The sequence below is a fragment of the Meleagris gallopavo genome, chromosome 3 (genome assembly GCF_905368555.1).
Source record: "Meleagris gallopavo chromosome 3, MGAL_WU_HG_1.1, whole genome shotgun sequence".
Taxonomy (NCBI): domain Eukaryota; kingdom Metazoa; phylum Chordata; class Aves; order Galliformes; family Phasianidae; genus Meleagris; species Meleagris gallopavo.
This window is the reverse complement of record NC_139406.1, coordinates 54,712,247-54,973,861: the sequence shown is the minus strand read 5'-3', so window position 1 is coordinate 54,973,861 and position 261,615 is coordinate 54,712,247. Positions and strand designations below refer to the sequence as shown.

General features: G+C 35.9%; 1 long non-coding RNA gene and 1 pseudogene across 2 annotated transcripts; one reads left to right on the top strand and one right to left on the bottom strand.

Annotated features, from left to right (window-relative positions):
* Nucleotides 1-61,871: 61,871 nt before the first annotated feature.
* LOC104910309 (uncharacterized) lies at nt 61,872-244,176 on the top strand. Of its 2 annotated transcripts, none has more exons than XR_014882501.1 (4): nt 61,872-61,964; nt 141,195-141,364; nt 232,197-232,283; nt 241,454-244,176. It is a non-coding gene; the product is annotated as an uncharacterized LOC104910309 (long non-coding RNA). The 2 variants fall into 2 exon arrangements; XR_014882502.1 differs by lacking the exon at nt 61,872-61,964 and adding an exon at nt 101,060-101,622.
* LOC146544717 (uncharacterized) lies at nt 66,850-70,136 on the bottom strand (annotated as a pseudogene).
* Nucleotides 244,177-261,615: the final 17,439 nt, after the last annotated feature.

The window sequence follows — 261,615 nt, the reverse complement described above, 5'->3', positions numbered from 1 at the left end:
TTGACAATAATTGAATAGTGTCTGAGGCGCTTCCTATAAACTTCTTTTTCAGAAGATTCTTGGACTTTTTGATGGATTACTAAAGCTTTCAAGTTAGGCGATTCTTGATAACCTTCCAGTAAAATCTAGATTGCTGCTTGATAAATGCCTGTGTTGTTTCTGTAACTTCTGAGTGTACCATCTTCATGAATTACTCTGTTCAAATAAGGCTGGCTTGTTTAGCAGTAGGTTTGCACCATGCTTATAGTCAGTTTTGTAACCAAGAATACTGATTTACCAGTGCTTAGTAATATGATGATAATACTTTCTTTCTACAATCTTCTAATTGCCACCCTTTGTATTCTGTGTAATACTTTCAGAGATTAAGGGACTTGCAACCTTCCTGGTAATTAAATTCCATCCTCTGCTGCTGCAATCTAGGAACCTGTTAAACCTTGCCAGTGCTGGAGAAAAAGCACTGAAACGTTTCTTCTCCTTCCTTCATGCGTTCACTAGCAACCTTGATGAATATAGACAAAGGAGAGGAAACAAAGCAGGTGTATTAGTGCATGCTAAATATTTCTTCCTTTTTTTTCCCTGAGTGTTTACTCGTCATTTTTCTGGCCTTTTTCTCCTAAGTGGAAAAGAATTCAAGACAATACAGAACTACTCTGCTGCTTATTTGAGTGGCCTGCCTCAAACATGTTTAGCTACCTGTGTATGTTCACCTCACACTTAGAAATATTCCTTGCAGGCAAATAAACAGACTTGTTTCTTTCAGACATCCTTTGGAGGTATTGCAATAGTATATTCTGTTTGAACAGACTTCTTCATACTTTGATTTTTGAAGTCTAATAGTTTCCATTTATGTTGAGTCTCTAAAAATCAGGACTTTAAAACAAAAACAAAAACAAAAACAATAAATGAAAATATTTCAGGATTCTTAGTTTAGACTCCTGCTTCTGGAATTGTGATCTTTACTACAAGTTCCTCTGAAATCTATAAAAAAAACTATGTGGCTCTTGTGCATGAAATGATTTTCAGGTACAGTACCACCTGTATGTCCATGACAAGGACTTTCTCTGTATTCTAATGTAAACCAACATGACTGAAGTTGTTTTTACTGAAGCTTTCACTTGATTCCTTATCCAGATCTAGAGGCTCACTAATCTCTAGTTATCAGAGTGCAGTAGGTAGTTTTCCATCTTTAGAAGATGGAAAGAAGAGCAGTTAAAAGTGCACGTGTTACGATTTTATTTGTGTTTTATAAAAGTACTTCTTTTGGAGTGATGCTCAGCTACCATTTGTTTCCATCTTAAATCCACAGTTTCAAACTGCTCTATTAGGATAATGCTGAATAGGAGGTGTCTGCAGTCATTGAGAGGTGAAATTTGTTGATACTGCTGTTGTCTTGTTCTACCAGGATCTACATGGAGCTGTGTGCATTTGCAGCTTTCTCTTTCTTCATTGTTCTGCAGCTGTAACTAGTATGCAGACTCACCTGTATGTGGCACCCTGCATTTCAGATTGTACTTCTGTTACCTGAGGAGCAATTTTGCTCAGTTCACAAGCTGACGCCTGGGGAGCTGTGCATACTTGGAATTCACATCCTACATGTAGGTCCCATCTCACTATCCCAAACCTGCTTCTCAGAGTTCTGCTAATACAGAAGACCAGCATTTCTGTGCTGCAGCATTGCATTAGGACCATAAATACCTCATTGTAGTTAGAAGTGTGAAAACAAGCTTGACTATCACCTTGACTCCTGGGCTGTTATTATTTTGTATTCGGGGACAGGAGCAGGGATTAAGGATTAAAGAAGGGAAAAATTTTATAGGGAGAAGTAATTGGTAGATGAGCAGTAACAATAGATCAGTTTGTATATTCATACTAATTATATATATACTCACATCTGTACTGTCAAAGATCTTCGTTAGTGAGAAAGCAAATTTTTCTCTTCACTTACTCTGATCACTTCTTGTTAGAATTTTCAAAATGGAATTACTTTTATCTTTGCCATCAGTTTGTTTCTCTCTACTGAATGATAGTAATTAGATAGGATTTGCATGTTGAAATCAGTAAGAGCAAACTTTGCAGTATTTTTGTACTTTTTGCTCTAAATTTATAACACTGGATTTCAATAATCTGATAATAGTAATGACCTTTAGCTTGACATCCTACAAAACTAAATTCAATATTTATAATAGTAAAGTTGTTTTAATTTGTTGCAGTCCCCCCCAAAAAAAAATTGTTTCCTACAAAATGTAGAGTGAATATGTCCCTTAAAATTAAAAATGCTTTCTCATCTTGCTGTGATATTGCATCAAGAATTTGTGCTTATTAAATTCTACCAGAAGAGGGCAGTATTGCATTATAGTAGATGTGGTGTGCTGACAACTAGAAGAGGCAGTTAAAAAAAAAAAAAGAAAAGCTTATATAATGAAACGTTTTGAAACGCTAACTTGCTTAGATATATAGCTGGGAGATGTGTAATCATTCTAAGTGATTACTTTTATGGTTTTCTAAATACTTATCTGAGATGACTGTTTCAGAAGCTTAGTATAAAAAATTTTTTTTGGTGTGCAATTTAATGTTGTTTGAGATCTTTCCAGAGTTTCTGATGTAGTTATAGCCTTTCATTCATAGAAATTTAGGGTATCACACTGTAGAAGAATGTAATTTAAGTATTAGATGTCTTCATTTGCCCAAGTCATCTTGAGTTTCATACCCATGCTTACTTCAGAACTGTACATGAAGAACCGATGGCTTTGTAGAAAACCGTTGTAATCCATCCCTGTGCCTGATTTAGCAGCAGCCACCTATGGCATTATCTACACGTGCTGTACCTAGCTGCTACTAGGACTGCTGCTCATCTGCTTTGAAGAATAGTGTGTAATGCAGATGTATTAACCCAGCACCTATTGTTATGAACTGTAAGAGAGGCAAACAGATGTGAAGTGAATGCGTATTAAATGTTCTGAAGCATTTGGCATTAAAGCCTGGCCACAGCGGTACGTTTCCCAGAGACAGCAATGTAAGTGATGGAGGAAAGGGTGGACACCAAAGTGTGCTACCAAAGGCTTGCAGCAAGAACTTTTTCCATCCCACTTCCTTGAAGTGCGCCAAAAACAGACCTCAGTCCTACCTTCAGTGTTTGTATCAACAGCCACAGTGGTTGTCTGAGCCTCTGGATTATTCAAGTTTTGCTGTCCTGAGAGTCCTACCACTGTCCTGGCAATTGCTGATTTACTTCTGAAATTTGGAATTAATACAAAATACTGGCCAAAAAAGCAAGTGTATTATTTAAAGCTTGAGACAAACAGATCTGTCATACTGTTTCCACAGTGTGATCTCAGCCTTGCTAATGAAGCCAGTGCTGAGATGAGCATTGGCAACAATCTTAATCAGACACAGTTTCAAATGTGTCTTATTTTTCAAGATAATATCTAAACTGCTGTAGTAGTAGCAGGAAGAGGTGAATGCTGAACCTTTCAAGGCCAGATTAAGACTTTGCATAGATGCAAAGCTTGGCAGTATGTATTTACTTAGTACACTCTTGAATAGAGGAACTGAAAAAGCTTTAGAAATACAAATAAAGATTTCTTTTTCTTGTTGGAGTAAAGCCTGTAGTTAGGCTGCAGCAAAATCATGGAATCATAGAATGGCCTGGGTTGAAAAGAACCTCACAGATCATCTACAATCAATTCTAACTGCTAGACTGTGTGGGAACGCATTTAAGCTGCTTTCTGGCCAAAGATTGTATGTTGTATGACATGGGAAAGGTGACAAGATCCATCTCCTGTGGAAATCTTTGTTCCACAGTTCCTCTATTTCATTCTTTCTAAAATAATGATTGTGTGAGTATCTTCTGGAAAGCAGTAACAGCATCATCATCTTAAATACCTGTAACTGGTGACTTCTTCTGTACCTAGACATTGGGATTTTTTAGATTTTCTTTTTTTTTTTTTTTAAATAATATGGCATGCATCTCGATGACTTTATTTTGTAGAATCATAGAGTGATTTGTATTGGAAGGGACGTTAAAGATCATCTAGTTCCAAACCCCTACTTTTAGGCAGGGCCCCATCCAACCTGTCCTCCAGGGGTGGAGCATCCACATTTTCTCTGGGCAACATGTTCCAGTATCTCACCCCCTTCTGAGTAAGGGGGTTACTATATTGCTATTACTATACTGTTTTGTAAAAAGACCCTCCTCAGCTCTCTTGTAGATTAGCTCCTTCTAGGTATTGGAAGACTGCAATCAGTTTTCCCCTGTCTTCTGTTCTCCAAGCTGAGCAAGCTTGGTTACCTCAAACTCTCTTCATAGGAGAAGCGCTCTGATTATTTTTGTGTCCTCCTCTGGGCCAGATCCAACAGATCCACGTCGTTCTTGTGCTGGGGGCCTGAGACCTGCATGCAGTACTCTAGATGGAGCCCTCGCAAGGGCAGATCAGAGGGATGCAGTTCTCTCTCTGCTGGCCAATGCTCTTTTGATGCAGCCTAGGGTACAGCTGGCCTTCCAAGCTGCAAGCACGCATTGCTGGCTGACATCAAGCTTCTCACCTACCAGTATCCCAATTCCTTCTCCTCAGGGCTGCTCTCGATCCACTCTCGGCCCAGTCTGTATCTGTGCATGGGAGTGCCCTGTCCCAGGTGCAGAACCTTGTACTTGACCTAGCTTTGGTCATGATGTTCACCCAAGCCTGCCTCTCAAGGTCCCTCGAGGTGGCAGCCCTTCCCTCCTACATGTTGGCTGCATTACGGAGCTTGGTGCTGAGTGTGCTCTCAATCCCACTGTCCATATCACACCAACAAAGATGTTAAACATTTCCAATCCCAGTGGTGACTTTCTGAGGAACATCACTCATCACTGGTATCCACCTGGACACTGAACTGTTGGCCACAACTCTTTGAGTGTGACCACCCAGCCAATTCCTTATTCTCCAAGGGATGCATTCATCAAACGCATGCCTTTCCAATTTAGAGACAATGATGACATGTGGGACAATGTGAAGTGTTTTGCACAAGTCCAGGGAGGTGAACTTATATCAAAAATTGATCACTATTTGTCATTTGTTTGCTCATTTGTTTTTCAGGGTTGTTTTTATGTGTGTGTGCTTAAAGAAGAGGAAGCTGACATTTTGGGGAGCGATAGTGATGTGTTCCTAATCTGAGATTAGTAATAAAGTCTGCTAGAGATTTTTTTCCTGTAAGCACAGTATCTTATTTTACTGCTATTCAAACTATTATGTTAATGTCTTTATTTTTTTATTATTTTATTTTATTTTTATTTTCTCTGCAGTGCTGGTAGCAGTTGTCATTGGACAGATTCACAGATTCAGTTCTGTTACAGTAACCTTGTCTGTTTTATCTGCCACTGATCTTTTGACATGTATCTAGTCCATGGACTCCTGTGGTCATTAATTGCAAAGCACTGATTGCCTAAGATGCTGGGAGAATGTGTGCTCTAGGAAATGGTTAGAGATGAAACATGGAATGTCAGTGAATATTGTATTTAAGAGATTCTTTTCAGGCAAATAAAAATTAAAGAACCAATGGGACTTGCAAATCACATAGGCTAAGGCCCATAAAAGCGTTCAATTTTCTAGCTGCTACTGTAGGCACTTAAACTAGAAGTTTGTATGTTCATGTCTTTTTTACTCAACTGCTGCTTCTGACCCCTACAGCTTGCAATGCTGTTTAATGTAGCGTAGTTTTCACTATATTACGTAGTTGTCCTTCCACTAAATGAGAATCAAAGAGCAGATGCTTCTCAGTTCAATTTGTCCTGAAAGCTCAAACACTTCTGCTGCATTGTGCCTCAGACCTCAGAGATGGTGAATGATGCATTTCCAGAAGGGAAGATGTACTGATACAGGTCCTCTCTCAAAATCATGATGACAAAGGTTTTGAATGAAAGTTCTCCCGTGACAGTTATCTATGCAGAGAGTATTTGTGGAATAACAGCTACCTTTTCCTCTCTTTGGCTTCCATATTTGTGTCTAATTAATTGTATTCGTTCATATGTCATCATGCTTCCTGGTATGAATTTCATGCTGACATACTTAAGTCATCTGAGAAGCATGGCTTTAGCAAAATAGCAGGACAGCAGATCTCTTTTATGTATTTAACTCTTTTGAAAAACAACCAACCAACCAAAGAAAGCAAACTAACAACATGGTATTTTCCGCCATGGAGCAAAATATGTATTTGTTTGCATATGCTTTATGTTAGATTAATGTCTTTTTTTTTTTTTTTTTTCCCAAAGATGATAGCTTTTGTAAATCAGTTGCCTTAAATGGTGCAGCCTTGCTTTGCTGCTAAATTCCTTGGAGATTTCAAAATCAATATAAAAAGAGGTGATTGAAAAGGCTATTGAAAGTGGTCACAAAGAGTAAGGGCAAGGATAACAATTATCCTTCTTTTGACAATTTTTTGTTGTCAGAACAATTTCCTAATTAATGCTTAGGGATATAGTAAAGAACAGACAATAAAATCATTAAAGAAAATATCCGAACAGTAAACATCTTACTGTGTTGTTCTCTGGAAACAGATGTTCTAGAGACGTTAGCTCCTTAAATTGAATAGAAATTCCTGTCTTGGATTTTACTTATAGCATCCATGCACTAACAGTTGCAAATGAAACTGATACATCTTGATAAAAAGCAGCAGTCTACTGAGGAGCAACTGTGAAAAAGATGAAATCCTAATTTCATTGAAATCAATAAGAGTTATCCTATTACTTTTTATAAAGATTTCCACTACTGTTAAAATCCTTCTGAAGAGCTTACAGCATAAGACAAAGAAGAAATTGTGTAGGAAAGGAATACAGTATAAAAGTGGTGTCTAACCAGTTTCTTGTTATACATTTCTTCCTTGAAATAATTTGTTCAAATTTAAAGCAAGGTCTTTTTTGGATTGGTTTGAAGTCTGTGACATGGAACATTCGTGAGGGCTGTGCTAGGGTGTGAGCTGAGCAGATGAAGAGGAAAATGTGGAGAGGAAACAGTATAACAAGCACAAAAGAGAGACTGGGCTTGTTCTCCTAGTAGGGGAAGGTGGGAGGGAAAGGGGCTAATGAACAGCAGTGAAAGAGAAAATGCAAAATAATATTAGCAATATTGTATCAAGGAAGATTAAGCTGCTGGTTTTTTGCTTGGGAACTTCCGAGGTTTTTTGTTTCCTTTTGGCTCTGGTAGGTTGATTTTCAACTTCCGATGATTAAATATTTCTTTTTAACACCCTCAAAGGAACAAACTAAGGCCATAATCAGCTGTCTAAGCTGCCTAAGGGGAGAAGGAGAAATGGAAAGACAAAGGTTAGGCTGAGACAACTCTAAACATAGTTCAGTGGGAAGGAAGGCACATGGAGACACAGGAGAGAGGAGGGAAAAGTGATGGAAACCGAACAGAGCAGGGGCAGACCACAGAATAAGAAACAGTTTTGGCTGGAAACAGGTAAAAATGGGAGACACACAGAGATGGGGAGGAGGAGGAGAGGGGTAGAGGGGAAAGGATAGTGGTTGCCTCTAAAGATGATTTGGGGTGAACTCATTGGCAGCCACAAGGTGCTGATGCAGCCTCCAACTCCTAGTCAATGTGGGGTCTCACAGCCCTTCTCTAGCTAGAGCTCTCCATGAACATCCCCCCTCACACCAGCACAGCATGTTTTCTCCAGCAGGGCAGGGAAAACTTGCTCCTGTGGTAATTCAGTACTTCAGTGACTGAGGAAAGAATGAGCAGATGTTTGCACAATTTTTAAATGATAAAATTGTAGCACAGGCATCTTCTGGGTGAGTGCTTAGGTCTTTCCGTCTCAGTAAAGATGAATGGTAGGGCTAAAGCACTTCTCCTGGGGGGGCTGAGACAAACTGGAGAAGAGGAGGCTCAGGGAGATCTCATTGGTGTCTATAGATACCTGAAGGGAGAGTTCAATGAAGAAAGAGCCAGGCTCTTTTCAGTGGTGCCCAGTGCCAGGACAAGAGGCAATGGGTGCAAAGTGGAACAAAGGAGGTTCCCTCAGAACACTTACGTGCTGTGCAGGTGATGGAGCACTGGCACAGGCTGCCCAGAGGCTGTGTGTGGGGTCAGTTCTCTCTTCAGCAGCTGCCTGGACATGGGCCTGGGCCCCTGCTCTGGTGTTCCTGCAGCAGCGGAGGTTGGGCTTGATAGACCCAGAGGGCACTAGCAGCCTCAGCCATTCTGTAATTCGGTGTCTGAATGAGATAACCTATTCCTAAAACAGTAAAGTTTCACACTCACCTGGCCCCAGATTAAGGGTAGAGAGGAATGCCAAGTATTTTACGTACCTATATATTTGCAGTTAAACAAAAGGCTGATGAGGATGGGGAACATCACTGTGGTATAGGGCCCCACAGGAGGCTCAGAATAAATACAGATCCTCTACACTGTATGGGAGCATTAGTAATTTCTTCTAAAGATGCTATTCTGCTTCCAGCAAAATGCAAAGCTGAAAATAGAGAGCTTGTCTGCAGTTTTTTATTCTTAAGGGTTTAGAGTGGTGCCTGGCAATTGGAAAACCTACACTTCATAGACAATGTTCAAAAACTACAGAATGCTGTGTGTGGCTAATGCTAGAAGAAACCCTTTAGTGGATCTAGCCATAAGTTTCCATTTGTGCCAGTGGACCTGAGGAAATACCTTTCTTAGTAATAGAGATATGAGAAAGCTGGGGAGAATGCAATGCTCCTTCAGTGGTTTGTAGATGACTGTACATGCCATTACTCCAAGCCTCAGTTTACCCAGTGGGAAAATGTTTTTTGTCACTGAACCTTTTTGGAAAATGCTTCTATGAGAAGCACTGTTTCTCTGTAAGAAGAACCTTGTATTTTAAAATGACACCTCACATAGGTGGTCATTCTGGCCAGGGCAAGCCAAGTCAGGAAGCTGTTTTCTGTTGAGTTTTATCCTGCTGGGAAGAAGCTGGAAAGATGGCAATGAAAGACAGAAGGAGAAGCAAGAGAGAAAAAGAGAGAGATTGCCTGCCCAGACTGTGGGGAATTTTATATTGTTTTATACTGTGCATCTGAATAGCTTCTTTCTGTTTGCATCCATCCTAAGGTTGATGTTCTCATGGTAGAGCTGTGGGAGTGGACCGTATTTGGAAAAACTTCTCTTGCACAAAGCAGTGCTGTTAGGCATCTGCAACATTTGTGCTGTTGCCCTGTAGGCATGCTGGTGACTGGGTTGCCAATCCTAGCTTTCATTCCTTTCTAGGGAGGAAGAAGCTCTCCCTACACTTCTCCTGAATTCTACCTTGCCCTCCTGGGTTTGAGTTGAGCTTCAGGGTCAGACCACAGGTGTCTGCCTTGGGTTGCAAGAGTCTGAATAGCAAAGAGATCTGGAGGGGCACTGGGAAGGGGCAAAACTGTCACAGTACATAAGCAAAATGTCAAAATATTTCAATTTCAGGAAATATCAAAGGTGAAAGTGCAGCTGCTCCAGTGAGCCTAGTGCTGGCAGGACCTTCAGGCAAAATACAAGTCAGTAGCAGGACAGAACATTTTCTGCTTAAATTAGAACTGCTCATTTCCCACTCCGTGCCATTACATCACATCCTGCTCAGGTGTCCTGGATGAATAAAAAGGCTGCTGGATACTGTGGTAATACCATTATTAGAAAATATCTCCAAACTTATGAAGCCTGAGTTGTATCTGAAGGTTTATGCTGTGCTGGTTCTCCTGGGAGCTAACCAGGATTTTTGTTTGTTCACAAGATAAGACTTCTATACTGTAGTTTTTAAAGCAAACTCCACTGCACAGCCAGTAATGACAGATGTTTTTCAGCTTGATTACTTCTACTGTCATTTAGTTAAGGTTCCACATATAATTTTTGCTCTCCTTATATTTGTACATCAGAAGGGGATGTTTGGAAATGCTTGCTTTGTAGGAGTGCAAATGAACAAGGAATGTAATGATTACAGCAGCATGGGATTGTCAAATGACTGTTATTTCAGAGGATGTGTTTGTACGTGATTATCCTGCCACCTCCCTGAGAACAACTTAAATCAAAATTAGTTTGATTGTAACTGATTAAAACTGCTGTGGGCACACACTCTCTGTTTGCTTGTCCATTTCTGTGCAATGGGTTGCGTGATCTGAGTTGGATGCTGTGCTAGGTTACCTTCAGTAAAGAGTTATGAGGGTGTTGAGAACTTCATAATCACTGCTTTTGTCTTTTTAGCCTCAATGGCAATCTGCCTGCTGCTTCTTTTTTTTTTTCGGAGCCTGGGAAGCAAGCAGCAGTTGATTAAATGGGTGAACAATGGATGGCTGAAAATTACATAGGAATGAAAGAGCTTTGAGTTGAATTTGACCACAATTCAATTAATCTCCTGAAATACAGCCTATTACTTAAAGCTGTTAAGCAGACAGTTTTATAGCCACAATGCTGTGTGTTGTTCCTTAAGATTTTCTTTCTTGAAGCTCAGGTCAATGAAAATTTCACCTCAGATCACCGGTTTATTTCTCCTAGAGAAGAAAAGAACAATTTACAGTCACAGCACCCACCTAGAGTTGAACAGTGGAGGCTTTAGTAAAAAAGTGAAAGCATCTTTATATTATATTGAAATGAAATGATGAATTTGATGGTATCAAAATCATTTATTTCGTTGTTTTGTACTTAGTCACTAATCATACGTACATGGGGACCCCAGATGTGAAGGCGATTGCAAAGTCCATGCACCAGCTTACTGCTGAAGGCCAGATCCTGTCAGCGACTTCATGCAAGAGCTTCTCTTGTGAAAGTCAGGTTCTATCTACAGGTTACCTGTTTCCTGAACAGTGTGGCTTTTCCAGTTGGAGTCAGAGATCAGGTGAGATGCTGCCTGCAGGTGAAAGAAATGTGGAACTGTATAGAAAGCTGGTGAAATAGCAACGGAAAGATATAATGATATTATGCTATAATATCAGAAGCTACTACAGAAGAGAGAGAGTGAAAAGCCCGTAGAGAAAATCACTGAAATGCTCCTTTTTTTTCTGAATGAATGCATTTTGCAATTTTGGTTTACTTCATTTATTTTTTATTATTGTCAAAATGTTGTTTAGGACTATCATTGTCCCACTGCAAGTTCTATGCCCTGGGTAATTTACATATGAATTTTATTTTCAAAAGTTGTATCATTTGAATGGACACCAGTTTCTTCCATGCTGCTGCCCACAGGGAATCCACATGGTTTCATCACAGTGGTTTCCTTTGCCACTGGTGCTGAGTAAATAATAATTGTTTTACACAGCACTCATGTGGGATATTAAAAGAGAATTAAGAGCATGCACTGCATGCAAGTTGGAATATGTCTAGAAAATAAATTAAAATCTCTGGGTTATTTAAAAGTATTTAAATTAATTTAATGATAACAAAGGTTTGCAATATATTAAAAGCAATACCTTGCTCTCCTGCTGTGTACCATTTTTCAAACCTGAAAAAAAGATTCAAGTGATAAAAGAGCTCTGCACTGTAACAGATCTGCTTACTTAACATAAGAAAAAGATTGCCCAGTGCTGCAAATGTACCTGCAAGCACACTAGGGAAAGGGCTGTATGTGCTTAATTGTTCCTGTTTGCTTTATTTATTAATTCAATCTATAGCCTTATTCTGTCAAAGTCCACTGAAGTGGGACTTTTTTTTAAACATAACCCAAATAAAGCAAATGCAGAACTCCTGTTTGAAATCTTATGCTGTATCTTCAATAAGAACCTGGTTATACCCGTGAATGACATGGCATTAAAGTCCTTCAAAGAGCATGCATTCTCTCATCAACTTGAAATGTGAAAAATACAAAATCTTTCACTACTTTAAATTGATCAGAAGATCAGAGATTAAAAAAATCATGGTAATAAGTATAGTTATTGTGCAAACAGACTTCTGGCTAACAAAGAGTCTACATTTTCTTGGCGGTTTCAGCTGAATGCTCTGTGTTATGAGCATACTGATATGTTGTGCAATTCTCTGGTGAATTGTAGGGATGTGTATGTAAAATATAAATAACAACTACAGAAAGAGTAAGAAAAAAAGTGCAGTACTCAGTTATCATTTGAATATATGTGATACTTTCTCAGAGAAAATTTTAAATACTTTTTTTTCCTGCTTTCTACTTTTATGTATTGTATGACTTTCTCTGACTTGAATTGTGTCAAATCTATATTTGATCTATTTATCTTTTTTTTTTTTCTTTGCAGGTGAAGAAATGAAGAGTTCCTGTAAAAAGATCTATTCCTGTAAAAAATAAATTGCAAATAATATTTGCAATATTATACAAACAAACAAACAAATATATAAAAAGAGGTAAACTCTAAAAGAATAAGGTTAATCAAAAGGCATTTTTCCCTTTTGAAGAAATAATTTCTGCTTTATCAAGAACAAAATAGGATTTTACCTGTGATTTTGCAGCTCTCATTCTGGCTGTTAACCTGTGCATTTTATCAGATCAAAAGAATTTCATTTCTCTTTAGTGGAAAAAATGATCACATGCAGCTTTGTTTATCATGTCTTGGATGATATGCCCAGAGCTGCTATCTACTGTGTTTATTCTTTTCTTTGTTTGTGCTTTTGTTGCTCTTTGATCTGGAAACTCCATTTCAGTTTGGACAAAAAAGAGGGTTTTTGTTGTTGTTGTTTGTTTTGTAAGATGTTTATGGAAGCACTCAGTTGTAGAAATATGGGTATGCAACTGATCCAACTCCTGGTTTCCTGAATGAAGGGACTGCAGTCCTCATCTATCTCTCTCTCCACCAGATATCTTGTTGAAAACTGCCACTCACTGACAGCCACTAAGGAAGGATTGTTTCTGGTGTATTAATCAAGTCTAATTATGGACCTCACAATAGCTGAGCCAATCTGAACTGACTTTAGTTGACACACAGTCATGACCATATTCAAGTTGCTTTTGTGCTGGACAGTTTCCAGACACTGCAATAGCATCTTTCAGAAAAGAGCTTTTATAATCTCGAAAGCTACCAGGGTTCAAGGTGCATTTGGACACTGCTTTCAGACATAGAGTTTGGTTTTAGGGTTGTGTTATGTGGAGCCCTGGGGTAGACTCAGTGATCTTTGTGGGTCCTTACCAGCTCAGGATATTCTATGGTTTTGTGATTCAGAACCAAAGGAAGAGTGGATGGTGTTTATCCAGCCTAAAATCTTTGAGGTTTGGAGTTTGTCATGAACTTTGCTGGTGTCTTTCTTACATCTTCAAAATTGAAAGGAAGAAGTAAAGAAGAAATGACAAGTAGAGATACCAGATGTTCAAATTTGAGATCCTTCAGAAAGATGAAGTGATGATTGGTATCCAATAATTTTTTGGAAGGGCATGCCAAAAAAGTGGAACGCTCCTACACTTTAAATCTGCATTTTGGAGTGTGGTATCATGACAGCATAAATTTGCTTCGATGTAATGTTTGTTGTCCTGGACTGTGTGAGATGTTGTCAAATATATCTCAGGAGTAACAGGCATTTTTGACAAATGTGCATAGAAGCCAGTCACCTTTGTGCTTAAAACTTAAGTATATGTCTGTTTACATCTTATTTTATAGTCCTCAGTGATACAATTTGCCAGATGAGAAGTCTGATCTCCCCTCCAGCACTCCACCCCAATGTCAAGAGGTTCTGAATGTATCACAGAATTACAAAATAGTAGAGGTTGGAGAGCACCTCTGGAGATCACAGAGTCCGACTCCCTGCTAAAGCTGGTTCCCTACAGTAGGTCAGGAAAGCAACCAGATGGGTGTTGGAGTTAGAGAAGAAGACTCCACAACCTGGACAGTCATTTCTAGTGCTCCTTCACTCTGACAGTAAATACATTTTTCTTCATGTTTGTATGGAACTTCCTGTGTTCTAGTTTGTGACTGTTGCCTTTGTCCTGTCACTGGGCACCACTGAAAAGTGCCTGTCCCCATCCACTAAACTCCTGCACTTTAGATATTTATAAGCATTGATTGGATCCCCCATCAGCCTCCTCCAGGCTGAACAGTCAGGCCTTCCTCATAAGGGAGATAGATGCTCCAGGCCTCTCATCACCTTTTTGGCCCTTTGCAGCATTCTAGAATTTCCCTTGGGACCCAGGACTAGAGTTCAGGCTTAAAATTGACAAATGGTTTTAGTGAATGAATACAGCATGTTTTTAAGCATTCTTCTCTTCCTTTTAAAAATATTTTGTCTTTGTAAAGAATATTTTTGGTGAGGAATAGCCTAGGCTTTAACATAAAGATAATTATCACTCAGAATTATTCTACATTGCAATTCCTAAGTGACTCATGCTCTTGACTTTCCCAACCATGCCTGTAAGATAGTGAGATGCATGCAAAATGAATATACTGGTTAAATTTCCACACACGAAAATCTAGTCATAAAGATTTAATGCTATTTCAGCCACTAGGAATGTACTGAACCCACTGCATACATGTAAATCTAAGTTTATAGAAAGACTGCCTGAATCAGTAATTATAAGTCAAATAGGAGGTCTAACTATATGAAAACATTTCAGAAAATTTCAAGTATACCTCCAGCATGCAAAGTGGCTCTATGTATGCTTTCCACATATTGGATGCTTTTGAGCTCGAAAACCTCCACGAGGTATAAAGCAAAGCATCAAGGAAAAATAGAGGATTGTTCCAGAATAATTTCTGGTAAACTATTTTCTGCTTTCCAGTTTGCCTTGTTTAGACAAATTCTTTTCAAAGGTTCTCTGTGTCTCTTAGAAATATATCATTTATTTATTTATTTATTTATTTTCCCTTGGCTGTCAATTTATTTTCTATGAAAAAAAGAAGAAAAAAAACCCAAAGATTATGGCTGTAGGATTCATCCTTTCCACAGCCAATGAGGGCTGACTGCCGATTGCTTCCTTTGAGGAGCCCTGAAAACAGTCATTTCACTTACTGCAGTTGTAGCAGTAATGAATTGCTCACAGCTGATGCTTGGGGTGTGCAGCCTGTGATTCATGAAGAACACAGAATATAATCCCAGCATACTCAGAAATGCCACTTGAAAAGAATTTAATGACACATTTCTTTTGCAATATTCAGACAGAAAAGACTCAAGTAAAATAACTGAGGAGAGATGGATGGCAGGGGAATATCAGGACTTCACAAGATAATGTGTTCAGTGCAGAAAGGAAAATATTTTAGCAAAACTTTCTGATTTAACTGCACTTGTGAGACAATATATTACCTTTTCACACTCTCCTTGTTTTATGTATGTTTGTGTTCCACAAAATTAAACTGAGAACAGATTTTATTGTACAGAATAGAGAGAAGTGCAGTTTATTTTCATTTTTATGTACTTCATTGGAAATTATGTAAAGAATATTATTTCAGAGCATTATTCAAAAATTGTCATTTACCATGCTCACTGGTAGTGAACTATACAACTATAAACTTCTCAGCCCCTGGATATCAATGTTATGTGGTTATGAGTTCACTAGGAAGTAAATTCCTTTATCATTCTTTTGCTTTGTTATCAAGTAAAGATTTTTACAAATTTGAAGGCAGGTCCATTGAATATTTAAATAACATAAATGTTTTCTGAATAATGTGTATAGTCTTTTGAGGAAACTGAACTACTGTAAGAAGAGAGAAAACGTTGTGTATCAGGCTATTACACAGTTTCTAGTTATTGCTAGTTTGGTTATCTCATCTGTCTATTTATTTTCTTTTATGTTTCTGGTTTGGTTGTGGCTGAATCCTATACTGATTGTGCTTGCAGTCTGAGCCTTTGCGTCATACTAATTGAACTCAGTAGATCAGGTTGACGGTTGGACTTTGGTGGTCCTTCCCAACATAGATGATTCTATGAATATACAGAACTTTCCATTTGTAATTTCTCAGGTACCTTCCAGCCCTCACTAATGACTGATCGTCCACTAAAACAAGTAGGTAATGACCATCTGTTGTGGAAATACTAAGTCATGGCTTGAAACAGTGATCGAGAACCTGATGGGAAGGCAGGGTCAACCCAGAGGAGCTCAGGTGCATGCAATCCAATGGATCCTGGCTTCACCCATTCCCAGACCTCATTTAAGGGTTGGCAGTGCAGGTAAGAGTATCTTGCTGGAGATCCTTGAGTACTTGAGGCTTTCTAAGGGTAAGCAGCTTCTTTTCTTTGTTCCTGTGTCCACAGCTTCTGTATTTGGGCTTGTCCTCACTTGCTGCAGCTTAGGACTTTGCTACCCTGCTATTATTGCTATGCTTTCCTTTGCTTTATAGCATTACACTATTTATGAACCCCTCTTCCTCTGCAAAACAGAAATAAAGTGATTTAGCTTTAAGTTCTCTTATAGGAATGGACTGCACGGTAGAGGCTGCTGGTGTTGCTGTGGTGGCCACAAGCTCGCTGAAGCACCAGGGCTGATGGTGCAGATTCTGGTGGTCAAGGTTTCTGAGCGTATAAAACAAGTATCAATAGAAGTTTGTTTTTTTTTTTAAACAGTTTATGAGGAATAATGTTAAAAGTTGACAGCTAATAGTAAAAACAAACAAACAAAAACAAACAAACAAAAAAACCAAGAAGGATATACCACCAAATTTCAATTTGGTCTCTAGTCTGTTAAGATTTCCAGAGTAATGCTTCCCTTTTTCATTGGAAAAAATGCAAGCTTTCTTAGGTATGCACCTTTCACTTAATGTTGCTCAAACCAGATTTAGTATAAGCATAGATCCCATTAGAACATGTTACTGCAGTCTTTTTAATGCCTGATAATTCATTCCAGCTCTAAGTAAAAGTGCAGCTGTGCAGCCTACAGGATATTTAATGGCAAATTTTGGTAGATTTTGTAGGAAGCAGTTGCCTCTAAATTCCATTTTTTTTTTTTTTTTTTTTTCCCCCACAAGAAATTACATCGATATTTTATGCAGTTCATCTGGAGAGGCTGGCCTTTCTAAGGACTGTAATGTTTACTGTTTTCTATTTATTCATGTTTTACACTTCATGGATACTATGGAACAAAATTTTTGGTTAAATGCATTTTACACTGTGACAAATGGGACTTAAAATTACAGTAAAAGCAAAGGAAGACCGCTCAGAAGACACAGTGGTTTTCTTCCTTTGACTTTTTTTCTTAAAAGAGTATGCCCCAAGGCCCATTGAATCAGTGCTGGTCTGTGTAAAAATGTCTTCTATTTCAAAATGCTTTTTTCAAGATACACTCTTTTTTTAACATTTGAAATGGGGTCTCTCTTCTTACTGGCCCCACTAATGTTCCAGTAAATATTCTGCCAGTCAAAATACAGTGAACTCTTTATTCTTTTTGCATATTCCTTGTAACATGTTGATGATCTTTTAGAGCCTAATGCAGATTTTGGAACAGCAAATATCATGTCAGTGTCCTCAAGTGGGTATATCAAAGTGAAAATGACTGCTTAGCATGCATGTGTAACCTCAAGGGCCAAATCAGATCCCGTGCATTCTACAGGAGAGGTGCACGATCAGTCTTTTAGGTTCACACTTTTAAAATGGACCAATCCATCAGTTTTGTAGGGAAGGGAAGTAAGGAAGCAGGATAACATAGATGCTTTAAATTTAAATAGAGAATTTTGCTTGAAGTTCTCTTGGATTGAAGCCTGTAATTTTAGTGACTATTACTGTAGATAGTAATTTGTGTGTTTTAGTCTAACAGTGGGAAAGATTTAATGGTACAGACCTTTAAAGACTGAAGGTTCAACTTTCCCATGAAAGGAGAACTCAGGAAAGTTTTGTCTTAATGAACAAGCCTGAAATAATATATTTCACTGCAATTAGAAAATAATAAGTTTCAGGAAGAAAGTGTTGCATCTTTTAAAAAAGAAGAAAAAAGTATCAGTTCTTCGAATGTAGGAGACAGGAGTCAAAAGCTGTGGGTCTGTGTGGTAATAGCACTGCGAGCAATAATTATCTTAATTGTTAACAGCCATTCAGAAGCTGAGTTGCTGGACTGAATGGATGAATATGGACAAGGAACTCAAGCAGATTTGCAAAGCTTCAGTGCGTAGTTTTCTCAGCTTATTTAGAGACTTCATACATTTATTTTGAAAGAGATAGAAAGTAACATCACACACCTAGCAAAGAATACCTCCTGCATTTTTGACAGTGACTATGACAGAACATTTGGATTCTACGATGCAAGAAATTGTTCTATTTCTTGTCCATTTTGGAGGGAAATTTTTCATTCAGTGAAGAAGAAAGAATTGCTTTTTCTTTCAACTTGAATTTAAAAAAAAAAAAAAAAAAAGATAGGAGTCAGCAGCTGGTTTTGAAATCAATTTTCTTGAATAATTCTATGCAAGATATACAGTTCCCTGATGGTGTTTAAAACTTACTGCCAGGAGAAAGAGGGGAGGAAAAAAAAAAAAAGGCACTTAGGATGCAGGTCTATACAGATAATTCAAATTGAAACTTTGCCAGAGACTCGCAGAGCCATACTGGATCCTAAATAAGAATTTCTTATGTGTTTTCCTCATTTTCTTAAAAGTAGCTTCCTACTAATTAATAGGATGCTATAAAAATATTGGCAGTTTCTGGGGGACTCTTATATCTTTCTCTTTTTATTTAATTTTTTGACAGCAGCCACGATTATTACTTCACAACCTACTAACATGTAAGGTGTGGAAGAGAAAAGCCCTGCATGTGACAGCAGGCAGTGTCTCCAGAACATTTGGCTATCGAAGGTTGAGTTTCCTCCTGGACAATTCCTGGCTGACTGAGCTGCAGTAGACTGCAGAGCAAACCAAAGATGCCCCTGAATGTCAGTCTGGGAAAGGGAAGATGTTGCTGGTCATCTTTGGAAATGAGACTGATGTCTGCCAAGGCTCTAGAAAGATAAAGTCTTAAATCACTACAATAAGAATCATCTGAGGAGCTGCTGGAGCCTGTGGAACGTTGAGCAGGTGCTTTATGTCAATGAATAATACTATCCAGGAACTAAGAGTTCCGCTGTCTGGTTCCTGTGAAGTGTACAGATGTTAGCTGCTGGCACCAGCATAATTCCTATGGAATTACATCCTTCCAACTTTTCTGATAATTAGTTGGAGGCAGCATGCTATCAAATTAAATAGTAGAAAGACTAATTGGATTACTTCAGCAAAATTTGCTCTGCATGTAGTCAGTGAGATGGAAACAGACTCCACTGTTCTTTTTATTTTAAATTATTTGACCAGTTTGGGACTGCATTGCAATTTGCAGTGCAGAAGAGCAAGGTAGAGTGCATTTATCTAATTTAGATATAATTTTTGCTTCTCTCCAGATGTTTTTTAATACACTTTTTGGCATGTACTTCTCATAATTTCAACCGCTTTTCCTTTCTGCAACTCTTGCAAATGCTGCTAATGGTAATTCTTGCTCCTTCTTATTCATGAAATTCAACATCATATAGAAGAGCACAGCTTATCCCCTGACTTACTTAAATTGTCTCATTACATTTGTAGTCTCAAGTAGGATTAGCAGCATTAGTCTATAAGGTTCTTTGCAGTGTTGCAGAGACCTAAAAATGCATATTATGCAGATTACCCAGCTGATAAGAATTTGATTTTTTTTCAAATTCTTTTTTGTTCATTAGGGTACTAAATGGGATACTTAACACTGTATCAATGCAGAACACATTTTAATAGAGCGCTTTTAACATTTACTTAGTTTATTCTTTTCCTGTCTCTACTTAGCTTTTACTATCCATGTGAGATATCTTGTGATCTGTTACACTACACTCAGGGCCTGCACTGTTTCATCTCTGAGTTCTTTTCATCAGTCAAAAGGTGGAGACAGAAAGTAAAGGTAATCTACATAAAAATAAATGCAACTTCTATGTGAATATTATGTGATAATGCAAAACCATGGCTTTTATGTACATATTTTGAAATTCTTGAAGTGACTAAACTTGTTTTATACCATTGTAAGAATCTTCCAAGTAAAGACTGATAATATTTGGTTAATTATGTTTTAGCATGTAGTATCACTGATTGCATTACATGCTTTTATGCAATAATGGCAAAAGAAGGAGAATTAGGAGCCTTTCTTCCAGTGTTCCAGATTCTCATTGTCTAAATATGAGACATGTCCTGGTGAACCAAGCTGCATCGTGCTGCTGGGTATAAAAAAGAATCATATGTAGAAAGAGTTGTCTGAAAAACAAAAATATTAAAAAAGAAATGAATCCAGGCTTATTCTATTGCTTTCATTTTCTTTAAGTCAGGTCAAGAGAAATTTGAGTCTGATACCTTGAATAAGATAGGATAAATAAATAACAGCATGGAAACAGGATTTATAGAAAGGTTCAGGAAGAAGTAGAAAAAAGAAGATTTTTGAGACTGTCCTGAACCTGTAGGAGAGATACTAATGGTTTCAGAAGACTGCAACTTAAACAGGAATATGACAAGCCAACAATGGTAGGTTCCTGTGATATCCAGTGTGATAAAGGAAGAAATGAAAACTTATGAGAAATTTTAAAAAATATAACTTTGATGACAAAAATGGGGTAGGTTGAATGGAAGCATTTGTGTAGTGGAGATAGGATAGAGAATATGAAAAACAAGTGTCTAATAGCAGAAAGGCATGGTAAGTTTGTATAAACAGAGGCCACAAAAATAATGTTTGTGGCTGCACATTTAAAATTTAATTCAGAAATTACAGAAATAAAAAATGAGAAAACACAGCCTGAGGAGCTCTATATAATCTGATAGAACAAACTATGGTCTGCACTTGACTTGGTTTGCACTCATAGAGTTGTACTTGCTGCGGTCGCTGCCACCAGTGTGCCAGCACTGCATTCGTGTCCTGAGCCACTGGGACTCTGCTGACACATGAAGGGAAAACAGATTTTTGTGATGTAGAAAATACGCTTTCAGGTATTCAATGATGAATACCTATCAGAACTGCTGAATTTGAAACAAACAGGTACATTATCTCAGAGAAAAAGGTCTGTGTTCCTGCTGTGCTTTTTATGCTTTCAAAGCTTCAAGCATAGGAAGATGTCTTTTTACTGTTCCAAAAGAGCGTCTTCAGTATTATAGTTATTATTGGCAATTTGTTCAGGTATGGCTGAAGCCTCAAAACTCTTCATTCTACTTTACTCGTCCAGCTGAAGTTCAGTCTTTTTCTTTCTTTCTCATTGCAAGTTTGAAATCATGTTCTTTAATTGAAAACAGCAAGAACACTGTTAAAGTTTAATTCCACGTGGTGTCATTGTAATTGGTGAAAAGAAGTGCCATTAGAAATGCTTAAGCCCTTTTGCCTAAGTCATGCTGGTGTGGATAATTCAAATAAATGGCTCTTGCTTGCACTTCCGTACACTTAAGATTTGAGTTTATCAGTTACTTTTTCTTTTTTTCTAAAGATTTCAAATATCTCTAGTGAAGTCTCCAAATTTAAAGCTTCCTGCTATTACTTAAAACATATAAGGATGCTTGTTTTGTTTTCTGCTATTTCTCTTTACATTTCTGGCTAAAATTTTTCTTGTTTGTTGGTTAGAAAAGTAGTGCTAAACTCCTGCACGTGATGTATCCCCCTGCTCTCTGTTGAGGTGCCATGAAAAAAAATGCACCTTTAATGTGTCATCATAAGAGCAGCAAAAGCTCTGTTCTGCAGATGAAGGGAGCTTTCTGTTTGTAGAAGGTCTTTCAGTCTGTGTGTGTTTCCTCTATAGCTTCATTATCACATCAAAACTGAGAGCATGAAAACATGCAGCAGACGGAGTATCGCTGTTCTTTTCATGAGCAGCTTGCAAGGTTGGAGCAGGGCTTATTTGCACCCTTTAACCAAATGAAGTGGTGCGAGTAGCATTAGGGCTGCTTTGGAGGCAGAGTGTCTCTTCTGCTCAGGGAGGGGAGGACTTGCACTTTTTTTGTGGGTTCCAAATGCTGTGGGTGCCCCATACCTGGAGGCACTCAAGACCAGGTTGCATGGGGCCCTGGGCAGCATGATCTAGGGGGTGGCAGCCCTGCCCATGGCAGGAGGTTGGAAATGGATGATCTTTGATGTTCCTTCCAACTCAAGCCACTCTGTTTCTATGAAGTGGGAGACCAGGGGTGTGGGGCAGGAGGAAGCTGAGGGGCTCGAGCCCCTCTGACCCTTCTTAGCAGAAGAGGAGCTGCCTCAGGGCAAAACCAAGATTTTGGCCATCTCAGCTAGAAAGGCAGCACTGAGCTAACCCAGGGAATGTGAGGACATGTTTTTCTGGTCCTGACCCTGGCAGCCATCCATCAATCGTGGTTTGTAGAGTGTGCGCATTAAACAATTTTTGTTTATTTCCAGAGTGAGGGAGATAGCCTGACATCTGATCCGCTCACTTCCCAGCAGACCTGACAGTGAGTTGCTCTCACTGCACTCATTCTGGGCTTTGTATTAGCTCCCAAGGCTGAAACCAGATCTTTGTTTTGGATATTTAGTTGCTCTAGTACCAAAGCTCTGCTCAGTGACGTTGCTCTGACATTTACCTATTGCCTGTTCTGATACAAAGCAAAATATGTTACTTCACATAATTGCCTAACTTCTGGCATAAATTGCATGCACTTTTTTCTTTCTTTCTTTCTTTCTTTCTCTCTGTTTTTCAGATAAGTGTCTGAATCTATGCAGCACTGTTTAAAAGAGTGCCATCATTTACAATTCTCCAATCTACAATTAGCTTGATAATTTTTTACTATTGTGTGGAATTGAATTGATGGCAGTTGCAAATTCTTACGATGTTATGAAAGACAGGGGAAGCAATACTATGTAGAACAGCTTCACTTCCAAGCAGATATTATTTTAGCACTCGGAAGACATCAGTACTTCTTTTATTCCTTGCATGTGTGTTTGTATTTGAAGCAACAGATGTATAATAGAGTATTGAGAGAATTTAGGAGTGATTCATTATCATCCCTGACTTTCCAATGTAGATATGCTTAATTTAATCTTACGTAAGTCCCAATTTTCATAGCCTTATTTTTTTTTCTATTCTGTGCCAGATGGATAATTTGTATCTCATAATATGGCTTTATTTTCATAAATTGAAGTGCTTTGAAGTTTCTTTGTTTGCAGAAGCGCTTCTCAGGGGCCGAGCCTTTCCTTGTCCCAAATATCCCAGTACCATTCCCTCCACCTGTTCATTCCGAGCTCCATAAATGCACACTGCTGCACCAAGGCGCAGGAGAGCTCCTGTCAGTGGTAATTGCTGACCTGCCACAGTTCTCGTCAGTGATCAATAGATATGGCTTTGCTGCACAGCAACAGTGGGGAGAAATTGCAGAACCCACTGAGAATTTGTTCTCAACGTGCAAACCTGGCTGATGGCCTTCAACAGTAACAGATGTCGGGTAGTGACAGGCACCCTGGAGCAGCTTTAAAGTACTGTTGGAACTTGACTGGGCAAAAAGGAACACAAGCAAATTACTCAGTGCATTCTAACAAATCACATCAAAGGAAGGGAAAAGCCTGAGCAAAAGAAAATTACTACTTTCATTTTCTTTCTTATCTTCTGCTCCGACACAGTATGTGAGCTGCCTTAGCAGTGCTATCAACCATGGTACTAATGAGCTGTTCAGCTGCATGAAGTGATGAGGCTTTTACGGGATTGGCCAAGGGGGCTGTGTCACAAGATAAACTGGAGAGATTAGGAAGAAGATGGACCCCTGTGAGTACATTAGCAAATTTTCTTAGTTCTGCATATGTAGATTCTCAGGCGTGAATCACAGAATCCCAGAATTGTAGGTTTTGGAAGAAACCTCTAGAGATTATGTAGTCCAACTTACTGCTAGAGTGGTTCCCTACAGCAGGTCACAAAGAAAGCACCCAGACAGGTATTGAATATCTTCAGAGAAGGAGACTTCACAGTATTTCTGGGCAGCCTGTTCCAATGCTCCATCATTCTCACAGTAATGAAGTTATTCAAATGTATTTGCTAAGATTTTAGTTATATGAATTCAATCCAATGCAGAAAAGTAAATTAAATATGACATTTTTTTTGTTCTTTTTTTTAAGTTGATCCTGCAGGCATACAATGTTTAGTGTATCAGAAGTATCATAGAAGTATGAAAGAATGGCTTGGATTGGAAGAGACCTCAAAGATCGTCTAGTTCCATGGGCAGGGTTCAAACGCTACATGCGGCTACCCAGAGCCCCATCCAACCTGGCCTTGAACACCCCTGGGGATGGAGCAGCCACAACTTCTCTGGGCAGCCTATGTGTCAGTGTCTCGCTATATTCTCTGTGAAAAAATTCCCTCTATTTTAGTTTAAAAATATTTCCCCTTGTCTTATTACTATCGACCTGCACAAAAATTTGATTTCCTTTCTGTTTATAATCTCCTTTTAAATATGAATGGAGTCCATTTTTTTTTCAGGAAAACAAAACAAAACAAAAACACTTCAAGTTCAGTGAGTCAAAAAGTATAGGAGTATTTTAAGAAATACTGTTTCCAAAATACAATGAAGTTACTGTCCATCTTTTTTTTTTTTTTTTTCTTCCCCCCAGTGCTTTGAAAGGGATTATTACTATTTTACCAAATACAAAGAATTACCAAAATGTAACACAAGTATAGCTTCAAGTTCTCTTATCTTTGAAATACAAAGCTCTGAGGTGGCTTACACTTACGCATAATCTATGCACATGTCTGATATGTGGAGGGTCTCATTACAAACAGTGGAATTAGAGCCTTGCTTCAGAGAAATGCTTTGTTTTGGCAGCAAATAACGAAGAGGTCCAGAGAGGACAAATGATGATGCAGTCCTCTATGTGTGCTTTTGCCCTTACTTGGGGAGTAAGAGCCCATCTCTTAACTGTACCTTTCCTACTGGAAGTTTAAAATGGAGTTATATACTACCCCCAAAGATCCTCGTGGATGGGTTTAGGACATGCAGAGATTGCAGCTGTCCTGGGCATGGAATGACATAGGCAGTGAGTAAAACAAAGAGGGTTTTTTGTTCAGAGCAAATGTTATCAGCTGCATGGCTGCAGTACCTACTCTATGCTTGTATCTGCTTGCTCTGCTCTTGTCACTGAGATGTCTGGCTGGGCTGAACTGTGGGGAGGAAAGCTAGCAGATATCTAGGAAAATCTGAACAGACAGTGTGGTGTGAGTTAGTCATGCATACTATTCTGCTGTCTCCTAAATGCTCCCATAAGTTGAATCCAATCTCACTCTTCAGTAAAGATTTTTTTTTTTTGCCTGATTTGTGTTAATACTTCTATTATAGCTCTTCTCATATCTTTAAGCACAAAGTCATAAGAGACAGACAGAGCAGGCCTTAAATAGCTGCTGCAAGCCCTCTCTTACAAGACAGAACTCACAGTTTGTGTTCCTGGATTATTTTGCAGGAGGTACCCATTTTAGATGATTAGAAAGTCAAGATGTCCAATAGTGCAACCGTAATAGACCTAATGTTGCTATGATTCACTGATTTGAGTTGTTATGGGGTATGCTGTGAAGCAAACATCTATGAGTAAGGAATATATTAATAGTGTTTTAATAAAATGTACACTCATGTTCAGTATTTTATTTATGGGCCCATATATATGGGTAATAAATATATATGCATATATACATATAAATCTATCTAATGTCAGTTTGTTAGTTGTTATTAGTCTAATTTAAGCATCATTGTTAGCCTGTATCTAATTACTGCAGAACAGCAAAGAAGACCATCAGAGTACTTACAGAAAAAAATCACAGTAATAGTAGTAATGCTATTAAAGCTGTAGCAAACATGCTTAATTTCCACTCCTTTTCTGCAGTTATAATCACTCTTCCCCTGCTCTGTGGGCTCTGAAAGTCAGAGAAGTCAGAGTCTTCATCTGACGATTGGTGTATGGGGTGTTAGGGCATGTTGCCAGCATCTGGAGTGTCTCCACCAGGAGGAATATGAAGTTCATGTTGCTGATTTCCTCTCCCAGGATCCACTGGTCATTCCTATGTTTGCTGTATGCTTTTGCATCTTTCTCTCTGGGGTCTAGCTGGGCATGAGCTGGGAGATGGTGAACAATTGCTTGTACATCATTCATTATATACATATATATATATTTCATAATTATTATCCTCCTCTTTTTCTCTATCTTAGTAAATATTTTTATCTGAACCCAGGAGTTCTTTTTTTTTTTTTTTTTTTTTTTTTTTTTCAATTCTCTCCTCCATTCCACAAGTAAAATAAATCTACCAGAAGGTCCAGAGCACCACAGATGCGGCACTTCAGAAGCCTTGCAAATGCAGCATAAGGGTTTTGGGGGTGAAAAGACAGTTTTTCCCAAAGAATTTTGCAATACATGGCAAGAATACTATGTTCCTATCTAGATGCTTTAAAACAGGGAAAGCTGTACTTTACCTCCCTGCACCCCACCACACATACACCCTTTGATAAACTTCAGCTTCTAAAACTCTCTGGAGGTGCTTCCCACAATAATTGGGGTCATTCGTCCTTGACTTCCTGGGCTAATTACCAGCACAATTGAAATGTTTTCCTCTGAAGAATTGGAGCTTGAACAGGTTAAAGGCTTCAGGCACATATAGGTAGAAATAAAGGTGAAGTGAAAAGATAAGACTATTTTTTGTGGCTGTTGTTTGTATTTTATTCTCTATCTTAATGTGCAAGCTGCATTTGCTTCTGCATTTGCTTTAACAGGCTCTTAAATCTTACTTTCAGTTCAGACAAGTAGAAAAGAGATGTCTGTGTCTTGACTACGTTCTTACTTTAATTGTGTCCTTCCTATGTATAGGTCTTAACCAGAAATCAATTCTGTCTACATTTTAGTCTGAAGGATGCACTGTTTTCAACTTCCAGTATTTGCTATCACTAGTTCTGGCTGGTTCCAAATTGAACAACTTTTTCCAAGTTTGATCAACATTAAAATTTTAACAATTAGATGAAAAACCACAAGAGTTGCAGTGCACTGTAACATCCTTTGTTTTTAAATTCTCTTATTTTATGTCCAATTTTGAAGTCAGTCTATGATATTTTGTTTGTAAAGATAGGGAATAAGAAGCGACGAGAGAAAGATGTAAAATATATCTCTCTAATACCTTGTTTGACCTTAAAGTGTAACATGAACATTAAAATTTTATAGATAAATCCTTGAGGTCATACTAGCAGATGTATGAAAGATGTATGTAGAAAGCATTTGTTTTCATGCTTTGATTTGGCAAGTTCACTCAATTTGCAACCTGGAATAAAGTATATGCTGAAGTGCTGATAAATGCAGGAAAAATAACCGTCCCAGGTCTGGAATTTTGCTCTGAATTGTTAGTTGTGGTTGGCATATGAGGTACTTAGTAATGAGTTTCTAAAAGCAATTTTGAGGAAGAGATCACCACATTGCCTCATGTTTCAGATAAATTACAGGCATGCTGATAAGTCAAAATGATTATATGAGGAAAAATGTAAATAAGTGTGTCTCTAGGGCAAGATTGCAGCTATATTTGCATTCCTTTAATAGGAGCGTGAGACAGGAGTGTATAGTATGCAATATGTTTTCTCTAGATAAGTTTGCTGGGCTGTATGGTGTAGTTGTCTCTGGGGACTGAATGTTAGGGCAAGATTTTGGTCACTCAAGAGTGCATTTAGCAGAACTGCTTTAGGACTATTGGCTGTTTCCTGCATTTTATCATTACAGCATTTGGAGTGGGCTTTGCATTACTCTGTGAGATAGGGAAAATGGAGGCTATCTCAGTCCTGTTATGCAGAGTATCTGAGCTTTTCTTTATGCACCGTGTGAGCAATGAAAGGGGAGCTGAGAGTTAGCTTTAAGCCTGCTGCTTAGGCTGGCAAAAATGCTTTGTAAGAATATGTTCTTTGTAAATGAAGAGGCTGAGCTCTTCTAACCTTCTCTCCTTTTTTGCTTATGGCCTCCTTCCAACTTTGGTTATCTTCAATCAGGGCAATTTCGAACAGCCATCAGGCTCTCTCTGGAGGAAAGGATCACTACTGAATAATCTACTGAATGCTGAAGTTGGGGATGTATATAGATTTGTAATCATTTGCACTGTACTCAAAAATTGACCTGCACAAATTCCTTTATTACAGCTGAAGCAAACTAATCCACTTTCCTATGTAGAGAAAATGTTATGTTTAACAAAGTATGGGATTTCAATTTTCTTGGTAAGAAATTACAACTGCACATTTTGAAAGCGAGTTGAAATTGCCTAGAAATCCTTTTGTCTAGTTCTGTTCTGGTTTGTTTTGTTTTTCTCCCTTTTCATTTTTATGAAGTTTTTAGTTTGACATTTGTTTTTCTGCTTAGATTCTTTACAGTAATTGCAAACTTGAGAAGTGCCAGAACCAACGCTTCTATTCTACCAGTTCATATAAAACTTTCTTGTTAATGCATATCTTTTTATTAGTGTGGATAGATTGTGTCACAAATGGTTCGTTACCTGCTGAGACTTCAACAGTTTTTAACAAAACAAATAATTGTATTTACAGGCAAGCTGAGAGACTGCTCAGCAGAAATAATAAAAGTCTTTTATCTAACTCACTTGAACAGACTGTAATTGGCTATTGGGCTGGAATTCTGAATGAGGTTGCAAATTGACTGTAAATTATGAGCATCATAATTTTTCCAGTTCATCTCTTCTGTGTTGTAATTCTGCCTGTTACCCTCTGTGATTTATTACAGAGCTCTGTCAGGAGGAGAAAGAAATTAGAAAACAAGTGTGTGCGTGTGTGCATGCGTGTGGGACTAAATTCTTGTGAAATACTGGACCTGATGGCTGGGTTTATAAAAAGCAAGGGAAGAAAATGGGAAGAACCAGATTGAGAAACCTCTTGGGCTGAGTTAAAGATGGTGAAATTGTTCACTGGTTACTATCATAGACAGAACAAACTCAACCTTAACTAACCTTAAGGCAAGAAAAATTACCTTATTTTATTATAGTTAAAAATGTAAGTACTAATTAGATAGTAGTAAATAGAAAGTCTTTAAAAGAAAACCTTTCCTTTGCTTTCTCACAGGCTCAGTTTTACGTCTTTCCTCCAAACTGCCAGCTCCCCACACCAAGTGGTGCAGCAGCAGGTAAGTAATGGCGGCTTGGGCCACTCCATGACAGTTCCTCTCTGTACTCTCTCCTTCTCATATATTTTCACTGTTCACTCCAGTATGATCTTCTCCATGGGCTGCAGGACAATCTCTGTTCCAGAGCTTCTTCCCCATCCTTACTGTCTGGTGCTTGCACTGCTGTTCCTCATGTTTTTCCTCTTACGCAACATTCTGCCCTTTCTTATGTTTTCCCATACATGCCATTCATGTTGCTAATGGCCTCAGTGCTGTGCTGACAAATTTTTAAGTTTTCTTGGACATACAAAGATCTGTGAAGAAATTGGACATTTAAGAACAACAAAATTCTGTCCTATTCTAACAATGATTGAAAACATCATTTTGAGGATCTTTTCATCCTTTAAAAGACCATAAAAACAAAAACCACGTCTGTGCTATTGCTCTGTAACTACAATTCAGTTTTCTTCCAGTAGCATTGTGAAAAAGCCATAAAGGCATGCAGTATCTTTCCTTCTCTGTTCATTTTAAGGTTCTCTGTGGTATATTATTGGCAATGATATAAACATAATTTTACTTGTGTCTTTCATTTCAGAAATAATTCTTTATAAAGTAATTACTAATAAGAGAGTATTTCTTGTGAATGTGAATGCTAATTAAGTAGGTCTTCCCAAGGAGTCTTTCCTGAAAACATGTTATTGATCACTGAAGATAAATTAGGAAAATTCATGAAGTCTTCTGGAAACTGTTCTCTGTTTAAGAGACAAATATTTTTTAAAATTCAAATTTTTAATAGTAAAATGTGTGTGAGGTGAGTTTTTTAAAGCTATCAGTGCACCTTACTCTTGACAGGCTTTTATTCTTGTGTAGATCATAGAATCATAGAATCGTTTGAGATAGATACTTGCTTTTTATGAACTTCTGAGAGACTCTCTGAATATTCAGCATTGTGTTTCTGTCTCAACTGTGCTTTCAACTTTTTCCTTGCAGAAGGGCTGAGAAACCTCTCATCACACAGAGAGATATATATTGTATAAGCCCTGTGAAGAGAACACATAATCTATACGTACATACTTTTTTGAAAAACTTTAAAAGAAATGTTTATCAAAAAGAACTTAATTTTGGGATGCCAGATCTTATCTAATAGGTTGTATTAGCATAGCTGCAGGAAACTATATCTTTGTAGAAACAGGAACATTTACTGCTTCAGAAGAAATGAAAAGACTATGTCTTTGAAACATTTGTTTTCTATGTTGATCTGTAAGACAAACTCAATCTCCAGAAAATTTCAGAACAATTAATTTGCATGAAAAACTCCTATCTCACAGAAGGGAAAAGGTGTTGTCCTGATTTTTGCTGGGACAGAGTTAATTTTCTTCTTACTAGCTGGTATGGTGCTGTATTTAGATTTATAATGAGAATAATTTTGATAACAGATGAATGCTTTAGCTGTTACTGAGCAGTGCTTACACAAAGTCAAAGACTTCTCTGCTTCTCCTACTCCCTGCACGTGAGGAACTGGGGGTGCACAAGGAGGTAGGATGCGATGGAACCAGGACAGCTGATCCACAGTGGCCAAAGGGATATTTCATACCATATGGCATGATGCTGAACAGTAAAACTGAGAAGAGTTGGATGGGGGAGCTGCTGCTGCTTGAGGACTGACTGGGCACACCCCACTGCGGTGGGATGAGTGAATGGCTGTGTGGTGCTGAGCTATCTGCTAGGTTAAACCACAACTGCTGTAATTTATGTTTAATATTCTTTCTTAAGCATGTTATGTTTTAGAAAACTTATTTTAAATGATACTAAAGGACTTTCGAAATACATAACAGAAAAAATAGGTTAAAAAGTCCTACCCCAAATAACAAAACAAAAATGGTATGTGGTAGGACAATGTATAAATCTTTTCAGATGAGCTTCTTATGTTGGATGACTTAAAGTTGACAGAAGAAAAAACTCTCCTAGGATGTAGTTCTGACCTATTTCTAATTGTCTGCTTTACAGTTTGATGAATTGCATGCTAAAAGGGATGCAGTCACACTATAGATTCTAAACGAAGCCTTGGGTGACTGGCTCAGATTTAAATGTTTGTACAGTAATACTGGGGAAGAGAAGTCCCATTCCTTTTACCTTTTTTCATCTTAGTGCATGACGGGAAAATTTGATTGGTATGTGATACTGAGGGCAGCTGTTGAAAATACCATGTTTTGAGGCATAAATAACTTGATTCTATTATCAGTAATAGTCAGCAAATTGCAAATAGAATTAGAAACTTGCAGAGAATGCCTGTGTTCCTTCAGTCACCTTCAGGGATATGATCTTACTTATAACCTTGGAAAGAGGAATAATTTAATGATATATTTCTGCTTGACTGATTTAATATTCTTACTTTAAAAGAATGAGTATCATGCTGATGTTCTTCAGGCTGTTGTTCAGATTCTATTTTACATTCTTTCATGGCACTTGTAAGTACCACACATTTATTTGTACAAAATCTGTGGAAGAAATGAAAAAGCTACTTCACCATTTTGAACCAATGGGAATCCTAAGTACAGACAGTTTTGCTGTTGTCCAAGTACCACAGCAAGTCTATCCCAGCTTAGGAGATTTGAATTTATCTCTCCCAAGTCCTTGCCTAATGCTTTAATTAAATCAATGCTTTTTCTCTGTAGTGGTTGTTGATAGAAAAACTCATCTGTATCAAGTACAAGTATGTGATAGGCATGAACACAGATCCTATTTCTTTTGTCAAATATCTGGTATGGGATTGAACTGTGAAGTGTGACCTAGAGAATCCCTCTCCATCTTTTCTGTTGGGCCCATTTACGCACAGAAAGGCCACAATGAGGTCTCCCCAAAGCCTTTTATTTTCCAGGTTGAACAACCTAAACTCCCTCAGCCTGTCTTCATAGGAGAGCTTCTCCAGCCCTCTGATCATCTCCAAGTCCCTTTTCTGGACCCACTCCAACAGCTCCATATCTTTCTTGTGCAGGCAGCCCCAGGCCTGGATGCAGTACTCTTGATGGGGCCTCACAAGAACAGAGCAGAGGGGGGACAGTCACCTTCCTTTCTCTTCTGGCCACTTCTCTTTTCATGCACAAAAAATCTTCTTATAGAAGACCTTAGTTTTCGCTGGTCATGAAGAGACACTTCAAATTTAATAAACTAAAAGATAAGTATAGCTACTCAATTAACAAACCAACACAAAAATTTCTAAGGGGTAGCTTTCTGCAAGCTTGGGTAATCCAAGAAAAAATCAAAGCTGTGTTACTAGTCTGTGTGTATATTATACATACATACAAAGCATATAGGATTTGAAACAATGTTGGAGCTTTCCTGATTTGAATCTAGCTGGCTTGGGCAGAGATAGTCTGCTATCTTAGAAACATGGTCCAGAGCTGCTGGAACATCTGATAAAGCTTTTGGATCTTGGACGTGGTCTCAGTTCTGTGGCCCATATAAAAGCATACAGGTAACTCAGTTTACATCAGGCTTGTCAGTGCTGTGCTACAGACACAGTAAAAATGTTTTAGGAGGCTGACTGGTGCATGATAAGAGTTGATATATTTATCTTATTTGTCTGACAGCCCAAGGTAATCAGCATTGAAATGAATATTTCCTCTGCTTCAGAGTTACAGTTTCAGTCTCACCGCATCTCTTTGTGCTGTTTATGCAGGGAGCTGTTTTTGCAGGAAAATGGGAGGCTAAATCCCAAGCAGCTTTGTGGCAAAGAGTAAAGAACAAAGGCCTGTTTATGTGATTAGTCAGATACTAAATCACAGAATCATAGCATTGTTTGAGTTGGAAGGGACAATTAAAGGACATCTAGTCCAACTCTTCTGCATTGAATAGGGACATCTACAGTTAGGTCAGGTTGCTCAGAGCCCCATTCAGTCTGACCTTGAATGTCACCAGGGATGGGGCATTCACATCTCCAGGCAACCTGTTCCATTGCCTCACCACTCTTATTGTAAAAAACTTCTTCATATCCAGTCATTCTTCCCTCTTTATTTTAAAACCATTTCCTCTTGTCCTATTACCACATACCCTGCTAAAGAGTCTGTCCCCTTCTTTCTTGTAGCCCACCTTTAGATACCAGAAGGCTGCTATCATGTCACCTTGAAGCCTTCTCCAGTCTGAACAGCCTCAGCTCTCTCAGTTGTCTTCGCAGGGGAGGTGTTCCAACTCTTGATCATTTTTGTGGCCCTTCTCTGGATGCAATCCAACAGCTCTATGTCTCTCCGGTACTGCAGACTCCACATCTGGATGCAGTACTCCAAGTGAGCTCTCACAAATGCAGAGTAGAAGGGCAGGATCACTTTCTGCACCCTATTGGCATGCTTCTTTTGATGGAGCCCAGGATGTGTTTGGTTTCTGGGCTGCAAGGGATAAATATCAACATCCCTCTAAGCAAAGACTAAGATCATAAAAATAAGAGACAAAGTAGCGCACAGTCATATGGAGAAAGAAAGGAAGTTAAAAAACAAAGAACCACCCAGCTCTAATTCTTATGCACACAAGTAAGTCCATGAATTTCGCAGCGATGACTTGTGAGTAAGATCCAGTTCCACAATTAACAATCTTGCAGAATTGGGTTTTAAATCAATGGTTATTCTTTTCCAACAGCCAGGCACCCTGAGGAGTGAGAAAGCACATCCTCTGAGGACAAGTGTATAAGACACATTTCTATACAAAAACAAACACTTTAATTTGTGTTTGTAGTAAAAAAAATTGTGCTGTCTAATGTAAAACAAACTTGTTCATTAACACTGTATTCTATCAATAAGTATCTGCTAAGTAAGAACTTCTGTTCCTTCTAATTTCACTGCTCCCCAGACTATAGTTCTCTTTTCTCATTATTTTTTTTTGTTTCCTAATAACTATTAGTACTAGAATTTATTGTTAAAATTAAAATAAGGTAAACTGTTTAATAAGATTAATTATGAAATGATGCAATTTTCATGAATTTAATTTGCTGCTGCTAATACCTGAAAAAATAGTGTATTAAATATAGTATGCTTTGGGATGTTTTGTTTGTTTGTTTGTTTGTTTATGCTTTTGTGTTTAAGACAGAATCTCAGGAAATAATCTGATATGTATGGTTCTGTCATAACAAAGGATTGTTAAGATCATGCTGGATTTCCTCTTTTTGGAGAGGATAGATGATCACAAAGGACTCAGTGCTCTAAGGTGAAATGCATTGTGTATGTCCTAATTCTAGTCCTGAAATCAAGTTGAGGAGCTGAAAAACATGGCTAAATAGCAATAAACTTAAAGCTGAGGAGAAAAACTGAAAAGGAGTGGTGAACTAATAGGTGTTAGGGGTTGTTTTCCAGCACTCTCTTCAATTTCAGTATAGCCTGTTACTTCTGTGAGAAGCATCCTGTCCTTGTGACTGAGCATGTTTGTGAGAGCTGATTTTGCTACGTTTGCTTACTATTACGTTCTTATTTATGTACTTGGTTTTGACTATAGGTTGGAAATGTGCAGATACACTGCATGGAGTTGCTCAAAGACCACTGAGAAAATAATCAGGAACATTAAGCATTCTTATTTGGTACACTTACTCTGCAAGTAGCTCAGTGGCAACTGAAATGGCTCTTGAAAGAAAAAATTAAATTTTGCATGGAAACCGCTAAAATTGCCCTCATTCCTAGCAATTCAAGAAGCTGTGAACCCAGCAGGCTTAAATCTCTCATATGCTGCTTCAAAATGTCTTTACTGCCAGCACAAGTTAGCAGAAGGGGCATGAGTGCTGACCATGGAAAAAAGTAAATGTACTGAAAACCTATGGAGATGGCAGGCTGTAAGGCAGGCACATGTGATGCAACTGGAGGTACCTTTGAACGATTTTCAGGGGAAAAATTTAAAAGAATTAATTATTATGAATTGTTGGATAGAATTTAGGATCCCAAGGTCATTAGAAATTTTCTAGGCAACATTCTAACAAGGTGAATTTTTACTCACAGGCAATTTTTGAAAACTTCTTTTTCTCTCTAATGTGGATTTTGACTCTTTTTTCTTCATTTTTTTCCTTCTGATCTTTGTCATATGGAGTTGTTTCTACACTGTTATCCCATTCAAACATATTCACCCACTTTCTACCAAAGACTCAGATTTTGGGTGTCTTTGTTTTGCGTCTTCTTTATTTGTTGGTTTGCGTTCTCCAATATCTAGACAAGTTTTACCTTTGGTTGTTGTCTTTAGCTTCCACAACCAGGCCTCCCTACTAAATCAGTCCTTGCTGTCTCTTCTGCTATGCTGGGAAGGAAAGACTTGGACTTTCTGCCGTCTACTACCTGCTAAGTGAGAGGTCATAAGGATTTGATGCCTGAAAACCAATTCAGCTGTTAGTCAGAAGTTCTCTTAAGAGAACTGTGGTACTTGTTGAAATGTTATTCTTGCATTCTCCAGATCATTGTTTGTGTTGCTTATTTCCCACCCACATGTTGGTGAGGCATTGGTACGCAATGAAGAAGATCATGAACCAAACATTCATGGTGTCATTGGCAAATATTTGTTATTTGTTCATTTGTTTTGTGAGGAGATTTTTATTTATTGGAACTTGAGTTGAGACATTTCTTGGGTAGCAGGCAATTTTTTTACTTTTCTTTAAGTTACAATTAGCCACATCAGGTAAAAAGCAGAATAATTTTTGAGTTATTTGTCTTAAAAAAAAAAAAAAAAAAAAAAAAGCCATTTATTTTTATGAAAATACAGACAGTGGCTTGCAATACATGTTAATTACTGTTTGGTTACTGCTCTGAAAGACTGTCATCTCCCTTAATTATTTATCTATTTCTATGTCAGATATTATCTGAGTTAGGATTAACTTCAAAAAATTGTTTTTAGTTTATGAAGTTTTTTTAGATTTACACTGTGTATTTTGATAGATATCAAGGTTTTTCTCCCTTTTTTTCCAACAAACTCCTTATGGCTTTTTCCCATATTACACTCTGAGCTAGACTGTGAATAAATTATCTGTTTAGTGTTTTTTTCTTTTTTCTTAAAATCATTGCACGTTCTACTTTGCTAGATCATTCTTGATATAATAATGCTCAGTTTGGGTTTCCAGTATTGCTCCCTGTTTCCAAATGAATTGGAATTGATAGGTAGAACTGTCATTAACCAGAGGTACAGCCTTTATATAAGAAGAAATTGTAAAGAAATTGTGAACAATATTTTCTAATAAAATTACCCCCCATTTGTTTCCCTTTCATTCTGTAGTTTATGCCTTATTATTAACAGGAATGCAGTCACTTTCCTGCTGGTAATCATGTTGCTTTTTAAGTCACAAGTTTAAAAGTTTACACTTTTTCTTCATCAGTGTCAGAAATGTTGGGAAAGTTGGTGGATTTTTTTCTACAGGTTCTGTCAAACAGCACATGTTCCTGCATGGGGTGACTGTCAGCTCAAGACTTCAAACTTGCTTGAAAATTCTCAGCATTGTCATTCCTGTGACTGACCTCTTACAAAGGAAGTAAGAGAAAAGAACATAAGGCTATCCAGCTAAGCAGTGGTCTTTTTACTGTCATTTTTCATCCTCCATGCCTTGTTCATGTGTCTAGCAGTACCTGCTCTAGTTTACCTAAGGTCCTTAGTTTTGAAAGTATTTCAAATACTGTTTTATTCTATCTTCCAACACTGCAGCCCCAGTGGGACAAAAATGCCTTTCAGGCTTTCACATAGAAGATGCCTGTGAATGAGGCAGTTGGTATAAACTGTTCATGTGTTGAAAAAATGTCATTTTCCCCTTTTCAGATCCAAGAGCACCACCTGTAATGTGCCTAATTGCTCTGAATTTCAGTTTTTAGACCCTTTGGCAGAGTATCTACTATGAAACTTGTTTTCATGAGCTAAGGCAACTCTGTTATATAGTGCCATATGTGCAAGTTGGTAGAGAATAAACACTTTCTCAGGAACTAGAGAGAAAAATGTTACTCCAAATGAAAGGAGTGAGCCTAGAAGAGTCAAATGGGTACATATTCTATTTCCATTTCAGAAGATTAATATCTTTTTTTTCTGTTTTTTGTTTTTTAGGTGGCTCAATACATTGTTTATCTGTTACAGAACACTGAGTGAATTTTATGAATTACTGCGTTTCATTAAAAAATGACTCTGTCACTGAATCAGTTCTAGTTTCTAACTCTATCTTCTTAATGGATTTGCCAATTTTAGACATCCAAGAACTTAGACTACACTGTATGATTAAAGTTATCTGGCTGCCAATACTTGGATGAATTTACTGGTTTTATAATTTTTGAGCTAAAGGTATATCTAAATTATGGTAGAGCTTACAAGTTTTCATGTTTTAATGTATTATCAAGAGAACATTTTAAGTACTGTTAAAGAAATTATAAGCTTTTCATGTGTTAAGATGATCACATAATAGGGAAGATAAGAAAAATACATAAATAAGGATTGGTATCTTGATATTGCTAGGAAAAATGTAAAGTCTAGTAGCTACTATGATCCCTAGAACAAGTAGTCTCCCAGGTTAACTAAGTGTTTTGCAAATGTAGATGAAACCTGTGCAGCTCTTGCATATCAGGTTTGTAGAAAGCGTAAGAAGTACAAAGCTGCTTTCTGGTAAATCCAGTTATACTTTGCCAAAACTCTAACAAAGTTTATTCTTTTTTGTTTTTCCTTGACAACAATCACAACTCTGTAAAGTATCTTGAACGTGAGCCTACAGAAACATATATACAAGCCTCATTAAGAATGCCTGGAATTATATTCGTTCTATTAATTATATATTTCTCTCTGTTTCCTGCTGATGTGTTCTTTAGCTTCTAGTTACCACTCTTCCTTGAGACTTTTCACTTTAAAATTTGTATATATGAAGTTCTGAACTGGACCAAATATTTCAAAGATCTTTGTGAAAAGGAAGGCTCTATGGAGCTCCAAAGCTGTCAAAAACAGTAGAATAACTTGAGCAATGTGCTTCATTTTCATTTGGGTAATGTTTTTTAATATTTATGAAGAGTTAGAGCAAAGTTATAGGGTGCAGAATTTTCTTTTCTTCTCTCTCTTCTTGATTCACTGGCAACCAAAATGTTCACAGCCTTTACAGTATTCCTCTTGACTTATGTGGACTTGACAAGCCTACTTGGTCTTCTATTATTAATTAAATCATGAGGCCTGGACATGAAAAATTTACCAAGACTATCTTTAATTGCTACTGTCTGAGTTGTGTTTTTTTCAAAGAAGTGTTTTCACCTCTTGTTTCACATACTTAATCAAGTAATTGAATTAAGCATTAATTGAAGGATTAAGACTACTGAAACTTAATAATTTAGCTACCTACCATGGCAAAAACACTTGGCAAATTCAGAGTTGGTCATGTATTCCTGTTAATTTTGTGGGCAGTTTCTAAACTCATCTATTCAGGTAGAAAAAGCAAGTGTTTCTGCTCAAAAGATACATTCATGAATGCTTGAATGAATGCTTCTAGGAGCCCAGGAATGCTTACTTTTCAGATTTCTCTATTGACACTGCGATGCTGAGATAGTAGGCAATCTCAGTTGCTGTTTATCAGGATGTCACAGATGATGGCCTTTGTTAATAATTAACACTGGGAAGCTAGGTGATTTTTTTTTCTTAATTTCTACAGGATTTAGGTTTTTTTCTGGGCCTGAAAGCAAGTAAAAGGCATAAGCCCTGTCCTTTGCCCAGACTAATGTTCTTTGCAAATAAGTAGAGCTATTGCAGCTAAATTGTTTCCATTACATTCATCAGGTTCACCTAGGACTAATGTCTTCTTCCACAGGGCTCCAGCTATGCAGTGCTATGCAGATAAGATCTTTGTTTTCCTTCCTGAATTAACCCTTCTGCTCAGAGCACCGTTCAACCTGATTTTTATATTGCCTGTTTCTTTCCTTAGTTGTTTGCTTTTTCCTTCATTTCTGTTTCTCTCTGCCTCCTAAGAAAATGACAAATCAGAAACAGTTGAGTGGTCAAGTGTATCTGAAATAAAACAAGCTGATGCATATGGCATGGTTCGGTGAATGGAGCATTTCATTCTGCGTCAGAAAAAACTCCTCTGCCACTCATCTTTTTTTTTTTTTTTTTTTTTTTTTTTCCGCACTGGACAAGCTATTTTATTTTAATTTAGGCAGTGAGACAGAAACAATGCTATAAGGTTTTTGTTGAGTAGTTTGACATCCAGATTTGTAACATGCTATATGAGATTGACTTACCTTTTACTAATTATGGGAGGAGAACTGAGAAGGTCTGTTTATGTGCAGCTGGCATACATCAGAAAGAAGAGCTAAGAAAATAATCCTTTCTTAGGAACCACTTACCTATGGACTTTCTTTGATCTGTAATAGAGCTTGTCATCTTCTCAGATTCTCTCCCAAAAAACATTTTAAAATACATGATAGATGAGCGTGGAAGCCCTGGAGAGTGCAGAACCTATTCATGTTCTGTTTTCTACTGTCAGAAGGGAAGTCCCATAAGAGATGTGTCCTCTGTGTGACAAAATTGCAAAAAAAGGGCCAGCATTTGTGCATCTTCATTATTAATCAATTCTGTTGATTCCAACTTTGGGCAGTGCTCAATCTTGCAGACACAAGGTACTGTGATGCAGAAACCTCTAGGTGACTCCGCTTGTGGACAGTGATGGCCTGACCGAGTTTATTGGGCCTGTCCCTGCACCTACTAGGTGGGATCTGAGCTGGTGTGTGCAGAGATACCTGTGCTCTTGCCTAGTAGTCCTGCTAAGAGAGGTATGATGTTGCCTGCAGACTGCTAGTGTGCATACATAAGTGCTAGGTGACAGCAGCAGTTTGGGGATTGCACTGGCAAGAGCTGTGTTAACATAGTGCTGCACCTGATCTGATGAATTTAACTGGATTGAAGCACCTGAGCTTGTTTTGTTCTGCCATCAGGGCTGCAGGCAATGAAGCTGCTCCATAAAAGCCTATCATCTGCAGCTGCTTTGAAGTACTGTTACTGTAATTTTGTCACTGAGGGTGCCAGCAGAGCCTAAGTTTTTTATTTTGTAGTGTATTTTTTAGTGGCTGCATGCTTATCTTGAGAAACAAAATGAGAAAACAGTAGGTAAGGGCAAGGTTTGGGCAAAGAGTTCTTCATCTTATCTATTTTTAACCAAGAAGAATAATCTCTCTAAAGAAATGTATGATAAAACTTGCTAAGGAAAGAAAAAAATATTATGCTGGTGAAGAACAGTGTTTGAAAGAAAAAAAATATTAATTATCTTTGGGACAGATGGACATCAACAAGACTTCAAAACCAGTGAGTTTATTGAGTTTGTGATTATGCTGTCTCATAGAACTCATAATTGGTGCAAATAATGAGTGCTGGACATCAAATACATTCATGTTATTAAAAACTTTTGTGCTGATTAGAATAGATCCTGACTCAGAAATAATCTGGATATGTTAACTTCTAATGCTATACATTGATTCTTCTGATAATATACTTCAAAAGGTGATTCAGAAAGTTGAAGACTGAAAAGTCAAAGAATGTGAAATGAAGCAGTTGCCTGTTGTGTGTTAGTCTGTGAGATAATAGCACTCGATGTTTGAAAAATACTTCCTTGTAGACTTCCAGTGAAAAGGAAGTGAAAGCTCTGTACTCAGAGCTGAAGCACTGCAGTGTAATTTGGGCCATGATCCATATGTATTGTTGTGAAGGTGTTGGAGTGAAATAAAGGCACTGAATGTTCTCATTTTGAATTCCCTTGATTGATGAACAGGCAAACGTTTGTCTGAGTAAAGGATGGTATCAGAAAAGAAAGGCAATAAAGCATCAGATCTTTTTCAGCTGAGCTATTCTTTTATCTTGTAGATAGTTATCAGAAAGGAATGAGGTCATACATTAGAAATGCATTTTTTTCTCCCTTTGTTCTACAAGACATTAGCAAGTATCAAAACGAGTTTTTGGGTTTTTTTTTTTTTTTTTTTTTTTTTTTTTTTTCCTCCCCTGTCTCTTTTGGTGGTTATTAGGAGGCATTCATATTATGGAGGCCTTTTCTTTCTGATACTACCTGACTTGGGACCTTAATTGTTCTCGTGCAATTCATTTTTTAGGTTTGCATGAACAAAGGATTTAAGGTTTCCTTACTGAGTCCTGCTCTTTCTTGAGCAAAAGAGCAACTGGTGTTTTGTCTTAGTGATAGTTGCTCTCAGTGCTAAGAGGGCTTAGAAAGGACATATCCCCCAAGCTGCTTGCTACTACTGCAAGAGCGAGATCTCTCTGGCCACCTGCACGCCACTAGGTCAGGATTGAATATTGCCCTTGGAAAATCAGACTATTAGTCTCATGGTCTTGGGTAGCTTCTGGGAGAAGTTATGGTTGCTCTTCTTGTGTCCTTTAGACTTCATTACTCAGGTTCTGTCAGGGTTCCAAAGTGCTGTTTCTACAGCTGTGTTTGAGGTTATCGCTGTTGGCTGAGTCCTGATTTAGAGAAGAGCAAGCATGTCCTGACCCTGTCTGTGCACCTGCACAGAGATGTCTGTAATCAATTACTTGTCAAAAGTGTTCTGAGGTGTCTGTATGAATGGGTATATATAAAAAATGAGAGATTATCTATGAAGAGGATGATACTTAATTAACTGTAGTATAACAGCACTTACTTGAACAATCCATGTGTATTTTTTAACTTTCTTTTTTTTTAATACAAAGTATAATAATTTATAAAGTTCGTGGAATTTATTTCATATATCTTTTTCCTTTATATATTTCATTATGTTCCAACCTATCAGTTATCATTTATCTATACAGAAAGTTGAAGTTAAATGTGTAAACACGCAATCATTTAGATACTTTTGAAAAATTAAGTACACCCACAATGTTAAATAATGTTTCGTTTTAATGTAGTTATGCAAAACATCTTGTTAAGAGACTCCAGTTTAGCAATTCACATTCCTGGTATGTCTTCACTATTAAAACTTATAAGGTTACATTTACTCTGATAATTCTGTGCTTCCTGGATTCCAAAGAACTTCAGAATTGCCATTTTTTTCTTTTGGTTTAAGCTAAAATCACAAACTCCTAAGCTAAAATCTAAACTCCTTTAGAAAAATCTATGAAACAATTTCTAAATTTCTTAGAGAAACAGATGATTGTAAATCCATAGGATGCTATGGAAATGGACACAAAGAACAGAGTCCATGGAAAAACTCTTCTCTTTAGTCTGCTCCTACTGTAGATACTGCTTTAGGCCCCTTAAGTGTTTTGAGGATGAAATTAGAAATTTAGTATTCATGTGGTATTCAGTATATAATGAAAAACTGTTCATGGTGATTTCTATGTGTGTTGTAGATATGTTTTTGTATGCGTTGGGATTCTCTTATTCTTAAGTGTGCTGCAATAATTAGGCCAGAAATCACAAACAGATTGTGGTCCATTTCCTAACAGAAGAGAATGTAGTCCTAAACTTCTGGTATTTTATTTACTGCTGGAGAGATTAACAAAGATGTCCTGGGCTTGATATACAGTGGTAGGCTCTTTGCATTGGCAACAAAGGTTTTTGGTGTAGATAGTGGCTAGAAGAAAAACCTCTGCCTCACCTGCCTGTAGCTTCAGATCCCTCCTCAGTCCAGGAGCTTCTCTTCCTCTGCTCTTCCGAGAGCAGGAGTCTGCAGTAATGCACTTGATATTTAAAAGCAGCCTATCTTGGGGGCAGCAGTTCAGGTAGCAGTATCAGGATTTTTTTTTTTTTTTTTTCCCCAGGGAGGCTGAGGAGCTGAACAGAATGTAGCAAGAAGAGAGCCTTGTGGAGTTCACTTGAGACCATGTGCAGGATGTGTACTCACAAGATGCTTGTTTTCTGCAGTGTGTGCTGTGACCCAAATCTTTCTTCCCCTTTTGCCTTTGGGGGAGGAGGGGGGAGAATACCAACAAAATCAAATACCTTGACATCCTTGTTAGTTTAGTTTTATTTGCTGCTGGGATTCAGCTACTTGTCTGCAGCAGGTGGACTAAAGCAGGAATTAAAGCACTTGAAAAAGCCCAATAAACTTTGAACAGTCTTTTGAAATCTAAACTTGCTAAATAGATTAGGTATAAGAATGGCTGTATAAAATGTAGCCCAATGAAGAGAAAATGATCCTCTGTTTAACACAAGTTTCATCATGATATCTTCAAGAATATATTAAAATGAGGCAGCAGTAGTGCTGCTAGGATCCCAAGATGCAGCTGTCAAGTAACATCTGCCAAAAATGGACTTGCTTCATTACCTTCAAACCTCTCCATTGCTCATTAGGTCTCACCAGATGGGGATTCAGTATTTTGAAGTTAGTCATCCTGTATGAAGTATTTTGTTCATGACACTGATGAACAATTATCTGCTCACACAGTTGGGACTTTTATGCTGTTTATTTCAACCGAGTGCCATTACAGGGCACAGTTTCAACATTCAGTGTAAGAATAGTTGAAATACAAAAGGTCAGGTTATCTGACTACATAAATGAGATTGAAAGTTTTCCATAATAGTTTGATGCAAATTTTCTTATAGCAGAATCTATTATTATACCCCTCATAAGGTTTTGCTACATGTTTTTAAATTTATTTTACTATTTCAAGTACTGAAAAACTACTTATAATTCAAAAATATTGTTCAAACTCATTCAGTATAAGATAAACTACTGTTCATAACTGTTGTATTTCTGTTGGCTGATAAATGTTTAATGGTTTGTTAGGAAACTAATTGTCAGTTTAACCAGGAGAGTGGCAATAATAACTCAGTTATATATCTGTATTGTCACCTGCAGAAGCAGCTGTAAATATGATTCATTCTAAGTCCTCCACGTTGTCTGTTGATACCAATATACAGCAATCCCAATGGCACAAATTCCAAATCCCACTGAAATGTTTCTTTCTATTTTCTGTTGTTCCCAATCCTTATAAACAAAATATAACAAAATGTCTCTGGGTCATGTGAATTGTCCATCTGTGAGATATTGTAATGGTGACTTTACGTAGTATCAGAATTTGAATGCAAGATGTTAAATTAATATTTAAATTAATTAAATATTAAGGCAGTAAATGTGATTAAAAATCTGAATGTTAACTTAAGACTTCTTTTTCTTTTTTTCCCCCTCTCACACTATTTGATTAAAAGATTGCATTGAAAAATCTGTGAGAAATGTGTGTGTACAAACATGTGAATGTACATTTGCGCATATATACCCTCACTGGTAAATCATAGTGGAAATTATTAAAAAGAAAGCAATCAAGTGTGTTAAAATAATTCCGTTTTAAGTTAGTAATAATCATTTTCCTGACCAAATGCTCTCTTTGCTGAATTCTCAGTAAACTACATTCTTATTGCTTCCAACAGGAAAATGCATCTAACAAGTCTTAACCCTGAGGTATGTGAGTCACTGTTGGTAGAAGTAGGCAAACTTTTTCACAGTAAACATAGATATGACACAATTGTCAACTTTATTTTGGGAAATATACTGTACCTAATTAGCTGCAGCAGTACACTGACATTTTTAAGGTCCTTTCTTGGCCTTCATAAAAGAAGTGGAGGAGGAGGCTGTGCCAAAATCCTTCCTGCTCTTTTATTGCATGATTGAGCAGTGGTGTCATTCAACAGCAGAGGACTTTAGGTACTCATCTCTGCTCTCTTTTTCTGGAGCTTTTCAATTGGCTGCATAGGAAAAAGTAGGATAAATCTTCTCTCTCAGTATGATGAGAATTGAAGCCAATTTATGAAAAATGGAATTGAATGATATCACCGTCTTCCTTGAAGAACCTACATTAAAAAACCTTGCTTTGCAATTCTAATCTGAGCACATGCTAAATGGAAACTAATTCCTTCTCTTTCTGCTTTTATTTTCCCTTCAAACTGTATTTAGCAAACTGTGATTCTTTTGGTTTTGAATAACAGGTTTTGAGGCCCAAAGAGGAAAAACAGAATCTCTGTTGAAGTTCTTGGAATTAAATAAAGAAGTAAAATACTTATTTTCTTCTTAATAAATAAATAAAGATTTAATTTTCCTTAGTGGGCTTAATGGTGAACCCAGGTTTTAAATTTAAAGCATCTGGGGACCACAGAGTATTTGGAGATTAAATCTGTTCAGCAAAATTTTTCCACTACAACCAGGTCATTTGTGTATGATTGGTTACAGATATGGCTATGCAGTTGCAAACATTTAGAAACAGTTAAAAAAAAAAAAATAAAATGATTTAATCCGAGTCTAAATAATTTGACCATGAAACATGATGAAAATTCTTCTCTGATTCAAGCTTTAAAGTAGCTCAAAATATTCTATGTCTTTCTTGAAGTTTCAAAGCAAATTTATTGGTACATAAATTAAAAATAAAAATGATTTTATGTTGTTATGTATCCTGAGACAGATTTACCTCTTTTGCATTGGAGGTATTACCTTGGAGTTGGGAAAAGACCCATGTTGGACAACTCCACAGAGTTGTAGTAGAACACAATTGTTATTTGCTGAAAATTCCTTCCCTCATCTTTTCAAACACTAAACAAGAACTGTGCATAATTGTCAAGTGCAGTTGGCATGTGTGCTGACTGATGAGTTTTTCTGCATTTTGTTATCAAAGTGCAGGAAATTCATCTTTCAATGCTCTTTGGTGTGTTATTCTGAGTTGATGGTGTAACATGTAGAAAAAGCAGGAGGGTGGCAACTCTTCAGCCTTAGTGGTAAATTCTAGAGAATCAGTGCTGTGCAGATTAGACACTGCCTCAGGAGGATAGGACTTAACTCCACTACTAGTACCACTTACAGCTATGCAAGTTTATGGATGGCAGTATGTTTTCCATTTATGGCAATTGAAGTCATAAGCTGACTTCCACAAACATGAAGAACATCTGTGTTTCCAGGTAAGCAGTGCTGTGGTGTATCAATAAGGTCCTTTTTTTTCTTTTTTCTTTTTTTTTTTTCACTAGCATTCTTTATTTTTCAGTCTACTGAAGGATGGGATGTTGCTGAAAATGCACCAGTGGAAGCCTGACTGCAAGGCTGAGGCTAAAGGGGTTAAATTCAATATTTAACAAAAAAAATCCATGTGTTAGTGGAAAGTCTGTGGATTTCAGTGGATTTCTATGCATGACTATGCATTCCCTCACATTTTCTAATGAAGATTAGTGTGTGGGCTCAGCAGTAAAAGGATAGTTTCTGGTTCTCAGGAATGGGAAACCTCAACAATCCAGAAGCTTTTAACCTGGGACTGTGAATTTTAAATGCTCACTCTCTTCAGAAATTATTAAAAATGCATTCAGTGCATTTGTGCACATCTGAAAACTGACCCTCATGTATAGCAAAGATATCTTGCACAGAAGTCGAACATCAATATTTTAGTGTTTCATTTGCTTTGTTGAGGAACCTAATCTAAAATACAATATCAATTTTGTAGCTCTCAGCTGCCATTTCCCTCAAGTTAGATAAAAGGTTGCTGAGCACTATAAATTTAAAGCACGGTCTCTGGCGGAAGTGAAGCAGGAAAGCTGTTTTTGTTTCCTACCTGCCTCTGCATGCCAAAAGTCATTTAGAGCACTTTAAAATTTTGTTAAACATTTAGTTAACTGTTTTTAATCAATTTTTACTATGAGAGGAAGTACATTTTGGTTAAATTGCAGGCTGTGAGATCTGGCAGTTTTACTAGCAGTTTGTGACACTTGCCTTTAGTTCTCCCAGGGCTGGACTGTTTCATGTATAATTTACTGCAACAAAATACTGGCTCTACTTACTGTCTGTAAATATCAGCCCATTAGCAATGTGTAGCTTTTTATTGGCTGCATAATATTCCTGGGCCTGGAGTTAAGGGAATGGTAAACAACTTTTTGGTTACAAAAGCAGAGCAGCAGAAGCGTTCTTCCATAAAATCAATTATTGTAGTTATATGGCCATTTCATGACAATTTGTACCTATGTGTATACAACCATGAATCCTTTCTACCTCAGTCATATTAATATTTTTGAAAGCTTTAGGTTCATCTCATAATGGGCAAAACTTGGCTCTGTATGTTCACTTCATAAAAAAGAGTAAAATGTTGTCCATGTAGTAAGCCTTCTTATGAAACTACAAAGTGCCAGCAGAGAAGTGAATTTAGACAGATTTTGATAAGTACAGATGGTTTCCTTCTCATGCATAAAGTATGGTAAAAAAGACCTGCAGCATATGAGTAGGAGGCAGATAAATATGCAGTATCTGAGAAAAATACATAGCTTATAAAAATAAACTTGTGGCTTTCTGCCATGTCTTAGCTTTAGAGCTGCAAGGTTAAGAACAGTAAAATGAATATAGCTGGAAGTCAGGTGTGCAGTAAAGATCACTTCAGCTGTAATAGCATTTTAAAGGAGGAAAAAGTTGGTTTTCTTGCCTTTAAAAAGTTATTAGATGTACTTAAAACAAAAGAAAAATAAGTGGGGATAAAAAAGAAAAATTTCATCTATCTCAAACAAAAGTTATATCAGGAAAAAAATGTTTATAAACTGTATTTCTCTATGAAATACCAACACAAGTGTTGAACCTAGGCCACACCCAGATCACCAAATGAATTATTAATTAAAATACAAAAGCAATACGCTTAGTCTGAATAGTATTTATGTAAACTAGTCCTTTATAATAAAGAACAATCCTATTCTTTTATTTTTTTAAAAGGAACTTAAAAAGATAAAGAAGAGGGTAAATAATAGCAAATATTTTGGGTATCTAATATCTCTATACTTATTTACCTCAAAGAGGTGTTGTACCTCTTTGTCCTAGAAATCAGTCCCAGTCTCTGAAGTTAACTTCCATATTTTTGAGAACTACTTTCTCTGGTCTAGATCATGTCTACTAGATGCTTACCTAAAGTTTTATTTCCTTAGAATTACAGTTGCAAAATGGCTGAGGCTGGCAGGTCCCTCTGGCCCAACCCCTGCTGCTGCATGGACACCAGAGCAGGGGCCCAGGCCCACATCCAGGCAGCTGCTGAAGAAGGAGCAGAACCCACACACAGCCTGTGCCAGTGCTCCATCATCTGCACAGAAGTGCTCCTCAGAGGAAACCTCGTGTGTTCCAGTTTGTGCAAACTGCCTCATGTTTGGTGATGCTCTCCTGGCACTGGGCACCTGCCTCTGTCTTCATTGAGCTATCCCTTCAGGTATCTACAGACATTAATGAGAACCCTTTGAGCTTCCTCCACGATGAACAGATCCTCCTCTTACAGGATCTCCTCATAGTAGAGATACTTCAATACCTTAATTATCATGGTCATCCTTTGTTAGGCTATTTGTAGTATGTCCAGGTCTTTCTTGTACTGAGGAACCCAGAAGTGGACCCAGAACTTCAAGTGTAGGCTCACCAGTTCTGAAGAGAGGGATAGAGCCACCTTGACTCGCTAACAATGGTTTGCCTAGTGCATCCCAAGATACCATTAGCCTTTTTAACACTTAGGACAAATTGCTGGCTCTGAAATCCATCAGGACTCCTAGGTCTATTTCTGCAGAGCTGCTTTCCAGTTTCTTTGTGACAAGCATGTACTGGTACATGAGGGTGTTTTAACTTTTAGTAGTGAATATTCTGCAAGTTCTTCAGGCAATCTGTTCCAAAAGAAAATAAATAAATAAAAAATTAAGATTAGGTAGTATTTCTCATTCGCATTTTCCTGCTGCATTTGGAGATCTCTCTTCATCTTGTCTCTCTTTTTTGAGATGGAATTTCATTCTACTTTTTGGCAGTTATTTTAAATATTTCTATGTCTATCATCATTTTCCTGAGACTTCTATTCATATTTTTCCCAGTATTTTCTTTTAAGGCATATTTCCTAGATCACAATCCGCATAACTTTCTGATCATCTTTCTGGTGTTTTTTTTTTCCTCTTGACTTTCTTTACATAAAATTAGTTTTGTTAATTAAGGAGTTAGTTAGAGTTAATTCTTCACTCAATACTATCTTACATAAAACATTCCAGTTTAGAAATTGTGACATTGATTTTTTTGTTTATTTTAATGATATAAAAACTGGAAGACAGTTTTCTCCACTTTCATTTTTTCCTTCTTCCTTTATCTCCTTTCATCTAGTGTGAAGTATATTTGACTCTAGTAAGGCACTATGATTTCGCTCTAGCGGGCAGCTCAGCATTACATAGCCACTCATTCACCCTGCACAGCAGGATGGGAGAGAATCAAAATGAGAAAACACATAGGTAGAGAGAAAGGCAGTTTGTGAGGTAAAGCAAAAGCTGCTTGCACATGAGAAGTAAAACAAGGAATTATACAGTCACAGAATTGCAGGTATTGAAAAGGACCTCAAGAGATCATAGAATCCAACCCCTATACCAAAGCAGGTACCCTACAATAGGTTGCACAGGTAGGTGTCCAGAAAGGTCTCGAATATCTCCATAGAAACAGACTCTTCAGCCTCTCTGGGCAAACTTATCCAGTGGTCTGTCACCTTTACTGTAAAGAAGTTCTTCCATGTGTTTTATGGAACTTCCTGTGTTCAAGTTTTAGGCCATTGCTCTTTGTTCTATTGCCACTGATAAGAGCCTGGCCTTATCCATTTGTTTCCCACCTCCCTTTAGATATTTTAAAATAGTTATAGGATCCCCTCTCATTCTTCTTTTCCCCCAAGCTGAACAGTCCCAGGTTTCTCAGTCTTTCCTCATGCAGGAGACGTTCCAGGCTCTTTATAATCTTTGTGGCCCTCTGCTGGACTCTTTCAAGGAGATCCTTGTCTTTTTTTAATTGGGGAGCCCAGAACTGGACACAGTACTCCAGATGTGGCCCCACCAGATCTGCTGGCCATGCACTTTTTAATGTGATCCAGGGTGCCACTGGCCTACTTGTCTACAAGGGCACACTACTGGCTCATGTCCAACCTGTTATCCACCAGAACACCCAGGTCCTCCTCTGCAGAACTCAGATTTCTTCATTTCTCTCAGCCATTTCCAAGAAAGCAGGGACAATCATGCACAATGGTTACTTGGAAAGAAAAATCCATTACTCTAAACATATTCTTCTCCTTCCTCTTTTTCTCAGCTTTTACTACTGAGCATGACACCAGATGGTACAGGAGAGCCCTTTGGGCAGTCTGTGTCAGCTGTCCTGGCTATGTCCTCTTCCAGTTCTTTGTGTATCCCCTGCTCCTCACTGGCAGAGCAGTGTGAGAAGCTGAAAAGCCCTTGCTTCTGTGCAACAACTTCTCTGAAACAACTGAAATTTTGGTGTATTATCAACACTATTTTGATCACAAATCCAAAGTGCAGCATCATTTGTGTATCTATGAAGAAAATTCAAGTATCTGGGCTAGGTAGATGATGTGGGTATAAACAGAAACATAATCACAATTTTGTGAAATAAATGGCTACTGAAGGTCATCTGTGCAACCTTCTACCCTATGTAAGAGATTTAGTCCTTAAACAAAAAAATAAAAAAAGCTCTAAAGCATTAAAATACCAGTTAAAATGTCATAACAAAACAGCGAGCTGCAAAAGAAAATAAATTGCACTGAGAAATATTTCCAATGCCTTAATTTTTTACAGTATTTTTTTTTTCTGAAATTAAGAATGAAGATGTGAGGAGTGCAAGGTACATTTACAATGGTCATTATTCTAGTTTAATACATCTGTTTGCTCCATTCTTTAGATTTTAAATCATTGTGTGATTATTGTATTTCAGAGAAAGTCATGCCTCAATGAACTTAATGGAACTAAAAGCTACCACTTCTAGTGTTAATGCCATTTTAGTTTAACACCATTAACACTTAATAAGTGAATTTAATATTTTTTTGTCAGTTTGAAAACTATGTTATTATGTATTATGTTTTCTCCAGTCCATGTGCATAATTTTGTTTATGCTAAGGACAATATGGCATTCAGAGTAGATGCTTTAATCTCTAGTGGCTCCTTTATTTTTCTTTGAAACATTACCCATGTTTCAGTTGATTGTGATGTATTTTAAAAGACCGTATAGTGCTTTCTGATCTCTGCTGGATCACAGAGTAAACCCTTGGATAGTCTGTTCCAGCAGAAACATTAATCAAAGCAATTTGTCTGAACTGATTCATCAGGGTTGGCAGCTTTCCACAGTATTGACTTTTTTATAGTTCCAGGTAAGGTAACTTTTTGTTTATTGTGTGTTTATTGCTTATTGAGATATTTTAAAAGTAAATGATCTCTGAGGATGAAAATCAAGATGGTGCAAATAAAGTTTTATAGCACATGTTAATTCTTGGCAGAGTCACTCTAAATCACTTGCCCTAAGAAAATTGTTACTTCACAGTATTCAGCAGTGTGTTTTAACTCAGACTTGTTTTCTTTGTTACTTTGTTAACTACATCTTGCATGAAATTCCTTTTCTGTTCTTACATTGTTAGAGAAGTTTCAAGTAATTAAATAATGCACAAGTACGTATTATCAGCAAGCTTGTATTTTCAGAATCTGAAAAAACAATTTTCTAATTATCACTAAACTGAGGAATTGGCTAGTTGTGAAGATATTAGATGGTGTTACTGAAGCTGTACAGAAAAGAGACTTATCATTTCTTGGAAGTGGTGCTGGTGAAGATCTAGTCTTTGCTATCAGTCTGTCAGGCACGTCTTTTGTTGAAACCTTTCCCAAGGTTGGGATGAAATAGGATGGAAACGTACTCTGGCAAAATGGGTCCGTGCAATCTAATACCTGCCACTCATAAACTTGGACTAATGGCATGCTGTGTAGTGAGTTAGCTAATTTGTGCTGCATAGATCTTCCATAAATAGAGATGAATTACTTCTCTAATGAGACATACAAGAATCCTTCTGATGTGTTTTGAATCTAAACAAAACAAAACAAAAAAACTTTTAATTAAGATTTTACTGATAGACTGTATATAAGGTTTAACAAAAAAAAAATCACATGTTGAGTATATAGAAATCAGTGCAGCCAACTGTTATCTAATAGGAAATAAAATTTACTTTTATCTTTAAAATAAAAAAATTAGACAAAATATTTATATTTTGTTATATTGTTAACATTCTAACACCTAATTTTCCTGCTTGATCACTTCTGAAGTAATCTTAAAATCAGGTGGATATTTCATACTAGTAGTCAAAAGCAGATAGTGCTTAAAATAAGCAGGATCTTTTAAGTTGAGGGACTTCTTGACTTTTGTTAATTGTGGCTAAGGCTATGTTGGTGCATTATAGTATAGTGTAATTTTATAAGTGTGTTATAAAACTTTCTTGTATGCTGTAAACTGTGCCTCACCTAATACCAAAATCCTACTACGACAATGAAGTTTTGGTTTTTAAGAAAGTACTTTAGAAAAGAAACACACAGCCAAAGCACAGCAGGACAACCAAAGCTTAAGAAAAAATGTAAAAATGGAGAAAGGGCAATATGCCTAAAATTAATAGGTAATTTTAACCTGTTCAGAATAGCATCCAATCTGTCAAAATCCATTCAAACAATTTTGTAATTCTCTAGGGATTTAAGTCTCTATGAAGATTATCAACTAGTTTTTAGTATAAATTAGACCTATTGCAAAGTGGTTCATTAATATTTAATTTGTATTTATTTATTTATAGAGAAGCTGTTTAAAAAAAAAAAAACATTGAGTTTTCTGGCTAGAGAAGTGAATAAGGTTGTTTCAGCTATCTGTTACAGAGTACTAATTGGATTAGACACTTGTAATTGTCATAAAAATCTGTTCAAATTTATTATTTATCACAATTGTATTCATTAATTATTTCTACTTACAGAGTATTGTCTATTGCTTTGTTTACAGTGCATAACCATAGCAGCCAAGAACTGCCCTTCACAGTTCATTGCTTAAGACCTTTCTCAGTGTGTAGCATTTTTTCAGTAATTATAAATCTAATGCCTTTAGAAGTTGCAGTCAGAGAAGTTATTGAGATGCTGGGGGAATGCTGGGTTGTGAAGCCTCACCTGACCTCCAAACTGCCTTGGGGGGGGTGCAGGTCTGCATTGTGACTTTTGCCCGATCTGTGGTGGGAATGACTAGTATGATCAATACTCAAAATGGTTAGGCTTGCAAATCACATGTTGGCCGTGTGAGAAAAATCATATTTTCAGTGGATGTATATAACAAGTTTTATAACAGAAGAAGGGCAATATTAGGGTGCAGTACTGCTAGGAACCTCTCCAGACGTTTCCAGGTTCTTGCCTGCTTTGGGAAAGAAAAGCCCCAGGAGTTGTTCTTCTGAGAACAGCCTGCTGTAGATTGTTAATCTTTTTATTTGAAAAATAAAATAAAATATAATTAGAAACACAAGATGTCAAAATAATACTCAGAAATTCACTCAAATACTCTTGCTTTTCAACTTCCTAGTGAAACTGTAAACATTTTCAGTGAAAGTAGACTCTTTGCAAGGATAGCAAAAACAAAACAAAACAAAGAAAAAAACCATTGAAACAACAACAACAACAAAACAACCAAACAAACCAAACGACAATTTCATTCTTCCACTGGGGAAAAAAATCCAGTTTTGTGATAAGACCATTAAAGGTATTTTAGTGTTTCACTAAATAATTGCACACAATATATATGTATATATTTTGCTGTCACCATATTTCCTTTTCACATGCTTATTAGCTACAGACAGTAAAGTATGTACTTCTTTTTTCTGTATGGGAATGCTTTGTTCTGACATATGAGTAATTTCTCTATCCTATTTTATGTTCTATTGATCTCTGCCTTCATTGTACTTTACCTTCTCTAACCTTATTGCTGCTCCTGAGGTCCTAAACGTGTCAGTCTGGACTCCAAAGGCTCATTATTCTTCCATGCTATAAACCCATCTAGAATTTAGCTGTAGCCTCTATTTAACTTTATGTGAGTGCTTTCAGTTCAAGAATACAGGCATGAAAAGTAAATGATACTTTCCAAAACTGTGGAAGCCCACAAATGGCTCAGCGTAGATGCTTAGAATAAACTAAACTAATAATTGGAAAAAATATCTGGTACAAGCAGAAACGATATCTTCATTGCAGTTTACAACTAGCAAACAGAATACAAAATAAATTAAATTAAAATTATTAAAATTATTAAATTAATTGATTTCCAACTATGCCTTCAAATATGATATAATAGAAGAGTGTGTGTCTGTGTGCATGTAATTCAGTAAAAAAAATACAGGAAAAGAAGTGTACCAAAGGTAGAGCAGAGGGCTGGTACTGAAATCCTGCCTCTGTCAAAGCCTGTAGGACTCTTACCTTTGATTTTAACCGGGCTACTACTTCACTGCATTTCTTCAGTCTTCCTTCTAAGAATCTATCAACAAATATCATAAAGCATGAAAAGCAAAATATGTATGGGCTTGATGCCAGCAGGATATGAATCAGGGCTGTTCCTTTCACACACTGATAGTGCTGACTTGATGGGAAGAACCTTTCTACTGCCAAAAACACTTAAATGTACAGAAAATACAAATGTCTTTTAAACATTTTTCACTAACTTTAAGAATTCATGTAGGTTGGTAGAGAGCATTAATGAGGTTATGTATTGTATCTGCCTTTCCTAGGAGAGCTAATAATTTTCCTCTCTAATGTTAGAGGTTTTGCTGTAACTATAAATTAATACAAGCAGTATGTTTCCTTCCACCTCCTTTTTAATTAGATCAGGTGGGTTAAGGTTCCAAAGATACCAAATGAGGGCCAAAATTACACGAGCTGTTTTCTGGAGGCAAAGAATTCCTATTTTCATGACATCTACTGAAGGATATGAGCACAAGTATCTGTTACCCAGAATCATACTGGCTGGTGATTCTGACCCTTGTACCTCGTGCTATGACTCAGGTCAGTTCTCCAGTTTTGAAGCCTTGTATTGTCTGCCTTCCTGTAGTAATATAAAAGCAAGAAAAAATCTTCCTAAACATTTTACATGCTACAACTAGTGTGTTGAAAATTAGATTGTGCTCTCTTGTCCTGCTGTGTCCCATTCAGATCAGTACTGCTGGATGATAAGATAAGGCAGTCCTCAGTAGTGTGGCAGTAATCCTGCTACCTGAGCCATGGACTTAGGGAAAAGAGTGATGAAAAGTATTTTTAAATGTGTAGACGTGTTTCTGTCTAGAAGCTGAGTGAGAAGGTGTCCTGATGTGTTCTGGAAGGCTTCCTCCTCATCTGAGTCTCTGTGAGAGCACTTACTACACTACAAGAAACAGAACACAGTTAAGGATGAATATCTTCACAAAGTTGATTTGTGTTACATATCCCTCAGGCATTTTCTTAAGTCCTTGTTGTTGTTACTTTGATATTTACAACCCCAGTTCCTCTGCCTCAAAACTAATTATTTTGCTTGATCGTGATAAATACTTCTACCGTTATGCTATAACTGTGCATAACAGTAACTCAGCATCCTACTGCTCAAAAGCTGAATGGAAAAATCAATGCTTTCGTTAATTACACAAATATGTGCCATTAAATATCTTTATTACCATGCTTTTCTGTGCATTCTTAATTAGGTGTACAGCCTTAAGTTCTATCTAAAAATATGTTAAACTATAAGTGGTTACTGAGAAATTAAATACTGGTGATGGCTGTTTTGAATATGATACCAGTATTACCACACTCTTTCATTTTCAAACAAAAACTAATCTCTGAAAGAAACAGAATATTTTCTGAAGGACTTACTTTTCATTTTGTTGTTTTCATTGGGCAGTTATGACTGTACTCGCTGTGATGCAACGTGGTAGTGCTCCTGACAAAAAGGAGAAAACAGTCATTATGTAAGGTTTACAGCTTAAAATGCTGATGTAAAATTACTACTAATATTCTAGTAAATTTTTTGTGTCAAAGAAGCCTTTTAAAATTAAATTTGTTATGTAACATTTCTTAAGGGGATGAAAAGATAAGTTCTGTTATTTTCTTGTTATCCTTCTGATCTCCTCAAAATGGAATAAAATTTGGAAGTGCACACAATCCACAGGTCCTCTAGAGGCCTGACTTCAGTGATGGGGAAATCTGTCCTGGCTGTCAAGATGCTAAAATTTTAGCATGAATAGTCACACTAAATGCCATTAAAAAGATTTCTTATAAAATATAAACTGCAAAGTATAGCTATCAAGTCTTTTCTATCTGTTAAATATTTTAAAGACAGACTGTTTACATCACATTAGAGCAAACCAACTGCATGTTTCATTCAATGTAAGTACTTTGTTTTCAGCATATTGTGGTGTCATATCTATCGCTTTGAAAAATTGATGCTTGTTTTTACATAATTCATAGTATCATGTCTGCTGAGATGAATGAAAAATGTTTAATATATTCATGGTGCTACTTCTGTAACGTTTTCAAGGTCAGACATTTAGATGATGCTTGATTCTAAATCTACCAATGTCAGTATGTTCATTTGTAAAAAGGGAAGTACAAAGAATATGTTTTCAAGTGACTTTTTATGTCTGGAATGTATACAGAAAACGTGATGGAGGCCTTGCACCACCTGATTTATGTTGACTTTTCTACATGATGAGAATTTACAATCTGTATCTTATCTTGGGAAAGAGGCATAGTTAATGAGAATTCTCAAGGCTATGGTCACAAGACCCAAAGCCTTGCAAAGAATAATACTTATTCAAGTTTGCTTTTGCGTTTGCTGCTGTCTCTGGTGTGAGGAGATGTGAGGAGGCAGATTTTGTGTATGTCCAACTTCCCCACATCCTTTGGAAGTTGGTTTAAGAAATCTCTACTCTATGATCAGACTGCTGTTCTCAGATAAATGAAGAGTATCTAGAATAACAGCAATTGCCCAGGCTCCATACCTGTGGGTGATTGGTTTTTCTTAATTGTTCTCACTAGCCCTCCAACTCTTTAGTATGGATGGATGGGATACCCCATCCCCCATGCTACGAAAAAGATGGTCAGGAGGAGCTGAGAAACGTCTACCTTCATCCAGGTCTTCTTCATTAATCTCTTTTCTTTGCTATCAGTGTAACAAGTGTAGGGCTGGGAAATGCTGAAAACTCATGTTTATCAGGGAATTCAACTGATTTTCAAGTATGGAAGACAGTAAAATTGTATGTGAATTTGGTTAAGATGATGCATGATGCCTTCTGAGATGGTTATAGAAACTTATTTGTGGAGATTGTTATGCAAGTGTGGAATTCCTCAGTTGTAAGAAATTAGTCTAGAGCTACTCTAATAGAAGTTGCAAATCTTAAGAAAGTCACTTGGCAGACCATCTCTGTATTTAGAAATAATAGAAGTAAATCTGCAAAGTGGACAAGATCAGATTCCCAATGACTCTGAAGCCTTGAAAAAACTGAAGAAGCAAGTAGAAAAAGCAAGATTGGCCCAGTTCAGTGAGAGTATTTATTATGGGCAGAAAATGTTCATAGTGACTTACATGGAAATACAAATAATAAAATGTATCCTTTGGCATATTTTTTCTTTTATATCCTTGGTTAAACTTCAAGTGTACTTGGGAAAAGTTTCCCAAATGTACTTTTTTGTTAGCTTAACACAAACTTGGTCTCCGCGCTCAGAGCTGGGAGTAAAATTAAAGCAGTAACTTATTCTGTTTATTCAAGTTTGTTGAAATAGGACAATGCTGGAAAGGTGATCTGCACTGCCAATGCTGGACAGATGGTCTGTCTCCTGGGAGGTCTGTGTCCCTAAGCCATACAGGAGAATCTGAAAACTTAAATGAAGTTAACTTTCTTAAAAAAAAAAAAGAAAAAAAAAACAAACCATGCATTTGTCTTTTCTTGCCACATGCTTTGGAGTTCTATCTTCAGATACAAAAAATTATATATGAGGTCAGATTTGTTTGCTTTGCTTTGCTTTGCAGTGACTTAAACCATATCTTTTATATACTGTTATCTCTAAGAACCTAGTGAAAGAAAACTTAAAGTAGATCATAAGAAATAGGGATGAAAACTGAAATACTGTGGTCCCCATCCTCCTGTCTGCAGGTAATACTGGCCCTAACTAAACCATTCCAAGCAAATGTATGCCAAATGTCTTTATTTAAAAACCTCCAGTGAAGAACTATTAATTAACTTTCAGAATGTTATTTTTTAGATTTTTGGTTGATTAAAGTCTATCTAAAAATGCTTCTGTCAGAAATTATACCTGTTACCTATTAATGCACCCATAGCAGAAGTGCAACTTAATTTTCTTGTTTCAGTTCTGTGTACTTCAAAGTTAGTGTCTCCTTTCAGCCTAGACGCTTGAAATGCCTGCTCATGGATTGTGTTCTTGAAATCTGACCTTTTTTATTATGACCTTTCCTGGTATTCAAGGTCAGATTGGATGGAGCCCTGGGCAGCCTGGTCTAGAATAAAATGTGGAGGTTGGTGGCCCTGCCTGTGGTAGGGGGGTTGGAGATTCATGATTTTTGAGGTCCCTTCCAACCCTGACCATTCTGTGATTTTTATTGCCTCTTTGAGATCTTGCTCTACTACTTAACAGCTTATTAAGAACTGTGCCCTAATAAGGTAGTACTCCAGGGAGTTTTTACCTAGGAACCATCCACAGAAGGCCTTTCTTCACTGTGTTTTTTTGCCATAGGACAACAGTAACTAAGATCTTTCCTGACTGTACTTTTTTAAATAGTCTTCTCGCAAATAATTCTTTAGCGTATATTTCAGCAGTCAAAATGGTCCAGGAACAATTCCTGTGGGAATGGAGTGGGCATTAAGCCACTCATTTCTGAATGCTAAGGAAGCTCATAACTATAGACACAAGATGCTCCAGACCATTTTGTTGAAGTGTTTGGGAATGTTTCCAGGATCACTTAATTTGCAAGTATGAATGTTATAACCGCCATTGAAGAAATGCTCTTAGAAGTAACAACATATATTGTTTATTCTGTTTTCACTGAAGCTTTCTAGTTTCTTTTCAGAGAGTTTTGTGGTGAAAAAACACTTGACAGATTACTTATTGGGGAAAAAATAAGTGTAGATAAACACTTTTTAAATGTCTAATACGCAAAGACAAGTATTCAATTGTGTTCAGCTTACTGGGGATTCATGTTTTCTTAGTTTTAATACTGTGGTGAAAAGAAAAAGAGATTTTCTAACACTTTTTTTTTTTTTAGTGGGAGGGGAAGGAGAGTCAGGGAGGGACGTTTCAAGTCCTAGAATGGCCAAAGTGGGAGGATAAATTGAAGCACAAGCCTCTATGTCTAAATAGTAATTTGGAACCTGAGTATCTGATTTTCAAAATCTAAGGGCCAGAAGTATTTTGAGTTAGCTTATATGTAATATACTTCAAATACTTATTCAAGGGAAATGTTTTAATATTTTCATTTTCGAATACATGCAGAAGTTTAGAGGAAAAAAAAATTCCTTTCTCCTCACTGTCCTTATCTTTGAATGTTTCTCTTACTGGGAGAAGATAAAAATTTATACTCAAGACATTAAACACCTTTGTTCTTTGGATGAATAGCTATAGTTTAAAATCAGAGTGGCTCAGTTTTACTTTGGATATGTATTTTGATAGATATTGATATATCAATAGATATATTGTCTCCTGATATGCATTTATATTCTACAAATTTGTAGAACTCCAGTTTTGAATTTTGATGCGTAAAATGACACAAGACTGGAATTGTGCAAAGAAACAAGAGGCAGTTGTCACCAGATCTTGAAGAGGATAGTTATGATATTTGAGGTTATTATTGAAGTCCAGTTCCCAGGCTTTTCTTTCTAAGTTTTTTTTTTTTTTTTTTTTTTTTTTAAGAATACCTTGTTTATGTATGTAAAACTTAAGACTTTTGAACTTGACAGGCACGATAGATCACAAGCACATAGAAGAAATGCAGAGCTAATTTATTTTCAAAATAATTGTTTTAAAGTGGCTTCAGGAGTTTGAGGATTTGGCTAATTTTTTTTTTTTTTTTTTTTTTTTCTTAATGGCTGAGATAAGGAATATGAAAAATAAAGACTATGATGCATAACATAACCAAGTATTCTGTAAAAATGAAAAAGCATACAATGAATATATCATTGTGCTTCTTCAGTAAGTGTTAACAAGACATTATTTTGTTATTCTTCATTGTGTGCTCTGTCCAGATCTAAGGTGAAGGTTGAAAGCATTCAGCCATCAAACTTGATAATGAAATCCAGTCCTCAGGGAACTCTTATTCAAGAAACTGAAGCAGTAGTGATTTTATTAGAGTGAGTGTGAGGGCAAATGAAAAATGATGCAACACCTAGAGCAATACATGATAGTGAGATTTTCTGGTCTGCATGAATCATATTGCTCTGATCAGATCTATGCTGTAATGCATTTTCACTACTTTTCATTGGAAAAAACTGCAACTTTTGAAATGAAGGGTTGCCCTTTCTGTGGAATATGAAATAGTATAAGTCTCAGTGGCCCCCAGTTAGACAAGGGAGATTGGAGACTGAACTAGCTACCATGGTTTTGTCTCCATCAGCAAGTGGATACTGCTCAGTCCTGGAAGGTGGCACTTCAGCAATAATAACTATTTTATTTTGTTTTCTTTAAATTAATGCTTACAGAATTTGTCTAGCTGCATTTTTCCATATTCTCTTCCATAAATGTCAAATGTACATACTTATCACTAATCTGTGGGCTGTTATGAAATAAGCCCCTACAGGTAGCATATCTCCTGTTGTATAAGTGGGTTGTAAACACAAGGCAAATGTAGTTGCTACTCTGAGGTGTCCCAAAAACCGAACAACTGATTGTTCTGTGCAGTGACTGTCTTTGACTCTCTACTACTAAAGATTTGTCCTGATGGAAAGCATCAAACAGCATGCGTGTGAATTCAGATCAATAAACAAAAAATTAAAAAATAATAATCTAGATATCCATATGTTCCAGTATAGTTTTACCAATCAATATCCAGAATCTGTTTGGCACTTTACTTTTGATCATAGTTATCAAAGTAACAGAGCAGTTATAACGACATGGGTACTCTCTGGTCTCCTTGGTTAACAGATGCAATCCAAGTATTTTCTTTCTTTGCCTTTCTTAGCTTAGCTACTGATGCTGTTGTGCTTCCAGCAGTTCTAAACTAGAGCCCTACCTCACTGTTACTCCTTGGAGAAGAAAGTTCCAGAACAGATGCAATCCTTACCCTTATGGTTTCTGTTTGGAGAGTCTGTTCTGCCTGAGTTGAAAGTTAATGTGCTGGCATAGGGGCATTGTTAGGACATGGCTTGAACTGGTGACTGAGCACCTGGTGAAGGGCTGTGGTTGGCCCAGGGAGCACAGGCAGATTGTTTGCATCTGTGCTCCTCATGTGACCACAAACGGGTAGACTCAGGGTGAAGCTACACTGGGCTCACATAAAGGCCAACCACTGAAGGGAAAGTATCTCTTGGACTTACACTACTTCCTGAGAAGGAGTGCTGCATAGCTAGAGAGCTCCTTCATTGGTTCAGTTCAGCTGTTCTTTCTGTATATGGCTATTGACCTACCTGTGAATACTTTGCCTGGTATTGCTAAGAATCTGTAAGAAGGAATTTTGCTTCTTCATGAGCAGAACACTGATGTGCCAACAGAGAAGAAAGAAGAAGTCTCATCTTGTTCATTTCTAGTCATACAAGAATCTATATATGTTTCTGGTTATATATAGAATAAGTTGTGTTTGAAGTCTTCAGAGAGCAAGAGGCAATAGCTGTTTTTTATTCTTTGTGCACAGAGTACTTTCATTTTCATATTTTTTCTCCTTACCAGTTTGCTTAGAATTTTTTGAATTTCAAGTCCTTTTTTATGATGTATAATCAAGAACTGAGTTTATGAGAATGGTTTGGGTTTGTTGTTTTGTTATTCAGTTGTGATTAGCAAGCTTGCACAAGTGAGACTTTGCTTTTTCAGCTGTTTTTGAAAGAAATTTAGAATAAATTTCCAGGTAGACTCTTATCTTGCTAACGGCTGACAAGTTCAGAAAAGTTGGCCTATCTCAGGCTTCAGTGAAAGCAAACAAGATATAGCAAATATTGACTTAACACATGTCATCTCAGTAAAGTAAATGTTTGTGTTCTGTTCTTATGTGTGGCATAGGATACACTGGGGGGAAAAAAAAAAAAAAAAACACACAAAAAAAACCCACCAACAAAAAGCACAACAAACATTCCAGAACTTCCTGGTGCTACCTGGTGTGTTGTGTTCTGAACTATTTCAACTTTGATAAGAAATTCACTAGATTAGTAAGTTGTTTTTTGTTGTAATTGTGTATCTTTTTTTTTCAGTTGCATCTTTTTATCTGAACTGTGAATACACAAATATCAGCCTGAACCATTTGACTTGACTTAGAACCTTGTGCTAAACTCATTTAGCTGATAAGGATAAATTTAAGATTCTTTTTTAGATTCATCTTTTCACATCAATCAAATGTCATGATGATGATTAATGCTATTAAGAAGTGTTTATTTGGTTTGCAGACTATGTACTATATATATTTTAGCAGTATACAAAAGGTATAAATAAAAAAAGACGAGCTTGTATGTTTGCATGAGTTTATTTGTATAGATTAAGATGAGTAGATCAGAGTGAGAACTAATCATGTTAACTGAGAATAATTTATCAATTTTTTTATTATTGCAAGGTACATCTAAAATGTTAGTGCAATTTCCCAGCACCTTTGGGAAATGAGTCAACAATAGCATTAGTATTCTTGTTGTTGAAATAAATAGAACATGTGTTTCATGAGACAACGTGGAATTCTTCTAAGTGCAAATGTTAAATATATAGCATGTCCCATCTGGTCTCAGAGTCTAGTTGGATTTAACCTATGTATTTCCTGAGCTAAGTTAGTGTAGTTTTTAAAGTTATTATTGTTAGATAGTGTAGTATTAAGTAAATATTGTTAAAATGTTAATAGATAATCTCTTAGTACAGTAAGGTGACTGCATAGTGTAAAGAAGTAACAGTGAAGGATATACAGTTTTTGAAGTGAGTCCATGTATAGTTTCAATTGTCTCACCACAGAATTGTTTGCAGCCAGGTCTGTTCTGCGTGGAGTACTCTCCCAGTGGTCTTGGGGCAGGCCCCAAAGGTCATGGCATCATCTGGACTAGCTTCCTCCCTGGAATCTTGTCTGGATCTTCTCCTGCTCTGCTCCTGGAGAGCAGAGTAGTTATGTTTAAGGGAAGGGATGGGTTTAACTTTGAAATGATAAATATGTCCTTGATCCTATCCTAGTTTCTGATTATGCTCGTGCTGCAAAATCACTGCTTTCAGAGGGAAGGCACTGAACTGAGAAGACTTGGATTTCCGACATGCAGTGGAAACTTAAACTAGGGGCTCCCTTATCTTCTCCTGATATTTACTGCATTAGATATTTACAGTATTTTGTCCCTTGATATTCCACGGATAGCTAGCTCAGATGGAGTTACTTTTGTTTAAAATTTATAGCATTGATATCTGACAAGAAATGGACACTTCCTTTCCTTCTTTCTTGATTGCTGCAGGAAATTTACTATTTCTTTTCCCTGTCAGGCAGCACAGAGAGAGTGCAATTCCCACTGCTGCATTCATCTACATTCATCACAAGCATTCATGTATATCTCTAAGTACAACTGATGAATTACATAAGGGTACAATGTAATTTCATAACAGTTTATTATGTACCATACAGAATTTTTCTAACGGCTATAGGGTGAAAAGTAGCTAAGAAGCATATCCAGATCCTAATCTTGTCTTTACTAGACATAAAAGCTGTTTGACATATTGGCTCTCTTCCTGGTTTAGAATTGGAAATGAAGCGGGCTTTCCTTTGTCATCTGCTCATATAAGCACTGCAAGGTATTGTGTAAAGTTGAGATTGTAGTAGGAACTGTTTAAAGACCTGGAATGACTACTGAAGTAATTATTGTTGGTTGCGTAAAAATATATTTTGTACAGCTTCAAAAATGTAATGAAGCTGCTGAACTTTTAAAATTCTGCTATGTCTTTAATTCTTTTCCTTTGTAGATGGATTAAAAAAAAAAAAAAGTTACAGTAAGTGCTGTAGTTTTTATTCTTTCAACAGAAGGATGGGATTATTTCAACTTTTGTATTAAAAAACCCTCACACATTAAATGAATTGCATTAAAGTGACATATTAATAACTTGGAGCTAGCAATTTCATTTCCCAGTGCCTACTTTGAGTCCTCATGGTCTAATACATCTTAACTTCAAAGCGGTTTCTTCAGGATACAGGAATGGAGTTTGAGTGTGATTTCAACAATAACGATTGCTTCTGACTTTGATAATTACTTATACATGCAAGGACAGTTCTGCCTGTCTCTCTTTTTTTTTTTTTTTTTTTTTTTTTTTTTTTAATTCCCTCCTGCCCCTCTGCTTTTTGAAGAGCTTTATAGTTGAACAGATTGCATGGACTGATTTTATGGATGGTGATGTGTGAAAATAAACGCTGTTACAACACTTGATCAAAATATTTCTGTTTCTCAAAGTAACATACAGGATAAAGGATGAATGCAAATTCTGCTCCAACTGATAACAATTTTAATTAAAAATAGTGTTAAACTCATCTCATGAAGAAGGGGGCTAATGTTTTTATGAACAGATCTTATTAGGGTATTCCTCTTACCTGAAGTAGGAGTGACTTTTATTCACCATGCCCCTTACCTCTTCTGTTTAACTTTGCAGTTACAGCCTGATTCATTAGGTTTGATTGGTGCTGTAGTGTGCACCGTGTGTTGCCTTTGCTTAGGATACCAGTTGCTTTAATGAGTGATGGAGCAGCAACTGGATTAAGATCCCAGGGAGATGCTCAGTGCTACTGCAAGGCTAAGAGATCATGTGTGGGCGAGAGCGTAGGATCCATGGCAGGTATGTGAAATCTCAGCTCTAGAAGAGAGAAGTAAATGACTGTCCCCAGGATCTGTGTAGCTGCCTCCTAAGCCAGCCTAGGAGAATTCCTATTACTTCTAAAACAAATCTGTGCACCTTTCAGGTAATACATCAGGAAATTCCTCTGTTCCTGTGAGAGTAGTTGCAATTTATTTAAATCCAACATTTATTATTACTAGTAGTATTCATGCTTCACTACAAGCACTGTATGTAAGTGAAGGTATAATATTTGGCAAAATTGTTTGATTACTTATTTCTTCAATAACAAGCTCTTTCCCTTCCTATAGCTAGGTGTATTTCTCTATCTCAGTTTCTTTATAAAGGAATTAATCCATTTATTCAATATTTAAACTGTAAGAGCAAAATACTATTTTTAGGCCAAGCAGAACCAGCAAAACCATTATGTAATGCAAATAAAAAGATTTCTGTTGACCACGATGTTCTTCTCTAAGCTGCAGCATCAATGCCCCGTCAATTAATGCTAAAGTAATTTTATAGCACTCACTTTTACATTGTATGGCATTATAATAATTATTATTTTAACTAGGGCATTGTATAGCTCTGGGAATTGATGATGAAAGATGCATTTTATGTATTAAATGATGTCAAGAACAAGAATATAGGTTAAGTGAGATGATTTGCAATTTTGAAACATCCATTTCCTGTAGGTAATGTCTGTATGTCAAGAGGTGACCTTGTTTTTAACTCCAAGATTTAGGAGAAAGCTGGAGAACACTCAACCTTAAACCTGAATTAACATCACATTCTCTACTTCAAAGTGAAGAAAAAGGTATTCGTTATTGGTGATACTGCTGAATGTACCTACAATCAGGTGAAATTTGTATACTGGCCTTCAGCTTTTCTTCACAGCTATTGATTCACCCTTGAAAACTAGATTGAGACTATAGACCACAGAAAATCCCATTCCAAGTTAATTATGTGGATTTCCATCATTAAAATGAATGTCAGAAAACTTAATCCATTTGCTGTATTGATTTGCTAGTGAGAACTTCTGTATTCTCCTGTGAATGTTGCTTGCTTACATTGGCAAAGCTCATGACCCTGACTGATCTGGAGATGATAGCTATTCTTAACAGGATTTTTTATAATTCATTACAAGTTTGTGTGAAATATATATATATATATATATATTTTTTTTTTTTTCTGAAGAATTGCTGTTTTCTGAGCTTTGCCTTCTAATAATTAAGAAGTGAAGCCAAAAGAAAATATGGAATAATTTACAGACCATCAGTTTGGCAATTAGAAAAATACATCTTCTTTGAAAAGCTGTATTTGTCAACAAGACAAAGCACATCCGAAAATGCATTTTATGTGCAGAAAGAAGCTCTTGTCTTTTCTTTCTGTCACCTATGGGAAAACATTCTGTAATAGTCTTTGACATCCTTTAAAATTAAGTTGTTGCCTTGACTGAAATGCCTGTATGAGAAAGGAAGAAATCTTTTAGGTAGTGAGTTATGATCTTTGTTTTGTTACAGAGAGGATTTTGCAAAACTTGAGGCGCATATATATATATATATATATATATGTGTGTGTGTGTGTGTGTGTGTATGTATATATATATGTATATATATATATTAAGAAAAATTTTATTTTTTTCTTTATTAAGAAAATACATGTTTTAAACCAATTCAGTAAACCTTTTCTTTTGACTGCATTTGGCTTTTCTGCAAAACAATTGCTATAGGAATTTATAAATGGTATATATATGGATAATATATGGAATAGTAAAGATTATCAACAGGAGGTTTTTCTGCTCTCACTGATGGCTTGTTATTGTCTCATGGAGCCTGAAGAAGGACATTAGGTTATCATGCCCTTATTCTGCTCCACGAACAGAAGATAATCTACCATGTAACTGGATATGGGGAGGTGGGGGGGGAAACCGTTGTTTGATAAAATTGTAAAATTCTAAAATATTGCAACGGTCAAAAGCCTCTTTTAGATATAGTATGTTTCTCATAATTCTCATATTTTTGAGGACACGTCAGTGCTGTCATCCAATTTCCTTTTCATCTCAGAAAGTATTCTTTTGCTGTGTGGGGGTCAGAGCACTGGCACAGGTTAGCCAGAGAGAATGTGAGTCTCCTTCTTTGGAGATCTTCAAAAGATAGACATGGAATCCAGACATGGGCCTGTGCACCCTGCTCTAGCTGTCCCTGCTTGAGCAGCAGGTTGGACCAGATGGATCCAGAGGTCACTTCTAACCTCAACCAGTCTTTATCTCCTCCTGGAAACAGTTATGCGTTCCCTTACTTTTTCACATGAGACAGTCATAGGAAGAACAATTGGTCCAAATAACTGGGGGGGGGAAAAAATAAATAAAGCTTATCCATACATCTTTTTTGAGATCTCTCAGAAGGTATTGAAATAAGTCACTATTGCATAGTAATGATATTTTTAAATTGCCTGGATGTACTTTATCCAGGCCTCTCTTTCATGAGGCATTTCTGATGTAAATAATTTAAAGAATAGAACTGAAAAGATAATATTTCTCTAAGAAATTTAGGGACCCCTTTATCACGGCCGACCTTCCTGGAATGGGACAGCAGTGCTTGCTATCACGCTTGCATTCTTGAAGGTTCAGTGTGTTTTGATTGTACTCTAGTCAACATATTTCTAAATAAACAAATATTTAAATGTCTAAAAAGCTGCAGAGTGAAATAGCGTTTCCTTCAGGGGATACTTGAGATGAAAAAGCTAGGAGAAAGTGGTAATAGGAGGAGGTCAAGATACTACAGAAATGGTGAGAACTCAGAATCAGAACTCAAACTAGTAAATGGCTAAGAATACTTCTTTGTGCCTCTACATATTGCTTTCTAAATAGGCTACTTTGTAAGAATTTTACCCTCTGTGATGTTCTTATTCCTTCCACAATTATGGAAGCTGATGTTTTGTTCTTGGCTTCTGTCTCTAGGATAGCAATAGCAATTTGAGTCTCTTCTTACTGGACTAAGGAAGGTACTGTCAGCTAAAAGAGAAACTGTATGTGCCCATTATTGGAAATGCTGGATCATAGTACTTATACCAAAATTCCCTGTTTTCTGCTAGTTTGAGACAGAAAAAGCTGTTCCTTATTCCTTTTGAGCAAACAAGCACTTTTATTTTCTCTATTTTTTTTTTTTTTCAAGTTTAATCGAAAAAGAAAGGAAATAATACTTGAAGCTAGGTGTTGCTGAAAACTTTTGTTTGGTTATAATAACTTTGGACTTATTTTTTTATATAGCATAGAAAGAAGGGAGGGGGGAATCTTTTATAGGGCTGTCCAAAGAGTTTGCGCTATTTTTAAGAATTTTTTTCATTGATAGTAACCTTCAAAGGAGAAAGAACTCGTGAGAGATGCAATAATTTTGTTACTTGTCTGACTACAAGAGTAAAGGGAGCCCCTTACAATGTAATGCTAGCCTTTTGTCAGCAAGTAGTTTCTATATAGTGAAAATAATTTCATCTGCCATCTGCACTTGTGTCTTTCTTATTTTATGCATGCATATTTATCTATTTATTTAAAAGAAGTTGCATGCTATTGCTGAAACTATCATCTGGCTTGTTGCTGCCAAATTGAGTGTGGCCCTGTTGTTTATGAAGACTTCATACAATAACAGTGAGGCTAGAACTAGGGAATCTTTACTTTTCATGTTGTACATCTCTCCTTTCAAAAAGTTTCAACTCCAGTCAATGATGTGGTCTGGTAAGTTGTTCTTGCACCACTATGATACTTTGCTAGGTATTCGGATGTATTGTCATCTTCTAAAAGAAGAAAAACTGAATAACACCTGTATGAGTCTTATAATCCATTCAATATGGAGAGCAATAAAATTTCTGGTATATATATGTACATATGTATTTAGATCATTAAACCAGGACACATCAGTTTCCTTATAATAGATGATTTATTTGCAGGAATGATTGAATTTTATTTAACTTAATTTTTGTCTAAAACACAAGGTTTCACTCAAAAAAAAAAAAAAAATTGAAACACATCTTACTTTTATACTTGCTCAGTCTCTGCATACCCTCTTAGTTTTTAAGCATCAAGATATGTAAGCAGAAAAAGGACGTAAAGAATAACAAATGAATTAATGCATTACAGATTATTTTCTCCTGAGAAATAACAGGTAGGCTTTGGTTGCTTTTAAAATGATTATTATTTAATTTTAAACAAATATTTCTAGGTAGTAAGCAAACTGAAAAGTTTTCATAGGAAGGTTTTATTTTCATACCAAAAGATTTTTATTTTTATTTTTTTATCAGGATTGAAAATTGCCGAACCTAGGAATGAAACTAAAGATCCTCCTGATTGTAGTAAACGCTTCCTTGCATGTGGGCCATACGTCCTCTCTGCTGGAGCAGACTCATTCTGTTGACAAATTTATCTACATAAAATTGCTTGCACTGAACTGATTATTTGGTGCAGTGATATCAACAGGATTAGTAGTTCACCAAGTTTGCTTTTATTGAATTGAACATGGTTTTGCATATGAAGTACTTTAGGAAATCAATGCTATCTCTTTCTAACTTCTATTGATCTATTTATAGAGTAAGAATCATGTATCACATATACTGTCCTGTTAGGTCATAGAATCACAGAATTGTTTCACTTGGAAGGGACCTTTAACGGTCAGCTAGTCCAACTCCCCTGCTATAAACAGGGATGCCTACACCTATATGAGGGTGCTCAGAGCCTGGTCCAGGCTGGTCTTGAAAGTCTGCAGGGACAGGTCATGAACACAGCTCTGGGCAACCTGTTCCAGTGCCTCACAACCCTTACTGTGAAAAAAAACTTCTTACTTATATCCTACCTAAATCTACCCTCTTTAAGTTAAACCCTTGTCCTGTCACAACAGACCCTGCTAAAGAATCTATCCCTTTCTTTATAGCCCCCCTTTAAATACTGGAGGGCTGCTATCAGGTCACTGTGAAACCTTCCCTTCTCCAGGCTGAACAGCTCCAGCTCTTTTAGCCAGTCCTTGCAGGAGAGATATTTCATCCCTCAAATCATTTTTGTGGCCCTCCTCTGGATTGGCTCCAACAGGTCTAAGTCTCTCCTGTACTGAGTACTCTATATCTGGACACAGGACTCAAGATGAGTTCTCGGCAGCACAGAGTAGAGGGGCAGAATTACCTCCCTTGCCCTGCTGGCTGTGCTTGTTTTGATGCAGCATAGGATATGGTTGGCTTTCTGGGCTGTGAGGGCACATTTCTGGCTCATGTCCAGTTTGCCATCCATCAGTATCCCCCAGGTCCTTTTCAGAAGGGCTGTGCTCCCTCCTTTCATCCTCCATCTTGTACTGGTAGCTGGGGTTGCCACAACCCAGGTGCAAGACCTTATGCTTGGATTTGTTGAACTTTATGAGGTTCACTTGGGCCCACTGCTTGAGCCTGTCTAGATCTTTCTGGATAGCATTCCATCCCTCTGTTGTGTCAAATGGACTACGTAGCTTGATGTCATCTGCAAACTTGCTGAGGGTGTACTTGATCCCACTGTTGAAGTCATTGATGAAGGCATAAAAGAATGTCAGTCACAGTACTGACCTCTGAGGGACACTATTTGTCACAGAACTCCATCTGGTCATGGAACCATTGACCACTAGTCTCTGGATACCATCTTTCAACAAGTTCCTCAGCACTGAACAGTTCAATCAAATCTGTATCTTTCCATTTCAGAGAGAAGAATCTTGTAGAGGACTGTATCAACGGACTTCTTGAAGTCCAGATAGATGACATTGGTGGCCGTTCCCTATGTCATAGAAGGCAACTATGGTCAGGTGGGACCTGCCACTAGTGAAACCATACTTGGTATCACCTCCCTGCCTTCCATGTGTCTTGGCTTAGCTAAGGACTGTAAAACAGGCTTCCTAGAGAGGTTCTTGGTTCCTCATGCCTGTCAGTGTAAAGGAGGCATTGCCTCCAAGAATGTGCTTTATCTTTTGTTTAGCCCTGAAATGGTTAGGCAATTGGACTTGATCTTTTTAGGTCTCTTCCAGCTACACAATACTATGCAATGCAGTTTCTCTTGAAAATTCAGTCTCTTCAGCAGCTGATGTATGCTGAAATGTTGGTGTTTTTAGCAGTCCTATGACCCCAAAATATCTGTTACTTGGTCTCATCACTACCAATGCTTGATCTTGTATAATTTTTTGCATAAAATCTAGCAATTATGTTAATGTAGTCAAAGGAAGTACACAGCTTTAGCAGTTTTTTTCATATTTTTTTAAAACAGAAAGATGATATTCATCTTACAAATACATTTTTAATTTTATCATGTGACTTTCTTCATGCATTGAACTTAAAGCCAGCATGCTTTCTCCACCAAGCAGTCCTCTCAGATAGACGAGAGAGCAATATTTAGCTCATCTAGTCTCTGTTGCAAGTCTGATGGTAGCCTAAAATGCTCCATTTTGCACCTGATATAGCCATCACCCATCTTGAAAATAAATTGTCCTAATCTATATCAGTGATCGACAGATTTGTGGCAGGTGCTCACATAAAGAATCTCTCATATGCTCTGCTTGCCATGATGAGTCAAAGAGGGTCTGTGGTCCTGCCTTGTCAACACAGCATTTTGATTGTTTAAGAATTACTAGAACAGCCATTTTTCAACGTATGTAATGAAATAACTTTAAAGGTTTCATAGAAGCACTTCTTTGCTTTTTGCTGTTGTCACTCCAATACACCAAAGGTTTGAAATCTAAAGTATTCTTGCTTTTGGGTGCATAAATATGCTACCATAGTGCTCCTCACCAGACTGATTGATGATGAGATGTCAGTGTCTTTTTAATTCCAGTCACTGTTTAATTTTCAGTTTAAAAGATTAGTTTCTAGTAGAGAAAAATTACAGATTGTTCAGGTTTCAACATTGCTTGTAAACATACCTCACAGGTGTTCAATACGCCTCCATATTTATGCTCTTCAAGCTTAAATATATTTTGTCTCACTGCACCACTCATTCTAACACAAATATAAAGCATGGAAAAAATATGTTTATAGTCATGCCACAAAAGTTGAGTATAGCAGAAATTTTAATCTAAGAAGGTGATATTCTGAACCAATTCCTGAATATTTGAGTAGTAGAAATACAAGTAGTTAAGTATCCAGGCAAATTCAGTTTTAAAATATTTGGGAAATTATGTGGTACTTGTATGGTTATGTGGTTTAGAAGTACACAGCTGCCTAAAATGTATGCGCTGTTTATTCAGAGATTCGTACTGTGTTCAGAAGACTGCTTAAAGCAACTGTAGGAATTTCTATCTATAAATAAAAATATTTTAATAAAAATGAATATATATCACTCCTATGTAACATATGTAAAATGTATAAATATGCTGTATATTATGTATAGATTAATTGCCTTTCATAATTCTGATATTTTTCACTGCTTTATCTTTGAATTATCAATTAAAAATCAATTAAAAAAACCCATAAAAAACAAATAGCACAATCTAACCAAAAAGAAACATAAAATATGATGACACAAGAAAGGACAATGAAGTCATCAGGCTGGCAGCATCTGGGCTCTGTGACCTTGCAGCTCTATTCACAGCACTTATCATATATGACTGAATTGGGTGCTTGAAAATTAGTATTGTCAAAAGCTATTATAAGTTACCTCTTGATTTGCTACTTACATTCATTACTTTAAATGCTGTGGAAGGGCAAATGCAGACTGCTTAAAAATTAATGTAGGTCTGACTGTTTGACTTGTGAAATATAGATCTGACAAAAGCTTTTGTGAATCTCTTTTCTGTTGTTGACATCTCACTTCTGTGCAGCTTTGTTTTGTGATTCAAATAGTTTCTTGCAGCTCTAGTTATAGTATAAGATAGAGTTAATGTTGTTCAGCCTCAGAGATCTTTTGAATGTTTCTGATTTTGCATTAATATACACTTTTGTAACTACAGAAAAGACCAAACTATGTTTTGACAACTACCAAGATTATCATCAGAAGACAAAATTCATTAGGAATACTTACTATACAGAGAAAACAGTGTCAGGAAAGACTTGGAGCAGAGCCTAGGATATGTGTGGTATATTCTTTTATTTTTCCCCTTAAAGAAAAACAAAATATGCCTGTAAAACAAAATTGAAAACATTTTCTACTGCAAACAAGTCCTACATTTTTATTATGGTCAAATATTCATTAATCACATATAAGACAGGTGGACCTGTGTATATAGGTATTTAAGGTATTTATTATTTTGAGTAGGCTTTATTGTCTTCTTAGATTTCCTAGTCTTAGCAAGGGCTCAAGAGTCATGATGTTATACTTCTTCACAACCTTGTTCTTCCTTCCTGTAAAATTTCAATTGACCAGTGCCTTCCTTCTGACCCGTACAGCATCCTCATTAGGCTCTTTTGAATTTCTGATTGCCCTGAGGAGATTTTATATTTCATGTTCTTCTAACTAGATATCAAACTCTTCTCTCTTGAATACTGTGAGTCTATACTGGGTCATGACTTCAAGTTAAGCAAAAATGTTCTATGGAAAATATAAGTAATCTGACTTCCTAGTTTAAGAATATTCTAATACTGCTGTCAGTTCTTGCCTTTCAAACAATAATAAAAATGAAATAATATTATCTCATGGGTGGAGGAGACCACAGGTTTCTTAAGTAGATGTAACAAAGAACTGTTCGTCCTGCAACTATGTATGATGTTTTGATGGAAGCTGATATCCTGACTGAAAATGTTTTTAAGCCTAAGTTACTTTTCAGTAGTCAGTTTTAAAAAATAAAATAAAACAAAAACAAAAACCCTCTCACTTTACCTGACTAATATCAAGTTAAGAAATTCTTTGATAGTAGATTAATAAAATGTTCAAAAATTAGGAAGCTTTGTTTATTTATATCACTTGTTGAGCTCTTCATTTGTTCAAATAACTACTTTTCTACATTGCTGACAAATTTCTGACAAAGGAATTTGAGCTTAACATGAAGAAACTTTATTAAATAGAGTATAATATCCTGACTTACAAGGAGATTGATTTGTATTTGAATTTAACAGTCAGAATAATAAGTAGTTCTCCATTGTCCATCTCCTGAACACGATAGGAAGTGAAGGGTTGGGAGTGATAGGCAATCTCAATTTGACTTCCTAAGTTACACGCAATATCGCTTTAAAAAATACACGTGATCTGTAGCGCTATCTGTTGGAAAAACTGGCTAGCATAGGCAAAATCAAGGAAACAGCCATATGAGTTCATTGGAAGAGAATCAGCTACTTAAAATTTTATTTTCTGAGAATCCACTTTAAAGGAAATATTATATATTACTCTGATATTCGGCTACTTGTGTGTATTGTAAACATTTTCTATCCAACAAATTATTAGAAACAGAATGCTATCTTAGGTAATTTAGAAACATCACAGATATTTCATAGAGTTCATGAATTCTAGTACCTAAAGTGCTGCTACTTGCTAGTCAACAGTTCTTGAAAAATTTACATGATTCTGATGTTTCAAAAATACATTTACTTTTTTAACTAATTCAAGAGCAGTTAGATCTTGCAAGCATATTTTAATTCAGCTGATAAATGAATTAAAAAAAAAATAATCCATCTTCACTTCTCAATGTCGTGATAAATCACCTGAAAGCTTCTTTCCACTTGCCTGTAAGGAACGTCAAAGGCACAGATGGTTGCAAATAAAATATCAAATGCTCACCTGATAACTGTGAAACTGAATAGCATTAATTAATATTCTCTGAGAAAAAGAACAAATAAATGCAGGAAATTCCAAATGATATAATTTTAAATGAATAGGTTTCTAGAATCAACTAAGGCTATATTTAAGCATGGTGAGTACATTAGCACAAGCTGGTAATAGATAAATAAAACTCAGAGGCAGTTAAGCTTTGAGTGCAGCATTAGAAATATAGTAAAAGTGATGCTGTTTACTAATTTTATATCAAAGACAGTGTCTACTCAAGTAAAGAAAAATGTTTCAATTATTGTTTCATAGCATATACTTGAGCAATTTAGTAAGGATAATATGTGCTGTTTTTTTATGTTGTGATTTTAGTCCCAAACTGCTTATAAAACTAGTACTAGCTATACCAGTGTTCTTATGACTGCTAATGAGTGTTTGGGGAATGATTTTTGAAGGAGACAGAAACGAAGTTGAATTTGTGCAATTTTACTGTACAATAGGGTATAACCTTTTATACATGACATGAAAGTAATTTTTACTTTTTTTTTTATGATTTGACTAGTTTGTTATAGTATTCTGAAACTCAAAAAGGAGCTAGAATGGATTAGAATTTTAGTAAATAAATTGATTTATTCACAAATGGGAGTATCTAATTTTAAATACATTACAGTACATAGTACATTAAAAAATTCCTGGAACCAAGAAGGAGTTCTGAATGTTTATTATGCACGTATGGAGATATCTTGTGAATCGGGTGTGATGCCTTAAATGGACTAAAACATTTCACAGGAGGATCTGAATTACTCCAAAGTAAAAATAATCAGGTTTTTTTTAGTGTTCTATTTTTCTCTTTTCCCTTACAAAGGGAATTTCCATACTGCATCTAATGATTGAGAATTAGGTTGTTTTTATGAGTTGTTAGAATTCACTCTGCTGGTGCTTAAGAAACATCTACTGAGATTTAGCACTTTACCCAGCCTCAGTCAAACAGGAATAGAAAGTCTACCCATATGAAAATCACAGAAGACCATCAAAGTCGAAAGATACTTTCCCTTAATAAGGTGGGTCTTTCCTTCATTAAGGATTAATCTTAGGTTTTTCTCCAGTTCTGTATACCGCTAATATTTTGTGGAGCAAACTAAAGGACATTTTAAAACTTGAGTTCAATCCTGTTACAAATCTCATAAGTATTTTAAGATTTGGATAAATGATTTTCTCCTTCAATCTACATATTAGCTGAAATTGTGGAAAAGAGAGCTTTTTTATTCAAGCTTTGTCCATGACATAGCAAGTCATGTAAGCAAATATAATATTTACTTTTTTAGTCTAAAATAGTTTATGTAGAAGTGTCAATCTTTTTCTAAATGGTGGTTAGGAGATGAAGTAATGAATAATACTCCTTTTAAAGTAGTCTAGGCAAACAATCTACAAACCCTATTGTTTTTGTTTATCTTCCTCTTTATTTTGTTGTTGTGATTGGTTTTAACTATAGTTTCTATTAAAAACAGCTTGTAAAGTATTTCAGTCTCTCAGTTTGCTGCTCTAATTTGTATGCAGCCATCTTCGGAGGCTGGGATGAATTCATTTGCTGTGATAAGCAGCAGGTGCTCTGTGTTGTGGCCCTATCTGAAAGATGAACAATGAGGCTGTGTGTTGTGTTCTTAATATTTTCCTGATAAGAATTATCCTATTTTAGTTTAGCTATGATGTTCCTGAAAAATTACATTTCAAAGTCACTTACTTGTGCAGATGGTGCCACAGAAGCTGTATATGTGTAGCTGTATTTGAGCACCTGTGAAAGACAGAGATTTTATGGAATGAAGAAAAGAAATTTCTGGCAGACACCACTATGGATTCAATTACCAGAATGTGAAATTTCTATCAGGTGCAACTGTTTCTCTTTCTTCTATTCTTATCATCATTGCCGTGTCCTCCATCTTAAGAGACATGAAGTACAAGCACATACTAAAACAAAAACAACTGTCTCCCTCCTTTCCCCAGCACCTTTCTATGACAGGAAGATAAGAATGATTCAGTTTCTCGTTCATTCTCTTCGGCAGATATGCTGTTTAACAGGTATGAGAAATTCCATCAGGCACCCTTAACAAACTGAAGGATTCAGACTCTCTAAGTCTGCTATTTTACATTGGTAGCTACAGTTTCTAAAGAAATCATTATTTTAGTTCCCCAAAATAGATATATAAACTATGGTAGTTATTCTCTTTGCCCTCATAAAACACATGCATAATATTGGAATACTCATGTTCCTTTTTCTTTATTTGCAGTATATATAGAAATAGATAAATAATGCCTGCAACTTTTCTTATAAATGTTTTGCTTTAATTTTTGTACTTCTGCATGAAAATATATTTTGCCCTAGTAAATCTGAATAAGCTTCTGTTTTTGTTGTTATAATGTCTTGAGTAAGAGAAAACTAGAAGTTCAGTGTATGGTCAGCCAGGAATTGCACCACTGTGAATGTGCCCAGGGTGTGCTATCATGATAATATAGCATCATCATAGCATCATCATAGACCCTTTAGCATCCTCAACAGCAGGTGTCTTATAAGCGTGATAGATTTGCATTGTTAGTTTGTGGTGAACCTTTTACAGAGCAGAAAACAACATGCATTTTTTTGGCAATATTCTGGGCTCTGTCTTCTGTAGCTCTGCCTAGTAGCAGGAACCCTGGGTGAATATCGCTGCTCATTTCATTCAGACTACCAGACTGAGCTCTGAAATGGAAAAGACTGTGTTAAGCTGTTTATTATTTTCTTTGATTTTCTTCAGTTTTTACCATCTACTGTGGCTGAATTGAACAAAGTTGTATTAAGCTTGGACTAGTACTGTAGTTATAGGTCTCTCTAAGAAACATTGCAAAGAGTATTACATAAAAGATAATGATTTCTAGTATTGATCTTCAAGTGAACATTGATATTAAAGTAAAAAAAAAATCATCTATTTACATTTTTCCAAATAGTTGGCATTTTTGTGAATATGCATATATACTTTACCAACAGACAATATTAGAAACACACTTTATAGTTTTCTTTTCTTTGGTCAGCATATAGAGGCAAAATTTCCAGCACTTCTATAAATGTTTGTTGCAGTAGATAGACAACTCTGAATTGTTTGCGTGCTCTACTCTGAGCACTTGCCCTTGGTTGAACTGCTTCAATCCTTACAACAAAGACTATGGTGCTATGTTACTGTAGAACTGCTGCATGAAATTATGCATGAGGCACATGCATCATTCTGAAGAATGAGGAATGCTAGAGATAACTGTTCTTAGCACAGCAAGTATCACTTGGAGTTGCCAAAATACACATAAATCCCATTAAAAAAATATATCCAAATTGGCTATCTTGAATTCTGTAACATAGACTGAAAACTGCTAGAGAAAAGTAAACAAAGGATAATTAAATTAAATAGCAGTACATAAAGACACACAGGTTGTAGGCAAGACAGAAGTTGACTGGAGCCGGTATTGATACTCATACTCTTTTGATTGCTCCATTAACGATAAAGGAAGAAGTATACAAATGTGAGAATAGAGTGGACTTTTGTATCACTCTTTCTGGAAGGCAGAAAGATAATGCAGTTTAGATAGGAAAAAAAGCAAAACAGCCTATTTTGGAAAAAAATAATGTGAAAGACAGGGATTAGGTTGGATGATTTTATGGTGAAAGAAGGTGATGACAGTACTTTCTAGTATGCTGCAAGCACCGTGGAGCAATAGCAGGTAACAAATGATAACATTACTTCCACCTGAATCCCTGAGTTAGCTACACATTCTCACCTGGTGCTCAACCATTTGTTCAGGCTGTGACCTGGCAATTCAGCTGCTATGATGTTACTTCAAAAATGTATATTAAAATATCTGGGTTTTCAGAAGTAAACATAAAAATGTATCTAAGTATAAAACACAGTAAGGATGAGGGAAAAAATAGAGGCAGTTTTCTGATAAGAAGTGAGGTAGACCAATTTTAAGCATATAGAGAAATAACATATCACCAGACAAATGATGGTGCCTATCTTCACTGCTTTAGTGAAAACATGCTTGAGGTACTCTGTCATTGCTTCATTCTGGCAAATGACAAATGATAAATATTCTTACTAAAAGTGATTAAATATCTGTGAGAATTGTGGTAATGGTTAAAAAAAACCAATCAACCAACAACAGCAACGAAAAAACAGATGAAAGGCCTTATGAATACATAACAAGTACTTGATAGTATAATTAGAAACTCCTAATCCTGTCTTAGGTTTGATTTCCAATCCTTGATCTCTTGACAATCTTCAGGAGTCACAGTTTCAGGGATTACCATCTCATGTTGTCCAGCATTTTCCTTCTGCACGTCTTCTTTTCTGCAGAGTGGGCATCTGCCTGACCTGAGATAGGCAGTGCCACAGTGAACAAAACTGGCTTTTCAAAACCTGGGTTATGTTTCTCACAGTTCACATTCCTTCAAAACGTGCCAAAAAAGGGGCAGAGATGAAAATGAAAATGAAAAAAATTATTTGCGTAAACCCCGGTGTCCTTTGTGAATGTAATTTGAGGTCTTCCCATCTAAAAGCAATGGATAGAACTGGAGAAGACAGTAGAAAAAGGAAGCAACCATGGCTCAAATTATGGAATGATAACAAGTAAATGAAAAATGAGAATATGATTTTCCTGCTCAAATAAGAGGTAGACAGAGGAGACATAACTGAGACATAACTGAGATGTCTAGAATCTTAAGGGCTGTCGAGAAACGAGTTAACCTCTGAACTCACTATTTTTATTTATTTATTTAAAAAAGAGGGAAGAGATCAAATAAGATGACAAATAGTATCTTCCACTTTATTCGGGTTTCATACTAAGTAATTTTAAGTTTTCACTGTGTAAAAAATGTTTGTTTAAAAATAAGCTTGAAATATCTTAAAGGAGTCAGAGACAAGAACTGAAAAGAGGAGCTGGACAAATATGTGAAGAAAGTCTCTGACGACAAATATATAATATATATTTATATATAATGAAACATTTGTTTGGCTCAGAAATTCCCTAGCTTGCAAAATCTCTCAGGCTGAAAGAAACTTGGGGAACAGTTCTTAAAATCTCCTGTAGGCACTATTGGTATTAGGAACAAACTACTGCATGGGAAGGGTGCTTGGTCTCTCCAGTGTGGGTATATTTGTAGTTTTAATGCTGGTGTTTGATAGAGTTCAAGAGACTGTGAAGTATCTTCAGCTTTCATTAATTAGAAAAGAAAGGGAGATAGTGTATTATTTTACTGATACAATGCAGTTAAAATTTGTCTGGAATTCTCAAGATGGCAAAGTATATTTATTACCTTCTGTCTTAAACTGTGATATTGGCTGGTCACATAGTGCACTCAGTCCTGGAGATGCGTTCAGTGTGAGATGAGTATATATTCCACTACATTAAATTTGTAAAAGATTTTGAGATTCTTTGAGATGAAATGAGCTATATAAATGCAAGCTGGTATTATGTTTGTAAAATGTCTGTGACTGAAAAGATCAATCTTCCAGAAAAATGTCAGTAGAAATAACCAGTTCATTATTTCTGGAGTCTGAGAATAAGAAGGGAATAGGAAATAAACCCAGAGGACTGGATAAAAGTGATCTGTTTTGGTGTCTTTTCCTTCCTGAAGGAAAATGGTGGATTCTAGCTAGTATCAAATAATGCCTTGAACTTGGCCTTTCACAGTTCATGTACGCTATTATATATCATAATCTGTGTTTCTACACGAAGAAATATCATAACAGTTTTGTACATGTGAGAGATATTTCAACAAATCTGTGATTAACTGTTTAAAAGCATTTCAATTTTTAGGAAGTATTATTTAATAATAGAAAAAATCTGCCTATACGTTGATATGTTATAATCTATTAGTTGAAAAGTGTGTAGCTTCTTCCAGATCTAGTAGAAAACCTGCCCGTTTTCTGTGTGGAATCTGAGAGAGTATTCTCTTCGGAAATTCTTGCAGCTGTACTGTGTACAAGGAGCTAGGCAGGGATTTTACCAGGACAGCTGGCCCAAACTGGCCAAAGAGATATCCAATACCATCTCAATGTGCTCAGCAATAAAAGCTGGGGCAAGGAAAGAGGAAGAGATGAACTGTTGGAATTGATGGTATTTGTCTTCCCAAATAACTCTTAAATGTGATGGGCCTTGCTTCCCTGGAAGTGGCTGAACATCTGCCAGCTGATGGAAGTAGTGAATGAATTCCTTGTTTTGGTTTGCTTGCATGCATAGCTTTTGTTTTGCCTAGTAAACTTTGTCTCAACCCACGAGTTCTCACACTTCGAACTTTTCTGGTTCTCTCCTTCATCCTATTTGGGTAAAGCGAGCAAGTGGTCATGTGGTGCCGAACTGCCTGGTTAAACCACAAGAAGAAAGCTGAGAATAGCATGCCAAGCAGATAAAACTGCTTACATTCTAATATGTTCTAAATCAACTTTCTCCACTTTGGTAGAGCCAAAAAGAGAGGCCTGGTGTTTTCTGTACTGCATGTAGTATGTGTGCACCATTGAACTGGCTTGTATGCATCAGACATATTGTGTTTAATGGAAGTATACGACAGATCATATGGAATAACTAATATGTGTTGGGCATATTAAGAACACAGTGTAGCATTTTAATATTAAATATAGTAAGCTACTGTCCACAATGGTAGGGCAAACAAGTATTTCTTTCTTTCTGAAATTTTCACCTGGACTCAGAATGCCTGCTTCAGCAATTTAGCAGGCACTGGAGCAGGTGTAACCTAGTCAGTAATTTGTTATGTAGCATAGTTTTTTTTCTATATTGCAAGATAACAAGAGCATGTAAACTTCCGATTTCGCAGGAAACAAAGCAATAGAAATTGAAATATGTTTACAAAAATCTGCAGAATTAGTTTATTTGTCAGATCATTTATTATTCCTGCTTATTGGTAATTGCCATCTATTTTTAAAATGTTTCTATTTTGGAAAGAATTTCAAATATAAGTCCAAATATTGGTTTTGTTATGTAGAAAGCAATTTTTTTTTTGTTTTGTTTTGTTTTTGTTTTTTTATTATTTTCCATTAGAAATTTGACAACAATTATTCTCCAGAACAAAAGTCTTTCATGCAGTCAATGACAGTAATAATAGTTTCTGAATGTATAGGTTCTGATTTATAGATAATTACATGGAAATATTAATTACTAATAAACCTTAGGCTGAAAACTAATTTCTCAACATGGCTGGTGCAAAGAGTCAATACCATAGAACAACTGTGGAAATGGATATAGTCAGAAAATAACTAGAAAACAAAATAAAGCACGACATAATGTTCTTAAAGAAGTCATTCAAAGTTTAATTACTTGAGAAAGAGCGTACCGGAAGTCTTTATTGATCTCTGAAGAAGCTTTTGGTTCATAGCACTCTATAAATCAACTACTTTTTAGAAATGTTCCATGAAAACCTCTTTCAAATTGCACACAAATTAGTTTTTGCAAGTCTTCTATTGTACAGATTTTTTTTATAAATGCAATATGAAAAAAAATCTTTACATTTCTCATTTGTACTACTTTCCACGTTGTCACAGTTTAGTTGATTCTATCACAAGTGACAGGGCTTCCTCCCCCTTTTTTTGCCTTTCCCAGTGAGGAAGAAGTATGAAGGACATGAACAAGATAAGGAGAGATAACTAATTTACTACAAATAATAAAAGAATGTAAGATGATATGATACAAGAAAGAAAAGAGTTACATGTAATAAATCAAACAAATGTAAGAGAGAGAGGAGTTCTGACCATGTTGCTCACTGATCTGCTGGAAACACAAGAGAGTCTTCTCCCCCATCACTGTGTTATTCTACCTCTTCTACCTGGAATTGGACATCGCATGGGGAGTATTGGACACTTGTGGGAACTGTAGGGTGTATCTTCCTCTCAAAGAGCCCAAACTCACATAAGAATAGCTGATGCTGCAGGGACCCATGATGTGCAAATAACTAAGACTGCTAGGATCTGACCCAGAAAAGTGCAGCTCCTCAGCACTATGTTTCGGCACTGACCAGCTTGCCACATGATGCCATGATATGGAATACCGGTAAAAACCATGACACACATTTTGCCAGAATTTCTTATTAAATAGGCTAATTGAAGAAAAATGTATTATTCTGTTGCACTGTATGTCAGCCCATTGATGATGGTGCTCAATGGCTCAATCTCTGAATGGAGATCAGTGACAAGTGGATTCCTCAGGGGTCAGTATTGAGTCTGATGTTCTTTAATGTCTTCATCAGTGTTATGGACAGTGGAATTGAGTGCACCCTCAGCAAGTTTGTGAATGACACCATCAAGCTGTGTGGAATGATCAATGTGCCTGAGGGACAGAATGCCATTTAGAGAGATGTAGACAAGCTTGAGCAGTGCTGGTCTGGTGGATGGGAAGCTGTACATGAACCAGCAATGTGCCTGTGCTCAATAAGAGTGGGGAGGATTTGGAACAGATTGCCCAGAGGGGTAGTGCCCCATTCTTGGAGACGTCCAGGGTCAGGCTGGGCAGGGCCCTGAGCAACCAGATCTAGCTGAAAGTGTTACTGTTTGCAGAGCAGTTGGACTAGATGATCTCTTCCAACTGAAGTGATTCAATGATTATGTAATAATACTTGAATCTACATGCTAGCTGCAGGTACCGTCAAAAGTGTCAACTACTGTCACAGTGTGCCATCTCAGCACTTCAGTGCACACATTTCTGATAATAAAGACCATATCTGATGTTCTTCAGATCTTCTACCACTTAGCAGTTACATTTCTCCTCTCCATGCTTTCAATTTCTCTTTCAAAAAAGTGATCAGTGAACATGCAAAAAAAAAAGTTGTTAAGGAAAGAAAAGAGCAAGAAGACTCTGAATTATCCTGTAACAAGAGTTCATGTTGAAACAACTTTGTTTTTTATCTTTTCTTGTGGTGCTCTTCAGAGAATCTGAAAATCCCTGTGTGTTGGAGCTGGGAACTCCTACTTACCACATGGCGATGATATGGAAAAGCTCAAAGCAATTTATGCAATGTTATGTATGTATTTTCTTGCTGTTCTTAACTCCAAGATTCTGCTAAGATTATAGTTATCTAGGACTGCTCTTTTAGCAGTCTTCTTAACATAGGACTGCTAAGATTATAGTCCTCTCTATCATTCATCCAGAACTATGGAAAGATTTTTTTGTGAGCTTGTTTGAAAACTTGAAATGTAGAGTTGAGGCTTTTCAAATCATGTTTGGCAGCAGATTTATACTTTGTTGTTGAGGCTGTTTCTAATGTTTCCTGATTAACATCTAAATGACCTTTACATATTGGACTCAGTTTGTGCCTGTAAGCCCTTAGATTTCCTCTTCAGTCTTTTGCACGAGACACTGAATGTATTGGTCTGTTTATCTTTTTTTTTTTCTTTTTCCTCCCCCCCCCCCCGTATTGTTTGATTTGTTTTTAAGAAGGAAACAGATATTTCTAACACCAAAATATTTTGATAGGAGTCTAAATCATCAAATTAGTTTTAAAAGTGGAGATCTAAGGCACAACACAAATTAAATGATATAAGTGCAGCTAAGACAGAGATAGAGCCCCAGTATACCAGTTGGATGGCTTTTTTGCTTGCCTTTTCATCCTAAAAAATGATTTCTGATTTTATCTATACTTGAAATTTGCTTTATAATCTCTGAACCTATGTTTGTACACCAATAAGAAAAATATGAATGATCCACAACTTGAAATGCATCTTCTCCTAGCCAGTTTTGAACCACTGATGAGTTTCAGCAAGCAGCAGTCCTCCGGCCTTTGTCATCAACTGTCTATCAGGAGCCATACAGCTAAGCTGTTTCTGTGACTAACTCTATAGAAACACTTTCTTTTTGGTTAGTGTTTGGTCTTTTGGTGACACAAGAAGTAGTCAAATCTCAGTGAAGTGTGCCAGAACTGATATGCATTCCGTAAGAACCTTGGTGACAAGTCTGTGTCACAACCCTTGCTCTTCGTAACACCTAAAGGAATGAACAGAGAGAGTCTACAGAGGTGGAGACAGAGTCCACACTCTTAGGAAACTGTGGAAAAGACTTGTGATGTGAAGTATTAACTATTCTCTAAACACTTCTATCACAGCAAAGATTTTCAAAAGTTTTTAAAAGCAATAATTTCAGCTTGTGTGATGTAACTGTATACAGGGCTGATGCCTAGGATGAAGCATGACTCCTTCTTAAAAAGTCTTTTTTGTCTAAAATGTGAAACAAATATCCAATTGAATATTTTGTTAATAAATTACTACTGTCAAAATACTGGGGAGCAGGCCACCTTGCCTTAACTTTAGGTAATGCTGATGCTGTGAGAACCAAATAAGTTCTTAATGTAGCCCAGTGTCTGGGCTTTTTTTTTTTTTTTTTTTTTTTTAGTCCTAAGCAGAATATTTTTCTTTTGTTTCTTTCACCAGAACTAACTCTAATTTTCAAGGTATCATTATAGAATAAAAGTAAATATCAGTTATTTGTATATCTCTTGTTATGTAAAATTACAGTTATTTTTACAGTCTGGCTGTACTTGTAAAATAGGGTGTCCTGATCATGATGGTCTAAAGCTAAAACAGAGGTAATTTCGGGAGGTAATATCTTCTATTTGACATACTGTTGCAGCTTGCAAAACTAAATTATCTTTCTTTCATGTGTCACCTTCAGTAGTGAAGGTAGAAAGTTGCAGATTACAAATGTATTTTCTTGAGATGGAAATAGATTATAAAGATTACTGGAGTGGCATATTTTCTGTTTCCAGTCCTCTTTGTGAAGTGATTATAAAAAAATGATATATACTGTGGGGGATAATGGGAGCAGCTGTGTCCTCATGTGAGCAAATGCTTAACATGTTCTGCTCATAATCCACAGAGTATCCACAGAACTAATGCAGATAAAGGCATGATAGTTGACTTTTACAAAAATGTAGGCCTACATTCATTCATCAATTCTGATTGCAAATGCATTTCATACAAGCTCAGAAGTACAGTCACATAGGTTTTTAGAAAGCGTAAATTGAAAATATTGAGAGAATTATGAGTGTACTTGTTTCACAGAATAATAGGAATGTACTCAGCATTTCAGATCTCAGATGTCTGTTGGTAACTAAACTCCACAATATAGCTATTTATTAAATGTAAATTTGCTCTGTTTCACATGGCAATCTTAAGGCTGTGTCGTAAGGAAGAGAATATCCCATACAAGGCTATGTCTAATGATACTTTCAAGGTAATAACATGCTCTTAAGAAGATAAATCAGTTTTCTTTTTTTCATTTTGATCCAGTGTAGGCCTTGTTTCCCTCTTGTAGTAGGCAACTTCCAATAAGATGGAAATGTTTGTAATAAGAATTAAATGTGATGTTTCTGAATGCAGAAGAACTGTGGTGGCAGTCTGTGCTGCCGCTATGCAGTAGTGCTCTGCGAAATGGGAAACAAACTAAAGAAAGTGATGCTACAGGTAAACACTGATAAGTCTAAATGGTAAATAGCTTTTTGTTTATTTGACTTTGGGGATTTCTTTCCCAGTGTGTTTAAAAGATAAAAAGTTCTATCAAAGGAAAATAACTGCTATCTATATGCTGCAGGAGTTTTTCTATTCCCAGGCTCTTGTACAAACATGTAGGACTGCACAATCTTGTCAAGAAGATCCCATCTCTTAAACTAGCAAATTAAAAATCTGCACAGCAAGGATTTCTGGATCATTTGGCCTACTTTTCTGATTTTACTGTCACCAAACTTTGTTTTTCCAATCTTGTGCTGCAAAGGCTAGTTATCTGACAAAATCAGTTTCATATCCTGAAGCATTTTCTGCAAATACAAGAAGTCACACTTCAGGTATTATCTGCAGATCTGGTCCTTTGATTTATCATTCTTCCTATGCTTTACATGGGAAAATACTGAAAGCATGTGGAAATGTTCTCTGATGCATATGCTTATTGCATAATTATATGTGGTTTATGAACCCTAAAAAGTGCTCGGGTTTGACTGTTAATGTCATATATGCAATCTGTATACTCCTCATGTTCAGTAAAGGGCCAAATCTAATAAGTTATCATGCCGAAAAGCAAATGAAGTGCAGCCAAGTCTGTCCATGTAGATTCAGTTAAATGTTTTTTTTAATCTCAGTTACACATTAAAAAAAAAAAAGAAAAAAGCCTGTTCAGGTGACAAGAGTAGAAATCAGCTCCAGTTCCTTAACCAAGCAGACATACCTTCTCTCCTCCTTCCTCTAGCCTCTCTAGAAGTCTCAGACTCCTACATTAAATGAGGGGGGAAGCTCCATGAGGCAGACAGTATCTGTAATGTAGTAGTAAAGATTCAGCAATGTTTTTAATATATGTGAAATAGTTATATTTTTAAAAGTCCTATAATTCAAATTAAGACAAATTGTTATGGAACTTCTCACTCCCTCAACCCTCTAATAAATTTTTTTTGAGGCTTACTCTGAGCACCTCGCAATGGATGAAGAAAGGACTTCAGAAAAATACAGGTATTCTTCTCTTTATCATTATTTTCAATCAGGGCTGAAAGAAAATATATTCACTTCTATTTATAATTTATACAAACAGGGAAAAATGATGCTGTCACCCTCAAGCGAAGGTTTTGTTTTTATCTGAGTGATTTGATCATTTCTGAGACTTAAATAATTTCCTCATAGTGCATACATAAAATATATGTATATTTACATATATACGAGTATAAGATTTCTTCTGGCCTAATATTTTCCATAGGTTATTGCTATATTGAAAAGATACCATTGCAATACATTTCTTTGAATTATGAACAACTTTTTTATTTATACAGATTTGACTTTGCCATTTGGAATCATAGTAAAACCATGTACAACCATTTGGCACAGGTTTCTGACTAACATTTCTACAACAACAGAAGTAGCTATATACAAAGTGAGATTGCTTCCCCCAAAAGTCAATCTGCCTCTGGGGGAGCTGTAGTTCTGTCCAGGTCACACCCTACATGTAATGAGAAGTCAAAAAGACAAAACTACATGAGGAGAAAATAAATTATTTGCCTAATTCATCAAAGACTTGGAATAACATTGGCAGAAAACAGAATCACTTTTCACTAAAAATAGATTGCATTGACCACCAGATAAAATTAATTTACAACTAATAATTTACTGTGTTCTAAATCTCATTTGGTTTGTTGCTTTCATGAATTTTCCATGTTTCTGCCCATTCTCTCACTTAAACAATAGCTCAGCTATTGTTTAAGTGCCCTGAGGATGTAGAGGCTTGGATAGGTGCCAGGTGGCCTGGGCTAATTCTGCTATTTCAAAGCCAGATACACACTTCAGCTATCATCATTACTCCTTGTGCCTTGAACAGGAAAGCAGATATTAGCAATAGAAGTGCCATTACATGTCTATTTATTTGTTTATTTCCTTTAAGATTTGAGAGATGAAATTTTTAAGGAGTGGTAAAAGAGGAAGTATGATTTCCTTTTTATCCCAGCTTGTGCAGAGCTAGCATTCTGCCAGCTCAGGTGCAACTCACAGAACATCCATAAGGGAGAGTGCCTGTTGAACACTTATATAACTTAGTGTTGATGTATCTCATGTCTGTTTTGCAGATTTGAGAATTTTGGCTTGTGATGGCTTGCAGGGTATTATTACGCATACTGATACAGGAAATTTTTTAATTGCTTTACAGGGGCTCTGCTAATGAAGGGGGATGCTTTCAAAGGTCACAGGCTACCTCAGTTAAGTGCTATTCCCCATATTTCAGCTGTTTCAGTGAACTGATACATTTTGGGGTTTCATATTTTTTCCAGTGATTCTTCCAGGACTTTGAAAAACATGGGACAAATTAGGAAGACAAATGCAGGAAATTATGAGAGCCCGAATTAGCATTAATTTCATAGGATATGTCTTGAAGATATTTGTTTTCCATACAAATCCTTCACTGTGCATAAGACCTTTTCAGTGAGGATCCTATAAAAATTCTCATGCATTGTTTCTAATAGTGATAACAAATGCTAATGAAGCTATGAATTTTTTGGTTAATTCAACATTATTCCAACATACTCATAAACTACACTGGCTTACGCTATGACACCTGTGATAATAACTGGAATAGATTAATAGAAATCAAGCTACTCTAATTACCATTACCCAAAGTAGAGTGTGGCCTGACTGAGCTCTTCAGTCTTCAATCTCTGCTGTGTGTGACTGCATAAACATTAATGTAAAGGGAAAATCAGGCTCTTACACACCTGGAGGTGTTTCAGAACAAAATATTTCTTTGTCTGAATTGCTAGGCTCTTATATAGAAGAGTATGTTAGCTATAGTAATGTACAAACACAAAGTGCTTATAATTGTACTCAGCTGCAATAGCAGTTCACCTTTCCTTGTAAATCATTCCCATCAGTTATAAAAATTAATATTTGATGCAAATTTTCAAAATATTTATATTTCTCTGGTAATTAGCATTTATTGAAGCATCACACAGTGTCATGACTTGTTCCTTCTGAATGAGCAGAGGAATCACTGCTGATGCATTTTCTTGTCTCTTGCCTTGGTCAGTAGTAGGGAACTAAGCTATACCATGGACCACATTATAATGCTATTATTAATTCCTGGCTTCCAGCAGATATTTCTGTGGCTTTGTGGTGTATTACATAGCCTGGCAGCCTGGCCAAGCTTTGCTGTTCTGCGTCCCATTGCTACTTGGTGCAATGTAATTTACAACTTTTGTAATAAAGTTTGATACATTTCTTGACATTAGGTTTGCTATTGTGTCACTGGCATTTTTGTTCTCATCTTCAGAAGAAATGCATGTCTTTCAGAGTCTTGACATTTATAAGTTGCTTTTATGTTACTTTTGTTGCTCAAAACTCTGCTTAGTAAGGGTTCATTTCAAGCCTTTTAAGTCTCCATAACCTGACAATCGATTCATTATTATTTTTATAAATTTGAGGATTACAAAAAAAATGTTTTTTTTTTTTTTTGTATTTACCATCAAGTGTTACATTATTTTAACTCAGTCTGTTCAATGTCTCTTCCCTCCTTCTATAATGTATTGTTTTTGTAGATCGCTTTGCCTTTCCCTCCTCTTATTTTCACAGTAAGTACTAAAATATAACAGGAAAATATTTTTAGCCATTAAGATTCAAGATGTAGTGTAAAATTCAGATGCTTTTAATATATTACACAATTTACTTTGTTTTGCATTCTTTTTTTGACGATAGAAGCTTGTTCTACTGTCTACCACTTCTCTGGCATTTTTTTTCTCCATGATTTTCAATAGATTTTAGACCTTTATCACTTTGGAGCAGACTTTTTTTTTTTTTTTTTTTTTTTTTTTTTTTAACCTATTGAGCACAGTGTAAACAATTTGCATGATTTCTAGAAACTAATATGCTTATCTTCAGACAACTTTTTGAGTTTAATACTTTATTTCAAGAAGAGACTTATGAACTGGAGGCAAGATTTAGAGGTAAAGATATGAAAATAAGATTTTCTTTTTTCCTTTTTTTTTCCTTGTTTGATCTTTTACATGAGAAGAGTCTAAGTATCCCTGTCAGCAATCTGGTTGACAGCAAAATTATAGAGGCACTTCAGGAATACAACGTATCTTGATCTTGCTTGGAAATTGTCCAATGCTTTTCTTGTGTGTGTGTGTGAAGAGCTAACGGCTGATTCAAATTAAATTCTAAATGAGCTGTCAAATACATGTACAGAAATTATAATAAGCACAAATGAAGTATATTATTATTATAGACTTTAATACCTGGAGAATACTGAGCAAAGAAAAATCATAATGACCTTTTAGCAATAGCTATTTGTGACTCAAAAAAAAAAAAAAAAAAAAAAAAAAGAGTTTTTTATTCTGTAATCACATTGACATGTCTGCAAGTTATTTCCAATTTATTTCATAGTGGAAGTGTTATTGGTATTGCATATGATAACTTGTAGTTTTGAAGTGTAAACATTTTTAGTGTGTCTGAATGGAAACCAAAACAAAAATTCACTAACATAGGGATTTAGCATGTGTAGTTATTTTCTAAGTGGCAAGAGAAAACATATTATAGTTGTCTGAGGTGATAGAAAACTTCCTGTCTGACACATTTTAAAAGAAAAGAACGAAGTGGTGAAATCTACAGAAGTAATTTCCCCACTTCTATGTATATACTCATCAGAAAATTCATGGAAAAAGCATAAGGTTTTGTTGGTTAGCCTTGTGTATTTTTGCTTTCCTAGTGCAAAACAGTAGTTAGACAAGCAAAGGACACTTCTTTCTAAACTGGTTTACCTCTAAAGGAAAGAAAGGTTATGCAGAGATACAAAGGTAGAGGTGTGCCTCCATTCTCAGAAATGCTGGTAAGAACTGGATGGTATCACTCATTGAAGACTTCAAAGGCAATTTCAAATGACCCTTGAAGTGTGGCTACATTTTAGAGGGATCTGAATTTCATTTGGACACATAGTGGAATAGGCTGGGGTCTTCTTGAGGTTGATCTGTCTTCCTGGATTTTGAAAATGCTCCCCTTTATATAATACCTTTTAATTTAAGCTTTTCATCTGATGTTCTAAGTTCTTGCATTTGCAAACTGATGTTGTTAATAAAACTCAAAAATGTAAGAAGAATCACACCTTTAGGAATACATTTTAAATAATTTACATTTCTCTCTGTCTTTTTCCACTACATATCACTGTTTACCTTGGTGATTATGGTCCCCATAATCTCACTTCCGTTAATGTTGTGGAAATTGAGATAACTTAAAACTGGCAGACCATTCAAAATAGTGCTAAACTGAATCTAATGCAGATACTCGGGATGAAAGCTTATTTTTTCTTTTAAAATAACTCAATAAATATTTGTTGTGAAAACCAATGCTTCACAGAAAATAATTTTTGGATTAAAACTATAATACCAGTAATCACTCATAATTAGCAATAAATATTTCTTGCTTTGAATTTTGCTTCGTTGTCGTTTATGTAAAAGTGATAAGAGGAGTGTGTAAACTTCTGGTCTTCTCATTTTTCAGGCTTCCTTTTCTGACTACATCTACTTCTTCAGCTAGCAAAACAGCATACCTCCAATCTTTTATTTTTAAAAATCTTGTGTAATTCTGTAATTTTGTGCCATTTTTTCCTCTTTTGAGTATACTCTGAAATTTACTTTGGTCTGGAAATACTTTTATTTTTCCATGTCCTCCTATCTGCAGTTGGGGAAAATCTGGTTTGTATCAGATTTAATCTAACCACTCAGTATTTGGCTTAGTCATTGTGGTTAACTGGTCTCTGTACCAGGTTTGGCCTCTGCGCTAAATTCGTTTTTAGAGTATGATGATTTCATAGATCAGAACATTTTGTGCTACAGAAAGTTGTTATAATCTCAATGTCATAGCACCCAATTTTAAAAATTTCCATTGAGAGAAATTGCCTTAGAATTTATTATGGATCGAACATTAAGCAAAATACAACTTTTCTTGGCAAAAAGATTCTCACAGTTAACCCTGTGAATAATGGTATGTTGAACAAAACCATCTCAGTTTTAACATGACTGGCTTGTTTATAAAGCCATGGGGCTGGGAACATGCCAGGACATTCATTTTCTTTTCAGAGCTTTCTTTTGTATTTTCTATCCCTCTTATTTCAATTATTACAGCACTGACTGAAGAAGCAAGACAAAGGCTTCCTTGCTTCATTAGCAGTTGAAAGAAAATTGAAGTGTTTCTCCTTAAAAGCATGTTAAACTGAGGAAGAAAACTGAAGGCAAATGATACTTTATTTCCTGAATCTCTAAAGAACAAACATCACAAAGCAAATTTTGTCTTATCCAGAGGACAAAGAGTGAGAAGTTCATAGGCACAAGATAGGGAAGGAACTTGGACTCCTCTGAACCTCAGCCTACACTTACCAATGGGATCTGGGACACACTTAGCTAGCCTTGTCCACATGTGGATAAGTGTACGGATTAAAAACAAGATGGAACTTTAAGTTGAACTCATCTATCTTATGGCAGGAAAAAGGTAATTAGACACAAAAATCTCTTCCTACATTCTTGCTTGTTTGGCAAGGGGAGAGGGCTCAGCTGCTCCTAGAGCTAACCAGGAGCTGCACTTGGAGGTACTTGGGGGCAATAACAAAAAGCAGCAGGGGTATGATGGAGCTGGACGCTTCTCTCTGGGAATGCCCAGGCCTAGGTTAGACTAGCATGTGGTTAATGCAACATTAATTCCAAGATCTTTAAACTCTAATTATCATAGAACGTTCCTGGCTTCTCTTTTTTTTAATTCAACTAGACCAGGAAAATTTCTTGTACACTTGTAATACTTTGTATTAGCATGATCACTAATCCCAGCGATAACATACGCTCAGTCATACAGCTCTTTTGTTCATCTGAGTTGAAGCAGCATCATGTGGTACTTGAGTTCCCATTGTGTTCCTGAAATTGTGGTTGGATGTTTTTGGAGAGACAGTAGGATTAATGATTTCTCTGATCAGTTTTAGGAGCAACTGATGTCAGCAAACCAAAAAACAGCTTTTCCTTCTTAAAAGCTAGACCCTTGGGAATAAATAAGGATTGTTTTACTCTGCAGCATGGCATAGTTCTACATGAACTGTCAAAGTATAAGGCTTGCTCTTGTACCATTAGATATGATGAGAAAAATGTTTTGTTTCTACATCAGCACTACACATGCAGGGTAAATGTTGGATACCATTTTACGGAATGTCATAGTTTTCATGAGAGAAGTGTGCACAAAAAAATCCTATATCTCTTTAATTTCCCTTTCAACCTCTACCCATTTTTCTACTTTTAGTAATTTTATACCAAGAAAATGTTATGAAACTGAGCGTACAAGAGTTTAGATTCCTAGTAATTTTGCTTTTTTTAAAAAACATGGGTCTGTGGCTCGGAGTTCAGAGCTCAGACCAAGCTCTAAACCATGTTACAAGTCCTGATTTCTCTCTTGTGTCTCAATTCCAGCCTGTATGAGGACTAGTACATCAATACCAAAGTATCACTGGGTCTGTCCATAAGTGGTCAGAGGTTCATAGGAGGCATTTGGTGCTGTATGACATTGGGCTCTTTGTCTTTCTCCTACCATTGCTGCACCCCTTTTTCTACCCTTTCTAAAGTATGTTCTCATGATGAAGTAGAATAATGATCCCCAAAGTGGAATGGAGCAGGAAGGATACGTTAAAGATGAGCAGATTTAGTGAGTTTCAGTAGTCATTAATTCAAATATGGAGGGGCATGGTTTAGCAGTGGACTTGTAGTGTTGGTTGGATGGTTGTACTTGGTGATCTTGAAATGATTCTATAATTCTAAAGTGATTGATTTAAGTAGCCATTAATCCAAAACTCAGTTTAACATTTTCTTATTGATAAACACATGAATATCATAAAAACTATACATAGCCTACAGGAAAATGTTGATGTGTTATATAGCTTGTTTACACATGCTCATTCCAGCTAATGCTGACCCCTGTAGTTTTATTTGGGAAATCTACTTATTTGTTCCTTGTTGCAACTGCTGAGTGTTTTATGTCTGCACTTGTATTTTTTATATTATAATAAACAGCATAAAAAAAAAGAAATTGAAGTGAGACACAGTTATTTGAATACATAGAAATATAAAAATGTAAATATCTAATTCACTCCATTAATAAAAGTAATCACCACAGTTACAGAATTACAATTCTAGTTGAATCCAGTTACTGAAGTAGCAATGCCAAAAAATACCAACGTTATTTGTTCATAAGTATTTGTAATGCTTTGTATTCAGTGGAGAAAAATATAAAACTGAATTATCTTGAAGATTTTACAGTCTCCCTATAACTTCATAACATACAATAGATGGAATATTTTTTTCAGATGTTCACAATTCATATTTTACCTTTCTACTTCTCTGTGTACTTTTCTACTAAAAATTACTTTGCTGAAGTTTGAAGAGTTAAAATAAATATGGCTGTCAAAAAGAACAAGGAACCATTGTTTATAGTATTTGCAAAATTATTCTACTTTCATGTTCAGCCTGCTTGAAACATTAAAGTTTCCAAGCAAAACATTATTTCTTTTTCTTTTTTTTTTTTTTCCTTGGCTTCAGTATTTCTCTGATCTTTTTTTTTCTTGGCCTAGGTATTATGATTTCAGGGCTGTTTTTCCACTGTCTTAGATTACTATTAGTAGGGAATGTGCCATTAATTTTCTCTTTGCAATATTTGTTGATGCATAACCCAGAAAACAATTTTTGTTTTTCAGTTGGAATTGATTAATCTAATCTAAGATCTACTTTAATTGTTCTTACTGAAAAGTCAATTTAGCTATTCTTGTGCATTATGAATGTAATTACAAAGACATGATCTAATATTATTTTTTCACAGCTTTTTACATTCTTCTAACTGTTGCTTTTTCTGAATTCCTCTGTCTGTGAGTTTTCTTCCCCATAGGGGGAAGAAAAAATACTTACTGCAGTTGTTAAGGAACAGAATTACATTGTTCTATTTCCACTCAAAGGTATTCAGATACATCACCAATGGCTGTTCTTCGACTCTAAGGTATCTCTATTTGGCTTTCATTTGGATTCATTTTGAACCTGAAGTAGAATTTCTCACAAGATTCCAGACCCTGATATAGTAAACCATTTTCCCTCCTGTATGTCCTAAACAATTGGGTTATACTGTATATGATAAACCTCTTTGCTACTTGAACAGTGCACATCAGCTGGAGTGCAGTGACATCAGTTGCTTTGAAGAACAACACAAGTGATTTCTTTAGGAGGAAAATGCAGAGGATGGCTGCGTAGCAGGAGTGCACTGACCTTCCAGTTTGTTTTTACTGCCAAATTTAGAGTAGACCCATTGTGCTTTTGCAGCACATCAAAGCTGCAAGGGACTGTTTTGCTCAGTCTTTGTGTGGTTTAAAGCTTGACCTCCTCCTGCTCAATTTCTTGTGCTGCAGGTGGCTCACAGGGAGCCAGTCTGCAATGCCCAGCTCTCACCACAGGCAAATGTATTAAAGGAGACAACAGGGCTTTTGTTACAACAGTTAAACAGAAAGATACAGAGCAGTGCTCGATAAAATGAAGGGCAAAGGAGGAAGTGAGGAGGATGGGAGATAGCCAGGTACAATGAAAGAAATTACTTTGCTCTGAAATGAAAAGAGAATGCGAATGCTCTGAAAAGGCCAGAACACAATACTCTGCCAATGGAAAGCGGATTATATCTGAATATTATTTTTCTTTATTGACACCACTAGGCACTGCTTCTTAAAAAACAAATTAATTCATGTGGAAGATGTGATCAAACAACCATGAAAAGGGAATTATCCTGGGACTGCATGCATTTTTTTTTTATCAGCATTACTTTGTAGAATAGAGTGGGAGCAACAGCTTTACCACAGCTAATTTTTGCATGTGTTTATTTCATGTATTCAGCTACTGGTTTGTAGTGTGTTTGCACAGTTTTTCTTCCCTGAAGCATAAACTCTACAGAAATATTTCATATATAATTGCTCAATTTTATTGTTTGTTTATTTAATTACTTACTCTGTTGGTCTTCAGGGGTGGTTGAGCCATAGCAAACAGTGATGCCCTTCACACATCACATTGTGCTTTCAAATGTCTTTGATTTTATCCAATAATTTTAGGATTGCTGCTTTGTCGTATGATTTTGTGGAGGTAAAAATATTTTTAAGCAAATGCTCAGAATTTTCATTAGGGAGGATATGAAAGCATTATGCAGAAATAAGTGTGCTGGGATGCATCTTACCTAATTCATCTGTGGAAGGTGGAGACATTTATATGCCTTTTGAAAAGTGCTTGTCTGTCTTTTGATTATAGTCCGCTGTGTACTGGCAAGTTTTCATGCATGATCAGGGCCAGGAAAGCAATGCAGAGGCCTGAATGGCTTCTGCAGGGAGCAAGTTTAGCACTGGCAAGTCAGCACAGCAGGGCTTTGCACTTTGAAATATAAGTGTGCTATTTTGAGCATTAAGTGTTTTTGGAGTCCTAGTTAAAACCTGTGAGACACATAATGCTTCCACATCTATTGGTAAGTATAACAAGATAATCCAATCACTGGATTTCAGTTATCTCAAAGCTGAAGATACAACCTGATGGAGACCACAAGTAGTTAAAAAAAGAGAACAAGTGGTTTAAAAGGAGAGAGCATTTTGTAAAAAATTGGAGTACTATCTCTTCTTTTTTTTCCTTTTTTGTAAATTTATGGCATCTGGTGTAGTAAGATGTCTTCTGATCTTAACAGGCTCCAGAAGAAGTTAGAGAGAAGAGGCTGTCAAATGCAGTTCTGTAAGTGAATAAGTACATGTGAAAGTGGGATTAGGAAGAAAATAGTGTGTACACAATGGTTGTGTATGCATAGATATGCGAAGGCACACAAGTGCACTGATTTCATTATTATTATTATTATTTTTCTTGAATAACTGTTTCTTCAAGAAGAAAAATAATCCAACCACTCACCTCTGATGTATCCAGAATGTGTTCAGGTAGACGGCTGAAACTAGACCTGCAACAGTGTTACATTACATAATATCTCTATATAAAAAACTAATTAACTCCTGAATTACAACTCTTTTTTACTTTGTGATGTTTTTTTGTTTTTGTTTTTGTTTCCTTTAAAATGAAAAGATAATTTCATCTTTCTAGTGTGATGATCTGTCATCTTTGGTGTGAATCTGATATCTTGGCTTCTTGGGAGACCTAAGTAAAACGGATGTCTGCTCTGCTCCTTTTCCCTCTTTCCTACCATTTTTCCCTGGCATGAAGGATAAAGAATTGGCAGTAGCAGTGATTTGCTCTTAAGTCACAGTGGACAGCTTACTAGTTAGAAATTAGGACAACTTAACAGTTTCAAATTAAGACACGAGAGAAAAGATTTATTGAAGCCAAGACTCCTTCAAAATCAAGCTTTTATTAAGGAGATAAACATAGAATTCTAGAATCATTTGAGTTGAAAGAGACCTTAAAATATCTTCTAGTTCAACTGCCTTGCAATGAATAAGGACACTTATGGCTAGTTCAGGTTGCTCAGAGCCCCATCCAGCCTGACATTGAGTGTCCCAGGGATGGGGCTTCCATCACCTCTTTAGGCAACCTGTTCCAGTGCTTTACCTTACCACCTTTATTGTAAAAAATATTTTTCTTATATCCAATCTAAATCTCCCCTTTTTTAATTTGAAACCATTTCCATTTGTCCTATCACAGCAGACCCTGCTGAAGAGTTTGTATCCTTTCTGATAGCTCCCTTTAGACACCAAAAGGCCGCTATCACCTCAGAGCAATTCAAGAATGAAAAGTGATGAAGACAACTATCTTAAGGAGTCTCTTTGTATCCAAATGCCTTGATGAAATTTTGATCCAAATAAATATTGACCCCAACTTCAGTATGGGAGAAGCAGAGTGCATTTTAAACACAGGAAAAAATGTATAACCTTCCACTATGGAAATATTATTGCTTTCATTTGCCAAACAGAACTGTGCTGAATGCTTTCAGTACGGGATTAATATTTTCAAAATTAAATATTTGTTATTCAAACTGACATATATTTTTTCCAGAATCAATTTTGCTGGATGATGTAAACTGTGATTATTTTAGAGTAGGGGTTAGGAAAGAGGCTTCATTAGGGGTGAAAAACAAAAAAAAAATAACAATAACAAAAAAAAAGATAGTTAAAAACACTCAACTAAAACATGTTTTTAAAACATTTAGTGGCTTTAAAAGCATAAATGACATTAACTGGACTGATGCTTAAAAGTATTGTTGTGCAACTCTCTGCATGGCAGGCAGCTCAGTAGCACACAGGCTCTCATTCACTCTCCCCCACAGTTGGATAGAGGAGAGAATATGAAAGGTAAAGGTGTTAGAGATCATGGATGGAGGTAAATAGAGCTGAATGGTAAAGCAAAATCTGCATGCCCAAGCAAAGCAAAACAAGGAATTCATTCACTGCTTATCATCTCAGCCATTCCCTGAAGAGCAAGGTTCATCACACATAATGGTTTCTTGGAAAGATCAACTCCATCACTCTGAATGTCTCCTCCTTTCCCTTTCTTTTCTTCTCATATGTCATGGGATATCCCTTTGGCCAGTCTGCGTCAGCTGTCCTGTTTGTGTCCCTCTCAGCTCCTCGTGCAAACCTCCTGCACTGCTCCTTACTGGCAGGGGAGCATGAGAAGTTGCAAAGTCCTTGGCTTTGTGCAAGCACTGCTCTGCAACAACTATGTCATTGGTGTGCTGTCACCAGTATTTTCACCAAAAATTCAGTACATGGCATCATAAAAACCTCTGTGAAGAAAATTAATTATATCCCAGTCAAAACCATGACAGGTTCTAAGATGCATTATTAGTAAATCAATATTATGTTATGTTATTTAAGCTGAAAAATATATTTTTTTTTTCCCCTGATTTTACAGGCTTTTGAATTTGGAAGACTTTTAAAGCATTTTGAAATTTGCAAAGCCTGTAACTTAAAATGGTAACATTGTTCTGATGTACCTTAGTAGCTGAACTGTGATATTTTGTTCTTAGAAAGTACAAAATAATCAAAAATACATAATTCCAAGTGCAGAACAGTTCATTCACAACCTGCCATGTTTAGTTTATAGTTACTGAAAATTGTGTAGTTTTGGAAAAATGCAATTAGACCAATAAGCCAATGAGAAAATATGTGATTGTGTGTTTCATGCCAAGATGCTTGATTTTGAAAATGGACTACATAAAGTGATCATTACTACTGCTGCTACTTTAATTGTTTTCCCTTAAAATTTTAATCACTTTTCTTGCTCATTCTTATATTTTGATGAAAATGTGATACTCTTTTCAGTATCATGGGAAAATGTCAAAATATAGTTCAATGTAACCTTTAACAGTTCCTGAGCAAAAACCATGTTCTTTGTTAACACCTTAAACATGGAAGTCTGGAGCATTTCAGGAACTTTCTGCCAATGACTGCTTTAACTGTAGTTTAATTAACATTTTAAATGTGAAAAATGTGAACCTATAAAAGTGATTTAGGTTTTTACAACAAGATGTTTTACATCTTTTTACAACAAGAAAGTTAATATACTTTCTATTACCAACAGTTATATATAGACCGGATTGGGAAAATAACTGATTAAAGATAAAAATGAGACAAATTTGTTCTGCAAAATAGGAACACAATAAAATGTACCTTCCAGAATTTAAGCTACAATTCAATGCAGATGTAATTAATAGTAATTATCCAAGAACTTGTGGTGAACTTGAAAGATACAAAGTTTTATACAGTATAGATATATAATATAGATACGCCTCAGTTATGAACAAAGAGGAGCTGTATACTCTCAGAGCTGTATACTAATTGGGCTGGTTTCAGCATTTAAGAAAGCAGATTTACTGAAGCAAATACTTTAACAGTTGATCTGCAGGCACTTGGGAGATAAGAACAGATTTTTCTAGTACTGATAGTGCCTTTATCTGATGTATTTCTGCCAGTCCTGACTAGGGCAGATGTAAGTGATGACACTTTAATTTTAGTAAAATCTTTTGCACACTTTCATCTGTTGCTCTTGCAAAAAAGATATGAAAATATGAGTTAAATGAAATAACTGATTAGTATATGATCAACTCATTGGAAAAGTTGGTAGCTGCCTGTTGTTGACTCTTGGAAGGGTAATATAAGTGAAGTTTGTCCTCTGATGTCAGTCACAATTCAGCAGTAAAAACAACCCACAAGCCAATGTTTTTATGGAATAAAAATGTTGTGAATAAAAAAAAAGGTGGGTTGTGAATGCAATTTACTGCGTTAACCTGTTTTGCAATCACAGCACTGAGAAAGTAAAAGATTTCCCAACCTCTCATACGCAGACACTGTTCAACAATGCAGACACATTTTGTTTCAGCTCAGCTTCACTGTGATTTGAATTTGTTTTACTTACTTCATCTCTGCTTGCTCCTGATAGTATACAAATACAGCAGTTTAATGCAGGTAAAATTATATCCCTTTTGGCTTGGTACAGCAAAGAACATGCAAATCTTCTGTTATATGGTGTCTGGAGGCTGAGCTAATCCAGGCAGAGAAATAACATAGTATGAAGATGCTCAGCTGTTTCTGTAACTCATAAAGTTATTTCAATTTTTGCATATCTGCAGTGTGAGTCTGGCAGAACAGAGACCTATATCTTTCGTTCTATATTCCCATCACAGCTTTAGCTAGATAGAAAGCTTATGGTTAATTTGTTTCTTCTCAAGGCTCTGAGAAAACTCACAAAACTGCCCACCAATCAGTTGCTACATAAAGTGCTATAATTTCAAAAACTAACATTGATGCTGGCACTTTCTCCCTGTATAATCTTATTCATTTGATACTGATCACTGTGCTGAACAGACTTAGCTATTATATATTAAACTTCTTGCAGCTGTCACTACATTTTCTACAACTTGCAACAAATAACTCTGGAACTCTCTAGCTTTTTAATGCTGTATAATCTACTTTTTTGTGAGTTGTAGTGTTGTTCATCTAAAACATGAAAGTATTCAGTATCTGTAATCATTGGGCTGTTTTCTCTAAGGTAAGAATTTGATGGACCACTGTTTAATTCAAATTTGTCTCCAAGTTATATGATAACAGTTTATTTTATGCCCAATATTTGTAATATAGATCGTTAATTCAATAAAATCTGTACTTGTTCTCATAAATACTGCTTTTACAGAATGAACAATTTAACTCACAGTTTAATTGGAGGAATTTTAAATAGGATGGGTTAAGTTGTGACTAAATTCTGTAGTTTTTAGTAACATCTATAAACATGTAGAAAACATGTCTCAATTAGATGAATCTAAAGCTTTTTCTAAGATACACTTAGTTAAAAATTTCTTTTTTATTTGGTCTTTTTTTTCTCCCTTCCCTCTTTTTTTTTCCTTGGGAGTATTAAAGTTAATAATGAGTCCAAATCCCTTTATATCAGCCACTGGGTTCCCTTCCTTTTGTATGTTGTTCAAATTAATTTGTTTGATCTTGTTGGGGTGGGGGAAAGGGGACTCATTTCAGAAGCTGAAGTATTTTCTGAAGTTTCAGAAAGCTCTAGATGCCTGTGCATGCATTATCACATACCCACAGAGAGAGCCTAGAAGATAGTATGATGATATACGGAGGAAAATGTTTTGTTTACTAAGGGAATGATTGAGGAGATTTTGTAAGGTAGCCAGGTGTACGATAACTCAGGCCATAGTTCTTTCAGTTAAATTCAAAGCTGCCTGACATAGTGCTTTGTAAATTGTCCTTCCTTTGCAGGAGCTGGGACTATCCCTTATAGCTTATAGGAAGGTGGAACTATTCTTCCTGCTGGGACTGTTCTCAAGGTAGGGCTGCTCCCTAGTTGACTGAAGAGGTACAGTACTCTACAATTGGATGTACACTGCTGGGAGTGCAGGGATGTTGCTTTGTATTTACCCGACTGAAGGTCATCGCAGCTATACTGTTAATGCACACGACTAGTTAAAAGCCAGTTTTGCAGACATATTTTTCCACATTGGGATATACCATTGATACATCTGAAGGTATGTAACCATCTAACTCTGAATGTGGAAATCAGAGTGTGTACTTAGACCTGGTGTGTGGATAATATAAGAATTCAGAATGTCTAAACATATGGATGCCATGCCTTACAGTGTTCTTTATAGCGCTGATAATCAACCAGACTTTCTGAAATGACATTCACGTCTCTTGATAACTTCAAATAATTTTTTGCTTTTTCTCTTTCTGCAAGGTCTGTTACTCTGATCACTTACCAAGATTTATTCTTAATAGGCTCATCTTGGCCATCATGTATGAATATGTAGAACTGAAACTCTATAGATCTTGGACTTCAGTTAGTCTTTTAACTAACTTAATAGATAGAAAATACTTTTTTTTTTTTTTAATATAGAAAAAGAAGCTTGGGAAAAAAAAACAAAAAACAAACAACCAACAAAAAAAAACAACCGACCAATAATATTATAATATTTCATGCCTATGCAGAAGCAGGATAAACTATATGAAATCTTGAGAATAAAGTGTTAGTTGAGGTGAATGTAGCTATGGAACTGGTTGTATATAGAGATGATTGGACCAAACAAGGGCCTGGCTGCTATCAGTTGACAGGTGTATAAAATACCAACAATTTTGTTTAATAAGAGTTACATCATGTTAGTATTTTATTTTAAAATATAACTGGTGATGAGAGAAGATGGTGAATACAGAATTGAAACAGGAACTCTATTCCAAGAAATGAAAGGTATGTTCTCTCTGGATTATTTTGAATTAAGTTTTTTTTTGTTCAAGAAGCACTTAGAATATTGGATACTACCAGAATGGAGCTGGCATGCTACAAAGAAACCATCTGGATACATTAGTTATGCAAAATTCGTTGCATTTAACTCCTGCTAGCAGCAGTCTTTCTACAAGAGATTGAGGAAGAAATCCTTCTGTTGCAAACCAAATTTGGAAGACTTACAGAAAAGCATTTCCTATAGGTCCAATTCCTAGCATCATGATCATCTCCCAGGTACAGCAACAAATTAGCCATTGACATCTGGACTGGTTATGCTAGAAACTCTTTAGAAATAACAGAAAATTGTAAATTCCAGAACTGCCATTATTTTTCACTATAGGGATGACTTTGCAAATGAATACAAATAGTGTAGATGAAACTAACAATAAGATTAGAGGCATGTTTTTTAGTTTTTCTCTCCCAGAAACTATGTTGACTATTATACAAAAAGATCATTTTGTTTTGGAAAAAAAAAAATAAAATTACAAATATTTAAATAAATAGGATAAAGTATTAATTGTACATCATCTATATTTCATCAGTGGAAGAGTATAATCTGAATTTCTTTTCCTTAGATGCAAATTTATTTGATTGTAGAAAAGCTAACCATTTGAATAAAATATAAATATATCTAATATGCGCAGTTTTTACTTTATTGTTCAAAATACTAAGTACTGGGGTTTTTATTATATCTTATATTCCCCCATTGAAACAATTTTTTTTTATTTTTTATTTTATATTTTATTTTATTTTTGTAGCTAGCAGTACAGGCATTTAAGAGACTTAAATCTCCAAATGTAAGTGACACAAATCTATTTACTAAAACATCTGCAAAGTTTCTAAAATAATTATTAATCTATTTATTTTCTAGAAATATACAAATTTGTATGCTGTAAAACATTCTGCCAATGTTTTCTTGTTTAAGAGTGACACTATCTTAATTATGACCCTTAAAGTAGGAAGGATATTGCCCAATATTCTTTGCTGATGGAAAAAGAGCAATACACATAGAGGAAGACACCAACCTTGTATGTGTTGAATCGTTTCTTGGAAAACATTTCTGATTTACGAAAGGGACCTTGGGTTGCTTGATTCTCGATTTGAGTACATGATATCCAAATAAACATGCAGCTGTCCATCCCCTGTCAAGGAAATCTCACATCCTACAACCATGTGTATTGTAGTATGGATAAAGGTGTGTGAGATACAGAGCCAAGTAATAAAAAGAAAGGAAACATAATGTTACACCAAATAAAGAAAATTGCATATTCAGTAGAACATGTGCCACTGAAATAACATTCAATATGACACTCTAAATTTGCAGCTGTTTATCTTTGAAAATTTACTTAGGAACTTCTGAAAAACTTTTTTAAAACTAATAATGAGTTTGGAGTTGTCATTGTAGACAACATAAAGATATCATTTTTCAGTTGTAAAACTAAAAGTAAAACTAACATTATTTCCCATTGTAAACAGATGTTCAAATTAGCAAAATGTAGTTGAGCTGCTGAGAGTAGTATTTTAAGGTCATATAATTATCAAAAGGATAGTTATTTCAGGAATGATTATGTGTCATTAATTAGTAATTCTGCTATAAAACTCCTTGCAAGTTAGTAATGCTACAGAGCAATTACCATATCTTACTGTATCATTCTTAGAATTTTTATTCACTACCACTTTCAGTAGATGCAGTACAGTCATTTTTACTTAGCTTGAATATCTGAGCACCTATCTGAAATGCAGATGCAAACGTTCATAATCTTAAAATAGTACTTGCAAGCTGCTTCAAGGCTCCTAATTTGTTTTACTTTCAATAGCCAGTTGTAAGATATTCTGTTCTGTATTTGAAAGAGATTTTGGATATGTTTGTCATAAAATTTTCAAGAACTACAAACAGTCAGAAGTATTATCCCTACATTGCAAGGGAGAAACTCTGCATAAAGAGCTGACAACAAGAAGGCTGGCAAGCAAATTCAAGAGAGCTAAGCTTTGCATAGAAAAAAGGCTTTGTGTAGCAGTAATTCTTTGTATGGTCCATGCGACATCGTAACATAGATATTAAATGTGGGATGAGAAGGAAAGATAGGTTTTGCAGAGGATTTAGAAGCTTGTTTTCAGTTCAATGGAGAGAGAAATGTTCTACTCATCTACAAAGAGAAAGAAAAGAAATAATAAATTCTTTTCTGTCTCTTGAATTATGTTTGCACTTATCAATTATATTTCTTTCAGCTTTAACTATTTCAAGTTTTTTTATCATATGTAATAAAGAGTAATATTAATTTTTAAATAAGATACAGTTTTCAAATTTAAAATTATGAACTATTTCATGTTTTTGATATTGAAATATCCCCAGACATATCATGATGCACTTCTTGGTCATGGACACTTATTCTTGGCCGGGGAGAAATTCAATTAAAATTAGGACTAAAAAGGGAACTTATAGGCACTTAATAGAAATCTCATCAAAGGGGTCACTCTTTCCTGTTTGGCCCTATTCCTTCCAGATATCATCATGCTTCAGGAAAAAAAAAAAAAAAAAAAAAAAAAAAAAAAAAAAAAGTAATAAATTAAAGTTTTATTTATAGAGAGTTTTTGATTTTTATTATTAGATAACTTGTAGAATTAGTTGCTTAGGCGTCAGGAGTTCTTGGTTTGTTTTTTTTTTTTTTTGATACATTTTTTATGTTTCAAAGGTAAATACACAGGGAATAGTGTTTTAGAGCTGAATTAAATATATATCATCTCTTCTCTGAGAGAAAAATTGCAGTAGAAAAGGATATTAACTAAGGAAAGGGAACAAAGAAAAAATTGCATAGTCTTTTGTTGGGGAAGAAATGGAAATATGAACTTAATATGCCATGAAGTCTGCTCCTTATTTTCATTAAACTGTTGGAGTCACAATGAAAATCCACACCCACACCTTTTCTTTTCTTTTATTTCAGCTGCAGCACTCCACTGCATCCAGATTATGTCCTTGCTGAAATGTTTTTTTCCTTTTTTTTTTTTTCCTCCAGAAAGAACTCTAGTATTTTGACTCTTGATTTAAACAGACTTTTATCCAAGTCATTGTGATTCTAGTTTTTTTTTTTCTTTCTTCAACCTGATGCACGTTTGTCCTAGAAAATGTCTGTTGAGATTTTGACTCTTGAAACTCTTACTGCAAGTCATCCCACTCTTGTTTCCCTCCTTTGCCAGTCACATAGTAAGTCATAAATAACATTTTTAATTCTGAGAACTCTGAGTGACTTCAGTGCTTAGGAGAATATAACTCCCTGGCTACAGCCAGGCCTGTGTAGGCAGAGAGCAAGGCTGATTTTCACTTCAGTTGTGTCCCTTCTAGGAAGAGGCAGAGCTACTCAGAAGTGTTTAGCTCTGAAAATTGGAGGCTTCTTCCCAGTCAAAATAAAGTTGTAATCATGATAATTGCAATCTGTATCTTTCAGGCTGACTCATTATCTCAGTGCTCCCCTAAAGACATTTCCTCATCCTTCTGCTTATAGTCTGTCCACTTAATAATAAATCACTAATTTCCAACTCACAGTAGAAACTGTTCCTTCTTGTGTAAGTTTTCACATCCCTTACCTCCCCTCTGGGCCGCAGAATACATTTGGAAATGCATCACCACCACCTGTTAAACTTTAACCCTGCCCGCCCTATTCCACTAGTATTTTCTTACAAGTTTCTTTCTTTCTTTCTTTCTTTCTTTCTTTTTTTTCCCCCCATATGAGCCATTACAGGATTGTGAAACAGTGTCGATAAACTAAACAGGAATGAATCATGTTATCCTTCCAGTCTTCTCTTGAAAAATACAGATTTATTGCAGTGTTTCAGTAAACTGCCATGCAGCATTATGAATGGATAGCAGACATCACTGACACAGTGTGTTATACTTTTAAAACACTCAAAATGCTAATAATACACTTTGAATCCTAGAGACTATACACATAATATATTTTTACATCCTCAGGTCATTATTGCTTTATGCTTCCTCTATTATGCATATTTTCCATATTCTTCCAGTAAATAATGATTGCTTAGACTGAATCCTTGGGATTTTTCCGTGTGTTTATATCACTTTGAGTGCTAAAGCTGAGATTACTGACAACTACTCAAAACTTTACAATATTACAGTGTCTCAATGAAAAAAAGAAGCAGGAGATCTGTTGCTGATGTGTTCATATAATAATATACTGGAATAGCCATGCAGATGATGAAAGCACAGTGGGTATGGAGCTTTGATTTATCTGTGTAACTGGGTTTTGAAAGTAAAGTTTTGACGGAGTCTTTTTAATTTTTCATGATGTTAGGACATTCAGGTGCATTTTGGAAGCCTCCACTTTATAAACTGGGAAAAGCTTATTTCAGGACGGAAAACATCATTTATTTATTTATTTCAAGCTCTTGCTGGTTTTCTTGCTAATTAGGCTTCAGTCTTCAGAACCATACATTTTTATCATAATTATATATTTTTATCAGGACTTCACAGAAATTTTGGATCATGCTGTTTCATACTTTCATGTATCTTCCTCACAAGAGGTTATTCCTTCATTGGAGCACACTAAAACGAGTCTCATTAACCTCATTATGTTTTATGTAATTCGGAAGCTGCATCTGTTCAAATTTCCAAACATTCAAGCTTGGATATATAGAGTTGTGTTTCTGAATTGGTAGCTGAAATTTCCAAATCAAAATATGTTTTTTCCAACTCCTGAATCCAAATTCTACAAGTTCTTATCACAGGGGATGTTAGCTGGACTGTTCCTTCTATTGACACTATTCCGGTCCTTTTAACTTACACGTTTTCACTAGGTAATATGTAGCCTTTACATAAAATTTAGGACCAACTGGGAAGTGTAAAAATTGAAAGTGATTTATCTGTTGACCTTTTTTAGAAGGAGATGTCAAACAACATGAATACTGTCATTGCTCCTTCATTTTCCTGAACATGCTGCTGCTAAGGTAGCCCAGGTCCCAGAGCAACATGGGGAGCACTATTTCTGCAGGAGCATCTGTCTGAGGATGTGAAGTGAATTTGGACAGTAGAGCTCAAAGACTTTGGAAAAAAAAGATACTTATAATATTTGCAATGAATTTGATATAATTAGGAATTATGTTTTTTTTTTCCCTCCCATCATTGCCAAAAGCAGTGGTAACAGACAGTGAGCATGGATATTTAATTGAAGTTAAAGAATAAGAAGTAGGGAATAATAAACAGAAGTCTCCAGTAATGGTTTCATTTGAAAATGAGCTGCATTTGTGATTAGCTTGGGCCAGATTTTCTCTTCAAGATGATCCCAGCTCTAGCAAACTATCATTATTGTCACAAACACTGTCTCATGTCTATTCTGTCATTCTCTTGCTTGATAAGAGTAGCAAATGAATAAAAACAAGCACACAAAAAAATCCCCATGCTATCAAAAATATGGCTATTAAAATATGGTAGTTAGCCATGACAAGTATACTGTTTTTCAAAACTGATATAGAAACATTTCTATGCTTTCTGAATTTGTTTTATCTACTGAAACCATCTGCAATGTAGAATATTTAATATAAAATTTATGTAAAAATACCATAAGCAAATCAGAAAATAATTAACGCTTACCTTTCCTTATGCACCTCTAATGAAACAGAAATAAATCTCTTCACATAGCTCATAAATCTATGATAAGTCTATCATAAACTTCTTGGCCTAGCCTTATCTTTTTGAATGAATGAGCACACGATTAATACATTGTAGAAGTATAACTCAGGTGATTGTGTCGAGAAAATGGTATTAGATTTACTTATTCAACCAAGTTAAAAATCAGTGCAGAGAGGTTGTTGATGCCCCGTTGCTGGAGGCCTGGTCTGGTGGTTGGTGACCCTGCACATAGGGAGGTTGAAATAGGTGATCATTGTGGTCCTTTTCAACCCAGGCTATTCTATGATTCTATGACTCTGTGATGAGTAATCTCAGGATAAACAAACTAGAAAGATTTTAACAAGGGCATTTTGGTTATTTTGCTAGAAAAAAATGACTTTACTGGAAATTCTAATAGTACAGAACATTAATAGTGAACCGTGAATATATTTTGATTCTGCCGCAGCAATAACTTTACAGCAAAACAGTGTTTAAAAGTAAGTATTTCAAGGTAAACTTTATTTTCATATTATCATCTGGAATAAAAAACACCTTTCATCCCTATTTGTTCACCTGTGGGACCACTCTTCCTATTGGAACTTCCTGATTATTACTAACTTAATCTGAAAGGGCATATATATGATTTAACTATATTCCAGGCTCAAATCCATAGATGCTACCCTAGCATTAGAAGCTCTGCTCTGAAAAGATGGCAGTGAAAGGCAGGAATTTTAAGGAAGTTTTTTCTTACCTAAAACTAGGATATCAGTATTAGAAGGGGAGTGGGATTATTATTTTTCAAATGATCAAAGCAGGAGGTTAAAAAATGGATGCCGTGGATTTTAGAGTTTGTGGTTCAAGATTAAATATAGCATTTTCATAATTCTGCTTTTCATATCCAACATAATAAAGCTTATGTAATAATTATGATTCCCCCTTCCCTCCACTGAACAGATAGAACAGTAAAAATAAAAGAAATCCACAGGGAAACAATTTAGTAACTATCAGCAGTTCCTTGATCAAGAATATCTGCTTCTCATTATGCAGAGATAAATTAAGAAAGCAAGCAGAGTGCCAAGGAACAATTTGGAGGCAACATGAATCAAAAGAAATCTTAAGTTTCCTCTGAATTTTATCCAGCTGTGCTCAGCTTCAAGGCTGAGAGAAAGAACAAAATAATGATATACTGTACTCAGTGAACCAACTCACAACATTTTCTGATCTTATTTTCTAAAGAGATGACAGAAATACTCATAGTCTGACTAGCTAGATTTTGTCTGTGGAGTCTGGAGGTGCTTGTTGTATTTAATCTTAAAATATTAATTCAGAGGTGTGAGGTTTGTCATTACTGATAGGAAATAATGAATTCAAACAAATACAGATACAATTAACTGTCTTCTCTACAGGTGAATCATACACAGCAGAGTTCATGCTTAGGGACAGAGCTCAACAAACTCTAATGCCTGAACCATTGAAGGATACTCACAAATCTTCAGTGTCCTCTCCCTCCTCCTACCACAGCACCATCCTCCTTGTCTTGTCAGGATTGAAGCTTTGCAGAGTTTCATATAACCATATACCCAAGTTTCCAGAGGAAAAAGATGAAACAAAAAGTAAAATTTCTGTTATGTTTCACAAAGCTATTACTGCGCTATAAGCAGAACCTTACTGAAATAAATACCTTCCTAAAAATTTTATGAAAATTTTACTGTACTTTAGCTCCTTTCAGATACTTTTTCTTCTACTTCTAAGCTGTTTTTCTCATCACTTCTATATCAAGTCCTCTCCTTCCCCTTATACATGGGTGACTACAAAAGTAATGCCTCCTATATATTTCCATATATTTCCTATAGATTTCCATGGAAACTAGAACAGCTACAAAAGAGCACAATAACAAAAGCAAATTCTCAGCTGCAAAACTTTTTTTTTCAACATAGTCACCATCATTAGCTATGCACTTTCACTAGAGATGAATAAGAGCCTGCATGCCTTGCTAGTAAAAATCTGGAACATTATTTGTCTTTCAAATTGCTGTCACCACTGCTGAAACACACCACCTCACTGTGCTCACATCCACTGTTTGATTTCCATAACGCTCAACAAGCATCAAAGAGTGTCAATGAATGCCTTTTTTTTTTTCTGCATGGAGGAATTCAATGACATGCTTTTGATTAAGATGCATATCCATGTCAGGTGTTACTTTGTCAGACTGCTCTTGTGCCGCATCTGTTTTGCAGTAACAAAATGTAATGGAAGGTTCAACCTCTACTGCCATAACACCAACAGCTGCCTTTGACACTCTGGGTCAAAATAATAAAATAGGAGGTATTACTTTTAGTTCTCCTAGTTCAAACTCTTCTTTACACTTTTCTCTTGAAAAGAGGCAAGCAACCAATATAGAGGAAGCAAAAAAAAAATTCTATGTGTGTATCCTTTACACTATTCATGTATGTTACTCAATTGCCTGCATAATCTATTTCTGTCATTGTTTTTTGAGGGTCATATTGTCTTTTACGCAGTACTTATTACACGAATGTCTTTTATTTTGCTAGTTACTGCTAGAACAAACAGAATGCATTGTATTAACTGCAGCTTAGTGCTCCTCTGTTGGAGAAAAAATACATTGAATTTTTATAGAAATCAGAAGCAAAATTCTTTGATAATTTCTGATATCTACAGGAAAGAAAAATATCTGCCTTATATACTATCATTTTCACATTTCTTCAAGCTTTACTATGATTAGTTCTATAAGGACACTTTTCTAATATTATCCCTGTCTTTATATCTTAGTCTCCCTGCAATCTTGTCTGTTTTCTGAGCTTGTTTCAAATCATGACTTGGGATGCTGGGAATTTTAAACATGGGAATGTTTACTGAGTGAGAGCAGGCAAGGCTATTTTCTCCTTTAGTTTCTGTGAGCCAGCCTATTAGCTGCTGACAGTCTTTATTGAATCAGCCTGTGGCTTAAATCTAGAAGTGAATTACAATGTAAGATCACAGTTACGAGCTCAGAGAAAAAACAATGTTAGTGAATTGACAGCTGTGATCAAATCTGTCTGTAGTTCTCTCAGAGGTAAAAATCCCTAGGTGGCAATCAAAGATTTCATGGATAGGAATTTAAAGACTGAATGTATAATTGTCTCCAGCCAATGTGGGAAAAAAAAAAAAAAAAGAACTACTATAAGCAGAATGCTCTCTTGATTGAGAACATGATACATTAAGGCTTTTGCAGGCTAATTTAAAACATCTCCTTCTTCAGAAAACCTAGCCCTTTCCTCCTCAATCCAAAAAAATTTTATATGTAAAATCTATTCAAGCATAATATATTCTTTTGTGCAAGATATTAGAATGGGGTTACATATCTGTCTGGACTCCTTTCTTCAATTTCACAGTTTTGCAATTGGTTTGGAGATTAAGCACTTCAGAGTGTATTTGTTTAATATCCAAAGCAAATGTGGCACAAGATCAGTGTTAGTTTTGGGAAGGGTAACTATAGGCCGAATAAAAAAATGGTTGAATCATCTTTCTGATAAAAAGAAACTAATTCTTTCTGCTGTGTACAAGAAATTAAGACTCTTAGTGCCCCAAATTTGTGGTATCTGCCTAACCATTGTTAGTTTAGAATGACACAGTCTGACAGCTGTAACTATATTTATGCATAAGAACAACTTCCTGATGTGCTGCAGAGCAATTCTAAGATTAGTATTCCCATTTTATCTAAGTGAAAATTTTGGTGCGTTATGATGATGGAACCTGGCTGAAGTATAAAGTGATCAATGCACAGTGCTCTGTTTGCTTATTCCAGCATGGAGCTCTTATTCCTCAGAAGGAACACATGCAGTTCTTTCTGGGATCTCTTTAGGGATATGATGACAATGCTTTGTGGGTCAAAACACCAAAACCCATCAGTGAGAGTGTTCTTGAAAGTTGTAAAATAGTGACATGCTGGCAAGTATCTTTGATCTGCTCAGGCTGGGTTGGAGCAGATCCAGCTGATGAATAAAACTGATGGATGGTGTTCTTTCCATTCCTGTTTCCCTGCTGTGGAAAGTGCTGGAAATGATGCGTGATCAGGCTCAATGCAGGTGAAGCTCCATGGGGTTAGGAAGGGAGAAGGACATCAGTGAATTCTTCATGGCCATTCCATGCCACTAAAATCCTGCCTGATATGTCTATTACCCCTCTTAGGTATGATCTGTTTGGGAACTGGAAGTCACAAGCCAAGACACTGAGCTTTCATTCATTGCTCCCTAAATCTTACTGTTGTTCTGATTGAAGTTTTAGAAATTATGAGATATTTGATGTCACTATACCATTTTTTTTTTTTTAATATATATATCCTAATGATTTGAAAGTTTTTGGAAATTACTATTCCAGTTGGCCAAATGAGACAATGACAGTGAAGATCAGAAGAAGGCCCTGGACAGCCAGTCTACTGCCTGATTTAGTGGTTGGCAACCCTGAATGCAACGTAGATCTAGATCATCTCTGAGGTCTATTCCAACCCAAGCCATTCTAGGATTCTATGTTTCTCTAAGATGGGCTTTCTTCCCCCCCAGCCATGTTGTTTTGTCCTTGTATTGCTCAGTGGTTCAATAATTCAGGGATATGCCTCCTTTGTGACCACCTAGATCTGCTAAAAGATTCTCAAGAGGATATTTACCATCATGAATGTTTTTCTGGATAAAAAAATAATCCTGTTATAGGTGTTAAATAAGTTAAAAGTGAATCTGGAAAAAGTTATACTGAAAATTAATATTAGAGAACCATAATTATCAGTTCTTAAACAACTTGGTGGATAAACAAATAGATAAAACATATCCATAATTTAAATCAAGTTGTATTACTGTTAGCTGTTTGAAACTGTTTACTGCAATTAAAACAAACCACAAACACAATCCTTACAACTTCATCCTGATCCCTACAAAATGAGAGGATCAGAGGTGAATGCTGGAGAACAAAGAGCACCACCATATGGTCCATCAAAGCGTACTGCATGAGCAATGCTTTTAGGAACATTAAGTATTCAGACAGTCTGGAACTGTTAATATATCCTCCGGGTTCTGTTATCCTGTCAGTATGTACATGTTATTCCCGATAATGGAAAACAAGAAAATAGAGGGAGATGAGACTAGATGTTAGAAAAACTGTACTGTTTTAAGTGCACTGAAATCTTGTATTATTCAAAGAATGAAAGTGAAAAATTTTCAAATGCAAAACTATGTATTTGTTCCCAACCCTTGCTTTTTACAAATTTTTACTGATTTATTTCATTCTAATGTTCCAAAATTCAAAGTCAAATCTCTGTAGCTTCAGGAAGCGTTATTATAATAGAATCACAGAATCACAGAATCGCAGAGGTTGGAAGGGACCTCCAGAGATCATAGAGTCCAACCCCTCTGCCAAAGCAGGTTCCCTATATGAGGTTGCACAAGTAGGTATCCAGGCGGGTCTTGAATATCTCCAGAGAAGGAGACTCCACAACCTCCCTGGGCAGCCTGTTCCAGTGCTCTGTCACCCTCACCGTAAAGAAGTTCTTGTGCACATTTGTGCGGAACTTCCTATGCTGCAGCTTATGTCCGTTTTCCCTCGTCCTGTCTGCACACACAGCTGAAAACAGTCTGGCCTCGCCACTCTGCCCCCATATCTTAGATATTTATAGGGGCCAGGTCCCCTCTCAGTCTTCTTTTCTCAAGGCTAAACAGACCCAGTTCAACTTAGCCTTTCTTCATAGGGGAGATGCTCCAGGCCCTTCACCATCTTTGTGGCCCTCCGCTGGACTCTTTCCAAGAGATCCCTGTCTTTTTTGTACTGGGGAGCCCAGAACTGGACACAGTACTGCAGATGAGGCCTTACCAGGGCAGAGTAGAGGGGGAGGATCACCTCCCTCGACCTGCTGGACACGCTCTTCTTAATGCATCACAGAATGCCATTGGCCTTTTTGGCCACGAGGGCACACTGCTGGCTCACGGCCAACCTGTCGTCCACCAGGACGCCCAAGTCCCTCTCTGCAGAGCTCCTCTCCAGCAGCTCATCCCCCAGCCTGTACCGGTGCATGCAATTATTCCTCCCTAGATGCAAGACTCTACACTTACTTTTGTTAAACCTCATCTGGTTTCTTACTGCCCAGCTCTCCAGCCTGTCCAGGTCAGTAATAGGTTGCAAAGGAAAGGATGAGACTCCAAAGAATGTCCTGTTGTGGACAACTTCTTTAGAAAAGGATTTAGCCTTTTCCTTTTAAAGTAATAAGATAAAAGCAATTCTTAAATATAGTCCTTTATTTCCAGTGGGAATAGACTTACTGAAGAACTGACAAAAAATATTTTAACCTGTTAATATTCCTTAAAGTAGAAGCTGAAGAGGCTAGATGCACTTAGGTTTGAGGAGGCTAGGAGTCCATTACTGTTCTGCTGCAGATTAATTTGATATATCAGGCAAGTCAAGGCTCAGTTGGCAAATTAATTTATCACATTTATATAACAAACCGTGGCATCATATCAAGATACTACTCCCATGCCTTTTTCAATAACCATAAATGCAGAACTTTGATGCAAAATAAATCCGTTTCATTGCATGACAAATTAAGTAGCACAGCTTTGACATTAACTAAGAACATAAAAATAAGCAGTTACATTAGAACTGATACAAGGAAATTTGTAAAGCAGAAATTATATGTTCATGCATTTTTTCCCTCAGTGCCTTAAGTTCCTTGCTGTTAGAGGAGGTTGTAGTACTTCAAACTCTACAGAATAATTATTAAAAATCTTTTAATTCCTAAAATGTGTGCTTCTGGGACTCCTAATTGAGAACAACAAAAATCAGATTAACTATCTTCTATCCACATTTTTTGCAGATGGACATTCTAGAACTAATCACAGCAGGATTTGGTGAAAAACGTGGTAAAAATAACTATAAAATCCAAGGCCTTTAGTCTAGTTTTTGATGTTGATAGACCTGAAGTACTTAGCCTTCAATCTCCCAGGCCAGCCATGTGGCTGTGAAATTACTCAAAACATAATTTATCTTAACTTTCAAGGAAAAGACTTGTTCTTATCTAACATTTACAAGAAAATATTTATCATATGAGTGAAATTGTCATAAAGATAAAAAAAAAGTCAAATGGTAATTCTTAGTGAAATGAATGTATGAAGAGAGTGTTCAGCCAATCTTCGCTGTAAGTTGTTCTGTCCTATAAAGGGAAGGTGGTCTCTGGCAACAGCTGCCTTTCATCAGAGCATTATGCACATTTGAGATATTTCAGTATTTCATCAGTGGGAATCCGTAGGAGACACTGAGGCAAGAAGATACAGGAAGATCTATTTTGAGTTCCCTAAGAAAAATGCTGCTTTCAGAAGGAAATTACAAAGGCCTCCAATATATGTGGTGTTCTTCATAACTCCAGACTGCAAGGAGACAGCCTGTATCTGTTTCTCTGCAGCTATGCGGAGGAAAATATTCCCAGCATCTCTCCTAAATGTAAAAGAGATTATCATAATTTAAGTTGCATAAAAGAACAGCTTAAGTTATTCCCAATATTTCAGCTAATTTCTTCCAGTGGCCTGGAGTAAAAACTTCTTCCTTTTAACTGAAAGAAACATGAATGGAAATCATGCTTATTCCTTTGTGGTACTGGCTACAGAAGCCTTTCAAGGAGCAGAAGCAGTAGGAATAAAAGAGCTTTTATAGTAAATACCCTGATTCTATATAAAATGTTTGCACTCTTTGGCTCTTAACACTATGAGCTCAATTTTTCTAGAAATGACTAGCAGTTTCTGTTAAAGACACTGCTTTTATCAAATACTTTTTTGAGGACTGATCTATTACAAGTAATTCTTTACAAATGAATTACCTGTTGTCTTTATCAGTGAAAAATACCAAGTCTTACAGTCTTCATATATTGTACATGCATCTGTGTCATCAACAAACTGTTCTGGAGGGATGCATCAATGTCTAAAAAGTACGCGTAAATGTTATTTGAATCAAATGGACCACTTTATATATGGGACTCTTGGGGTGGTTTTGTTACTTGTTTTGTTTGTTTGTTTGTTTGTTTGTTTGTTTGTTTGTTTGTTTTTGACAGTGCAGTTGTTTGAACAGAAATAGAAATACCTACAAAAGCCAACTAGGCATACCTGAGAAAGAGATGTAACCACAGCTTCATTAATAACAGACCACACACTTAAAAGTATGCATTGCAAGTAAACACTTAAAAAGATGGATCTTTGCAGGATTCTTAATGTTCTTTTGATTATGATTGGTCGTTTATTTTTTCTTTCTTTCTTTCTTTTTTTCTTCTGTGTTTACAATTTCTGTTTCTATTTGGATATCTTAAAATAACTCGGTTTTACTCACTGTGTTAACTAATAGCCATTGGTGTTTTTCTGCTACTTATTTTATGATGTATATATAGATTAGATATGTTCTAATTTGTTAATATTTGAAATTGATCTTAATATCTTTGCTTGTATTAAAATTACACATTAATTAATCTTTTGATCCTGTGAAGTATCATGCCCCTAGTTGCATGCATAGTGAGTAATAAGATTAATGATATTGGAGCTGTTCTGATTGTGGAGCTTAAGATTCTGAATGTATTTGTCTTTCCTTACCTTCTCTCTTTCTTTCCTTCTCTCTCTCTCTCTTTCTTTCTCTTTTCTTTCTTTCTCTTTCTCTCTTTCTCTCTTTCTTCTTTCTCTCCTTCCTTCCTTCCCTCCCTCTTTCCTTCTTTCCTTCTTTCCTTTTGCTTTTTCTTTAAATAAGCTGCGTAGTAGTAATTTTATATGATGAAACCACAAGAACATACATAATATATTGTTTTTCACTCAAAGAATATTAATGTGAATAGTGAATTTTAATTTTATTTTGTGATTTGACCTCACTTCATATACGCAGATACATCTATACAGATAAATTAATTTACCTCTACATATAGGCCAAAGGGTTTATTATAAATATAATTATTTAATTTTCTCTCCAATATGCATGATCTTTAGAAATAGATTTAGTGTTTGATAGTAAACTGGCCTGAGTGTTCCACAGATTCTAAGTGCATTAATTTTGTCTTCCTATCAGTTGTTCTATCATTACTGCAGAATCTCAGACTGATTCCTATGCAAAGTGCAATTTATACAGGGTATTAACTGTGCAGCCACTGTGCTGCAAACAAACATGACCAAGATATAAGATTTTGCCTATTTAACTGGTTCCTACTTAAAAAAAAAAAAAAAAAAAAAAAAAAGAAAATATCCAAAGATATGAAAAGAGCTTTGGATTTAATATGAGTAAGTGCAATCTCTTTAGCTGAGTACATTTATTTTGCAACCGAACATCAGCATAATTCAGTGTGTGTTTCCATGGCATTCTCTATCCAAAAATAGTCATTTTTTGTTCTCTAAACCAACAAGAAGCCATGTAGCTGTAGTTAGCAGTGTGCTAGTGTGATTGAAATGCTATTGCATTTTCAATTGATAGAAAAAAAAAAAAATGAATAGTATAGTCAATGCTCAGAAATGTAAACTAGCAGCTGTGTGAGATTAGGAAACTGCTTCACTTTTGAAGAATTTATTTCACAGCTGCTCATTATAGACTTTCTCCTTCCAAATGTCTTGCATCAGCTTTTGCTTTGAAAAGGATATGGGACTGAGAAACTTGCTGTGATCAGATGAGGTGACTTAGACATTATGAAACAAGATATGAACAACACCCTTCAGTCCTTGAGGTAATTCAACCAGGACATTTCTTTAAGCAATAAAAGCAGAATTTCAGCCTGTAGCTTCCAAGTTATCCAGATTACCTGGGTTTAGATTTTCTATGACCCACTCAGCTGAGAGTCTTTTATGATATTTTATGCTGTTATAGTGTTGGGAATCTGTCTGAAAAAAGTGTGCTTGTAACAAATTTAATAAGAGATGGTAACATTTTAGTATTTATTTTCCACATTAAATAGTACAGGTAAAGTACAACTTACTTTCACATCTACTGAAAATTATCTGAACCTTCTAAATTTTAATTGAAAAATGAAGGTTTCTGAAGCCTTTAATCATAAATTCAATTATGTTCAAATTAATTTAGCTTCAGGTGAAATGTGATTATATTTAATGTCACCCTATTTTTGAACTTTTACAACAAATTAAAATGAAACGAATTTTCAGTTTTACCAAGGGATTTTTAAAAGTACTTTCTCATTTAATAGTTTATTACGGCATTAAAATGTTAATTAAAAGTTCTGCTTTGGGAGCTTCTTTCTTGAGCAACTCTCTCTATTCATACTTTTATTTAAATTGAAAATGTCCTGAAAAATGGACATATATATGGATCTATATAGGTATAGGATAAAATAAATACTCTGACTTGACGACAAGTGGAGATGTAGGTAGAAGACAACTGGTATTTTGTACCTCTGTGTTTTGTATCTTTCTAAATAAACCATAATATAGATTGTGTAAAAATATTTGGAGGTAATAGGAGTATGCTTATGTAATCCTGATTTCTGTTTTTGTTTGTGATCTGTCAAAAAAAAAAAAAAACAAAAAAACCTCCCAAAATATATTAATGATAAAGCAGCAAGTTTGATCACTATGAGATGGTCCAGAGGAATGCAGTGCACACAGGGACAAATACAGTTTCATGATATTATTCTGAAATGTATTTAGTAGGAGTGTTTAGGATGAGAATCAAGGTGCTCTAATGGGGTCATGAAGCTTGTTCTCTGTAGAACTAATTAGTTTTCACAGAGAACTGAATAAATGCAGAGGTGCTACGTTCAGTATCTTTATCCCCATTTCCAGACGTACTTGCATAGACAACTTTGCCCTCCACCGAGGTACAGAAACTTAGTTTTAAGGAAGAATAATGAGAATTGAAAAAGAAACACTTGTTTTGAAAATGGTCAATGAGAAAGAGTATGAATTGGTGTATTTTGTGCATTTTGATACACATTGCTGCTTCTGGGGGAAAAAGAATATGTGCTAGAAATCATCATAGATGGCATTTAAATTTCAGGATGGGAAATATGAAAATCACTGTACCTGATGAGACCTGATTTAATTGTATAACGTACAGATTTGTTATACCATATTTAGAGATTGATTTGGTTAAGAAAATTAAATGAACGTTTCATTTTTAATTTTCATTTCAAAACCAAATCATAGGAAAATAAAGGGAAGGAAAAGAGAAAGATGTGATAAATAACCAAAAATGAAAAGGAGTAAAAAGAAAAGTATCTTAAATATTAGCACTGTTAAGTGAATTGGTAATTATACACAGACCTTGAATAACATACCAGCAATTGGAACAATCAGTTTCGTAAGCAATTCGCATTGCTTCTGTATTTGCATTTTCTAATGAATCAGTATAGGTAGTGGAAAGATATTATCATCCAATAATATAATTACTACTCTTGTTATTCAGAGGAGTTCTCTAAGATAAAACAGACAAAAATTGTCCTCAGTCAATCAAACAATTGCTTTTAATTAATAAAGAATATCTTGGCAATTTCTGTCTTATATTCCTTTTAAACTTGAAATATTACAAAGGCCATCAAATATAACATTGCTGGCTGGTTGAGGAAAGAAACTGTCCAGCTCTACTCTGCTCTGGCGCAGCCTTCACTTTGAGTACTGTGTGCAATTTTGCATCCTGAAATGTAAGAAGAACTGTATGGAAACTATTGCATTACAGCCTGACCTCTGATTGATCACCTCAGGCAAGCAATGGGTCAGCTGTGGGAGCACAGGTGAAGGCAATTCACCTGCGTGACCAGAAGGAGTGGAGCCTGGCTTTACCTCTCCTAGACCCCATTTAAGGGCTGACTGCCACTTAGGAAGGATCTCTCTTTGGAGGTTGCTCTTCTTGGAATCTTCTTTTGCAAGCCCAGGACATGGGTAAGTTTTTCTATTTATTTCCAATTATCCCTTTTCAACATGATAATCTTTTCAGCTATATGCTCTCTAAAGACCAGCTTAACTTCTCTGTTTATTATACAAAGGATGTAAAACATTTGAGAACACCCAAAGGGGTGCTATAAAGATGGTCTGGAGAGCAAGATGTATAACAAACAGCTGAAGTCATTTGGTTTGTTGCTGTAGCAAAGAGGAGACAGACTGAGTCTCATGCTGGCTTATAGCTTTCTCACTGCTTTCTATAGCAGAGGTGCAGGTGCTGATCTCAGAAGTGACAGCGATAGATCACCTCTCTCACTCAGATGCTGTGAAGCTTTGTAGACCCTTTCTAAAATATGTTCTTACAGGGGTGCAAACAGTGTTGCTCATTTACTCTGCTTTGGCCCATGGTGTGTCCTTTTTGGAACTGGTTCTTATTTAATATGGGACAACTTAATTATTCTTCTCACAAAGGCCAACCATGCAGCCTTCTCACTACCGCAACCTTGTCATTCAAAACCAATAGAATATATTATTGGACTATTTAATATTATATAAACCACAGCCTAGATGTGAAGGTGGTGTGTTGCAGTAATTCATTTTACTCTCCTGGTCTGTTCATGGTCACTCATTATCTTTACTAGCTTTAATAACAAGATTTTTGTCTTTTGTAAGAGACATCTATTTGGATTTAACTATTTCTGACCACTGCGACATTGTCACTTTAGGTGTTTATTTTTTGAGGAAAATGTTATTTTTCATTCCAGATTGATTAACTTTATATTAACATCCTACTAAAATTTTTAAATCAAGTGTGTGTATCAGAATCTGAAGTGTAGTTCTTAAGATTTAAAACAATCTGATTGTTCTTCAGCATATTTCACTGTTTCCTTGTTACTTGTTAAATACTGTGGTTTTTTTTTTTTGTCTTTAGTTGTATCATTAATTAAGCAACCATTGTGTAAAAAGCAGTTTTATTTCCTATTAAAACAGATTTATTTATTTTTTTTTTAAAAGAAGTTATGCTTTGTCATTTTAGCAGATACTTCATCTTTGTGTCTAGATTCTATGGTATCTCTCTATTTTGCTTCAGTAACTGAAGTAAATAATAAAAATACCTATGGTAGATAGGCTGAGAAATGATGAATAAAAATAGAAGATATTTCTTATTGAAATGTGAGGAAGATACACTACTTTTTAGGACATAGAATAATTAATATTGTAAATCAGACCATTCTCTCTGTGCATCTTTTCAAAGAATGTTGAGGATGATATTGCTTCTGCTGATTTAAATCAGAAAACGAATCTTTGCTTATATGATAAACGTAAAAGTAATGAAAAATTTTAATAGGAATTGCCAGTGGAAGTGCTTTCTGTCATTTAATGTTACACATATCTTCAGAATCAGTGATGTACTTATGGAATTAAAATTTATACAAGCCCAAAAAAGGAAGTTATGATTAGATAATAAACACCAAACTTTCTTTAAAGGTCACTTTCTTTTCAAAGGAAAATACTGGTTTTCTAGAATGATTTCCCAAGAATACTATCTAACTGTAAAAACAGATGCCACTGATAAGTCAATCTGCCTTTTAGTCTCTGCTTTTCCATCTCAGTAGTATTAGACTTTGCACATATTTTATTTTCTTTAAATTTAATCACTAGAAATCTTCTGCCATAACATCCACTAAAAGGATTGTAGCTTTGGTCCTTAGAAAAAAGTCTCATTAAATGTAATCTTATATTGTTATTGCTGGAACACTCTGGCACACATTGAGTATCTTTTGTTTGTGATACCATAATTAACAGTAATTCATTTTATAGGATGCCTCTTCTGGGGAAGAATTATAATTAGCTATTAATCTTCAGGGAGTTACATCTTTACAGGCTACCGGAATGCTTTGGTAGTGAATGCTCCTTTTTATTTTTATTTTTATTTTTTTATTTTTTTTATTTTTTGCTCACAAGTATACAAAACAGGAGGTGTTTTTTAAGGTATAAATCCTCCCTTGTTGCCATTAACTTTGTAAAGATTTCTAAGGCAATTAAATGTGCTGTAGAGATGGTACTTCTTGTCAGAGAAAGAATCAGTTTGAAAATCAAGTGAGCAGGTTTATTGATACCCTGGATTTGAAACACTGATATGGTGAAAACAAGTTTCAGAGATTTTACTTCACAGATAGCAGAGTCATGGGTCGTCCCATGTTGTTAAAACAATTTTGCTAACATTGACACATTAAAACTGTCAGCTGAAAGAATTACTTAATTTTATATCTCCTTATTAAACTTGTCTCAGTGTTTTTATCTGAACCTACTCAGAATTGCCTTGAATTTTGAAAGCCTCCTGTCCTGTGATTAATTTCTCATTCACTGTGGTCTGTTCATTTCCTGTTTCAGCTAAACAAGACATAAGCATACACTGCATTATCAGCATATCTAGCCCCAAATCAACACCCATGGTAATTAAATGAATAAAGGAAAAAATCAAATCAGTAGTAAATTGTAACGTAGGTACTAAGGAATATATAATTCTCATGATAGGGAAGAAAGCTAACAATACAGGTGCTGTCTCAATCGTCTTTTCTCTCATATGAGAATTAAGGACAAGGTTGTAACTTTCTCAGCACTGTGAATCATGATGACTCCATTTTTTCACTAAGTCTGGGGAAGTAGTTACAATTTTAAATTCAATTCATGGTTATATTTGTTGCCCAGGAAGTCTCCAAGGTGAGGCTGCATAAGGCCCTTGGCAACCTGATCTAGCTATGGTGTCCCTGTTCATTGCAGGAGAGTTGTACTAGATTGCCTTCAGAGGTCCCTTCCAACTCAAAGGACTCCGTGATTCTATGATATTTACTACTTAATTTAGATGAGAATATACATTATACTGAATGTGATAACTTCTATTTTGTTGTTGTCTGGGAGAGGAAGCTTGCAACTTTGAGGACAGAGAATATGGCAAGGGACAGGGTTTCCTTACCATTTCCTGTCTTGCACTATAGTGACTTATTCCTTGTTTAATCTGTTTATTCTTCCCGCACTCTTAAAACCTTGTTACAGAGTGGCATTTTAATAATGTAGCAAACTTGGTCTATTGCAAAGTAGAAAAGGGTTTTCAAATCTTATAGCTTGCTTACTAGTAATCCTGGATGCTATGCTGCCCTAATCCTTATTTTTCCTGGAATTTCTGTTTTAGAAAATCAGAACAAGCCATTGGCCCTTAGGCAAATAGAGGGTCTTTATTAACTTTGATTAGGAATGTCTTTTGCCTTTTTTTTTTTTTTTTTTTTGGCACCTGAAGAACTGCTGGTGTTCTCCATATTCTTGTTCCCTATCATCACAAATAGAAATCTTGATTTCAGAATAGTTCTCTGGTTGAATTTTGGATGGGAAAATGCAAGGATTGGAATTATTTTTAAGTTGTGGTGAAGGAACAATTTTCTCTTAATGACTTCCTGACAGGGAGCCAGAGCTGTCTTGCCTCAGTAAAGCACCAATAAAGTATCACTCTCCTGATCATGTTCCTTCAGGTTTTTATCTTTGTGACAAGGCCTTAGAAATGCTATAAAAATTTATATCGGATTTAATGAGTTTCATTGCTAATATATGTATATGTACTTCTCATTATAGCTGTTATAAACATCATAAATACTAATATGAGGATCACTTGAAAGGAAGGCAGAGGAACTAAGTTTGAGCACTTTCATTTCAGTCCCTTTTCTTTTTCCTTACTGTTCAGCTCCGCCATATTTTATAGTGTAGCCTAAGGACATGGTTAAGATTGCTTGGACCAAAAAAATTAACAATTGTTGATTGCATAAAATGTAAACAATAAAAAAAGAGAAAATATTATGTTACGAAAATAAATACTTTCACTTTTTTTTTTAATGCTGTCAAAGCACTATTGCTTACAATTTATGTAGCTGAGTCTTGAAAAGAAATAATGCACTCTAGGTTTCCCACCTTTTATCCTCAAAGTGCATAAAGATGTGCTGTCTTCACCACCAGTTATTTTTTTTTATTATTATTTTTTTACCTGGAATACTTTCTTTGGCTTTATAGAAGGGCTTTGCTTTCCCAACCAAACATTCCTTTACATTCTGCTTCACTACAAATCACCAGGGAAGAAAGGAGGCAACTTATTTCTATATAGAAGAGCAGTGCTATGTACATAAATAAAAATATATAAGTATCACAACTGGAAAAAAAAAATAAAATGAATTGCTACTACCCTTTCAGGATGACTGAAAAACAGTTTTTATTTTAATAGGGAGACCACTTGTACTTATAAATTTGGATGCTGTACACAGACTTTACCTGGTAGACTGCAAACTGTTAATGACCTGTTCACTTCTTTCTTGCTCTGCCTTATAGATTGTTCCTTCTTTGTCTGTGACATGGAAAGCCCTAAATAAAACAAAGTGTTTTGATTCAGTGATTCCATATCTAGATTCTTTTACGTTCTCCTTCACCACAAGTGGTGATCTCTCCAAGATGTCGCTCAGCATTGAAACCCATCTGCACTAACAAGTGACAGCTCTTTTTATCACAGATACAGAAGTGTGCAGTGCACAGTACTTAAAAACCCATCACTTGCTGCAGAATGTGGTCTTTAAAATTAAGCTGTTTAATTTTTTCTGGAGATGAGAACTGATTTAACAACTCACTGGATTGAACTGCCTTTCAAATTCTTCTTTACTGCAGTTGATCTTTATATATAATAAGAACTCATTATGAATGCAAGCCATTTTGAACTTGCTATTAAAAGGAGTAATCAAAAATTGCATATAGTTTGTGCTTTTTCCTTAATAATTTGTCTGAACCAATCTGCTATGTGTCAAAAATGTTTTAGAAGTGGTAAAATCAAAACTTACAGAGCATCAAATAAATAATTTTGAGGAAGAGGGCTTTTAAGTGTAGCATTCCAAGTGATTAAATGCAGAATGATTTATGAGTATAGTTTATCGTGTTTAATACAGTGTTAGAATCTGACTCCCACACAATGGGTACTGCTGCCTAATAAAACCTTGGAAATTGCTCATGGTGCCAGTAGGATTCTGGCAGTATGATTTAACCAGTCAGCAGAAATAAGGAAAGATGAAGGTTCTCTTACAGATGAACGTGCAATCCAAAGATAACAGATGACCTTCTTTTCCTTTAGATGGATTTTCTAAAACTGTTATTTTATTGTGAAGTTCTGAGTAACATGAATTCATTTTGTAGAGACTATCTACTCATTTTATCTCGGTAGAAGAGAGGAGGGAAGGATAGGTTTCATCTTCAAGATTTAACTTGAACAAAGTACCAAGAAGTCACTCAGATTTCTCAAGCACATAAAATTGCACAGATTTGGACTAAAACTCTATTATTTTCCAAAATCTGTCTCTACATACTGCAGGGAGAAACTCTTTCTCTTTCTTGATTACTAATGTTCTATTCAATAGCAATGCTGAAGCACCAGGAGAGGCAGTGTATCTGACTTCTCTGACTGAAGATCATGTATTTCAGTGTAAAGGGGGAGTATTATATTCAAGGAATGAAGGCAGCTTGGTCATCAACTCCAAGCTGACAAGTCAGTGTCATGATTAAAAAAAAAAAAAAAATCTAATAAAACTTGTTTAGAAGACTATCCAATCCAATATTTTAGAGTGGATGGGAACTGTCGATGTTACAATCCACTGCCCAAAGTAGATCCATCTAGGTCTTGAGCTGTTTTTGACTCATTGGAATTTCATGTCTGGTAGGTAAACATGTTCTGGTTTTTTATTTAAGCTATACTTTTAAGCTTATAAATATGTCAAAGATTCCTGAGATGGTGTCTATACACATGTACAAATGCCTCATTTTCTCTTGCTGTATTTACACAATTACATTTATCATGACATTACATGATCATTGCTACAAAAATTGCTGATTAGAACAACTTCACTGGTACACTTATCATTGTTGGATATTTGTTGAGAAGAACTTAAGGCTTACTTATTTGAGTATATGATCACATTCATTCTTAAAGCAAATGGGATGTATTTTAACAAATGAAGAAACTCTGAGTTTTATGTGTGATAATTTCTTAACTTATGTCTCTGTTATACCACGTAGTCAGACATGTATTGCTTTTTTAAGTAAAGAACATTTAAACTAAATTTCAAATGTTAACATGGTCACCTACCAATTCCCTGATAGGCACTAAGTCAATATCTTCAATATCTTTACTGATGACCTGGATGAGGGCATTGAGTGCACCCTCAGTAAGTTTGCAGATGACACTAAGTTGGCTGCAAATGTCAATCTGCCTGGGGGTAGCAAGGCCCTACAGAAGGATCTGGACAGGCTGGATAGCTGGGCTGAAGCCAATGGGTTGAGGTTCAACAACTAGATGATCATTGTGGTTCTTTTCAATTCAGGCCATTCTGTGATTCTATGACATGTACAACTATGAGAACAGCACCAGAGGCTGAGTCCTGCATTTCAGCCACAACAACCACAGGCAATGCTACAGGCTTGGGGCAGAGTGGCTGGAAGACTGTGTAGAGGAAATGAACCTGGGGGTATTGATTGATGCTCGGCTGAACATGAGCCAGCACTGTGCCCAGGTGGCCAAGAAAGCCAATGGCATCCTCACTTGCATCAGGAATGGTGTTGACAGCAGGAACAGGGAAGTGATTGTTCCCCTGTACTCAGCTCTCGTGAGGCAGCACCTTGAGTACTGTGTCCAGTTTTGGGCCCCTCGCTGCAAGAAAGACATTGAGACCCTGGAGCAGGTTCAAAGAAGGGCAATGAAACTGGTGAAGGGGTCTGGAGCACAGGTCTTATCAGGGGCAGCTAAAGGAGCTGGGATTGTTCAGGCTGGAGAAGAGGAGGCTCATGGGTCACCTTATCACTCTCTATGACTACCTGAAGGGAGGTTGTGAGAGTAGTGAGCTGGAGGTCAGCTTCTTCTCTTGTGTAATTGGTGATAGGACTAGAGGGAATGGCTTCAAACTGTGCCGGGGAGATTTAGGCTGGATGTTAGGAAATACTATTCTCTGGAAGAGTGGTCAGGCACTAGAATGGGCTGCCCAGGGAGATGGTGGAGTCACCGACCCTGGAGGTGCTCAAGGAACGTTTGGATTTTGTGTTGAGGGACATGGTTTAGTGAGAACTATTGGTGATCAGTGGATGGTTGGACTGGATGGTCTTGAAGGTTTTTTCCAACCTTGGTGTCTCTGTGATTTCTGTGATTTTTGTGAAGTCAAGGTATGACATATATGTTTCTAGCATCTTTGAAACACTTTCACATTTCTACTGAAAAATCTAGAAATCTCAAGATGTAAATTTGTTGGATAACTCTGATCCATAAAACTCTGATCCGTAATTTTCAGAGAATTTTTACTATGAAAATCTTCGAAAAACAAAATTTACTATTAAAAATGGAAAGGTGCTTTAAACTGTGAGAATTGCCTAATAAGCAAATGAAGTACATTTCACTATCTGAAAGTGATAAAATGTTGAGACAGATACAATAGAGCCAAATGGATTTTATTCAACTCCATTCAAAGTTCATTGCTGTAATAAGATTCAAGACACGGCACTATTGTAATGGACACTCTTATGAAAGTGCTTTAATAGATCAGAACACATGATAAGATTATCTATTCATTCAGTTCTACTAATTACATCGTAACAATAAGTTAACTGCTAAAGGAATAAAATGTGAGCTGTAATATAGAATCATAGCATCATCTGGATTGGGAGGGACCTTTAAGATCATCTAGTTTCAACCTCCCTCTAGATCAGGTTGCTCAAAGCCCCATCCAGCTTGGCCTTGAATGTTTCCAGAATGGGAGCATCCACAGCCTCTCTTGGCAACCTGTTCCATTGTCTCACCACACTCACAGTAAAGAATTTCATCCTACTATCTAGTCTAAATCTACCCTCTCAGTTAAAATCTATTTCCCCTTGCCTGTTGCTTCATGCCCTAATAAAAAATCCATCTCCAGCTTTCCTGGGGGCCCCTTCAGGTACTGAAAGGCCATGAGAAGACCACCCCAGAGTCTTCTCTAGGCTGGAGAGCCCTTACTCTCTCAGCCTGTTCCTGTAGGGAAGATGCTTCAGCCTTCTGGATCATCTTTGAGACCCTCTTCTGGACCCAGTCCAAAAGCTCAGTGTCCTTCTTATGTTAGGGGCCCCTAATGACTGTTCTGCTTAGTATTGTGCCTTTTTTTACACTCGGGCTTCTTCAGAGCATGTTTCATGTAGATTAATGATGAATTCCCATAATATACATATGACATTTGCAAGGAGGTATTTTCCTAAGAGATTTGTTTGTATCAGTATAGGTTGCTTGAATTTCCAAAACACGTTCAGAAGCTCATCCTTTAATTTTTTTCTAAGGAAAATTGACTAAGGAGCTAGAAAAGAAAAATATCATATGGAGTTTAAAATTAAAAATGACAGGAATGAAGAGAGTCAAGTGGGGAAAAAGTCACCAGTATCCTAACTAACACTTCTACTGTTTAACCCATAGATCATAGAATCAAAAGTGTTCCAGCCCTCTGATCATCTTAGTGGCCCTGCTCTGGACTCTCTCCAAGAGGTCCATGTTCTTCCTGTACTGGGGTCCCCACGCTTGGACGCAGTACTCCAGATGGGGCCTCACAAGAGCTGAATAGAGAAAGGCAATCACCTCCCTCTCCCTGCTGACCACCCCTTTTTTAATACAGCCCAGAACACAGTTGCCTTCCAGGCTGCAAGCGCACACTGCTGGCTCATGTCCAGCTTCTCGTCCACCAAGACCCCCCAAGACCTTCTCTGCAGGGCTACTCTCAAGGAATTCTTCCCCCAGTTTGTAAAAATACCTGGGATTGCCCTGACCCAAATGCAACACCTTGCACTTGACCTTGTTGAACCTCGTTATTGTATATGGTGTTGATTGCTCAAGCACTTCATTAATATAGTCCTTCATCCTGCTCAATGCTGTGTGCAGGGTTCGAGTACATTTCCTCCTCACTCACCAAAAGCAGTAACAGTGACAAACTTCAGAGTGTGGCATTTCTCACCCAACAAAGAAATGGTTAAATAAGCTTGCTGAATTAGGAGCAAAGGAAGACTTCCTTGCTAGTTTTTATAAACCAGAAGCATTTCCCAGTTGCCAATATTTTTCAGCATTAATAGGGCTGTGGTGGATGATAGGTTGTTGATGAGCCAGCAGTGTGCCCTCGTGTCCAAGAATGCCAAGGGGATCCTGGGTTGCATTAAAAGGAGTGTGGCCAGCAGGTCAAGGGAGGTGATTCTCCCCCTCTACTCTGCACTGGTCAGGCCTCCTGCAGTACTGTATCCACTTCTGGGCTCTCTGATACAAAAAAGACAGGGATCTCCTGGAGAGAGTCCAGTGGTGGGCCACAATGATGATAAAAGGCCTGGAGCATCTTCCCTATCAGGAAAGGCTGAGCGAACTGGGTCTGCTCAACCTTGAGTGCCAGTATGTAAGCAGATTTTTCTGCACTAATATAATATTTGGGTATTTCAGTATCTTTCCAGGTTATCAGTATTGAGGTCATCAACTATTTGGTTGATAGTTCCACCCATGTTTCGCTGCTATCTGACAGTTACTCATCAGGATCCCACAGTTCCTGTCACTGTTAGAAGTAATTGCCTATATGACCCTTTTTAGGAGGATCCCTCAAGTAATTTACATGAGTGTTATGGTTTTATGATTTTTGGTTATCAGTATTTTATATCATAACATCATGAGGTATACTGAGAGTTAAAGAGTTAATGCTCCAGGTACGGGTACCTGACGCCGCTAGTCACAGAACTGAGCTGAACCAGCTCGTAAACTGTTGACAACGATACATAAGCATTTCAACCAAACTGAAATAAACAAATGAGTACAAACATCAGTAATGCAGGGAAGCATATTTATTTTTAAAATTTTGGTCTTTGAAAACTGTCCTGCCTTGACTGTCTGTCTGGCTAGTGCTGTGGCCCCTGCCTGCCTTGGCTGGCTGGTAGGTGTTGGAGCCCCTGCCTTCCTGCACTGGCTGGCTGACTGGTGTTGCAGCCCCTGCCTTCTTGCCTGGGCTGGCTGGTGTCATGGCCCTTCCCTGTCTGTCTTGGCTGGCTGGCTGACTGAAATTGTGGACCTTGACTGACTGACTGGCTGGCTGGAGTAGCAGCCCCTGCTTGCCTGCTTTGGCTGCCTGGTTTAAGTCACAACTCCTGCCTTGGCTGATTGGCTGGATTCACGGTCCTTGCTTGCCTGCCTTGGCTGACTGGCTGGAGTCACAACCCCTGCCTTTCTGCCTTGGTTGACTGGTTGGCTTGAATTCTGGCCCCTACCTGCCTTGGCTGGTTGGCTGGAGTTGTGGCTCTTACCTGCCTGCCTTGGCTGGCTACTGGTGTCCTGGCCCCAGACTGACTGCCTTGGCTGACTGGCTGGAGTCATGGCGCCTGCCTGCCCGCCTTTGTTGGCTGGCTAGCTTGTGCCACAATTGGTGTTCTGATGTCAGGATCCCTGTATTTATAGTAGTTTGCTAGGAGTTGGCTCGTGACCTCATAATGCTGTGGCATTGTTACCCTAAGAATATCCTGGACAACAAAAACATGGCTGTGTTGGGTGAGTGGAGGCTATGGCCTGAGAGTTGCCTTACTTGTCACCTGTGGAGCCTGCCAATAAACTTTTCAGGCCAATTCTTTTTAATATTTTCACTGTTGATTCCAATAAAGATCTGGAAGTTATATGAAGTAAATGTGTGGATGATACTTAGCTGGGAGGAACGTTGACTCCCTTGATGGTAGAGAGGCCTTGCATCAAGATCTGGACAAATTGGAGGATGGTTCCAGTCTGCATGAAGAAGAGCAAGTGCTGGGATCTGCACCTGGAGTGGGGCAGCCCTGGCAGTATGTACAGACTAGGGGGCAAGGGTGTGGAGAGCAGCCCTGCAAAAAGAGATCTGGGTGTTCTTGGTCTTGAATCTGAGCTGGCAGTATGCCCTGGCAGCCAGAAGGGCCAACTGTACGCTGAGGAGCACCAGACCCAGCACTGCTGGTGAGGGAAGTGGCTGTCCCACTCTGCTCTGTGCTGTGCGACCACACCTCCAGCACTGGGTGCAGGTTTGGGTGCCACTATGAAGGACATAAAGCTATTAGAGAGTCTAAAGGAGGGTTGCAGAGATGGGAAAGGGTCTAAGGGCACGGTGAGCAGAGAAGCTGAGGGGAGGCCTCATAGTGGCTGCAGCTCCTCACAGGGTATGGAGAGATAGGGCTGAGCTCTGCTCTCTGTGATAGCGACAGGGCCCGAGGGGAGGGCATGGAGCTGTGTCAGGGGAGGGACAGCTTGGGGTTAGGGAAAGGGTCTGAACCAGAGGGCATTGAGCATGGAGCAGGCTGTGAGCAGGAGTAGGCACAGCCCTGAGCTCAGGGAGTGTTGGGACGCTGCTCTCAGACACGAGGTTTGAGTCTGGGTGGACCTTTGTGGAATCAGGAGTTGGACTTGATGATCCTTGTGGGTCCCTTCCAACCTGGGATATTCTGTGACTCTTGTCCTGATCCAGCTTCTCTACTGCACAGAGGGTAGCTGTTGAAGTTCATCTAACTACTTGCTTATTGTACATTCCCTAAAAAGAATAGTCCAGGCTGATCAGAAAGTCACAGCAGGATTAACACTGTTTTAATTGAAAATTAAGAATGACCCCAACAGGCATGTTGTCTCCTTTGGGGGAAAAAAACATTGCTCCCAAACTTCTGGTATGGGCAATTTCTGTGTAGCAAAATACAGCGCTATACAGACCTTCAACAGCTGTATAAAGCAGCACAGCTGCTTACAATCTATTTTATTTAGGTTTCTACAAGTAGGTTAGAATCCTTGCACAACCCTTTTGGGAAAATTTGAAGACTGATGTTAGTGAGAAACATCCTCAGTCTGTGTACTCTGTACTGTGTGTCTTAATTTCATGAAGATAAAAAATACCCAGCGATTTTTTTGGAGAGATACTGAAATACTCAATGGTCGTGCTCAACGATAGAATCATAGAGTCATAGAATGGTCTGGGTGGAAAAGGACCACACTGATAGCTAGTTTCAATCCCCCTGCAATGTGCAGGGTCACCAACTACTAGATGAGGCAGCCCACAGCCACGTCCAGCCTGGCTTTGAATGCCTGCAGGGATGGGGCATCCACAACCTCTCTGGGCAACCTGTTCCAGTATGTCACTACCCTCTGAGTGAAAAAATTCCTCCTAATATCTAAATTACACCTCCCCTGCCTTAGTTTTAAAACCGTTTTTCCTTTTCCTATCACTATCAACCCTTGTAAACAGTCATTCCCCCTCCTGTTTATAGGCTCCCTTCAAGTACTGGAAGGCCACACTGAGGTCTCCCTGGAGCCTTCTCTAAGCTAAACAAGCCCAGTTCCCTCAACCTTTCCTCACAGAAGAGGTGCTCCAGCCCTCTGGTCATCTCAGTGGCCCTGCTCTGGACCCTCTCCAAGAGCTCCACGTCCTTCCTGTACTGGGAGCCCCAGGCCTGGATGCATTACTCCAGATGGGGCCTTGTAAGAGCTGAGTAGGTGGGGATAAATGATCTGTAAAAGAATGATCAGTAAGGTAACAGATTTAGTTGAAAATAATAAACTATTCAAAGTAATGAAGTACTACTTGTGTGGAATATCCAAGAGGTGAGTGAGTATTATTTTTGCAGATGAAATTTAATGGTGATAGATGTGAAATAATGCACGTTTTTGGAAAAGCAATACTAGCTTCCATTGGACCGAATAGTCATAACTTCCTTGAACTTCCTTGTCCATTTTCTATAGCGTTATCTTGAAATACTCATGTCCTGGGATGACTTGGGGCATCTTTTGGATTCTCTGTGGAAGTATCAGTTTTCAGTAATGACGTTATTGTTGAATAAGAATCAGAAAAGGGTCAAGAAAGATTACTTAATTATGTAATTTCTCCAGTGTAAGTAATAACTGAATGGTCTAGGATTTCTCTGTATAGAAAGAAAATTTGAATAGGTGACATGGCAGAGATTCATAAAAACATGAACAGCATGGAAAAGATAAATAGGGACTGATTGCAATTTTATTTTTCCGTAAAGATAGCAAGTGTCATACTCAAGTCAAAAGAAAATGACTCTGGAAATGATTAGTTGTAGGACTTCTAGTAACAGGATGAATACTCATACTCAAATTTTTGCAGCCTTCAAATAGCAATTGGGCCTCTGCACAGTAGGCAAATCAAATCAGTCTATGGAACATTAATCCTTGTCTTAAGAAGTCCCCGAGCTGCAAATTATAGAAGCTTTGAATAACATTCTGTGTAGTTACTCTTTGTGTTTGCCCTGTTCCAGACATGTTCTGTCAGACACTGTTGGAAACAAAACATTGGATGGAATGAGCCTTTGATTTGACCCCTGAAGAGATTTTTTGAAAATTTTGTTGTTTTCAGAGGAAATCACTGATATCACTCGGATTTTAATTTTTTTTTCTTTTCTTTTTACCAGCATATTTCATTATACTCACAACTAAGCTCATGTTATTTCGCATTTAGTCTCTAAAAAATTAAATAACAACAACAAAAATTACAAAAACAAAGAAAACCACCATTTTTTTTCTTTCTCTTTTAATGTATGCACAACTATAGTCCTTAGACACTGATAGAAAATAAAAAGAAACTGGGAGGCAGGACGTGTTTAGGCAGATCTTATTTGTTTATTGTTTGTTTTATCTCTTTGGTTGTTCAGTCTCTATCACTATTGCAAAAGTGTTTAAGAACTGCTTCATTTCTGTAAAACCAGATGTCTCATTTTTTTATATCTTTTTTGTCCATTGAACACAATCTCCTCCTCCATTTCTGCAATGCTGTGACCTGTTAGGGCAGATGCTTATCAGTTTCTGTGTGCTCTGCTATTTAAAAAAAAAAAAAATTCTGGAGACGTTTTCCTTACCAAAATTCAGTTTGTTATATTGTACTCAAATTGTAATATGCAATACAGCTAGCTACTGTTGTCTAGGAAGATGGTTTGCAATTTGTTTCAGGTAAACCAGTAAACAGCAATGATGCTGACATTACTAACCAAATCTGAGTGAATTTCTTAAGATTAAAAATACACTTGTTTTATCATTCTCACGAGAATTCTTCTGGGATTTTCAAACCTAAGTTTCATTTTCTACCAATCAATAGGAAATCCTGAACTTTTCTTCTTCTTCTAAGACTTGTTATTTTGAGAGTATAGAAGCTGTGTACGTCACATATAATTTAAACTTTATAGCATAAGAAGTTGTTCAAATTGTGGAAATGCTCTTATAGTAAAACAAGATAGACAAGCAAGTGATAAATGTACTGAATCATCCATTCTCAATGTCTTCCATGGGGTTTTCACAGTGCAATTAATTTCATAAGAAGAAACTTATGGTTTACTCACAGAAATTTTTAGTTTTAGTCTGCTTAGTGCTTGTCTCTTTTTTGAACTGACAAGGTGACACTTCAGTATGATTGTTATTTTTTTCTCCCTTTTAGTAGTCAGAAGATAGCAATACCTATTCTTCACCATCCATTCTTTTTCTTTATTGTTATTGTTATGGTTTAATGCTGCATTATCTGATACTGTGCAAAGCCAGTTGGCAGACTTTTAGTACTTACGAATTTCATAGTTATTTCCCATATTACTTCTATGTGTGGTCTCACAATGAGTTAATATACAGAAAATCATTTTGAGAGGTTTAATCTGTAAGCAGATCTAAAGTGCCTTTATTATTTCCTGGACTGCTTTTCATGTTTCTTGGGTGCAAAAATTTTTTAACCCACTATACAGACCAGTATTCAGAGGGCTATGGCTATTGTCATTCTAGTTCACAAAATGGCCACCTCAAACATAGCTCTGCCATTTACCCACCACACGACCAGGATGTGAAAAGGAAATGGATATAAAGATAGTGCTAACACTTAAAAGATTAAAATCGCCTTTTAAGCCTTCAGAGTACATTGAGCCTTCCCCTGAAATGGTCTTCCAGGAGTGCTGAAACCAACTATTACTTTATTACTTAAGCATAGCAAATTAAAACCTTTCTTTGAGCAATAAAAAAATACTTCTGGTGACAGTTTGAAAGAGGGAGCTGGCACTGGCTTTGAAAGGTATTTCTTTCTTCTGAGATCACCTGGTCCTAAGAATATGGTATTTGGCTAATAAAGATATTTGAATAAAATTAAAATCTACTTTCTCTCTGTAAATACTGTTGCTTATGTATTTCTGTAAACATTATTTAAATATTCTGTAGCATCTTCTATTTGCCTAAAATCTAGTTTGTGTTCTTACATTCTATGAAAATGTAATTTGCGTATTTTTTACCGCACATCTGTATCTCAAATTGCATTTGAAGAATGAGTGTGAAAAGAGTGTTTGTTTTCTTCTCTAACACTCATGCATAAATGCAGCTGAACTGCCAAGTTGTGGCCTGAACCAGTGATTGAGCACCAAGTGAGAAGGCGTGGCTAATCCAGGCAGCTCAGGTGCAAGTAATGCACCTGAGTCACTGGAAGGGGTGGAATTTGGATCCATCTCTCCTTGCCTTCATTGAAGGGTCAGCAGCTGATAGAGTACTATCTGTCTGGATAGAGATTCTATTTCTTTTGAGCTGTTACTGGTTGTTTGAAAGGGTGAGTTGATCTCCTTTGTTCTCTTTTCTTGCTTTATAGTGCTTGTAGCTCATTAGAAGGCACTGTCATTGACACTTCTTTATTTTCTGTAGATGGATTATATTATATGTTATGAAATTATTTTCCCATAAAAGTGTCCTTTCCAAAGTACGTGCCACTATGCGTAATATGGAGGATTTATTGTATGACATTCTAAGAAAGCTAATTAAAAAATAAAAATAAGTTACTGGAAGATTTTATTCTGTTTCACTTTGTTTGATTTTATTGTTCTACACTTACACTTGGAAGAATGTTTTCCTTCAATGTTTAAAAGATCCCAATTGAGTTTTGTCAAAATCAAATAACAAATATATTCCTCAAAAAATGGTCTTTTTTCCCTTAAATTTCTAGTAGTGGTATTTAACTATTTATTTAAAAGAATCAAGAGGGCCAGAAAAACGCGTGTTGATGTAATATGAGCTACTACTTCAGTGATTCTAGATATTTGTAAGCAGGGCATAAAACTAATGATGGTGTATATATTTTTATTGTGGGTAGCTTGCCTGTAGTATCTTCTTAATCTTTTATGGGTGTTCACCATTTCTGAATTAATCTTTGTCTAGTAACATTGAGAACTGTATGCTGTAGAAATTTACTCTAAATCCCCATTCATTGTATTTACATCTTAGAGTTCAGCCTATGATGCTAACACTGCATAGTGGAAGAACATCCAGTTTCTGGATAGCTGGGCAGAAATATTGTGCAGTCATGAAAATTGGAGATGGAATTTCTAAACTTCCTAAAACTTGTGGTTAGGACTGTTAAAAAAGAAATATAGTAACATTGATGTTGATTAAGAAAAATAAATAATTGTTTGATGTCCCTAATAAGAAATTAATTAGTGTAAGTACAACTAATTCTGTTGTATTTCAGAATTTCTCCTACAGTGACCTGTTTTCCCCTCACTCTAATTGCCCATCTGTCTGGGCGCACCTCACAGTTATCAAACTGCATCTGTGAAAAGTGTGGATATCTAATGTCAAACCACCCACAACATTCAGTGTGGGAGACTTTCACTGCTTTTGATGAACAGTTTCTTAAACCTGTTTTTGTTTTTGAAAATAGTGTCAATAACATAGTTTAGTGGTCTTATCTTTCCACAACTAAGGGTTATCTCATCAAATAATTAAAATAGGATAAAAACATGTGTATTGGATCAGACTTTGCCCTTTTTGAGTAGTAGTCATTTTGTAATAATCATAATCAGCCACATAGCTCAGTGATCCATACAATACTAATTATCCATCTTTTCCAATTGTTACTCTTTATGATGGTCCCCAAGCAACAAATTCAGAATGCGTGCTTTTTGCTCACTTGAGTTGGTTATCAGCAGTGGTATTCCCTCTGTTCATGTGAGGTGGAAAAATTAACCTTCTGAAATTGCATATTGATGCTCCGAATGTATGTGGAAGCTCTAAGAAAAAAATTGGAAGATCTAAGAGATAAAACGACTAAATACAGTTCTCAAAGAAGGTCTTCCCCTTCAATCCAGAAACTACTTTCTGTCATTTGCTACAGGTCTATCACCTAAATAAGGAAGAGACAATTTAAAAAGAAGAAGAAAAAAAAAAAGTGTGTTGCCTTACCTTGCTTTCTTGCGGCAGCCTGTAAAAGGAAACAAGCAGTTGAGACTAACTGCTTTGCACAGACTGGCTTCACAAAGATTTCTGGGAATCAATTCCCACTGGGATGGAGTCATTGTTGATAAGGAAGTCAACAACTCTGTGATGCAACTTATCACACTTGCTCAAGATCTTTGAGCATAGCATGTAGTTGATGAGTAACTCAAAGGTCTAGTAATTCTAGAGCTCAAATGGTAGCAACCGTTGCCAAATTACATAATCTTTTTACTTTTGATCAGATGTTGATCAATCTCTTTCTCTCTTGATTGAATGCAGCTTCTGATACTATAGCTGTATGACTGAAAACTTCTGCTAAAATGTTAGTTACACAATTCTTTTCTTTCCATGAATTTCTTAGGAGTTCTTGGTAAAGCAAGGACAACAGAAATTTTATTTTATTCCAGATGAATTCCTTCTTCCCCTTCTTTCCTCAGCTTCCGAAACCCTTTTTATTCTTCTCTCTGTCTGACATTTACACATCTTATTTGCTTTCTTTCTTTAAATATTCAACTTCTTTTCTCTTGCTCTGAATAATCTCTTTTATTCTCTTCTGTGATTTCTCTAGATTTTCTATTTAATTCGCTGTCCTCTTCTGGTTAATATCCTTCAAAATACACACAGATAATTTTCAGTTTTACAGGATTCTTTTAGTGACAAAGAAAACTGTTTTGACTGTATAATAATTCTTGAAATGCAATGTGTGATTGTACTAAAAATTGAAGACTTTTATCTCAGAATAAAAGCAGCTGAATGTAGCTTGCTGTTGCCAGAAATGGAAATAAAATCAAGTTGACAACTCAAATTACTGCAAAAATATATAGACAAACCATTTCTTTATTTCAGGAAAAAGAGCAAAGAGAATAGAAGGAGAATATACTTTTATGAAGTTCCAAGTAATTGTAAAATGGTCGACTAGCAAGTCTGTCCTGTAACTTGTTATTAGATGTACATATGGAAGAAGTGCTTTCCTGGAATATTTGTAGAAAAGATAGTGTTGTGGATTAGCAAATTTACTAAAGCTTGATTCACATCCAGAAAAATAACATTGTCTGTGGCCTTTCAATAAACTTTTATGTGAGTGGGATTAGTGTTAAGCCGCTGATCAGCCTGATGAGCCTTTCGTATGTAATTTTAGCATAACCAGTTAACTGTTGATTTTTCTTTCACTTTAGTGAGGTTTTTTCATAAATGTGTAATTGTTTCTGTCTCTTTCAGATGTTATAGACAGTGATTGTATGTACACTTAATCTGGTTTGAATTAAAGGTAGTTTATGGCAAGCATACTACAGTACTGTATCTGTTACCCAAAGGGTAGTGAGCTGATAAATGAGAGCCCTATAAACACTCTGACAAGTGCTACTTCCTCAGCACATTGTCTGATCCATATAAAAGGTGAAAGCAGGTCTTTGTTTTGGCTACTGAGCAAGGCTGTGTACTGATGGCATGGTCTCAAGGCAAGGAAACGTTGACCAGTCTGCTTTTACTGGCAATAAAGGTTCAGTGGCAAATGGCAAAATGTTGGGGTGGTTCACATTCTTATATAACAGCTTTGAGAATGGGAGCCTCTGGATGTTACTATCTGTTATACATTCATCCTAGCAAAACAGCACTTCTTCCTACTAAATTGCATTTAGTATTTTATTTCTGGAACTTCTTTTCATCTGTTTACATATAAAATATGTTGACAAGAAGAAAAATTACTGTTGGAAGGTTTTCCAGGCTCCTGAGCAGAAGCAGAAAATTATTACAAAGAACTGACAAAATGGAGTTTACTTATGCATTCAGAATTTTAGAAGCCTAGCTTTCATTATGCTACTATCTCTTACCTTTAATAGTTAATGTATATTTTCTCATTGAGTACATCTTCATCTGTACAATAAAAATGCATGAGTAACAACTTATAAGCTAAAAGATTTACCTTCAAAGTGTGATATCCCAATTTTTGTGATCTTAAAAACATTCTTTATAGATGAATTAAGTGGCTAATATTTTTGTTTTGTTTCTAGCAGTGGAAGACCTTGGGATAGCAAATAACATTGCTCATGAAAGTCTTAGCTCTTAACAGGACCATGGGGTTTTAGCATGGACTATTTCATGCTTAGAAGGTTACAATGTCTATGAAAGGCTGGTTTCATAATGACAGTAAAACTGAAGTTTTGAGAGCTTTCCATTGTGCTAAAGGACTTAAGGGAGCATTCAGAATAGTATCGTTGAGAGAACAGAATCAAGCTGAAACATTTTCAGAACTGTATGAAGTGAACCATAGTTGCTGAATGTAAGCTGATAAAATTTTATCTTAATACTTGAATTTGTTGCTTAAAAAAAAAAAAAAGTAATAAGTGTTTTCTCATAATATGTTGTTCCAGGTCAGCTGAAGATTCTGAAGGGCACATTTTATATCAAAGATACATTGCAAATAATTCAGTACAATTTTAAAGAGTACATGAATATTTTAAGAATTTGCATTTTTTTTCCTTCTTTCTTTGTGAGATTGGAAATACTGCTTCTATTGAGAAAAGAATGGATTACTCTTAGTCAAGCAATGCATTTTAATTTTAAGAAGCCACAATTTTTCTCAGTAAGACAAAAAAAAAAAAGTAAAATAAAAGCCTCTTTCAAGTTTCCTGGCATATTCACTATGAGTAGATGAAGAAATTATTCATTCTGCTGATTAAGCAGGACTAACAATTCTATAGGTTAAAGCAAATATTGTAGCTGTAGAGAGGGAACACTATAGCTGAATATAAGTGTTTATATATGAGTTCATAGCAGTATATCACTTTAGAGCCAATGATTAGCCGTTTTTCTGCTGATCTACTCAAATTCAATCTCTTAAGATATCTGAAACGGAGATAAACAGGGTGTAACAATAATATCTTGTGTAAGAGATGTGAAGATTTTAGTGGTAGGCTTCAGTTTAAATTTGGAATGTATCCTTTTATCTTTTGATTATTGTGCCATAAAATGTGATGTAAAGGAGGAAAAATATGAGCATTTTTAGTGAGAATATGCTGTCACGGTCAGGAAGAATTTATAAGCTAATGGGTCTTGAAGATGCTATTTGCCACTTTCACAATACACAGGCCATATGAACAGAATTCAGGAAGAAAGAAATTTAAAAGCCTTTTATGATTCAAATATAATAATTGGGGGGGAGAGGGGAAAGACTCTTCTTTCCACAACTAAATTTGTATCTTTTAAAATATAAAGAAAAATGCTAGTAGAGGGAAGGTGTCACAGAATGGTTGAGGATGTGACCACTGGGATCATCTACTCCAATCTCCCTATTTCAAGCATGTTGCCCACAATCACATCCAGGCAGATTTTGACTACTTCCAGAGAAGGAGGCTTTGCATCCCCTCTGGGCAGCTTTTTCCAGTGCTCAGTATGTCACAGTCATAGTAGAACAATTAATTCTATATTTTTTCATGCTGATGGCTGTAATTATTTGTTAAAATAAATAAATAAAATGATGAAAACTATATGAAACAATTTTAATGATAAATAAGATTTGGAAATTACAGTTTGAAAACATATTTCAGCATTAGGCAAGACCAATTCTATTCAAAACCACTGTCTAAGGTCGTAAAACTAAAGTGATGTATTTAAAAAGAAAGGTGAAATTAATCAAAATATATTTAGCATGAAAACAAATTATACCCTTTCATATGTCTGCATTCTCTTTTTTTGTTTTTATTTTAATCACTGTTCAACCTAATGTTTAGTGTTCAGCCCATATCTATAATTTTTGTATATAGCCATTTGACTGAATTTTGATAATCCTAGAATATTAATCAGCCTGCAATTTCCTGTCTTTGGATTAGATGCTCTGCAAACAACAGTGATAACACCCAACAAGTCCAACCTGATGTCTTCTTAAAAACAAACTTCCACCAGGAATATTACATCTATAGCAGCCTTCCAAAGAACAATTTCTACAAAGATCTGCTGCAAGTCTGGAATGACAGTAGAAGATGGAATATCTAATTCCAAAGTAAGTATTTATTTTTTTTATTGTTAGCTTTACCTATTTTACCATATTAATATTACATAATGTTGTAAGATATATAGTAAAAAGAGGGTGAACAAAGCATTGTCTAAGTAATTTTAGCTTCAAAATACTGCAGGATTTTTGTCAAGCACTCTGTTAAAAAGGCTTGTGCTGAACCCATGTATTTTGTCTAGTAATAGTAAGAAAAATCCTCCACGCAAAAACTTCAGAAAATATAATTTCTGTAACAGAGAAAATGGCTAAAGGTTCTCTGCTAAGGTAAATATCCTGCTTTGAATTTCCTTTCAGTGTTTATTTCCTATTAGTAGCCTTAAACTATCCTAGCTAAATTTTATTGAATGTTAACTACAGCTGAAGAAGATTGCTTATTATTTACCAGCGTTGTTAATAATTGTTGTTTGCAACTGTGATGTTTATAGCATATATAATACTGAATGAGCAATCTGTCCTCTGGTGGCAATTTAGTGAGAATTTAACATCTGCAGATACTTTAGGATTACAGATGAGCTTTCTCCTTACTAAAGGCCACTTTAGAGCTATTTGACCTAGACTGGATTCTCACTGTTTTAATACTGTTTAGCTACGTAGTTTGCAAGATGACTCCTGTGTTTTTGTGTTGTTCTTTTTTAAAATTGATGGTTTGGATGAATGGTTGGTTGGTTTTTGCTGGGCTGTGTGGTTTTTTTTTTTGTTTTGTTTTTGTTTTGTTTTGTTTTCTTTTTATTCTTGCTAAATGAGAAGATTAGTCAAGCTGTTTCCGAGTTGCAGGTCATTACCATAAATTTGAAGCTACTCTGTAAACATACTGATTGGCACAGTAAATATTCTATATACATTGCAAGCTTTCACAGGGCTCCTAAATGATCTTTTATAGAAGGGCAACAGGAATTACAGAATTGCAGAATTACATAGGTTGGAAGGGCCCAACCTCCCTGCTAAATCAGATGCCCTACAATAGCTTGCACAGGTGAAGGGAATAACTCTGAGGTTCAAGCGTCAGTTGAAAATTATTGAGACATAAAGTGATAAGTACAAGGTACTTCTGCATCTTCAAGAAGTAAGAGCAAAAGATGTTATGAAGCACATGGTTTTCTGCAAACTGTAGTAATTGAAGTACTGCGTACTATGTTCAGTTTTGGTCCCTTCACTACAAGAAAGACATCAGGGCCCTGGAATGTGTCTAAAGAAGGGCAGCAAAGCTGATGAGACTCTGAATCACAAATCTAATGAGGAATGGTCGAGGGAATTGAGATTGAGCTTCCTCTTCTCCAGAAGAAACATGGAAAACCTCTACGTCTACTTACGGGAGGTTGTGACGAAGTGGGATTCGGCCTCCTGAGAGAATGGCCTCAAGTTGTGTCAGGGGAGATTCAGGTTGGATATTAGGAAAAATTAATTCTCCCAAAGAGTGGTCAGATGCTGGAATGAGCTGCCCGAGGAGGTGATTGTGTCACCATCCCTGGAGGAAACATTTAGATGTTGTACTAAGGGATGTTCCTTAGTAGTCCTATATTGGTAATAGGGAAACGTCTAGTCTGGATGAATCTTGGAGGTCTTTTCCAACCCTGATGGTACTATGTGAAGCAATATGTGACCCTTACATGACTCAGTAAATTAGAGTGGAATTTGGAAAGCATACATTATGTTTAGTAGCAAGGTGACTGTCACTACCTGCTGTCCTTTCTGCAGCTGGAAGGACTGTGATATTGACAAGGATTTTCATTCCTCTATGAACATTCGTGTTCCTTTCATAAGGACCTGTTCTTGGAAGTGGCAGCTTTTGGGAAGTAGACATATCTATCTTGAATTTTGAGAGTTTATCTGAGGAAGACATAGGCTATAGGCTATCCCAGATTATATTCCAAAAAATATCCACGTCACCAGTGTATGATTTGGGGTCCCATTCTCAAATTTTACACCCCTCTATCCTGCATGTAATCTGGTGCAGCTGATTTCATGGGATTTATTGCACGCAAGTGTGCAGCCTAGTAACTTTGCAATCATCCAGGGTTATATAAGCAGTATGTTTATTATATGAAATAAGTCTTCAGAATGTCCCAGAGGTAAACCAGTGAGAAACTGGAATTACGTGAAGGAAGACAGACAAACATTTCAAGAGAGTTTGAAGAGGTAAAAATATAAGAGGGAAAACTGAACAGATTTTTGAGCCAATGAGGCAGTTTTTGCACTAATGAGCTAATGGAAGGAGATTCTTATGTGGTTAATATGAAAATAAAAACAGATTGCATTGGAGAGTTGTATGAAAGTGGAAAGGAAAAAAAAAAAAAAGCATTACATCTCTTATTGTGATAACTTTCTCTTCTTCTCACACCACAACTTTCAGATCTGTAAATCAGACATTTAAAGACTGAAATAGCAAGATCTAAGATATTATCAGAAATCAACATATTTCTTAATAAGAAATTATCAAAATGATATTGGAAACATTCTGTCCATTTCTGAAGTCATGCTGTAAGTTTTCATAAAAGGAGCAATATTTTTCTATGGATTTCTTAGAAACTTCATGTTGTCACCTACTACTTACACATGTGCAGGATTATTCAGGTAAAATAAATCTTGTGATGTGTTTCAGTTTAGTCTATATATGCCTTCCAGATTTTTAAAACTTTCTTTTATTAACATACTCATGTGTTTCTGCCTGTTTTGCTTGATGTTATCCATCTCCATTTATGCTACTGTGATCCCTACTTGAATTTTCAGCATCTTTAATCCTAGTATATTTGTCCTTGTTCTGCTTCACAATATTGGTTTCTCACAAGCTGTCCTGCAACAATAAAAAGATAAGTGTGAGAAACTGTCTTATGGATTGAAGTTAAAGATGGCTTCTGACTGAAAAGCAAGACTGAAAAAAATGTTATGACTTAATTGTATCATTAAAGTTTGCTGAGTTGTGGAATTCTGACTCTGCAAATGGCTTTGAAGGTATTATTTTCATTAATTGTAACAAGCCTTTAAAAGAATGAATTTATTAAGGGTCTATTTGGCAGTATTATAGATCTCATGATATGTAAAAATTCAGTTTTCCTTAGTCATCAACAAACTTAAGTGCTGAGGGTACTTCATCTATCTCGCAGGTACATGGAAAAAAAAGAAGAAAAAAATCCCCACAAATCTTTGAAATACCTTAGAATCTCAGTATGAGAACTTAATGTAAAACTTCTGTCTGGAAATTACAAGGCCAGATGGTTGTATAAATCCCAGCAGAAAATATACATCTGTCCATTTTTTGTATAACTGGTTCTAATTGAAGAATGATTTATTTAACCAGCATAGCATATCATTTAGTGTCATTGCTATCAGACTGCAGCCTGTAGTTCTCAGTACTATGTTCTCTGTCGTTTATAGAATGCAGTGGAAATCGTCGTTTCTCTGACTGGTTGTAGGATGACTGAATTTAAGTTCTTTTATAAGAAAAGGGTTAAGGAGAACAGCAGATGAATATAGTCAAGTAAAACTTATCAGTAAAAGTTCTTGCTATCAAACTCTCAAATCTACTTACATTATGAACTTACCTGTCATATCTTTTCTTTCTACAACATAAAGAGGTTACCTAGAAAAAAGCTTTAGTAAGATAATGGAAATAAACAAGTTCATTTTATGGAAGAATGCTTCGCACTTCTACCTTATTCTGTAAAGCTACAGGAAAAAATAGACTTTTGAATACGAAGTCTATTGAAATTTGAACTTGTGGAAATAACCAATTTCACCATCTTCTTAAAATACCTGTAATCCTGTACTTCAGAACAGGATGTGAAGATGTACAAAAATATTACAACAAAAGATCATGACTGAACATGCAGTCTGTAGATACTGTGTTTATTCTGGTTTATACTTGCATCATATGTATCTCAGATATATGTGCAGTCTAAGCGTTGTACACCATGTGTATCACACCTGTATAAATCAACATAAAGTTTTAAATTTTACACACCTGCAATCTGCAACTTTCTTTTAAAAACTGTGCTTGGGTGTAATATTACTACCTACCGAATTTGGCATATTCCTTCCCTACAGATTTTGATTTTGTCTGATGAACAAATAAACATGCTTATTACTTTGCAATTCACTAGAACACACAATCATCTAGTATGGTCCCTTCCTGAGAAAACAAAAGAAATGATGCTGCACTTACAAGTGATTTATATTATGGTGATATACATGAGCAACTTTCTTTTAGATATTTTTATATTAGTCTTTTAGTTTGAATCAGCATATTTGAACGTATCTCCTAATTGTCCCTGATTACCTTGTTTTGGTTCACATCACAGAACAGTGTTTTGGAGCAGAATTTGAATTTTTAAATGAAATAAAACCTAACAAAGCAAACCAGGAATACACTCAATGAGTTTGAGTAGACAAGACTAGAGCTGACTCAAAATTATCCATTTCTCTCTGAACTTTACATTAATGTAATCCTCTCCTCAATACAAGCTGACTTTTTTTTTTTTAATGTATCCCCTTCTCATGGGGCATATTATTTGCTATTGTAGATATAAATTTAGCATTTAAAAATTGCTTTTACAGCACTGCTTCATGGGGATGGAAAATATCTATGTACCTTATTAAAAAAATATTCATGCCAATAATTTTTCAGGAAAGATATAGTAGTTTCGATTTTCTCCCAACACTTAAATAACACGTAATGAGTATGGCACACACTGCTGATCTCTCATTTAAAAAAAATAAAATAAAATCTTTTTGTCAACAAAGATGACAATGTCATGTAACAAGGTCCCAATACACAAATTTCACAAATTTTTCCTGATTTTAAAGTTACGGCTTTATTTTCAGTCTTTATTAAGAAATTAAAATTAGCAATATGCTGTAGAATTGTAAGGATTAATTTAGAAGAAATAGAAGACTAAAATCTGTACAGATTGACAGGACAAGGGGAAACGGCCAGAAACTGCAGCATAGGAAGTTCCACACAAATGTGCGCAAGAACTTCTTTACGGTGAGGAGCACTGGAACAGGCTGCCCAGGGAGGTTGTGGAGTCTCCTTCTCTGGAGATATTCAAGACCCGCCTGGACACCTACTTGTGTGACCTGGTGTAGGGAACCTGCTTTGGCAGGGGGGTTGGACTCGATGATCTCTGGAGGTCCCTTCCAACCCCTGTGATTCTATGAATACGCTATTTTTTTAAATCAGTGATCGTGTTGTCCTCTGATCCATAATCTGCATGTCACCAGCATTATATGACAATATTGAAATTCTCTCCCAGCATCAAGATCGTCTATACATTTAATTCTGTTAGATGTCCCCAAACATTTCCAAGGAATATTTGGAGAGATCAGTGGCTTGATTTTTTTTTTTTTTTTTTTAAGGCATTGATTGCTATGATCCAGCAGTAATGTTCTTTGTTTAACAAGAGTAAATTATACTATGTATATGTGAATTGCCTAGTTTATTTATACAAATGTATCTCAAACATAAAATTAATTAGCACAAATTGTCAATTTCCAGTTTTCTGTCAAGAGAGTAAAATAGCTAACTTTAAATGATTTGATACAACTAAAACTTCTTCATTTAATAGCATACAAAGTAGTTATTTTAATGATGCAAGATTTTACCTGCAAGCAGAGCCAAACCTTTCAAATTATCTTTGTACTTATTTTAACTAGTCTCATGTAGTGAAATCAGTTATAATGCAATATACAAATAAAAAGCTCATGTGAAGATGTAAATAATAAATGAAAGAGTTCCCGTAATCAAGTTAGTACAGGAGCTAGCATAAGAAGACTGATCTGTCTGGCTTAGGAAGGGTATTTTTATCTGTAATTAAAAGATTTGAGGAGTTATTCGTACAGGTCAAAGGCTTCAAACTGTTTTTCCAGCTTGATAGAAAAAATCTTCCTTAGCTTGCATTCATACCAAAAAAAGCACACTGAGGAGTGAGCAATAGTTCCTCTTATTCTTTCAGAGGTATCAAAATCACCTTATTTCTTTGCAGCATATTCATCTATATTTTCATCCACTTTCACTCTGCTTTTTTTCTTTCCTACGGTAACTGAGTCTTTTTTTTTTTTTTAATTCAGTTTGCAGAGAAGCAGATGCTCTTCAGAAAAATATAACACTTTAAATCTTTTTATCCTTATTTTTTTTACCTTCATTTCTCTAGTTATTACAGTTGACACTTTGCATCTGTTTTTGTTTACAAGGAAATCTTACATCTCCATATAGTGAGACCACCATAATGTACATAAAAATATAAGTGAAATTTCTACACCAGATTGACTTTACCTAAAAGTAGTGTATTTTATTTTATTTACATGTTTATATATATATATATTACTCAGAAGTCTATAATTACCTCAGTTTTCATAGTAAACATTGTACCTGCCTTCCCCCGTTGTATTTTCACGATGTGTATTTTCTACTCAGAACAAGAATCTAAGGTATTATCAATCAGTGTAAAATCATGTTCTCCAAAAAACTGTAAGCAAGCAAAAAAAAAAAAAAAAACCCAAAAAACAAAAACCAACACCTAAGAGTATCAAAGAAATGAGTTTGTACACATGTTGAATAATCTGCATAATCAAATGTTCACACTCCCTTAGGTTGTCATTCTATCCGTTGTACCTACTGTGTTCTGACATACAACCAATTCCTTATTTACATAATAGTCCACCCACTGAATCCATATCCCTTTAGTTTAGAGCTAAGGATGTGGTGTGGGACCGTATGGAGGGCCTTGAGAATGTCCAGGCAGATGACCTCAGTTGCTCTTTGTCCACTGATGTCATCGCTATCATAGAAGATTAGTCAGGCATGATCTGTCCTTTGTTGAAGCTGTTCTGGCTGTCTCAGATCACATTCTTGTCCTGAATGTGCCTTAACACAGCATTCAGGAAGATCTGTTCCATGATCTTCCCAGGCACAGACATGAGATTCACTGATCTGTAGTTCAAGTCCTCCTTTCTACTCTTAAAATGCAAGGAATGTTTCCCAGTCACCAGGCACCTCATCTGATAGCTGTGACATTTTGAACATGATGTGGCTTGGCAACTACATCAGCCTGTTCCTTCAGGACCCTGGATTGAATGTCATCAGGCTCTGCAGATTTAGTCTCAGTTGTTGTCTCAGACTACTTCTTTGCTTACAGAGGGGAGATTTTTCTCCCCCAGTTCCTGCCTTTGAAGTTCAGGGATGTGAGAGACTTGGGAAGCCTAACTTTCAGTGCAGAATTAGGCAAACAAACTTGCTGATTATCTTTCCGTGCCTGTTATTGCCAGTTCTCCCTTTTCATTTATCAGAGGAGCTACACAATCCTTGTTATTTATCTTCAGTCTAATTTACCTATAGAAAGAGGCATGAACATTAATTTTTTTTTTATACTATAAGTCTTCAAAATCTGCATATTTTTAATATCTTGTGCACTGAAATTATTGTCACAATAACTTCTAGATGTTTTACAAAATCGATTAGTGTCTTATTAATTTTCAAGACATTGAAATTTAAAACTGATCCTTCTTGAATAAACAGAGAAAGGTAATTTCAGGAATGTGAATGCAGACATTCCAAGACATATCAGATATTTTTTCCAGAGATTCTTAAACAGGCAATAAAATCACTTATCACTGTTTGGAGGTACATTAACACCTCCAATGGCAAAGTAATTACACAAGAATTAGTCAGATTTTGTTTAGAAAAAAGATCAAGAGGAACTGAAATGTCATTCCTTAGTCTTAAACTAATTTGTCCTTCCCTCCATTGTTTTAATTAAATACCCTTAAGAATGTATCAGTTTTCTCTAAAATTTATATTTGCTACATAAAATTGAAATGTTTTGAGGATCAGATAAGTGAAATCTGTTAGCAAAAAGTGCTAGAAAATACTGAGCCAAACAGTTATGAATTTTTAGCTATACTAAGAATTATCTCTAAGTTTTCAATATTTGATATTCAAGACTGTACATAAAGTCATAGAGTCATGTGAGTTGGAAGGGACCTTTAAATGTCATCTAGCCCAAATGCCCTGTAATGAGCAGGGATACCTATAGGTAGATCAAGTTGCTCAGAGCTCTGCCCAGCCTGACCTTGAATGTCTCCAGAGATGGGGCATCTACCTCCTCTGCAGGCATTCATTCACCTTTACAATAACAAAGCGGAAAGACTTAAATCCAAGACTATTCTAATCACAGTTAGCAGATTCTTTCTAAATGTCTATCCTGCGTGTTTGATTCTTCAAATATGGTTCTTTCACTTCTCTCAATATTGTTGGCTTGAACAAAAGAACCAATATTGACTAAATATTCAATGGTATTTATTGTAAAAGCAGTTATACCATTGCACATAGAGCTAGAATGAATCTATAGTGTATATTTCTTCAGATGAGTACTAGGCATATAATTCTGTAGTGTATAAGAGAAGGAAAATCAGGTTACATGGGGTAATTTCTTAAGGGACTTGGGATTTTCTGATTCAGTTATAGCACAGATCATTTCCCTATTTCTTTTATTTTCTGTATACTAACTATGACCACAGTCAGTCTTTATTTTCAGTAAGAAGTAAACACATGGGTCTAAAAGATCGAGGGAAAAATGAATGTTGCCCTCAGCTTTATTTTGCCAAATCAAACAAGATATGTAGTGCTTTAGGCTAAATGAGAATTGAATCTCAGAACTGCTACTTTTGTTACTTAGCAATTAACTTTACTTCTGTCCTTTGCTAGATATTGTTATTTTGATCATTTTCAGCATCTAGGAGGAGTTAAAAAATGTACCAGCTGGTATTTCTTCCTGTAGCTGTGTGGCAGTACCAACTTTAATGCTGCAGAGAGGATTACTCTGACAAAACATTTAACATCTGAGAGGAACAGAATACTCTCCCCTTTGCTGTGTATATGGTTCCCTATTGCACTATTTAGTGATCATGAAAACAATTGTCTCGCATTATTCATCTTTAAAATGTATTCCATTATGAGTTTTGTCAACACTGGGGAGGAAAGCTAGTATGAGAGTACCCTGAAATTATTTTGAGGTGATTGAAATGCTTCTATTGTTTCATTGCTGGTAAAATTTAGCAACCTGCCAGTAGTCCTGGCCTGAATATATAAAGTTTGAATTGAATCATCTTTCAACATTTGTCAGATTCATTGTTTGTAGTCTGTAACAGACTAAAATAAACAACTGGTGATGATTTTGAAGCAAGATTCCTTAGAGAAATTCTAGCTTTAGTGGTATTCAGAACACAGGCACTATCTGTCCTCTGTCATGGGGTCTTAAATACTATGAGTGACAGAGGACAGATTTTGAGTTTGTTACAGGAGACAGTTCACAGCAGTTTTTTGTCCTTTCTTTCTTTTTTCTCCCTGTAGTATTCCTGCTTTAAAATACTGAACACCATTTCAGAAGTGTATTTAACAGCACTCCTCTTGTTGCTGCCCCTGCAGCTCCATTAAAAATTACTGCAATCTTTTTCACTGCTGTTAAAAAAAATCTCACCAGAGTTCCATATCCTCTCTTTAATTCTAAAGCATCTTGTGACTTTAATCACTAATAGAAGTATGAGCTTCATTCCTTTCATCTTTCTGTGTAGTCTAAAACAACAGAAGTTGTCCAGGATTTATGCTTTTTTTCTCTGATTTCTTTGTAGTATCAACTCCAAATTGCTGTCTCAAATAGATGTCACCTATTCTTTGTCTTATACTTTGCTGGTATTTGCTTTACCATATGCTAGCTGGACTGGACACATTATGCTAATTTCTTCTGTGTAACATTAAAAAAGAGAAGAATGACCACAGAACTGTAGGGGTTGGAAGAAATGTCTAGAGATCATCGAGATCAACTTCCCTGCTAAAGCAGGTTTCCTACAGTCAGTCACACAGGGATGTGACTACACAGGCCTTCTGCATTTACCCCAAGATCACACAGCCCTTTGGGACAGTCTCCAAAGCACTGCTGGACGCAGTGGGCTCCTCTAAAATACTTCACTAAGAACAATGTTATTGGCTGCTTAGTTTGCTGATTAATCAAAGAAAACAATGCCAGCTTCTAATGGCTGACTGTGGGAATGGTGGGGAAAATTTGTCACCTTCTGGTGGCTACTGCCTCTGAGCTTCTGCACATTCAGTGTTGCTGCGATAAGCAAATTGCAGAGGAGGAAATGTGGGGATGTGAACACCCCAATGTGGGCTCTGAAGGGTTGTCTGTGGGTATTGGCTCTCTGGCTCAGCCTCCCACCTCTGACGTGGGACAGATAAAGGATGTACTTCAATGAAGAACTCTCTTTGACGTCTCAGATTTCACACTTCCAGAGGAAAATGAAAGTAAATCCACTCTGATTCCTCACCCTGAAGGATGGAATGCCTACCCCCCTGTCTGGTCTCATAGCATCAGCTTTTTAAATAGAATGTTCCTGTGGGATAGAGTTATCCATTTACCCATTCACTTTGTACGAATACAGAAACATTTAAAAAGACATATTTAGCATCTGTAGTAAGAGCTTTTATGCAGCTATGTGAAGATTCTAAACTGATGTTCTTATTATACTGTGAGCAATTATTAATAGCACAAATATCTAACTAGCTACTTTTTAATTTATGTTTTTATTTTCTAATAAGTATTGTGAATGAAGACTGAATGTGATGATTGAATTGGTACAACTATTATACATGCTTCCTTCTGTGGACACTGCTGATCTTATTGTATCTTCTTGAGAAGAGATACTTTGTCATGATTTTCAAACACCTTTGAACTTCAACAGTTTGTGAAAAATGACTAATAACAAGCCTTATATTATTTATATGTTGTATTTTTTATGAGCTTATTTTTCTGCTTAGGAGTTTCTGTTTACAAAAAAAATCTAGATACTGTTGTAGCTCATGTGACTGTTGATTTAGTCAACCATTCCTCTACAATGTCATGTGCTGCTGGAAGTATACATAGGTAAGTCAATGTGAAAGTAACTCCTTTTTTTTTATCTCCATGGAAACTACAACAGATATAGAGAGCAGAGTAACAGTATTTAAGAGAGCAAATTCTCAGCTACAAAGCACTATTTTCTAACATAGTAACCACTATTAGCTATATATTTTTGCCAGTGATGAAAAAGACCCTGCATGTTGTGCTCATAAAATAAATAAATAAAATCTGTATGGCTATCCAGAACATGTTTTATCTTTCACACTGCTGTTGCCACTGCTGAAATGCAACCCCACCTCATTGTTCTTGTGTTCACAGTTTGGTCTCTAGAAATGTTCCACAAACATCAATGGTGTCATTTTGTTGCATAGAAACATTCAGTGACACACCTTTGCTTCGTATGCACTTCCATGTCATACACCATTATGTCAGACTGCCCCTCTGCTGCCTCCTGTCTCATGGCAACAAAATGGAATGTTTTTGGGAAGGTTTAACTGCTACTGCCATAGCACCACCACCTGCATCTGACATCATGGGACAAGATAACAAAATAGAAAGCAGAGCAGCCTCATATTTCAAAAGAGATTTGTGGGCCTTATCCACAACTGGCATAAATCCACATTAACTTTTTCAACATAATTTTTTTACTGGTTTTCCTGAGTTTTAGATAATTGTAGCTCTTATTCATTTTATAGAAAGCCTGGTGCTTCATGTTAATGCCTTGATTTCTGCCAGTGAGACAGATGAACAGTTTGCATCAGTACAGCAAGATGTAGCATCAGTGTTGCTCAAGCTCACTCATTTTTCATTAACAATCAAATGTAAGTCATGGTAAAAGACTGCAAGGCTGTCTCTTACAAACAAGCGAACTAAGATACTAACACAACTCTTTTCTGAACTGAGCAGTAGTCAGGTCTTAAATCTCAATCCATAATGATCACCCGCTTTTATTAATAAGTAACCAGTGTTTCTTTCTCTACAGCTACAGTCAGAAGTAGTTTTGCAAAGCACAATGGGGAGTACCTGGACCGATATCTGTGAAGGGGTAGCTGCCGCTCCACCATTCTGATAGCTCAAAAATTGTTTAGTGCTGTTAAAAGACTGTTCCTACTAGCCATACAGTAACACCTGGAAAATCACAAACCAGAAAGTTAAAGGCAAACAAAGGAAAACAAAAGTCAAAGAATATATTTTCCCGGATGTGTAGCAATCCTGTGCATATCGATACAATTTTGTTGTCAATCTCAATGTGCTGTGTTCACCATTGAGATGCTATTCAGTTGTATGTGTACTTCCAAGTTAGACAGTTATCTATAATGAAAATGGATAATTTTGTAAGAATTTTAATTCTGTACAGAACCTGTGAGACTGTATCAAAAGAAATATAGTACAAAGCAGCCAAGATTTTTAGCAATAAGAAATATTAATTCACTTTATATCTGCTGAAATGTTAATTGGACCATAGCTCTATTTCAACTTAGCTGGGTTTTGTTTTAATTTCTTTTCTTTGCTTTGTTCAATATTTCTTTTCAATTGTGCTTACTTTGCTTTACTCGTGAGATTTTTTTTGTTTGTTTTCAGTTAGATACTGCAATACCACTATTTTTTCTGAATGATAGAAAATTTCCTAACTATATGTTGCATAAAGTGTAACATTTGATTTGTCAAGGCATAGTGACTTGACGTTCAAAGAAAAAGAAAAGCCTTTTAAGGAAAATTGCTCGTACTACACCAATAAGACATTAACAATAACTCTAATGTAACAGAATTGCATGGTATCCCTTTTAAGTTCCAAAAAGTTTTCATCTTACATAAAAAATAACATAAGATGTGAATGTCATTTTGAATTTTTGTATTCTTGACATCATAAAACTTTTTTTTTTTTTGTGGAACCTGTCATTTAGGAGCTACTTTTTCTTCCAGTGCTAAGTTTTTATTTCAGAAACCAAAATAAACCAAAACCAAACAAAGAAAAGCACATAAATATATAGCTGATGGAAGGAATTTGTCAGCTTGTCGAAATTTGTTCTGCTATAAGCTGAGAGCTTCAACTTGATGAAAACAAGTAAATTATATCTGATTATTTTAATAGTTTTATTTGAACTGCCCATTTGTTGTTAATGCTGCTGCTACAAAGTAAAAGACCTCTCTAAACAACATCTTTTATAGAATTGTATTTTTTTTTTGCAAGATAGCTTTAAGCTTGTTGAAAATATTGTGTTTTTTTTCTTTCTAGTGGTCAGCTTTTAGCTAAAGGAAGCATAAACAGATTAGTATAAATTTAATGAAATTAAAATGTTAGCAGAAATGATATCTAGTCTGCTGTAATTAAGAAAAATGGGAATTACGTTCTAGTGTTTATGAGGTATTGCACAATTTTGTCATCTGTAAGAAATAATCATGAAACCACTTACCTGAAATAGTGCAATAATGCACAGTAGGCGTTTAATTAGACATAAAGGATCAACTTCATTTGAAAGCCTTCCTCTTTGGTTCATTGAGAAGGATTTTGCATTTTTACTGCTCTGTATGTAGGCAATAAATGTTTGTGGATTGTAATTCTCCGGAGACCTGCTTAAATTTTTTTAAATACCTTTCTAGTGTTTCAATTTATTTTAATGCCAGTGGAGCTCAGATAGTCCCTTAGGAAGTGTTTGTTTCAGAGCATTTCCAAAGAGGTGGCAATTTTTACTAGAGTCCTCTAGTTGCCCTTTGTCATATTCTATTGCTAACTTTGAAATCAATTTGAGTGCCATCTGTAATCTGAGAGTAGATTTGACTAATCAAACCTTAATAAAAGACTGTATGATTCAGAAATTGCATTAGATGTGTGTGAAGAAGGAACTAAGACCATGTATATTCATAGAGCTGAGTTTGTGAAAATGAATAAAGAAGGTACATGTTTTTTTGGTCTTTGATCGTCCAGCTAGGCTTTGTCTCATATGTGTTCTTAGATGCTGTGCAGGTGTCATTATTGAGATGAGTAAATTGAATCACCTCAGATGGGAACACTGTAAATAGGTTGCTAGCACATAAGAAAATGTGTTTGACTTTTGCCTGGTTGAGATTCTTTGGATGAATGTGAAGAAAATATATATCTATCTCAAGAGCAATTGGAATCATATCAGCTACACAGTTACTCAGATTTGAGAATCTTTTCACTCAGAAAATTATTTTCTTGCTTCTGTAACCTTTATTAATTTCAATGCACAAAGTGGAATTCATTTTCAGTAAAATACAAAAATATGTTTCTAATGAACTGTGGCTTATGTCTTAATATGAACATAATATATTTAACATGGGTGGATATATCTCACTTTCTGTTTTTAAGTTAGCAGTTGATTAACAACTTGTAGAGGACAAATATGCTAGTGCTGTGCTCTACAAACATCATGTCATGGTTGCTATTTAGACACAATAAACTGCTTATTATGCTATTTTTGTAGCCACACATTGGAAATTGTTTCTTAGGAGTCAATAACCCAATGCCTGAGAACTGGCTAAGCGAACAGAACAGAATGGCAAACTGCTTGAATGATAAACTTGCTTGCTTGAAAGCCATCCTTTCATGAAAGCATGAAAGTCTTTCCTCTCAAATTTTGTAACACCACACATAGTCATTTTCCCAAATTAATTTTTTTTTAAATATTTTTCAATGCATTCAGTGAATTTTGAATCTGGCTATTAATGTGAGAAGTATTTTTAAAATCTTCTTAATAATTATTGACTTGGAAGAAGGGAAATGAAAAAATTTAGTCTTTAGTAAGTTAAAAGAGAGTTGTATAAGCATTGTATCATACCAATCCATCCTGATTTTAGCTGCGATAGAACTGATTTTCTTTGTAATATCTGATATGATGCTCAATTTTGACTTTGGGAAAAAAAAAAACAAAAAAAACAAAAAAAAAACCAAAAAAACAAAACCAACCAAACAAAAAAAAAACCAACAGTGTTAATAACACACCGATGTTTTACTTGTTGCTGAGTAGTGCTGCGTAGAGGTTTCAGTTTTTTGTACTGTCCTGCCAGCAAGGAGGTTAGGGGGGCACAAGTATCTGTGATGGGACAGAACCAGGACAGCTTACCAAGACTGACCACTGGGATACTTCTTATGATGTGATATCATGTCAAAAAAGTTAGAAAACAGTGGGGAGATAGCCAGGGGCAGCCACTGCTCTGGCTGGGCATCAGTCATTGAGTGCTGAGCCTTGGATTGTATATCACTTGTTTTGTAAATACATAGTATATTAATATCATTACTATTATTTTTTCCATTTCTCTTCCTTTTCTGTCTTAGTAAATAGTTTTTATGTCAGTGATTTCTATTTTTTTTCCCCCCAATTCTCTTTCCCTTCCCACTGAGAAAAGGGGTTGAACGAACGCCTATGCAGTGCTGAGCTGCCTGCCAAGTTAAACCAGAATACGATCTTTAATTTGAATATTGAGAATATAATTTAGAAAATTTCTAAATAGCATTCATTTACAGTATGTTCCCTTTTGTCTTTATAATCATCCTTTTCGCATCATTTTTGAATGACTGAGAATGATGTTTTCTTTCAGCTGATCAGAAACTGTCTTGTCAGCAGGAACAGGGAAGTGATTGTCCCCCTCTACTCAGTTCTCATGAGGCTGCACCTTGAGTACTGTGTCCAGTTTTGGGCCCCTCACTACAAGAAAAACATTGAGACCCTGGAGCAGGTTCAAAGAAGGGCTAGAAAGGCGGTGAGGGGTCTGGAGCACAGGCCTTATGAGGAACGGCTGAAAGTGCTGGGATTGTTCAGGCTGGAGAAGAGGAGGCTCAGGGAAGACCTTTTTGCTCTCTATAACTACCTGAAGGGAGGTTGTAGTGAGCTGGGGTCAGTCTCTTCTCTCATGTAACTAGTGACAGAGGGAATGGCTTCAATCTGCACCAGGGGAGATTTAGACTAGACGTTAGGAAATACTACTTCTCTGAAAGAGTGGTCAGGCACTGGAATGGGCTGCCCAGGGAGGTGATGGAGTCACTGACCCTGGAGGTGTTCCAAGGAACATTTGGATTTTGTGTTGAGGGATATGGTTTAGTGAGAACTACTGGTGATCAGTGGATGGTTGGACTGGATGATCCTGAAGGTTTTTTCCAACCTTGATGATCCTGTGATTCTGTGATTCTGATGTTTTACCTACCCTCTCACTGTCACACAGGTCAGTGTCCTGCTCTATCAGCCTTTGAATAACTCTTCTAATGTTTCATATAAAAGATGTCATGTCAGTTAAAGCAAATAGGAAGCTACCATTCAATGACTGTTGCCTGTATTTTGAAATCTGAATTGCTAGACGATGCTTGGATAGACAAACAGAGTAACAAGAGACAATTCAGTATCTTCACTGACTTTGCTGTATCAGAACACAACTCTTTCTCTTAGCAGGACATAACAGCGGAATCACAAAAGCTATATATTCTGAGTAGCTTTTTTCCCCTTCAAGAAGAAAAGAGGAATGAGAATATGCAGCGAAGTCGCTAGCTTCTTTATTATATACATTCTACAATAGATCCCTGAAAACATTTATTGTCATGTTAGAATTGCTAACATAGCTGTCATAAACTGTATATCACCTCTAATTCAAAGTAACACTGTAGTGGAAGTTGGCGAATCATAGAACAGAACTTGATTTTACTGTTAAGAGCACTAAAGTTTAAAAGATAATCCTTCATGCCATATAATTCAGTAAATGAGTATTACATTGTAATGCTTACTCATTCATCAGTATTTATAATGTTCCAGCTTATTTTAATACAGGGATATATTAAAGGAAAAATATTTTAATAATTTTCTCGGTGTGTTAGAGCTGAGTGTAATGTTCAGTAACATTCAATCTTTTAGTAATGTATGTTTTCTAATCTACATTTAAGAGTGGAAATTCCAATTTCAGTAATCTATTTAGGAAAAAAATAAAATTGTGTGTGCTTTGTCAAATTACAAGTTCCATCAGGAAACCAACTGTCATTAGGGCAAATCTACACTTGCTCTTTCAATTATGAGCAGTGTTTACAAGCAGAGTGCACAGTTGCACTGACTTTTATTGTGCTGTTCTTTGTACTCATAAAATAATATTTTATTCCAAAGAGCATTTTTTTTTTTTTAATTCACTTCAAGCTACGTTTTAATTTTACCCTGAGATATCAGAAAAACAGTATAGTGTTTTGGAATTATGTCGATTAGTGATCTTTCTTACTCAGACTTGGGAAATGAAATGCTTTGTCTTGATGCATTTGCCTTGGGTTTAACTGTGCACTTTGTCCTGTCAGCGTAAATTAATGACCTGCCTTTTTTGTTTGATATGTTGTGTCTCTTAACTGACAAAAAATGACCAGCAGTCTCTCCTGCCATGTGAACGTAGGATCACGTAACTTTTTTGACTAGTTTCAGCGTTTTTGTGTAGGTTAAAATTGTTCACTCAGCTCTTCACATAGGTCCACTTTACAGGTGTTCAGCTTATAATTGGTTTAAACTAATAATTTGAGGGGAGTCAAATATAGAAGTCTTTGTTAAGGCCAATATCCTTTCTCCCAAAAGTCATTTAACTGATGGGAAAAACAAAAAAAACAAAAAACAAACAAACCAGTTTTAAGCATTGTGGGTATTTTTGGGACAGGAATGGCTCTAATCAGTAAATAGAAGGACTACTTCACACTGTGTGATCTACTGGAGGTCACTTCTGTGAAGACAGAATTGTTTGACACAGTTTCAGATTTGGACCCTAAGACTGCTTGTTTCTATAAGAAATGAGTGGAGTTACAAGACATTATGATCACAGTAATTTTACATTTCAGTTTCCAGGACAATTCCCTAAAATTTCCTGAAAGCGATGAGGTATAACCATGCTCATTATCTGTAATGAAGTGGCCAGACATAGAAAAACATTTTCACATCTTTTTGATAAGCAGATTGTCTTGGAATAACCATTGCTTAGTTTTCACCTGATATGATCAAAGATCCCAGTGAATAAAGACTGAAGTTTTAGGAAAATATGTCAGCATTACCAGCCCTCACATCAGTGGGCTCTGCAGATAACCCTGGCTATAATTATTAATACAGAGAATAATCAGAAAATATCTCAAAAATGATACAGTGCAAGATGACCTAACAGGAAAAAGGTTTCTTCTATGGCTTTCGGCCTAGGTAGCTTGGAGTTTCCCTTTCATTGCACCTTTTCCAGTGCAAAGTAGGTTGGACGAACTGAAAAAGCCACTTTGACACAATGGTTAAAAATCTGGAAATTAGTACTATTTTAACTCAGAATGCAACAATTATGTGGAAAATTGAAATCTTTCTTTACGGTTGAGGTTAATTGTCAGCCAGTCAGGATCGCAGGCATTGATAAGAAATGGGATAAAATATTCAAATCTTTCTTATTCCAAAAAACAGAATTTTCTACAAAGACCAGCTAATTGAGGAAGAAGGAAATCCTTTTTTTTTTTTTTTTACATAGCTATGTAATATATGTTCTAAAGAAAAGGAAACTTCAGTCTCAAATACTTTCTCAATTGCTAGTCCTAAAGACAACTACTCCTAATGAATTTAATCTTCAGCTTACTTTTTCACTCCCTATAAATAATCTAAGGACATTTTCCTGAAGATAATCTATATTGTTATAAACTACCTACCATTATGTTATTTAATTTATCATTAAAATGTTAAATATAAGTTCCTAGCTCTGTATGTGTATCAACTATTCTGAAGAATATATATTTTATAGTTGTCTAGCAATAGATACTACCCATAAAAGTGCTTTTGTTTATATGAATGAATGACTGACACTAGGAAAGAAAGGTGCAATAATATTTTTTATACATGGAAATTTTAGATTGTTTGATATACAACATATTAGTATAGAATAAAAAAAGTCCATAGTAATTTCTGGCAACACAAATAGGTACTGTAGGAAAACTAAACATTCAGTACAGTTATTAGCATCCTCTTAGCTACAGCCAAGATAACATGCTTCTGAAAAAAATCCCACTCAGACATCTGTAGCAGAGCCTGTTGTAGTTCTTTAAATATGTTTATGAGGTTATAATCAGCTTCTAAACTTTCTGGTGCTAGCACTATGTCAAGTAGTTTCTAGTCACCGATCTCTTAAATCCTGGACACTGGTATTGTTAAGTGCAAAGACATCTGCTTCAAAAAGGGTTTTTGTGAACTATTACACAAAGAAGAATGGAAGTTATTCATTTGGCAACTTTTAAGAGTTGTTTGAAACTAATTATGTCTTCTGAAGCATGTTCTCTTTCCCACTGTGGAATTTTGTGATTTTACAGATGAGAGGAACCTGAGTATTTTATCCTTTTTCTAATATAATGTATGAGGTATTTCAGGAAAACTATATGTTCAGTGGGTTCTGCTAGCCAGAAACAGTTCTAATTCTGCCCATTCAATAGTGGAAGATGCATGTTGACAATGTATTGCAATGAATACTGAAAAAGACAGAAATCTTAGATTTTTACTTCTTCAAAGGAGAGAAGTGACAAATTCCAAAGTAATGGAAGTATATGTGGTGTTTGTTACAGTACCACTAAAGAAGTCCTCCAGTACACAGTGACTCTCATTGCATTGGTCTTCACAGTGGTGAAGAAATTGTTTTGAGCTTTGATAGCTTGTTGAAGAGTTTTCTTTCCTAGCCTGTCTGGACCGCATAATGTCTTTGTTACTGTGCAATTGCTTACTTAAAAGATGGATTGGGTGCAATCATGTGATTCTGTGTTTTTGTGTTCTTGTTCTTTGTTCTTGTTTTTTGAGTTTCATTGAGGAGTCATGTTCAAGTTCTATTTTCTTATGTAGTTAATAGTAGGAAAGAAAAACTTATCTATGATTTTTGTGCTTGCTTGCAAGAAGAGACATAGAGAACAAGCATGTTTGAACATTTTATATTACTGAAGGCAAGATTATTAGTTGGTAAAGAATATTAGTATTTGCATGATATTAATGTCCAAAGTAAAAAATGAGATCAGTGCCTCATTGTGTTCAATGGGTATACACATACCTGGAAAGAGTCCCCAAGCCAAATAGCTAGAAGTCTGTATGGTTAAAGCCAGGGAACAGAGAAGTAAAATGATTTATCTGTGGAAACAAGTAGAAAATTAACAAAATGAAGAGGGAAATGGAAGTCTGTTCTAGTTAAATCTATTATAGTCATTAGATGACTTTTAAGCACTGCATCTAGTAAGAGATTTGAGGAGTCTGTTTCTACAGAGACTGTCTCTAGTACAGTAAGAGATTGCTGTGGCTGCACAACAAACCAACCATAGTAAACACAATGAGATGTTATTTTAAAATCAACTAACCAGATTAAATTTGTAATAGGAAAGTCCTTCATTAATTACTATTACTACTATTACAACAGAGAGGCAACTGTACTGACATTTTAGCATAACAAAAGCTTAATCTACAAAACGTACTTGTTTTCTCAAAGCTTGACATGAACTAGGATAATTCAGTGCCAGCTTTATACAGATTTTATTCTGTGTTATTTTCCTTCCTTGCTTATGCCTATAGAGTTTCTAGCCTACCTGACTGGTCTTCAACTCTTATTAGATCATCTGGGCAACTTTTGAAATATTATATGAGATTCTGAGCTCCTTAACTTTAATGAAAATATAAAGGGAAGCTATTATTAAAGTACTAAAGACTTCATAAGAAGTTCCCAACACAACACTATGGTAGCTGTGCAAGTCAAATCAATACACAAAGTTATGAGTTTCTAACTCCTTAAACCATTACTGAGAAATGGTATTTTGAGTCTCTCTGGGCAGAACTGCTCAGTGGTTTCCTTAGATGGATTACTTTCTATGTCACAAAAGCTGTGCAATTAGATATAAATATTTTGAAATGCTTGTTGGGGCACTTGAGATGCATAAATAAAAATAAGTATCAGTATACTTGTGTTTTCTCAGGTCTTTGGATTCCAATCCTTTAGACACCATTCTTGTGGCAGATATGGGAAACGTATACGCTATGATATTTATTTCATCAGCTACCCCACTTAATATGAGATGATGAGAACAGTAACATTGCCTTTTTTCCTTCTTTTTCTACTTTATGATTGATTATTGGACAATCTGGGTGTTCAAACATCACAGCAATGTAATTAAATTGCATTTGAAATCTGATGAGTAGTAACATTCAATAAACTACCCATCTGATTTGAGATTAAGCATGTTACTTAATAATACTTATCTGGAAATTAACCTAGTACTAACCTTGTGAAAATCAAGCAATAGCACGAGCCCTACAGACGTATTGTATTTATTTCTTAGTAGACTGGATTTCTGCACAGCTAAAGATTTTTCTATCTTTACTTTCTTCCCATTTAATTCTCACCATTTTGGAGATCATTTTTCTGCTTCAGCAGGACTACTAACTTTATGCATTATTTGGTGAAAATCCAAAATATTTTGGAGAATAGCTAGCTCAAGTGTTGTCAGCCAATCTCAAGTCTTTCATTTAGTTTGAGCTTAAATAATTATTTGCCTGTTATCTGTACTTTGAGATTGTATTGTCTTTGGTTGATCACTACAGCAATCTGAAATAATGCAGTGCAATGTTCTTCTGAGTAGCTTACAGTAAAAAAAAGAAGAATCAATGTGCTGTAAAATCGAATAGTTTTTTTTTCCTATCAAATCTAAGAATATGCTTCAGATAGCAGGCTGAAAAAAAAAGCCACAGATTGTCAGTTGTGTGGCTTGTTTTCTAGCTGGGCTTGCAATAATGTCTATTTGCCATCATGGAAGACTGCCTTGCTGTCAAATTCTGTCAGATTACTATATGAAAACAAAAGATTACTTTGTTCTCCTAAGAAATATAGACAACTTCATATTTTTGTGATTGTTTTTGTCATGAAAAAATAAGGATGATTCAGCAGTTATTCAGAATTATTTCAAGACTTCATTCTTAAACTTCACCAAGACACTACAGAATGTTAATCACAGAAGTAATCAGAAGGGATCTGTGATAAAGAGCAAATAAACATCCTAATCTATTGCATGAGTGACAAGGCATATGACATTCTTAGAGATTTTCTGATTAGGACTGTTTGAAGGATGAGTTATGCCACTGTAAAGAAGATGTTTAATAAATGTTTGATAGGAAAAGAAACTCAGTCAAGAAGATTTTACCAGGCAATACAGTGTCAGACCTGCTTTTATCACAGTAGTATATGCAGTAGTAAAATAGAACAAATAGGCAGTTTTCTCTTACATTGGCTTGAATCAGAATTGACAGAGAAAACATAGTTTTATTTGGGTTGGTTGCTGAAGAAAGCATTCAAGAGAAGAGGTGACTGAAACATTCATAGGGGAGTTTACTCCTAAATAAAACACTGGTTCTCTGAAATTATATCTTTTATGGAGTTATATCAATTCAAAATATCTGACAAAAATAAGAAAAATAACCCACATTTTTAAAATGGAAAGAAATATTTGCATTTCAAAATTATTTTGAAATTGAGTGATATCTTATGTTTGAATCTTTAAACAATTGAAAAGTCAAATGTGCTCCATTGAAAATGAATTGCTTCTACTGACATTATTCTCTGATTAGTATGTTTTAGGATTTTTTAAAAATTGGTATTTTTCTACTTGTTTCATTAAAATATAAGCAAAATCAGAATAAAAACAAAATGGAAAAGTATAAGTCAAGTCAGTTGTAGAAAGCAGTTATACAAATAAAAATGTATCTACAGGAGATGAGACAGCCATTTTATTCCTAAGGGACAGTACTTGAATTACTGATAATATTCCCTATCTATAACTAAGAGTTTACACTAGACTTTGACTAAATCTCCCTATAGAGAGGCATTGTGTTAAACTGTAGAAAGTTTGTTATATGAAAATATAGTAGCTAAAATATTAACGGCAACAGATCTATTTTTGCTTCTGCGTCTTGTTTACATACATCACAGTTGAATTAAAAGACAAATTGGTAGGAGCCCATGTGCTTTTGACAGTGAACTAGTGCTACTAAAAGGAAGCATAATCCTTGTTGTGCATTACAGCTTTGCTCCTCAGGGGTGATGTTTCACACTACTAGATAGGTTTATCTAAACTTGGTCAAGGAAAGTTGAGCTTAATGAGTTTATTCATTAAGTCCTGCAGTTGATCAATCACTCAGGTCAAGGACCTGGAAGAAAACATCCTCATTCCTTTCTCATTCTGTGAAGTTGATGAAAATCCTAATGCAAGAGATGCTTAGGTAGGACAGAGCTCCTCTTGCAGTTCAAGTGGAACTGGACAGCGTTCCTCTATTCTGCAGTACAAATCCATTAGGGCCACAATAAGATTTGAAGCTCTGTCTGTACTACAAATACAAATGAGCTGTAGTATTTTCAAGGTGACTTTATTTACCTCAAATGTCAAGCAACTGTGAAGTTACAATTGCCTTTGACTGAACCAAGACAAAGTTGATAATAATTTGATTTCATAGCTACTGTTACCCAAGATAACTTAGCTTTCTTCTAAGTTAGCTTTTTTCTTAATTAAACATAATACAAGCAGACTTATAGCTTCCAGCATTGACAAACATTAAGAAAATACTTTCAGTCTATGTTCATGTTTAATCCAATGCATAGAATCTGGGCAGACTTTCCATTTTAAATAAATAAATAAATAAATGAAGAGAAGTATGTTCTTCACTGATTTCAATGACCAACAAAGTTTCGAAATGGTACTTCAGGTTTCTTTTGATAACACAAAATTATGCTCACGAGCTATTTTTCCATAAAACAATGAACTGATTTAATATAATATTGTAGATTGCTTTAAATATCATTGTAAATGTAGGTTGAATTTATATACTGCAGTGAGGTTAGAATTCAAGTCATATTCCTCTGTACTCACTGAGTGATCAGTTTGAAGTTAATCTTGAAATAAGCCATGTTTTACTAAAAACAATCTGAAGCAATTTTAAGGCAATGTTTCCCAGATCACTTCTTTGTGTATGTTTATTTATCTATTTAGCCTTTTTAGGACTGACCATTATAGTGTGATACTTAAATCTGTGAGAAGACTGATTTTTTAGTAATCCAGAAGATGTATTGGAAGTCTAGAAAGAACCTTCACTCAACCTCAACTCCTGTGGGGCTTCTGTAAATAAAGAATGACTTGAGTGTTTTTATGAATATTTATGATGAAGTTAGATTATTTTACATGCTCCTGGCAAGTTCAGTCACATAAGTGTGAGCAAGGGCTGTAATGAACATGTAACTATAAGAATGGTAATCTAAATCTCAGTCAATTTAAATTCCCTGTAAAAAGTTATTCTTCCTGAATGTGTCCACGAGTAAAGAGGAAAAGGTAGGATCTTTTAGTAATGGCTTATGCGGTGGTCTTTATGAATAATCATCCTGTAGACTCCTGAAGATAGAAATGCCTTTTTTAATTTTGTTTTGACTTTTTTAGTCCTGGGCATTGTTATGCATGCATGATGTATGGTAAATAGCTTGTAGATTTGTAGGATTTCTAAAAAGCAAGATTTTATGCTAGATATCAGATACTACGCACATTTCTGTTTTACTATTGTTGTAAAGGATTGCTATTAGAAATTTTAATAACTCAAGCAGTTCAGAAATAACAATGACATCATGCAGCTTGTCTGTGGCTCTCTCATTCCTTCATGAACTTTCTTAATGCTGTTTTGCTCTGCATTTCTTTTCTCTGTTTTTTTTTTAATCTCCTCAGTGTCTCATGCTTTATTTGATAATGTCAGGAGGCATTTTCCAAAGATTAACCCAATAGGAACTAAGAAACTGATGTTAAGAACATTAATCTGTATCATAACCTTACACAGATGGAAGATTTAATAAAGTTTTTGAAAAGATTAAAAGATGAAGAAACTTGGAAAGGATGTAAGTAAAATCTTTTGCACAAAGGTGGATTAATTGCTTTCTTCTTTTTCGTTCCTCCAAAAACCTGATATTCTTTTGACTTCTTCAGCTAAAAGCTTGCCTATGAGAAAATAAGGCTCATTTTCATTTTTGTTAGCCAAGTCGATTATACATTTTTTGCTTTTCTTTTCCACTTTATTCAGCAAAGAGAAATGAATAAATACATGTTTATCTAATATTGGTCCTGAACACGTAGGCATCTAATGATATCTTTAAGTGCTTCTTGACTATTACTGCTTAAAGTTATGCCAAATGTTATACTGTAATTGCACTGCTTAAATATAAAATCAGCATATATCTCTATATTTGTAGATGAAACCCACTTTTTCACAAACTCACAAAACAATAAATTTATCTGTAATACACCACAGCATTTTCAAACCCTTACTCTGGTAGTTGGACTGGTGTAAAACTAGTAATATATTTAAGCCACATTTATATATATATATTTATATATATATATATATACTGGATATAATTAAAACACATTGTTTTCTTTATTTACAATTAAATATTATTATTATGTGATTTTTATGCATACCTTTCTGCTCTTTGTACAAATATACCCAGACAAGCATAAGATACAGAAAGGCATACAAAAATAATCAGGAAGAGTACTAGAATCATAGAATCACCAAGGTTGGAAAAGACCCACAGGATCACTGAGCACAACCATCCACTGGCGACCAATAGTTCTCACTAAACCATGTCTCTCAACACAAAATCCAAACATTCCTTGGAACTCCTCCAGGGTCAGTGACTCCACCACCTCCCCGGCCAGCCCATTCCAGTGCCTGATCACTCTTTCAGAGAAGTAGTATTTCCTAAAGTCCAGCCTAAATCTCCCCTGGTGCAGCTTGAATATATTCTCTCTAGTTTTATCACTAGTTACATGAGAGAAGAGACCAACCCCCAGCTCACTACAACCTCCCTTCAGGTAGCTATAGAGAGCAATAAGGTCTCCCCTGAGCCTCCTCTTCTCCAGCCTGAACAATCCCAGTATTTTCAGCTGTTCCTCATAAGGCCTGTGCTCCAGACCCCTCACCGCCTTTCTAGCCCTTCTTTGAACCTGCTCCAGGGTCTCAATGTCTTTCTTGTAGTGAGGGGCCCAAAACTGGACACAGTACTCAAGGTGCAGCCTCATGAGAACTGAGTAGAGGGGGACAATCACTTCCCTGTTCCTGCTGTCAACACCATTTTTGATGCAAGCCAGGATGCCATTGGCCTTCTTGGCCACCTGGGCACAGTGCTGACTCATGTTCAGCTGAGCATCAATCAATACCCCCAGGTCCATTTCCTTTGTACGGTCTTCCAGCCACTCCACTCCAAGCATATAGCATTGCCTGGGGTTGTTGTGGCCGAAGGGCAGGACCCGGCATTTGGTCTTGTTGAACCTCATCCCATTGGCTTCAGCCCAGCTATCCAGCCTGTCCAGATCCCTCTGTAGGGCCTCACTACCTCCAGGCAGATCAACACTTCCAGTCAACTTGCTGTCATCTGCAAACTTACTGCTGGTGCACTCAATGCCCTCATCCAGATCATCAATAAAGATATTGAAGAGGACAGGCCCCAGTACTGACCCCTGGAGAACACCACTCATGACTGGGATAGATATCACTTCAGATTGTTTTTCATTTAATATTATCTCAAGACCACTTTTGGTAAATGTGTTACTGAACAATACTGTGGATGCCTACTTTGTCCTAGTGAAAGAATACACATGGCCACACTACCAAAATATGCCATCTATATCTTAGAGACATGTTAAGGGAAGCTACATAAAATCATTTTGCTCTAAATAGTACAAATTAATCTAACCATGTGAAAGAGAACAAACATTTCCAGAGCAGATACCTACTTTCCACCTTCACTTGCAACTAGTATAAATGATAATAATATAACAAACTTCTCCATATTTCAGTTTCTTTGTACTGTTACTGATGGTGTGGAGTTCACACAATTCAAAAGGAGATACCTTTCTTGCTGCCCACTGTAACAGTTCATTGTGAATTTGAAAGAAAGAAACAGCCTTGTGGAACAAGCATCCATAATCCCTTCCAATGTAAATATATTAATTTCCTGACAGGACTGTCTAATATTTTCTGCTGAAGAAAAATATAATCTAAATAATAAAGCTTTTAGATTGTAACACCAAACATATATCTGTGCAATACAGTCCAGCATGTTTTTTTTTCCCATTGCTCTTTCCACTGTGTAGTTTTTTCTTTTTAAATTATATGCTATTAGTTTCTCTTAAAAACATATGTCATAATGTACAGTGAAATAAAAAGCGAGGACGTTATCCAAAAAGTACCTTTATCCATAACCCTTAGGAAAAAGACATTTATTGTTGCAGTCTGTAATTCCAGATGATTTCCTCTGTGTTGTAAAAGCACAGGACGGGAAAAAAGTTTTTAAAGTCATCTCATCCTTTTCATTCCAGTTATTCCCTGTTGTAAAATTGGACTGGATCATCTCATGTGACTTGGACAGGGTAATGGAAATCTCATTACTTCTTATTGAGAAACAATTCCCAAAGTTTAACAGACTTCATTGTTGGAAAATATTTACTTGGTCCTGAATTTTCAATTTCACAATTTTATCCAGTATCCTCTCTGATGTACATATATACATGTAGAAACTTTATTTCATTCCTTGCTATCATTTTTAGACTGTTTTGATGACCTCTTATAGCACTTGCCTAGAACACACACATTTCATTATTTTAGTTTTGCTCATCAGTCAGTCCTCACAATCTCTCAATTCAATGCCTTTCTCAAATAAGTCAATATAAGCATAAGAACTGACTTATATTTAATTATGACTTTATCCATAATATGACGAAAATACTATTTTCCTTTTCTATAAGGTTAGGTAAATTCTTCCAAAATCACAGTGATGAATGGTTGCATATAGGTGGATGTTTCTGCAATTCAAGCAGCAAAAAAATCAATCAGCATTACTGTCAGATAAGTCAGTATCTAAAACTCTCTTGACATTAGTGTTCTTTGATTTCTTGTGTTGCAATTTTTTTTTGTATGAGTTGGAGGATATATTAAATTTTCAATTGTTTTGGTCTGCAAATTTCTGAATATATTTTAGTTTCTGTTTCAAATTCCTATTACACTTTTCTCTGCTTTTGTTGCGGCATTTCCCAATCTAAATGTCAGTTTCATTAATGTGTTTTCAATTCCCTCTAGCAGAACTGATAGAACTCTATAGATTCTCACTGCAATTCTGAAATATGTTATAGAAGATTGAAAGTATTTTGTGGCTTATGTCAAATAGGAGCTTATTAAGTAGACATTCAGTGTGTTCCCTCAAAGTCTCCATTGCATAGTTGTATACTACAACAGAGAATAAGACTCAGCAGTTCAGGTATTACTCCTTATTCCTTTGGGTTAGCTAAATTTATTCATGTTCAGTGATATATTTTTATGCTAATATTGTCACTGACTTTATGGAAATCATTTAATTACGTGTGGAAATAGGTCATATAAAGTAAGCAGGCAAAGGTGTTGCTCCAGGCAAATGAAGTAAATAAAAATTTTATTTCAAGTCTATATGTCATTTTCTTCTAAAAGAAATCATTCAGACAAGTTTCTGAAAGTTTAAGTGAAGGTACTGATTCTGATACTTCATCATTCTTACAGCCTGAAAATTTTCATAACAATAGCATTACTTTTCACAGACAAACACATTCAGCTAGATATTCCTCTGTATTCATGGCTTATATATGGCTTTATAACTATAAAATCATTTGCAATAGATTTTTAAAATGAAATCAATGGCCCAGAGGCAATTATATCAATGCAGGTGGTATAAAAGCCACGTATTTCATATATGCAATCTGTTTCTAAACAGCTCCCAACTTGCACAGTCTAATGTGCATTACCCAGAGCTCCTGAGTAGAATCATCAAGTATTCTGCGAAAGGCTTGAAAAGATCCTTTTTTGAAACCAGTATTCTTCCTGAGAAAAGCAAATTTTGAGTTTAATTGAGAATGCATGCCTTGTCTTCTTACTCAAAGGGTTTCCTTACCCCAAATGGGAACATAATGAAGTATCTTTTGGACAAAATTTAATCCACTCATTGTGCCACAATGATACAATTGCCTTGGAGGCTCAGGACTGCAAATAGAAGTTGTTGTTTGTGTAATGGTTGGAGAATTTATGTCTAGGTAGTAGTTTCCAACTTGTCAACTCTAGCTAAATCTGAATATTAACTCCACCTCAAAATTCTCTCATAGCAGTTGTTGGAAGAGACTAGCATTCATGCTGGAAATTATTCTGACTTTTGATAACTTATTCCCTTAGAACTATGGCACTATACATTATTCCTGAGGAAATACTGCACTTTCCTCATTAAGAAGTGTCCATGTATTTGCTAAGGTGAGTGTAACCCTGAGACACTAATAGTGACTTTTATATTCTAGTACCATTATGTTATATTTCTAAATATCTTATTTCAGAAGAAAGGATAAGTCTCATCATTGCTGACATCTCTTACCTCAGAAGCAAGTATTTCCCAGCTCTGCTTTTGTGATCTAAATAAAAATGAAAAACAGCTATAAGTTTTTAAAAAATGTGTGGAATTTTTTTTTTAATCAGAAGCATTATGCTGATAGGAAAATTCTTTAGATATATATTTCTCCTTTTTTTTTTTTTTTTTTTTTTTTTTTTTTTTTGTCAATTAAAATATAATAAGCCCTCAAAGAGAAATCCTGAAGTTTGTATGACTTTTATCAACTTTAAACATACTGTAATACTGTAATCCTGGAAGATCTTTAAGGATTGTAATAAAGTAATAAGTTGTATCTGGACTGTCTGTTATACTCATTGCAAACAGTGGAAATCTCATTGAACTCAGGCAAGTTATATAAAGATTCTTAATTATTGTGTTCATTATTTTAGACTTTAATTGCATACTCTTTAATTAGGAAGCTTCAGGCGTTTGTAATGATGGCTTAAAACATGGACCATTAACAAATGTAACAGTGTGTTAAATTTTGCTTATTATGCAAATTATTTCAGAGGTCAGAAATGGTTATCTCTATTATGAAGTACATAGGAAACATCCTGTTCAACAGGACAAAAAATTGAAAGGTTAGGTAATAGCTGTAAATCGTGATTTTTAATAATTCTTCCCTATTTGTCCAAAGAAGTAGTAAAGAAAAGGGAACTCATCTAGAATTTCCTAAAATGGTGACACTCAAAAGCCAACTAACTTAAAATGACTGATAATGGTTGGTTGGTATTAACTGATGATAATGACGTGTCTTTGCTCAGTCTGACTGTCTATTCTTTATCTTTGGCAATAGTACATCTGACTGGGTCTTTCTCTGCTTATTAATAAAAGATAAATGTAATATTAACTAGATGTCTCTGTATAGTTTGACTCATGCAATTGTCCATCTGATTAGTGGAAGTAGTGCCTCATTTGAAATCATCTTCTCAATAACATCAAGGAGGATATGTCATGAATTTTATAAACGATAGTGGATATTTTTCACCAGCATTATTATTGCATCAAAAACTTAAAAAAAAAAAGTCAGTTCAGTTTAATGATTTATATATAGTATTACTTTTAGAAAGTATATAGATAAAGCAGAAATGCTAAGTCATGGCCTGAACCAATGATTGAGCACCTGCTGGGAAGGCAGGGCCTACCCAGGGAACTAAGGTGTGTGCAGTGCACCTAAGTGACTATAAGATGTGGGGTTGATAGTGGTGTTAGTAGGGGTGGCAAGAGTATCTTGCTGGAGATTCTTGTATACTTGAGGCCTTCTGAAGGTAAGCAGATTCTTCCCTTTGTTTCTGTGGATGCTGCATTTGAGCTTATCCTCATTTGCTGCAGCCTAGGTCTTCAGTACTACGCTATCATTGCTGCACTTCTTATCATATTACAATAGGTTTGATCGTTTTGGGGGTTGGAGATTCATGATCCTTGAGATCCCTTCCAACCCTATGATTCTGTGATTTGGTAGTTCATCTGCTTCATAATCTATGAAATTAGAAAGCCTTTGAGCGTAAATAAAAAGTGTAGGAATGGACTAAGCCAATGGCCTGAATGCCTTTTTGCAATGAGAATTTCTACTGGCATAGGATGGGATCAGTAGGATACACCTTCTATACTGTCTTACAAACAGGATTATGTCTTCAGGATCAGAAGGTGATGTTTTGTCCTTCCAAATCATAACAAACTCACAAAATGCTAGTATCTGAAAAACACAAAAGAAGCCTTTACTTTCTAGATAGTACAAAGAATTAAATTATTATTTTTTTCATTAGTTTTTACTTAGATCTCAGATGCATTGTGAAGCACCAAACAAAAGGGGGTATGAAAACAATTTTGCCACTCAGTCTGGAGGTATGAGTCTTGTTCTACTGGTCTTCCATTTTACCTTGCAGCTTCCACAGCTTTCAGGTTTCAGTATACTGTAATCTCCTCCAGGCTCTCAGTAAAATCTTTCTCATTGCTATAGAGGCTCTACTGAAAGCTCTCAGCCTCATGTCTGCTGCTGGCTCCCTCTTTTTTAGAGCTCTCCAAACATGATTTCTTGTTACACTCCAGTTTCTTTCCACATTCTGACTGGAGGATCTCTGCTCCAGTAGTCTTGAATAGGCACACGTGTTTCTGCTCCTTGATTGTGGAGTACTGCAGCCAGGACTAGGCAATCCGACAGCTTTTTCTCTAGCTTAGTCACATTCCTCTAGTGGACTAGCACAGATAGCAAAGAATAAACTCCAGGCAAGAGCTCTAGATTAGCTTAAGTTCCAAGAAGTGCCAAAATTAATTCTCTTTTCATTTTAGTTAAACTTTTTAAACTTAGAGATTTATACTACCTAGAGTTGTAAGACATTACCCTAGCCTTTTGCAAATCCTTAAGGATGATAAGTTTGTTCTGTTTTGTAACATGTACAAGGATATCTTTTGAAAAAGATGGAAAAGCAATCTAAAAGTTCCAAGAGATCACTTTGCAGTTTATTCTGCAGCTGTTATATGGTATTGCATTGAGGAGGCACATTAACTGAATGAGGTTAGTGATATGGGAAATCTTGACTATCTGGTCCTGTCACATCAAAGATACCTAGCAATTAAATCAGTGGGAACAGTTGTTCCCTGACCATTAATGGCATTAGGTTACTGCAGGGAGATCTGGGCGTGGCCCAGATAGATAGTCTTTGTGGGTTTTGTTTGTTTGTTTGTTTTTGTTTTGTTTTGTTTTTAAATCCTCATTTAAAACCTACTTTAATGCTTGGCTTCCTAAATTCTAACTATTTAAAATTCATTATCTGCTGTAAAATATATATTAGATACTGCATTTATTTTTACTTTTTTGTGTGTGTCTGTTTTCTAAGCAGATCTGTTTAGCATTGTTTTGGGGAAATATATTCCTGTAGAACTAATGTTAGAGTGCCCTAATTATCATGACTTTCTTTTCATCTCTGCCATTCTGTTCACATTTTGCTTCAGATGAAACAGCTGTTAGCTTTACATATTTGTGTTTTTGGAGGAAGGAGCTATTTTGTGCACCTTTCTATTGTAATTCAGCAAAGGTCTCTTCTTCAGAGGTAATAAGCACCCACATTAGAATATTAGATATTGATATATGGGAGCAAATAGCATATTTAATGAGTTCCTCTACTTCCTTCAGTGCCATTCTTAAGAGATTCTTTTCTCTCTGATTTTTACTCCTGGTATTTCTGTGTTTGAAGACAGCAGGAATTCTACAGAACACATTAAATTTTATCTTGTTTTACTGAAGTCATTATGCTAATATTGGCTTGTGTCTATTTGGGAAGTACTGTTCAGATCTCTATACATATTTATAAACATATAATCAATCAGATATGTAATCATCATAATCACATAGTATCTTACTTGTTCAGATATTCTGAGTGGAAGTGTCTTTTGGAGGTGTATTTTGATTACATATTACATGCAATGATCTCTTATCAACACAGTACAGGTGCTACAAAACATTTGAGAAAAAAGCATAGTGGGTGGAAAGCTGAAGATTAATGCTATTTTCCTAAATGATGGACAATTAAAACTTGAATATCTAAAAAAAAAAAAAAAAAAAGCTTCATACCTTTTAGCTCATTATTTGTATCTCATGCTCTGCCTTGTAAAAGCACGTTACTTAATTGATCCAGACTTAGATTTCTCCATTATCTTTCCATTCTTTCCTGAACTTTCAATATTTAAATGAACTTTTAGTCTTTAGCTTTTTTTCTCATCACCCCTGAAACTGATTTTTTTTCAGTGAAGTTACCTGATGTTCTATCTGTTGCCTATATTCTCATAGTGCACTGTAGTACTGGTACAGAGATGTTCAGTTACCCCCTTACCATACTCTGAGCAGGGAGCACATGAGGTGGTCTATTCAAACTCTGTGTATTGCGTATCTGTTCCAGATACACATCTATTACTATGTAATTACATCCTTGGGTGCTCAGATATAATCCTCTGCTGTTTGTGGAATTATTCCATAAAACTGTTTCCCTGCAGTATGCTCTTTAACATATGAATACTGTGAAGTATCACCACATCAGGTGGCAGTCTGACATATGGTAACTGCAGTCAGCTCTGCATGTAATGTTCTCATTTCCACGGAGCTAATAAAGTTAATTATTCAAAATCACCAAGCATACCATTAGCATTGAGATGGCTGCCTGATTTTTTTTTTTTTTCCAGTCACTTACTTCATTTAACATCCTGCTGCATATACCCTTTCCAGGACTTCTGCTTAATGTTATACATCTGCTACTTAGTTTTCTCTGAAGAAAGTCTTTTTATAAACACTATCTACTAATGCACTCTCTGACCAATTTAAATGCACATTTCATAGAATGAAATATACCTTTAATTGTAAAACAGCACAGTAATAACTTTCAAATACTTCCTGCATGCTTTTATGTGAAGTTTATGCTCTCAAGTAACGTTACGAGGTTTTTTGTTTTTTACAAAACTGCCTGCTTATTTGCCTTTAAAATAAAGGCTACATATATTTAAATTATATAGGATGATCAAATCTTTGGAGTGGAAAAAATATAAGGAATTATTACAGTTAACTCTGTTTGTGGTCATTATAATAAAATTCATACATGAAAAACTAGATAAACTTAGAATACAAGTTCTTCATGGCAGACAACATCTATCTCATTGTTTTTATACACACCTGACTGCTCCATCATGAGGATCTATTAATGATAAAATGATGCAAATAATAAAATATCTAACTGTACACTATGAATTATTATTTAATTCATTGTACTTGAGCCATAATATTTCAGATTATTTCATTTTGAATCTGCTTAAGCAACATAAAAGCTGCTCTATTTAATCTTTCAGTAAGTAAAAATACGTAGCAGTGAGTACACTGTTTCTCTGTAGCATCCTATAGAACACTGACTTATAGCAGTCTTGCAACTCTCTTTTGTCTGCATGTTTGATACAGCACATTGTTTTGAATGCCCTTTGATTTGACATGCTAATTCTCTGACTGCTTGCTTGAGTTTTATATTTTCTACTCAGGAGTCGGATATTTCCTAGTAGCCCTTAAGAAGTGAAGAGTTTGAATTTTGGTGTCTTCTGTTCTCCAAGCAAAGCCTTAGTAGCATCAGAAACTTACGCCTTTGAGAGAAATGTTTGTTGTTTTTTTTTCTTTTTTTATAAAACAGGGGTAATATGTGTAAGTAGAAATACTCAGTAATGAGCTTTTATCTTCTTTATGGCTCGCATAAATTCAGTGAATCACATTGCAGCCGCTGAATGTTCTGCTTATATTTTTAAGACAAGATGTAATTTGCTATTATAGAACTATCTGTTATAATCTACTGGATTTAGTGCAGTGTAACAGTGTAAATGAAGTGACCTACAGGAAACTTATTATTATAACTTTTTTTTTATGTCTCCTTGGCTATAAGAGTTTCTGAAAAAGAATTTGACTGGCAGCCCTTGAAGCATAAACATACGTACCTGCAAGTTCTTCCCCTAATTAATGCTGTGAGACAAACTTAATTCTGGAGCTACTGCCTTTAGTCAGTCTCACTCTTACTCTTGAATCTTTGAGAGAGCTTAATTACCCTGCAGCAAACTACTATAATTACCAGGAAGCACACTACTTAGTATTGGTAATTTCAGGAAAAAAAAAAATGTTCCTCTTGAGCATTGTTTTCTTTTGAACTAAGTAGTTTATGTCTCTGAACTTCTATTTTGTAGTCTTTTTTCATTTACTATTTTTAATGGTAACTCCTTGGCCTTTTTTAGGGACTCTTTCCTGGCTGAAGGGGACTCTTATTTCCTCTTTGTAGTCCGGTATTCACCTTTCTACTTGATTGTAGGAGTAAGTCCTGTTCTTAATTTTGGTGACCCACTTTTTCTGTGTACTGTCAGGGTACAACTAGGCAGTCAGGTATCTGTACAAAAGCTTTTAAATTCTGTCACATATTTAAAAAAAGAAATCAGAAAATCCTGTAACCCCTAAAATTCAATCAATATGAGGAACAGTATGTATCTAAATATACATAAGGATGTATTTTTGTCTCCGTATCCTGTATTCACATTTGGTAATGGACTCATAGTTTGCTACTTAGATTAGAAAATTTCCTTTCAATTAAGAAACTTCATTGCATTGGACTGGGAAAAAATTGTTTCATTCTTCCTTCACCTGCATTCAAAGTCAGCTTTCATTTAGCACAGAGAAGCTAAGAAGTTCTGTTGTGAATATTAGTCCTTGGCCTAGCAAGGAAGACTTTGTGGTGGGTTTAACCTGGGTAGCTGTTAAACACTCACATAGATGTTCAGTCATTCCCCCCTCCTGCAGGCTGGGAAGAAAAAGTCAAGAACGTGTGAAAAACTGTAGATCAAGATAATAATGGTTTAATAGTGAAAGCAAAAACTGTGCACACAGCTGAAGCAGAAATGTACTTCTTACAGGCAGATGGAAATTTAGCCACTTTCTAGAAAGCAGAACCTCAGCACATGTTACCAGTTACTTGGGAAGACAAGAACCATAAGTACAAATGTCCCCACTTCCTCCTCCTTTCCCTGAGTTTTTATGGTGGAGCACAAGATGATGAAATATGGAATGTCCCTTTGGCCAATTCATGCTACATTTTCTTGCTGTTTCACTCCCCATTTTTACTCTCATCCCAGCATACTAACAGAAGTATAGGGACAGAATGAAAAAAGAAAAAGCCTTGGTGTTACACAAGACTGCTCAGCAAATTCCAGACATTGGTGTGTTATCAGCATTGTTTTAGTCACATATCCAAAACCCACCACTGTACAGGCTGGTATTATGAAAGTCAGTGTCACCTCATTCAGTCACAGTATGATGCCCAGTAACTGCTGGACTGCCGTGCCAGGTCCACGCTGTATCCTATTGTGTGTGCGGAGGTTTCAGTTCCTTCACCTAAAAGGGCCACTGCTTAAGATGAACACCACCTTTTCCTTTGTTTCCACAAACTGCCGTCAGCAAGGATGTATGCATACCTAGATTTTACTTTGCTCTGCTGTCAGGATATGATGGAGGCACTTTCTCATGCTGTGGATTATACAATCTTAGTATACCTTTTGTTTGTACTATATTCTTGAAGGAGTATTTGAAATATGAAGGTCATTTCCTTTCAGATCATAGCAATATCAAATACAAAGTATAACCATGTTTTGTGTGGCATCAGGTTTATTTTCTGAAGCACTTCTTAGGCAGAACTCTATAGATCTAGTCTTTTAAACAAAGCACAAAGACAGTTTAAAGTATATTTAAGGAGGAACTTACAGTATTATTTTTTTCATTGGTAGTGGACTACAGTGCATCTTTGGCTCAAGGGATTGGAGGGAGGGTGAGAGATATATATATAGGAACATTGTCACACATTTATATAAAAAAGAATGTTACTGCCCTCTTATAGGTTTTTTAAAGCCGCCAAATAAGTTTTGTTTTATCCCACTACTGATCCTCTGGAATATTAGTTTTTTAAGTCTGTAAATTTTTGTTCTTACAATGCTATAACTTATAGTATTGGATTACTTAACCTTTCTAAGATCTTGTTAAGCTTTATCCTGAGATTCATATGTGCATTAGCAGTCAGCTAAAAATCTCCATAGATGACAAAAAGAAATTATTAGAAAAACCACTGTTGTTTTAATTTGATAAAACAGCTTTTTTGGGCAGCCTGTCCCAGTGCCTCACCACCCTCTGAGTAAAGAATTTCTTAACATCTAATCTAACTCTTCCCGTTTTCAGTTTTAAAAATATTCTCCTTCTCCTTTCACTATCATATTTCAGACCAGAAGGTGGTGAATTTGTTAGGACAAATGCTGGAATGCAGATGATGGAATATAACATTTTGACACATCAGCTACAGAATTGTTTTTTTTTTTTTTTTTTTTTTTAATACCTATTTTAATATTAATTTTGCCAACTATTAAAGGGTATCCATCACTTACCATTTCCCTAATTTCAGGCTGAATTTTTATCTAAAAAAACAGGTGTCTCAAATACATAGTAAGACAAAAGAAACTTCAGTCTCCCATCATAAGAAGTTATATTTCTAGGTACATGAGGGAATTAGAGGAATTATTGCTGATGTTTCACATCAAAAAATTATCAACAAATTTGATACTACACTATTTTTTTGTTCTTCATACACAGTCATAAGATTTGAATGAGAAATGACAAATCAATTCTCTAGCCAAGAGGAGTATTGTAACAGATTAAGAAATTGTAGAACCAAAGAGTCATTTGAGTTAGAAGATGCCTTTAAATATCTAGCCCAGCTGCCCTGCAATGAACAGGGACATGTGCAGCTAGATCAGATTGCTCAGAGCCTCATCCAGCCTAACCTTGAATGTTTCCAGGGAAGGGGTATCCACCTTATCCCTGGGTGACCTATTGCAGTGCCTCACCACACTTACGGTAAAATAAATAAATCTTATCTAATCTAAATCTCCCTCTTATATTTTGAAACTATTTCCCTTTGTCCTATCACAAGAGACAGAAAGTCTCTTGAACTGTCCCCTATCTGTCCCCTTCTTTCTTATCACTCTTCTTTAGATACTGAAAGGCCTCTGTTAGGTCTCTCTGGAACTGCTTTTCCTCCAGGCCAAACAACCCCAGCTGAGAGAGCCTGACCACTTACGGGTAGTAGTCCATCCCTTGGACTATTTGTGTGACCCTCCTCTGGAAACTCTCAAGCCTCTTCTGTATAGAGGACTCCAGTACTCCAGTACTCCAGATGAGGTCTCAAGAGCACAGAGTAGAGGGACAGGATCACTTCCTTTGCCTGCTGGCCTCACTTCTTTGAATGCAATACGGTCAGCAATATGGTTGGCTTTCAGGGCTGTGATAACACATTGTCGGCTCAAATGATTGGATGACCTGGGCAAATTTGTAATTCTACTTTCACATTATCTTAATTGAACATCTATGGTGTTGATAAATAGTTTGCAAATAAATTTCAAGCTTTGTAATCACAGTTGGAAGTCATATAATGGGAAATTATCTGGAGTACATCTTTGCCCAGGCCAAAGTTAAAAACGCAGTATGACTTTTCCTAAACCATAACCATTTTGGGGTCTCAAAACCCAAACTATTCAGCTTTTCTCAACCTAAAAGTAATTATTTTTTTATTGTCTCGCCACAAAATAAATATTTATATGAAGATTTTTATCTCACTGTTCTTGACATCAGACAGATTAAAAGAGTACACATTTAAAATGGAAAGCATATCAATTTTATATTAAAGTCCAATCATTAAAGCTTTCAAGAAAGCTTCAACAAGGGCTTGACATTTTTATTATCAATGGAATATTTTCTTTGAGTAATGAGAAAACAATTTGTCTTTGTTTCAAAGCCAGAGAAGGTTATTAAGTGACTGAAATACTTGTAAAGGTTTAACTTCTGTATAAACTTAAAATTAAATTAAAATCTGGAACTACAAGTAGTTGTCCTCCAACTTAAGTCAATTATAGTGATTTTTTACAGTTTTTGTCAGAAGTTCAGTCTTTAATTTACTTAAGAACAAAAGCTTGTCCAATACAATTTTACTGTGAGATTTAGGGCTGGAGACAGCTATTTGTGATTATCTCCACAACATCATTTAGACTCTGTTTTCATTTCCAAAAAGTTATTTTTCTTTCCACTTCTCTCCCTTCCCCTCCCTTGAGTGTAAAGGGCTTGATCTCCAAGGATATCCTCCTCAAAGCGCAGGGGCGGTTGTGGCAGAAGGCCAAGATGGATAAACAAGGGTCTCCTAATGAAGCTCAAGTGCAGAACAAGATGCAAGGTGGAAGTGGGATTCCCAGGATGATAGCTGGGTGACATAGCGAAACAATAGAAATAGCAAAAATTTGTTAAAAACAATATGCCACTAATTTTTTTCTCAGAAGCTAGTTTGCTTTCAGAAAATTGTTTGAAAAAATGTCATTTTATCTCATTAATCTGCAAGATTGGATTCCACAGAAATTGCTGAGAATGAGAGGCGGATATACCTGATTGCACTCATGTTCTTCTTTTTCTTTTTGTTTCTTATATTCTTCCTATAACTACTTTCTTCTTTCTCAGATGAAGAGATAACTTTTAAAGTATTTAAGACATCATTATCTTCCTTGAAAAGTACTTTTCAGAGTGAGTGGGGATCTGGATGTAGAGAAATTCCTGCAGTATTCCTGCAACTCATTTTAATATCAATAATGACTTTTTTTTTATTCTCAGATCAGTATTTATCTTTTTTTCAGTTATCACTGGAAGTTTAAGGAAAAAAGTAGTATTTTAATGTGGTGCCTTAGCTGAACAAGTGCATTTTATTCATTAAGTGTGAACAGCTTTGTTAAAATCTCCTACTATTAAAAAAAAGGAATTTAAATTCTCTGACATATAATTTTTGCCAAAGTGAATATTAATTATGGCTTACTTAAATAAGATTGTCAATCAAATCTCTGGAATGGGAGATAAAATTAGGGTAAGACTCCTCAGCATAAGTTTAAGATTTTGGACACTGTTCCTGTAATCTCTGCAAAAACTTTCACTGCACTGTTCTTGTTGCTGGTTAAAATCGTACTCTCTATTCCCCAGGTTACTGACTCTTTAGATATTCATATTCATCCTTACTTTCATATTCCAGTACCTTCTTGTGAGAAATGTAAAGAGGAAACTATAATATCTGCTGAATGTTAGTAGCTCTTCATTTTCCCATCAGATTCAGAAAAATTTATAAAGAATGCTTATAAGCCATATCCATGCCAAAGTTTTACTGAACAGTTTTATAGTGAAAGGGTAGCTCCAGAAGCAGTCCATTGGGGAATGAAAAAATGATCTGTACATATTGATACAGAACACTACAATATTTTGCTTACAGCTTTAAAGTGTATTTGAAGTAGATTGCAGTTTTGTCAGTCCACCCCTTGGTACATGGTTCAGAGATATCTTGCTCATCTTCTTTTAACAAGAAATATCTTAAATCAAATGTTTCTTTTTAGTGCCATAAAGCTGAAAAACGGATGTTATTGAAAGAACTGTGGCAGCTTAATGATGTGAGAATGTACAAGGTGGCTGAAAGTACAGACTGACATGGATATACTGTCAAGTTTGGTACCTCACAGGAGAAGGTTCTCAAAAATCTTTCAAAAAAAATGCTCAAGAAAGCTTTCCTTTCAGGATAATCACTTGAAATTTTTCACTCCTGGTACTTCCTGAGTGAAGTTAGTTGACTTATAAGTTTGTGTAATTTATTGCATTATAACAAAAGCAAGATTAATTTTATTTCTTTCCCTCTCCTCTTTTTAATATTATTTATTTACTTTGGGATGAGACTTTTTATATACTATGTGAGAAACTGCATCTATCTATGTAGCAAATGCATCTACATGTCTTCTACTCTGTGCTTTTTCATAAAAATAAGATTTTCAGCCATCTCATGCTTACATATATCTCCTTATCTGTCATTTTACACTCACTAATGCTTCCATTTTGGTCTGAACCATAAATGTGGAGGCGTATACTGTTGGTATTGTAATGGTCCTTTCAGCTTGCTGTTTAGATAGCCAAGCTTAACAGAGAAGTTACACAACAGTTTAGCTTCTCTCTTTAGAAAGGGAAATAATTTGCATCACTTGATATCCGCTCTTCATAAACTGTTCTTATTTTCTGTATATATTTGTCAAGCACATCTCTCATTTGCTTCTCTGCTTCTCTTTCTTTGTGTAAATAAAAAGAACAATATGGATTCATATATGCATGTAAAACACAAACATATAATTATTTTTGCTTTTACTCTAGTCTCACTTAAAAGTATTCTAGTTACACTTAAAAGAGCAAAATAACAGGAGAGGAAATGCTTTTTAAACTTCAGTGTCAGACAGTGCCTTCCACTCTGGTAGTATGAAAGAGGTTACAGAAGGCAGAAATGAGTCTTGGTCATGAGCCATTACATGAATTCAGAAAGAACCAGAAAATAAATAAGAATGGGAGCCTTTCTGAGAATTATTATTATTATTATTATTATTATTATTGATAGCAGGAAACAAATAATCCTATTCATATTTTTTAATCCCAGAGAGAGTAGAAAATGTGTTCATTCAATAATTTAACATGAGTTTGGTAGATATCAGACTGTTTTCAGGAGAATGTAATGATAGAAGCAATACCATATTTTTGATATTTAATATGTAGTCTATACCCTACCCTTCTACTTATTCGTTAGCAGGGAGCTAACACCAATGGAGTTGCATGGCAGCAGTGTGACTCAGTGCAAAATACTGATACGTATTTCTTTTCCTACAATGCCATCTGGATTCTATTAATTTTAGCTTTTCTTCTCTATTATTTACTCATGCTTTACTATTTGATGTTCTCTTGTGGTGGACTTATCTAAAAGGACAGCTGAGGGTCAGGGAGCTGATTTTCTCTCTTGTGTGTCCAAACATCATTTTTATTTGGTAAAAATCTTTTGTGTGAGTAATTTCTGTTCATGTCCTAAGAAACTTTTGGACACAACATATTCATAAATGCCCAGTATCAAGGCTTTAGATTTCTTTAAGCTCCTTAATAAGAAGAAACTATCAGCACTGTGCCTTCCATGTGTAAGAGTACACATAAGGGTGCTCTTAAGAACAATTGTTATTATACTAAATATTAGTGTGCATGCGTATTTTGACATTAAATCAGTACATATTGCAAAATGCCAAATGTAGCAGATAGTTCTCTAAGTAAGGGTTTTAAGTACAGACATGTTCATGTCTATGTTTGTTAAAGTAAAATTATAGTTTGATTCTGAAATCTCACTTTGATTGATGAGGGACTTAAGTGCTTTCTACTGAATTCTTTTAATGTAAATCAAACTATAATAATCTTCACTGTAGGCCAGAAATAACATGTTTGCTTTGCAAATTTCAACGCTCATAACCCTTCCTGCATCAGTTGTATTGTGAACTGCTTGGATCAGAAATTTGAAATGGTCTCACAGTTACTATTGGCATTGCTATTATTATTTATATTGCTGTAATACCCAGAGATCAATGCCATATTGTGTTTGACAGTGTGAGTAAATAGCACATGATCATTTTCTGAGGAACAGAAAGATCAGGGGAATTTGCAGACTGATGATAAACATGGATAGTGATGTAATTAACTTTCCTTTTTTTCTGGCAACAAGGAAAGTTGCACTGTGAAGAACATGGGACAAAATTAAAAAAAAAAATCAGAACATCATTTTTAATGTATGTATACATATATGTACTTGAATAAGTATTAGTGCATGTATATACATCTGCACATAAGGAAATATGTATATGGACGTATATCCACCTATGTTTCACTTGAGATCATATTTATAGAAGTGCCGTAAACAAACATACAAATAATTTTTCATCTCCAGTTGAAGAATGGAAATCTTCTGGGAAATGATTCTTGAAATAATATTTAAAAGAAAATGGTAGAGGATAATCATGAGATTGCTTGAGAAAGGCATTAATTCCTTACTCATTGGACTCTGATGAATAATAGAGAAACAGATGTTCGTGAAGGGGTAAAGTGGGCTCCTCATCCTGTACTGCTGCGTAAATCAAGAGTCAAAGACAAGTAGAGTGCTACAGGGATCTAAAAGTGAAGAAGTTTAAACGTAATATGCAAGGAAAAACTAAATAATGGGTATGTACTCAAGCAGATCAACTCTGGTAAGCATGACTGAAAAGATAATTTTAGGATTTTTTTCTCTGATTGTTAGTAACTGATGGATGAGAACAGCAAAAACAGCTAAAGCTAAGAGACTGTAAAAACTAGTGCCTGTAAAAAATTAGAGCCACATACTAGGAAGACAGTTCACACTGTAAATAGGGAAAAGGAATGGAAGAGATTGGACGTATACTTTCCAGGATGTAAAACAGTGCTACAGAAACACAAAAAGAGTACAGTTGCAATCTTCTATTTCTTTAGAAAACAAAGTGATATCTATTTCCTAATACTGCTGAACAGGAAAGTTGGTAGTGAACAAATCTAAGCATTTGCGTAAGTGACTTGTTGGGCCTTTGTCTATTGACAGAGACAGAGAAGAGCCATCTCCAGCATGGATATTATAGGTACAATCTGACCAGTAACTACTTACAAATAATATAAGAGAAGATATAAACTGATTATCCATATCAAGGACAAAGATGCTTTTTGGCAAAAGGCCTCAGAACAAAGGAACTGAAGGTAAAGACAGGATTCGGTCAGTTTGCTGTTTGAGTAATAAGGAATGATCTGAGATGACTGCAGATGCAAGCTGAAGTAATGTGAACTCTACACTTCCTGAAGGGAGGTTGTGGTGAAGAGGGGTTTGGCCTCTTCTCCCAGGCAACAAACAGGACCCGGGGAAATGGCTGCAAGTTGTACCAGAGGAGGTTTAGGTTAGCCATGAGGAAAAGCTTTTTCTCTCAGAGAGTGGTCAGGCACTGGAATGGCCTGCCCAGGGAGGTGGTGGAGTCGCCGTCCCTGGCAGAGTTTAAGAGGTGTTTAGATGAGGAGCTGCGAGATATGGCTTAGTGCTTGTGGTAGCAGTGCTAATGAGAAGACTACATGATCTTATAGGTTGTTTTCAACCTTGTGATTCTATGATTCTATGATAACTAGTCATGTTTGTTTTCCAAATTAATATATTTATAGCTTTCCACCCCCCCACCTCCCATTTCATCTAGGGATTTGTTTTGCACTATCGAGCTGCTACATTGACAATTGTGATTTTTTTTTTTTTTTTTTTTCCTTCACATCAAGTAATATCTGTTTTTAATCCATGCTAATTTTGCATTGTTTCCTAAAATAAGTAGAATCCAGTTTTATGCTTAGGAGTCATCTAATATTTTTGGTATAACTGAGATTTCTTCACACATTCCAAATAAGAGATATTCCCTATCGTATAGTCAAGGAACAGCAAATAGTGAGTCACCCTTTCTTTTATTTCTGTCTGTTATCAACAAAGATGAGTCTGATCTGCAACACTGAGTTGAAACACTTTTCTTCTGGTTGTTCTTATCAGAATTCACTGATTGCTGTTGAGTGGGTGCATGGGATCTATCTTTCTTTAGGAAAAACAGTAATCATACAATTTATGTTAAAAACAGTTACAGTTGAATGTATTCCACTGAAATGCATGCATTTCTTTTCATGATTGGTATTCCCTATTCCTGGACAGTTGTGATTGTTTTTGCTTTGTAATTTTTATTCTAAAGGATTATACTAAAACAGTCACTAGTTGTATAAAGATGACATTAATCTACTGGAAAACAGTTGAGGATTAGCAACATATTTCATAGCAATGATAAAGAAGCTTTACTTGGTGTAAGCTGTGATCTGTTGAAAATATTTCTGCGTAGCAGAAACTTCTTTCCTGCACAACCTAGATCCACTTCAGAGTAGTTCAGCTAAGGAAGCATTATGTTCTAATTTTTTTTTTGCTGTGATCTATACACACAAATTTTCTGTTTGCTCTGTGAAACTGCTTCTCTTCGAATTACAAATCATTCAGTGATCTTGCAAAGATACTTGATCTGATTGTTTTTTCACTTGTTTTACCTCTATCAAACATTTTTTTCCAGTCCTTGCTTCGTAAGTAAAATAAACATCTCTTTTCTGTATACAATTATACTACAATTATCAAAACAGAAATTAATAAAAAGAACACCTTTAAATGCCCAGATACATACAAACACAAATGCCTATTTTACAAGGTTGCTCTGTGACAAAATTGAGCTGTAGTTATTTAAAAGACATTATTTAAAAGATTAAAAAAATCACAGAGTACCTGGCTTTATCTTAAAACAAACAGAAGTTGGGGAATGATTTTCTCACTGAATACAGCACTGGTAAAACTGTTGCCAGAACATAGAGTCCAACTTTGTTAGCTGCAATTCAAAGAAGTTTTGCATTCAACTATAATGCAGGTACTGGAAAACAATTTTTATAATTGAGGTTTATGGAGCTCAGCTGGTTCTGCTCATTAACAGAGAGTCAGTATGGATGGATCATTTCTTATAGTCACTTACTGCAGGGAATTATATCCCAGCTTTTAATCCAAGTGTTATAAATTAAAATTAGGCAGATGCAGTCTGGAACAAGGACACAATGCCCTGGTGATGAAGGTAGTTAAATACTAGACCAGTGTAGGAAATGTGAAGAGGGGCTGTTTCTTCACTGCAGTCTCCAAGAGTAATCTGATTTTTTTTTTTTTTTTTTAACTGAAAATAAACTTGGCTTTTATAAGTAATTCTGTATCTTCTGTTACTGTTGTGGAGGTTAAAAGTTCCAGATAATTACTTTGTGTTATTGTTGATCCACAGTCTTAGCCCCACAATACTGAAATAGCTCATTTAGTTTTGTTTTTTTTTTTTTTAATCTTTAATAACTCTCTAATACTTGAAAATAAAGAGAAAAGTAAAATTCTACAGAAGAGAAAAAAACATATTTATTCTGAAATCATCTTTAGTGAATAATCCTAATCATTCCCTTCATTTAAAATAAAAGCTTCTGTATTGCCCTCATAATACTTGTTATGCAATGTTCTGGAAACGGTCATGTGCGAAAGACCAGGAAAGACTTTTTCCTCTTCGTGGCATCCTACTTTTCTTTAATTTTGACCTTTCTTCTTCTAAATATGAAAATTGTATGAAGGATCCAGGATCCTCTTTCTGACAGGCAAAGGAGAATAACTGTCTTAGTTTCTATCTGAAATACTGACAGTTACAGTCCTAGCTGTCTGATCTATCCCCAGTGGACAGATCTGAGTATCAATTACAACGCAGTGTTTTAAGATAAATCAACCCTAGTTTTGGTAAGCTCTAAAATGCTGTGCTCTTAACGACACCAGTTTAAAAGCTAATTGACAAATAGGTCAGGCATCCAAGTGTGGAGGGTTGAGAGAGCAGCAGGGACAGTAACCTTGTCAGCAGCTGCAGGCTAAAACACCCTGCTCATCAGACACCATTCAATTCCTCATGGGACATTTTGCTCTCAAGATCTAGGTCTACTTATTGTCAGATTTGGGTCAAGGAGCAATAATTAGTGCTTAAGTCTGACCAAATTTTTCTTCTGTGAAGAATTAGAAAGCAAACATTCAAAGAAGCCCCCCACAAATAACAACAACAAAAAAAACCTCCAAGCCCTCAACAAAGCATCCTTTTGTTTCTATTCCTCTTCAGAAGAAAAAGGTTTTTAGTTTAAAAACTAGTTGGAATTATTCTGTTATCTCTAAGTTATTTTTTTAAGTAGACCTCGAGATAGTAAATTTGTTCTTATTATTAAACAGTTAACTTTAGATGTTGAACCATTAGTAAATAATGGTCTATCATAATGAGATATCTTGTATAACAGAAAGGTAAACGGAAATGGCAGTGCAAATTATTCTGAATAGCTGAATTATTCTGAGTGTGAAAGTTTTTAAAACATCAACTTGTGTTTAAAATAAAACTATTATTTTAGAGTTTCACTGTTATTATGTTAGGAAATGTAACCAAGTGTACAAATAATTGAAATCATACTGTAGAAAAAAATATTTCCATGATCTTTATGGAATCTGATCAATGTCTATAAATTTCTAAGGTGCAGGAGGCAAAGGGATGAGGCCAGACTCTTTTCAGTGGTTTGTGGTGATAGGACAAGGGGAAACAGCCACAAGCTGAAGCATAGGAAGATCTGCACCAACATGCAAAGGAACTTCTTCACAGTAAAGGGTGACGAAGCACTGGAATAGGCTGCCCAGGGAGGTTGTGGAGTCTCCTCTGGAGGTATTTCTGAACTCAAATAAAATTATCCAGCGTTAAATTTCCTATCTGATTTTCAACTTTATTTTGAAACTACCTGTTCAAACCCAAGGATGTTAATTATTCTCTTAAACTTGCTTTTCAGAACCAAATATTATGTTTCTTTAGAGCCTGCAACTAACATTATCAATCATTCATTACAACTGCTGAGATTAAATCTTAAGATTTTTAATTAGAAACTTTGTGTTCATTCTGCTTCACTGGTGAACTCACAGTTTTCACTGGAACCAATTGTACAACAGGGAAATGTGAATCACTCAAAAAATTCTGTAACAATGCTCTTTATAGGCTAAGAAACATGCTAGGTGTACGTAATCAATCCTTAACTACTTATTGGATTTCTGAACTTTTTTTCCCTCCAGCATTGGGAATGATAAGTCACTAATTATGTACTTACCGAATCTTCCATATTTAAACAACTTTATAATTAAGCATCTACCTGATATTCAACAGATGCTTTGGTAAGAAATATTTTAACTGAATCCATAATTAGAGATGTCCAAATATGCTACCATAGAAATTATTTGAATGAAGTGTTTTGTGACTTAGACATTCTGAAAATAGAAGAGTTTACTCCAAACAGCTCCTGGTTAAAGCCCACATTCATTAAGGAGATGAGATGCTTCCTGCCTTAAATGCTCCATCTGAAAGACAAGCCAGGGAGGAAAACAGCTGTGCACAGGTGGAGCGCTGTGAACTTTCTGAATATCACGCAGTAATAACACTCAAAGTGTCCTACTATTAGAGTTTGGAAGGAAGGGGAGGAGAAGAAAGGAAAGGTATAGTACTGCTGTAATTAAACTGATTGGAACATATAATGTACTCATAAACACTTCTGTAAGTGATCTTAGGAAAGTCTACAGAAAAAAAAATAAAAAAAGCAGTCCAAATATAGTGGGAAACCATAGAGTTACATATACGTGTATGCCCTTTTTAATTTTCATAGTGACATTTAATTATTTTTTTCCACCTTTTAATAATTTACCAGTGTTTGATATTGAAAGTATACCTTATTTCTTTTAGGACATAATTACATTAAATAGCTTTAAAAGAAAAGAAACAATGAATATATTTCATAAAAGTTAAAGAACTGGTGGCAATGATCTTGCACCAGAAAACAAATCAGAATGAACATATTATGCAAAGGCATTTCATGATGAACTGTTATGTTGGAGAAAGAGTGAGTTTTAAAACTTAGAAGTTAAAGTTATGAGAAGACATGCTGAGGACAAAATTTATCACTAACGTGAAATGAACCTCAGCACTTACTTTAATCAAGCCTGAAGGAGTTTCAGCTTTTCCTGATGCCTTCTGTTGAAATCTCTTCAATAGAAGATAAGTATCTAGGCATCCAGAAGACCTGAATCTTAGCAATTCATATACTCAGGCTCTGATTCTAAGTCTTGGAGTATTATGAGGACTGGATCATATGTAAATTATTTGCTACTGAATATGTCTAACTAAGACAGTCATTCTGGTTTCCCCTTCCAATCCATCTCACTCTACAGAGTTCACATCAGAAAACTGTTAAACATGTAAAACTCTGAGCTCACCTGGAGGTAGGTGAGATAATTTCCTTATAGAATAATATTTAACTTGCTTTACTGATAAAGACTATTTAGCAGGAATGACTATAGAAATAATTGAATAGTTTGAGGTATTTTTCATTTCATTACTAAGGTTTTGGGTTTTTTTTCTCATCCTTTTCTCAGAGTAAAGACAGGCCTTTTATGCCTACATTTTTTTTTTTAACATATATTTTTATTTTCTTTTATTATTAGTTGTCCAAGTATCAACATTTGCTTCATATTTTCAGCCTTTAAAGAAGGAAAATATGGAGTTAGAACAAAAAGCCATATTCTATAAATAGAAAATTTGTAATATTGGACTTGGTGTAATGAAATGTACATTTGATTTTTCAGTGTGTTTATTCAAGGAATGTTCTCAACACACAATTCCTGGACACACATCCACAGGCCTCTTTCTCAGCAATTCATACATAGCCTTTTTTCTATAGATTCAAAATAAGTAGAGGGAAGAAATTGAGATAAATGTATTTATATTGAATTTTTCATTATGCTACTGCACTTTCTCCCAGCTTGAACAGCTGGCAGTCAACTGTGAATGATAGAAGTTCTGCATTATTGAAATCCAGATTAAAGGGTACTTCAAACAACATCTACCTTTCCAGTCAAATCACCTGGAAGATTTGCAGGACATAGAGAAAATTAGTGAAAATATGAAAGAGTTCCAACAAAGCAACAGATTTGTTCTCTTTTTCAGTGCTTGTACTGGGTACATTGTTAAAGAAAGTCATTATTTTTGCTAATATTTTCCAAGTAGTCCAGTTTGCAATCATCTCGGATCTATTTTCTCATTCCTTACATTTTCAGCTTTAAAAAAAAAAAAAAAAAAAAAAAGCAAAAAACTTCTTTCTCCAGACTTTCAGTATATTCCCATATATTTATGTTTAATTTTCACATCTCTATTTTTCTTTTCAGATTCAGTAAAATCCCTACATTTCTCAGCTTTTCTCTCTGCACTGAACGTCTTCCATATTGAGAGGGTTTCTAAACGTGCTCCCTTTGCATTTTTCTAGGCTGGTAGTTTGATAGTGTAGTCTCTGGACCCATGGCAGACAGGAATTCTGAGGTTCAAAGGGATGATTCATGGAAAAGATTCTCTTGCCATTAGTTTGCACTTTTGATCTTCCCAGAGATTGAAATTGTGCTGACCTGGATTCTCCTTGCCTTTCTTAAAAAAGATCACAATTCAGTACTTCCCGCTGTCAAGATCACCTGTTCTGGTTGAGATAGTCTTCTCACAACCTTGTGCAAATCTCAGAATCTCTTCCAACCATGGGGATCTAATTCCTTTTGCCTCACATAGTCTAAATCTTCTCTGTTATCTTTCACTAGATCTTCTTCACCACATTACCAGTTTTACATTTTCTATAAACATGAAGTCAAAATTTCAAATATACTTGAAAACTGGAGCAGTAATGCAAAGGACAGAATCACTGTAGGTGTTTAATACACTTAAACTCTGATGGATACATTGAACTTTGAAGAAGGCTCATCAGAACGCTTAATGTTTGTTTCTTCTCAGTCAGTGTTAAGTGTTTATGTGGTCTGCTAGGATTTGTAACACATGACATTTTGCACAGAATGCAAAGTTCACTTTCTAAGTGGAAAAAAAAACAGCTGAGGGAAAAAAATCTTGAAATCATTTTCTCCCTCTGAGAGAAGATGTAGTTCTGAGAGTATACAAAGAAATAAGAGAGTCGGTCTGTAAAGTGGAGCTTCTCTTTTCCAGATATAGCAATAACAAGTCTATTTATGATTATATGCCTATGTTTAAGAAAAAAATATGTTAAGTGCTCTTGTATTCTTAAGTTTTGATCTAGCACACTCAGTTCTTGTATTTTCCATCCTCATAGACAGCCTAGAAAGTTCTAGTCTCTGAGAATGTTTTGTTTGTTATTCTTTTTGAACAAGTTTGAACAGAATTTCCTACTTGAAGAGCAAAACAGCCAAAATAAGAGATATTTCTATATCACCATATCTAAAAATGGAGACTGTTCTAAAGCAGAAGTTTTACTTCCTGAAATTAGCTGGATGTTAAGGATCTCTGTGTGAAGGCAAAGTGTTTTTTTTATAGCTCAGCAGTTCTCAACATTTCCTTTTGGCAGATAATTGACATATTTACCAACTTGTATAGCTTCTATGCTTTTCTGAGGTATATCTTAGATATCTTGAAAGTAAGGATCATAGGGATTAAGTTCTTCTATGATAGCATATTTCCCAGTCTTCCTGCCAATCATAAACAAATAAAAGGAAGTGACTTTTATAACTAAACTTCTGCATTTTCTGGTGACAGTGACAAATCTGGGGCACTCCTAGTCTATAATATGAAGTGACTGTAGAAAATTAGATTTCTCTAGTGCTGATAGCATTGGTTGCACTTCAAGTCATTCCTTCTTCACTTCAGCATTTAAAGAATCCTACTCAGTTTTACTGAAAATAATTTGCCTTTAGATTCTTGCTCCGATCTTTCATATGGCACAAAAGATTCCAGAATACAGAAAACCAGAAATGATTGCTGTTGGCAAAACTAATGTTGCAATATCAGGCTCATAAAGTACACTAGAACTGATAAAACTAGCAGAACCTGTCTGTTCTTCTGTTCTGCTTTGTAATGTGTCTTTATGTTTTCCCTTTAACACTGAGCTTGAGTTATACACAGTGAATGATGCTGAACACTTACTCTGAGTGCAATCCATACTCAATATCTTTCTGGTTCCTGTTTCAAACCGATTTCTGACAATAGGTGAGGTTGATGACTTAACAGTATAATCACAACTAGAATTAAGTGAGCCAAATGAGAAATCCTTTCCTAGGCGCCTGTTGGTAAAAGACAAGACTGGCAAAACAGAGAGGAAAGAGGAAATATTGGATTGTCTAAAATGAATTCTTTGTTCTCTTTCAACAGGATTTTCTAAATATCACCATTAGAGAGATAATCATGGTTAATGAAAGTGCAGGTAGTCAGGTTTTAAAACCAAATAAAAATTGATTTTAAGGGTCTGTAAGGAATTTGTTCATTCTTTATGGTCAATATCAACCGTAATGTATGCTGAGGATTAAGAACAAATGCCCTTAAGAGATATACCAGTGATAGCAATCACTAAAAATAAAGGTATTTCATATTGACTAAATGCTAGAAGAGAGTACTTGCCTGAATGCCAGGAATAGCCTGAATAATAGAGCAGTGGAAAAAAAGAGCTTAAAATTCTTCAAGTTTCAGAAATCGTGCTTATGTCTTTTGGGTGATGAAATAAGGTTTTCATAGGTGGATTTTCTTCTGGGGCTGGTTTAGAAGCAGTGCCACCTTCCTCACTACACGTGCTAAGGAGAGTATTTTCCTCTTGTTCCTATATACACCATCGTTTTAGCCTAGTGACAAAAACGTATACATTTCAAGAGCATTGTAAAGGTTTCTATGAGGGTTATTTCACTTTAATTATGTGACTTGTTACTAACATAATTTTTGACATTACATATCCAATAGTGTTTGCATAAATGGCAACCCAACTTATTAATACTTTTAACAGAAGAATGGTTCCTAAGTAATTACAAAACAGACTTAACTATTTTATCTTAGCATTGCTCACCTATCATTTATCCTAGCATTTTGTGAAGCTAACTCTATTTTATTATTTTAATTATATAACTAAAATCAAATCTATCAATTTTCTTTTTTTAAATGACAATGACGATATTCAAGTATTTTAAGTTTTTTCTGTTCTGCTTGACCTTCCTTAAGAAAAGTACCTCATTTCTCTCAAGGTTGTTACTTTTAAATGCCACGAGATGTCAGTGTTTCAGAATATTACTCCTGTCACAATATACTATTAAAAACTCCATGCTGTGCTCTGCTTTGTTTGATGTTCAGTGGCTGACAGTCACATTTAGTCATTTCTGATATTCTGGGACTAATAATATTATAAACTGATTAAATAACTCCCAGGTGAAAATGGTAAAGAAAACAAAAGCAACATATATATATCCCTCTAGAACCACGTCTTAATTTTTCGCCCCAAAATGGAACCTTGATGAAATTGTTGTGTTCTTGCTCTTGCTTTAAAATAGGAACTGAGTCACTGTTTTTTTGTTGTGTTTTTTTTTTTTTTTTTTTTTTTTTTCCCTCTATGAATTGTAAACTGCACTGCAGCACTTGTGTTTGTGTTTAGTGTGAACCAGCTGCAAAGCAAGGCCCGGCAGGTTGCAGCCTAGCTTAAGTACATACTGAATCAAGTTTCACAGCAACAGTTTCATTCCTCAGACTGAAAACCTGTAGTAACTGTCACCACAATGCTGCAACTGTCTAAATGTAGAAGTGTTATGACATTGGGTAAGGGGGATAAATGACAGGATAGACAGATGGCAATACGATCTTCCTAAATACACACATACATGTATTATGTAGCAAAATGGCATTAGGTACTTCCCCTCCCTTCTGCCCCTTTGTCTGCAGACCTAAACCAGTTTTTTAAGAGTGAAAACACCTTATGATATGTTCCAGTTTGAGAGTAATGTCTTAGGTAGGTACACTCTTAATAGGCAGATAAAGCTGTCACACAAGCTGCAGTAAAGGACAAGGAACATTGGCTTTAAGATATGTTCTTATTAAATCAGAGGCAGATTTTTTTCAAAGGGAATATAAAGTTCTTACTGTCCTCCACCAACTAGAGAGGATTAACAAAAATGAGTATGTGTGGCACGTGATATATATGTAATACATTGCACAGTATTTATGGAAAAAATAATGAAAAAAAAAAACCTGACTACTGCCAAATACAAGTCCTACATGAGCCTTATAAACCAAAAGCATTCAAGCAATTTGCATCTCATTTTCTGAAAATAAACACACAGATATTGCTGGTAATATAACCAAGACAAAGACATTCTGGCTTTTTGCTAGAGTGTTGGTTTTGGGGATGGGGAGTGGGGTAACATCTTTCGATTTTTTTTTTTTTTTTTTTTTTTTTTTTAAATGTAGGTGGTTCTTGTTTCTTATTCACTGCCAAAAAGGCTGAAACAATTTCCTGTGAAAAAGAAAATATATATGGTTGTCTTTCCAGTAGTGTTGACTTAAGGACTCAAAGTCAAGAATTTAATGTCCTGGGTTTTTGTTTTTTGTTTTTTTTTTTTTTTTTTGCATCATTCTTCTTTGTGGGACTTGCACTGTAGAAATGTTCTCATCAGACATTTCCCCTTATGACTTTAATTTTCTTTCTTTTGTATAGATTTTAAAAATCACTTAGAAGAGGATGGTGTTTGCCAAAAATTCAGTTACTCATCCAGACTGTGGTCCACTGACTGTCAGTTGTGTTTCCCTGCTGCTCCTCAGACTAGGGCCTCATTTGTATTGTTTGCAGGCACCCCTCCATCCATAATTTCTTTCTTCTGAAAAGGGACTGCCATTGAATGCACAAAGAAGGAAAGGGAATAATGAAAAGGGTATCATGAAACTATAGCTTCTTCTTTATGCACATATTTAAATTTAGAATTATCTGCTTTTCTTCAGCATCTATACCTTCAAGTAGCTGTTGTCAAGAAAAAAAAAAAAAAGCATAAAATTGCTACATAGATGTATATCTATAAAATTCAGATTTTGCCTGTATTCCACTCTCATGAAGAAGCAAACCATAATAAGCAATTCAGTAGACTCTGAAGAACCTGGAAGTGCTGCAGTGATTGATAATCAGCAAGTTTATCTGCAGAAGAGTGCTCTAGCTCAGAAAGGAAAATAAAATTAATTCAACTAGTCTGCTGCTTACTGTGATCTGCTGATGATCTAATATGCAAAAGAAAATTGCGGCTGAGATAGCTGCTGTCTCTTGGATTTGAATCAAATGTTTTTTTACAAAACATCGTTAAAAAAGAAAAAAGATTTTTGACATGAATACATTTATTCTCTGGAGCAAGTTCCATAATTCCACTGTTCTTTAACAGCTGGGGATTTTCATGCTTAGTATTTTCTGTCACAATAGTCATTATTACTGAGCAAGAAATTGTAATGTCATAGATGGTTGCACAATTTGGCTGTTCCAATAAACCACATAGCTATTGCTCTCAGGGAAAAGCATGGTTTCTAAAAAGGCACTACTAACATTACAATGTGTAACAAAGGTAAAACAAGTCAGTTTGGCATAAGGTAATGAGTAGCACACACAGACACTCCTGCACAGATATGGTTACATATATAAATATGTAGATATATACATATATATATATATTCCTTTATATCTATTTCCTAACTCAGAATGGTTCCCACAGCCACTTTGTATAATTTATATCAGATCCTTCTAATTTCACTGGGGATTTGCTTACTATAGCGACAAAAAAATTGACATACCACAGAATTAAAAATTACCACTTTTTCCTGTATTGCCATCCCAGGAAATTTGGGTTCCCTGTGACAAATAGGAGTTTATTCTTAACAGTCAGAAACTACTGTCAAACCCTAAGCAATAGGTGTTTTTTGAGGTGCTTTTGCCCCAAAATTCAGAGGGAAAAATTACTTTGGATTGAAACACTCGGATATTTTTTGGCAACAATCAAAACCCTGCTTTGACCTCTACGTTAACAGTGAGGTATCAGTATGTCACAGAGGCACATCCTGATACTCCAAAGTCTCAGTAGATATGCATTGAATTCTCACCCCAGACAAATATCAGGAAAGTTTGCATGATGGCCTTTGACCAGTTGTGCTATACTTCAGCATGCTGCTTTGAAAATATTTCCCAGCAAACAGCAGTTTTCACTCAGAGTGGATATGCTGTAGTTGCGTCTACAGATTGGAGCAGCTAGGAGAAAGGCTCTGACTTCCAAATTAAATTCCAGCACATTCAAGTGCTACTCTGAATATTCATGACTTCCAGTACTTGAAGGAAGCCTATAAACAGGAGGGGGAACGACTATTTACATGCGTGGATAGTGATAGGATAAGGGAGAATGGTTTTAAACTGAGACAGGGGAGGTTTAGGTTAGATGTTAGGAGGAAGTTTTTCACTCAGAGGGTGCTGACACCAGGTTGCCCAAGTAAGTCGTGGATGCCCCATCCCTGCAAGCATTCAAGGCCAGGCTGGATGTAGCTCTGGGCAGCCTGGTCTAGTTGTTGGTGACCTTGTCCACACCAGGGGTATTGAAACTAGTTGATCTTTGAGGCCTTTTCCAACCCAGGCCACTCTATGTTTCTGTGATTTTTATTTTCTTTTTCTAACTCACACTGCAAATTTTGTAGCTTTCACTGACCTTCTGCATTTATGTGTATGGAGTCAAATCTATGTACATTTCAAAGTCTGTCTTCCCTTGCCACTACTGTGCTTGCATTACTACTGTAATAGCTAAGCCATAAATATATTTATGACTGGATATATTTATGACTTGCAATCTGATGGCATTTCAGTTACAATTCCTTCCCTACTGGCTTCAGTAATTGTTCTGCAGCATTCATTCCTGTTGTCAAGTGTGTTATGCATCTATACCTCTATTATTCCTTTTGAGACAGACATTCACAAATGTTCTTTTTTATGAAGACCAGAGAGTTTCACAGCTTCCTGTTTCAAGCAGCTTCAAGTGGTGCCTTGCCTCTGATTTGGTGATTCAACACACTATCAATCTAATTGCCCAACTTTAAAACCCTAACTAACTATTAAGTAACCAATGTTGGCTGAAAATATGAAAAGTTTTTTAAATAATCCCTTAATAATGTCCACTATCCCTGAACTTTGCTCTAATTTGCCCTTCCTTTTCTTAAAATATATTCTACCTATTGGTTTTGCTTTTTGTTCATTGTTTATTGGGTTTTTTGTTTGTTTGTTTGTTTGTTTTAGCTTACTGTGCTATCACTGTGAATTCGAAGGAATGGATTGCAAAAAATCTTCCTTTATTTTCTGTCCGTAGGCTGGATGCCTGTTGGGAAATGGGGCATTCACTAGTGACGTACTTTGCCAATTTAAAATTGTAATCTACATTCAAGGGATGGAAAAATATATTCTCTGAACTGTTTGCTGGTTAGATGAATGCTGAAGATTGTACAGATGAAAGATATGCTTTCATAGATTACTTCTACTATTATGTTTCTAAGTTCAGATTGTCACAAGCACACAACCAAAGAATGTACCACAGTTTTATATGTGTACTCAGAAAATTATTTTAGATGCTGACAATCATTTTGTTAATTGTATAGTCCATATGCCTGATTACAAAGCACGAGTTATTTTGATTGCAGGTCCTAATTTCCCTCTTACTCATGCTTACAGTTTTTTTTCTAAAGAGTAAGGAGAAGTTAGAAGGATTTCTTATCTTTATTTTATTTATAAATAAATTACTTTTTCAGTGAACCAAATAATTTTAGACCTGTTTCTTAGGCATTCTGCTATCTTTTTTTCCTTTTTGCAAGGGGATAATTTTAATGTCATCATTTTTCAGTAGAAATGTTAAAATTCAATTTGAATTAATTAATGTATTATTAAAATAATTAACATGTACATTGCAATGTTAATATTTTTAAAGGAGATTTAACTATTTTTTTTTCAATATTTAATGTTTTCAATCACTCGTAATTCTTTTACCTTTAGTCTCTCATGCAGCTGTTTTATAGGAAGGATTTTTTAGGCATTGTTCAATGGTGGACAAATCAGTCAGAATTATGGTGACATAAAAAGAGTGTAGAAAGGTTATGCTATCTGATTGTTATTAAAAGCCAAAAATTATTAAATCTTTTTGCCTTCTACACTGAAATAAAATAACCTATGAATGATAGCATGGCCTGCAGCCCATTATGGTTGTGAGCAACACTGCTCTGCAGATTCTAGCCAGGTAAGACTTTTCTATATAGATTTTAGAATGGGATGTGGTTATGAGGAGATTTTGTTGTGAAAACTAGTTTTTTTCTGGAGACTGTTAATGGATAATGAACATTCATGGCTTGCTACAAATTGTGTTATGTCTTTCAAACTCATTCTGTTGGACTTTGATCTACAGGGATAATCGTCAGAGCAATTAACTGTTTCAAAAATATTTCTGGCTCTGTATGTGTGCCCAGTTTAGTTAGTAAGCTGTGGAGATGGTGTTCCTTGATACTGACATGGTACGTGACTATAATGATACGGAATCACAGAATGGCCAGGATTGGAAGGGACCTCAAGGATCATGAATCTCCAACCTCCCTGCCACATGTAGGGCCACCAACCTCCACATTTAATACTAGACCAGGGTTTAATTTAATGTTAGATATACATTTAATACTAGAGACAGGGTTTATAGCCATTTCCTTAGCCCAAACACATAATGGTATGGGTTGGTAAAGTCATATTAGTGTAAGAGTAAAACAGACTTCCTTTCTCATAAACAATAACTAAAGAGGTTGCTGGGGCTTTAGGTGAGGGGGTCACCTTTTACTGAATGCAAACATCTAGTGACTTGGGCAACCAATCACAGTAGCAGTCTGCTTTCATATGTCTCTTTTCATAATTCAGCAAGCATTAGGTCTCTCCATATGTCCATATTCCAGCTCTCAGGGTCAACACAGTGCATCTCCTGAGTTTTTCCCCAGCATCTATGGCCTTTGGAGAAGAATCTTGACAGCTCTAAGCAGTTGCTTCACATTTAGTGACTTCAAACTTGAGAGAGGATGCTGGTCATCAAGCCACTTTGATTTTTGAGTTTGCTGATCAGTGTCACTGGGGAGGATGGGAGAGGGAGGAAAGAGAAAGTTGCTTAGCTATTTGTTACAGAATAGTGAGTCCATAGCAAGCTCTGTTGTTACAGATATTTAGCCAAACTTTTGCAGCAACAGATGGAAAAAAGACAAAGGACTTCTGTGGACTTGGAATGTGGCAACCAACACTGTAATGCCCAGCAATCCCTGGAGCATCCTGTTACAGAAATGCTGAGTTGTTGCTTGAAACAGTGCTTGAGCACCTGGCCTATCATGATTTCATAATTAAAGTGAAAATCCATAATAAGAAATGAGTGTCTAGTACACTCAGATACATAATAATTTTAAGTAATAAATTAAATCTGGCATTTTTGCCAGCTTCCAGCAAGGAAGTAAACTGTTTCTGTTACTGGAGTTCACTACATCGTTCATTACAAATAAGTTTAGGAATCCACCATTCTTTCCATTATGTACTCTGTCAAAGTTTAAAACCAAGTATAATATTTCAGAAATAACCTATCTCACAAGGTCACTGGTAGTTGGCTTTTTTTTTTTTTTTTTTAATGTTTTTAGGAAAAGTCATTGATGTACTTCCAATTTTGTAAGCACCAAAGTTGGCTTTGCTGCTGGTGAAATCAAATCAGTGGACTAAGTCATGGCATTTAGGCATACGAAGCTGATGCTGGCACAGAGCTGTGTGGGGCAAAAGTGCAGACCACCATGAGAAAGGAAAGGTGGAATGAGTCCATTCTATTGATAAATAAGCTCATATTCCTAGTATTCCTAGCATATTACTCTAGCTAGGGTTTTTGTTACTAGTGCTGTTAATTGAGAGCAATATTGTGAGGATTATTTGATACTTCAGGGAGTAGTAACCATAAATACTTATCACAAGTATTTGATATTGTATATTGGATGCTCTGCATACAAAGTAAGGCTTATACCTTATGGCTACTTTTCTGTCTGACGCATGTAATAAATATCGTTATTTATTGAGTATGACCTTCAAAACATACCAGGAAAATGTCACATGAGAATCTAGTTTATACAAGTTCTACCATTCTATTGAAAAGGCAGAGTTTGCAAACATCTCAAAAACACAAATTCAGTAGTGGATATTCATTATACATCCACAATTTCCATTACAATGTCTGATCAAATACATTTGTTAATCTTTTTTAAATAGCTGTCAGTCAGAAAATTACTTTGCAATACTATATAAGCTTTCAAAAGTTGCTTGAGGATTACTATCAGGTGGGTTATAATTTTTTTTTTTTAATAAGACAAGCAGTCATATACCACTGGGACACAGAATCCACTTAGAAAAAAAAATAAAATCCTGTAATGTACCCACAATAGTAAACATATTTATATAACTCCAATTGTAAGACAAATTTCTATACTTAGTCTAAGAAGATATGACAGCAAGAAATTTTTAAAACTTCTATGTCAACAACTTCTGTTACTTTTAACTTTGTTATATTCATTTAACTTTCTAATTAGTTTCAAAGGGCAGGGTGGGAGGAGGGGAGTTGTTTCAGGGCTGGTTTGCAATACATCTGTGCTTCCATATTTATTGCACGCTTTCTCTACTGGGTCACTTAATTAAAGATTTTATTTAAAATATTATTTCTATTTCATAACTGCAGATGCAGTAAAGATGAATGGATATTTATTTTATTTTGGAAATTAAAATCAGTCTAGCAGTTCTGATCAAATGCATGCACACTAAGACAATTTTAATACTTTCTACCATTTCCTCTATCAGTGCTTGACTGTGGACAACTGTTTCTGGATTTTATATTCCTGAAGTAAAACACAAAAATAAAAGTAGTACTGTTCTTCAGTGGAAGCAACTAGAAGGTCACAAAAATGCAATATTAAATATCACCATCACATAAGCATGGCTTTGAATTTACTGAGTGTCATCTGCTCTGCAATAACTGCCCTATAGCATGATCCAGCTCTGTCAGAAATGCATAGTACCTCCATGACAGATATGCAAACATTCTCAAATTACCTTTAATTTATTTTCTGATAACAAGCATGTGGAAAACAAAAAAGGGTGAAACATAACTTACATGCTTGTGTTTACTTATTTGTGTAGTGTATTCAAAGTAATATCCATGTAAAAAAAAAAAAACACCAAAATAAGCATTTTTCAGCTGAATGGAGTGCTCCCACTGAGATGATGTCCTCATCAATTTAGTATTACTATGACTAAAGCACTAGGGAAGTTAAAAGACCAGTTAACTACTTTCTGAGAGGAAGTGACACTGGAGAAGAGTAATATTTACTTCTTTTTTATAAATTGATTTTTAACAGAAATTGAAATACTGGCTTATAACTTCTCAAAAGCTGCATCTATCTTCCACTGAAAAAGCTGAATAGCAGAGTAACAGCAGAAAGAGATAATGAAACATCAATAAGATTGCTTATGAACTGCTAAAATTCATCTAATATTGTGATAACTTGCTTTAAATATTTCAGTGTTTACAAATGTAACAAAAGAAATGAAATGCCTGTTAACTCCTGTTATGCTGACACCTCAAAGCCAGCTTTTTCATCCAATCTCCAATTTGTCCTCTGCTCATGCAGAAACATCATAATCAGTATAATTTAATATATTATTTTTGGAAATACAGGATATGCATTAGTAACATTCAGTCAAACTTTTTGTTTTGTCTTCTGTAATGCAGTATATATTGTTGCATGCTTTTATATAATAGAAAGCAAGATAAAATAATTTGTGTATCACAAACTTCACCAATCAAACAAATAAAAATCTCCAGAATAATGCATTGTCATCGTTTAACACAGCTGACAGCTAAATGTTACATCAAAATTTACTCGCTTCCCTGTCTCAGTGGGATGGAGGAGAGGAAGGAAAAGTGCAAGAAACTGTGGGGGAGAGGAGGGTAGGGTGGGGGAGGGGAGGAGAGGGGAAGAGGTGTCATGCCCCAGCTTCTCAAATAAAGAAAATATTTTAAATATTTGTCCTTGTCTCACTTGAAATTCATTTAATGCATCCCACTGATTTAAAGATACAGGTGAGAATTTTTTTAGGAGATTCAGAAGTCCCTGACTACCTTAAGTGTTTCTTGTCATTAGCTTACATGGAAGAGTTATTTCTGATTGCAGTGCAAATTTTTTATCTGCGTTCAGATTGTAGCCATACATGGATCAAGACTTGTATCAACTAAGGATAATATTTCTCCTGGGAGAGGGAATGTCTGGTTGCTGTTATTGACATGACTCATGCTGGCTGCAGGTATTAAAAAGACAACATTAAAGTCATCATTTGTACTGAGAAAGAGATTGTATGTCTGTAAGAATATGCTATACTCCTTATATTCCAATTCCTTTCTCTATTCTACCTTCCCCCCTTTCTCCTTTCTTTTTCTGTGTATATGCATATGAATATGTATATAAAACATGCAACAGAATTCAGACACTTGATATCAAGTAAGATCTACCTGAGCTATATAGTTCCTTTGTGGTGTTAACTGATATGGTGTGTTTGTTCTCTACTGCACCATGCAGATACTAGCATCTACAACCTGCACTCTCCAGTCACTTGGCAAAGGCTGTCACAATTACGTCATGTCCAGTGCTTTGGAGTAAATACATATATGCACTCCTTTAATATATAAGCTTGTGATATGAGTGTTCATGGTATTCGGAAATTCTAAAATGGTCACCACTGATAGCACCTAAGAGCAGGCACACTGCTGCAGTGGTTCACCTGGGGTTCAGAAACATTTTAAGCAGCAGTAAACTGTCTCTTTCTCTCTTATTTTGCATAGCAAAAGATTGATACTTTGTGAAGAACAGTTTGTCTTTCATGAAGTGGTGGGGACATACAGCTGATTCAGTAGTAGCATTCGGAGGAATTTGTGAGAATTGTTTGTGTGGCAAAGGTAATAATCATTACTAAGTCTAATTCTTTTCCTACAATTACAGCTGCCAGAGAATGCAGCCAGTCTGTCTTACCGCACCTTAATCACAAATAGAGAATCCGAACAAGAATAGGTAATTTTATCCTATGTTTAAGGTCACCTACCTTTCTCAGTAATGTGTGTTTAGTATTAATGTGTTACCTCTTTTCATGACATGGCGCAATAAAAGTCCCACAGATTTAACACCTGAAAATCAAAAGGTGAGTATTCAGCTTTTAGACTCAATTTTACCATTTTCTGCAGAGACAGAACACATTTTACAACATTGTGCAATTTAAAATATTATCCTTTGAATATTATTTTGATGGAAAATCTTTAAGTAGTTCAGACTTTTCATTTTGCATACTTTAACCAAAAAAAAAGAAAAAAGAAAAAAGAAAAAAGAAAAAAATGCATTTCATTTTTCTTTGGCCTATTTATCTTGTTCAAAATCAGTGTGTAGGATATTGACAACTTACTATCTAGCAGAAATATCAGTAAACTCTGAAGGCCTAGAACTGGACCTAGTACTTCAGGTTCCAGTGCAGAGTAGCTCATGTTCAACTTGGTGAGTGGATTCTTATAACTAAAGATTACCTTAGGAAATTAAAGTTGTGCAATAGCACCACTACATTTCTCTGTATTCTTACTGTGCTTTTGTTTAGTTGAAAGTGGTTAACTGTATGTTTAAATCTAACCACTATGATAGACACTATCTGTCATTTCTGTTTTAGACACTTAACTGGTGGCAAAGGAACACTCTGATTTCGTGTACTCAGTCTGCTTTAATCTCCATTGGGTAGAAGAGACATACTGGCATTAACCTTAATCACAGAATCACAGAATCACAGAATTGTAGAGGTTGGATGGGACCTCTAGAGATCATCGAGACCAACCCCCCTGCCAAAGCAGGTTCCCTACACCAGGTCGCACAGGTAGGCGTCCAGGCGAGACTTGAATATCTCCAGAGAAGGAGACTCCACAACCTCCCTGGGCAGCCTGTTCCAGTGCTCCATCACCCTCACCGTAAAGAAGTTCTTACCCACATTTGTGCGAAACTTCCTATGCTGCAGCTGATGTCTGTTTCCCCTCGTCCTGTCTCCACGTACCACTGAAAAGAGACTGGCCTCACCGCTATGGCCGCCACACCTCAGATATTTATAAACCTGGATCAAGTCCCCTCTCAGTCGTCTTTTCTCAAGGCTAAACAGACCCAGTTCAACTTAGCCTTTCTTCATAGGGGAGATGCTCCAGGCCATTCACCATCTTTGTGGCTCTCCGCTGGACTCCTTCCAAGAGATCCCTGTCTTTTTTGTACTGGGGAGCCCAGAACTAGACACAGTACTCCAGATGAGGCCTTACCAGGGCAGAGTAGAGGGGGAGGATCACCTCCTCGACCTGCTGGACACGCTCTTTTTAATGCATCACAGAATGCCATTGGCCTTTTTGGCCACGAGGGCAAACTGCTGGCTCATGGCCAACCTGTCGTCCACCAGGACGCCCAGGTCCCTCTCTGCAGAGCTCCTCTCCAGCAGCTCATCCCCCAGCCTGTATTGGTGCATGCAATTATTCCTCCCTAGGTGTAAGACCCTACACTTGCTTTTGTGGAACCTCATCCGGTTTCTTACTGCCCAGCTCTCCAGCCTGTCCAGGTCTCGCTGAATGGCAGCACAGCCTTCAGGCGTGTCAGCCAATCCTCCCAACTTCGTATCATCAGCAAACTTGCTGAGGGTGGCCACTATCCCCTCATCAAGGTCATTGATGAAGACGTTGAACAAGACCGGACCCAGCACAGACCCCTGGGGGACACCACTGGTTACAGGTCTCCAGCCAGACTCTGCACCACCAACGATGACCCTCTGCGCTCTGCCAGTCAGCCAGTTCTCAACCCACCTCACTATCCACTCATCTATCCCACACTTCCTCAGCTTTGTTATAAGGATGTCGTGGGAGACAGTATCAAATGCTTTTCCAAAATCAAGGTAGACTACATCTACCTCTCTTCCCCCATCCACCCAGCATGTGACAGCATCAGAGAAGGCCACCAAGTTGGTCGAGCACGACCTCCCCTTGATGAACCCATGCTGACTACTCCTGATAACCTCCTTTTCTCCCAGTTGTCTGGAGACGGTATCCAGCACAAGCTGTTCCATCACCTTTCCAAGGGCAGAGGTGAGGCTGACAGGCCTATAATTACCCGGGTCTTCCTTCTTGCCCTTTTTGAAGACCGGAGTGACATTGCCTATCCTCCAGTCTTCAGGGACCTCCCCTGTTATCCAAGACCTCTCAAGAATGATGGAGAGCAGTTCGGCAATGACCTCCGCCAGCTCTCTCAGCACACGTGGATGCACCCCATCAGGTCCCATGGACTTGTGGACCTTAGTACTGCCTAGGCGCTCACGCACGTCCTCTTTTCTGACTAAAGGGAATTATCTCATTCCCCAGACCCTCTCACTAACCTCCAGGGTGTGGGAAACCTGAGGGAGAGCCTTTTCACTGAGGATGGACCATTTCCTAATGCCTGGCTTGTGGGAATATATATGAAGAAGGTAAAAGCCACGATAGTGTCACAAAACTATGAAAAGTTGGGAGTAGTTCAAAGCAGAGTCCAAAGTAGTGTCCAAAGAGCAGAACAAAGAGAAGAACAGATAGTTTCTCTGTTGCTGAGAACTGCTTTGAATGTTCACCACAGTAAAGAGCCAGTAAAAGAGTGCTCAGTTCAGGAACTGCTATATTTTCCTTACAACTGAACCCTTACAAGAACTGCCACAGCCAACTGTCATTCGTTTAATCCTGTGCTCATTTCTCATTACTGACAGGGCTGCTAGATAAGTTAAAACTCTTCTGTTCTGCTGTACTCACTCATCAACTGGAGAGAAGCATATGTAGTTGTTGGACAACACTCACATAATCTGTAAAGGGTGAGCATACATGATTTAAGATGTAACCTCTGTAAATAATAAGAAATAACTGTGAAAAGATTTTGCAAGCATTTACGAGCTGTTGCATTCTGCAACATTTTCTTGCATAGATGAGCATTGCTCAGTTTTATGTGATAGCAACAGATACCATGTGTAGAATTACTGCATGGAGATCTATTCATGTAGGATAAATCCTCTTCGTGAGATCACTTGGTGGTTTCTGTGCCACAGGGATAATGTTAAGTTGGGATTAATAAAGAGACTGTTATACGACAGAGCTCTGCAAGTTTCAAAAATGTTTGAAGTTGCAAACTAGGAGGCCTTTCCAACTCTGGCATATGGGAGCCAAACTTTACCTGTAAATTAGTACTCTGACACTAACTGTGCTTGAAGGCACAATCTCAACACCTGAGATGGTCTAAATGTCAGTTAGAGTTTGGAGCTGATTGTTAAAGACAACCTTGACTTTTTTTGAGTGGACAGATCAGGACAGGACTCAGTATTGAAGTTCAGTCCTCTCTGTCTTCATTAGGCACAGGTAAATAAGCTTGGCTCATGGATACTGCAAGGCAGTTTGCTGCAATCCATGTGTGAGCACAAGGAGGTATTCTGCTCAAGAAAAGTCTCTCTTGCAGAAGGCAAGATCTTAGCCTGAACAATATCTGAAAATTTAGTCCCATGTGATTTTAAACAGAAACAGAAATTAAAACTAACGATCAAAAAAGATCAGCTTTAGAATTTGACAGAGTAAATGTGTATAGAATAGTCTAGGAAGGGAAACTCAATCTGAGTCAGTGCAGCAGGTCATGAAAATCTCATACTTAACAAAACCTAGAGAGAAACAGGTGAGTCCTATTAAAGACCTCCTAATGCCCATAACATTCAGCAGAGAATTGGATTTGAATAGATCTTATCTGGAAGGTTAGAAAGTCACTGAAAGTCACTTACCAGCTTGTAGAGATTCTAGCTTGCAGCTGAAAATTGATAGAGCTAGATAGGAAGGTTTAAAATAAATAATGCTGGTGAGGAACAAAAAAAAGCTTTTGCTTAGACTAAGCGATCTGATACTTATGCAAAAGATTAAAAATAAGATAGCTTTTCAGTATAAAAGAAACACTAAGAAAGTGCCTTTACATAATAACAAAGCTTTTTTGAAGTGAGAAGAGCTATAAATAACATTCAGACCTATGACAAAATAAATGAAATTGAAGCATAATGAGATAATTATGAGGAATATATGAGGGAAAACCAGCACAATACATCTGTAAATTGATTATTTGAAGTAGAAAGAAAGGAAAAAGGAAACAATAATTGTGTAAAGAGATTTGAAAATTAATGATGAAGAACAAATATGTTTAAATACATGAAATTTTTCAGGAACTGAAAACTAGCCTATTCCAAATTAGTGTTTCTTTTTTTTTTTTTTTTTCCTTTTTTTTAACTTAAGAGAAAAAGATAGAAAAGGGAAGAAGAGGCAGAATATAAAAACAGAAAGAAGAGAATAATATTTTCAAATATTTATTTTATTATTATCTTGTGTTTCTTTAGCTTCAGGTTTAGCTTTGAAGATGGTGCAGTGCTATGTGACTTCGTAGAGTAAAGCTGATGAATAGCTCCCATGAGTATAATAAAATAAATAATAAAATAAAAAATCTCTTCATGACTTACTATCCCTACAGAAGGCAGAGGTTCCAAACATACCTCGCTGAGGAATTTTTACAATTAGTAAAGAATTTGGTATTTTTCTTTCATTTTCAGATTGGAGGAACTTTTAATAAATGGAAAGCAAGATTTAGCTAGCCTTTTATGACAAATAAAGAAAAAGCCTTAAGGAAAAAATATAGGGTTCTTTTTGTTGTTTCGTTTTGTTTCAGTTTGGATGTTGAAGATATTTCATTTATAGCCATGAAAATGGGTGCTACTCAAAATAAAATATGAAAGAAAGAATCATTTTGGATCAACCAAAAAGGAAGTGGCTTTGATTTTCATGAAGGCAGTGTTTTAGTTGGAAAAAAACATGATTTAATATATGTTTGTATTTGTTTTACTAAGATTTATATTTGTTTGTTTGTTTTAATTGCTTACTTTTTTCTTCATTTACTTATTCTTTGGTAACACTTGAATTGAATCTGATGCATTTAATTAAACAAAGTCAACATGCGTGGACTTACAGAACATGGTCTTTACCGAATATGCTTCCTCAGATGTAAAGGCATAACATCTGAGATTTTTAGTCAGTAGATTTGTCTAATAACAAAAGGAGACAGCAGGAAGTACTTCCTACTGAGATCACTCAGAAAAGTTTCACTGGAAAATAATTGCTCTACAATACAAACAGAAAGCAAGCTTGTCCTATGATTTCACATTGGAGTATGACTGAATCTTCACACTTAGAGCCACTCTTGTCATGCCTTTATTTTCACTCATTCGCAGCAGTAAGTGTACATATATACATATGTATAATATCTACAGCCAATAGATGACATGCTAAGAACATTAGACTATGTAGAACACAATTAAATAATTCTCTCTATAAAGCTCTTGTTTCAAAGAATGTATTGGATGTATATTGAATTAAAAAAGCAAAGCAAAATAAAAACAGGTAATAACAAAAGAACAAATACCAACAACCCAGTAATAAAAGAAGAAAGAAAGAAAATGAAAGAGAAAAAAGAGAGACAGCAAGCTCTTAAAACTCTAAAATAAATCTTATTTTCTTCAGACTTTATTTCAGATCTGAGGCATTATAAAAAGATTCTCATTATTTGTTGACATTTTCAAAAGTTTCTGAACAACAAAATATTTTATTCTCATCTTCCCAGGAACTGTGTAAGAAAAAGACAATATTTCTAATGCCAAAATTGCCTTTGGAGTCAAATTAAAAACAGCAATTCTTAATTAAAAAAAAAAGTAATATATTTTAGACAGGTATTCTGATTTCTTTAGCCAAAAATGTGTCATGAATCCCTTCTTGGAGTACTCAATAGGTTCTCAATCTCTCCCACATGACAATAGCTCCCAATAGTTCAATTTTCCCATGTCTCACTATATTCTTGACAAATTTCTTATCTTTTCCCAGGTTAATTTTGAATCTTTATTGGTTTGGGAGTGGTTCTGTACCAATTTCATCTACAAGATATTCTGTTATCCTGGAGGCAGGCCACTTTACTGGATTATAAGGTTACATCTTCTGCTCTATCAGTCACATATTTTCATATAATTTATTTCTATATCTCTTAATTCCCTTTGTATACATATACAATGTTTTAACCCTTTTCTTTTTTTTGAAATACCACATCATTCTTACTGCCAGAGATGACCAAGAGATATTAAGTACAGCAGCCCACATCTACTCCAACAGTTAATAGTTGCTTAAATAATATCATGAGTTAGGAAAAATATTTGCGTATGGTTCATTGCATTATCAGTAGGGATAGGGTAATTCATCCCAAATATTATCTCAATTAATTTGTGGAAGTGCTCATCCACTGATTACTGATGGAGGCTGGGAAGAGTAGGTTCATTACTGAAGTGAATAAATTTTTTTTTGCAATCAGTTTGGACAACCAATACATTAAGAATTGTTATAGTATGAAATACAAATTTCTAATGATTGTCTTTTCATTTATGGATTCCAAAGGAAACACTTTGCTAAATTTAATCAAGCCATCATACATACATTCAGCTTAATTCTGCTTGGGGTTTGATTTGTTTGTTATTCCATTCTTATCATAATTATCCATTTTTCTCTAGGACTACTCAGTTTCAAGAAGTGCTAGTAGTACTGAATTGCTCAGGATAAACTTTTTGGTTTCTGACAGAATTCCATCAAAACAGTAAATGCCTTTCATAATAGCTTCCTTCCAATTTATTTGGCCTAAATTAGTTAGATATCTGCAGGGCTGAAACATAAATGAAGCCTGATTAGGCATATCAAATTTATCAGTTTTATTTTTATTTCTTTCTTTGCTTTATAAAAACCTTCATCTAGACTGTGATCATATTTGAAATGTTAGTATGCTGTAGAAAGGCCACATTAAAAAAAAAAAAGAAAGAAAGAAAAATGAAGAATTATGCCAACTTATATTAATGAACTCTACTGAAACTAATGCTTGCTTGAAGAAGTAATCATACTTTAAAGAGACTGACAGAATTTTGTAGTAATGCTTTTTCAAGAATGAAGTGATTTTGTCCACATAATATTACAAAAAAATTGTTTTTTTTTTTTTGTGATAAATCTAGAATGTCATTCTTTTCATCTGTTGTTTTACAGTTGCATCTCAATCTCAGTATTTCATTCACACAATAAATATAGAATCATAGAATCACAAGGTTGGAAACAACCTTCAAGATCATCTAGTCCAACTAGGCTTCCCATTACCATTTGCTACCACAAGCTACTAAACCATATCAGTAGCTCCTCATTCAGATGCCTCTTAAACACTGTCAGGGATGGCGGCTCCACCACCTCCCTGGGCAGGCCATTCCAGTGCCTGACCACTCTCTGAGAGAAAAAGTTCTTCCTTATGTCTAAACTAAACCTCCTCTGGTACAACTTGTGGCCATTTCCCCGGGTCCTATTTGTTGCCTGGGAGAAGAGGCCAAACCCCTCTTTACCACAACCTCCCTTCATAAAGTTGTAGAGAGCAATAAGGTCTCCTTTGAGCCTCCTCTTCTCCAGACTAAACAATCCCAGTTCCCTCAGCCAATTCTCATAAGACTTGTGCTCCAGACCCCTCACCAGTTTTGTTGCCCTTCTCTGGGCACGTTCCAGGGCCTCAATGCCTTTCTTGTAGTGAGGGGCCCAAAACTGAACACAATACTCAAGGTGCTGGCCTCACCAGTGCTGAGTAGAGGGGGATGATGACCTCCCTGCTCCTGCTGGCCACATTATTTCTAATGCAGGCCAGGATGCCGTTGGCTCTCTTGGCCACCTGGGCACACTGTCGGCTCATGTTCAGCCGAGCACCAAACAGCACCCCCAGGTCCCTTTCCTCTTCACAGTCATCCAGCTACTCATCCCCAAACCTATAGCGCTACATGGGGTTACTGTGGCCAAAGTGCAGGACCCGACACTTGGCCTTTTTAAACCTCATCCCATTCACCTCAGCCCAGCGATCCAGCTTATCTAGATCCCTCTGAAGGTCCTCCCTACCCTTAGTCATTGATTCACATTACCTCCCAGCTTTGTGTCATCTGCAAATTTACTGAGGGTACACTCAATGTCTTCATCTAGGTCATCAGTAAAGATATTAAACAAAATGGGCCCCAGTACCAACTCCTGGGGGACACTACTTGTAATGGGTTGCCAGCTAGACTTAACTCCATTAACCACTACTGTTGGGCATGGCCCTCTAGCCAGTTCTTTATCCAAAGAAGGCTATACCTGTCCAGCCCATGGACAGCCAGTTTCCCCAAAAGAATACTGTGAGAGACCATGTCAAAGGTTTTACTGAAGTCTAGGTAGACTACATCAACAGCCTTTCCCTCATATGCCAGTCTGGTCACCCAGTCATAGAAGGAGATGAGGTTGGTCAAGCATGACCTGCTTTTCATTAACCCGTGCTGGCTGGGCCTGATCCCGTGGACGCCTCACACGTGCCATCTCACCCAAGATGATTTGTTCCACAACTTTCCCTGGTACCGAGGTCAGGCTGACAGGCCTGTAGTTCCCCGGATCGTCCTTACGGCCCTTCTTGTAGATGAGAGTCACAAATCTGGGACCTCCCCAGATAACCAGGAATGCTGGTAGATGGCCAAAAGCGGTTCGGCAATCACCTCCACCTGCTCCCTCAGCACCCTAGGATGAAGCCATCCACATGAAGTGAGGAGCTCTCTAACCACCTCTACCTGAATCACTGGGGGTATATTCTGAGTAGCATCCCAGACTTCTAGATCAGGGCATAAAGTGCCCTGAGGATAACTGATCTGCCTATTAAAGGCAGATGTAAAGAAGGCATTGAGGACCTCAGTCTTCTCCTTATTCCTAGTAGTCACATTCCCCGCTGCATAAAGTAAAGAATGGAAGTTCTCCCTGGTTCTTCTCTTACCACTGATTTATTTATAAAAGGATTTCTTATTCTCTTTTACTGTGGCCAATCTGAGTTCAAGTTAGGATTTTTCCCTAACTTCCTCCCTGCATGCCTTAGGAACATTCTTGTAATCTCCCCAAGTAGCCCGTCCCTTCTTCCAGAGGGCATAAACTCTCTTTTTCTTCTGGAGTCTCAACAATAGTTCTCAGCTCATCCACACCGGTCTTCTTCCCCTATGGTTCGGCTTACGGCATTTAGGGAAAGCCTGTTCTTGCACCTTTAAGATTTCTGTCTTGATGAGCGTCCAGACTTCCTGGACCCCTTTACCCTTAAGGAGCAACTCCCAAGGGACCCGTGCTACGATTGTCCTGAACAGGTGAAAGTCCACCCTCTTGAAGTTCAAGATAGCACTTTTACTAGTCACCCTCCTAACATCTCTAAATAGAGAATTCTACAATTACATGGTCACTCTGCCCAAGACAGTCCCCAACCTTCACATCTCCCACCAGTCCTTCTCTGTTAGTGAAGAGCAGGTCTAGCAGGGCACCACCCCTGGTAGGCTCTCCTACCAGCTTGTAAGGAAGCTATCTTCCACACACTCTAGAAACCTCTTGGACTGCTTCCTCTGTGCTGTATTATATTTCCAACATATATCAGGGAAATTGAAGTCTTCGATGAGAACGAGTGCTGGCAATTGCACAACTTTCACAAGCTGCTCATAGAATACCTAGTCCATCTCTTCATCCTGATTAGGCAGTCAGTAACAGATCCCCACATAGATATCTCCCCTACAGGCCTTCCCCGTGATCCTTACCCATAGACACTCAGCTTTATCATTTCCAACACCAAGCTCTTCATCATCAAAACAGTCTTTAATATAAAAGGCCACACCACCACTCTTCCTTCCTCATCTGTCCATTCTGAAGTGCTTGTAGCCATCCATCACAGCACTCCAATCATGGGAGTGGTCCTGCCGTGTTTCGGTAATAGCAACTAGGTCATAATTAGCCTGCGGCACAATCTCTTAACTCCTCCTGCTTATTGCCCATGCTGAGTGCATTGGTGTAGACACACTTCAGCCAAAACATCTGCCTCATCCCCAGCTCAAGCATTGTTCCCCTGGGCTCATCTCTTGTGAGGCCTGTTTTGTCCCCTTCCCCCTTCATAGCTAGTTTAAAGCTCTTTCTATAAGTTCCACTAGCTCTTGCGCTAGGATTTGTTGCCCTCTTTGAGATAGGTGGGTTCCATGCATGGACACCAGGCCAGAGTAAACTGCCGAGTAAACTGCCCCATGCTCAAAGAACCCGAAGTTTCTGGCTCGACAACAGCTTCTGAGCCAATTATTCATTGCTTGTGCTTTCCAAGCCCACTCCATGTCCCTCACTGCCCCTGAAGATATAGAACAAAAAAATCACTTGAGTTTCCGCTCATTGAACTAAATGCCCTAAACCTCTGAAATCTCTTTTCACAGTTCGTAGGCTTCTCCGAGCAATTTCACCACTGCCCATCTGAACTATGAATAAAGGAAAATAATCAGTGTACCTAATCAGCTTTGGGAGTCTCCTGGTTATGTCCCTGACCCGGGCCCCAGGAAGACACTACAATTCCCAACTGCTTGGGTCTAGTCTGCATATGGGCCTCTCCATTCCTCCAAGAAGGGAGTCACCCATCACAACCACCCTTCTTTCATTCTTGACAGAGGCAGTCTCAAGGCATGGGAGTGACTGCCTCCACATAGGTGGAGGAGGGAAGGGAAAATAAATAAGAAGTATGTTACAACAAATATTTTATATCCATGATTTTTCTACCATCATGAATATGTTTAACAGATTTTATAAATATATCCAGTACAACCAACCAACCAAAAACAAAAGCAGTTAGCATCCCTGTCAGTTTATACCTTTGTTAGGTGGGCTGTAGGAAGCATGGATAAAGTGTATTTTAAGTTCTATGGTGATTGAATATTTGCTTGTTTTAACTATTTGTTTGCTTGTTTTAAGTATTTGTTTATAGAAAAAAATGAGCCATAGAGACTAACAGCAAATCCTAGCTCCTATCTACAGAAACATTTTTTCAGTTACTAGGGAACTGTACAATCAAATAGCCCTTGTACTCTCTCCCTTTTAGTGTCTTGTAAAGAATATTTTTGTTAACTTTTATACTACTTTGGTTACTGCCTTAGTAATCCTTAAACATCCATTTACTTTATAATACAATTGCTCTGGGACAGTCCTGATTTTGAAGGTGTTCTCCCTCTTCAAGAATCCAACTTATGTTAAAAATATGATCCATACTTTACAAATACAACTTAGCATACATCACCTATGTGTTTCGAAGTTCTACTTGGGGGTTCTGCTATAGGCAAGTTCTTTTAAATATTGATGTTATATGTACCTCATGAACAGAAGGTTTTGTTAGGAAGAAATGTAAAGATGGCTAATACAAATGAATTTGAGTAGAGCCTGGAAAGAACTACATTATGCATACTTGCATACTGTCTATTAATAAAAATAAATGGGGACTGCGGTATACAAAATGTGAGCTACATGAAAAGAAACAAAACGTCTCATTTTCTTGGTCTGAATAACAAGGGAAAAGAAAATTACATGTAATATAAAGTGAATGTCAAAGCGTTTGTATAACAAGGGAAAAATGGCTAAACTTTTTATTGTACTCTTTAAAGAATGACCTTTGTTTCAGTATTTCAGTTGTTAATGGAGGTGGCAATCTAGTATAGTACTTCAAATCACACTTGACAAACCTTCTGAGACTAACAATATATTTTATCTTGAAAGTCTGTTATGCGTTTCCTGAAACCTCCATTGCCAGAGTAATTTGCTATATAGCTACACATGGAAAGGAAGGAATAACTTTTCTTCATTCACACAGATAATGAATATTGTTGTAAGATTCACAAGTATTGAATCCTCTATTAGTCTCAATTCAGTAGATAAGGGATATACTTAAAATAAGATGTCCTTGCTTCCCCCATTCAAAGCAAATAATCTTGTGAAATGTGTTAAAGGGAAATATCTTGCAGTGTCTACAGATAGGAAGTCAGTATGATTAATTAAAAAAAAGTGTATGTTTAGACCTTTAATCATTGGTATTTAATTTGAGCATATCCATGTTCATTGTCTATTGACTTATACACATACAAGAATAATTATCGTGAATCTTTACCTAAATTAATATATAAACTCAATTTCTAACTTTGAATGATCAAATGTTCATCTTCTACATATCATGGAAAGAACAAAATACCTTATACTTTCTTTTCATGTAGAGATTTTATACCACCACCACTCTGCTAAACAGAAAGTCATAAAGGGGTTATGTCTAGGATACTTAAGAAACATTATTCTTTTCAGTATGAAAATTCTGCTAGAACTGATGAATTATGTTTTTCTTGGGGAGTGGCATGTATGAAGGAATTGAACCATAATTGATACTGTATTTGAAATCCTGGCTGGAATTTTCTGAAGGTCTTTCTCTTCCCTCCTTTGAATATTGATTGCCATTAATGCTAATCTCAATATTCTAAATCTAGGTTAAAAAAAAAAAAAAAAAAAAAGACCGTGGTTATGTAAATTTTCTCAATAATAACTGAAAACCTCAGGGGGATGGGGAGAAAGTGTGTTCTAAATATCATCTTTAAATCAAGGTAAAACTGCTCTTAATCCTGAAATGAATCCTAGCACATACAAGAATAACATTTTCCCTGAGCTATTGTACATTTACACAGGGGTACATCAAAGCAGCTAAATGCTGCTTTGAAGATTCTTTTCTTAAGCCATCCTTTTTTTGCATAGTCATCACTGAAGCAATTATTTTAACAGAAGCTATTGTCAGTTTTGTAGGAATACACTATGCTGAGACAAATCTTTAAATAATTAGTGTAATGCAAGTTATCTCTAAGGCTCAGATGCAGTCCATAAATGTTGTTAGCTGTCATGTCAATATCAAACCTTAGCCTAGTATGGCCTCTATCAAAATTTCACAGTATGCAACAGCAAAACTGACCACACGAAAATTATGAATGTTAATGTTTTTAGTGTACTCCTAATGCCAGTTATTTCGACCTTGTCCAACAGAATAGTCTCAACAGGAAATAATTTCCTCTAAAATCTAATTAGAGATGGATTCTTATTATCTGAGAAGTATGTCTATTTATTTATTTTATCTTCAGTATGTAATTTAAAGCATTTTTTCTTTCAGAAATCTAGAAAATATGAAAAGCATATATATGCTATTTGGTGTATGATATTTGATTCAATTATGTTTTTTTCTTGCTCATCTGTAACATTGATTATAAATTAATGAGGATTTTTGACTGTTCTGTATATCATCGTATTTTAAGACTTAACTTCAATCAGAGCAAAATCCTCCATTCTATTAATAAATTTGCCTGTCATGTAATATATTAATTGCACTTTACTGGTTGAAGCAGTGTATTTCATTCTGGAGTGGCAGACTACACTAATAAGGTTATTCAAAGAAGTTAAGGTGCATACAGTGTATTTCTTAGTCTAGCAAGAAATGATCCTTATCTATATTGCATAGAACAGGTGACATATATGTTGTACAAAGAGATCTAGTCAAAGATATCTAGTTCAATGTCAAATAGAATCACAGAATGAATCACAGAATCACAGAATGGCCAGGGTTGGAAGGGACCTCAAGGATCGTGAATCTCCAACCCCACTGCTACATGCAGGGCCACCAATCTCCACATTTAATACTAGACCAGGCTGCCCAGGGCCCTATCCAATCTGGCTTTGAACACCTCTTAGGGACGGGGCATCCACAATCTTTCTGGGCAGCCTGTTCCAGCACCTCACCATTCTCTCTGTAAAGAACTTAAATAATTTTATTCTTTATTTCCTAAAAATGTATTTGCAAGAGAAATATACCTTGTAAATGTTAATTGACGTAACACTACTGCTTTAATTGCATAGTGTACTTTCTGTGCTCTAGAGGTGGACACAATGCCTAAAGCTGAACAGCCAGATTTATTAATTATGCCTGTTTTATTATTAAAGCCAGAATGAACAAAGACAGTTAATAAACAATGTTTTGTTGGACAGCTTTCAAAAGAAATTAATTTTTTAATAATTTATGAGGTCATATAAAAGACAACAGTATTGTATTCCTTCTAAATGAACATCCACTATCTTAACATAGGACAAATAACTAAGGATTTTAAGGAAATTTATCTTTCAGAAGACATTGCTCGGTTATTTCTACAATACGCAATCTTGCCAAGTTAAATGGAAAGAAAAGTTATGGAAGATGTAGAATAATCCCAGAATGAGAAGACTAAGAAAATAATTCCAAGAAACCATAGAAGCTTTATGTAGCTTTCAAAATATAAAATAAAATCTCTTGAAAGTAAAAATTTTAATGCATAGATATTTTCAGTTTTCAGTTTTGTAATTTTTAGAGGGAAGTATTTTTAGAATGTGAATCGTTTTTGTATACGCTTTGGGAACCTGATCTAGTGATATAATTATTCTCATGAATGCTGTTGTGTATGGGAACTGCTAAATCACGGCCTGAACCTCTGATTGATCACCTGGGGCGAGCAATGAGTCAGCCCTGGGAGCACAGGTGAAGGCAATTCACCTGTGCTGCAGGAAGGGGTGGAGCCTAGCTCCACCTCTCCTAGGCCCATTTAAGAGCTGACTACCAGTGGGAAAGGATTTCTTCTGGAGATCTCTCCTCTGGAGTTTTGCAGTGAGCCCGGGATGTGGGTAAACTTTTTATCTATCCTCTTTTTGTTATTATAATCTGCTTTGCCAAACTCTATTGTTTATTTCATAATTATAACATCTTTATATTCATTGACTATACACATTGTAAGTGTTGCAAATAAGTATATTGTATGAACATATCATTATGATTATAGATAATGTGCTGAGAATGTAGGATGACTGATTTAAAAAAAAAAAAAGGCTAGTTTAAAATTTTAAACTTCAAAACAAAACTTTACTGGTCTGATATTTGAAAGCAACACACATTGTGTTAATAGTTCATACACATTAATCAATATCTATGACTACATATTCAGTAGAATTAACTTTTTGCAAAAAAAACTATCTCAGCTGTGAGTATACAGTGCCATGGCATCTGCTCAGCCATAGCAAACCTGGTGGAAACAAAGAGTCACATAGGTGATATCATCCTGACTTTGCCAGCAGACGTGGCAGGTTCAATCTGATGCCACATCCATGGCCTTAGGCTGTGTGGTGGGTAGGGGAACTGAGGTTGGAAGCTGCTACTGGTGCTGCAGTGGGCAAGTGTTACAAACTGCAAAAGAGAGAGAAAGAATAGCATCGTGGTCACTGTGTTCTTAGGGCAGGCAGCAGCATTGCCCTGGTTTGTCATCACTAAGCCCTCCTGACCCTTGCTCCCCACTGGCCCCCCTGGGGGCCGTGTCCTCACACTACTCACCTCTGTTGCAGCGAAAGTCCCTGTGCAGCCCCAGCTGACTGGGCCAGGCAGGACCAGGGAAACACTGGTAATGTTGTGGAATGGGCACCAAGAACTACTTCTAGGAGCCATACAGACTCCCCAGGGAAGTGATCTAGCTGCCAGAGTTCAAGAAGCATCAGGCCAATACTCTCAGACATATGGTCTGATTTTTGGGCTGTCCTGCCTGAAGCCAAGATTTGAACAAGATGGTCCTTGTGGGTCTCTTCCAACTTCTAATATTCTAAGACTCTGATTCTATGTTGCCTACTTGCACTTGTGCAAAGCATGCCATACTGTCCCATAGGATATCTTTGCCTCTTACTTGGAGGGACATGGATTTGTTGAATGAAACACGCAGGTGATAAGGAATTGCCTGTATGATTACACTCAAATTGTTGCAATCAGCGGATGTATTTAGATTAGATAGTAGAATTAAATTCTTTATTATGAAGAAGATGAGGCACAGAAATAGACTGCTCAGAGAAGCTATGGATTCCTAGAGGCATTAAAGGCCAGATTTGATGGGACCCTCAGCATCCTGACCTGAGTGGGTGATAACCTTGTCTATGGCAGGAGGGCTGGAATTATGTGATCTTTAAGGTCCCCTCCAATGCAAACCATTCTGTAAGTGAATAACAGCATCATCAGAAGGTTCACCTCTCATGTCTTCTATCTTCTTTATCAGATTCTTTTCAGATTCATAAGGCAATTCCTGTTCTTTTGTGTGTATGAAGTACACATAAGAGAGATGAAGAGGACAAAGCTTTTTTGTTAATTTGGACTTTCTTCTTGAATGGGACAATTGCAAATTGAAGCCACTGTGCATAAGTGATTATAAATCGATTGGTAATGTAAAGCCTGAGATTGAGATTATTCTTTTTTGGGTGTGTGACTGTGTTGTCAAAACAAGTCTTGCTTTATTAGTATTTATCAAATCTAAATATTCTTAGAGGCTTTATACATTCAGAGGTTTGCTTGGGATCATATTGTGTTCTTTGAACTACAGATAAACTATAATTTTTGTACTAATAATAGGACTTAGACAAAGAAATAGCAAACAAAAAATATCCTTTTCCTATCATAGTCATTTATCTGTAATTCACTCTTCAAGAAGCTTGTCTGAACCATACTGTGACCTACATTTTCTGGTCTCAGTAGCAGACTTCTTACTACGTTTAGCATATTTTTAATGGCATAAAGTACAACTTCAAGTTTTTGATCATGTTCTGTATAAAAATTGCTAGCTCAAGGTTGTTCTTAAACTAAAGTTACAGAACACATAAAAATATCTTATAGTATGCTTCATTTAAAATAAGTATATTCTTTCTGAAACAGAAATATTCTCTTGAAATGAGAAATGAGCCATTTATGAAAGGATTTTTTTCTTTATAAGAAACTTTCCAACTGTCTGTTTTGCAGAAGGTCACTGACAGATTGCTGAGGAGGGTTCTTAGGCCTTAAAAGTACCTTTACTTTATCCCAAGGGGTTCTATTCATATTCTGCCAGATCAATTCTTCTTTTCTTCATCCAAGAGCCTCTCAGCGTGCTGTATGGCCAACAGCATGGTTACAGAAGCATCCCAAACACATAGTACTGCTTATCCAAAGTATGAATAATACCTGAGGAGAAAAAAAAAAGGAAAAGAGAAAATACTGGGGAAGGATGGATTTTTCTTTCTTTTTTTTTTGGTTTGACTTCTTGTCCTGTCTAGTTCCCTCCGCTTCAAAAAGAATCATCCTCTTTTTCCAGAGAGCATGCGTCACTTAGCTCACCTGGCCACAGTGTGTACAGAAGGGCTCACAGTGTGTCCTCCTTGCAGCTGAGTATAGGGATTTCTACACTGAACGTAATTTCTCTTTAACGCTGTAGTGAGTCATGTAGATTCATACAATTTCAAGTCAACTTCATTTTCTACATGCCAAAAAAAGATACATGTTGCTTCATTTTTGATTCCACAATTTGGAAATTTACTCCAAAAAACATTGGAAGGGAATATATCTGGGTTGCATGTGAATTTCCTGAGTGCTGTACTTCATAACTGAACTGTTGACTAGATCAATATCAGACCTTATTAAAAACAAATAAACATAGAAAGAAAAAAAAAGAAAAAACACCTAGAAGTTTTACTAAAAAACATAGGAACAAAACCACTAGGTTTATATAGTCATCTGGTGTGACAGCTGAAATTGTGAAGCAAGTTCATTTTATTCTTCCTAGTGCTTCTTATTTATGCAGTTTGAAACTCTCAACAAAAGCCCAGTGGGAAATCTTGTTCTTCAGTGCCTTTCTAAAGGAGAGTCCATTCATTTTCTGACTTTTCTTCCAAAGTCTGCCTTTCCACTACCCAAGATTCATTCCATCAGGGAATTCAACTAGATATCAGAAGTGACACTTTGATTTCATTTGTTCAGGTTTATAACAAGCAGCTAAATCTTAGCATACTGATAACACAACTGCTAGGGTCTAGTTGTCTAGCAACTTGCTTCTGCTTGCCTTTCATTTAATAGAAATACCTGAATTATTTTCTTCAACTGAATGGCCTTTACAGGCTTTTCTTTTTTTTTTTTTTGCATTTTTCAACAAAGACATGGAGAATTTTTCCTACAGTCTATCTCCAATTTACTGAAGTCAATTGTGTTTTTTCAGTCTCTGTTGTCTTAAAGTCCTTCAATCTTTTCATATATTTTAGCTTTCCTATTCTATTATTCTTTAAAAGTTTTGAACTTTGTCAGAGCTATAGATCATTATTAAGACAAATACTGACAAATATTTTACTGGGGTTTTTAGATGTTGGTAGTTTTTATAAGGTTCTTGTGGAACAGATTCCTCACATTCAATAACCAGTAGCCACTTCTGGGTATATATGGGGACTGCCCCAAGAGTAATGCCTCCTACTTTATTATGTTGACTGACAACATCAGAGGTGGATGTTGGTGTTATGGCAGTAGAGGTGGAACTTTCTCACCAGTATTTTATTACATTTTGTTATAGTGTAGCAGAGGGGCACTCTGACGTGATGGCGTCTGACATAGGAGTGCATATGAAGCAAAGGGACGTTGCTAAATTCCTCCATATGGGGAAAAAAATGCACCCATTGACATTCATTGATGCTTGATGAATGTTTATGGAGTCCAAACAGTGGATGTCAGCACAGTGAGGCAGTGACTGATGTGTTTCAGCAGTGGAAGCAAAGATGTAGAAGACAAATCACATTCTGGATGACCATGACGATTTTTATGAACATGGTATGTGGACTCTCATTCATTGCTGCAAAAATGTTTACCTAATGATGGTGACTGTACTGAAAAATATTGTTTTGTAGCAGAAAATTTGCTCTATCAAATAGCATTATGGTGCTCTTTTGTATCTGCTGTAGATTCCATGGAAATGAATAGGAGGCATCATGTTTGGAATGATGTAGATATATGGATAGAGTATACATATATATGTGCAGACAACACTGAATGCATAAAAGTAACGTTGATTTTGATGTGTGGATTCAGCTCTTAGTTTAGTAGTATTCTCTTGCCTTGAATTTAGTAAATGTGTTTTGCATGTACTCTGGCCCCAGGTTGAGAACTTACAATAACAAATAGAATAAATATACAGACCTTAAACTTTTTGTACATTACTGAAGTCTTTTTTATTTTGTGCTGCATTTTATTGCTCCTTAGAGATATGGAGGCAATCATACAGAATTTCATTCTGTTTCAATTTAAAAGCTGCTACACAGGGATAATCTTACACTAGTCTCCCTTACCTTTAGTTTTTCCCTGCAGCAGTGTCAGTGAAGTAGGCTTAGCTCTTACCTGACACTTTTCTTGCTAAATTTCTCACCAAGTCTGAGGAGGGATGTTGGGGGGGAAAAAAAACAAATGCCCTTGTGTTCTTAGAAAAAGGCAGATACTTTTAAACTAATTACTAGCACATGATCCTTCCAAAATGTTAACTCATTTTTCCTAACTTAGAATGAAATTTCATGAACAATCTAGTCAATGTGAATGTAGGTTGCAGGTTTAAAAACACATATTTTTCTTACACGGTGCAGGCACTAATTCAAAGTTATGGTTATACTTGCATCTAGCTTCCTCCCATGAAATAATCTCATGTAAACTGTTTTTGTAACTGTTGTTGTTATTTGTCTGTTTAATTTTACCTCCTTGCATTTCCAGTTTACATCAGGTTTTCCTTAGACTCTAACACTTCATTGTCACTAATCCAGTCTAATTGGTTTTGGTGTTAGGAAAAGGCTTGTTTTTAATCAAATAGTCTAAAAGATTTTAAATGGCAATGAACCACTTTCTGAATTTGAAAATACTGTTGGATTTCTGTAGTCTTGTTTTAACCTCAGAGCAGCAATTTTTAACTATAGTAACGCACATTTTTACATTCATATTATGCAGTATTGTCTTTGCCTTTAACTCTACAGTGTTAAATTTAACTGTTTCCATTAAATTGCAGTCTTTTCTACTTAATGAGTATAAAAATACTACAAAGTTTCCAGTGTTTCTACTGACTTTCTCCTGACCAAAGTATGACCAAATCTGTCTTGGATGCTTTGTGGCTTTTTCTATTACCTACACTTAAAAGCTTCCATAGCTCTCCTATAGACACACAACTCCTTATTTTATCTGACTTCCTCCTCATTATTACTTAGTAAGATGTTATTCTCTATCCACACTATGGTGATAGTTACAGTGGGCTGCCCTTCTAAGTTTGGGTTCTCTGCTAATGATGACTGAACAGGAGCAGGAATTGAATATGTTTATCATCTTTTAAGTGTTTCAACTTTTGTTGTCTCTTCAAGGCATACTGAAGCTGTAGTTTTCTTTTTTCTTATGTTCTGATTCAAATATGTATTTATATATTGGAATACATATATTTGAGTATATATACTTAAATTGTCTGAATGGCATCTGCTTTGATCTTTTTTTTTTGTATTCTTCTCTGATATTTCCATCTATTATTAAAAATGTCTTATTTAGGAATGAAACTCACTTTATACATTGTTTTTCCTTGTTCCATCCTGTTCTCTTTTCCCAAATCAGCCACAGGAACACGAAAACTATTTTTTTTTTCTCCTCTTAATTCTAACAGAAACCATTAGCTTGTTTTTTTTTTTTTTTCTACCCAGTAAGTCTTACATTGAAAAGGAGTCATGAGGAGGTCCTTAAGTTTGCATTTCTCCAGAGAATTATTGTTCTCAACACAATTCCTTACTCTTATGGTACATTCACAACTTTCATTTCTTACCACGGAAAGAAAGCTGCAAAAGGAAGAATTCCAGGCATCCCACTCCACATCACAACACTCATATATCCTGGTTTTTCCTTCATTGCTCCTATTGGCCACTGGCTGTTGATCTCTCTAGCTGTGACTCATCTTGGTATCAATAGTGTTACATGGTTTGTTTTTTCATACGGTTTTGACAAGTAGCAAAGCGACTCTTCCAACAGCTGGCAAAAAAATAAAATAACTGTGGATCCTACCTTCTTAAAAGCTTGAAATTGTATGTTCAGCCAACACTGCTCTTAATTCAACGTGCATTCACAGAGTTCGCTGCACATTTATTAACCAGCTACAGTTTTTAGGCACACATTTTATGAGTATACACAGTAATTGTTCTGCTAAAGGAGTATGTATTTGTTCATGAAAACATTATTTGTGCAAAATCAAGTTCAGAATATACATATGATCAATTATAGCTGCAAGTTTAGTCTAATTTGTCAGAGTGTACCTGGCAGCATAAGTACTGTTAAGCGTTATTCACAACAAGAACAGTAACCTTGGTATATGTTTCATGTGAACATCTTAGAGTTTTTGCAGTGATTGTTCTATATACTTCTTTCTGAGGTATTGCATCCAAAACAGTATCTTATTAAAGATCAAATTTTACTTTTACGGTGTACGTTGAAGTCTGTACAACTATAGTAGATATTAATCAACATAGTAAATAATAATAGATAATATTGAAGCCTTGGCAATTTGTGTTTTTTACTGCATGTTTTTTTCTTTGGAGAAATGCAAGAATACCTAAGATTAATGCTTAATTTATCCTTTGTCTGGAGACTTCAAAAGATGTTCAAGGGAGTGTTGTGATAACTGTTTCTTTTAAGGATTGTCAGGTTCTATAAAGATAACAATGAAAGTTAACCTGTTACTGGATGCACTATCTTATCAGCAGAAAAACTGAGGTTTAGCTTTTCTAAAACTTATTTTTCAGCATAAAATTGTAGATACTAAGAAAAACATTCAGACAAATTGAATTTGTTCACTATATTTCTACTAAAAATGCTGACAATTTATGTAGTGTAATAAACAGTTAAGAAATCCAAAATGCAGACAATCTTGTTTTGAATTTTTTATGGAGATGTCAGAAAGACATAGAGGAGAAGCATATCTTCTACATGGAGATGAAGCCATGGAAGAGAATGGTAACCCAGAAAATTTGAAGAAAGTCTTGATTCAAACACTTCTGTCACAAAGGAAAGAGCAATTTTATAAAAAATTTATCTCATACATCAGGATTGACTTCTGTTAAAAAATTGTTCTCAATTCTTAAGTCCCCTCTCTTTGTCTATTTTTGTTCACAGTAACATTATAAAACAATGATACTCTGCAGTCCCTTGGGACTTGCTGCCAGTTGTGTCTTGTTGCTTTTCTGAAAGATGTTCTTTTTTTCTCTTGCAGAAATAAAATTGCATTTTTTTTTTGTTTTCCTTCCATCATATACATCAAATGTGGTCAGTTTTTTTTCAGGCTAGTAGAAGACTATATCGACAAATTCTCTCAATGGGTAAAAAAAAAACTTTGCCTCTGATTACCTGTTGAGGTATTCATATTTGCAATCACTTATCTATAGCCATTCAGAAACAAAGTAAGCATCAGGACAGTCATAGACAGACAATCATAGAATCCTAGATACACCTTGAGCAGAGAATGGACTGACAACAGCTCTGATGAGAAGGATTTGGGGATGTTGGTGGATGAAAGACTCAACATTAGTTAACTGTGCTTACAGCCCAGAAGGCCAACCATATCCTGGGTTGCATCTAGAGAAGCATGACCAGCATGTCTAGGGAGGTGATTCTGCCCCTCTGCTCTTTTGAGATCCCATCTGGAGTACTGCATCCAGTTCTTGAGCTCCCAGCACAAGGACATGGAGATGTTGGAATAAGTCCAGAGGTGGGCCATGAAGATATTATATTATACCAAAAAGGCTCTGCATGTTAGAAGTCATTATGCCTCCATGGAACAGGTTTTGTTCCAATAGCACAAAATCACTAAGTATTTTAATATTAAGCTTTGTTTTGTCCTTATTTATAGTTAAGAAAAGCACTTGGCTAATATTCCAAAGAACAAAAGAGGAAGTAATAATAAGTGGGCTAAACTAATTAACACTACCTCAAAATATTTAAATATGTATGAGTTGATAGCTGCCACATGTAACAGAAATGAGTACTTGCATGTTGATTTATTCAGTTAAACTGAGAACTGTCCTTTGGATTGGGACTTTTATGTGTAGTATAATAAAAAAGAGCAGGATGAAAGAAAATTAAAGTGAAATGATAGACAGCAAAATCTTTTGCTTTTTTTTTTCTAAAATTAGAAAAAGAAAATAAACCCAATATTCTTGTGAATGAAAGGCTGAATGCTATCAGTCTGCTTTAACAAATAGATTCTCCATCTTGTTGCATCTTATTTACTGCTGTGCTGCTTGACTAACAAGTGAGAGAAGGGTAAACTAAGACTCTAAAAGGCGTTAAGAATAGGAAATCAGAATAGTATTATCACATTTCACTATAAAAACCCAAAGAATGAATTGGTAAAGAAAGAATGCTATTCAAATGAAGCAATTTTTTGTTCATCTTAAATCTTTTATTTCTTTATAACCATGAAGGCACAGATGGCATGGAAATGTTATTTCCGTGTGGTTTTCTGTATCAGTGGAACAGTAGTCTCAGTGCGTCTTGCCTAATTCATCCCAAACGCAGCAAATGCATTCAAACTGCACAAATATTTAGTTTCAGTTGTTTGATACATCAAGAATCAAAAATGACTACCATCTCAATTCAGCTGGAACATGGAAAAGATTTCCAAAACATGTAATAACCCTTAGCAGATGGTTTCTTCACCTTTGTTCTTTGGCGATTTTCATCCAGGCACAAGGGTCACAGCTTCCTTTGGTGTCATACTCACTTCTGTTTTTCTTTACTTTTTTTTTTCATGTTTGTTTGTTCTGTTGCCTATCTGTCTCTGCTCTCTTACTTTAAGGATATAAACACTGATGCAAATCTGTAATCCCTGTACACTGTGAACTCCCAATTCAACTTGGAAGAACATGGGATTTCCATGTCAGAAGTAAACAGAATAAAAATATAGTAAGCCAGAAAATGGAAGCTCTTTTAATGGTTCTGTGATTTGTGTCTACTTGCATATGAGAGATTAGAGATCCAGATCAACCTCTGGCACTTGTACATAGGGCCAGCAATTTTATTCTAACAGTTGAAATGATCTCACTCTCACTGACTCTTTCCGGTCTAACAGTCTTTCCACTTTCTGTTTTCTTTTTTGTTTGTTTTTGTTTTTAATTTTATTGTTATTAAGCTGATTTAAAAGACAAAATAGTTTTGTGCTGTCAGTTTGTTCATTCCTCTTTGCTGTCTTCTCTGGAATTTGCCAATTCATTGGACATTAGAAAAACCCCTGGAGATACAAAGAAGCAAAATGAATTTATAAAAGTTTTTGTGAAGGAAGATATAGTCATCATTAGCATTTTTGCCTTAACCTCTGTCCAATTGATATTTTGAAGGATAAGGAAATAACTACACTTACTCAGCTAGTTATGAGGAGTTCCAACGAGTCATCCAATCTCTACCTTTGGGATGAATTGTTTCAACAGGTCTTCCTTACCTTGCAAATGAGTAAGAATATCTAATGCCATTGATTCTGTAGCACTGTGATGCTTTGTTCCTTTTTAGCTCTCTAAGCACAGTGCAGTCTGCCTATTTTTAAAAGGGAAAGCAAAGCAAAATCTGATTGCCATACATCAGCCATCAAGAGTTTTTCAGTTTACATGGCTTACACTTGCAGTTTGCTATGTTTAAATGTCATTTGCATTCTGTAATTGAATGAAAGCCTTCATAGACATTAATAACAGGAGAACTGAGTAAGTTTTCTGAGATCTTCTGGTGTAGTGTATCTTTTTTCACTGTATATGAATTATTCACCTCTGATGATCCATTTGGTAGGTGGTAAGTACGTTTAGGAGACATTAAAGTACAGTCTCCCAGCAACATATTTATAATTTCTTTCTCCCAGATATCAGACAAAGCCTTTCACAAGATTTCTCTGGAGCAAAACAATTTTAATAATAATGATTGTATCTAGTGCTTTAGCAGCTGTTAATTTCCTATAACAGTCAGGTGAGTATATACAGTCACATGTAAATCAGTGATAATTGTTTCCTTGTGATTTATCACAGAAATGTTACAACATAGTGAGAAAAAGCTAACAGCTTTTTTAGAAGGTCTGTTTTATGCTCTATTATTAAATTAATTTAATTATATGAAATGGTGTTTACAATGGTACAACGGTATGTACTGGTATGTACAAGGAAAAAGGCATGCATGTGTGAATAAATGCGGTCAGAATCAGTCTACTTATGAGCAAATATGTCCAGCGCATACTAATCATTCTACAACATGTAGAAATTTATAATGTGATGGCAAAAGCATAAACAATGAGTAAAAGATCTCATCATTTATTATCTTTGTTCTTATTTTTTTTGTATAAGTATTCTCTTTTATATTGAAAATAAAATATCTAAATACAAAATACATACATAAGGCTAATATATGTCTATATATCAAAATATCTAAAATATTTATTTTGTTTCATGTGGAGTTGTTGGAGTCGGTCTAGAGAAGGATCACAAAGATGATCAGACTCAGAGGGTGGGTGGTGAGGTGCTGGAACAGATTTCTCAGTTAAGTTTTGGATGCCCCTTTCCATTCAAGGCATTTGAGAGCTCTTGGCAGCCTGATCAAGTGGGTGGTAACTACTACCCTATGCCATTCTACAATTCTATAATGATGTATAGTGTTCAAACAGAACAGATGAAGAACAGGCCTCCTAGAAAATGAGCATGATAAAAAGTGTGCTCTAGAACAGAAAACTGACAGCTTTTGGAATAGTAAACCTAAGAAATGTGAGAGTTAGAAGAAATAAAACGGCTGTGAATATTAAGAAAAGTGAATCCTGGAGAATTATCATGTAAGTTAAAGGTCACACTGTCATCAAAACAGATCAGTGTAAGCTGATCAGATATTAATTTATGAGAGGATAGCGATCCTACATAGTAATAAGCTTCTGCAACAATTTTCTAAAAACAGTGGTGAAGATAGATAGAAATATATTTTTTAAAGTGGAGTTTGATGCACTTATGAGATGTATCGTATGACAATTTCTTTTTATAGCAAAAGTTTGGAGTTGATGACTTAGCAAATCCTTTCCATTCTTATGTTGTTTGTCGTGATATTTTTATGCTGTGATTTTCAAAACCTTGCTGATTGCCATCTGAACCACTTCATAAATCTGCCGTTACAGCAACTGAATTGATTTTTGCTACTCTAACAAAGTAAGCTTCCTAATTCAAAATTCATTTCCCAACAAACCTTAGTAAAATGTATTGTAAGTGTTAGTTTTATTGGTATTCTTTCATTTTAAAATAATTTTTAAGAAAAACAGACTGCTAATCATTCATTTTTAGTATATTATATGTCTACATCAAATAAACTCAATTCTGTTTGTAGCTCTGGGAATTAATCTGACAATCAAATTCCACTTTCAGCTATTTCCTAAGTAACTGAAAGAAACATATGCAATGAAGCCATTAGAAAAATTTTATTTTTCCTAGTGTTTTCTTCTTTATTTTTCAGCTCTTCCATATGCACTATCCATGCAACAATGTCATTATTATTATTATTGTAACAGTAGACAAATATGAAATGCATTAATGAGCTGAGGGAAGGAAAGAGAACATGCAAGGATGAAAAGTTTCTACCAGGAAGTTTCAAAGATGAAAGTTAGAGAGACCAATTTGGGCAAAAGACGACAGCAAAGAAAAACAGCTAAATCTTGAATACTTGCTTGAATTCACTTTGATTTTCAGGAGGAAGATTTATTAACAAAAGTTGTTACCTTGGCATTACCTGGATGGAGTAATGTCAGACACAGGTACGGACTGGGAGAAGAGTGTCTAGAGAGCAGCTCAGCAGAAAGGAGCTTGGAGATGCTGGCCAACAGCAAAATTAACATTAGCCAGCAGTGTGCTCTGGCATACTAGAGGGCAAACTGCATTTTGGGGTTCATTAAACACAGCATAGCCAGTCAGCCGAAAGAGATGATTCACTCCCCGTATTTAATTTTGGTGTTGGCTCACCTGAATACTGTGTGTGATTCTAGTCTCCACAATATAAAAAGAATATTGAGATACCTACATGCACCCAGATGAGTGCAACACAGATGACTGAAGAATGGAAAGGCATGTCATGTGAAGATAGCTGAGGACATCTGATTTGCCTAGTTAGGAGAAAAGAAGGCTAAGTGGCAACCTCGCTGCTCTCTGTAACTTCCTGGGAGAAAAGGAGGTGGAGATGTCAGGCTCTTCTTCACAACCAGTGACAGGGAGCAAATCATGAAGCTGTACCAGAGGAATTGGGGCATTAGGAAAAATTTATTTACCCTGAAGTTATTCAAACACTGAAACAGGCATCTTAGATTGGATGTTGATGCTCCATGCTCATCAGAATTCAAAAATCATTTGGATAATGCCCTTAGTAATATACTTTGACTTTTGCTAAGAGTTGTCAGACAGGACTAGATGATCTCTGTAGGATCTTTCCAACTGAACTATTCTATTATATATATCTTATATCTTATATATCTTATTTATTTAATATATCAGCATGTTCCAATCTAGATCTACGCAGACATTTGGGCTCCTGAAAAGAAAATGCTTTAAACTTAAATATGAAAAAAACAAAAAAGTTAAAAACAAAGTGTAAGAGAAAGGAAAAGAACTAGAGTGGAATAAGCACAAAGTAACTCAGAGCACATTTAGCTGATTTACTGTTTTTAACTGGTGAAAACTTTGTGTTTACTTTTGTTTTCCATTGATTTGTTTCTTCTTGGAAATACAAAGAAAAATGAACTTGTGGATTATTTGGAAAAAGCCACTGGTGTTGACAGCTTAGGTCATTTTCAATTATATTTGTTTAAACCTCATGTGGTTATCATAATTCTTTTTCAGCATCATTAATTATTTCAATACATCTTGGGTTCAAAAATTTACTATTATATTTCTTTTTCTTTTTCCCATTAGTGTAATGTCGCTACTTCTAAATATCTATTGGATTCACTTTATTTTCTATGTTTACATGTTATGCATGGATAGTATTTTAATTTCAGTGTGATTGGAAATTTTATTTTCTGTGGTTTATTACTGTGTCACTTCTCTAGTTAGTTTTGGATACTGCATTTTTTTGTGTGTGTGTCAATGCTACACTTGTGCAATTTATTTTAGGAATCTTTTCTGCTTTCGAAAATATTCACTTACTACTTATCTTGAAAGTATTCTTTTTTAGAATACTCTTCATATTCTGAAAATAGATATGAAGTAGAAAGCAGAGAAGAAGGGGGAAGTCTGAGAAAGCATCACAAATAGTTTTGTCGGGCAAATAAGGTGCTTTGTGTAGATAAGTTTTCTAACATTGAAAACTGAAGAATATTTTTATGGGGAAACAGATATAAAATAGCTTGATCTACAGATATATGTACCTATATATGAATATGCATGTATGCATTTAAGTAAATACATATTTACATGCTTATATATGTGTTGCTTTCAGGTACAAAGGCTATGGAATCATTATGTCATAACTTTCAGTACCAAATACATGTGTTGTCTTTTTTTGGCTACCAGACAAAGCATAGACATCACTTGTCTATTTTCACCTCCGAAATGTATTTTCATTATTTTTTAGGCAGTGAAAAATTAGGTAAAAATTCTAATACTCTGTAAATAGTCATTCTGTCAGTTTTGTTCCTCTACTTACAGAATGCAAATGGAGTGGCGAGTAATCTTCCAGACTGCTAATAGAAAGGGAACACAGAGATGACCTACTTTCTGCAGATACAAAAGAGGGTGAGTGTAGCTTCTATTTTGCCAAACTGGAACAATTTCAAAGCACAGGACATGCATCTCTTGTTCAAGTTGGTTTCCTACTGTTTCATGGTGAAGAAGCCCAGAGGTTAGAAGATATTTTTGTGTATCTACTAACTACAGGCAAGAGTCCTGTTTGTGTTCTGGAGTTGGTTATTACAGTTATGAGGGCTGGCAGCTTTTTACTGCTGGCAGAAATAAGATGCAGATGTTCATCTTGGATGTTAGCAGTTATGATAATAGTCTGTTTTTCACTGATATTCCAAATAAACTATAGAAGAATAACACATATTGTGTTTAAAAGGTAGTTTATATAGATTTTTATTTAGTGTTTTATTTAGCTTTTAATATACAAACAAGGAACTGTGATTTTTTTACTGCTTTTGGGTCAATGAAGCTCTCATTTGACTCCAGAATAGATACAAAAGCATCACACTTTATCTTCTGCTTGTCCTTCTAAGTGAACAATAATAGGCTCTTGACATCAGATGCCTCCCTGGCATCCAGGAGTATGGTGCTGCATCATAATTAGCTGTTCCAGAAGGTCTGCAGATTCATGTTTACAAACTTCAAGAAAATAGAATGCAACACCATCAATGGTGGACAAAAAGTCCTTCTTCTCTAGATATGTGATAATGAGAGACTTTCACTATTCCTAAGTGCCAGTAGCAATGAAATCTTATTAGATCTTTGAGAATAACATGCCAAGTAAGATAATGCCTTCCTACCTCATCCAAAATAATGACAGCTTGGTGAAAAAAAAAAAAAAAAAAAAAAAAAAAAAATTATTTTGAGCTGATTCAGTACTCTGCAGGAAATGACTCCAATAAAAATAGCATCTTTCCATAATGCTCCCTAACCTTCACAATATTTGCTAATGGCTTTGAAAAAAAAAATCCTTTTTCCTTCTTTTTATGTCTTAACATTTGAAGAAGAATCAAATATACTTTCAAAAGTACTTAAAAATCTCCGAATTTCTGAACTTGGGATTCAGTGTTAAAATTTCTTTTACTGTCCTTTATCCCTTATGGCAGACAGAATACCTTGAAGACATTTTCCATACTTCTTTATGTCACCAGATGCAATCATAAAATCATAGAATCCTTAGAGTTAGAAGGGACCTTTCCAAGTCATCTAGTCTAACTCCCCTGCAATGAACAGGGACACCTACAACTAGATCAGGTTACTCAGAGCCTGTTCCAGCCTTGCCTTGAAAGTCTCCAGGGACAGGGCATCCGCTAAAGCTCTGGGTAACTTATTCCAATGCCTCACCACCCTCAGTGTAAATGACTTTTTTATTATATCCACTTCAATCTACCCTTGTTGTATTTTAAATAATTTCTCCTTGTCCTACCACAACACATCCTGCTAGAGGTCACCTTAGAGCCTTATCTTCTCCAGGCTCAACAGCCTCCATCTTTCCCACTCCAGCAGGCCCATGTCTCCTCTATGCTGAGGACTCACATCTGGATGCAGTACTCCTGGTGAGGTCTCATCAGTGCAGAGTAGAGGGGCGAGATCACCTCCCTCACCCTGCTGGCCATTATTCTTCTGATGCAGCTCAGGATACGGTTGGCTTTCTGATCTGTGAGCCCACATTGCTGGCCAGAATCCCAGGTTCTTTTTGGCAGGGTTGTGCTCAACTGTTTCATCCTCCAGCTTGTATTGGTAGAGGGGGTTGCCTCAGCCCAAGTGCAAGACTTTGCATTTGATTTTGTTGAACCTTATGATTTTCACTCATAAGGCCCACTGTTCAAGCCTGTCTAGATCCCTCTGGATGGCATCCTGTCCCTTGGGTGTGTCAACTGCACATCACAGCTTGGCATCATCCTCAAAATTATACCCTCAGCAGGTTTGCAGATGACAGCAAGGTGGGAGGTGGTGTTGATCTGCTTGAGGGTAGGGAGGACCTTCAGAGGGATCTAGATAAGCTGGATCGCTGGGCTGATGTGAATGGGATGAGGTTTAAAAAGGCCAAGTGCTGGGTCCTGCACTTGGGCCACAACAATCCCATGCAGCATTATAGGCTTGGGAACGAGTGATGGATGATTGTGAAGAGGAAAGGGACCTGGGGGTGTTGGTTGATGCTTGGCTGAACATGACAGTGTGCCCAGGTGGCCAAGAGGGCCAAAGGCATTCTGGCCTGCATTAGAAATAGAGTGTTCAGCAGGAGCAGGAGGTCATCATCTCCCTCTACTCAGCACTGGTGAGGCCGCACCTCAAGTATTGTGTTCAGTTTTGGGTGCCTCACTACAGGAAAGACATTGAGGTCCTGGAGGGTGTCCTGAGAAGGGCAATGAATCTGGTGAGGGGTCTGGAGCACAAGTCTTATGAGGAATATCTGAGGGAGCTGGGAATGTGTAGTGGAGAATACGAGGCTCAGGGGAGACCTCACTGCACTCTACAACTTCCTGAAGGGAGGTTGTGATGAGGAGGGGTGTGGCCTCTTCTCCCAGGCAACGAACCATTTCCCGGGGAAATGGCTGCAAGTTGTACCAGAGGAGGTTTAGGTTAGACATGAGGAAAATCTTTTTCTCTCAGAGAGTGGTCAGGCACTGGAATGGTCTGCCCAAGGAGGTGGTGGAGTCGCCAACCCTGGCAGTGTTTAAGAGGCATCTGGATGAGGAGCTGCGAGATATGGTTTAGTAGCTTGTGGTAGCAGTGGTAATGAGAAGACGGTTGGACTAGATGATCTTATAGGTCCTTTTCAACCTTGTGATTCTGTGATTCTATGAAGGTACTCTTGACCCCACTGAATCATGAGAACAGCCTTTCACATAACTTGTGGGGATACAAGCTGAAGGACGGAATGTTTATGTAAATGTAAGTTCAAGAACAGAATGCAGAGGCCATGTTGTTAAGTAAAGATAAGAAAGTAGAATGTCCTGTTCTTGAAAATAAGACAGCGAAACAGATGCTTCAGCTCAGTGCGACACAAGTGGGAATCGGTTTGGGCTAGCCCCCCCTTAGAATGTTGGCAGTTCACAGAGAGGGTGACTACTAGCCTTTACCCAATGATCACCAGAGACCCCTACCATGCTCTTAGAACGCGTGCTTGAAAGAGAGGGACAGCATGTTAATTATTTCTTGGAATTTCTGCCCATTAATGAATATGTATATGCTATATCTTTAAATATGTAGTCGCTGCTCCTCTAAGTGTGCATGCACAGTGGAGTGATCCCCCATGCACACAGCACTGTAATAAAGGAAATGCCTGCTTGACATAACTCATTGGCGTGTCAAGTTAATTTGTTGACTTTCTTGCCTTCACTGCTGCCGATGTCATTGATGAAGATACTACAGAGTATCGGTCCAAGCACTGACCCCTGGGGGATATCACTCATTACTTACCTCCATCCAGACATGGAGTCATTGACCTTCACTCTGGATTCGATCCTGCAGCGATTTCTTTGTCTATCAAACTCTCCATCCATCAAAACCATATATTTCCAATTTGGAGAGAACAATGTTGTCAAAGGCCTTACTGTAATCCAGATAGATGGCTCTTGCCTTGTCCACTGATGCAGTGACACTATCACAGAAGGCTACTAGGTTGGCCAAATAGGATTTGCCCCTGGTAAAACCATGCTGGTTCTCCTGTATCACATTCCTGCCTTCCACATGCTTTAGCATAGCTTTCAGGAGGATCTGTTCCATGATCTTCCCCAGCACAGAGTGAGACTCACAGGTCAGTAGCTCCCAGGATGATCCTTCTTACCTCTTTTAAAAATGTGTGTTATGTTGCCTTTTTTTTCCAGTCACCAGGGTCTTCACCTGACTGCTATGACTTTTCAAATATCATCAAGAGTGGCTTGGCAACTACATCAGTCAATTCCCTCAGGAATGTGTGATGCATCTTGTCAGGATTCATACTAATAAAATAATCTTTCCCATCATATTAGTTCACTTTTCTCCAAAACTTACACAGCATACAAATATTAGCAATTTCACAAGGCTATAGATATACTGAAGTATCAGAGAGCATCTTCACCTCCTAGGTCTGACTGCATGATCTGGTCATGACTTTTAATTCACATCACAAGTAAATCTGGGTACATAGCACCCTTTTTAGTGCTTTTTGTTCCACAGGCAGATTCTAGTCTGCAGATTGTTAGTCTGCAAGTTAATGTTTCATTTTCTTCAAGAGGTAGCTGCCAAGATTGCACTTTTTGATTGCAACATTGCCAAGTCCGCCTAGCTGACTGAAGTTTATAGACAGGAATTGAGTCTCAGAAAGTCCTTGAAAGTTGTGAAACTAAAGCTTCCTATCATTTACAGTAAGCAGAGGAGAAGAAAGAGCAACTGGTCAGCCTAGGTAGATAGAGCTATGAGAACATCAGTCTTTGTATGCAGTACTCATGTTTCCACTTAGAGATGATCACTGGAGACAAATGTAAACGAGATGCGTTCAGAAGACTTAGTCACTCATATAAGTCTAAGTTTAATTGATCAGTCTGAATGAATTATTCTATTTTCTGAATTCACAGACATAATGAGGCAAATACATTGGGGGAAAAAAAAAAAAAAAAAGGCATAGGTTCTTCAAGAAGATGCTGTCCTGAGGCACAGAAAGTAGAACAGAGAAGGGCAGAAATGGGACTCACAAGACTAATATGGAAGTCCTGTCAGTTTGGTAAAGTCTTTCTTAGCAAATCCTTACTGGATGGACAGATGCCACTGTCTACAGTGCAGTCTACTATTGAAGTGTGTGAGTTTCCAGTTTTGAATACAAGACTAGATCTTATGTTTTCTGTGTGCAAGCAGTGCAACAACATTATACACGGTATTTCTGTGCTGAATTCTTATTCTTCATCATCCAATCCATGAAAAAATTCTAGAATATGTAGATATTAATATTTTCTCCTATTTGCAGTGCTTCATTTCTGTTAAAAACAAAGCTGAGAGGATACTATTTTGATTATATTAACCTGTTTTAAAGAGATGAGAATTTTCCAGTATTTTTCATAGTGAGTATAGTGATTCACGTATCTTTTCTAATACTAAAACATAGCTATTGGCCTTTGCCACAGTATGCATTTTTTTCTGAAATTTGACTAGATCCTTTGTTGCAATGATTTTGGAACTTCTTAACTCATTTGGCTGATTTTCAGTTTTAGCATTAAAAGTAATATTACTGATCACCCATATATCTATGGCTACCTTTGTAATCTCAGCCTCTTACAGAAGGCATTTTTTCCTTCAGATATGTGAGGAGACAGAAGGCTTCACTCAAAGCCTATAAACTTACGTGTGTTTTCTTTTTTCTTTTTCATGGTTAAGAAACGTCATATATCTTCAGTGGAGAAATTTTAAAATTCTTATCTAGCCTTTTAATTAGTAAATTTTTAAACTTGAACAGTCCTTTAACAGATTAATGAAGTATTAATTGCATATTAGGTAATGATTATTCTTTGTACCACTCTATTTTGAGAAGCAACAGAAACTTATTTTCAGTGTGATTTATTACTTGATTATAGAGCCAACGGAACCATGTCAGCATTAAAATCTTTATGGCTGCTTTCCAGTATGAAGCATAACTTGTTTGTTCCTTGTTTCTTTATTTTCATATTACTTCTTTAGCATTATGATGGTGAAACAAGCACCATTTAAATAACTTAAAAAATAATAATAACCACCAGATACAATAGTCAGTAAATTACTAGAGTTTAAAATGTCTGACATCATAAAGAAAGAAAGAAAGAAAAAAACCCTATGAAAGAGTAATAATATAAAAATCATATAATCACATTAGTTGGTACCCAATTATCATTGACTTCAACCACGTATTAAAAAGCTAGTATGTTCATAGATCAGTGCCAGGTTGAATTAGCACCTGAAGGCAGTTTTGTTCAACAAGACTTTCAATAAAAACAGAAAGACAGATGTGAGGAAGACTTCAGTGGATGATTCTTCAGAATTCTATTTTGGGATGCAGAAATTGGATGAAATATTTAATTAATGTGTTCAGGAGTTACATTGAAATTTACTGTCAGTAGATGAGCCAATGTTTTTAATTTGCAGTTTTTTATATGTGGATTAAACAGACAGTTAAAAAATACTGGTAAATAATGTAAAATATTCAAATAGATTACAGAGAAAACAAAATGTGATACTACTACTAGATGCATTTAACAAGAGGTAGAAATACAAGTTAATAGTGTACTTACTACAATGGAAATTGAATCCCTCAAATAAAAAGTAAAAAGGAAAAAAAGAAACAGGAGTTAACTGAACATAAACCATTTACATCTTACAATTGATGAGATAACTAGTAAAACATCTTTTTAATAAAATATATCTAAGGAAGAGATTCAGTAAATTGTATATCATGTCATATCTCAGATAAACATGTTTTAACACCACATACGCTCCGTGTGTGCCTTTGATACTAGTATTGACAAGTGACTAGCTATGAGATGGACATTGACAATGTTTACAGAGTGCAAATGAATGCCTATTCTTGTCATATAAATAGATTAACAAAACATGTTCTGAAAATCATCTAACTATCACATATGGGATTCATATAAGCCTTGTTACAGACAGCAAGAAATGGGTTTGATCCTTTTCAATCCTAGATCATCAAATCTGGGTTTTGCTGAATGTTATTTTCCGCCTTTGCGAGACTGAAGTAATTTCAATAGTGCAGTTGAATTTCTAAACTGATTCAAATATTAACAGGATAACCTAGAATATAGATCATGCCATCTGCATATCTTTAACTTGGGCAGATTGCTGCCCAGTAGCATTAGTCATTTAGTGATGCAATTCTGATTCAGTAATCTTTTAAATCAAAGACACTCTAAATATATGTATATATTTAACATGGTATTAGAGATTATGCCCAGTGTTAACTATAAACTGATCATTACTATCAGAAGGCTTCTTTTTTGGTTGTTCTTTTTAAAGAATTATTTGAGATTGATCTGAAAAATAATGCATAGTGACATTTTATTTACTATTTTTTTTCATTATTAAGAAAAAAAAAAAAAGAACAGTAACACTAGATGAACTTTAAAAAATTATCCTGAGACAGTTTCATTTCTTCTTTATGTTCTGAGGCAAGACAGGGAGAGAAAAAATCTAGAAGACAGCAAACATATGGAAGGAAATTATTGGAAATATTTTAGAGATCATCTTTCATATTCATTTCCTTACCTGACAGTATATTCTGAATAAACCCAAAGAAATCCTCAAAGCAGATTATTTGTCCTACTGGGGATAAAATGCCAGAAATCTGACATAATGTACTAAAAGTTTTGAGACAAACAAAAAAATATGACCATCTTGAGATAAGCTGTGTATTACCTTAAGGGTGTCAAATTTTAGTAGAATCATTTACTTGTAGGCAGGGTTCATAATGGAAGAACATCTAAACAGAAGACATCTTGTGAATAAAACTGAAGGCACAAAGTCAAATTCCTATTGGTAAAAGAGTTGATGCTGTGAAATTTTAAGGAACAGTGTTTTACGAATAGTCTTGTAATGGATTTCTTTTCGTTTCTCAGCATCAGACTTCTGCCCACAAAAAGGAGATATTTAGCTATTTCCTGTTTACTGCTTTAGATATCTGCAAGCTTCTGATAAAGCTATTGTTTGTTCACTGTTAATGATCAGACATTGCCCAGAGCACACTGAATAGTAACCTAGAAACAAACAAATAAACAAACAAAAAAACCTCAACAAGTTATCACTATCCCACTATATTGCACCTTCATTAAAAACATTCTAAGAATTATAAACAATGTGCCTGAAAGTTCTGTAAACAGAAAAGGATTAATGCCTTGTGCTTGAATTTTACTCAGTCCTGATAATAATCTGTTGAAATCCCTACTGGGAAATGAAATAAAACATCAAAACAAACAACAACAGCACAAACAAGCAAACAAACAAAAACACAAAAACAAACAAATAACAACAAAAAACACTTTTAATGGACAATCAAATCATATTTTCAAAGGAAAGTTGAGCATTGTGGTGCTGGCTGTCATTTCTCTAAAGTGGGAGATCCAGGTTTCACAGGTTCAGAGCGTGTCTCAGCCTCATTCTCATCTTGAGGAAGTTTCCAAGTTTATGCCAAGATGTTTACAGTTACACCCAACATGTCTAAGATTCTACAAAGAAGAAATCAGTTGGTTTGTGATCATTTTAAGGTATAATATTTCTTTATATATTTCTCTTCCCATTTCTTTCTGGAAAAAAAAATCCATGTAACTTCTTAAAATTAAATTGCCTTGGAAAAGGAGGGAAACTACAGAAATGTATCAAAAACCTTGATAGAAATATCTTAGAGTTACCAAATTCAATATATGAAATGTTTTCATCTTTTTCTATTTCCTTTCTATCTCATTATCCTTTCTTAGCCATGTCTGCCTTGCTGACAGTAACTTGTTATTGTTTAATTCTCTCAGATTCAAATTAAAGAGTGCTTATTTAAATACCGTGATGTGAGAAAAACTGAGACTTCTTTTCTCTTTTTTTTTTTTTTTAATTTAAATAACTGATTTCCCCCATATTTGCATCAAAAATGCTTTCTCTCACTACCACCATTTCTGTATTTCTTCTGTGGAAATACATGTAATAAGAGAAAAATACATTTAATGTGATACATGTGTCCGTAAAATCAACTAAGTTGTAGCAACCAAAGGATCTTCTTGGTTAGAAGGTTATATACAAAATAGGCTACCATGTTAAAACATTCCTAGATCATAGACAAATAATCCTACATCACTGTGCAAAAACACATTGGTTTTTAAACTCAACACAGTCTGAGATGCAAAAATAAAAAGAATGAATTAAAAGAATAAAGATTTTTATTATAATTTTTATTATTTTACAGAATCACAGAACTGTAGAAGTTGGAGGGAACCTCTAGAGATTGAGTCCAAGTCCCCTGCTAAAGCAGGTTCCCTACAGTAGGTCACACAGGAAAGTGTTCAGATGAGTTAATCTCCAGAGAAGGAGACTCCACAACCTCTGTCACTCTCACAGTAAAGAATTTCTTCCTTGCACTAGTATGGAACTTCCTTGCCTGTTGCCCTTTGTTCTGTCTCTGTATGCACTGAAAATAGTTCACTCCCATCTACTCAACTCCTGTACTTTACATATTTATGAACAGTGATGAGATCACCTCTCACCTTTCTCTTCTCCAGGCTGAACAGTCCCAGATCTCTCAGCCTTTCCTCATAAGGAAGATGCTTCAGACCCCTTCTCATCACTGTGGCCCTCTGCTGTACTCCCTCCAGAAGTTTCCTGTCTTTCTTGAACTGAGGAGCCAAGCACTGGACAGAATATTCGAGATGCGGCCTCAACAGGTCAAAGTAGAGGGGGAGAAGAATCTTCCTTGTCCTGCTGGCCGCACTCTTTTTAATGCACCCCAGAAAACCAATTGCTAATCTTTACTGTCAACAGTGGGAATTTGCAGTTATCATAAAAAAAGCTTGATTAAGTCAGAGCTCGTCTCTGATGGCATTTCTTTTCCTGACTATAGCTGATACAGCTAATATCTAGAGTTCAAAAAATACAGCTGCTTCTTTAAAAATGCAAGAGGAAGATTGCAGATAAGGTGCCATATTTAACCTTTTGAAATAGCAAGCCATATTCATCTGTTTTTATTCATACTGAAAGTAATAAGATGCTTAGAAAAGTAAGGCATAGTTAGCATAATATTATGGGACTCTGAACTTTTACAACAAAATTTAACCATATGTTTTATGACAGCTAGCTTTTTCAAGAACTCTACAAATTATCTGAAAAAAAAGGTTAAAAAAAAAAAAAAGGTTGGAATTTTCTCAAATTAATCCATCATTTGATCTATTACAAGATAATTTAGTGCTTGTCTATACCAGCAGAATAGCTGGTTCCATTTTAGTTATTTTAAGAAATGGAAATGCAGGAAAACATAAAAAGCATCCAAAGTTTATTGGCCTGGACACAGAATCCCATGAACTATATTGTATCCAAGTGTGATCTGGCATATTCCCCAGCGCTGTGCTGCATTATAGGCATTTACTTAATGTCAGCTGTAGCTTGAAATGTTCTGCATTACTGTTCAATATCAACATAATTTGATTGAATTACATGTAGATTCTTTGTCTTATTTGTGAACACAATATATATAATTGCTGTTAAGACAATGTATTGAAGGAAAACTTTCCAGAAAAGAAATAATTTGGCAAAAGTGAGAAGAGAACCAGAAGATGATTTCATGAATGCCAATGGGAGAATAAGAGGTTGAGATAAAGTTTTGTGCCTTTGACATCATTTGTTTCTTTGAGTATTTATTGTCGATAGTCTTGGTAGTGCTTTCTGCAAGGTACTCAGCTCTGGGGTGAATACTTTCCATGACAAAGCAAGGAATTGTCTCAGGGAGTGAGGGTAGCCCATGTCAGAGGGCAGCTGCCAAGCACATTAGACCTCATGGCAGCGGCACTGGGGGCAGGGCTGGAAGCAGTGGGGTCATCTCTGTCCATACAGAGTATGCAGAGTGGCAGTCAACAGGGAACTCGATAACCAAGGAATGTGGTGAACAGGACAGGCAAGCAGGGCATGGCGTGGTCACCTTACACAGGCAGTTCAGGCAGGGGGAGTGAGAAGGGGAAGAGAAGGATGCTTTGCTCTTTTCATACAGAACTGCGGGGGGATAGCTTTATATCAGTACCAACATAGTGACCACCGGTGTGGCAGACAGGCTGAGGCAGAAATGCAAACAGAAGGCCCATAGCCCTTCTGGGCTGTCCTGTGTACTCAGCCAGACATCCCATGGAGTGAGAGAGCTGCCCAGACCTTCAGCTGAGTAGAATATTAGAAAAAAATCTATTAAATGCATCAGACTGGCAATAAGGAATATAATTACCACTTTCAGCAGAACATGCACATCTCTACTGAAAACAGATAAAGGTGAATGAAACAAAAACTTTACCTAGTTATGAAAATATTACCTATCTCACTACTGTGTTTATATAATAGTACAATATTTTTTGCAAGCTTGTAAGTTCACAACATTTAGTTACCATAGGTCACCAAGTTCATACATGTCTATTTGTACATACTGTCATCCATATCATATGCACAGTAATGCAGTGTAACTAAACAGCTTTTCATTTCTAGCTACATTTTTTTTTTTTTTTTCCAAATTGACTTCACATGGTGCACTGAATGAACAGAGGTAGTGTCAGTCTCAGAAAGACTTTGAAAGTCAACAATTGACAGTTTTAATAACTGGCTGCCTATCTCTGCTTCATTTTCTTACATACTTCATAGTATACCCTAGTGATCTGCAGCAAGTATACAGAAATATCTTCATATACATCAATCAGAGCAAAACAAAACAGGCAAACAAACAAAAGTAACGCAATAATGCCTTACTTATGCAAGTTATATTTACTCAGAATATTTGGTCTCTGCTGTTGAAATTCATGTATAAACATTTGTATGAGCAAAACAATCCTTCTTGAAAATATTTTTAAGTGGGTTACAAAGGAGAAATAAAATTATCCTCCGATTTCCCAAAAACATTCACGCATAACTTCTTCTAATCATCATATTCTAACTGATTTGTTACCTATCTCCTTTTTACTTCTCTTCATAATTGTTTATAAGAGTTGAAATCTGTAAGTATTGAAAAAGCATCAGCTGTTATCATAACGCTCTTACTGCACAAAGAAATTGAAGGTGCAAGTTGACTTATCATTTTCCAGATCAGTTATTCAAAATGATGAGTTTGTGTTCTCTTATAATCAGGAGGGATTCCACCCGATCACATTGCACCAATCACTTCATAAAATCAGAGACAGTCTTCAGAACACTCTCATATCTCTTGAACAGAATTTCAGAAGGATGTGAGCTGTGAACCAAGAAACAATTAGATTTAGCCTTCAGAAAATATGTTGCTCTGAAATGGAAAAACATATTTCCTTTCCAAACTATTTTGTTCTAAGCTGTATGTCTTTTATCATTATATTGATCTCTTTTGTCTCTTCTGTGTATTAATATTACATTAAATGTTATAATATTTTTAATGGAGTTCACATTTCATGCAAACTGAAGGATTTGAATTTGTGCTATCTCAGCTTGCCATAAGGAATCTAAAGTGATATGTTTTTAAGGTAGAACACAGTAGTACAGTACAAATTAATACACTATAGAAATAAGTGAGTTGCTTTGAATGCAGACTTTTGCATTGAAATATAAATTATTAACAGATGCACATGAAGACATTCAGTTCTGAGAAGATAATGTGCATGAAAGTATTGTTATCAATATAATGAATAAAACAAACAAAAGTAATTTTCCAGACCAATTCAGAAAATGAAATCTATAATACAAAGTAATTAAAGGAGGATATTAGCGGAGAAAACTTTAGAGAAGTCAGAATGAAAGAAGTATTCATTATTAGAAAAAAAAAAAAATTCAACAATATTCATCAATATTGTTGTAACACATTTATTACAGTTAGATGCAATTTTTCACCTTCCTAAATACTGTATCAATATAACTGCACTGACAACACTCAAAGATTTTAAGGAGGCAAAGAACTTTTTTATCTCTGATAAGCTGAGCATAAATAATGAATTATCCTATTGAAACTACTGGACTGCAAAGATGCAAAATTGCTGGTAGAGTTGAAATGGTATGTGGTACATATTATAACAAAATTTCTTAATGACTTATGAACTGATACCTTAAATACATAATGATATTGCTCATATTTGCATCTGGATGAGGAGATGCGAGATATGGTTTAGTAGCTTGTGATAGCAATGGTAATGAGAAGATGGTTGGACTAGATGATCTTACAGGTTGTTTCCAACCTTGTGATTCTATGATTCTATATTATTTGCCTTTAAATTTCCTTTTCTGAAACTTAGAGTCGCACTCCAATCTACAGAATCCCTACCATCTATCATAGAATCATGGAATCATAGAATCATGGAATCATAGAATCATAGAATCATAGAATGGCTTGGGTTGGAAGATACCCCAGCTCATCATCAAGTCCCAACTCCCCTGCTACAGACAGTGCTGCTAGATCAGACTGTCCAGAGCTCCATGCAACCTGTCCTTAAACACCTCCAGGTACAGGCATCCACAACCTCTCTGGGCAACCTGTTCCAGCTCCTCGTCTCTCTCTCTGTAAAGATCTTCCCCATGACATCTAATCTAAATCTTCCCTCCTTTAGTTTTAAACCATTCTCCCTTGTCTTATCACTATCTACCCATGTAAAAAGTTGATTTATCTCATGTTCATAAACTCTTTAAATATTGAAAGGCAATATTTATTTTTATTGCAATATTATTGCAATAAGATCTCTCCACAGCCTACTCTTTCCCAGGCTGAAGAAGCCCTGTTCCTTCAGCCTGTCTTCTAAGGAGAGGTGCTTCAGACCTTGGATTATCTTTGTGGTCCTCTTCTGGACTGTCTCCAAAAGCACCACATCCTTCCTATGTTGAGGGCCCCAGACTTGGTCATAGTACTCCAGCTGGGGCCTCATGAGAATGGAATAGAAGGAGACAATCACCTCCCTCACTCTGCTAGCCATCCCTCTTCTGATGAAAATGTATGTGTAACAATACATAAAAAATAGAGATTGTACAACATTCAGTCAAAGCTTAATTAAATAATGCTAAGTAGTCACCAAATGGAAAAAGAGATTTCAAGCAGATGCAAGAAATGGTCCTTAGTATACCAAAGTGCAGCATCTGAGGCATGAACTCAGATGTGAACAATCCAAATCATTTATTATAGGTTCTAACATCCCAAATATATATTCATAAGTTTTCACTTTAAACTTTCCCATCCACCTGTACATGCCAACAAAGCATTCCACAAACACTCCTTAACTGTAAATGCAGGCACTTAACCAAATCAGTCATGAGTTGATCCTAACCACACTCTTCCTCCAGTCAGAATCATTATCACGCACCCATCACGCAGCTTACTTAACTTTGTTTTTTCCTCTTCTGGAGTGTCCTTGGTTGTCAGCCTTGCTTTTTATCATGCTGTTTACCTTGCTCCCCAGCTTCTGCTCTGAATATTCTTTCTTGTACTCCCATACCAAAGAACTACACTAAAGAGAAATCACTTCAATTTTGATGGTAACGGTGGCTTCCTATTTGGAAGAAAATAGAGAAGAATTTGTCACAGAATATGGAACTTATCAAAATCCCTTAAAAAAGCCTCAAGAGATTTAGAACTGTTGAGGTTTCAAGCACGACATGGCAAGGGGGCCCCTTTTTCCCCTTTTGAGAACAAGGAAAGAAAAATGACACTTAAGATGAGATTACAGATTTACTATGAATGAGAATGTAAGACAATAATAAGAAAGAGAGTTACAATTAATAACTCAAATAGGAGAGAAAGGAAGGCTACAAATGTGTTGCTGCTCACTGTGCTGTTGGAACCCAGAAGTTTCACCCCCATCACCCAGAATCATAGATCATGTGGAGGCCTTTGGGAAATGTAGTAGATCTCACTGTATCTTCCTCTTAGAGAATCAGAACTCATGTGAGACTGCTAGAGAACTAGGAAGTATAGTTCCACAGTGCACTTGTGTCTCTGCACCCAACAGCCTGTTGCATGATGTCATATATGAAATATTCATATAACCAAGACAAGAATGTAAAAGCAACTGTGTCTCACTTACATATAAGACTTATACAAGACCTTTGAACCTCCTGAATGCCTTTGAGGAACTTTTCCACTGAATTTAATAAACAAAGTGTATTCCCATTTTAAGAGCTTGATCAGGCTATAGAATAGAAAAATGGAAGGGTGGGGAAGAGAGCAGCTGCCAGGAACCATTGGTGACAATAGTAAGTTTCCCAACATGCATTAATGTACTGTACACATGCTTGAACCTTATGGTTGGTGCAGAGGAGATGATAATCAGTGCTTTATGCTTTTATCTTTTATTCATAAATCCTGCTAATAGCTTTTCTTTGAAACTGTGCTGATGCAAATCCTTACAGCTTAATAGTAATTTTGCATAGCATCAGTAGTCAATGCTGTAGTGTTGGAGACTGCCACTGATACTTGAAGAGCATCTCCTGCTTCCATTTCACACCTTGTTCTTGAAATCTCCCTGACCTCCTGCTTATCTCTGTAGTATGTTTGAAGAGTCTCCCACTTAAGCATTTTCAGAGTTTCACTTTTCAGGCTTCCTGACACCAAACTTCACTGTATTTCAGGTCATTCTGTGCAAGTTTCCAACCTTTCCCTTCTGTCATCACTATCAAAGAAAAAGCAAAAAGTAAGCTCCAGCAGCAGAACTGCAGCTGTTTCATCTGAATACTCTGATATATTAAGTAGAATCTGAGCTTCACTGAACCACTTCTCTTCTCTCTGACAATACTTACCTTTCTCTATCTCTCAGTATATATGAGATGCTTGCTAAAGAAAGCTGGCTAAATTATTAGGCTTGAAAGGAGGACGGCCTTGTTTCTCCTGGGAATTATCTGTACCTCTTCTAGAATGTAAATTTGATTTTAAAACCTCAGAAAATATCACAATATTGTCATGTTTGCATAGAGACTAGAAAGGAATGTTACTTGTATTCCCTTAAGACAATCATAAGAATATTTTAATATTAGTCAGTAATGAAACTATAGTTGTATTTCTCTGTTTGGACACTCATTTCTAAATTACTAGAGTTGTGTACAGTGAATATTATCATAATCAGAATACTATCAGAAGTTTTCTATGGGAATATTTTCTCCTAAAGCAAAGTACAGGAGAGAAGTTATTGCATAAGCTAAAAAGAGAAATACCTAATTCCATAATTTAAAACAACTTCTTGTCTTTCCTTCCTTCCTTCCTTCCTTCCGTCCGTCCTTCCTTCCTTCCTTCCTGCCTGCCTGCCTGCCTGCCTGCCTACCTGAGATATGCAATAACAAGAAAAAATAATCTCCTAAAATATCGTTTAAGTGTATATGATACAACACAAAATATACAATTTTGTCTGTTGTTAAGGAAACTGTTAACTTGCCAATAGACTGCATCATTAAGAGACTCTTTTTCCTGTCCTTGATTAACAGAAGATGAAGCTAATTTATCAACACTCCTGATTTGTGAAGTATATTTTAGCCCATTTTATTAAAAAATGTTCAATTCAGAAAATGTTCAGAGAGAGGCTTTTAATCTTAAGTGATATGATCTTCACAGATGGGAGAATCAAATTGCAGAGATCTAGTTGGGAAGTGAAAATTCTTCATATATGAAAAAAAAGGCAGAGGTGGTAAAGAATAGAAAATTAAAAGAGATGTTCAAAATCTTGGATTTGGAAAGTGTGGAAAAAGATTGTCAGGGGAAAGCAAAAGAATACAGATAGTGCTTGTGAAACTTGTCATTCTATTTATCAGTAGAAGAAGGCTTCTAGACCAAAGATCTGATCTTACTTTTCATGCCCTGTAGCTAAGGAGAAAATGGAAGTCAGGAAACATATGTAGAAATAACTGCTATATAGCTAAATTTTTCTTTATGTTACTTGCCAAAACTGATAGCGTTTCCAAAGTCTGTGTAAAGTTTGCTTGTTCATGACTGTGGATTTTTTAAGTATTTCTCACAATTAGACATTCTTTACATCTTCCAGGAGAAAGAATCTTGAATCAAGAGATCTACCTGGATAAGCGCATCCTGACCAAAAAGTTGTTTAAACTGTGACTCTATAAATGAGAGCGATTGACTTATGGAGGTGTTCTCAGATGGAGGTGCCAACAGACACTTTCTCTTTTAGTATATATCTAGTGATGTCAATATCGAGTTACAAATATTTTAGAATTAAGTACCTCACAATCTGCAAGACACAAATGGTTAACCATGTTGAACTAGATATTCTGTCTCTCTGTATAGGACAAAAGTATAAGAAAATATGGAAAGACATTTCTGGTAGTTATCAGGTTAGGGATTTTGTGCCACGAAAAACAATAGTTAATTTAAATTTGGAAATGGAAGAGCAGAAAGGACATGAAATGTAATTAAGACTCCTTAAATCTAGCACTATGCTGAGAAGACCTTTTTTGACTTTTCAACCTTTAAATCTAAGTAAGTGTCAAGCCAAAATGGATCAGCTCTAAGGGACTAATTTATGTCCATTACCAAGTAGAATAGATTAGGAATAGATTAGGAAGGTGTGTTAACCTCAACTACTTGTAAAATCTTGCTAATTCTAAAATGACTGAAGATAATAAATTTAACAGATTAATTTCATTTTTAGTCTCATCTTTGTTAATGCAAACTATAGTATTATGTGCAGATTTAAAATGATACTTTAATATTTGGCATCATCAAATGGTATAGTTACATATTATAATTGGCTACTGTCTCGCTCTGATTTATAGGAGGGAAATGAGGTTCTTTTAATATCTGTATACTTGCCGTGAGATTAAGAAACAACGGTTCATATGTTAGTTCAACCAGTTTATTATAAATCCTAGTCAGGGAGATGGGAAAGGAAGGAGGGCGATAGAAAAGATAGGAAAGAAGCAAGAATTGCGTAAAGTGGGGATAGTCACCACCAGGATCCAGCAGTAGTCTCGTTGCACAATGTTTTGAAGGTCCGAGGCAAAAGCAGGAGCGGAGAGAGAGCAGCAGCGTGGCTGGCCTTGGGCAGCAAGCAGGTGGCAGGAGGAAGTCGCAGAGCCAATCCAGGAGGAAACAGCAGGACTCAGATAGCAGGCCCAGGAGAGTCCGTCAGAATGCAAGAATTCCATAGTGAGGAATCTGCTGGCAGACACCTACTCTCATGGTTTTCGGTTCCTCTTTTATCCTCCTTTTCCTCCTGCCTAGGTGACATCCCTGGGCACTTGAGCAAGAGTCATGTGAGTACCCCCTGAGATAGCCATCATCCTGAGATAAGTCCACACAAAAGACCGCTTCACAGCTATTTAGCTGCAGCTTATCTCTCCCTAGCTGCCCCCATGCCTTGTCCATCTTTGTCCTTCAGACAAAGGATTTCATAACTCTTGCCCAGGACTTGTCCATCAAAGTTCTCCAGAGAAAGGATTTCACAACCTTTGCCCAGGACTTGCCTGGACTTGTTCATCTATGTCCCCAGCAAGCTTTGAGACACTGAAAATTAAAGAATCTTTTACAGCTACAATACAACGAATAATCAAAATTCAGTACAATAAATTATTCTAAAAATCTTAAGTAATGTCACTCATTGAAGATCAAGACCAAGATGCATAACTAAATCAGATATGTTCATAGAATAGCAGAATCGTAGGGGTTGGAAGGGACCTCCAGAGATCATCAAGTCCAACCTCCTTGCCAAAGCAGGTTCCCTACACCAGGTTGCACAAGTAGGTGTCCAGGCAGGTCTTGAATATCTCCAGAGAAGGAGACTCCACAACCTCCCTGGGCAGCCTGTTCCAGTGCTCCGTCACCCTCACCGTGAAGAAGTACTTGCACACATTTGTGTGGAACTTCCTATGCTGCAGTTTCTGACCGTTTCCCCTTGTCCTGTCTGCACACACTGCTGAAAACAGTCTGCCCTTGTCACTCTGCCCCCCCACACAGATATTTATAGATCTGGATCAGGTCCCCTCTCAGACTTTTTTTCTCAAGGCTAAACAGACCCAGTTCACTTAGCCTTTCTTCATAGGGGAGATGCTCCAGGCCCTTCACCATCTTTGTGGCCCTCCGTTGAAATCTTTCCAAGAGATCCCTGCCTTTTTTGTACTGGGGAGCCCAGAACTGGACCCAGTACTCCAGATGAGGCCTTACCAGGGCAGAGTAGAGGGGGAGGATCACCTCTTTGGCCATACTCTTTTTAATGCACCCCAGAATGCCATTGGCCTTTTTGGCCACGAGGGCACACTGCTGGCTCATGGCCAACCTGTCGTCCACCAGGACACCCAGGTCCCTCTCTGCAGAGCTTCTTGCCAGCAGGTCATCTCCCAACCGGTACTGGTGCATGCAATTATTCCTTCCTGAAGGACATTTTATGTTTTATATAAGCCTCCCTAAAGGAAGTGTAATGTTAAAGGACAATTATGTTTTGACTTTGTTAGCCACGTGATCAATGTCATTAATAATCTTTCTCTTATTGTCTGCTAAACCAGCATTATATCCTCATGTAATCTATTCATACATATTTCATAATAAGAATATGAAAATGGAATGAGACATTTGAAGTATAAGAATGGTCATGAAACCTTAATGAAACCTCTATGAACTTTTAATTCATGAACTGTCAAGCATGAACTGTCAAGAATAAACGTATGATTTTAACAACCCAGGAAATGCTCATGAACATTAATTTATTCATGATTTATTGAATATATACTAAAAAAAAAAATATGTTCCAACATTACAAATCAGACCTTGTTTTCTTTTGCCAAAAACTTAACACAAAGTGAAATATGAATGATTTTTTTTCATCTTTTTTCTTAATGTAGACAGTTCAGTCAATGCTGAGATATCACATGAACCTAAAATGAAAAAAAACAGTCAACTGTTCTGAACAATTTTCTTTTGTTTATGTGTCAGTGATAGAATACAAGAGAAAATTATTCCAAACACATAAAACTAAAGAAACTTGCAAATTCCAAAATGATGAAAGTTTATTTTACTTCCTATACAGATGGGAAAATTATATTCTTTTTGTAGGATATACATATTTCATGGTACTAGCTCTTATTTCTCTACAAGCCTTCAAAAATCACTCTGAAGGTTTTCAAATTTTTCGTAAAATGATGCAATGTACACAAAGAATGTCTATTACAAAAATCCGGAAATATTTTTTTGATTTCTGATTGTACAACTGCAGCATAATCAGAGGATGAGAAAATGTCTGTTTATATGAAATATATTCATATAAAGAAGAATGCACTTTTCAATGACTTTATACTCACATAGCTTCAATAAATATGCAGGGAAGAAAAAAAAATATATAAAATGTCTTCTAATCTAAATTTTGCAGTAAGGTTTCAAGCTGTTGTATTGCTGAATGAAATTTTATCTGAAATTGTTTCAGTCATTGCTGAAGTTGTGATCAGCTAAGAGTGTTTGTATTTTAATTCTTTATGCATAAATGTGAATTTTCATACCCTTTAACACAGCATTAATTTCTCAGAGTTATTCTGCACTTCTGCACTTCTTTTTGTTGTTTTGTTTTGGTTTGGTTTTTTTAGTCTATGGCCTGAAAAAATACTGTGGTTTTGCTTCATCTTGATCTTGAAAATATTCTTTTCCATTAAGGGAACATCAAATTATTATTTTTTTTATTGTTTCTTTCTTTCTTTCTTCCTTTCTTCCTTTCTTCCTTTCTTCTTGTATTAAAGGAGTTAGTAATTTTGGACTACTTTGTTAAGCTTGAGAAACTCATCTCTTGGAGTGTTTAGTTGCTATAAAGCAACGTTCTGGAGTGCTCAGGTTTCACTATGTGCTTGTAGATGTTACAGCAGAGATAACAGCCCAGACTTTCAAAAGAAGATACATGGATTTTTTATTTTTTTTTTTTACACAAGATGAAGAGCAGCATGGTTAGGGAGTTAGGCTGAACCTCTGCATGGATAGGATCTATGTAGTGCACCATGCGAAAATCTGTCTGGAATCTGTCCGATGCCACACGAAAACTGGATTCCCAGCATCTGGAGTGATGTAAGATTTACTCCCTGTCTACATTCCTCTTCTTTTTTTCTTACGCCATTTTTTGCCAGACTTTTCCCATTGAGATCTGCAATATCTCTGTAGCATATTCCTCACTGTCCCCTCTTTTCCTTAATGTAGAACATCACATGCCTGACAGGAAAATGCAGTCACAATAACATTCTGCAAAATGCAAACCAGAACATCATATAGCAGTTTCTGATTCAAACTTGTCCCAAAGGAGCACAAACATTAAAATAGAAAGTAACCTGCATTTATAAAAAGATAATTATTAAATAGGAACACTTCCTCCTCCATTTCTGAAAAATGACTTATCTATTTTTTGCAGGTATTGAAGAGGATTAATGTTTGACAACCTAATAAAGATAAGCATTTCTTCAATCTAGGAAGTTTTTGTTGTTACTTTTTTGCAAATGTGGATACCTTATCCCATTCTCCCATTCTTTGATTATTTATATAACTCCTTTATCGAGTAAGGTGGTTTAAGGGAGTAAAATGAGGAGAGAATATGATTATTTGTGTAACTATTAGGCATTCAGATTTGGTTTTGAAAATGTAGCTTCATAGTGTTTTCAGATTTTCTATTAATTAGACCTTATTTCACAAGAAACAAGAAACAATTATCCTAATTCCAAACATGTCTGTGCTTCAGTGATTTAGAAGTAGGATTGTCTAAGCAATCTTACATGGAATTATTTTCTATCGATATACCTCCAGAAACACTCTACTGAATTCTGTGGAGGTTTTGATTGATCCCAAGTAATAACTATTGTTGTTATCTTATGTTGAAATTAGTTATATTCTGCTAATGGGAACTGATAATGATATCCTCCTCTTTGAGAGAGCAGGGGAGATCTAGTAATGATGTGCTTAGAAAAAGAAAAAAAGAGGCCTTACACATTTTCCTGATCCAGAAAATACATAGGAGAAAGATCTATTTCAATCTGTTTTTCTTATGAAGAAGTTAAAATTATATAATCTTTCTCTGCCGTATTCCACTTGCCATTTGAGAGTTCTCCTCTTATGCTATCTGCATACTTGTATGTTACTATACAATTCCATTGCCTGTCATCATATTCCAGATTTAATTCAAGCCCTAAATTTGTTTCTTGAATATCTTTGTGAACAGATTCACTCCTAGCATGGGAATTGCAGCAATTTGACAGTCTTTGGGGACTTAATTAGAAGAACTCTCTTTTGGTGTTCTTGCCACCAATGATTAAAATCTCATGCAAATCTTTAAGGTATGATTTATTTGGACTGTTTTATGTTCTCTGTATCTAATCATTATTATAACATCAATCATCTTTTCAAGAAAATCATATTCTGGCCACTTTCAAAAAGCCTCTTTCTGGCTTTTGTCTAGTCTACATGTGAAACCTCGGTTCTGCATACATTAATGGCAAAATATACAGCAGTTTACTGAGGTAATAATTTCATGTTGACTTATTAGTATCATCTAGACTACCTGAAATATCAGTACTAAGTTTTCTCTTGAAAAATATTATCCTTTTTTACTTTTCTAAACTACTTTATATAAAAAATATGAGTATAAAAATACTATACTACATTAGAAAATAGTTACTTGATTGCTTTCTTGTTATAACTTTTACAACTTAAAATGTTGTAAAATGAAGTGCAAACACTGTAAAATAAAAACTCTTGGGTTTCCTTTTACTCTTATGTAAGATTCACCATTTGAATGTGTATTCCCAAGTACCTAATTTCTATTAGACAAATTATACTTCTCCATAAATTTCCTGCACTGAGAAATATATTGAAAGATTGCATAACTGAACTAGTTTGATGGGTTTGATGTGAATTGTAAATGAAGTATTCTGGACTTCTGATGTACAAAAAAGAAAATAATTTTGGAAAACTAGTGATCAGTGAAATGGTATTAATATTGCAGATGCATGATTTAGGGGAATATCATGAAAAATACAGAAGTAGATCAAGAATGTAGTGGCTGAATTTAACTAAATATTGTTAATGTAAACAACATAAAATAAAGCTTATGTTATGTTGATCAATTCACAGCCATTTAATAGGCGTCACTATTCTTATATGCCATAACTGTAGCACTTCTCCTATAACTTTCTTTATTTCTATGTATCCAAAGATTTTAGATGCTGCTGGGTTTGGCCTGTAGTACAATGACTATAAATCAAGCTGAACAGCAGTTTCCCATGATTCTGTGGAACTGCATCAGTTTATCACCTAAGACTTTGTTTTTGCAATTAAGAACCAGCTGTATTTCACTTATATATAATATATAATATTATATAAAATTATATATATTATATAATAAGTATTTGAAGTCTAGACTATTGGCTAAAATGATCAATTCCTTAAATCCAGAGAGTTAAAACATAGTAAGTTCTAAGAAAAATAAAGCAGATTTTGAGAATAAGGACACTTGTGAAGGCCCAGGTAATCCTTCTTGCTAAACTATCTGCCAGCTGCTAGGATAGGATTACACTTTTGGAAAAGGGGTTAATATTAACCACTCAGATGCTCTGTAATGCACTCGGGTTCAACAATTTGCAAGAGCTAGAAAAAAGGCTGGAGAGGAATGTCATGGTGGTGTATGTTTTTCTTTAGCAGAGACAGAGAGTGAGGAAGTTCATGCTGGGGGAATCCAAAGTAGTAGTTCTAGGTATTTGTGACTCATCTATCTAAGGATCTCCAAGGATCTGGAGACAGGGGCAGTACAGTCTTTCCAGGCTAAGGAAGAAGATGGTGGAGCATGGGACGCCTTCAAGTGTCCCACTTTTGAATCTAGATCTAGAGAAAGCTACTGGATGCATTGGGAACATTTACAGTTGCTGGAAAATCCAACAGAAGATTAAAAAGGATGAGCACTGAGAACACACAAACTATATATTATACTATTTGTAATATAGGGAATAATATTGTTTAAGATCTGCAATATCCAGACATAGTTTTATTCATATCAATAGATTCCAGGACTGAGGATACTTGGAAAAATGACCTGTTGTTGGCTCCACACATTAACTGTTATTCATCCATGTATCTCACTGCTGTCTGCTGGAATTGCAGGATATGAGAAAGTTGTTATAGCCTAGGACATTTAATGCAGTGTGCCTGACTCAAAATAGTGTTTGTAGTACTGTTTGAATATCTATTTGTGTCAGCTGTTGCCATGAAGAAGGTAGTTCCTGTGTGTAATGAATTTTCTGAAGATCCTAAAAATAGATCTCTTTCCTGTGTTCCTTTCCTGACTGGAAAAAAAAAAAAAAAAAGATAAAAAATAAAAAAGATTTGCAATAAATATTCCTTTAAAAATGTAAAATAAAATTATTGCCTTGCCTTATAAGGAAAAAAAAAAAAAAAAAGATATCAGAAAGCATGGTCAGCACTCACTGACTGAGAAGTATTCTACATTACTAAGATACTCTGTGTCTTTTTGTCCCTTTTTGTTCTGATTTTGGAGAGTGCAGTGACCTTGACTGAGCTTTCCTGGCTGTAGTTTCTCTTGTGCAATGAAACAAATCTAATACAGTGTGGAAGCTCATATCACTCTCTGGGATATTGGTTAATTGTGACAGAGGAGAAGAGAACAGCAGGTTAGTTCAACAGTACTGTTTATTAAAAAATAAATATATATGTTGTAACAAAATAAAATTAAAACAAATGTATACCTAAATATGTGTCAACAACAATAAACATAGATAGTATTTCTTTTATAATCATCAAGGATACTGAAATATCTTTTGGGGGGGCAGCATTAATTAAATTCTGACAAGGAAGTTCACAGAATGGAAAAGTACCATTTAGAAGTAGCTTTTTGTATATATAGTTGTAGTTACAGGAACACAGACAATAACTGTAATACTTTTCAGCCTGCAATAATTATTACACTTTATAATTTTCAAATGTCACTTAAAATACATGAATGAAAATATCATCAAGGTGAAGAAGGTGGTAGTGCTCTTCTCAACATTCCTATCAACAAACGTTTCATTAGATTGACTACCATCTTTATAAAGATGGATCTTCATAGTAGGACAGACAGCTGGAACACAGAAATAAAAAAAAAAAAGGTAATGCAGAAGGTAACAGTAAAATTCTCAAAATGTTTCAGAAAACTTTTTCTTTTGTCCATGAAAGTTCCATTAACCAAATAATCTTGGAAGCGAGGCCAACTTTGCCATCAGTTACTGCTTCTGAAGCAGGGAAATTTCAGATGATTAAATAATTTATTTTTATAAGAACACAAAAGATAACTATGATGTATTCTACGTACATTATTCTATGTACATATTCTATAATTACATTTATTAACAAAATCAAGAAGATTCAAATTCTGTTATTGAATACATTTGAAGTACCATTCTGTTATACAGTTAGGCTTAGAATTCATCTTTTATGTATTTCAGAAGCTCATGCCACATGATCAAGAAAAATAGACTAGACATTATAATGCTCTTTTATATTATATTATAAGACTACTGGTTGAAAATTTAGTAGTATTTTGGAACATCTGTTTTAATGCCCAGTGATGTAGTATAGATTGTGGATTTTGTTGTTATGACTTTGTGTTTAGTCGTTTTGTTGTTGTTTTTTTTTTTAATAAGTGAGTAATGCTATCAGATTTCTTATCTGATAATCAAATGTAAACACTGCATGTTCAGTAAAAATAGAAACCTCCTACTGTACTATAAAGAGTAAAATAATTCTGTTAAGAAGTAGCATCTCATTTTAAGTAACACATCACTTTATTTTGTTGTGTAATACTAATATTTCATTACCAGTTTTAATTCAGTGTATCTGTGGGAGGAAATATTTTGCTTTCTTAAAAATAGATCAGAAATAAGATAGTGACCAAAGGCCAAGGCAAAGTAAATCCAATGACGACGATGACATTCATCATGAACAGCTAGATAAGGTGAAATACACTTTGGAAAACACCATGTTAAGTCAAGAATATTTTTGTTAATATTATGAGCACTAGATATTAGCAGGAACCCAACCATACCATCTTTCTTCATTAGAATTATATAACAAAAGTTTGACTTTTAACCACTTAGCATTTAGTTTTTAGTGCTTTGATTTGGCAATAGCAGAAGTTAATTAAAAAAAATAATAATAATTTAAGTGTTATAGTTTGATCTTTGAGTGTAGCCTGGAGAACGGAGACAGAAGAATTTTCCAGTTAACTTCTTTGTGTCCTAACTAATAGCTAGATAATAAGACAGTATTAATAGAATGGGAAAAACAAAAACAAAAACAAAAAAACAAAAACAAAAACAAAAAACCCTCAAACTCATCATCATTTCTTGCAGTGTCATTGAGGTCAAATAGGTCTAGGTGATTATTAGGATTAGAAGGATGATTCTCTCCTATAAAGGCTGAGGAAGTTGGAGTTGTTTAGTCTTAAGAAGAGAAGGCTTTGGGGAGAACTTCCAGCCTTCCATTACCTAAAGGTAGCCCACAAGAAAGCTGGAGATGGGCATTTTTACAAGAACATGTAATGATAAGACAACGGTAATAAGTATGAATTGAAGGAGGGTTGGTTTAGACTAGATGTAAGGAAAAAAGTCTTCACTATGACGATGGTGAGGAACTGGAATAGATTGTCCAGAGAAGTTGTGGATGAACTTCTGCATGACTGAAAATGTTCAAGGCCAGGTTGGACGGAGCCCTGGGCAGTGTGATCTAGTGGGAAGTATCCCTGTCCATTGCAGAGGGGTTGGAACCAGATTATCCTTATAGCCCCTTCTAACCTAAACCATTCCATGATTCTTTGTGTAAAGCTCTGGATTAGCTCTTGACAATTGTATGAAAACTATGTTTTGTATGAGAAATTATTGACAGTATCTTCTCATCATTTAGTGGTCATAACTCTATTATTGTTGCTCAAATTGTAGCCTTGTAAGGAAAAATAATATGTGTTTTACTATATCAACCCACTTTCTCAGACTCTGCATTTCAAAGATAAACGTGTAACACTAATTTTCCTTCATTGTTAAATTGCAAAAGTACTCAGAGTAATGTTTTCTTTAGCTGCCAAACCATTTACAGAAATGTTTGGAAGTTCAGAGAAACTAGAGTTTATTTAGAGTTTGAGACAGATGATTGATGACTCATTTAAACCTTCAAGAACATAACATTTAAGCACTAAAATACATCTTTTACTATAAGAAAATACACGCAGATGGGAATATATAATGAATTTTGAAAACATATATATGACAATATTAAAATTTAGTGTCTATGTATGTTTTTCTGTAGCATCTAATTATGAGCTACTGACTCCATATGTTGTTGTCTTGCCACTGGAAATGTGAATCACAGTAATCGCTGTTGAAGGGAGATATACAAGGCTACTGTGGCTTTGGAGTAGGGAAATTTGAAAATTAGTCTAAAATGCAAATTGACATTACATAACCTTAATTCAAAAATGTTAGTTAGCACTGTCTAGGACAGTGTGCTTCCACAGTAGGAAATCTCATGTTCTCTCCAGTAGTGCTAAATCATCTGCCTCAATTCCCTGAGGTGTTATCTGACTAATAATCACACTAATTGCAACCTCAGAGATTGACATATCTAATCCTTGTTCAGTCCCAGCTGGGGTGATAAGGTCATTTCCTGGCTGTGGTGCTGGCATTAATTAGTGCCTGAGGTACAGCCTGGAGCTTGGCAGTTTGCCACTGCAGGATTGTCTGTTTTGTGATGCTTCTACTTCTGTGAAATGACATCTAATTCCAGGAGCATCAGACTCAGTATGACTGACTGATCTATATAATATGAGTCAGGATAGCATGACCAGGGCTAGCATCTGTCATTTTGATGATCTCTTTCATTTTGCATTTTGCCACAACATATTTATCTTTGTCTATAAATACACTGAAAATTTCAAAGTATAATCCACTATTTATTCTAACAAGTCCAGTAACGGTCCATGCTGAGGTACTGTGGTATGTTACCATAGTTTTCATGATAATCCCATAACTGTATTTTTTTTTTTTTTAAGTTTTTTGAGAATTTTGAAATTTCTGTTATTTTTCATTAGTATGCAAATGCAGTGTCAAGTAACAAGGGAAGGTATGAGAGTGAATTTGTTTTCATAAGTAAATGTTGTCCTATTTCAACATCTCTAGGTTCAGAATTTTTACTCCTATGATTTCATGATTCAATATTTTCTATTTTAATAAACCACAAAGTGCATTAAATGAATGCTCCTCCTAATGAAAGGGACTGAAGAGAAATGTCAAGCTCCTTGATTGTCTTAATCTCCTAACTGTTAATTTTATATTGGCTAAAATGCTAATTACCACTAGTGCTGCTTACCCTGCTTCCTTAAACATGACCTTTATTTGCTTGATTAACTACACTGTATTTTATAGTGAGAAGCTGTTACTGCCAGTTTTGCTTAGGCAGTTTATAGTCTGTTGTTACACTAGTTTGGAAATTTATCATTATCCAAAAAAGATAGAACTTTAGGTTGACTTTAATATCTGGAATTTTTTGAATAACAAACTAAAACTGAGTAGAACAGTATTTTTAGTCTTTAAATAATAATGTGATCACTGTTTTCCTTTAAATTGATTTACAAAGATTAAATATACTATAAATGTTCATTATCTTGAACATATATTGCTGACTTTTTTTTTAATGAATTGGAAATTCACTGAATCCACAGAAAGTGGTGAATTAAAATTGACGGTAATATGATTATTAGATGTTGAACTCTGTGTTTCCTGGAAAAAAAAATCATTTATTCTGGCTGAATATACTTACCAGTAGTGCTGATTCAACAATCTCTAATGCAATTGTAGTGAATCATAACAAACAATGTTTTGACAATATTATTATATCCACATTTTTTCACATAGGACATCTAGCTACTTATCCTACTGCAAAATATATATATATAAAATACAGATATCCTTTAATTAATATTTGATTATTTTCCTTAATAATGTGTGACTGAAGAAATGCAGCTTGTTTCCATTTATATTTATACTGATCCTTTAAAAATGATGTCATACTGATTAATTAAAAATAAAAATATTATATTGGTATGAATAGTATAGAAAGATAGTTTAGCCCTATCATACATATAATTTAGAATCCCATCCAGTTATCTATTACTTTACGGTTCCCATGATAACCAGCATAAATCTTCTCATTTCTGGTATTTTGGAGTGCAAATCCAATATGCCAAGACTGTATCACTGTTTGGAGTTATAGTAGAGTCTCTTAAATGCTTTTGTGCTCCTGCTAGCAGATGGGGTAGAAAGTGTTCATAGAATCATTGGACTCTATAATCTTTATGAGTACTTTTCAACTCAAGAGATTCTACGATTCTACATTCTATGATTCTGTGAAGATTAGCCATTATGTATTACATTTGGAAAACCAAAGACAGGCAAGTCAGGAAACATAGCTCTCACCCATTTTTTGTCTTTCTCCATTTTCCTTATCACAGTAGTATCTGATGCAATAATGTGGAGTCCTTTAGTTGCTTAGATACTTCTTCATATAGACTGCCTATACCAAAATATTGACGTTAATTATCCTTAAGTAGTTTCTTCTCAAATTATCACTACAATAAAATAAGCACATAATTCAGTCCATGACTTCAAAACATGAGTTTCATTTTAATTTTTCCTAGGATTAGATTATTGTTTATAATTCTGCTTACAGTCAAAATATTTCAGCTGGGATGGAGTT